Below are 288358 nucleotides of genomic sequence, written 5' to 3' on the forward strand. Positions count from 1 at the left end.
AAATAGTACACTTGACACCATACAAGTAATGGCGCCAAATTTTCAATGCATGCACAACCGCCGCCAACTCAAGATCATGAGTCAGATATCTTGTTTCGTGTTCCTTCAATTGTCGAGAGGCATAAGCGATGACTTTACCTCTTTGCATTAGAACACACCCGAGTCCATTTAACGAGGCATCACAATAAACCGTCATGTCTTCCACTCCTTCCGGCAACACTAACACTGGAGCTTGACACAACTTCTCTTTTAACAATTGAAAAGCAACTTCTTGCTCGTTCTCCCAATTAAATCTCGCGTTCTTCCTTGTCAACTTCGTCAATGAAGAAGCGATCTTGGAAAAGTCTTGAATAAACCGACGATAATAACCGGCCAATCCGAGAAAACTTCGGACCTCCGTCGGCGTAGTCGGTTGTCTCCAACTCTTCACCGTCTCTATCTTCCCCGGATCCACTTGAATGCCGTCTTTGTTCACAATGTGGCCAAAGAATTGAACTTCCCTTAGCCAAAATTCACATTTGGAGAACTTAGCATACAACTTCTCCTTTCGCAACGTTTTCAATACTCCACGCAAATGAAGTTCATGTTCCTTCATACTATTCGAATAGACAAGTATGTCGTCAATGAACACAATCACCGACTTGTCCAACATAGGTTTGCACACTCGGTTCATAAGATCCATGAATGCCGCCGGTGCATTCGTAAGACCAAAAGGCATAACTACAAACTCAAAATGCCCATAACGCGTTCGAAAGGCCATTTTCTCGATATCTTCCTCACGGACCCGCATTTGGTGATAGCCGGACCGTAGGTCAATCTTAGAGAAATAAGTTGCACCTTGGAGTTGGTCAAACAAATCGTCAATCTGAGGTAAAGGATAACGATTCTTTATCGTCAATTTATTCAACTCCCGATAATCGATGCACATCCACATACTACCATCCTTCTTCTTCACGAATAAAACTGGAGCGCCCCATGGCGAAGCACTCGGTCGAATAAAACCCTTTTCAAGCAACTCTTGGGTTTGATTTAACAACTCTTGCATTTCCATTGGTGCTAAACGATAAGGAGTTTTAGCAATGGGAGTAGCTCCCGGAACCAACTCAATGCGAAATTCAACTTGTCTTTCTGCCGGAACACCCGGTAATTCATCCGGAAAAACGTCTTCGAATTCACTAACCACCAGAATTTCACGAATGGGTGGTGGCTCATCACGAGTATCAACAACATGGGTAAGAAATGCCATGCCACCACTAACAAAAAAACGACGTGCCCGTGCAAAAGAACATATCGGCACAAGTCTTCTTCGTTTATCGCCGTGAATAATTAACTCTCCTCCACTAGGGGTCTTCACACGAATAAACTTCTCATGGCATGCAATATCGGCTCTATTATAATCGAGCCAATCCATGCCCACAACAATATCAAAGTCACCCAAGGTCATAGGGATAAGATCAATTTTAAAGTTTTCTGCACCAAAAACAACATCACAATTTTTACACACATCAACCACTAGCACCATCTTGCCGTCCGCTATTTCGACTTCTACCGGACGACTTAACTTAGCTAACGGTCTATCAAGTTTAGGCACAAATTTTGGAGACACAAACGACAAATTTGCACCGCTATCAAATAAAATCCTTGCCGGATTAGAGTTAACCATAAAAGTACCTGAGACAACTACGTTAGATTGCTTGACCTCCTCATTGGTCATCAAATAATTGCTACCCCTAGCGTACCCTCCACCTTCTCTAGCCGCTTAACATTATCGTTGCGCAAATCGGGACACTCCGGCCTCTTGTGCCCTTCTTTATTACAATTAAAACAAACGATTTTGTTGGAAGATGAGTTCGTACAATCACGGGCCAAGTGCCCTTGTCGACCACAATTGTAGCACGTGGGTTCAAAACTCTTAGAAGCCCCCTTTCTCACATTACCGATGCTCTCGGTTACACTCTTGCTCTTCTTGTTCGAGTAGCTAGTAGCTTCAAATTTTCGTTTGCCAAAGGCGAAGTCACTCTTTCTTGGAGCAAGTGACTCAAAACCCTTAGCGATATCAAACAATACATCAAAAGTCTTCGCCGAATTCCTACTAATCCTTTCTTGATAGTTATCATTCAAGGTTCGGCAGAAATCTTCTTTCAACATATGATCATTCCCGACATACTCCGGGCAAAATTGGGTATTTGATAAGAAAGTGGACTTGAGAGTGTTCAAATCCATTGACCCTTGCCTTAAAGTACGTAACTCATCCTTAAGCTTTAAAAGATCGGTCGAAGTTCGGTACTCCTTGAAAAATTCTTCTTTAAACTCGTCCCACGTCAAACTCATACTTTGTTCTTCGCCATAAAGTCGGATTTTCGCGTCCTACCACAACTTGGCATCACCCCTCATCATGCTACTACCAAACCTCATCTTTTTATCGAGAGGGCATTCACTAGTACGAAAGGCCCCCTCCATATCGGAGATCCATCGAGCACTCTTGAGTGGGTCTCGCTCACCTTCAAAGGTGGGAGGTTGAGCATCTTTGAAGTTTTTATAGTGGAAGTCTCGCCTTCCAGCGTTATCCTCTTTAAGAACAATCTTAACTTGTTCCTTGACTAGATTGACTACTTGTTCGTCAATCAAATCCAAGAACATCTTCATAACATCCTCTAGGAAGGCCGCATGACGCCTTTGCATAATAGCCTCAACCTTGGCCGTAAACTCGACATCCTTGATCGTACCCCCTTCATTGTTCCCGGGTCCGTTTCTCGTCTTCATACTATAAAACGGAAAAGATTAAGCAATGAAACGAAAGGACTTAACACATATGTATATACATATACACCACACTACCCCATCTTGCTCAACAATCGTCGTACATCACTTGTTTGACACGATTTAAACCTGTAACAATGGTAGCTAATCATTGTTACGCGAGCACGTCGCATTAACTTGCTAGTACAACGTCTATCTCGCTTGATGATTGCAAACACAACACAAAACAAATAGCGCAAGGTTAGTTCACATAAACCTAAGCACTAATCAACTCCCGGTCCGACCCGTCTCCTACAAGTCCCACATTAAACGCATACACATTAAAGTCTAAGTCTAGGCACCTATCTCAAGTCGCCTAAATCCCTTAGACCATGCTCTGATACCACTTGAAACAACCCAACCCGTATTCCATACGATAAATTTTTTTTTATAATACACATATACGCTCCAATTAATTATGTAAACCATTCCACAAGTTCCATTTAAACGTACATCAATTTAAATGTTTACAAAAGGCACGAAGGCCATTAATTAAGTTTTATACAAGTTTGACCCACTACAATGATAGTTTATAATCCAAATGACACTCGAGCATGGTTTGGGGCTAAACTACCCAAAACGTTAGGCTAACTTCAAAAAGCTAACACCAAAAGCACCCCCTATCAACATAAACGGGAGACAACTAATCTAACCGTATGCTCTTACCCTTGTCCAAGCCGGAACCTATAAAATGATAAACAACGAGAGGGTAAGTAATGCTTAGTGAGTGCAACAATTATAGATATATATATATATATATATATATATATATATATATATATATATATATAATACCAAATACCTCATACGAACTTGTAACTCAAATAGCATGTCAACATACCCGTAACACTAACAAGTCGTACATTATCACACCACTTCATTAGCATATACTCAACTCAATATATATATATATATACATATATATATATATATATATATATATATATATATATATATATATATATATATATATATATATATATATATATATATATATATATATATATATATATATATATATATATATATATATATATATATATATATATATATATATATATATATAATATGCTAAACAAAACAACAATCTCAATATGGTTAACCAATATCGCTATGGTGCTACCGGTTCATGGTTCACACCATACGCTTTTAAGTCATACTCATTTATAGTGCTACCAGCTCGTGGTTCACACTCGATGCTACCGGCTCGTGGTTCGCATCTTAGTTTATAGTGCTACCGGCTCATGGTTCACATCCTAACCCACACATGTTATGGCACTACCGGCTCGGTGGTTCATACCATAACATTCACAAATAAATACGCTATATACACATACGTATAATTACTCCACTCCCCTTGTCACAAGGATGATGATTTAGCACTTTTGAGCTTCAACGCAATGTACCTAAATCATTAAGTGCACATTCAATTTCACAACTAGTGGGATTAACCACGATACTCCCACTTGAGCATTTAATGACCCAATTTGCATTAAATGACTCAACTACATACAACCGCCCATAAATGGCCAAGACTCGACTTTAATCACTAAGGCTAGTGAATTAAAGTCTACTAACTTCAATTAACAAAAAACTTAGGGTAATCCATACCCATTTCATCTAATTAGGTCAACTAGTACATTTTGACCCATTTTATATTACTTAGACTCACAATCAAGTCAAACTTACCCATTTACACTTCTTTCATTAATCTTAAAGTGCATTAGTGACTAACAACACCATTTAACACTTACAACCTCAAATCATAATGCCAAAACCCTAGATTGTGGCTATTAGGGTTTCATTACAACAACACAACCCAATTTCATCCATTTTACCCTCAAATGGGTCATACAAATCTCTAGTAACCAAAACCCTAGCCATTAACCAATTAAAATTTAAAAAATAAGGTTAGAACTTACCAAGACTATCCTCTTATAGCTAACAACAAGGAGAACAACTTTAACTCTTGCTCCTAGGATTGATCCACAAATCTTCACCTCTAAATCTTAAGTTTATTCTAAGTGGGTTTTGTGTTTTGGGAGAGAAATTGGAAAGAAAAGAGAAAAGGAAATGAAATAAATGGAATAAGTGGCTGTGATTTAATGCTCAAATCTGATCTACAAGCAAAAAGACCAAATTACCCCTAAAACCCTTTTAAATTGAGTAGAAATCGGAGTCAGAACAACAGAGATGTCGCGGCGCGACTTATTGAAGGAAAAACGACCCCTTTTAACCCAACTTCTGATCCAGATTTGCTTGATATGCTGCGGCGCGGACCCAATTGTCGCGGCGCGGCCTAAGGCTGTATCTGAACAGCTCGACCAACTTAAACAATTTTCAATTTTATTTAATTTGTACATTCCAAACCCGCTTCCTATATTCACCTAGCCTTCAACAATAGTCTCACAAGACTTAACGCTAACTAAACCCATGTTTAAACTTATACATGCACACATTATCAAGTATACATATATGTGTGTGTGTATATATATATATATACATATATATATATATATACATATATATATACATATATATATATATACACATATATATATATATATACATATATATATATATACATATATATATATATATCTACACATATATTCATATATTCATACATTTACGCATAAGCTAACGAGTTATAAATGTACAAATGATTAAGTAAGTACCTTTCGATACGTATGAGAAAAAGGGATGTTAAATAAGTTGAGACTACTAACTTAAGGATTTCAAAACAATACATATATGTAACGATTATCGTTGTAATAGTATTTTACACATATTTATATGATATTAAGATATATTAATACACCATGTTAACATGTTAACATTACAATTGAACATCTCATTTAAGTGTAATAACAATGGATCAATTACATTTAACAAGATCGTTAACTTAAAGGTTCCGAAACAACACTTAGATATAACGACTAACGATGACTTAACGACTCAGTTAAATGTATATAGATGTAGTGTATTAAGATGTATTAATACACTTTTGGAAGACTTCATGACATATATCAAAGTACTTCTACTTAACAAAAATGCTTACAATTACATCCTCATTCATTTTCATCAACAATTCTACTCGTATGCACCCGTATTCGTACTCGTACAATACACAACTTCTAAGATGTGTATACTATTGGTATATACACTAAATCATCAGCTCCTTAGCAGCCTATGTGAGTCATTAAACATGTGGGAACCATCATTTGGCAACTAGCATGAAATATCTCACAAAATTACAAAAAATATTATGAGTCATTCATGAATTATTTACATGAAAACAAACTTACACATCCTCTATATCTAATCCATATACCAATGACTCATATATATATAACTATCTTATTCGAAGATTTGAACATGTAATCATTAGAACATAGTTTAGTTAATTCTAAACTTGTTCGCAAACAAAGTTAATCCTTATAACTTGACTTTTAAAAGCAACTAGACACATGTTCTATATCTATATGATATGCTAACTTAATGATTTAAAACCTGAAAACACGTAAAACACCGTAAAATCGGACATACGCCGTCGTAGTAACACCTCGGGCTGTTTTGGGTTAGTTAATTAAAAACTATGATAAACTTTGATTTAAAAGCTATTCTTCTGGGAAAATTATTTCTCTTATGAACATGAAACTATATCCAAAAATCATGGTTAAACTCAAAGTGGAAGTATGTTTTCCAAAATGGTCATCTAGACGTCGTTCTTTCAACTGAAATGACTACCTTTACAAAAACGACTTGTAATCCATATTTCTGACTATAAACTTATACTTTTTCTGTTTAGATTCATAAACTTAAGTTCAATATGAAACCATAGCAACTTGAATCACTCAAAACGGATTTAAAACGAAGAAGTTATGGGTAAAACAAGATTGGATAATTTTGCTTGTTGTAGCTACATGAAATTTGTAACAAATCTATACAAATCCTAACTTAACTAACTTATATTTTATTATACATGTATTCTAGCATATATTATGTAATCTTCGGATACCATAGACATGAATACAATGTTTTGACATATCATATAGACCCATATATATATATATATATATATATATATATATATATATATATATATATATATATATATATATATATATATATATATATATATATATATATATATATATATATATATATATATTTCGGAACAACCATAGACACTCTATATGTAGTAATGTTGGAGTTAGCTATACAGGGTTGAGGTTGATTCCAAAATATTATATATACTTTGAGTTGTGATCTAGCCTGAGACTTGTATACACGAGGTCGTGGATTGATTCGAGATAATATATATTGCTTTATTTATGTACATCTAACTGTGGACAACTAGTTGTAGGTTACTAACGAGGACTGCTGACTTAACAAACTCAAATCATTAAAATGTAATAAAAAATGTTGTAATTATATTTTGATCATACTTTGATATATATGTACATATTTTTTATAGGTTCGTGAATCAACCCGTGGCCAAGTCTTACTTTCCGACGAAGTAAAAATCTGTGAAAGTGAGTTATAGTCCCACTTTTAAAATCTAATATTTTTGGGATGAGAATACATGCAGCTTTATAAATGTTTTACAAAATAGACACAAGTACATGAAACTACTTTCTATGGTTAAATAATCGAAGCCGAATATGCCCCTTTTTGCTTGGTAACCTAAGAATTAGTAAACCAGTCTACTAATTGACGCGAATCCTAAAGATAGATCTATTGGGCCCAACAAACCCCATTCGTTGTAGCGGATGCTTTAGTACTTCGAGTTTTTATATCATGTCCGATGGATGTCCAGGAATGATGGGGATATTCTTATATGCATCTTGTTAATGTCGGTTACCAGGTGTTCACCATACGAATGATTTTTATCTCTATGTATGGGATGATGTTTATGAAAAATGAAAATATGAAATCTTGTGGTCTATTATTATGATTGATAAATATATAGGTTAAACCTATAACTCACCAACAATTTTTTGACATTTTAAGCATGTTTATTCTCAGGTAATTGTTAAGAGCTTCCGCTGTTGCATACTAAATTAAGGACAAGATTTGGAGTCCATGGTTGTACAATATTGTTTGAAAACTGCATTCGAAGACATATATTGTTGTGTAATATTATTGTAAACCATTATGTAATGCTCGTGTGAAAACGATATATTTTTTATTATCATTTTTAAACCTTTAACGATAAAATAAAGGTTATGGTTTGTTTTAAAATCGAATGCAGTCTTTGAAAAACGTCTCATATAGAGGTCAAAACCTCGCAATGAAATCAATTAATATGAAACGTTTATAATCAATATGAACGGGACATTTCATATGAACCACGTGCCAGTAGTACCATAACATGTATGTGACGGGTATTATGATGTGAACCACGTGCTGATAGCATCAAGTGTGAACCACGTGCCGATAGCACTATAAAACGAGGCATGAACCACGTGCCGGTAGCGCCAAAGTGTGAACCACGTACCGGTAGCACTATAAAAGAGTGAGACTCAAATGCGTATGGTGTGAACCACGTGCCGGTAGCACCATAGCGTTATGGTTAACCATATTATGTTGTTGAATGTTGGATAAGCATGCTATATATATGTGTGTATATATATATATATATATATATATATATATATATATATATATATATATATATATATATATATATATATATATATATATATATATATATATATATATATATATATATATATATATATATATATTGTATTGAGTATATGCTAATGTGGTGTTGTGTTAGTGTACGAGTTGTTAGCATTATGAGTATGACGGCATGCTATTGAGTTATATTTTTATAAGAGGTATTTGGTGGGTGCGATTGCAAGTAGATGGGTTATATATATGTATGTATAATTATTGCTTTTGGGAGGCAAAGGTATTCGGTTGGATTAGTGGTCTCCCGCTTATTTTGATAGGGGATGCTTTTGGATTAGCTTTTGGAAGTTCAGCCAAGATGTAGGTAGTTTAACCCCAAACACCATGCTCTAGGTGTCGTTTGGAATTTAAACTCTTGTGGTCGAAACTTGTATTTTGAACGAAATTCGTAAAACGGGACATTGTGGGCCCGGTGTTGTAAAACATGTTTTGATGATGGAAATTTCTTAGTTTTACTTATTATAACATGTTGTGAAAAGGTTTTCTTTGAAAGTATCGGGAAGCGGAATTTTCGCTCGTGTAATTTGGAACCCGAGATCAGAACCTGACAGTTCATTGGGACGCCGTCCCAATTGTTTGGACGCCATCCAAGTCTTCAGTACTGGACGCCGTCAAGATGTTCTGACCCAAAAAAAAAATTTAGGTGTGTTTTTGGTATAACGAGGTAGGGTCGTTACAAGTGGTATCAGAGCATGGTCTAAGGGATTTAGGCGACTTGAGATAGGTGCCTAGACTTAGACTTTATTGTGTATGCGCGTTATGCAGGACTTGTAGGAGACGGGTTGGACCGGGGATTGGTTAGTGCCTAGTTTTAGGTGAACTAACTATGCGATAATTGTTTTGTGTTGTGTTTTGTAATCATCAAGCGAAATAGACGTTGAACTAGCAAGTTAATGCGACGTGATCGCGTAACAATGATTAGCTACCATTTTTACGGGTTCAAATCGTGTCGAACAAGCGATGTACGATGATTGTTGAGCAAGATGGGGCGGTGAGGTGTTCATGTATATTGTGTCATGTCTTTTCGTTCGTTATTTAATTTACTTCGTTTAATAGAATGAAGATGAGAAATGGACATGATACCAATGAAGGAGGCACGAGCGAGGACATTGAACTCACGGCCAAGGTTGAGGCCATCTTTAAAAGGCTAAAAACGGAATTTCTTGATGATGTCTGAAAGGTTTTTCAAGAATCGGTTGATGGGCAAGTAACCAAAATGATCAATGAGCGAATGAATGCCGCGATCGAAGAGGCATTAGAAGCTAGAAACATTCATCCTCGTGGTGAAGAGGGTGATGGTAATGGTGGTTATGGAAGGCGAGACTTCCATTACAAAAATTTCAAGGATGCTCAACCCCCGATGTTTAATGGGGTACGAGATTCGTTAAAAAGCACATGTTGGATTTCCGATATCGAGGAAGCTTTTCGTACCGCGAAATGTCCTCCCGAGAAGAAGGCGAGGTATGGTTCTAGCATGTTACGAGAAGAGGCGAGGTTGTGGTGGGATGATAAAATCCAATTATATGGTGAAGAGCAATGCATGAGCTTGACGTGGGAGGAATTTAAGAAGGAATTTTTCAAAGAATACCGAACTTCTTCTGACCTCGATTGAATCCGGGACGAGTTGCACAATTTGCAACAAGGTCCAATGGACTTGGTTACTCTCAAGTCTACCTTCTTGGCAAAGACTTGTTTTTGTCCCGAATATGTTGGTGACGATCACAAGTTGATGAAAGATTTCTACCGTACCTTGAATGATGAATTGAAGGGTAAGATTAGTCGGGGAATGGCTAAGTTTTTTGAAGAGTTATTCTAATTGGCTCGAGGTTTCGAGCCGGAAGTTCCAAGGAAAAGTGATTTCTCTTTTTCTAAGAGAAAGTTTGAGGAGTCAAGTCATTCGAACTTTTCCAACAAGAAAAATAAGAAAGGCTTCGAAAGCGTTAATAGTGTGAAGAAGGGTGCTTCCGGGGGTTTTGGACCCACGTGTTTCAATTGTAAACAAAAAGGACACATGGCTCATGATTGTACCAATGCCCCGAACAAATTTACTTGCTATAATTGTGGTAAAGAAGGGCACAAGAGGCCGGAATGTCTCGATTTGAATAATGATCATGTTAAGCGATTAGAGAAGCCGGCGGGTACGGCTAGGGGGCGAAACTATTTGATGACTAATGAGGAGGCCAAGCAATCCAACGAAGTTGTCTTAGGTACTTTCATGGTTAACTCGAATCCGGCAAGGATTTTATTTGATAGCGGTGCAAATTTGTTGTTTGTGTCTCCAAAATTTGTGCCTAAACTTGATAGACCGTTAGCTAAGTTAAGTCGTCCAGTAGAATTCGAAATAGCGGATGGCAAGACGGTGCTAGTGGTTGATATGTGTAAAAATTGTAATGTTGTGTTTGGTGCCGAAAACTTTAAAATCTATCTCATCCCAATGACTTTGGGTGATTTTAATATCGTTGTTGGTATGGATTGGCTCGATCATAATAGAGCCGATATTGCATGCCATGAAAAATCTACTCGAGTGAAGACCCCTAGTGGGGGAGAGTTAATTATTCATGGCGATAAGCGGAGAAGACTTGTGCCGATATTCACTTTTGCACGGGCACGTCGTTTTCTTGTTAGTGGTGGCATGACTTTTCTTGCCCATGTTGTTGATACTCGTGATGAGCCACCACCCATTCGTGAAATTCTGATGGTGAATGAATTTGAAGACATTTTTCCGGATGAGTTACCGGGTGTTCCAGCGGAAAGACAAGTAGAATTTTGCATTGAGTTGGTTCCGGGGGCTACCCCCATTGCTAAAACTCCTTATCGTTTAGTGCTAACGGAAATGCAAGAGTTGTTAAATCAAACCCAAGAGTTGCTTGAGAAGGGTTTCATTCGACCGAGTGCTTTGCCATGGGTGAAATGCCCCGTTCATATTAATTATAAACATTTCATATTAATTGGTTTCTTTGTGAGGTTTTGACCTCTATATGAGACGTTTTTCAAATCTTGCATTCGTTTTTAAAAACAACCATAACCTTTATTATTGAATAAAGGTCTTAATGACATAATTTAGATTGTCTATCAAAGATAATCTCCTCAGATAAATAAGTTTTTACAAAACCCATTACAATATGATCAAATATATTACAACAACACTCCGAATGCAAGTTTAAACAATATAAACAAATATGCCGACTCCAAATCTTGACCTCTGGTTGGCATACGACAGCGGAAGCATTTTTAATATTCACCATGCTTAAAACGCCAACAAAAATGTTGGTGAGTCATAGGTTTAATTTCTAATTAATAATCATAATATTTAATAAGCCACAAGATTTCATTTAATTAAATGCGCAGGATCATTACAACTGCAAAAATCATTCATACGATGAGTCACCTGGTAACCGACCTTAACATGGAGCGCTTAAGATATCTGGCATCATACATTACACTATTCAAATGTATGACAAGAACCCTTCGAATTACTAAAGCATTTCCACTATTCGAAAATGGGGGGTGTTGGTGCCCGTAGATCTACCTTTAGGGTTCGCTCAATTAGTGTTTTTCACTAATTCTTAGGTTACCAAGCATAATAATAATAAGTACAGATATCTGGTATAACAAAATAATCGTAGAATGTAGTTTCATAAACTTGTGCTTATTTTGTAAAACATTTATAAATTTGCATGTATTCTCATCCCAAAATAATTTAGGTTGTAAAAATGGGACTATAACTCACTTGTGATGATTTCTGAATAGATGGTAATAAGACTTGGCCTTTGACAAATTCACGAACCTAATAATAATATTCTTGTGTCAATATATATATATATATATATATATATATATATATATATATATATATATATATATATATATATATATATATATATATATATATATATATATATATATATATATATATATATATAATTAATATTCCATACTTATGATATTTGTGATAATTTTAATTGTCCATTTTTAGTAGTCCAACGTTCGTAGTCCAATAGTCTGATAGTCTAACAGTATAAATATATATATAAATATAAATGCATATATTGTGTTAGAATTTACTAACACTATAATATATTGTCTTAATATAATAAGACACATAATATGTATATTGTCTGAAACATTCCGCGACCCATTGTATACATGTCTCAGGCTCGATCACAACTCAAAGTATATATATCATGTTGGAATCCACTTCGACCCATAGCTAACTCGAGATTACTGCCAATGGTGTCTTATAGTTCGTTCCAATAATATATAGAAGAAGTCAAAATGATATGTCAAAATTTTGTATACGAATCCATGGTGATCAAGTCATACATATATATATGGTGCCTTACGATCTTTATTAAGACTATAATATATTATCGTAGAACTTAATCACGACTATTATAAATTGTATTTCCATAAGTTCAGAAACAAGATATGTATAAATACATGTAGGATACAAGGTAAGTTAGCTAGGATAAGGTTAGCATCTATTTTTATTAATCAAAACCGTAGCTAAAAACAAGCAAAAATATCCAATTTTGTTTTACCCATAATTTCTTCGTTACAAATCCATTTTGAGTGATTTGACTTGTCATGTTTTTGTATCTGTAAGACCCAAGTATTTGTAGTGTATATAAGTGTAATGTTCGGTACTTGAAACGGGGTTTTGGTTATATATTTAAAAGCAAGAAAGAAGCTGAACTGGAGGTGTCGCGCGCCGCGCGGCCTGGTGGCGCGCCGCGCCATCTGTCTTCAACAGATTCCTTTCTTCTTTTTAAAATAGATATTTTGAGGGCAATTGTGTAATTTCACTTTGGGGCCGAATTTAATACCCTAGATCAGTTGTGGGGAGCTCATTTACTACTCCCACAACAACCTCATCTCCTCCAATTGAATTTTAGTGAGAGAGTGCAATCCTTGAGAGAGAAAGCTCCATTTAAGGGTGAAAGAGGTTGAATCGGGTCTTGGTGCAAGTTTTAAAGTCGTTCATCTAGTCGATAGCTACGTGGTGATTGTGTTGGTAAGTTATAAAACCCAATTTCTTACTTTAATTGCTTTAAGGGTTAGGTTTTGGGCTAGTGATGAACCAAAGACCCATTTTGTTAGTATTTTGGGGATTTTGGGTGATTATGGGTTATGAAGACTCATTGATGACTAACCTAGGGTTTGAATGTGTTAATTGGACTTTTGAGTCTTAAATTTAGTTAGTTGGTGGCTAGAACACTTTTATAATATGTAAATGGGTGTTATTGGGTATGGATGACCCAAATGGGTGTGTTGACTTTGAAATGGGTCAAATGAGTCTTTAATGACCTAAGTGGCCTAGCAAGTATGAAAACGAGTTAGCCTTGCGACCTAAATGTGTTTTAAACCCATCTTGACGAATGATTAGGGTTTTGGTGTGTGTTGACCCAATTTAGGGTTAAGGGTGCAAATGGGTTGAAATTGAACCTTGGGTCAAAATGGCTTAGAATGGTGAAAAGGGTTTGGTTGACCGACTTGAGTTTGCATTTGATGATGTGTATGATATGATAGGTACGTTACTTTGAGGTCTCGCAAGCTCGGGTATCTTTTCACAAGACTTTGAGGTATAATTATATGCGTATGTATATAATGTGTCTATTTGTTTTAGCGTGAAATGTGTAGTGTCGAGGTGCTAAGACACCATGTTTCACGTGAAGAGTGTAGTATCGATGTGTTAAGATGCCACTCGGGTGTAGCATCGAGGTGTTAAGATGCCACCTAGGAGTGTAGTGTCGAGGTGTTAAGACGCCACTCTGTAAATTAATGAGTGATGCATCGAGGTGTTAAGATGCCATTCGGGGTGATGTGCCGAGGTGTTAAGGTGCCACCCTAGGGGTTAGTGGTGCGAGGTGTTAAGTACCCTAACGGATGTTGTGAACACCGATGGCGTTTTCGCGAGCGCCGTTCCCTTGTGCTATTGGTTAACCATGGTTATTTGTGTTGTAAGCATATTATATTATTCGAGTTATATTCATATGCGGTTGTCATGCTAGCTTGTGGTATTGGAGATTTATAGCTTGTTATCGTGACGAAAAGCTAAATGTGTATGCTAGCGTGTTTGCGGTTTGGTGTGTAAGTGTATGCAAGTAGGTATAATTGTATATGTATTCGTATAATTATTGCATTCACTAAGCTTTGCTTACCCTCTCATTGTTTACTATTTTTATAGGTTCGGTTGTGAACAAGGGTAAGGGCATTATCATGGAATAGAGATTCCCGCTTTGTTGATTAGGGGACGCTTTTTGGAAGTGTTAGTTCTTAGAGTTTGACCGAGACTTGGGTAGTTTAATCCCAAACGCCATGCTCGTAGTGTAGTTTGGTACTTAAACTTTTTGGCGGTCGAAACTCATATTTTGTATTAAACTCGTAAAACGGCCGAAGTGGGCCCCGCTTTGTAAAACATATTTTACGTTTGAATTGTGTTAGTTTTACATATTTGAATGTGTGGTTAAAAGCGTGTCGTCTAAAAATGTCGGGAACTGGTCGATCTTTTTCGCATTTTGAGACTTTTCGGACAGACCCGAATGGCGCGCCGCGCGGCCATCTTGGTGCGCCGCCAGTTCACTGTGCAGCAATTTTTTTTTTATTTTGTATTTTTCACGTGGTTTGCTCGCGGGTTGGTTTGGGTTGTTACAAGTGGTATCAGAGCCTGGTCTAAGGGATTTAGGTGACTTGAGATATGCGCCTAGACTTAGACTTTTTGTGTGTGCGCTATGCGGGACTTGTAGGACCTTGGGTCGGATCGGGATTAGTTTGTGCGTAGGTTTATGTAAACTAATCATGCGCTATTTGTTATGTATGTTTAGTGAGCATCGAGCGAGATGGACGTTGTACTAGCAAGTTAATGAAATGTCCCGTTCTTATTGATTAAAAACGTTCCATATTAATTGATTTCGTTGCGAGGTTTTGACCTCTATATGAGACGTTTTTCAAAGTCTGCATTCATTTTTAAAACAAACCATAACCTTTATTTCATAGATAAAGGTTTTAAAAAGGTTTACGTAGATTATCAAATAATGATAATCTAAAATATCCTGTTTACACACGACCATTACATAATGGTTTACAATACAAATATGTTACAACAAAATAAGTTTCTTGAATGCAGTTTTTACACAATATCATACAAGCATGGACTCCAAATCTCATCCTTATTTAAGTATGCGACAGCGGAAGCTCTTAATAATCACCTGAGAATAAACATGCTTAAAACGTCAACAAAAATGTTGGTGAGTTATAGGTTTAACCTATATATATCAAATCATAATAATAGACCACAAGATTTCATATTTCAATACACATCCCATACATAGAGATAAAAATCATTCATATGGTGAACACCTGGTAACTGACATTAACAAGATGCATATATAAGAATATCCCCATCATTCCGGGACACCCTTCGGATATGATATAAATTTTGAAGTACTAAAGCATCCGGTACTTTGGATGGGGTTTGTTAGGACCAATAGATCTATCTTTAGGATTCGCGTCAATTAGGGTGTCTGTTCCCTAATTCTTAGATTACCAGACTTAATAAAAAGGGGCATATTCGATTTCGATAATTCAACCATATAATGTAGTTTCACGTACTTGTGTCTATTTTGTAAATCATTTATAAAACCTGCATGTATTCTCATCCCAAAAATATTAGATTTTAAAAGTGGGACTATAACTCACTTTCACAGATTTTTACTTCGTCGGGAAGTAAGACTTGGCCACTGGTTGATTCACGAACCTATAACAATATATACATATATATCAAAGTATGTTCAAAATATATTTACAACACTTTTAATATATTTTGATGTTTTAAGTTTATTAAGTCAGCTGTCCTCGTTAGTAACCTACAACTAGTTGTCCACAGTTAGATGTACAGAAATAAATCGATAAATATTATCTTGAATCAATCCACGACCCAGTGTATACGTATCTCAGTATTGATCACAACTCAAACTATATATATTTTGGAATCAACCTCAACCCTGTATAGCTAACTCCAACATTCACATATAGAGTGTCTATGGTTGTTCCGAAATATATATAGATGTGTCGACATGATAGGTCGAAACATTGTATACGTGTCTATGGTATCTCAAGATTACATAATATACAATACAAGTTGATTAAGTTATGGTTGGAATAGATTTGTTACCAATTTTCACGTAGCTAAAATGAGAAAAATTATCCAATCTTGTTTTACCCATAACTTCTTTATTTTAAATCCTATTTGAGTGAATCAAATTGCTATGGTTTCATATTGAACTCTATTTTATGAATCTAAACAGAAAAAGTATAGGTTTATAGTCGGAAAAATAAGTTACAAGTCGTTTTTGTAAAGGTAGTCATTTCAGTCGAAAGAACGACGTCTAGATGACCATTTTAGAAAATATACTTCCACTTTGAGTTTAACCATAATTTTTGGATATAGTTTCTTGTTCATTATAAAAATCATTTTCTCAGAATAACAACTTTTAAATCAAAGTTTATCATAGTTTTTAATTAACTAACCTAAAACAGCCCGAAGTGTTACTACGACGGCGTAAATCTGGTTTTACGGTATTTTTCGTGTTTTCAGGTTTTAAATCATTAAGTTAGCATATCATATAGATATATAACATGTGTTTAGTTGATTTTAAAAGTCAAGTTAGAAGGATTAACTTTTGTTTGCGAACAAGTTTAGAATTAACTAAACTATGTTCTAGTGATTACAAGTTTAAACCTTCGAATAAGATAGCTTTATATGTATGAATCGAATGATGTTATGAACATCATTACTACCTTAAGTTCCTTGGATAAACCTACTGGAAAAGAGAAAAATGGATCTAGCTTCAACGGATCCTTGGATGGCTCGAAGTTCTTGAAGCAGAATCATGATACGAAAACAAGTTCAAGTAAGATCATCACTTGAAATAAGATTGTTATAGTTATAGAAATTGAACCAAAGTTTGAATATGATTATTACCTTGTATTAGAATGATAACCTACTGTAAGAAACAAAGATTTCTTGAGGTTGGATGTGAAAGGACCCGTCCTAATCCATCCGGACGAAGTCCATATCGATTATAAACGATTCACAACAGTTGATTACATCGCGAGGTACTTGACCTCTATATGATACATTTTACAAACATTGCATTCGTTTTTGAAAAGACAAACTTTCATTACATCGAAAGTTGACAGGCATGCATACCATTTCATAATATATCCAACTATAATTGACTTGATAATAATCTTGATGAACTCGACGACTCGAATGCAACGTCTTTTGAAATATGCCATTAATGACTCCAAGTAATATCTATAAAATGAGCAAATACACAGCGGAAGATTTCTTTCGTACCTGAGAATAAACATGCTTTAAAGTGTCAACCAAAAGGTTGGTGAGTTCATTAGTTTAACTTAAACAATCGTTTCCATCATTTTAATAGACCACAAGATTCCAGATTTCCATTTCTCATAAACATACGTCCCATGCATAGAGACAAAAATATCATTCATATGGATTGAACACCTGGTAACCGACATTAACAATATGCATATATAAGAATATCCCCATCATTCCGGGATCCTCCTTCGGACATGATATAAATTTCGAAGTACTAAAACATCCGGTACTTTGGATGGGGCTTGTTGGGCCCGATAGATCTATCTTTAGGATTCGCGTCAATTAGGGTGTCTGTTCCCTAATTCTTAGATTACCAGACTTAATAAAAAGGGGCATATTCGATTTCGATAATTCAACCATAGAATGTAGTTTCACGTACTTGTGTCTATTTTGTAAATCATTTATAAAAATAGCGCATGTATTCTCAGTCCCAAAAATATATATATTGCAAAAACATTTAAAGGGGAGTAATGAAACTCACGATACTGTATTTTGTAGTAAAAATACATATGACGACATTGAACAACTGAACGATGCAGGGTTGGCCTCGAATTCACGAACCATGAAGATCTTCCACTTTCATTGATCATAACTGCCATCATCGAACCTCGGTTATCATCATCATCATCATCATTATTATTATACTTATATTATCATTAACTTAATCATTTTTAGGATCATAACCTAATCAAAATCCTAATCTTCATCTAACGTAATTATCATTTATCATTCTTATATCATCATATTATTATCATCACCATTATTTAATCGACTCGATCAGTGTCAATATCAACATCAATAACAATATCAATCCAATAACTCGTGTATTATTTCATGCATCATTTCCAACTTATATATCATCGTCAATTCCTAAGCATGCTTGTTACCACGTTCATTATATCATGCATACCCACTTTATTTCAACATCAATCCTTACGGTCCAAATTGGAAAACATAAAATGAGTATTGGCCCGATAACACCAAATAATTTACGGCCCAATATTCTATATCCCAAACTCACAAAAAAAATGATCTCAAAAATATACAACTCAGCCCAACCAAGAAACTAGATTTCGGCCAAAAAAAAATTCACGCAGCCTCACATTTAAAAGGTATTGCATAATCACTTTTTTTATATATATTTATTTGCCCCACATGCTCAACTTGTTTGGAAACTTTGATATCTCACTGTATAATATATTCCACCTGTCCACCGTATCATCTTCATCCCATATTCGCTATTTTAAAAGGAACATAAAAAAAATAAAGCAGTAGTTGCAGTAGCAGTATGCTTTCGTGGGTTTTGCAGGTGTTTCATCGAACAAAACAAAAAATAAAAAATAAAAACGATGGTGGTCTCGGGGGTGGTTAAAGAGGGTGGTGGTTAAAGGTGTTTTAGAGTGATGATTTTAGGTTGAAGATGGTGGCGGGTGAAGACTGCACAGCAGCAGTGAACAATTCATCAAGGTGTTTGTGGTGGTGTTTAAATGACAGTTCATGGTGGCCGGTAGTGATTTGCGAAGAAAATGAGAGAGAGAGAGAGAGAGAAATGTATCGAGTGAGATATAGTGAAAGTGGTGATTTGATGATGGTTGGTTGTGTGGTTTTCAAACAGCGGTTGCAGCAGCGGTATTATAACAACAAGACAGCAGCAGGTATCCATTGAAGGTGTGGGTTCACTAAAGAAATAAGAGGATGTTGTTTGATCTTCGGTTCAAAAGATGGTTGATTAGAAACACATATAGCAAGCATGTAGAAATATAAATAAAAAGGATGAAGTAGTGGGTCTTGTTTGGTACACGAACATAAATTCAAAAAAAAGAAGAAGGCAAAGTTGCATATTATATTATATAAATGTGTGTGTATATCACTAGAAAGTAAAGAAAGAGATATATAAAGAAAACATTAAGTCACACTCTTGAAAATGGAAGACAACTCACATTCAGTACCTTTCATATGATGTAATAATATTCATATAATAATATTAACACTGAAACGTGTAGAAAAGAAAGAAACAGTTAAGCCGCCTGAATTATTATTGTACTATTTCTTTTACGGACTGAACTTCGTACTCCGTTATTAATCAGAGGAGGATAAAAGTTTTAAAAAAAATTCTAAATTTTTTTATATTAACTATATTTATTTATTTCGGTCTTTTAGAGTGTAAAATCAATCACTAACTGTTTAAAATTATTGAATAGAAATTAATTCAACTGTCCGCGCTCGATCTCGGGTAAAATATAAAAAGTTTTCAAATTTAATAATTAGTTCCTAAGTGCATTTTTAATAAGCCTATAATTGATATAACTCATTTTCGGATCACCATTTATTTTTAAAAATCATATAAGTTCATATTTTACTTGTTTTATATTGATCGAATGACAATTGAGTGTTTCTGTCGTTTCTTAAATAGATCACAATATATATTTAATATACTATATATATAGATATCCTTCAAATAATAATTATTATAATATCCTATTTTTTTATTTTATTAATTTCTAATAATAACAACATATAATACTTCAAATTTATATTTCGTATTATTATTTATATATACATACACACATATCTATTTACAATTAATTGTTCGTGAATCGTCGAGAGCAGTCGAAGGTCAAATGAATAAATGAATTAGTTCAAAATATTTGAGATTAAACCCAACAGACTTTGCTTATCGTGTCAAAACTATATAAAGATTAAGTTTAAATTTGGTCGGAAATTCCCGGGTCGTCACAGTACCTACCCGTTAAAGAAATTTCGTCCCGAAATTTGAGTGAGGTGGTCATGGCTAACAATAAAAATGTTTTCATGACGAATATGAGTTGATAAATTGAGTTTTCATCATTATAGAATAATACAGATAAAATAATTCGATTATTCGAAGAGCATGAATGAAACTATCGTGAGAGAGGTCCCAACGGGCATCGTCCACCTTCGCCCAAAAACTTGCCCAAATATTTAGCCGTTAGTAACATAAAAAAAATTCCAACGGCTATCCCAACGGACATTTTTACACTATAAAAACACCAACCATATACTTCATTTTAAACACTCAAACCTATTTTTCTTTTATATTTCCCCCTTTCTCAAAAATCAAAATTAAACACTCCCCAAACTGCAAAATGTTAACACTTCCCCCAATGATTGTTTCATTCGATGTTCATTACGGAGGTGATTTCCGTAATCAAATGAAGGAATATACGTGGGGCGACAGTATTTCGTTTGAAGATATCGACATTCGTGATGTTGGTTTACAAGACTTGCTATCCTTTCTGAAGGAAAAAGTTCCGTGTGAATTCACGTCTGTATTCTTTTATAAAGACGATTATGATGCGGATTGTAGGGCAAGTTTTCTGTGTACCGATGATCAATGGTACTTTATAAAAGATACTATTGAAGATCGCGGTAAACGCATTTCTTTGTATGCGGTTCTTGAAGATGAAGAGACGTTGGGTTATCGTTACCTCGATGAATCAGCTGAAGCAGCAAGAGAAATACCGATGTCTCCAGAGTACCTCACAGATGGTGAAATGACTGGTGAACGCTACTTCGCAGATGACGACGACGACAAGTAGTTTGATCTAGTATTTTTAGTTTAATAATCGAAATCTTTAAATTTTTAATTGTCGTGATGTTTTAATTTTTAATTATTGTAATTTCAGTGTTGTTGTCGAGTTTTATATCTTCCCTTATATTTCGGAGCTCTTTGTCTTTTTAATCTCCTCTCGATTTCTAGTAAAACGAGTAATGGTCCAGAATTCATAATTATGGAGTGTCGAATGAACTTAATGTTCTAAACAAGAAAGAACGTAATAGCACGATTTGATTTATCAAATTACCAGAATCACTGAGAATGGAACTATCAAGAGTATATTTTCTTGATATGTCCAGAAGTTAAGCAAAATGAAAGAGTTATGTAACATGGCACATGATGACGTTATGATCTGTGAATCATCACGTTCTATTAGAAACTCAGCATGACTCAATGTAATATAATCACGTTGATCAAGTGTCATTATATTATACTAACTCATGCATCAGTTCCCAACATTACTTCAATAACATTCATATTTTAAGCTCGAAATTTTACAGAATATAGAAACTAACAGTTTCTATATGATGTAACACCGATAGCACGAAAAGATTAATGATTTCAGATAAGAATATTTATGAAAATATCTTCAAAATATGGAGGATATTTATAATGAAAGATACGATGATATCTTGGAATTCCTAATATCGAAGGATGGTGAAGAAAATTTGTCCGCAAGAGTTTGGAGTCAGAAGCAAGGTATTCGCTAAAGATTTCATTAGAAATAGAATCATCAGGATTCTTAATGTACAAGTTTAGTCCTTGTGATTTGTTCAGAGACTCCTTCGTAGTTTGCTCAATCCGATTTCCAGTTCCAACTTTTCTGAGCTTTTCCAATATACTATTCTTTATCATCAAACTTCCAAATATAAAGGTCATTTACGGTTGTCTACAGTTTCTGCTGCTTCATTCAGCTTTTTCAAAGTTCAATGCATTGATTTGTAGACTGAGTGCTGTTCAGAATTTCAGAATGAAAGACCATAATTCGAAGAGGTAAATGTTATACATATAACTGTTGTTGTAGATATGCTGTGAGTTTTCAAAGTATTGATTTCTGATTCCCGGTAATTGGTATGGCAGTTCTCGTTACATGATGCGGATAAGTATATGATAGGGTTTCAATGAATAAATATAATGATTTATCGAAGAGATTTAAACCAAGAAGCAACGAGGTTGTTGGTACGTCTGTTGGTAATATGGTAGAATATGAAAGGTTCCACGGTAACAATAAAAGAGTACGCATATATATCAAGGTTATAATAAGGTAGTTTAGAACGAAAAATTGAAGTTGACTTGATGAAGCTGTGACAAAATTGGCTAATTTGGAAAGAGATTGCAAAGTTATTTTCGGTAATAATAAAGCTAAAGGAATTAGCACAGATATGTGTTAAATGTTTACTCAGATTCTGAGTGTTTTCAGGTGCATAACTATATGTATCTATCTTTTCTTCTACAGATGAAGTGCGGTTGGTTCATCCTCTTGATTGAGGTGTTTTCAAGAATCATGAAAGGTTTGAACGCAGAATGTAGTCGTGAAGATACAAATGATGTTTAAGACGAAATCAAGTGGCAACTTGAAAAATTGTTTAGTTTCATATATTATAATCAATATTTTAATTCATTTTAATTGTCCAATGTTATTAGTCCACAGTCGATAGTCCACAGTAACAGTCCAATAATTCATATAGTTTAATATACAATATTCGAATTAATTAATATGCGTCGTGACCCGTATACGTCTCAGACTCGATCACAACTCAAAGTATATATATTATTATAGAATCAACCTCAACCCTGTATAGAGAACTCGATCATTACTGCATATAGAGTGTCTATGGTGATTCCAAATAATATATATAGATGTGTCGATATGATATGTCAAAACTTTGTATACGTGTCCCGATATTTAAAGTGCATAATATAAATAACAGAAATTAAATGACGATAAATAAAGTGCGTAAAGTAAATAACAGAAATTAAATGACGATAAATAAAATTGCGAGAATTAAAATTGCGATAAATAAAATGTAATATGGAATTAACAGTTAGCTAGGAACAGTTAGCTAGGATTTTGTTAGCGTGGTTTCTTAACAAAATTTCATATTGTCAATTAGTCTGTTTCTAATCAATTTTTATTGTGTCCATTATTTCTTCATTATGCCACTTGTTGGATTCTGATAGATCAAAATCCAAATATGAAATTGAATTTGAATGAAAATAGTTATTCTTTGGTGAACGGATACGTAAATCGGTGGTTGTAAATAGGATAGTAAATGATCGTTGAATCAATTCCGAAGAATGTACAGTGTAACTTATTAATGTGATATCTAAATACTTCTCGGGTGTTACCTACCCGTTAAAATATTTTCACCATTAATAGTTTGTACAAAAGAATTTTTAATTACAATCTTTATGAAAACATATATACGTATATATTTTCTTTAGATGTAATCATGAATTAAATGAGTTAATGTGATATTGATCTCATTTGATTTATCATTAGAGCAAGAATATATAATTTCTAAAACATTAAAGATTACATAATCGCCATGTCGAACGAAAATAAAATAGATAGAACGATACGTAGAACGATGATTATACTTGAGGTATAGAATGAGATGTCGAAGCTGGTGATGCAGATGTTGTTGTTGGTGGTACTAGTGTTGTTGGTGCTAAGGTTGGTGATGTGACTGGTGTTGGTGATACTGCTGGTGTTTGCAGACTGTGTACCGTGCTCTCTAAAGTTAACACTCGAGCTCGGAGTTCTTTAACTTCTTCTACTAACCCTGGTTGGTTATCAATGTGAGGTAGAGATTGGATATCTTTTCTAGTTCCATTAATGGTAGTCTCAAGACGAAAAATTCTGGCAAAAAGGGTATAAACGGTGTTGCGAATAGGTTCGCCAGTGAGCGGGTCGAGTACTCCAAGGTTAGGTGGTAGATTCGATTCATGATATGGAGTACCTTCTTCCTTTCTCCATAGAGTGAGTATGTCGCGAACCCACCCCCATTTTCTCCAGTAATCACGATAGTTGACTGATTGATGTGCTCCTGTCACGCTGTCTTCGGAGTCAGAGGAATTTGATCGATTCGTAGAGGCCATCTTACGCGATCTCAGGAAAGATTTTTGATATGAAGAGTTTAGTGATAGTAATTAATAGTTGGATGGTATTCTCAATGCATAATTTACATAGATATATATAGTACCAGGATCCCTTAAATTGAGGAGAAATTTACGAGAGATATCAGGCAAGGTCTACAGTAACAGATACGCCAAGATATGAATTGTCAGATACGCTAAAATATGAATTGTCAGATACGCTAAGATATGAATTGTCAGATACGCTAAGATATGAATTGTCAGATACACTATTCATGCAGTCAATGCAGTAAAACATGTCTAGACTAAGAATAATAAGTAGGTAATTTCCTAAGGATGATAAGCAGATGATTTTCGACACAAAATGATAAGCAAAACTTTGGACATGCAGACACGGTCGAAGTCCAGACTCACTAAAGCATCCTAACGACTTATCAGTTAGACACACTAATGCAGACCTGGTTCGCTACGACCACCGCTCTGATACCAACTGAAAGGACCCGTCCTAATCCATCCGGACGAAGTCCATATCGATTATAAACGATTCACAACAGTTGATTACATCGCGAGGTACTTGACCTCTATATGATACATTTTACAAACATTGCATTCGTTTTTGAAAAGACAAACTTTCATTACATCGAAAGTTGACAGGCATGCATACCATTTCATAATATATCCAACTATAATTGACTTGATAATAATCTTGATGAACTCGACGACTCGAATGCAACGTCTTTTGAAATATGCCATTAATGACTCCAAGTAATATCTATAAAATGAGCAAATACACAGCGGAAGATTTCTTTCGTACCTGAGAATAAACATGCTTTAAAGTGTCAACCAAAAGGTTGGTGAGTTCATTAGTTTAACTTAAACAATCGTTTCCATCATTTTAATAGACCACAAGATTCCAGATTTCCATTTCTCATAAACATACGTCCCATGCATAGAGACAAAAATATCATTCATATGGATTGAACACCTGGTAACCGACATTAACAATATGCATATATAAGAATATCCCCATCATTCCGGGATCCTCCTTCGGACATGATATAAATTTCGAAGTACTAAAACATCCGGTACTTTGGATGGGGCTTGTTGGGCCCGATAGATCTATCTTTAGGATTCGCGTCAATTAGGGTGTCTGTTCCCTAATTCTTAGATTACCAGACTTAATAAAAAGGGGCATATTCGATTTCGATAATTCAACCATAGAATGTAGTTTCACGTACTTGTGTCTATTTTGTAAATCATTTATAAAAATAGCGCATGTATTCTCAGTCCCAAAAATATATATATTGCAAAAACATTTAAAGGGGAGTAATGAAACTCACGATACTGTATTTTGTAGTAAAAATACATATGACGACATTGAACAACTGAACGATGCAGGGTTGGCCTCGAATTCACGAACCATGAAGATCTTCCACTTTCATTGATCATAACTGCCATCATCGAACCTCGGTTATCATCATCATCATCATCATTATTATTATACTTATATTATCATTAACTTAATCATTTTTAGGATCATAACCTAATCAAAATCCTAATCTTCATCTAACGTAATTATCATTTATCATTCTTATATCATCATATTATTATCATCACCATTATTTAATCGACTCGATCAGTGTCAATATCAACATCAATAACAATATCAATCCAATAACTCGTGTATTATTTCATGCATCATTTCCAACTTATATATCATCGTCAATTCCTAAGCATGCTTGTTACCACGTTCATTATATCATGCATACCCACTTTATTTCAACATCAATCCTTACGGTCCAAATTGGAAAACATAAAATGAGTATTGGCCCGATAACACCAAATAATTTACGGCCCAATATTCTATATCCCAAACTCACAAAAAAAATGATCTCAAAAATATACAACTCAGCCCAACCAAGAAACTAGATTTCGGCCAAAAAAAAATTCACGCAGCCTCACATTTAAAAGGTATTGCATAATCACTTTTTTTATATATATTTATTTGCCCCACATGCTCAACTTGTTTGGAAACTTTGATATCTCACTGTATAATATATTCCACCTGTCCACCGTATCATCTTCATCCCATATTCGCTATTTTAAAAGGAACATAAAAAAAATAAAGCAGTAGTTGCAGTAGCAGTATGCTTTCGTGGGTTTTGCAGGTGTTTCATCGAACAAAACAAAAAATAAAAAATAAAAACGATGGTGGTCTCGGGGGTGGTTAAAGAGGGTGGTGGTTAAAGGTGTTTTAGAGTGATGATTTTAGGTTGAAGATGGTGGCGGGTGAAGACTGCACAGCAGCAGTGAACAATTCATCAAGGTGTTTGTGGTGGTGTTTAAATGACAGTTCATGGTGGCCGGTAGTGATTTGCGAAGAAAATGAGAGAGAGAGAGAGAGAGAAATGTATCGAGTGAGATATAGTGAAAGTGGTGATTTAATGATGGTTGGTTGTGTGGTTTTCAAACAGCGGTTGCAGCAGCGGTATTATAACAACAAGACAGCAGCAGGTATCCATTGAAGGTGTGGGTTCACTAAAGAAATAAGAGGATGTTGTTTGATCTTCGGTTCAAAAGATGGTTGATTAGAAACACATATAGCAAGCATGTAGAAATATAAATAAAAAGGATGAAGTAGTGGGTCTTGTTTGGTACACGAACATAAATTCAAAAAAAAGAAGAAGGCAAAGTTGCATATTATATTATATAAATGTGTGTGTATATCACTAGAAAGTAAAGAAAGAGATATATAAAGAAAACATTAAGTCACACTCTTGAAAATGGAAGACAACTCACATTCAGTACCTTTCATATGATGTAATAATATTCATATAATAATATTAACACTGAAACGTGTAGAAAAGAAAGAAACAGTTAAGCCGCCTGAATTATTATTGTACTATTTCTTTTACGGACTGAACTTCGTACTCCGTTATTAATCAGAGGAGGATAAAAGTTTTAAAAAAAATTCTAAATTTTTTTATATTAACTATATTTATTTATTTCGGTCTTTTAGAGTGTAAAATCAATCACTAACTGTTTAAAATTATTGAATAGAAATTAATTCAACTGTCCGCGCTCGATCTCGGGTAAAATATAAAAAGTTTTCAAATTTAATAATTAGTTCCTAAGTGCATTTTTAATAAGCCTATAATTGATATAACTCATTTTCGGATCACCATTTATTTTTAAAAATCATATAAGTTCATATTTTACTTGTTTTATATTGATCGAATGACAATTGAGTGTTTCTGTCGTTTCTTAAATAGATCACAATATATATTTAATATACTATATATATAGATATCCTTCAAATAATAATTATTATAATATCCTATTTTTTTATTTTATTAATTTCTAATAATAACAACATATAATACTTCAAATTTATATTTCGTATTATTATTTATATATACATACACACATATCTATTTACAATTAATTGTTCGTGAATCGTCGAGAGCAGTCGAAGGTCAAATGAATAAATGAATTAGTTCAAAATATTTGAGATTAAACCCAACAGACTTTGCTTATCGTGTCAAAACTATATAAAGATTAAGTTTAAATTTGGTCGGAAATTCCCGGGTCGTCACAGGATGATCACCTTACAAGATTGGAAGTGAGCTAGCAAACTTGAAAGTATTCTTGATTTTATGTAACTAGAACTTGTAGAATATATGAAGAACACTTAGAACTTGAAGATAGAACTTGAGAGAGATTAATTATATGAAGAAAATTGAAGAATGAAAGTGTTTGTAGGTGTTTTTGGTCGTTGGTGTATGGATTAGATATAAAGGATATGTAATTTTGTTTTCATGTAAATAAGTCATGAATGATTACTCATATTTTTGTAATTTTATGAGATATTTCATGCTAGTTGCCAAAAGATGGTTCCCACATGTGTTAGGTGACTCACATGGGCTGATAAGAGCTGATCATTGGAGTGTATATACCAATAGTACCTACATCTAAAAGCTGTGTATTGTACGAGTACGAATACAGGTGCATACGAGTAGAATTGTTGATGAAAATGAACGAGGATGTAATTGTAAGCATTTTTGTTAAGTAGAAGTATTTTAATAAGTGTATTGAAGTCTTTCAAAAGTGTATAAATACATATTAAAACACTACATGTATGTACATTTTAACTGAGTCGTTAAGTCATCGTTAGTCGTTACATGTAATTGTTTTTATGAAACCTTTAGGTTAACGATCTTGTTAAATGTTGTTAACCCAATGTTTATAATATTAAATGAGATTTTAAATTATTATATTATCATGATATTATCATGTATGAATATCTCTTAATATGATATATATACATTAAATGTCTTTACAACGATAATCGTTACATATATGTCTCGTTTAAAAATCGTTAAGTTAGTAGTCTTGTTTTTACATATGTAGTTCATTGTTAATATACTTAATGATATGTTTACTTATCATAGTATCATGTTAACTATATATATATATATCCATATATATGTCATCATATAGTTTTTACAAGTTTTAACGTTCGTGAATCACTGGTCAACTTGGGTGGTCAATTGTCTATATGAAACATATTTCAATTAATCAAGTCTTAACAAGTTTGATTACTTAACATGTTAGAAACATTTAATCATGTAAATATCAATCTCAATTAATATATATAAACATGGAAAAGTTCGGGTCACTACAGTTAATGCGATGTGCTCGCGTAACAATGATTAGCTACCATTGTTACGAGCGCAAATCGTGTCAAACAAGTAATGTACGGCGATTGTTGAGCGAGATGGAGTAGTGTGGCGTATGTGTATGTATATATATATAATTTTTCCTTCCGTTTGGTGGTTTAACCTAATTCGTTTTATAGAATGAAGATTTGAAACGGTTTCGAACATGATAATGGAAGTACAAGCGGGGACGCCGAGTTCTCAACCAAGGTCGAGGCCGTCTTTAAGAAGTTAAAAGCGGATTTTCTTGCGGACGTTCGAAAGATCTTTCAAGATTCAGTTGATGAGCAAATAACCGATCTAATTAATGAACGAATGAAGGCCACTATCGAAGAGGCCCTTGACGCTAGGAATATCTATCCTCGCGGTGAAGGAGGTGAAGGAAGGCGGGACTTCCACTACAAGAACTTCAAGGATGCTCAACCCCCGATGTTTAATGGGGTGCGGGATCCTTTAAAAAGTACATGTTGGATCTCCGATATTGAGGGAGCTTTCCGTACTGCGGAATGTCCTCCCGAAAAGAAGACGAGGTATGGTTCTAGCATGTTACGCGAAGAAGCTAAGTTGTGTTGGGACGATAAAATCAACTTGTATGGTGAAGAACAATGTATGGGCTTGACATGGGAGGAGTTCAAGAAAGAATTTTTCAGAGAATACCGAACTTCATCCGATCTCGATAGAATCCGGGACGAGTTGCACCATTTGCAACAAGGGTCAATGGACTTGGTTACACTCAAGTCTACATTCTTGGCAAAGACTCGTTTTTGCCCGGAATATGTGGGTGATGATCATAAGCTCATGAAGAATTTCTACCGTACTTTGAATGATGAGTACAAGAGGAAGATTAGTCGGGGTATGGCTAAGTCTTTTGATAAATTGTTCGAGTTGGCTCGGGGTTTTGAGCCGGAGGTTCCAAGAAAGAGTGATTTCATGTTTTCCAAAAGAAAATTTGAAGGTTTTAGTTACTCTAACGCCTCAAGCAAGAAGAGCAAGAGCAAGAGGGGGGCCGAAAGTGTCAATAGTGCAAAGAAGGGCACTACCGGCGGGTTTTCTTATACGTGCTACAATTGTGGGCAACTGGGTCATATGGCTCGTGAGTGTCCGAAACCATCTTCCGGAAACAAAGTCACTTGTTTTAATTGCGGCAAAGAGGGGCATAAGAAGCCGGAGTGTCCCGATTTGCGAAATGATAATGTGAAGCGGTTAGAGAAGGCGGCGGGTATGGCTAGGGGTCGCAACTACTTGATGACTAATGATGAAGCTAAACAATCAAACGAAGTTGTCTCAGGTACTTTCATGGTTAATTCTAATCCGGCGAGGATTCTTTTTGATAGCGGTGCAAATTTGTCGTTTGTGTCTCCTAGATTTGTTCCTAAACTTTATAGACCGTTAGCTAAGTTAAGTCGTCCGGTAGAAGTCGAAATAGCGAACGGCAAGACGGTGCTAGTGGTCGATGTGTGTGAAAATTGTGATGTTGTTTTTGGTGCCGAAACCTTTAAAATTGATCTTATTCCAATGACCTTGGGCGACTTTGATATTGTCGTTGGTATGGATTGGCTCGATCGTTATAGAGCCGATATTGCATGCCATGATAAGTTTATTCGTGTGAAGACCCCAAGTGGGGGAGAGTTGGTTATTCATGGTGATAGGCGGAGGAGACCGGTGCTGATATGCACTTGCACGGGCACGTCGTCATGTTGTTATCGGTGGCATGGCTTTCCTTGCTCATGTTGTTGATACTTGTAATGAGCCACCACCTATTCGTGAAATTCCGGTGGTTAATGAGTTTGAAGATGTTTTTCCGGATGAGTTACCGGGTGTTCCGGCGGAAAGACAAGTTGAATTTCGCATCGAGTTGGTTCCGGGGGCTACCCCCATTGCTAAAACTCCTTATCATTTAGCACCAACGGAGATGCAAGAGTTGTTAAATCAAATTCAAGAATTGCTCGAGAAGGGTTTTATTCAACCGAGTGCTTCACCGTGGGGCGCTCCGGTGTTATTTGTGAAGAAGAAATATGGTAGTATGCGTATGTGCATTGATTACCGTGAGTTGAATAATGTGACGATCAAGAATTGTTATCCATTGCCTCGGATTGACGATTTGTTTGACCAACTTCAAGGTGCAACGTATTTCTCTAAGATCGACCTACGGTCCGGCTATCACCAAATGCGGGTCCGTGAGGAAGACATTGAGAAAACGGCTTTTAGAACGCGGTATGGGCATTTTGAGTTTGTGGTGATGCCTTTTGGTCTTACGAATGCACCAGCGGCATTCATGGATCTTATGAACCGAGTGTGCCAACCTATGTTGGAAAAGTCGGTAATAGTGTTCATCGACTACATACTAGTCTATTCGAAAAGTATTAACGAACATGAACGTCATTTGCGTGAAGTATTGAAGACCTTACGAAAGGAGAGGTTGTATGCTAAGTTCTCCAAATGTGAATTTTGGCTAAGGGAAGTCCAATTCCTTGGTCATATTGTGAACAAAGACGGTATTCAAGTAGATCCGGGGAAGATAGAGACGGTGAAGAGTTGGGGACGACCGACTACGCCTACGGAAATCCGAAGTTTCCTCGGATTGGACGGTTATTATCGTCGGTTTATCCAAGACTTTTCTAAGATTGCTTCTCCATTAACGAAGTTGACGAGAAAGAATGCTAAGTTTAATTGGGAGAACGAGCAAGAAATTGCTTTTCAATGGTTAAAAGAGAAGTTGTGTCAAGCTCCGGTGTTAGTATTACCGGAAGGTGTGGAAGATATGATGGTTTATTGTGATGCTTCGCTAAATGGGCTCGGGTGTGTTCTGATGCAAAGAGGTAAAGTCATCGCTTATGCCTCTCGACAATTAAAGGAACACGAAATGAGATATCCGACTCATGATCTTGAGTTGGCGGCGGTTGTGCATGCGTTGAAAATTTGGCGCCATTACTTGTATGGTGTCAAGTGTAATATTTATTCGGATCATAAGAGTTTGAAACATCTCTTTAATCAACGAGACTTGAATTATCTCCAACGTAGGTGGATGGATGTGGTGAAAGACTACGATTGTGAAATACTTTATCATCCGGGTAAGGCGAATGTTGTCGCGGATGTGTTGAGTCGAAAGAGTCAACATCCGGCAATAAAAGTGGGGTCGTTACGTTTGATTATTTCCAACGATTTTCTTGAGAAGCTTGGCGAGATTCAAATAGAGGCTTACGTTCACAATAAGCATGTGGAACGAATCGTGGGCCAATCGGAGTTCATTACTATGGGCCCGCGTGGTTTGTTGTCTTTTCAAGGAAGGGTGTGGGTGCCTAAGATGGGTGATTACCGACGGGTGCTACTTGATGAAGCACATAAGTCAAAATATTCCATTCATCTGGGCGCGACAAAAATGTATCATGACTTGAAGAAAGGTTATTGGTGGCCGGGCATGAAACGTGATGTTGTGAAGTATGTTGAGTAATGTGTCACGTGTTTACAAGTAAAAGCCGAACACCAAAAGCCGTATGGTAAGTTGCAACCGTTAGAAATCCCGAAGCGGAAATGGGAACACATTACCATGGATTTCATTACCAAGTTACCTAAAACGGCGAGAACCCAATTCGATTCGATTTAGGTTATAGTTGACCGATTGACAAAAAGCGCTTTGTTTCTTCCCATTAAAGAAGCGATATCGTCGGAGGCCTTGGCTAAGTTGTTTATCAAGGAAGTGGTCTCGCGACATGAGGTTCCTATATCTATTATTTCGGATCGAGATACCCGTTTTACATCTCGGTTTTGGGAAAAGTTTCATGAAGATATGGGTACGCAATTGAAGTTGAGTACGGCGTATCATCCTCAAACGGACGGTCAAACCGAACGTACGAACCAAACTTTGGAAGATATGTTACGGGCGTGCATCATTGACTTCGGTGGTAGTTGGGATGAGCATTTGCCTTTGGTGGAATTCTCGTGCAATAATAGTTATCATACTAGTATCGGGATGCCACCTTATGAAATGCTTTATGGGCGTAGGTGTCGAACTCCCGTTTTTTGGGGAGAAGTGGGTCAAAGAGAGATCGGGAGTATCGATTTGCTTTTAGAGACCAATAGCAAGATCGATTTGATTCGGGAACATTTGAAGAAGGCTCAAGATAGGCAAAAGTCGTATGCCGATAGACGTAGGCGATTAATTGAGTTCCAAGAAGGCGATATGGTGATGCTTAAGGTTTCGTCATGGAAGGGTATTATTCGATTTCAAAAACGGGGAAAGTTAGCTCCTCGGTTTATTGGGCCGTTCAAGGTTTTAGCTCGTGTTGGTGAAGTTGCATATCGATTGGAATTACCCGAAAAGCTTGCGAGGATCCATAATACATTTCATGTTTTCCACCTCCGTAAGTGTCTTGCGGATGATTCTTCATGGATGTCATTAGACGAAATCGAGCTAAACAACAAGTTAGAATATGTCGAGGAACCGATTGCTATCCTTGACGAGAAGGTGAAAATGTTGAGGAATAAAGAGGTGAGAACTTTCAAGGTTCAATGGCGGTGAAGTAAAGGTTCCGAGTTCACTTGGGAGCCCCAAGAGTTCGTGTTAGTTTATCTTCCCTCGTGTCATGCCGCTTGGATTGCGAGGACTCAATCCGAATAAGTGGGGGAGAGTTGTAAGACCCGAGTATTTGTAGTGTATATAAGTGTAATGTTCGATACTTGAAACGGGGTTTTGGTTATATATTTAAAAGCAACAAAGAAGCTGAACTGGAGGTGTCGCGCGCCGCACGGCCTGGTGGCGCGCCGCGCCATCTGTCTGCAACAGATTCCTTTCTTCTTTTTAAAATAGATATTTTAAGGGCAATTGTGTAATTTCACTTTGGGGCCGAATTTAATACCCTAGATCAGTTGTGGGGAGCTCATTTACTACTCTTACAACAACCTCATCTCCTCCAATTGAAATTTAGTGAGAGAGTGCAATCCTTGAGAGAGAAAGCTCCATTTAAGGGTGAAAGAGGTTGAATCGGGTCTTGGTGCAAGTTTTAAAGTCGTTCATCTAGACGATAGCTACGTGGTGATTGTGTTGGTAAGTTATAAATCCCAATTTCTTACTTTAATTGCTTTAAGGGTTAAGTTTTGGGCTAGCGATGAACCAAAGACCCATTTTGTTAGTATTTTGGGGATTTTGGGTGATTATGGGTTATGAAGACTCATTGATGACTAACCTAGGGTTTGAATGTGTTAATTGGACTTTTGAGTCTTAAATTTAGTTAGTTGGTGGCTAGAACACTTTTATAATATGTAAATGGGTGTTATTGGGTATGGATGACCCAAATGGGTGTGTTGACTTTGAAATGGGTCAAATGAGTCTTTAATGACCTAAGTGGCCTAGCAAGTATGAAAACGAGTTAGCCTTGCGACCTAAATGTGTTTTAAACCCATCTTGACGAATGATTAGGGTTTTGGTGTGTGTTGACCCAATTTAGGGTTAAGGGTGAAAATGGGTTGAAATTGCACCTTGGGTCAAAATGGCTTAGAATGGTGAAAAGGGTTTGGTTGACCGACTTGAGTTTGCGTTTGATGATGTGTATGATATGATAGGTACGTTACTTTGAGGTCTCGCAAGCTCGGGTATCTTTTCACAAGACTTTGAGGTGAGTGGAATAATTATATGCGTATGTATATAATGTGTCTATTTGTTGTAGCATGAAATGTGTAGTGTCGAGGTGCTAAGACACCATGTTTCACGTGAAGAGTGTAGCATCGAGGTGTTAAGATGCCACTCGGGTGTAGCATCGAGGTGTTAAGATGCCACCTAGGAGTGTAGTGTCAAGGTGTTAAGACGCCACTCCGTAAATTAATGAGTGATGCATCGAGGTGTTAAGATGCCACTCGGGGTGATGTGTCGAGGTGTTAAGGTGCTACCCTAGGGGTTAGTGGTGCGAGGTGTTAAGTGCCCTAACGGATGTTGTGAACACCGATGGCGTTGTCGTGAGCGTCGTTCCCTTGTGCTATTGGTTAACCATGGTTATTTGTGTTGTAAGCATATTATATTATTCGAGTTATATTCATATGTGGTTGTTATGCTAGCTTGTGGTATTGGAGATTTATAGCTTGTTATCGTGACGAAAAGCTAAATGTGTATGCTAGCGTGTTTGCGGTTTGGTGTGTAAGTGTATGCAAGTAGGTATAATTGTATATGTATTCGTATAATTATTGCATTCACTAAGCTTTGCTTACCCTCTTGTTGTTTACTATTTTTATAGGTTCGGTTGTGGACAAGGGTAAGGGCATTATCATGGAATAGAGATTCCCGCTTTGTTGATTAGGAGACGCTTTTTGGAAGTGTTAGTTCTTGGAGTTTGACCGAGACTTGGGTAGTTTAATCCCAAACGCCATGCTCGTAGTGTAGTTTGGTACTTAAACTTTTTGGCGGTCGAAACTCATATTTTGTATTAAACTCGTAAAATGGCCGAAGTGGGCCCTGCTTTGTAAAACTTATTTTACGTTTGAATTGTGTTAGTTTTACATATTTGAATGTTTGGTTAAAAGCGTGTCGTCTAAAAATGTCGGGAACTGGTCGATCTTTTTCGCATTTTGAGACTTTCCGGACAGACCCGAATGGCGCGCAGCGCGGCCATCCTGGCGCGCCGCGCCAGTTCACTGTGCAGCAAAAAAAAATTTTATTTTGTATTTTTCACGTGGTTTGCTCGCGGGTTGGTTTGGGTTGTTACAGTATCGAACCGTTATTTATTAATCTAAACAGAAAAAGTATATGTTTATAGTCGAAAATATAGCTTAGGTGTCAAATAAGAGAAGATAGTCATATCCATCGTAAGAACGACATCTTGATGACCATTTTGAAAAACATACTTCCACTTAGAGTGTAACCATGGATTTTGGATATGTTTCATATCCATATAAAATAAGATTTTTCACCAAAGGAAATCTTTTAATTCAAAGTTTAAGATAGGTTTTTAAAATTAAACCCAAAACAGCCCCCGTTTGACTAAGACGGCGTATATTCGATTTTAAGGTGTTCTTCGTGTTTACAAGTTTTATATACTTATGTTAGCTTAACATACTGTCATAATACATGTGTTGAAGTATTTTAAAAGTCAAGTTAGAAGGATTAAGTTTGTTTGCAAACAAGTTTAGAAATAATCTAAACTATGTTCTTGTTGTTATTAGTTATAAACTCAAAATAAGATAGCTATATGAATATGAATCGAACGAGATTTCGAATAAGGTCACTACCTCAAGTTTAAAGAGTGATGTTACTGGAAAAATAAGGAAAGGATCTTTGAGTTGATGGTGTCCTTGATAGTTTATAAAATCTTGAAGTAGAAGCGAAAACCTTGAAGTAGAAGCTTGGAATCAACAAAAGTTTCAAGTAAGAAATCTATCTTGATTTAAGATAGTTATGATTAAATGAATTGAACCAAAGTTTGAGTATGTTTATTATCTTGATTAAAACTTAGAAATTAGCTGAGCTGAATGATAAATTCTTGATCTTCAAAGAGTTTTTGAAATGGATTCAAAAGATTGAAAGTATAAACTTGAAATGGATGATCTTCATGAAGTGTTCTTGATTGGTTTTTCTTATGATGATTATGGCTTTAATTTTTGATCTAGTTTATGGTTAAAATGATGAAGGTTTGCTGAATATTTAGAATAGGTATTTAGAGAGAGTTAAGAAGGAATTAAACTTGAAAGAAATGTGAAATAAAATGATGTACATGGAGCTAGATATGGACGTGATATATAGATATATGTATAAGGATTCTTTAGTTGAAATTTTGCTAAAATACATGTTATAAAATTCCAAGAGTTGTTAAACATGTTTCCCTATGATTAAAAAGGTTGAAAATGATGTTTTACTATTGATATATACGAATAGTAAATACATCTAGAAGCTGGGTATAATACGGGTATAGATACCGTATGAATACAAGTAGAATTCTTGATGGAATTGAATGCGAATATGAGTATAGTTATCTTTGTTGAGTATAAGTATGTTAGTATATATATCTATGTCTTTCAAAAGTGTATTAATACATTTTAATACAATACCTATATATTCATTTTAACTTAAGACTTATAACGTCGTTAAACGTTATATATATGTATATTGTTTCGAAGTCCTTAAATTAGTAGTCTCAATTTTATGTATATAACCAATTGTTAATATACTTAATGAGATACTTAAATATCATTTTAACAAATCAAAAAAATATATATCCATATATATATTCCATTATATAATTATTACAAGTTATGACGTTCGTGAATCGTCAGACAGACTGGGTGGCCAAACGTTTGAATAAAATTCATTCCAAATATATAATTCTTGACAAGTTTGATTGCTTAACATGTTAGAAACATTTAATTATGTAAATATTAATCTTATACATTAGCGGAAAAATCCAGGTCGTTACAATGGGGCGCTCCGATTTTATTTGTGAAGAAGAAGGATGGTAGTATGCAGATGTGCATCGATTATTGGGACTTGAATAAAGTGACGATCAAGAATCGTTATCCATTGCCTCGGATTGATGATTTGTACGACCAACTCTAAGGTGCAACGTATTTCTCTAAAATCGACCTACGGTCCGGTTATCACCAATTCGGGTCCGTGAGGAAGATATTGAGAAAACGGCTTTTAGAATGCGTTATGGGCATTTTGAGTTTGTGGTAATGCCTTTTGGTCTTACGAATGCACCGGTGGCATTCATGGATCTTATGAACCGAGTATGCCAACCTATGTTGGACAAGTCGGTAATTGTGTTCATTGACGACATACTTGTCTATTCGAAGAGTATGAAGGAACATGAACATAATTTGCGGGGTGTGTTGAAGACGTTATGAAAGGAGAAGTTGTATGCTAAATTCTCCAAATATGAATTTTGGCTAACGGAAGTTCAATTCCTTGGCCACATTGTGAACAAAGATGGTATTTAAGTAGATCCGGGAAAGATAGAGACGGTGAAGAGTTGGGGGCGACCGACAATGCCTACGGAAATCCAAAGTTTCCTCGGATTGGCCGGTTATTATCGTCGGTTTATCTAAGACTTTTCTAAAATTGCTTCTCCATTGACGAAATTGACGAGAAAGAACGCGAGGTTTAATTGGGAGAACGAGCAAGAAATTGCTTTTCAATTGTTAAAAGAGAAGTTGTGTTAAGCTCCGGTTTTAGTATTGCCGGAAGGTGTAGAAGACATGACGGTTTATTGTGATGCTTCTTTAAATGGGATGGGTTGTGTTCTAATGCAACGAGGTAAAGTCATCGCGTATGCCTCTCGACAATTAAAGGAACACGAAACGAGATATCCGACTCATGATCTAGAGTTGGCGGCGGTTGTTCATGCGTTGAAAATTTGGCGCCATTACTTGTATGGTGTCAAGTGTACGATTTATTCGGATCACAAGAGTTTGAAACACCTTTTCGATCAACGAGATTTGAATTATCGTCAACGTAGATGGATGGATGTGGTGAAAGACTATGATTGTGAAATACTTTATCATCCGGGTAAGGCGAATGTGGTCGCGGATGCGTTAAGTCGGAAGAGTCAACATCCGGCGATACGAGTAGGATCATTACGCATGATTATTACTAACGATTTTCTTGTAAAGCTTGGCGAGACTCAAATTGAAGCTTTTGTTAACAATAAGCATGAGGAACGAATCGTTGCTGAATCTGAATGATTTTATCGGTGGTTTCTTGGATAATTTCCGGACCTGTAATCTGGTTATCCCCCACATCACTCCAACAAATCGGAGACCTGCACTTCCTACCATAAAGTACCTCGAATGGTGCAGCCTCAATACTAGAATGGTAGCTGTTGTTGTAGGAAAACTCAGCTAACGGTAGATGTCGATCCCAACTGCTTCCAAAATCAATAACACATGCTCGTAGCATGTCTTCGAGTGTCTGAATCATCCTTTCAATCTGCCCATCAGTTTGTGGATGATAGGCAGTACTTAAATCTAGACGAGTTCCCAACGCTTCGTGTAATGCCTGCCAAAATCTGGAAGTAAATCTGCTATCACGATCAGAGATAATAGATATTGGTATACCATGTCTAGAAACAACTTCTTTCAGGTATAATCGTGCTAATTTCTCTATACCATCCTCTTCTTTTATTGGCAGAAAATGTGCTGACTTAGTAAGACGATCGACTATTACCCAAATCATATCATAACCACCTGCGGTTCTCGGTAACTTAGCAATGAAATCCATGGTAATGTTTTCCTATTTCCATTCTGGGATTTCAGGTTGTTGGAGTAGACCTGATGGTTTCTGATGCTCAGCTTTGACTTTAGAACAAGTCAAACACGCTCCTACATATGTGGCTATATCGGCCTTCATTCCTGGCCACCAAAAGTTTCTCTTGAGGTCTTGGTACATTTTTCCCGCTCCGGGATGTATTGAATATCTGGTTTTATGTGCTTTATCTAGTACCACTTTCCTCAAATCCCCAATCTTTGGTACCCAAATTCTTTTAGCTAAATACATGGTTCCGTCTTCCCGAATATTAAGCTGTTTTTATAATCCTTTGGGTATTTCCCTTTCAAAACTTCCTTTCTTCAAAACCTCATGTTGTGCCTCTTTTATTCGAGTAGTAAGATTAGTATGAATAATCATGTTCATAGCTTTTACTCCAATAGGTTCTCTTTCCTTTCGACTCAAGGCATCGGCTACCACATTTTCTTTCCCCGGGTGGTAACGGATTTCACAATCATAATCATTTAGTAGCTCAACCCACCTACACTGCCTAATATTTAGTTTCTTTTGATTTAAAATATGTTGGAGACTTTTGTGGTCGGTGTATACGATAAACTTGACCCCATATGGATAATGTCTCCACATCTTTAATGCAAAAACAACGGCGCCCAATTCCAGATCATGTGTGGTGTAGTTTTGTTCATGAATTTTGAGTTGTCGAGAAGCATATGCAATCACCTTCTTCCGTTGCATAAGAACACACCCAAAACCCATTCTTGATGTGTCGCAGTAGACAACAAAATCTTCCATTCCGTCAGGTAACGATAAAATAGTGCCGTAGTCAACTTCTTTTTCAACAATTGGAAGGCACCCTCTTGTTCGGAAGTCCATTCATACTTCTTCCCCTTATGTGTCAAGGCAGTTAAAGGTTTGGCTACACGGGAGAAATCTTGAATAAATCTCCTATAATAACTGGCTAAACCCAAAAATTGACGTATTTGCGTTGGAGTTTTTGGGGTTTCCCAATTTTTGATGGCTTCGATCTTGGCGGGATCAACTTTGATTCCATTATTACTGACTACGTGGCCAAGAGATTGTACTTCATTTAACCAAAAAGCGCACTTAGAGAATTTTACATAAAGTTGTTCTTTTCTTAACAACTCTAACATAAGTCTCAAGTGTTGTTCGTGTTCTTGGTTATTCTTCGAATAGATAAGAATGTCATCAATAAAGACAATAACAAACTTATCTAAATATGGACTACATACTCGGTGCATGAGATCCATGAAAACTGCGGGTGCATTGGTGAGATCGAATGACATAACCATGAATTCATAATGGCCATAACGAGTTCTGAAAGCTGTTTTTGGTATATCGGCTTCTTTAACCCTCAGTTGATGATAACCCGACCTTAAGTCAATTTTGGAGTATACGCTCGAACCTTGGAGTTGATCAAATAGGTCATCGATTCGGGGTAAAGGGTATCAGTTTTTGATGCTTACTTTGTTCAGCTCACGGTAATCGATACACATGCGAAAAGACCCATCTTTCTTTTTAACGAACAAAATTGGAGCTCCCCATGGTGACGTACTCGGTCGGATAAAACCACGTTCTAATAATTCTAGTAGCTGACTTTGTAATTATTTCATTTTGGTGGGCGCAAGTTGTAGTGACCCGAACTTTTCCATGTTTATATATATTAATTGAGATTGATATTTACATGATTAAATGTTTCCAACATGTTAAGCAATCAAACTTGTTAAGACTTGATTAACTGAAATATGTTTCATATAGACAATTGACCACCCAAGTTGACCGGCGATTCACGAACGTTAAAACTTGTAAAAACGACATGATGATATATATATGGATATACATATGGTTAACATGAGATTATGATAAGTAAGTATCTCTATAAGTATATTAACAATAAGTTATATACATATAAACAAGACTACTAACTTAGGGATTTCGAAACGAGACATATATGTAACGATTATCGTTGTAACGACATTTAAATGTATATATATCATATTAAGATATATTAATATATCATAATATCATGATAATATAATAATTTAACATCTCATTGGAAATAATAAACAATGGGTTAACAACATTAATTGAGATCGTTAACTTAAAGGTTTCAAAACAACACTTACATGTAACGACTAACGATGACTTAACGACTAAGTTAAAATGTATATACATGTAGTGTATTTAGATGTATTAAAATACTTTTGGAAGACTTCAAGACATATATCAAAACACTCATACTTAACGAAAATGGTTACAGTTACTTTCCCATTCTTTTCTTTCATCAAGAATTCTAGTCGTATTCTTACCCGTATTATACACAGCTTCAAAACATACTTACTATGGGTATATACCAATAGGGACTAGCATGGGATTCCACTCTTGATTATGTCATGTATGACTAATCAATTTTAACTTCTACCATGAGCTAGTCAACTAACTAGAACTCCTTTTAACCCCACTCACCACTCACCAATTACCACTCATCATTCACTCCATTTCACTTCCAATTCTCTTTCTAATTCTCTCTCAACACACACACACTATTATGAACGTATTTTTCCAGTAGTTAATCATCATCTTCATCAAAAATCACTTCAAGAATCAAGCTATAATCATCATAGGAAGAACACTTCAAAAATCCCTTCAAGTTTACTAATTTACTTCCAAGCTTTCTAATCCATTCCAAGTAATCATTTAAGATCAAGAAACCTTGGTTATATACAGTAAGTTATCTTTCTTATTCAAGGTAATATTCATATTCAAACTTTGATTCAATTTCTATAACTATAAACTATCTTAATTCGAGTAAAAATCTTACTTGAACTTGTTTTTGTGTCATGATTCTACTTCAAGAACTTTCAAGCCATCCAAGATCCTTTGAAGCTAGATCATTTCTTGTCACTTCCAGTAAGTTTACCTACTAAACTTGAGGTAGTAATGATTTTCATAACATCATTCGATTCATATATATAAAACTATCTTATTCGAAGGTTTAAACTCGTAATCACTAGAACATAGTTTAGTTAATTCTAAACTTGTTCGCAAACAAAAGTTAATCCTTCTAACTTGACTTTTAAAATTAACTAAACACATGTTCTATATCTATATGATATGCTAACTTAATGATTTAAAACCTGGAAACACGAAAAACACCGTAAAACCGGATTTACGCCGTCGTAGTAACACCGCGGGTTGTTTTGGGTTAGTTAATTAAAAACTATGATAAACTTTGATTTAAAAGTTGTTATTCTGAGAAAATGATTTTTATTATCAACATGAAACTATATCCAAAAATTATGGTTAAACTCAAAGTGGAAGTATGTTTTCTAAAATGATCATCTAGACGTCGTTCTTTCGACTGAAATGACTACCTTTACAAAAATGACTTGTAACTTATTTTTCCGACTATAAACCTATACATTTTCTGTTTAGATTCATAAAATAGAGTTCAATATGAAACCATAGCAATTTGATTCACTCAAAACGGATTTAAAATGAAGAAGTTATGGGTAAAACAAGATTGGATAATTTTTCTCATTTTAGCTACGTGAAAATTGGTAACAAATCTATTCCAACCATAACTTAATCAACTTGTATTGTATATTATGTAATCTTGAGATACCATAGACACGTATACAATGTTTCGACCTATCATGTCGACACATCTATATATATTTCGGGATAACCATAGACACTCTATATGTGAATGTTGGAGTTAGCTATACAGGGTTGAGGTTGATTCCAAAATATATATAGTTTGAGTTGTGATCAATACTGAGATACGTATACACTGGGTCGTGGATTGATTCAAGATAATATTTATCGATTTATTTCTGTACATCTAACTATGGACAACTAGTTGTAGGTTACTAACGAGGACATCTGACTTAATAAACTTAAAACATCAAAATATATTAAAAGTGTTGTAAATATATTTGAACATACTTTAATATATATGTATATATTGTTATAGGTTCGTGAATCAACAGTGGTCAAGTCTTACTTCTCGACGAAGTAAAAATCTGTGAAAGTGAGTTATAGTCCCACTTTTAAAATCTAATATTTTTGGGATGAGAATACATGCAGGTTTTATAAATGATTTACAAAATAGACACAAGTACGTGAAACTACATTCTATGGTTGAATTATCAAAATCGAATATGCCCCTTTTTATAAAGTCTGGTAATCTAAGAATTAGGGAACAGACACCCTAATTGACGCGAATCCTAAAGATAGATCTATTGGGCCTAACAAACCCCATCCAAAGTACCGGATGCTTTAGTACTTTGAAATTTATATCATATCCGAAGGGTGTCCCGGAATGATGGGGATATTCTTATATATGCATCTTGTTAATGTCGGTTACCAGGTGTTCACCATATGAATAATTTTTATCTCTATGTATGGGATGTGTATTGAAATATGAAATCTTGTGGTCTATTATTATGATTTGATATATATAGGTTAAACCTATAACTCACCAACATTTTTGTTGACGTTTTAAGCATGTTTATTCTCAGGTGATTATTAAGAGCTTCCGCTGTCGCATACTTAAATAAGGACGAGATTTGGAGTCCATGCTTGCATGATATTGTGTAAAAACTGCATTCAAGAAACTTATTTTGTTGTAACATATTTGTATTGTAAACCATTATGTAATGGTCGTGTGTAAACAGGATATTTTAGATTATCATTATTTGATAATCTACGTAAAGCTTTTTAAACCTTTATTGATGAAATAAAGGTTATGGTTTGTTTTAAAATGAATGCAGTCTTTGAAAAACGTCTCATATAGAGGTCAAAACCTCGCAACGAAATCAATTTATATGGAACGTTTTTAATCAATAAGAACGGGACATTTCACAAGTCTATATGGAGCACGAGCTATTGATGCAGATCCTGGCACAAGATCTATTTGAAATTCAACGGATCGGTGTGGAGGTAGTCCCGGTAATTCGTCCGGAAACACCTCAGGAAATTCTCTTGCAATAGGAACGTCATCGATTTTCTTTTCTTCTTTTTCAACCTTCTCGACGTGTACTAGTATGGCATAGCAACCTTTTCTTATTAGTTTGCGCGCCTTTAAACTATTAATAAGATTTAATTTGGCATTACCCTTTTCTCCGTACACCATTAAAGGTAACCTGTTTTCTCTCGGAATGCGAATCGCCTTCTCATGACAAACAACTTCAGCTTTCACCTTGGACATCCAGTCTATTCCAATAATTACGTCGAAGCTTCCCAATTCCACCAGTATTAAATCAATTGAAAACGTTTCGCTAACTAAACTAATTTTTCGATTTCGGCAAATTCTATCAACCTTAATTAGTTTACCGTTTGCTACTTCAACTATACACTTTTTATCCAAAGGCGTTAACGGGCAATTTAATTTGGTACAAAATTCTCTACTCATATAACTTCTATCGGCACCCGAATCAAATAAAACATAAGCAGGTGTATTGTTGATAAGAAACGTACCCGTAACAAGCTCCGGGTCTTCCTGTGCTTTCTCCCCATTAATGTTGAAGGCTCTCCCACGGCCTTGCCTATTTCCATTCCAGCACTGGTTTATGGTATGGCCCGGTTTTCCATATCCATAGCAAACAATGCCATTATTATTTGTTCCGGCATTATTTGCTCCTTTGTTTCTATTTGGTCCGTAGACTTCACACTTTGCCGCAATATGGCCATTCCTGTTGCACCTGGTACATAACTCTTTACAAAACCATTCCGGATGAAACGTATCACACCTGGGGCATATAGTTATTTGCCTTTTGTTGTCGTTGTTGCTGCTGCTGCTGTTGTTGTTGTTGTTGTTAGGGTTATTGTTATTGAGACGTTTGTTGTTGTTATTGTTGTGATTGGGATTGTTGTTGTTGTTGTTGTTGTTGTTATTATTGGGATGGCTGTTGCAGTTATTGTTGCAGTTGTTGTTGTGATTATTGTTGTTGTTGTTGGGGTGGTTGCGATTGTTGTAATTGTTGTTTTGATTGTTGTTGTTGTACTGGTGACCCTGATCACCACTTTCCTCCCACTTTATTTTTCCTTGTTTCATTATGGCCTCCTCGGCCGCTTCTTTCTTTATCCTTCCTGTAATTTGGCCTATCAATTTGTGGGCTATACGACTCGCTTTCTGCATTGTTGCAGGGTCATTAGCACCTACATGCTCTTGGATTCGTTCCGGCAACCCTTTTATGAATGCTTCAATTTTTGCTTCTTCGTCCTCAAATGATCCAGGACACATTAAAACCAGTTCATTGAAACGTCGCTCGTATGTAGTGACGTCTAACCCTTGGGTTGTCAGTACTTTAAGCTCTGCCTTGAGCTTGTTGATTTCGGTTCTGGGACGGTACTCTTCCTTCATCATGTGTTTGAAAGCGGACCATGGAAGTGCGTAGGCGGTATTCTGTCCTACGTAATCCATGTAGGTATTCCACCATGTCAAAGCAGTACCCCTGAAAGTATGTGTGTTATACTTAACTTTATCCTCTTCTGCGCAGTTGCTGATTGCGAACACAGCTTCAACCTTCTCTGTCCACCGCTTTAGTCCAACGGGTCCTTCGGTTCCTTCAAACTCATTGGGTTTGCAGGCCATAAAAGCTTTGTAGGAACATCCTATCCAGTTGCCATTGTTTCCTCCACTGCTGGAACCCGATTGGTTATTGTTGTTCATTGCATTCACCACTGCAGCCACATTTGTAGCGAAAGCTTGAAGTTCTTCTGTGTTCAATTGTTATTGTCTAGTAGCTGGAGGAGCCATTTCCTTCAAAAATAGCCGAATGAGTTAATCATATAGAATTTTTAGAAGTAGCCAAAAAGTATTTTGTAGCTTAACACGAACTTATTATTATAAAAGCCTTTTCTTCATATTAGCGTTTTATAACTGTAATAATGTTTATACTTAGCAGCTAACATACAAATTAACTACTAAAATTCTAATATGAAAAACTATAGTAAGTTATTACGTTACTACGTAATAATAAGTTGTAATAATAATAATAAACCTTCCATGCTTATTCTTATTATTATACAATCATAAGGAAAATTACATCGCAAACTTTCATACAAACTTAAACATACAATATACCGCATATTTCACAATGCATGGAATAAAGGATAGCTGCCGATGGTTCAAGAACGGCAAGATTTCTTAGATGTTGACGTTGTTTCTTTCTCGGCCAAACGTTTGGATTTTAGTTTGGATAGTTCTTTTTCCAATTCCTCCCAATTGGTTCTTTTGGCTAATTGTTTGGGAGAAAAACCACCAGTCGTTATACGAGCGGTCATTTTATAAACTGGTTTCTTAGATGGTTCATGTGGATGACAAACATTTTGGGTCATAATAGGTTCATCGAGTTTGGGATCGGGTATAACAGCCAAAGATTTTCCCAAATCACGTTGTGGTTCGGTAATTTCCACAACTTCTTCAAGATCCTCTTCTTCGGGTTCCTCTTCGGGATCTTCTTCTGGATTCTCTTCTGGAACCTCTTCTGGCAATTTTGAATCTTCCCAATTTTCCCAACAATTTTCCTCTTTAATGGTAGCACCAAAAGTTAACTTTTCCGTTGGTTCATAAGTCGTATGCTTTGACTCAGTCTCCGAATCACTTGATAAGTAAATGAAATCTGAATCACTAGAGATGCTTATATGATCGGATGAAGGCATCTATCACATAATAGCAGGAACATTAAGAGAATGATATATCTTATAATATTTATATGTTAATAATCTTATGTTTCCAACAATTATATTAAGCAATCATTTTTAAAACAATTACTGTCGAAGTCCATACTCACTAATGCATCAAAAATCAGTTAGACACACTAATGAAAAATTTTCTGATTCTCTAAGACCAACGCTCGGATACCAACTGAAATGCCCCGTTCATATTAATTATAAACGTTTCATATTAATTGGTTTCTTTGCGAGGTTTTGACCTCTATATGAGACGTTTTTAAAATCTTTCATTCGTTTTTAAAAACAACCATAACCTTTATTATTGAATAAAGGTCTTAATGACATAATTTAGATTGTCTATCAAAGAGAATCTCCTCAAATAAATAAGTTTTTACATAACCCATTACAATATGATCAAATATATTACAACAACACTTCGAATGCAAGTTTAAACAATATAAACAAATATGTCGACTCCAAATCTTGACCTCTGGTTGGCATAAAACAGCGGAAGCGTTTTTAATATTCACCTGAGAATAAACATGCTTAAAACGTCAACAAAAATGTTGGTGAGTCATAGGTTTAATTTCTAATTAATAATCATAATATTTAATAAGCCACAAGATTTCATTTAATTAAATGTGCAGGATCATTACAACTGCAAAAATCATTCATACGATGAGTCGCCTGGTAACCGACCTTAACATGGAGCGCTTAAGATATCTGGCATCATACATTCCACTATTAAAATGTATGACAAGAACCCTTCGAATTACTAAAGCATTTCCACTATTCGAAAATGGGGGGTGTTGGTGCCCGTAGATCTACCTTTAGGGTTCGCGTCAATTAGTGTTTTTCACTAATTCTTAGGTTACCAAGCATAATAATAATAAGTACAGATATACGGTATAACAAAACAATCGTAGAATGTAGTTTCATGAACTTGTGCTTATTTTGTAAAACATTTATAAATTTGTATGTATTCTCATCCCAAAATAATTTAGATTGTAAAAATGGGACTATAACTCACTTGTGATGATTTCCGAATAGATGGTAATAAGACTTGGCCTTTGACAAATTCACGAACCTAATAATTATATTCTTGTGTCAATATATATATATATATATATATATATATATATATATATATATATATATATATATATATATATATATATATATATATATTCCATACTTATGATACTTGTGATAATTTTAATTGTCCATTTTTAGTAGTCCAACGTTCGTAGTCCAATAGTCCGATAGTCCAACAGTATAAATATATATATAAATATAAATGCATATATCGTGTTAGAATTTACTAACACTACAATATATTGTCCTAATATAATAAGACACATAATATGTATATTGTCTGAAATAATCCGCGACCCATTGTATACATGTCTCAGGCTCGATCACAACTCAAAGTATATATATATCATGTTGGAATCCACTTCGACCCACAGCTAACTCGAGATTACTGCCAATGGTATCTTATAGTTCGTTCCAATAATATATATAGAACAAGTCAAAATGATATGTCAAAACTTTGTATACGAATCCAAGGTGATCAAGTCATATATATATATATATATATATATATATATATATATATATATATATATATATATATATATATATATATATATATATATATATGGTGCCTTACGATCTTTATTAAGACTATAATATATTGTCGTAGAACTTAATCACGACTATTATAAATTGTATTTCCATAAGTTCGGGAACAAGACATGTATAAATACATGTAGGATAAAAGGTAAGTTAGCTAGGATAAGGTTAGCATCCATTTTTATTAATCAAAACCGTAGCTAAAAACAAGCAAAAATATCCAATTTTGTTTTACCCATAATTTCTTCGTTACAAATCCGTTTTGAGTGATTCGACCTGTCATGTTTTTGTATCGAACCATTATTTATTAATCTAAACAGAAAAAGTATATGTTTAATGTCAACAATATAGCTTAGGTGTCAAATAAGAGAAGAAAGTCATATCCATCGTAAGAACGACATCTTGATGACCATTTTGAAAAACATACTTTCACTTAGAGTGTAACCATGGATTTTGGATATGTTTCATATACATATAAAATAAGATTTTTACCAAAGGAAATCTTTTAATCCAAAGTTTAAGATAGGTCTTTAAAATTAAACCCAAAACAGCCCCCGTTCGACTAAGACGGTGTATATTCGATTTTAAGGTGTTCTTCGTGTTTACAAGTTTTATATCCTTATGTTAGCTTGACATACTATCATAATACATATGTTGAAGTATTTTAAAAGTCAAGTTAGAAGGATTAAGTTTGTTTGCAAACAAGTTTAGAAATAATCTAAACTATGTTCTTGTTGTTATTAGTTATAAACTCAAAATAAGATAGCTATATGAATATGAATCGAACGAGATTTCGAATAAGGTTACTACCTCAAGTTTAAAGAGTGATGTTACTGGAAAAATAAGGAAAGGATCTTTGAGTTGATGGTGTCCTTGATAGCTTAGAAAATCTTGAAGTAGAAGCTTGGAATCAACAAAAGTTTCAAGTAAGAAATCTATCTTGATTTAAGATAGTTATGATTAAATGAATTGAACCAAAGTTTGAGTATGTTTATTAACTTGATTAAAACTTAGAAATTAGCTGAGATGAATGATAAATTCTTGATCTTCAAAGAGTTTTTGAAATGGATTCAAAAGATTGAAAGTATAAACTTGAAATGGATGATCTTCATGAAGTGTTCTTGATTGGTTTTTCTTATGATGATTATGGCTTTAATTTTTGATCTAGTTTATGGTTAAAATGATGAAGGTTTGCTGAATATTTAGAATATGTATTTAGAGAGAGTTAAGAAGGAATTAAACTTGAAAGAAATGTGAAATAAAATGATGTACAAGGAGCTAGATATGGACGTGATATATAGATATATGTATAAGGATTCTTTAGTTGAAATTTTACTAAAATACATGTTATAAAATGCCAAGAGTTGTTAAACATGTTTCCCCATGATTAAAAAGGTTGAAAATGATGTTTTACTATTGATATATACGAATAGTAAATACATCTAGAAGCTGGGTATAATACGGGTATAGATACCATATGAATACAAGTAGAATTCTTGATGGAATTGAATGCGAATACGAGTATAGTTATCTTTATTGAGTATAAGTATGTTAGTATATATATCTATGTATTTCAAAAGTGTATTAATACATTTTAATACAATACATATATATTCATTTTAACTTAAGACTTATAACGTCGTTAAACGTTATATATATGTATATTGTTTCGAAGTCCTTAAATTAGTAGTCTCAATTTTATGTATATAACCAATTGTTAATATACTTAATGAGATACTTAAATATCATTTTAACAAATCAAAAATATATATATATCCATATATATATATTCCATTATATAATTATTACAAGTTATGACGTTCGTGAATCGTCAGACAGACTGGGTGGCCAAACGTTTGTATAAAATTCATTCCAAATATATAAGCCTTGACAAGTTTGATTTCTTAACATGTTGGAAACATTTAATTATGTAAATATTAATCTTATATATTATCGGAAAAATCCGGGTCGTTACAATGGGGCGCTCCGGTTTTATTTGTGAAGAAGAAGGATGGTAGTATGTGGATGTGCATTGATTATCGGGACTTGAATAAAGTGACGATCAAGAATCATTATCCATTGCCTCGGATTGATATTTGTTCGACCAACTCCAAGGTGCAACGTATTTCTCTAAAATCGACCTACGGTCCGGCTATCACCAAATGCGGGTCCGTGAGGAAGATATTGAGAAAACGGCTTTTCAAACGCGTTATGGGCATTTTGAGTTTGTGGTAATGCCTTTTTGTCTTACGAATGCACCGGTGTCATTCACGGATCTTATGAACCGAGTATGCCAACCTATGTTGGACAAGTCAGTAATTGTGTTCATTGACGACATACTTGTCTATTCGAAGATTATGAAGGAACATGAACATCATTTGCGGGGTGTGTTGAAGACGTTATGAAAGGACAAGTTGTATGCTAAATTCTCCATATGTGAATTTTGGCTAAGAGAAGTTCAATTCCTTGGCCACATTGTGAACAAGGATGGTATTTAAGTAGATCCGGGAAAGATAGAGACGGTGAAGAGTTGGGGGCGACCGACTACGCCTACGGAAATCCGAAGTTTCCTCGGATTGGCCGGTTATTATCGTCGATTTATCCAAGACTTTTCTAAAATTGCTTCTCCATTGACGAAATTGACGAGAAAGAACGCGAGGTTTAATTGGGAGAACGAGCAAGAAATTGCTTTTCAATTGTTAAAAGAGAAGTTGTGTTAAGCTCCGGTTTTAGTATTGCCGGAAGGTGTAGAAGACATGACGGTTTATTGTGATGCTTCTTTAAATGCGATCGGTTGTGTTCTAATGCAATGAGGTAAAGTCATCGCGTATGCCTCTCGACAATTAAAGGAACACGAAATGAGATATCCGACTCATGATCTTGAGTTGGTGGCGGTTGTTCATGCGTTGAAAATTTGGCGCCATTACTTGTATGGTGTCAAGTGTATGATTTATTCAGATCACAAGAGTTTGAAACACCTTTTTAATCAACGAGATTTGAATTATCGTCAACGTAGATGGATGGATGTGGTAAAAGACTATGATTGTGAAATACTTTATCATCCGAGTAAGGCGAATGTGGTCGCGGATGCATTAAGTCGGAAGAGTCAACATCCGGCGATACGAGTAGGATCGTTACGTATGATTATTACTAACGATTCTCTTGTAAAGCTTGGTGAGACTCAATTTGAAGCTTTTGTTAACAATAAGCATGAGGAACGAATTGTAGGACAAACGGAGTCTATTACCTTAGGTCCACATGGTTTGTTATCCTTTCAAGGATGAGTGTGGGTGCCTAAAATGGGTGATTATCGGCGAGTGCTACTTAATGAAGCACATAAGTCAAGGTATTCCATTCACCCGGGGGCGACGAAAATGTATCTTGATTTGAAGAGAGAGTATTGGTGGTCGGGCATGAAACATGATGTTGTTAAGTATGTTGAACAATGCGTCACGTGTTTGCAAGTGAAAGTCGAACACCAAAAGCCGTATGGTAAGTTACAACCGTTAGAAATTCCGAAATGGAAATGGGAGCACATTACCATGGATTTCATCACAAAGTTACCAAAAACGGCGAGAACCCAATTTGACTCGATTTGGGTAATAGTTGATCGATTGACGAAAGTCCCTTGTTTCTTCCCATTCGGGAAGCTATATCGTCGGAGACTTTGTCTAAGTTATTTATCAAGGAGGTGATATCGATGCATGGAGTTCCTATATATATTATTTCGGATCGAGATACCCGTTTCACATCTCGGTTTTGGAATAAATTTCATGAAGATATGGGCACACAATTGAAATTGAGCACGGCGTATCATCCCTCTTGTCATGCAGCTTGGATTGCGAGGACGCAATTCGGTTCAAGTGGGGGAGAGTTGTAAGAACCAGTTTTCCTTAGTTGGTTAGGACGCCGTCCAAAGAGGTGGGACGCCGTCCAAGTGTGAAGGACTGGACGCCGTCAAGCAATTTGGACGCCGTTCAGATGGACTGGCGGACCAGCTGTCCCACTTTTAGATATTTAAAGGGGGTAGTTTGGTAATTTAACTTGGGGGACGACTTAAAGGCCTAGAGATCAGTTGGTGGGTGTCATTACACCAACTACATCTACCTTATCCTCTTCCACTTCAATTCTAGAGAGAGAAAAGGGTTCTAGTGTGAGAAAGCTCAATCCAAAGAGGAAGAAGCTAGTTTCGGGCCAAAGCGCGCGTTTTAAAGTTGTTCATCTAGTCTCTAGCTACGTGGTGTGATGACCCGGGAATTTCCGACCAAATTTAAACTTGAATCTTATATGATCTCGACACGATAAGCAAAGTCTGTAATGTTAAGTCTTAAAAACTTTGAACTGTGTTCATGTATCCATTTGACCTTTAACTATTCCCGACGATTCACGAACAATTGTTATTAATAAATATATATATATATATATATATATGTATATATAAATAAGTGTAGATAATAAATTGGATTAATAAAATACAATATAATCATTTGAAATAAATATATAAAATAATATACAAGAAAAGAAGGTTGCTATTAAGATAAATTTATATAAATATATACGAATTATAACTATACTCTAGATATATTGTAAAATATAATTATTACATGTTGTAAGTTTAAAATATCTATGATGAAGCAATATGATAACTAAATATATAGTACTTATATAGATAAAACATTATATTTATATATTGTATGATAAATAAAATGCAAACACATATTACATAAGATGTATAAATATTCAATATTCAAATTATGTTATATATAAGTTACTAAATTTAATAAGGTGTGATATCAACATGTACAAGGTAATTACAGATTAAAAGTATAGTTGTATATTGAGAATATATTATTACTTTCAGTACCATTATCAATCAATAGTATATTAATATTAGAATCAGTATTATTACTAATATAATAGATATGATATTTGATATATATATATATAAATTGCAATATTATTATTATTATTAGTTGTAACTCGTAATATTATAATTAGTATTAATAAAATTAGCACTATTATTATTAATAACAAATTAAAGGATATAAATTTTAATGTTATTAATACCAATATATTTTAATCATTTATATTATTATTACTACTATTAGTGTTAGTGTTATTATTATTATTTCTGTTATTATTATTAATATTGTACTGTAGTTATTTTTATGTTATTAATATTATTATCAGAAATTATAATATTAAAAGTATTAACATTATTAATATATATTTATTAAATATTAAAAATTAATATTTATAAGAAGCAGCTACAGAATTAAGCATAAGGAGTATCATTTATCAGATATTCCTTTTTCATCTTTGTCTGCTACCCTTTTTCTCCTCTAACCCGTGAATAGCCAGACACTACTACAACGATCGATTTTTTTTATATGATTAATATCAGCCAGCTTGTTGAGTATTTATCTTCAATCGCTACTCTCACTGAAATCCAAATTATATCAGATATGTATTTTTTTTTTTCTTTTTCTTACGGGTGTTTTGAAACCCAAACTTCAAGATTACGATTTCTAAATAAATTTAAAAATGTATAAATGCAGTTAGGTTAAGAATTTGATATTCAATCTTTCTTTAAAATCTCATCTTTCAATTCTTAGAAACGAAGATGAATCGTTGAGTAAAGTTTTATTGAAAAAAAAAGTCAAACCGAGTGTTCTTGGTGAAATTCAAACTTGTTTTGATGAGTTGAGTTCAATTGATGTTTCTAACAGATTCTAGATGTGATTTGAAACACAAAACGTGTTATAACAATCATCTAAATCGCATTAAAAGTTGAAAACATAATTTTTTTTAAGAAGCTGCGACAGCAGCTCTCGCTGCTGCTTCTTCACTTTTTTTTTCGTTTATTTTTTCTTTCTTAATTGATCACACTTATGGTTTTATTATTGTTGACAAGTCTTAATTAAAGTCAAGAATTTGTCACTTTGGTTTTGGGACTTCTCTGGTCGATTTATATATTGAGGAAGGAGAAGAAAATGGTGAAAACAGAATGAATGGATAAATAAAACTTCATGGGGGTTATAATCAGGAAAAACAACGATGGTTAGATGGTTTGTGGTGTTATCCGGTGAGCGAGAGGTCTCGGGTTCGAGACCCGGCAGTGGCATATCTTTTTAAAATGTGACTTCAAAGGTTGTATCTATTTTTATTATTATTATTATTATTATTATTATTATTATTATTATTATTATTATTATTATTATTATTATTATTATTATTATTATTATTATTATTATTATTATTATTATTATTATTATTATTATTATTGCCATTATTGTTATTATTATTGTTATTGTTATTGTTAATACTAGTATTAGTAATTAAAATTGTTATCCTATAAATAAAGATTACTAATATAACTATTATTACTACTATTAATAGTATCATTATTGTTATGTTTATTATTATCATTAAGTATTAAAACTATTATTATTAGTATTAACATGGTTATTATTATCATTATATTATATTATTTAAGTAAAGTATCATTTTATTATTAGAACTATTATTATTATTATTAATTATTATTTTTACTATTGTTATTTGTATTATTATCATTAGTTATAGACTTATAGTTATTATTATTATCACATGTATTATTATAATTATTATTAGTATTAATGTTAAAATAAGAATTAGTTATCATTATTATGATTAAGATATTATTATTATTATTAAGTATCTGAATTATTATTATTAAGCATTATGAATATTACTTATTATTGTTACTACTGTTAACATAAGTAGTAGTTACCAACTATTATTATCGTTAACATAACCCTAGTTACAATTATAATAATTATTATTATTGTTACTACTAATACTATTATTATCAATATAAGTATTAATATTAAATAATATGATTATTAATATTATCTTTATTAATCTCAAAAACTATCACTTTTAAGCAAATAAATATTTTGTACATAAAATATATTTATTATATATACTATACTTATATTAAAACATCACATAACTATAAATATATAAAACCTACTAAAATTATTTATATAAACACTTACAACAACAAATTATCGATTTTTAAATATAATATCAAACAAGTACGTATATCAAAATATTAATATAACTATAAAAATATTAACCATTTGAATGAACATACAAATTAAAAATATATATTATTAATATAAAAATAATGTAATTAATAAATTTATATATATATTCATTCGAATACGATTATATGTATTAATGAATATACAAATTATATAGGTTCGTGAATCCAAGGCCTACCCTGCATTGTTCAATGTCGTGATATGTATTTTTACTACAAAATACAGTACGGTGAGTTTCATTTGCTCCCTTTTTAAATGCTTTTGCAATATATATTTTTGGGACTGAGAATACATGCGCTGCTTTTGTAAATGCTTTACGAAATAAACACAAGTGATCGAAACTACATTCTATGGTTGAATTATCGAAATCGAATATGCCCCTTTTTATTAAGTCTGGTACTCTAAGAATTAGGGAACAGACACCCTAATTGACGCGAACTCTAAAGATAGATCTATCGGGCCCAACAAGCCCCATCCAAAGTACCGGATGCTTTAGTACTTCGAAATTTATATCATGTCCGAAGGAGGATCCTGGAATGATGGGTATATTCTTATATGTATATTGTGAATGTCGGTTACCAGGTGTTCAATCCATATGAATGATATTTTTGTCTCTATGCATGGGACGTATGTTTATGAGAAATGGAAATATGAAATCTTGTGGTCTATTAAAATTATAAAATGATTATTTATGTTAAAATAATGAACTCACCAGCCTTTTGGTTGACACTTTAAAGCAAGTTTATTCTCAGGTACGAAAGAAATCTTCCGCTGTGCATTTTCTCATATTAGATATTACGTGGAGTCATTCATGACATATTTTAAAAGACGTTGCATTCGAGTCGTCGAGTTCATCAAGATCATTATTAAGTCAATTATAGTTGGATGTATTATGAAATGGTACACATGTCGTCAACTTTCAATGAAATGAAAGTTTGTCTTTTAAAACGAATGAAATGTTTGTAAAATCTATCATATATAGGTCAAGTACCTCGCGATGTAATCAACTGTTGTGAATCGTTTATAATCGATATGGACTTCGTCCAGATGAATTAGGACGGGTCTTCACAGTTGGTATCAGAGCGATGGTCTTAGCGAACCATGTCTGCATTAGTGTGTCTAACTGATAAGTCATTAGGATGCATTAGTGAGTCTGGACTTCGACCATGTCTGCATGTCAAAAGTTTTACTTATCATTTTGTGTCAAAAATTACCTGCTTATCATTCTTAGAGAATCACTTGCTTATCACTCTTAGTCTAGACACATTTTACTGCATTGACTGCATGAACAGTGTATAGATAAAATTCATATCTTAGCGTATCTGCTAATTCATATCTTAGCGTATCTGTTACTGTAACTTTACCTGACAACTTCCGTAGATTCCTCCGTAACTTATGAGATTTTAGTATTATATATGTATATGTAAATTATGTATTGCAGGATATTAATCTACATCCTATAATTTATTTCTTATCGAAAATCCTTCATCTGATCTTACGAGATGAATCCCTCAACTAGATCGAGTCCCTCAAATTCCGACAGCTATTCCGATAGTTATCCCGAAAGTTATTCAGAATGTATAGTCATCTAAGCTCCGGAAGCAACGAAACCAGAATGAATCAACCAATCATCCATCCCCAATTCATCTGATGGATTCATAGTCAACTTAATCAATGGAGACGCGCAGAAGGCGATACCATCCACTAACCGAATTCACCTTTTGGTGAAGAACCTGAAGCACTTACCGGCGAACCTGTTCGTAACACCATTTCACCCTCATTTCCCAAATATCTCGCCACGACTATATCATAACTCAGATTCTAAACCTTATTCATCCGCTCGTTCCGACCGACAATCGTCCCGGGGTAATCAAAGAAGTCAACGAGCTTCGCGCTCGAGTAATCAATTTGGAGAACATGGTTCAAAACTTACCAGCTTCAGCAACATCATCGACATCAACAGAACCATCAGTAACAACACCAGTACCATCAATAATCCATGCATCGACATCTCATTTTGTGCCTCGAATATAATTATTATTCTACGAAAGTTCTACCTCATTTATCTTCGTTCGACATGGCAAATATGTAATCTCTAAAGTTTTAGAGATTATTTAGTCTAGTTCCAACCGAAAAGCAAATGAGTTTAATATCATATTAACTCATTAAATCCATGAATACATCTGAAGAAAATATATATGTATATATGTTTTCATAAAGATTGTAATTAAAAATTCTCTTGTACAAACTGTTAATGGTGAAAATATTTTAACGGGTAGGTAATACCCGAGGAATATTTAAATTTCACATTAATAAGTTACATTGTACGTTCTTCGAATCTGTTTCAATAGTCATATACTATCCTATTTACATCCACCGATATACGTATCCGTTCACCAAAGAATAACTATTTTCATTCAAATTCAAATTTCATATTAGGATTTTGACATATCAGAATCCAACAAGTGGCATAATGAAGAAAAAATGGACACAATAAAAATTGATTAGAAACAGACTAATTAACAATATGAAATTTTGTTAAGAATCCACGCTAACAAAATCCTAGCTAATTGTTCCTAGCTAACTGTTAATTCCGTATTATATTTTATTTATCGCAATTTAATTATCGCAATTTATTTTATCGCAATTTAATTCTCGCAATTTTATTTATTGTTATTTAATTTCTGTTATTTACTTTACGCACTTTATTTATCGTTATTTAATTTCTGTTATTTATTTTACGCACTTTAAATATCGGGACACGTATACAAGGTTTTAACATATCATATCGACACATCTATATACATTATTTGGAATCACCATAGACACTCTATATGCAGTAATGATCGAGTTCTCTATACAGGGTTGAGGTTGATTCTCAAATAATATATATACTTTGAGTTGTGATCGAGTCTGAGACGTATACGGGTCATGATACGTATTAATTAATTCGAATATTATATTTTAAATTATATATGAATTATTGGACGGTTAAATGTGGACTATCGACTGTGGACTAATGACATTGGACAATTAAAATAAATTAAAATATTGATTATAACATATGAAACTAAATAATTCTTCAAGTCTGCCAATTGATCTCATCTTAAACCTCATTGTATCTCGACGATTACAATCTGCGTTCAAACCTGTCATAATTCCTGAAAACACCTCAATCGAGAGGATGAACCAACCGCACTTCATCTACGGAAGAAAAGATTTATGCATATAGTTATGCACCTGAAAATACTCTGAATCTGATTAAACATTCAATACATATCGGTGCTAGCTCCTTTGGCATTGTTATTACCGAAAATAACTTTGCAATCCCTTTCCAAAGTAGCCAATTTTGTCACAGCTCCAGCCAGTCAACTTTGACTTTTCATTCGAAGTAACCTTACTATAATCCTGATCTATATACGATTACCCTTTTAATATCGGAGAATTCTTTTATATTCCACCATATTACCAGCAGACGTACCAGCAACCTCGTTGCTTCTTGGCTTAGATATCTCTGACAAATCATTATATTTAGTCATTGAAACCCTATCATATACTCATCCGCATCTTGTAACGAGAACTGCCATACCAATTACCAGGAATCAGCAATCAGTACTTTGAAAACTCACATCATATCTACATCAACAGTTATATGTATGACATTTATCTCTTAGAATTATGATCTCTCATTCTGAAATTCTGAAAAGCACTCTGTCACAAATCAATACTATGAATGTTGAAAAAGTTGAATGAAGCAGCAGAAATCATAGACAACCGTAAACGACCTTAATCATCGGAAGTTTGATGATAAAGAATAGTATGTTGGAAAAGCTCAGAAAAGTTGGAACTGAAAAACGGATTGAGCTAACCACGAAGGAGACCAAGGACAAATACAAGGACCTAACCCTATATTCAAAGGATTCAGGTAATTCTGGATCCGTTGAAATCTTTAGAGAATATCTTACTCTGAAGTCATGTTAAAAATCTTGTGGAAAAATCTTTCTCCATCAACCATCGAACTTAGAAATTCCAAAATATCATCATCAATATCTTCGATATTTCTGAGGATATTTTCATAAATATTCTCGTCCGAAATTATATACCTCTTCATGCTTCCTGTGTATCATTATATTGGAAACATTCAATAGAAAATTTAGTACCGAAAAGCAGATTATACGAAACTATGAAGAAAGCTGGGGACAAATCACAAAGAATAAGTTTGACTTCAAAGAATTCAAATGATTCAATGTCTGCTAAAGTCTTTAGTGAATATCTTGCTCCTTACTCTAAACCCTTACAGACAATAGTTTCTATCATCCTTTGATCTTAGATATTCCGAGATATTATCGTATCTTTCATTATAAATATCCTCCATATTTCTGGAGATATTTTTATAATTATTCTTATCTAAAATCAATAATCTCTTCGTGTTATCAGTATTACATCATATAAAAACTGTTAATTTCTATATTTTGTAAACTTTCGAGTTTAAAATATGAATGTTATTGAAGTGATGTTGGGAACTGATGCATGAGTTAGTATAATATAATGACACTTGATCAACGTGATTATATTACAGTAAGTCATGCTGAGTTTCTAATGAAACGTGATGATGGTTCACAGTAGATCATACCAGCATCATGTATCATGTTACATAACTCTTTCATTCTGCTTAACTTCTAAACATATCAAGAAAATATATTCTTGATAGTTCTATCCTCAGAAATTCTGATAATTTGACAAATCAAATCGTGCTATTACCTTTCCTTTCTGTGTAATATATTTAATCATTTGAAACTCTATACTTACAAATTCTGGACCATTATTCGCTTGACTTGGAGCCGGGAAGAGAAAAACAAGAGCATTGAACTCCGAAAAATAAAGGAAAATATAAAGTTGATCACAAACACAAAAATTACAAACCGTGTATATCAATGTTATCGTAACATAAAGATACGAGAGAATTATAAATACTATAACCCCAAGAGTGAAGTAGAAGAAAACAGATTCTTCAGGTGGGAGTTGGAAAAGAAGAACGATCATTGCTATAGTTAGAATAAGAACAAGGATCAGAACAGAGTTAAGCATTTTCATAAATCTTTTGAATTTGGGAATTGAGTATAGAAGTGGTGAAAACTAATGGAACCGAAAAGGTAAATTTAAAAAGGGAATATCAGACGTAGTAATCGGGACAGATCATCGCATTTAATTAAGAAGATCCTAATTTCCTTATATCTAGAAGAATCAGATCTTATAGATTTCCAAGATTTTCTTTAAATCCCTTAAATTCTGGAAAATCAACAATGACTATGTCACTGGTTAAGACAAACTTGCATTTACTCATTTCACTCTTTTATGATAGTTTCATTCGTACTCTTCGAATAATCGAATTATTTTTATCTATATTATTTAATAATGATAAACTCTATTTATCAGCTCATATTCGTCAGGAAAACATATTTATTGTTAGCCATGACGACCTCACTCAAATTTCGAGACGAAATTTCTTTAACGGGTAGGTACTGTGATGACCCGGGAATTTCCGACCAAATTTAAACTTGAATCTTATATGATCTCGACACGATAAGCAAAGTCTGTAATGTTAAGTCTTGAAAACTTTGAACTGTGTTCATGTATGCATTTGACCTTTAACTATTCCCGACGATTCACGAACAATTGTTATTAATAAATATATATATATATATATATATATGTATATATATATATATATGTATATATAAATAAGTGTAGATAATAAATTGGATTAATAAAATACAATATAATCATTTGAAATAAATATATAAAATAATATACAAGAAAAGAAGGTTGCTATTAAGATAAATTTATATAAAAATATACGAATTATAACTATACTCTAGATATATTGTAAAATATAATTATTACATGTTGTAAGTTTAAAATATCTATGATGAAGCAATATGATAACTAAATATATAGTACTTATATAGATAAAACATTATATTTATATATTGTATGATAAATAAAATGCAAAACATATTACATAAGATGTATAAATATTCAATATTCAAATTATGTTATATATAAGTTACTAAATTTAATAAGGTGTGATATCAACATGTACAAGGTAATTACAGATTAAAAGTATAGTTGTATATTGAGAATATATTATTACTTTCAGTACCATTATCAATCAATAGTATATTAATATTAGAATCAGTATTATTACTAATATAATAGATATGATATTTGATATATATATATATATATATATATAAATTGCTATATTATTATTATTAGTTGTAACTCGTAATATTATAATTAGTATTAATAAAATTAGTACTATTATTATTAATAAAAAATTAAAGGATATAAATTTTAATGTTATTAATACCAATATATTTCAATCATTTATATTATTATTACTACTATTAGTGTTAGTGTTATTATTATTATTTTTGTTATTATTATTAATATTGTACTGTAGTTATCTTTATGTTATTAATATTATTATCAGAAATTATAATATTAAAAGTTTTAACATTATTAATATATATTTATTAAATATTAAAAATTAATATTTATAAGAAGCAGCTACAGAATTAAGCATAAGGAGTATCATTTATCAGATATTCCTTTTTCATCTTTGTCTGCTACCCTTTTTCTCCTCTAACCCGTGAATAGCCAGACCCTACTACAACGATCGATTTTTTTATATGATTAATATCAGCCAGCTTGTTGAGTATTTACCATCAATCGCTACTCTCCCTGAAATCCAAATTATATCAGATATGTATTTTTTTTTCTTACGAGTGTTTTGAAACCCAAACTTCAAGATTACGATTTCTTAATAAATTTAAAAATGTATAAATACAGTTAGGTTAAGAATTTGATATTCAATCTTTCTTTAAAATCTCATCTTTCAATTCTTAGAAACGAAGATGAATCGTTGAGTCAAAGTTTTATTGAAAAAAAAAATTCAAACCGAGTGTTCTTGGTGAAATTCAAACTTGTTTTGATGAGTTGAGTTCAATTGATGTTTCTAACAGATTCTAGATGTGATTTGAAACACAAAACGTGTTATAACAATCATCTAAATCGCATTAAAAGTTGAAAACATATTTTTTTTAAGAAGCTGCGACAGCAGCTCTCGCTGCTGCTTCTTCACTTTTTTTTTCTTTTTTTTCTTTCTTAATTGATCACACTTATGGTTTTATTATTGTTGACAAGTCTTAATTAAAGTCAAGAATTTGTCACTTTGGTTTTGGGACTTCTCTGGTCGATTTATATATTGAGGAAGGAGAAGAAAATGGTGAAAACAGAATGAATGGATAAATAAAATTTCGTGGGGGTTATAATCAGGAAAAACAACGATGGTTAGATGGTTTGTGGTGTTATCCGGTGAGCGAGAGGTCTCGGGTTCGAGACCCGGCAGTGGCATATCTTTTTAAAATGTGACTTCAAAGGTTGTATCTATTTTTATTATTATTATTATTATTATTATTATTATTATTATTATTATTATTATTATTATTATTATTATTATTATTATTATTATTATTATTATTATTATTATTATTATTATTATTATTATTGCCATTATTGTTATTATTATTGTTATTGTTATTGTTAATACTAGTATTAGTAATTAAAATTGTTATCCTATAAATAAAGATTACTAATATAACTATTATTACTACTATTAATAGTATCATTATTGTTATGTTTATTATTATCATTAAGTATTAAAACTATTATTATTAGTATTAACATGGTTATTATTATCATTATATTATATTATTTAAGTAAAGTATCATTTTATTATTAGAACTATTATTATTATTATTAATTATTATTTTTACTATTGTTATTTGTATTATTATCATTAGTTATAGACTTATAGTTATTATTATTATCACATGTATTATTATAATTATTATTAGTATTAATGTTAAAATAAGAATTAGTTATCATTATTATGATTAAGATATTATTATTATTATTAATAAGTATCTGAATTATTATTATTATTAAGCATTATGAATATTACTTATTATTGTTACTACTGTTAACATAAGTAATAGTTGCCAACTATTATTATCGTTAACATAACCCTAGTTACAATTATAATAATTATTATTATTGTTACTACTAATACTATTATTATCAATATAAGTATTAATATTAAATAATATGATTATTAATATTATCTTTATTAATCTCAAAAACTATCACTTTTAAGCAAATAAATATTTTGTACATAAAATATATTTATTATATATACTACACTTATATTAAAACTTCACATAACTATAAATATATAAAACCTACTAAAATTATTTATATAAACACTTACAACAACAAATTATCGATTTTTAAATATAATATCAAACAAGTACGTATATCAAAATATTAATATAACTATAAAAATATTAACCATTTAAATGAACATACAAATTAAAAATATATATTATTAATATAAAAATAATGTAATTAATAAATTTATATATATATTCATTCGAATACGATTATATGTATTAATGAATATACAAATGATATAGGTTCGTGAATCCAAGGCCTACCCTGCATTGTTCAATGTCGTCATATGTATTTTTAATACAAAATACAGTACGGTGAGTTTCATTTGCTCCCTTTTTAAATGCTTTTGCAATATATATTTTTGGGACTGAGAATACATGCACTGCTTTTATAAATGCTTTACGAAATAGACACAAGTGATCGAAACTATATTCTATGGTTGAATTATCAAAATCGAATATGCCCCTTTTTATTAAGTCTGGTAATCTAAGAATTCGAGAACAGACACCCTAATTGACGCGAACTCTAAAGATAGATCTATCGGGCCCAACATGCCCCATCCAAAGTACCGAATGCTTTAGTACTTCGAAATTTATTTCATGTCTGAAGGAGGATCCCGTAATGATGAGGATATTCTTATATGTATATTGTGAATGTCGGTTACTAGGTGTTCAATCCATATGAATAATATTTTTGTCTCTATGCATGGGACGTATGTTTATGAGAAATGGAAATATGAAATCTTGTGGTCTATTAAAATTATGAAATGATTATTTATGTTAAAATAATGAACTCACCAGCTTTTTGGTTGACACTTTAAAGCATGTTTATTCTCTGGTACGAAAGAAATCTTCCGCTGTGCATTCGCTCATATTAGATATTACGTGGAGTCATTCATGACATATTTCAAAAGACGTTGCATTCGAGTCGTCGAGTTCATCAAGATCATTATTAAGTCAATTATAGTTGGATGTATTATGAAATGGTACACATGTCGTCAACTTTCAATGAAATGAAAGTTTGTCTTTTAAAACGAATGAAATGTTTGTAAAATGTATCATATAGAGGTCAAGTACCTCGCGATGTAATCAACTGTTGTGAATCATTTATAATCGATATGGACTTCGTCCGGATGGATTAGGACGGGTCTTCACACGTGGTGATTGTGTTGGTAAGTCTTAACCTTGATTTCCTTACTATTAATTGTTTAAGGGTTATGGTTTAGGTTAGTGATGTGTATAAAACCCATTTGTTAGTGATTTGGGGGGTTTTTGGGTAAGTTTGGGTCATGAAGACTCAAAGATGACTAACCTAGGGTTTTTGAAAAGTCAAAGTGTGTAAATGGGTCTTAAAGGCCTAGTAAATACTAGCACACTTGTAGTTAATTTTAGTGGGTGTCTTTTGGGTTATGGGTGACCCAAATGGGTGTGTTGACCTTGAAATGGGTCGAATGGGTATGAAAACACACTAAACTTGTGATTATAAAGTGTATTAAGACCATGATGGGCTAGCGTTAGGGTTTTTGGCGAAGTTGACCTAATCTTGGGGTTAAATGTGCAAATGTGTCGAAATTGCACCAAGGGTCAAAATGATGCTAGTTTGGTGAGTGAGTAGGTTAACCAATTCGATTGTGTGATTGATTATGTGCCTAATGTAATAGGTACGTTATATTGAAGGTTGCAAGCTCGGTTAACTCTCACAAAGACTTTAAGGTGAGGGGAATAATTATGCGTACATGTATATGACGTATTTATTTTTGAATGTTATGGTATGAACCACGTGCCGGTAGTACCATAACATGTATGTGATGGGTATTATGATGTGAACCACGTGCCGGTAGCATCAAGTGTGAACCACGTGCCGGTAGTACTATAAAATGAGGCATGAACCACGTGCCGGTAGCGCTAAAGTGTGAACCATGTGCCGGTAGCACTATAAAAGAGTGAGACTCAAATGCGTATGGTGTGAACCACGTGCCGGTAGCACCATAGCATTATGGTTAACCATATTATGTTGTTGAACGTTGGATAAGCATGCTATATATATAGGTATATATATATATATATATATATATATATATATATATATATATATATATATATATATATATATATATATATTGTATTGAGTATATGCTAATGTGGTGTTGTGTTAATGTACGAGTTATTAGCATTATGAGTATGATGGCATGCTATTGAGTTATATTTTCGTAAGAGGTATTTGGTGGGTGTGATTGCAATTAGATGGGTTATATATATGTATGTATAATTGTTGCACTCGCTAAGCTTTAGCTTACCCTCTCGTTGTTTACCTTTTTAGGCTCCGGCGTAGACAAAGGCAAAGGTATTCGATTGGATTAGTGGTCTCCCGCTTATTTTGATAGAGGATGCTTTTGGGTTAGCTTTTGGAAGTTTGGCCAAGATGTGGGTAGTTTAACCCCAAACACCATGCTCTAGGTGTCGTTTGGAATTTAAACTCTTGTGGTCGAAACTTGTATTTTAAACGAAATTCGTAAAACGGGACGTTGTGGGCCCGGTGTTGTAAAACTTGTTTTGATGATGGAAATCTCTTAGTTTTACTTATTATAACATGTTGTGAAAAGGTTTTCGTTTGAAAGTATCGGGAAGCGGGATTTCCGCTCGTGTAATTTGGAACCCGAGATTAGAACCTGACAGTTCATTGGTTTCATGACCAGTCCTGATCCATCAGGATGAATACATTACATTTGGTTACATCGCGAGGTATTGACCTCTATATGATACATTTTACAAACATTGCATTCGTTTTTGAAAGGCAAACTTTCATTTCATCTAAAGTTGACAGGCATGCATACCATTTCATAATATATCCAACTATATTTGACTTTAATAATAATCTTGATGAACTCGACGACTCGAATGCAACATCTTTTGAAATATGTCATGATTGACTCCAAGTAATATCTCTAATACGAGCAAATGCACAGCAGAAGATTTCTTTCATACCTGAGAATAAACATGCTTTCAAGTGTCAACCAAAAGGTTGGTGCGTTCATTAGTTTATCATAAGCATTCATTTTCATCATTTTAATAGACCACAGGATTTCATATTTTCATAAACATCATTTCAGGCATTTCGCAAACTGCATAGAGATAAAAATCATTCATATGGATTGAATACCTGGTAACCGACGTTAACTTAATGCATAGAATATCCCCAAAATAGAACCTCTTGTCTGTATAATAATCTCGAAGTACTAAAGCATTCGTACCCCGAATGGCACTTGTCAAGGTCCAGATCTATCTTTAGGATTCGCGTCAATCAGGGGTCATTTCCCTAAATTCTTAGGTTACCAGACTTGAAGGGCGATATTCGGTTTAATAATCCAACCATAGAATGTAATTTTAAGTACTTGTGTCTATTGCGTAAAACATTTATAAAAGCAGCGCATGTATTCTCAGTCCCAAAAATATATATTGCAAAAGCATTTAAAAAGGGAGCAAATGAAACTCACAATACTGTATTTTGTAGTAAAAATACATATGACGATATTGAACAACTGAACAATGCAGGGTTGGCCTCGGATTCACGAACCTATATCATTTGTATATTTATTAATATTCATAGTTGTAATTGAACACTTATATATATAGAAATGTATTAGTTATATCAATTTTTTTATGTTAATAATATATATATATATATATATATATATATATATATATATATATATATATATATATATATATATATATATATATATATATATATATGTTTTATATGTTCATTTTGTATATATATAAAAATATTAAATTTTGTTATGTTATATGTGTTAAATATATATATTTATGTAGGTATTTAATTTGTTTATCAAACAGTAGTTCTATTATACTAAGTTAATATTAGTAAAAATAAATAATGATAATAAAATTAATAATATACATATGTTAATAATAACCCTATTAGTGATAATAACAATGATATTAATAATAGTACTTGTAACAATATTAATTTTACTGTTTATGGTAGTTATAATATTAATGATTTACTAATAATAATAATAATAACTTTGTTAAAAATGATAATATTAATAAAGATATTGTTACTAATGATACCCTTGTTTAATAATAATAATAATAATAATAATAATAATAATAATAATAATAATAATAATAATAATAATAATAATAATAATAATAATAATAATAATAATAATAATAATAATAATAATAATAATAATAATAATAATAATAATAATAATAATAATAATAATAATAATAATAATACTAAAAGTTACAAAAGTGATACTAGTACTAATATTAATGAGAAAAATGATAACTTGTATTTTATTCCATAATAATAATAATAATCCTAATAATAATATTATTAATACATACATTAGTAACAATATCTATATTTCATAAATGATACAATTTAACAATAATTAATCATATTATATTAATAATACTTATAGCAATAATAATAATAATAATAATAATAATAATAATAATAATAATAATAATAATAATAATAATAATAATAATAATAATAATAATAATAATAATAATAATAATAATAATAATAATAATAATAATGATAATGATTATGATTTTATTAATAATCATGGTAATTCTAATCCTAACACTAATATCATTTATAATACTTATAAATATAAATGTGATAATAATTATAATCATAATATTAACAAAAATAATAATAATCATAATCGTAATAATAACATTAATAAGAATGAAAATAATAATAGTAATAACAAATAAAAGAAATAGGCTACCTTATCAAATGAGCCATATTAAAAAGAATTGCACCAAGTCAGAAACGAACCCGAGGCCTCACGCCCACCCGAAAACACTCAAGACCATCGAACCATGTTTGTTTTTCTATAATTATATGAATGGAATAATTATTTAACTCATTTTCTGTTAATCTCCTTCTTCTGCATATCAAATAACCAATCGACCACAAATTCATTCAATTACGTATCAGTTAATAAATCTTATTCAGATTACTCATTAGGAATATAAATAATCATTGATATTTGATTATTTTCATAGAAAAAAAATAAAAATAAAAAATAGATGAAACAACAGACCTGCTGTTGTCGTCGAAGAACATAAAAAAATTCCAAACTTCAACATCAAAATCCCGAACGTTTTAAACGAAGATTAGAACTCGAATTATGTCTTAAATCGCTCCTAAAACCTTTCTCCATCATCAATTTCAACAGCAACAACCCTGACAACTTTAATTTGATTGTAGGATATTGTTTGACTTTTTGAAATAAAAACTTTGACTCAAGAATTAAAATTCGATAGAATTAATTGGAAGTTAGGATTTTACCAGAAGTTTGTTTGAAGGGTTCCTAATAGGACTGCATTAACAGATTTTAATTTTTGATTCGTATTCTAGCTTTTGACAAAATGAATCAAGAACAGCGGTTGAACAGCAGTTTGTTTATTATTTTTCTGTTTAATATTTCATACAGCAGAAATTACTAATCGATAATTGATAATGGGAAAGATGAATCGAATGATTCGTTAATAGAAGCTGATTGAATTATACTGGAGTTGCGTGGGTCGTCCTTCAACACAGATAGGTACAAGAAAAGAGAAAAAAATAAATGAATAAATAACAAGAATCTGATTTCTTTAATAATTCACAGAAGTGGATCGTATGATATGGTTTGGTTGAGAATTGATATTAATAATTGAAGAATCGAATGGTTATTTGTCTCTGGTATCACGGATTTAACAAACTCAGTAGATAGAAACAAATAAAAGAAAGTCTGATGGTGATATAAAATAATGCACATCACGCGTACTATATATCAGTATTTATATTTGTATATCTTATCCGTATATGTATACCCATATATACATCTATATATAATTTTATTTATATAAATCTGTTTACATATATATAAAATTCCTAATCTGGTAATTACATGTATAAATATGTTATTATTATTAATTATGCGATAATAAAGTTATTAATAAATAGTCTAGTAATATTAGATAATAATGATAAATAGTCAACAATAATGCAAATTTTAATACATTTAATTAATAATAATGATAATAATAATCTTATTAATGATACAAACAATAATACTGGTTATATTAATTTTAATATTATTATTGATAATAACACAACTTAGATCTTACATATATTTTATTTTAGAAGTACTAATACAAATATTAATATTAGGATTATCAATAAAAAAATGAATTTTAATGGTAATAATATTAATATCTTAATTATATTCAAATTTGTAATTTAATATAATATTATGTATGATTTATGTAATATTATTTTATACGATGACTTTTACTAAATAGTTGATATTTATATATTTATATATATATTTATAGTAACATATATATTTAGATATTTTCATAATAACTTAATTATTCTATTTACGATTAATGGTTTGTGAATCATCGAGAGCAGTCAAAAGGTAATTGCATACATGATAATAGTTCAAAGTTTTTGAGACTCAGTATTACAGACTTTGCGTATCGTGTCGAAATCAAATAAAGATTAAGTTTAAATTTAGTCGGAAATTCCCGGGTCGTCACAGTACCTACCCGTTAAAGAAATTTCGTCTCGAAATTTGAGTGTGGTCGTCATGTTTAACAATAAAAATGTTTTCATGACGCATATGAGTTGATGAATAGAGTTTTATCATTATTGATTAATATAGATAAAACAATTTGATTACGCGGAGAGTATAAATGAAGCTATCACAAAAGAGTGAAATGAATAAATAAAGTTTCGTCTTAACTTTTGACGTTGTCTTAGTTGAATTCCGGAATTCAAGGGATTTAAAGAAAATTTTCGAAATCTAAAAGATTTGATTCTTCGACGAATAAAGAAATTAAGATCTCTATAATTAAATACGGGGATCTGCCTTGATTACTCTGTCTGATATTTCCATTATAAATTAAACTCTTCCGCTCCATTATTTTCACCATTTCTATACTTTATTTCTTAGTTCATACATCCAAAAGATTGTGAAAATACTTAATTCCGTTCTAATCCTTGATTTCTTTCTAATTATCATTTTTATCTTCCCTCTTTTCAATCTTTCCACCAGAAAAATCTGTTTACTTCTACTATTACCTTGGGGTGATACTATTCTTAATTCTACCTTGTCCTTATATTGCTATTCATATTAATATCCATGGTTTGTAACCTCCGTGTGGTTATTGGCTTTATATTTTCTCTTATATTTTGGAGCTCTTTGCCTTTTTATTATCCTCTCGACCTCTAGTAAAGCGAGCAACGGTCCAGAATTCGTAAGTACGGAGTTTTCGAATGAACTTAATGTTCTAACCAAGAAAGAATGTAATCGTACGATTTGATTTGTCAAATTGTCAGAATCCTTGAGAATAGAACTATCAAGAATATACTTTCTTGATATGTTCAGAAGTTTAGCAGAATGAAAGAGTCATGTAACATGGCACATGATGACGTTATGATCTGTGAATCATCATGTCCCATTAGAAACTCAGCATGACTTACTGTAATATAATCACGTTGATTAAGTGTCATTATATTATACTAATTCATGCATCAATTTCTTTACATTTCTCCAGAATTCATTCATAAATTAAACTTAGATTTTACAGAAGTTTCCAATATAATGAAACATAGGAAGCATGAAGAGGTATATAATTTCGGGCGAGAATATTTATGAAAATATCCTCAGAAATATCGAAGATATTTATGATGATATTTTGAAATTTTCAAGTTCGAAGGTTGATGAAGAAAAAAAATTTTCCGCAAGATTTTAACATGACTTCGGAGCAAGATATTCTCTAAAGATTTAAACGGATCCAGAATTACATGGATTCTTTAAATATAGGGTATGGTCCTTGTATTTGTCCTTGGTCTCCGTCATGGTTTGCTCAATCTGTTTTTCAATACCAAATTTTCTATCGAGCGTTCCTAACACTCCCTTCTTTATCATCAAACTTTTGGCCGTTTAAACCATCTACAATTTTTCTGTTTCCTCTGCATTTAATGCTACAATATATGAATCATCGGTTATCAATCCAAGGTGGTTTCAAGAGAATTGTATTTTTAGTTAATTAAACGCTGATGGTAATATGGTGGAATATAAAAGGTTTCTCGGTAACAATAAAAGAGCACGCATATATATCAAGTTGATGATAAGGTTGTTCCGAACGAAAAGTCGAAGTTGACTTGCTGAAGCTGTGACAAAATTGGCTACTTTAGAAAGGGATTGTAAGGTTATCTTTGGTAATAACAACGCCAAAGGAGCTAGCACAGATATGTATTAAACGTTTAATCAGATTCAGAGTATTTTTTTTTCATGTACATAACTATATGCGTAAATCTTTTCTTCCGTAGATGAAGTGCGGTTGGTTCATCCTCTCGATTGAGGTATTTTTAGGAATTATGACAGGTTTGAATGCAGATTGTAATTGTCAAGATACAAATGAGATTTAAGATGAAATCAAGTGGCAAACTTGAAGAAATGTTTAGTTTCATATGTTATAATCAATATTTTAATTCATTTTAATTGTCCAATGCTATTAGTCCACAGTCGATAGTCCACAGTAACAGTCCAATAATTCATATATAGTTTAATATATAATATTTGAATTAATTAATACGTATCGTGACCCGTGTACATGTCTCAGACTCGATCACAACTCAAATTAAATATATTATTGTAGCATCCACCTCAACCCTGTTTAGAGAACTCGTTCATTACTGCATATAGAGTGTCTATGGTTATTCCAAATAATATATATAAATGCGTCGATATGATATGTCAAAACCTTGTATACGTGTCCCAATATTTAAAGTGCGTAAAATAAATAACAGAAATTAAATAACGATAAATAAAGTGCGTAAAGTAAATAACAGAAATTAAATGACGATAAATAAAATTGCAAGAATGTAAATTGCGATAATTAAATTGCGATAAATAAAATGTAATCAGTTAGCTAGGAACAGTTAGCGTGGATTCTTAACAAAATTTCGCATAGTTAATTTTTTTGTTTCTAACAAATTTTATTTTGTCAAATGTTTTCTTCATTATGCCACTTGTTGGATTCTGATAAATCAAAATCCCAATATGAAATTGGATGAATATGGTTATTCTGTGGTGAACAGATATGTATATCAGTGGATGTAAGTATGATAGTAAATGACTATTGAATCTGATTCGAAGAATGTACAGTGTAACTTATTAATGTGAAATCTAAATATTCCTCGGGTATTACCTACCCGTTAAAATATTTTCATCATTAACAGTTTGTACAAAAGAATTTTTAATTACAATCATTATGAAAAAATATATATACATATATATTTTCTTTAGATGTAATCATGGATTTAATGAGTTAACATGATATTAATCTCATTCGCTTTTTGGTTTGAGCTAGAATAAGTAATCTCTAAAACTTTTAGAAACCACATATTTTTTCGCAGAATATTTCTTCAATGAAGTTATGAATTAATACTTCATCGTTCATTGTTGTTGGTACTCCTTGGTATCTATGGTGCGTATGACGTTGATGTTCATGCGACAGATTGTGAAGTTGAGGTTTGCGATGCGGTTGTTGTTGGTGGTGGTGATACTGGTTATGCTGCTGGTGCTGCTGCTGGTGTTTGTAACCTTTGCACCATATTCTCCAAAGCCACTACCCGAGCGCGAAGCTCGTTGACTTCTTCTATTACACCGGGGTGATTGTCGGTTCGGACGAGCGGATAAATATGATCTAGAATTTGGCATAGTATATAATCGTGACGAGATACCCTGGAAATGAGAGAGAAAATGGTGTTTCGGACAGGTTCGCCGGTAAGTGCTTCAGGTTCTTCATCAAGAGGGCAATGTGGTGGATGGAAAGGATTGCCTTCTTCTTGTCTCCAATGATTGAGGAGGCTACGAACCCATCAGATGAATTGGGGATGACTGATTGGTTGATTCATTTCATTTATGTCATACCCCGTCCAAAATTCTTCCTGAACGAACACAATAACATATGGTACGATTGCAATGAACGGACTCTATATGCCATGAGTGACTCCATGTAATATCTTTAAAATGAGCAAATGCACAGCGGAAGATTTCTTTCATACCTGAGAAAAAACATGCTTTCAAATGTCAACCAAAAGGTTGGTGAGTTCATAGGTTTATCATAAAGCAATAAAATTCATCATTTTGATAGACAACAAAATTTAAATCCTGCATGGTACAAATGGGCCCGAATCCTATACCCACCTGTAATGTACATGCGATATCTTTTAAATACATTACACCTTTTTCGTGTACGAAATCATTTTTCATAAATCTTAGTAACTGTACACATATCTCGTGTACAAAATATAATACACATAACCTGTGTATAAAATCATTCTCTCGATACATAACATTCACATCAATTGGTGGCAATTATCATGTCCACATAATTCAATGGTGGCAATTATCATGTCCACATAATTCAATGATGGTAATTATCATGTCCACATAATTCAATGGTGGCAATTATCATATCCACATAATTCAACAATAATCCGCAGAACTTCTATCTGCATAATAATTCATTCGAGGAATGTTTTGCTTGTGTCTATCTCGTCAAACATTTATAAAAGCATTTCATGTATTCGCAGTTCAAAATATATTTCAAAAACATTTAATAAAGCAGTTGTAAAAACAGCGCATGTATTCTCAGTCCCAAAAATGTAAAGAGTAAAAGGGAATCAAATGAACTCACCTATTGTATTTTGTAGTAAAAATACATATAACGATATTGAACAAATGCAGGGTTGGTCTCGGATTCACGAACCTATATTATGTATATACATATTAACACATATATTGGTAATCGAGTAAATTTGTATATACTTACTAGTGTTATTATAATATCTTAGTATAAATTATAACCTAATGTTATATATACAATGTATTAATATTTATATTTATATGTGTTTATATTATTATCTATAATATATTAAAATATATTTTTATCCTATATGTAGCTTGATGAATATTTTAGATAATAACATTTTATATTAAAATACAGTATGTAGTATTGTTATGATATTTATAATAAATATATTTTTAAATACCTATCATTTGTCTGTTAAGCTAATAATCATAAATATACTAAAATAGTGATAATAATAATAATTAGGTTCAACAATGAAAATAATAATTTTAATGATAACACTAATAATTTTATTAATAATTCATTTAAGTTGTAACTAAATTGTGATTTTAACCATTTTCATAATAATATGTGTATCTAAAATCTTTTTATTCATAATAATAATAATAATAATAATAATAATAATAATAATAATAATAATAATAATAATAATAATAATGATAATGTTGTTAATGATAATAATAGTACTTCTATGAATCTTATTAATACCTCATTTATTAATCTTGCTAAGATAACTATAATAATACTACCTAAATGATAACCTTAACAATAATAATTAATAATACTAATAATAACAATAATAATAAAGATAATAATAATAATAATGATAAGTAACTACCTCAAAATAGGCTACAAAAATTAAACAGCTCACGACGGGATTCGAACCCGCAACCTCTTGCCTAATGCAAACACCCTTAACCATTGTACCATCTCCGTTTTTCTGGAATTAAACCCATCTAATAACGATATAGCCCGTACTGTTTCTTCTTCTTCTTTATTTAACGTATATCATCATAATTATCATCTAACAACTTCGATTATCATGATCATCTTCTTTCTTAGATTACCAGTATCTTTTCATATGACATCATCATAACAACATCACCACGATGTCATAATTTGATCATTATCATCATTATCAATATCGTATATATCATCTTCCAATAACCTCATTTCATTATCACGTACATCATTATCATAATCGTTATTCGCCTATCATATCTATCATCATCATATCATGACACTATCATAAACAACTAGCATCTTAACCATCAATATGATCATAACATCATCATGGCTACTGTTGTAACATCATTGTGATTATCATCACGATCATCATACCATCAACATCCTACGGTCATTATCATCATCGATTAATCATTGTATATCAAATAATCATCTATAATATTTATTAATCTCGTCATCAATCAAACTGTCATCGTCTCACTCTATCATCATCGACACTTCGACCCAGTTGAGAATTGGGTCATCTCGGCCCAACCTAATTTAATTATAAGCCCACCTAGTAAGCCTAATAACAAATCAATCTAACTTATCCGAGTTATGTTTTTGTTAATTGACTAAAAAAGGAGTTCCAATAAAAAAAATGACACATCTCAAAAAAAATAATCAAGTGGGTATTAGGGTTTGGTCCCACAAAAATATAAAGCCTTGTCAATTTACGTCCAATTTGGGTTTTGGGGTATAGCAGTTGTCGGCCACAAGGAAGGAAAGAGAAAAAAAAACATGAGTCCATGGCGTCGGTGGAAACAGCAACAGAGATAAACAAGGCAGATAATAACGAATGATTAGCAAGTAGGAGTTAACTATAAGTGGGGTTGTTTTGGGTGGTTTAATACCGTAACCATAGCAGGTATAACATCAACAATAGCAGCCTTTGGTGGAGGTTTGGTGATGGAGATTGGTGGTTGTAAATGATGATTTTACACAGAATATTGACGTAGGTTGTAGAGGTTGGTTTAAGGTGGTTGTTGATGGTGGTTTACGAGAGAGAAACAGATAGCAATAGACTGTAGCAAGGTGGCATTTGCACCATAAATCAGTAACAACCAGATTGTAATAGAGTTCGAAGATGTGCAGGTTTGATGGTAGTTTAATGAAATATCGATGGTTGTATTGGTCGACCAGGAGTAGCAACAATCACTACTAATCAAGGGTCAAACCCAATTTAGATATCCATAATAAAGGTTGTTGTTCGAACAGTGGAATCATACATGATCAAGTAGAAGCAAAACAGCGAAAGGGTTTTGGTTTTAATCTTGTTCGAACAGGAATAGTGATGATGGTGTAGTAGGTAAAATAAATATGGTGATGATGTGGTTTTCATGGTGCTCAAAAGTGGTTTGTTGTGGGTTTGATCGAGTAAGGCAAGGAAATAGAAGTATTAGTTGTAGGTTGTTCTTGGGAGGGTTTTTAAATCGAAAGTTAGTATTAAAGACAACGATTATGTGGTGATGGTTTAGATGAAGGTGTTCGAAGGTGGCTCGACGGTTGTGGTCTTGGTGGTGATAAAGGTTACGATGAAGAAGGAGGAAGAAGAGGGCAGGAGAGTATAATCATGGATTGCAAGTATATGCATAAGATGTGTATATATATAATAAGTCTAGTTATAGAATAATAATTATTAAGTATAATAATAATAATATATTATTGCTTCATGAATCATGAAGAGAACAGTATATAGAATAGAGAATAAGATAAATGAAAAGTGACATAAAACAGAAAGTAAAAAGAGATAGGAGTATGGGATTTAGACAAGGAAACAGATTAGTACCAATCAAGGAGTAAAACAAAACTTGTGTGGGGATTGATTGAAATAAAAAGGAAGTGGTTGATTATTGAAATAGAGACTATATGGTTTAAGGGTGGTGGGTGTGTATGTTAGTCATGAATGAGAAGTCAAAAGGTGATAAAATATCTATATCTTATGGTTATGTACATACTCCCTCCGAACTAAATTCTAAAAATTTGAAACTTTATGAAAGAAAAAGTAATCAATGATTTGTTGTTGATTGAGAGACGAAATGAGTGGGAAATGAAATGGGCAACAAGTGTGGTGTCTTTATATTAGAAAAAGAAATATTAATATATATTTTAACTTCCCACATGCTTAATTGGTAGCAGCCACTTATTAACGGTTTTCACGGCTTTGGTATTTCGTGCTCCATTGTTAAACAGTTTACAAATAAATTCTTCAGAAAAATATATTTATTTATTTTGGTCATTATGGTATAAGATTCGATCGTTAACTATTTAAAAGTTATTAAATAAAAACATAACTCCCTGTCACTCCCCATCCTGGGTAAAATATAAAAATTGTTGAAATTTATTAATTAGCTCCTGAATATATTTTTAATAAGCCTAAAATTTATCTAGCTCATTTTTGGGTCGCCGTTTATTTTAAAATCATATAAGTTTGAAATTAACTTACTCAATATCAATCGGGACATCAAATGAGGATTACAATCATTTAATATTTATTTTTAATGTACTTTATTTATATATATAGATATATTTTAAATAATAATTATTATAATATCCTATTTTTATTTTTATTTTACACAATTAAATTTTAATAGCAATAACATATAATATTTCTAATTATATTTTCAATTACCATTTATATATATATATATATATATATATATATATATATATATATATATATATATATATATATATATATATATATATATATATATATATATATATGTATATATATACACACATATCTATTTACAATTAATTGTTCGTGAATCGTCGAACACAGTCAAAGGGTAATTGATTATATGAACATAGTTCAAAGTTTTTGATATTTCAAAATTACAGACTTTGCTCATCGTGTCAAAAATATAATATCATATAGAGAGTTTGGTTTAAAATTAGTTGAAATTTTCCGGGTCAATACAATTTACACTGCTTTCAGAGCTTAGGTGAATATCCATGTCAGAATAGCTGTCGGAATAACTATCGGAATAGCTATCGAAATCTGAGGAATTCGAACTGGTTGAGGGATTCATCTTGTACGATCAGATGAAGGATTTTCGATAAGAAATAGATTATAGGATGTAGATTAGTACCCTGCAATACATAATTTACATATGCATATATAATACTAAAATCCCATATGTTACGGAGGAATCTACAGAAGTTGCAGGCAAAGGTAACAATAACAGATACGCTAAGATATGAATTTATCTATACACTGTCTATGCAATAGAGGTAGTAAGATGTGTCTAGACTTTAAGGATGATAAGCAAATAATTTTCGTCACTAATGATAAGCAAAACTTTTGACATGCAGACACGGTCGAAGTCCAGACTCACTAATGCATCCTAACAACTTATCAGTTATACACACTAATGCAGACCTGGTTCGCTAAGACCACCGCTCTGATACCAACTTTCATGACCCGTCCTAATCCATCAGGACGAATACATTACATTTGGTTACCTCGCGAGGTATTGACCTCTATATGATACATTTTACAAACATTGCATTCGTTTTTGAAAGATAAACTTTCATTTCATCTAAAGTTGACAGGCATGCATACCATTTCATAATATATCCAACTATATTTGACTTTAATAATAATCTTAATGAACTCGACGACTCGAATGCAACGTCTTTTGAAATATTTCATGATTGACTCCAAGTAATATCTCTAATACGAGCAAATGCACAACGGAAGATTTATTTCATACCTGAGAATAAACATGCTTTCAAGTGTCAACCAAAAGGTTGGTGAGTTCATTAGTTTATCATAAGCATTCATTTTCATCATTTTAATAGACCACAATATTTCATATTTTTATAAACATCATTCTCATATCAGGCATTTCGCAAACTGCATAGAGATAAAAATCATTCATATGGATTGAACACCTGGTAAAGTACGTTAACTTAATGCATAGAATATCCCCAAAACAGAACCTCTCATCTATATAATAATCTTGAAGTACTAAAGCATTCGTACCCCGAATGGGACTTGTCAAGGTCCATTGATCTATCTTTAGGATTCGTGTCAATCAGGGGCCATTTCCCTAAATTCTTAGGTTACCAGACTTGAAGGGCGATATTCGGTTTAATAATCCAACCATAGAATGTAATTTTAAGTACTTGTGTCTATTGCGTAAAACATTTATAAAAGCAGCGCATGTATTCTCAGTCCCAAAAATATATATTGCAAAAACATTTAAAAAGTGAGCAAATGAAACTCACAATACTGTATTTTGTAGTAAAAATACATATGACGATATTGAACAACTGAACAATGCGGGGTTGGCCTCGGATTCACGAACCTATATCATTTATATATTTATTAATATTCATAGTTGTAATTGAACACTTATATATATAAATGTATTAGTTATATCATTTTTTTTATATGTTAATAATATATATATATATATATATATATATATATATATATATATATATATATATATATATATATATATATATATATATATATATATATATATATATATATATATATATATATGTTTTATATGTTCATTTTCTATATATATAAAAATATTAAATTTTGTTATGTTATATGTGTTAAATTTATATATTTATGTAGGTATTTAATTTGTTTATCAAACAGTAGTTCTATTATACTAAATTAATATTAGTAAAAATAAATAATGATAATAACATTAATAATATACATATGTTAATAATAACCCTATTAGTGATAATAACAATGATATTAATAATAGTACTTGTAACAATATTAATTTTACTGTTTATGGTAGTTATAATATTAATGATTTACTAATAATAATAATAATAATAACTTTGTTAAAAATGATAATATTAATAAAGATATTGTTAATAATGATACCCTTGTTTAATAATAATAATAATAATAATAATAATAATAATAATAATAATAATAATAATAATAATAATAATAATAATAATAATAATAATAATAATAATAATAATAATAATAATAATAATAATAATAATAAAAGTTACAAAAGTGATACTAGTACTAATATTAATGAGAAAAATGATAACTTGTATTTTATTCCATAATAATAATAATAATCCTAATAATAATAATATTAATACATACATTAGTAACAATATCTATATTTCATAAATGATACAATTTAACAATAATCAATCATATTATATTAATAATACTTATAGCAATAATAATAATAATAATAATAATAATAATAATAATAATAATAATAATAATAATAATAATAATAATAATAATAATAATAATAATAATAATAATGATTATGATATTATTAATAATCATGGTAATTATAATCCTAACACTAATATCATTTATAATACTTATAAATATAAATGTGATAATAATTATAATCATAATATTAACAAAAATAATAATAATCATAATCGTAATAATAACATTAATAAAAATGAAAATAATAATAGTAATAACAAATAAAAGAAATAGGCTACCTTATCAAATGAGCCATATTAAAAAGAATTGCACCAAGTCAGAATCGAACCCGAGACCTCACGCCCACCCGAAAACACTCAAGACCATCGAACCATGTTTGTTTTTCTGTAATTATACGAATGGAATAATTATTTAACTCGTTTTCTGTTAATCTCCTTCTTCTGCATATCAAATAACCAGTCGACCACAAATTCATTCAATTACGTATCAGTTAATAAATCTTATTCAGATTACTCGTTAGGAATATAAATAATCATTGATATTTGATTGTTTTCATAGAAAAAAATAAATAAAAAAATAGATGAAACAACAGACTTGCTGTTGTCGTCGAAGAACACAAAAAAATTCCAAACTTCAACATCAAAATCCCAAATGTTTTAAACGAAGATTAGAACTCGAATTATGTCTTAAATCGCTCCTAAAATGAAGATTAGAACTCGATATTAATAATTGAAGAATCGAATGGTTATTTGTCTCTGGTATCACGGATTTAACAAACTCGGTAGATAGAAACAAATAAAAGGAAGTCTGATGGTGATATAAAATAATACACATCACACGTACTATATATCAGTATTTATATTTGTATATCTTATCCGTATATGTATACCCATATCTACATCTGTATATAATTTTATTTATATAAATCTGTTTACATATATATAAAATTCCTAATCTGGTAATTACATGTATAAATATGTTATTATTATTAATTATGTGATAATAAAGTTATTAATAAATACTCTAGTAATATTAGATAATAAAAATGTTAATATCAACAATAATGCAAATTGTAATACATATAATTAATAATAATGATAATAATAATCTTATTAATGATACAAACAATAATACTGGTTATATTAATTTTAATATTATTATTGATAATAACACAACTTAGATCTTTCATATATTTTATTTTAGAAGTACTAATACAAATATTAATATTAGGATTATCAATAAAAAAATGAATTTTAATGGTAATAATATTAATATCTTAATTATATTCAAATTTGTAATTTAATATAATATTATGTATGATTTATGTAATATTATTTTATGCGATGACTTTTACTAAATAGTTGATATTTATATATTTATATATATATATATTTATAGTAACATATACATTTAGATATTTTCATAATAACTTAATTATTCTATTTACGATTAATGGTTCGTGAATCGTCGAGAGCAGTCAAAAGGTAATTGCATACATGATAATAGTTCAAAGTTTTTGAGACTCAGTATTACAAACTTTGCGTATCGTGTCGAAATCAAATAAAGATTAAGTTTAAATTTAGTCGGGAATTCCCGGGTCGTCACAATTGGGACGTCGTCCCAATTGTTTGGGCGTCGTCCAAGTCTTCAGTACTGGACGCTGTCCAGATATACTGACCCAAAAAAAAATTTAGGTGTATTTTTGGTATAACGAGGTCGAGTCGTTACAAAAAATGGAGATCTCAGTGTTCTTCCCAAATTAAAGTTCTCATTAGATCCTCACCACAAACACACGGGGTAGAAATCCAAATAGAACTTAGGTAGGGAGAGAACTCATAGAACTCGAGACTAAGTTCTTATGTAGAATGGGAGGAATCAACTTCAGGATTATTTGTGGGCTCACTTAGCCGAATTGGCCCAAACCTGTGCAACATGGGATGGGCTTGGTTCTTTCGATTGCAACTGGCATAAAGAATATGGCTGAAGAGTGGTGTAGCCAGGAAGGAATCAAAAGTCTGAAAGTGGATCAAATTTGATTTCCTATTTTTATGCATTCTAGTTATTTGTTTCCATTTATTTTGTTAGCCTATATATTTAGTGTCCTGGATGTTTATGAGATTTAGTTTTTTGAATTTTATACATATATTTGTGAGAATAATAATCAAACCGTGAAGGTTTATGTTCATTTAACAATCGTACTATCATTGTTGTTTAGCCATGACCCCATTACATTATTTGGAATCATTGCTCACGCATGGCTAGACAAGCTGAGAACGAGACACTGAATCGAAAGATTTAAGAGTTGAAAGGCATGAAAAATTTCTTGCTTAATATAGAGATGAAGCCTGAAAATCCTGAATTTTCATGAGAGGCTTAAGCGGATGGCTTTGTTGATTCGGTTGATCAAGTTTTTAATATAGTGTACGTTCCTGAACCTTGTGTGGTTGAAGACGCTGTCCCAATTTATGATACCGACAATGAGGAAGAGGAAGAAGAAGAGGAAACTGATGTTCCTCTTCACGAGATAGGAAAAATTAACGTCTATGCATATAATGAACTCTCTAGGTCATTCCAACGTTTAAAATACTTTTAATATTGTCGATTTATCACAATTTACTAGTGTTAGTGGCGATGTTATAGACTCCAGGACAAGTCATTTTGAAGAACGGGAGAATGATGCAGAATTGGAAAAATCAACTTCAGGATTGTTTGTGGGCTCACTTGGCCCAATTTGCCCAAACTGTGCAACATGGGTTGGGCTTGGTTCTTGCAATTGGCACAAAGAATATGGCTGAAGAGTGGTGCAGCCAGGAAGGAGTCAAAAGTTAAAAAGTGGATAAAATTTGATTTTCCGCTTTTATGCATTCTAGTTATTTGTTTTTATTTATTTTGTTGGCCTATATATATGGTTTCGTGAATGTTTTTGATAATTAGTTTTTAGAAATATATAATTTTATTTGTGAGAATAATAAACAAACCGTGAAGGTTTATGTTCATTTAAGTCATACCGTGAAGGGTGACAATCATACTCTCATTATTGTTTAGCCATGATCTCATCACATTAAGTTCACTCTGCCTATGGAATGAACTGACCACATCTCAATCTGTCAACAGATTGAATTCAATCTGCGACAAATTTAACTCATTCCGCAATAATAACATCATAAAAATTACACAAAATAATTAAAGCACTCATGTTAGTATCGATCTGTATGGACTTGTTAACAATAACATCATTTTTCTTTCAAATTTAAGTGCATATGGTAGATGCATCTCTCAAATATAAACATACGATGAAAAGTAAAAACACAAATCTGTTAGGATTCATATCGTGAATATATCTACAAATTAGTTTCAGATTCTAACTCTTGGATTTTAGCTCGAAATCGCGAGTCAAAGACTGGGGGAAAAGTCAGCATTTTCTTCATAATTCAAATTCGAAATCTATATAATGTTTCAGGTTATAATGACAATTGGTGAGAATTGGGTATGTGGTTACAAACAATTTTCATGAAGAATTCATTCAGTGAAACATTCTAGATTTTATTTTTATGATATCGAGTTGACATGCACAATATTTGGTCTCATCGAATATGTTAAAACTGGTGGTGTTTTGGTTTGAATCATTCACAAAGAATGTTTTTGGTTTGAATCATTCACAATATTTGGTTTTTTTTGTGATAACTTGGTCACATTAAGCTTCGTCACCTTGACAAAGAAATACAACATTGATATCAGCTAAAAAGTAACATTTTTACTCGGTATTAAGGCAAAAAAATAATAAATCCAAACTTTATCGACAAAATAATCGCTTTGTTGGTTAATTTTTTAGATTAAGTAATTACAAAGGCGATGCAAAAAGAATTAAGTGAAACGGAACTAAAACGAAGATTCTAGAGCGAAAATGGTGAAAGACAAGTTACGACCCCAGAAACCAAGTTACGATCCCGGGAGCGATCAAGACAATCCAAGCAAAACAGCACCAGCACTGGCCTACCACAACGGCTTGCCAGGCCGGCTTTCTAATGTGGCACCGGCTTGCTAGATCACCCAACACCGGGCACGTGAAACGGGCTATGCAAACGGCTTGCCAGGCACTAGGCATGGGCACCGGCATGTGGCGCCGGCTTGTCACGCCGGCCTGCCAGCCCTTTCCAGCCAAAACCATTTCTATTTAAGGGGCATTTGTCATCTCATTTTCTACACTCTTCAATTCACTTATTTATCTCTTTCTACAATAATTAGTCATACTCTCAAGGTTTTCGACTCCGAGCGGGAAAATTAGTACCCGGAGAAGAACGCCGAAGATTGTATTAAGAGCGGTCTGGAGTTTGAAGTTATCACTTTTGTATTTTCGAAACTCGTTTAATCTACTGGTACTTCTATCCTTTATCTTTATATAATGTCTTCCATTATTATGATCTATGATATTGTTACCATGATTAGCGAGTAGTTATCTTTAGTGTATGTTGTGAAGTAGTTAGTTATAATGCCAAAATAATATTATGGTTTGTGTATGTTGTTGAGATGCTTTCCGATTATGCTTTAAACTCAATCGCTTTTCCAACTAATAGAATGTAGTTATTGGCTATGTTATTGGGAAGTTGCGAACCCCGATTCAGAGTACACTATCTGTGTCACCCCTTGGTAAGAGAATTCTATCGGATACAACGTATGCTTGATTGAGGCACACCGGTTGTAGGAAGTCCACCGAGCTTGGTATTCCGACTGAGGACTCTTTCATAGTGAAACATCTAACTAGGCACAAAGTACATTGTCGGTCCTAGACCATGCTAGTGTAGTCACCAAGCATATAAACTTCGTACGTGCATGCTGAAGCACAACGGTTGTTGTAATCTGTACCTCTGCTAAGTAAGGCCATGGAACCCGGTCAGTGCTGATTAGTACACTTCACCATAACGAGGTCTCAAGCATTACACCCCGCTTGAGGGATTCACAGTTAATTAAGGAACTTTTTGTTTAAACTCATAAAGGATTGGACCGTTAGGATAACCGAACGTGTTCATGGAAGTCGCACCGACTTGGCCATGGTTTTCTTTATGGTTAAACTCTTTTTAAGGGCTTAATTATCTTTTAAAACTAATCATTAACAAAAGCTTCGACACACATCACGTCTCTCGGATATGGAATAATTTGTACTTCATTATGCTTAAGAAAGTTTAGACCTTTTGGAACATTAACACGTCACCTAACTGAGTCGCTCAATTGGATGAGCCGTCTGAACGTGTATGCATGTAGTCAAGTTGCACAGGCATCGGGGGTTTGGGATGTTGCTGTCTATTCAGAATCTTCAAGCCTAACGCATTACCCAGTGACATGTCTTTTGACAGGGGCGGTAGGACCAACGTAATAAATACAAAGTCACTACCTATTCATGAGCTAGCATTCCATAATCTCGGCAAAGTAACTAACAAAATCATATTATGCACTTGCTTTAACTTTATCTGAATTACAAATTTTATCGCATTTACTTTATTTTATCTTATAAACTAGAAAACTCAAAATTAGGTAATTTACAACTACTCCTCAACTTTAGGAATATCCTAAGCTAATAGGTTCGATTCTGCTGACTTCTTAAAAATTCGACCCTAGATCATACTTCCTTTACTTACTATAATAAGGAGTAGTATGATTTAGGCCCCGCTAAATATTTAATTAAAACTATTGCCCCTATTCTGATAGCTAATTCTGACGTCTTGCGACTTAACGACACTGCATAAATAAAACGGTCCGTTCTAAAGCTAATGGTAAAGAAGTTTGAGCAAAAAGCAGAAGGGGTCGTTATCATTATCATAATAGTGACCGGGAAATATGGTTGGAATATAGAAAATGTGGGATTGAAAAAGAAAGAATGAAATCTTGTATGTATAAACATAAGGCAAAGGTTCGATGGATAATTGAAAGCGAAGAAAGTTCTAAGTATTTGCAATGAAGAGAAAATACAATAAATTGAAACATTGGTGTAAATGTTGATGGCATATGGTGTGAGGATCCGCAGATAATTAAAAAAATAGCTTGTGATCATTTTTTGAACATTTTCAAGAAAGGTTCTAATTATGGGCCAAGTCTAGTGTATATGCAATATCCTCGGATATCTGTAGAGGAATCAAAGTCAGTGGAAATCCGGGATGCCTTGAATGATTGTGGTTGTTCGAACGCTCCCGGACCTGATGGTTTCAACTTGGGGTTTTTTAGAAAGTACTGGAATATTATTAAAGAGGATTCAATGGCAGCGATATCATGGTTTTAGACTTACTGCGAATTCTGAAGAGGGTGCAATGCTTCGTTTATCATCTTAGTATATTAAAATGGTGACCCGATGGGATTTGGTGAGTATAGACCAATAAGCCTTATATGTAGCTATTACAAGATCATTACTAAGGCACTCCAACCGACTTAGGAAGGTGATGCATAAGCTAATAGGTGGAGAACGAAGCGCCTTTGTAAAAGATACCTTATAAGTAAAAAATGGAAAGGGGTTATTTTTAGGGTAGATTTTGAAAAGGTGTTTGGTAACCTATGTTGGGACTACTTGACCGACATAATCCCATGTATGGGGTTCGGGGTGAAATGGAGACGATGGATTATGTCATGTTTGAAGTCAGCCTCAATCTCGATCATAATTAATGCGTCACCTACACGTGAGTTCATGTTAGGAATGGGGTTAGGCAATGGGACCCCCTTTCCCATTCCTTTTCATACTAGCCGCAGAGGGATTAAATATGAGTACAAAAGCTGATGTCCAGAATGGGTTATTTAAAGGACTTGAAATTAGAAAAGACAAGGTTATTGTCTCACACCTGCACTACGCGGATGATTCAATTTTCTTCGGAGATTGGAATGGTGCGAATGTGGTAAGTCTCATGAATTTACTCAAATATTTTGAACTAATTCTGGCCTAAAAATCAGTTTTCATAAGAGTCAATTATTGGGTATGGTATTGGTGTTTCTATGAATGAAGTGTAAAGCATGTCGAGTCATTTTGGATGCCTTACTAAAATCTACCTTTTATTTATCTTGGCATCCCGGTTGATGGTAAAATGAACAAAGGAAATTCATGGGACCTGCTTATTGAGAAGATTAAAAAATGCCTCTTGAACTAGAAAGCTAGAATGGTGTTATTAGGTGGTCGGGTTACTCTCGTGAAATCGGTTCTTCATAGACTCCAATTGTACTACTTCTCACTCCTTCGTGCTCCGGTATGTGTGCTTAAAGAACTCGAGTGTATAAAACGCTCTTTATATTAGGGTGGGTCGGGGTCGGATAAGAAAATTGCGTGGGTAAATTGGGAAAATGTTTTGTTACCATTCAGGAAGGGGGGGGGGTTAAATCTTGGACTTTTAAGAAATAAAAATCTTGCTTTTCTCGAGAAATGGTGGTGGAAGTTTAAAAACGAAACGAGTGCTTTATGGGTTAAAATTATTAAAGTATTTATGGTTTGTGTGGTGGTCTCTCTTTAGAACTCGACACTCAACAGCTTCCTCTTGGGAGCACTTGGTCAAAAATAATGTTTGCAGGTCATGAACTAGATGGCTTAAGTATTCCATTCTCGGATTCTTTCATTAAAGGTACCGGCAACGGGGAGAGCACAATGTTTCGGAAGACATTTGGATCAACAATGTGAATTTGAAAGATAAATTCAACAGATTATTCAGGTTGGAGGTTGAAAATGATGCGATAGTTAGTACAAGAATAGTATGGGATGCTTCGAAGCCTTGCTGGATTTGGAATTGGACACAAGAAACAAGACGAAGAACTCGTGGAGATTTTGAAGAATTATCTAACATGATATCATCATTTACCTTTGATCACAGGAAAAAAGATTGGTGGGAGTGGGGCCTTTAGAGCAACGAGAGGGACAACTAATTCACTTACTGGTGCAGAAACGGAGAGGTACAATCTTGTGCCAAATTTTTTTTTTTTGCGGTTTTTGGTTAGAGAGCTTTAAAACGAAGGCATCCGATTCGATTAGAGTTAGACAAAAGGGGCATCGATCTTCATAATGTCAGATTCCCACAATGTGATGATGATATCAAATAGGTAGAACATACATTAATTCTATGTAAGCATGCTTTTGATGCGTGGGAGCGAGTCTATAAAGGTGGGGTCTCGGAAACGTTACTAATCTTAGCATTACTGAGGCACTTTAGGGGAACTCTATCAAGTTGTTGTCAACTTTCGGGAAAAAATTATGGCACGCGGTAACGTGGTCGTGTGGGTATTTAATATGGAAAAACTGAAACGATATGGTTTTCAAAAGGAAATGTTGAAACCCACTGGTGGCTCTTAACGAGATTCAACTTAAATCTTTCGAGTGTATCTCTCATCGAGTAAGAGATAAAAAGATCGAATGACAAAATTGGATAACGAATCCCGGTGTATACGCAAATTAATCTAGTTCGAGTTTATCTTCGAGATTTAGTGGTTTAGATGCACTCTCTGCATCTTATTGTTCAATTTAAAATCTTATATAAAATATATGTAATGCTTTTCTTATGTAATCCTTGTTAAAATAAAAAACAAAAAAATACAGGTATTTAGGTGATTAATTGATATTAATATTTTAATTGTAAGACCCGTTTATTCGTACGATGTATATAGAATATATATATATATATATATATATATATATATATATATATATATATATATATATATATATATATATATATATATATATATATATATATATATATATATAAGGGGCGTACGATGGACTTAACGAGATGTTATTTCGAGTTGTGACGTGAAGCATGATCACGTGAATGCATGCGTGAGAATAGATATATATAAGTAAAGAATATATATATATATATATATATATATATATATATATATATATATATATATATATATATATATATATATATATATATATATATAATAGATATGTGTGTGTGTAACGAATAAGTATATGTATATATATATATATATATATATATATATGCATGTACGCATAAAGAGTGCGAGAGTTGATCGAGGGTTGTTATACATGTTCTAAAGTCTAAGTGCGTTGCACGAATGAAGAGTTCGAAGCGTGTATGAGTGGAAGGACTCTAGTACGCGAAAAAGGGACAAAATGGCTGTTGAGCCGCGGCGTGGGACCAATGGGGCGCAGCGCGGCATATAGTGGATTTCACAAGCATTAGCTCGATAATGAAACAGCTATCAGACATGCTGTTGGGGCGCGACGCGGAGGAGGAAGGCCGCGGCGCGGCTCTTCTAGGAGTTTGGTTCCGGATTTTGCAATTTTAAAAGGAAAGTGAGGGCGTTTTGGTCATTTCACGTATTGGACAGATTTTATCCCCAAATCTGGTCCACTCATTCATTATTTTCATTTTCATTTCCATTTTCTTTCTCATTTTTCTCTCAAAACATAAATTCCTCAAATCATTCAAAAGGGATTTTGGAAAGAAGGAAGCGGGATTCGATCGAGAGCGTAAGAGGCAACCTTGTTCTCCTCGTTCTTAGCTACAAGTTGATACTAGCGGTAAGCTCTAACTCCGAATTTCGTTTTTGTGTTCATCATCTAACTTTAGGGCTTTTGATTGTATGTTCATAAATGGAACCCCACTAGTTGTTAATTGAAGATGATAACTAGGATTTGGGTTTAAAGGTGTTGAAGGCGGGTTTTGGTTTGGTAAACTAATTAACCAAGTTTAATGCTTACAAATGAGTGTAATCACTAGTATTTAGTGATTATTGAGGTATTGGAAGCCATTAGTGTTCATGTGGTTGACTAATTTTAAATAGAGTCAAAATTAGGGTTTGATGATGATTGTGGTGTGACGACTGGGAAATTTCCGACCAAATTTAAACTTAATCTTTATAAGGTTTTGACACGATAAGCAAAGTCTGTTGAATTGAATCTCAAAAATTTTGAACTTTGTCCATGTATTTATTTTAACCCTTGACTATGACCGACGATTCACGAATAGTTGAGTGTATATAAAAATGTAAATATATATTTATATATAAATAAAAGTGTATATATAATATTTTGAATTAATAAAATTTAATTTAATCATTTGAGGTAAAAATGTAAAATAATAAAGAATCATTAATTAATCTATATATAAATATATATGATTTCTAATATAATGTGATATATATATATATATATATATATATATATATATTAGAAATATTAAATAATCAATAAAAGTTATTGTATGATATATTATATGAATAATAAATATTACATAAGTAATAATATATGTAATACAGATATAAATTATAGTTGTTATAATAATATTGTTATTACTTTCAATATTAAAGTCAATACTAGTAGTATTAATATTACTTTAAATATATATAAATCTATAAATATGAGTTTGTTATATATAAATGGTTATAGTATTGTTATTACTAATATTATTATTATCATTAATAATATTAGTATTATTATAATCAGTATTATTATTAATTAATATTAATATCAGTATTATAAGTATTTATTATTATCATTTTCATATTAAAACTATTAATATTTCTATTGCCATTATTAATAATATCAGTATTAGTATTAGTATAATTAATAATATTATTATTATTATTATCATTTTTATTATTATTAATTATTATCAAATTTATCGAAATTATCATTACTTATTATAATTAGTGATATTATAATCATTATTATTATTCCTATTATTATTATTATTAGTATTAGTAATATTATTATAATTATTTTCTATTATTATAAATTATCAGCATTTTTAGTTCCAATAATACTAATAATAATATTATTATTAATATATTTATTTATATTTTCTAATTATTAATATTAATATTAATATTAATTATAAATAAAATTATGCAAAAGAATCTGCTTTCTGTTTTACATCACGATCGTGCTATTCTAGTTCCTTGTTTTTGTCTCTAGATTGTTACCCATCCTAATCCAATTCAGTACGCAATAAACAAAATTAATCAGATAAGGTTAAAAATCGTTAGCCATCACATTCAACTCTTTTGTATTTTAATTTATTTTCTGTCCTAGGGAATATTATTCTGTCGGCCTTTAATTGTTATAAATCTCAATCACATTCAGTGTTAAGTGATACTAGTCGACCTACATTATCAATTAACCATTACAATTATCTTTACAGCTTTCAAGTTAACGAAATTAATTAGGAAAAGGTATGAACACAGGAAATTGCCCTGTTTTTGTATATTTTTTCAAAAAGCTCGATTTTGAAATCTATTTCAAAATGTGTTAATGTAATTTTGTTAGGAACCTTTCACTCAATCTATCTGGAAAGTTTCAAGGTTTAATTTATCATATCGATCTCTAATTTTAGAGTCAAAGTTATAGTTTTAAAAGTCAAACATTTGTTCCACGATTAAATTAAAGTTATCTGTTACGATTCAAGTTGAATTGATGATTTGGAAAGTTTAAATGAAGTATTTAGAACCATTTTCATGTTGTAACTATAGTCTAAAATATACTAGAATTTCGAAATCGATTTTGAGTTCATACTCGTGTTCATCAGCCTGTTTTTATTTTTTTTTGTTTATTTATTTTTGTCTGATTAAATCAAATCACTAAGACAGATAATCTACGCTTCAAATTCAAACTATAATACATAATATTAGATTGAAGTTAGGATTGATCTCTGGTCAATTTGATTTTGGGTTGAAGAAGAACATAACAGACAGATATATAAGTTATAAATATTTCTGGAGGGTTTAAAACAAATAAAAAGCAGATGGGTCGATGTTTAGTGTGGTTTCGGGTTTACAAGAGGTCGCAGGTTCGATACTAGGCTGGGGTATTCTTTTTGTGGCATTTTGAAGGTAGACATTTATTGTTATTATTATTATTATTATTATTATTATTATTATTATTATTATTATTATTATTATTATTATTATTATTATTATTATTATTATTATTATTAGTATGTTTATTATTATTATTATTATTATTATTATTATTATTATTATTATTATTATTATTATTATTATTATTATTATTATTATTATTATTATTATTATTATCAATTCCAAGTTTATTATTATTAGTTGAATAAATAACTATGTTTAATATAACTATTATTATTATTATTAATATTATTATTATTGTTAATAGAAGTATTAGTATTACTATTATTATTATTATTATTATTATTGTTATTTTTAGAGTACTTATTAGTACTAATGCATGTATTATTATAAAGATTATCGTTTAGCATTAGGATTATAGTTACCATTAGGATTATTATTATTATTATCATTAGTAATTATCAATATTAATATTATTATCATCATTAAAATATGATTTTAGCATGATTTTCATTATAAGTATTAATATTGTAATTGTAATCATCAATAAAATAAATATTAAGATTATTATTACTATTACTATTATAAGTATTATTAGTAGTATCATTATGATTAAAACCATTACTATTAATATTAAAATTATCGTGGTTATTATAATTATTAGTATTATTATCAAAACTATTAATATCAATATCACCACTAAATCTAACTATTTTTAGTATTATTACTATCATAAAAAGATACAAACTTTTATTTATTATTATTGATATTATTTTATCAAATAAATAGCTATATAAAACTGTATTTAATACATTCACGTAACAACACTAATATTTTCATAATAAGTACTAATTAATTATCTAAAGTATATAAAATAAATATAGTTAATTTAATTGTTAATGAAACATACAAGTTACTAAAATAACCATTAATAATAATACATAAACTTGTTCGATTACGACTATATGTTTTGATATATATAATTGATATAGGTTCGTGAATTCAAGGCCAACCCTGCATTGTTCAGTTTCTTCATATGTATTTTTACTACAAAATACAGTATTGTGAGTTCATTTGATTCCCTTTTACTCTTTACATTTTGTGGACTGAGAATACATGCGCTGTTTTTAAAACTGCTTTATTAAATGCTTTTGAAATACATTTTTTAAACTGCGAATACATGAAATACTTTTATAAATGTTTGACGAGATAGACACAAGCAAAACATTCCTCGAATGAATTATTATGCAGATAGAAGTTCTGTAGATTATTATTGAATTATGTGGACATGATAATTGCCACCAATTGATGTGAATATTTTTCCCCTGATTATTATTGCTTGGTAACCTAAGAATTAAAATTGAGTATGGCCCTAATTCACGCGAATCCTAAAGGTAGCTACCGGGTTTAACATCCACACCCAGAATGTTCACTAGACGAAAGAGCTAGTGGGCGTGGTGTTTAGTACTTCGAAGTTTATATATTATACAGACGAGATGTTCTATTTTGGGGATATTATTGAGTCGCATTATATGTTAAGGTCGGTTACCATGTTGAGCAATGAAATCGAAATGAATGTTATGTATCGAAAGAATGACTTTTTTATACACAGGTTATGTGTATTAGTTTTGTGCGAGAGATATGTGCACGATTATTTAAAAATCGCGAGGCAACCTACGGGGGAGAAAAGGATACGAACCTACTCTGCTAAGCATTATGAAAAATAGTTTCGTACACGAGATAGGTGTACTGTATTTGAATCTTATGTTCTATCAAAATGATGAATTTTATTGTTTACGATAAACTTATGAACTCACCAACCTTTTGGTTGACACTTTAAAGCATGTTTATTCTCAGGTATGAAAGAAATCTTCCGCTATGCATTAGCTCATTTTAAGAATATTACTTGGAGTCATTCATGGCATATTTCGAAAGACGTTGCATTCGAGTCTTTGAGTTCATCAAGATTATTATTAAGTCAATTATAGTTGGATATATTATGAAATGGTATGCATGCCGTCAACTTTCGATGTAAAGGAAATTTGTCTTTCAAAAACGAATGCAATGTTTGTAAAATGTATCATATAGAGGTCAAATACCTCGAAATGAAATCAACTATTATGAATCATTTATAATTGGTATGAACGGGTCCTTTCAGCTGGTATTAGAGCGGTGGTCTTAGCGAACCAGGTCTTGCATTAGTGTGTCTAACTGATAGATGTTTAGATGCATTAGTGGGTCTGGACTTCCACCGTGTCTGCATGTTAAAAGTTTTGCTTATCATTTCGTGTCGAAAATTACCTGTTTATCATTCTTAGGGAATCACTTGCTTATCATTCTTAGTCTAGACACATCTTACTGCATTGATTGCATGAATAGTGTATAGATAAAATTCTTATCTTAGCGTATCTATTACTGTAAACTTTGCCTGACATATTCCTTAAATTCCTCCGTAATCTACGAAATCTTTTATTCTATATGTATAGATATTCTATGTAATTAGGATACCATCCGATCGCCATAAATCATTTCATATCGAAAAATCCTTTATTCAATCGTACGAAATGGAATTCACCACTAGTTCAAGTCCCTCGAACTCCAATATGGAGTTTCACTCGATCTCCGAAAGCAGTGTGACTGGAATGGATCAATCAATTAGCCACCATTTATTCTAGATGAATTGATGATGGGTTCGTAGTCTACTAAATCATTGGAGACAGGAAGAAGGTGATCTCTTCCATCCACCACATTTTCCTTTTGACGAAGAACTTGAAGTACTTACCGGTGAACCTGTCCATAATACCTTTTTCTCTCGCATTTCCTGAATATCTCACCACGATTATATACTATCTCGAATTCTAGATATTATTCATCTGCTCATTCCGACCAACAATCATTCCAGAATAATGGAAGAAGTCAACGAACTTCGCGCTCGAGTAATCAATTTGGAAAACGTGGTGCAAAACCTACCAGCTTCAGCAATAGCACCGGCAACACCAGTACCACCAACAACAACATCCGCAACATAAGCCTCAACACTACACGCCTCAAATTCACAGTCTGCACCTCCAGCATAATCATCATACTACATGACTTTCTACATCGATTATCTTTGTTAGACATGGCGATTATTTAATCTCTAGTGTTTTAGAAATTATATATTCTTGTTCTAACGGTAAATCAAATGAGTTTAATATCATTTTGACTCATTAAATCCATGATTACATCTGAAGAAAATATATATGTATATATGTTTTCATAAAGATTGTAATTAAAAATTCTTTTGTACAAACTGTTAATGGTGAAAATATTTTAACGGGTAGGTAATACCCCAGGAATATTTGGATTTCACATTAACAAGTTACACTGTACATTCTTTCAAATCAGATTCAACAGTCATTTACTATCCTACTTACATCCACCGATGCACGTATCCGTTCACCACAGAATAACCATTTTCATTCAATTTTCATATTTGGATTTTGACCTATCAGAATCCGAGAAGTGGCAAAATGAAGAAAACATTGGACAAAATAAAATTTGTTAGAAATAAACAAATTAACTATGAGAAATTTTGTTAAGAATCCACGCTAACAAAATCCTAGCTAACTGTTAATTCCTTATTATACATTTAATTATCGCAATTTATTTTATCGCAATTTAATTCTCGCAATTTTATTTATCGTCATTTAATTTCTGTTATTTATTTTACGAACTTTATTTATCGTCATTTAAATACTGTTATTTACGCATTTTAAATGTCGGGACACGTATACAAGGTTTTGACATATCATATCGATGCATCTATATATATTATTTGGAATAACCATAGACACTCTATATGCGGTAATGATCGATTTAGCTATACAGGGATGAGGTTGATTCTAAAATAATATATATACTTTGAGTTGTGATCGAGTCTGAGACATGTATACAATGGGTCACGATACGTATTAATTAATTCGAATATTATATATTAAACTACATATGAATTATTGAATTACTAACTATGGACTATTAACTGTGGACTACCAACGTTGGACAATTAAAATGAATTAAAATATTGATTATAACATATGAAACTAAACATTTCTTCAAGTTTGCCAATTGATTTCATCTTAAACCTCATTTGTATCTTGACAATTACAATCTACGTTCAAACCTTTCATGATTCTTGAAAACACCTCAATCGAAAGGATGAACCAACCGCACTTCATCTACGGAAGGAAAGATTTATGCATATAGTTATGCACCTGAAAATACTCAGAACCTGAGTAAACGTTTAACATGTATCTGTACTAGTTCTTTTGGCATTGTTATTACCAAAAATAACTTTACAATCCTTTTCCAAATTAGCCAATTTTGTCACAGCTCCAGCAAATCAATTTCGACTTATCATTCGAATAAACTTTATTATAACTTTGATATATAAGTTGCCTTTCGTCATCAATACCGGGGAACCGTTTATACCTCACCACATTAGCAGAAACTTACCAGCAACTCCATTACTCATTGGCTTAAGTCTCTATGAAGAACCATTATATTTGTTTATTAAATCCCTATCATATACTCATCCACATCTTGTAATGAGAATTGCCATATCAATTTCTGGTAATCAACAATCAGTATTTTGAAATCTCGCAGCGTTACTACATCAACAGTTATACGAATACATATAACATTTATCTCTTAGAATTATGATCTTCCATTCTGAAAGGCACCCAGCCTACGAATCGATACATTGAACTTTGAAAAAGCTGATGAAGCATTGTAAACTGAAGACAGCCTTAACAGTCAAAAGTTTAATGATAAAGAATGGAATGTTGAAAAAGCTCAAAGATTTTGATACTGAAAAAAAAAATGAATTAGGAAAACCATGAAGGAGACTCTGAACAAATCACAAGGACTAAACTTGTGCATAAAGAATTCTAATGATTCTATTTCTGATGAAATCTTTAACAAATACCTTACTCCTTAACCGCTCTAAATCATCGTGAATGAATTTTTCATCACAATTTGATTCTGAAATTCTAAGATATCATCGTATCTTTCTTTATTAATATCCTCAATATTTCTGAAGATATCTTCATAAATATATTCTTGTCTGATATTAATTATCTCTCCGCTCTATCTGTGTTATATTATTAAAGAAACTGTTTTAGTTTTTAAAATTCTAAAAAATTCGAATTTGATTTATGAATGATTTTGAAATAGTGTTGGAAACTGAAGCATGAGTTAGTATAATATAATGACACTTGATCAACGTGATTATATTACAGTAAGTCATGCTGAGTTTCTAATGAAACGTGATGATTCACAGACCATGCCGTCATCATGTGCCATGTTACATGACTCTTACATTCTGCTTAAGCTTTAAACATAACCAAGAACATATCTTCCTGATAGTTCTATCTTTTCTCTTGAATTCTGGAAATTTAACCAATCAAGATCGTGCTATTACAATTTCTCTCTTAGAACGTTAGCTATGTTCATTTCGAATTTCATATCTATGAATTATGGATCAGTATTGCTTTGACTTAAATTCGGGAAGAGAAAACAAAAGGATGGAACTTCAAAATATAAAGGAAACGAAGAGGGTGGATTTATAGTGAAATATCCGGCAGAACAATCAAAACATATTATCACATTTAACCAAAGAAGATCTTAATTTACTTAATTACCGGAGAATCAAATCTTATTACGAAGATATTCTCTAAATCCCTTGAATTTCGGAATTCAACCGCGACTACATCGCCGGATAAAACAAACTTACATTTACTCTTTTCACTCTTTTGTGATAGCTTCAATTATACTCTTCGCGTAATCGAATTGTTTTATCCATATTACACAATGATGATAAAACTCTATTTATCATCTCATATTCATCAGGAAAACATTATTATTGTTAGCCATGACGATCTCGATCAAATTTAGGGACGAAATTTCTTTAACGGGTAGGTACTGTGACGACCCGGAAATTTCTGACCAAATTTAAACTTAATCTTTATATGGTTTCGACAGGATAAGCAAATTCTGTTGAATTGAATCTCAAAAATTTTGAACTTTGTCCATGTATTTATTTTAACCCTTGACTATGACCGACGATTCATGAACAGTTGAGTGTATATAAAAATGTAAATATATATTTATATATAAATAAAAGTGTATATATAATATCTTGAATTAATAAAATTTAATTTAATCATTTGAGTTAAAAATGTAAAATAATAAAACAGAATCATTAATTAATCTATATATAAATATATATGATTTCTAACATAATGTGATATATATATATATATATATATATATATATATATATATATATATATATATATATATATATATATATATATATATATATATATATATATATATATATATATATATATATATATATATGTATGTATATACATATATATGTATATATATATATATATCTTAGAAATATTAAATAATCAATAAAAGTTATTGTATGATATATTATATGAATAATAAATATTACATAATTAATAATATATGTAATACAGATATAAGTTATAGTTGTTATAATAATATTGTTATTACTTTCAACATTAAAGTCAATACTAGTAGTGTTAATATTACTTTAAATATATATAAATCTATAAATATGAGTTTCTTATATATAAATGGTTATAGTATTGTTATTACTAATATTATTATTATCATTAATAATATTAGTATTATTATAATCAGTATTATTATTAATTAATATTAATATCAGTATTATAAGTATTTATTATTATCATTTTCATATTAAAACTATTAATATTTCTATTACCATTATTAATAATATCAGTATTATTATTAGTATTATTAATAATATTATTATTATCATCATTTTTATTATTATTGATTATTATCAAATTTATCAAAATTATCATTACTTACTATAATTAGTGATATTATAATCATTATTATTATTCCTATTATTATTATTATTATTAGTATTAGTATTAGTATTAGTAATATTATTATTATTATTTTCTATTATTATAAATTATCAGTATTTTTAGTTCCAATAATACTAATAATATTATTATTATTAATATATTTATTTATATTTTCTAATTATTAATATTAATATTAATATTAATTATAAATAAAATTATGCAAAAGAATCTGCTTTCTGTTTTACATCACGATCGTGCTATTCTAATTCCTTGTTTTTGTCTCTAAATTGTTACCCATCCTAATCCAATTCAGTACGTAATAAACAAAATTAATCAGATAGGGTTAAAAATCGTTAGCCATCACATTCAACTCTTTTGTATTTTAATTTATTTTCAGTCCTGAGGAATATTATTCCGTCGACCTTTAATTGTTATAAAACTCAATCACATTCAGTGTTAAGTGATACTAGTCGACCTACATTATTAATTAACCATTACAATTACCTTTACAGCTTTCAAGTTAACGAAATTAATTAGGAAAAGGTATAAACACAGGAAACTGCCCTGTTTTTGTATATTTTTTCAAAAAGCTCGATTTTGAAATCTATTTCAAAATGTGTTAATACAATTTTGTTAGGAACCTTTCACTCAATCTATCTGGAAAGTTTCAAGGTTTAATTTATCATATCGATCTCTAATTTTGGAGTCAAAGTTATAGTTTTAAAAGTCAAACATTTGTTCCACGATTAAATTAAAGTTATCTGTTAGAATTCAAGTTGAATTGATGATTTGGAAAGTTTAAATGAAGTATTTAGAACCTTTTTCATGTTGTAACTATAGTATAAAATGTACTAGAATTTCGAAATCGATTTTGAGTTCATACTCGTGTTCATCAGCCTGTTTTTTTATTTATTTATTTATTTATTTTTGTCTGATTAAATCAAATCACTAAGACAGATAATCTACGCTTCAAATGCAAACTATAATACATAATATTAGATTGAAGTTAGGATTGATCTCTGGTCAATTTGATTTTGGGTTGAAGAAGAACATAACAGACAGATATACAAGTTATAAATATTTCTGGAGGGTTTAAAACAGATAAAAAGCAGATGGGTCGATGGTTTAGTGTCGTTTCGGGTTTACAAGAGGTCACAGGTTCGATACTAGGCCGGGGTATTCTTTTTGTGGCATTTTGAAGGTAGACATTTATTGTTATTATTATTATTATTATTATTATTATTATTATTATTATTATTATTATTATTATTATTATTATTATTATTATTATTATTATTATTATTATTATTAGTATGTTTATTATTATTATTATTATTATTATTATTATAATCAATTTCAAGTTTATTATTATTAGTTGAATAAATAACTATGTTTAATATACCTATTATTATTAATATTATTATTATTGTTGTTAATAGAAGTATTAGTATTACTATTATTATTATTATTATTGTTATTTTTAGAGTACTTATTAGTACTAATACATGTATTATTATAAAGATTATCGTTTAGTATTAGGATTATAGTTACCATTAGGATTATTATTATTATTATTATCATTAGTAATTATCAATATTAATATTATTATCATCATTAAAATTATGATTTTAGCATGATTATCATTATAAGTATTAATATTGTAATTGTAATCATCATTAAAATTAATATTAAGATTATTATTACTATTATAAGTATTATTATTAGTAGTATCATTATGATTAAAACCATTACTATTAATATTAAAATTATCGTGGTTATTATTATTATTAGTATTATTATCAAAACTATTAATATCAATATCACTACTAAATCTAACTATTTTTAGTACTATTACTATCATAAAAAGATACAAACTTTTATTTATTATTATTGATATTATTTTATCAAATAAATAGCTATATAAGACTGTATTTAATACATTCACATAACAACACTAACATTTTCATAATAAGTACTAATTAATTATCTAAAGTATATAAAATAAATATAGTTAATTTAATTATTAATGAAACATACAAGTTACTAAAATAACCATTAATAATAATATATAAACTTGTTCGATTATGACTATATGTTTTGATATATATAATTGATATAGGTTCGTGAATTCAAGGCCAACCCTGCATTGTTCGGTTTCGTCATATGTATTTTTACTACAAAATACAGTATTGTGAGTTCATTTAATTCCCTTTTACTCTTTACATTTTTGGGACTGAGAATACATGCGCTGTTTTTACAACTGCTTTATTAAATGCTTTTGAAATACATTTTTTGAACTGCGAATACATGAAATGCTTTTATAAATGTTTGACGAGATAGACACAAGCAAAACATTCCTCGAATGAATTATTATGCAGACAGAAGTTCTGTGGATTATTATTGAATTATGTGGACATGATAATTGCCACCAATTGATGTAAATATTTTCCCCCTGATTATTATTGCTTGGTAACCTAAGAATTAGAATCGGGTATGGCCCTAATTCATGCGAATTCTAAAGGTAGCTACCGGGTTTAACACCCCCACCCATAATGTTCACTAGACAGAAGAGCTAGTGGGCGTGGTGTTTAGTACTTCAAAGTTTATATATTATACAGACGAGATGTTCTGTTTTGGGGATATTATTGATGCGCATTATATGTTAAGGTCGGTTACCATGTTGAGCAATGAAATCGAAATGAATATTATGTATCGAGAGAATGATTTTTTTATACACAGGTTATGTGTATTAGTTTTGTGCACGAGATATGTGCACGATTATTTAAAAATCTCGAGGCAACCTACGGGGGAGAAAAGGATACGGATCTACTCTGCTAATCATTATGAAAAATGGTTTCATACATGAGATAGGTGGACTGTATTTGAATCTTGTGGTCTATCAAAATGATGAATTTTATTGTTTACGATAAACTTATGAACTCACCAACCTTGTGGTTGACACTTTAAAGCATGTTTATTCTCAGGTATGAAAGAAATCTTCCGCTGTGCATTAGCTCATTTTAAGGATATTACTTGGAGTCATTCATGGCATATTTCGAAGGACGTTGCATTCGAGTCGTTGAGTTCATCAAGATTATTATTAAGTCAATTATAGTTGGATATATTATGAAATGGTATGCATGCCGTCAACTTTCGATGTAAAGGAAGTTTGTCTTTCAAAAACGAATGCAATGTTTGTAAAATGTATCATATAGAGGTCAAATACCTCGCAATGAAATCAACTATTGTGAATCGTTTATAATCGGTATGAACGGGTCCTTTCATGTGGCCCGATTGTCGATTTAGTGGAGTTTATAAACTTAAAATGAGTTAAGTTAAAGTATAAACTTGTGTTGGTGGCGTTTTGAAGTCAAAACTTGTAAATGTGAAAATTTGACTATGTAAAGGGTCAAAATGGGTTTTCGAGCGAAACACGAGTTAAAATGCGTTCGAGTGCTAAAGTTGGTACATTTAGGTATTTCGGGTACACGGGATTTGGTCTTGTTGGTTTCGGACCTTCGAGTAGCGTTAAAAGTGCAAAAGGGTGTAATTTGCACTTGTTGTTCATTTGGGCGGGTCGAGAGTCCAAATGAGTTTGTGTTGATGATTATGTGATAAATGGAATTGGTACGTTTCATTGGCGAGTTGCGGGATTGGATTGCACTTCATCGAGGCGTTTAAGGTGAGTGTAAATTTACTATACGCATATGTATGTGTAAAATGGGTGCGTGTGTGTAGAGTGACCCTTGCTCGGGTTTACTCTATGTTTGTGTGGGAGAATGGACCCCTCTTGTGCTTCGGGTCCATGTGATACGCTTATGCGTTTTGGGTTACTACCCTTGATGTTGTGATTGGCTAGCGTATTGGATAAACCCTTTGGCGATGAGTTTTGCTAGCATTTGTCGTGGAGATGATTCGGGTAGTGAATCGCGTGATGTACGGATTCACTAAGGCGCGTGAAGTTCGGCCAACCCTATTGTGATGTTTGACTAAGGAATGAGTCGCGTGATGTTCGGATTCATAAAGGCGTGTGAAGTTCGGCCATCCTTAATTGTCAAGTTGTTTGAAGGTAGTGAGTCGCGTGAGGTCCGGATTCACTAAGGAGCATGAAGTTCGGCCAACCTTCATGTGGTTTAGGTTAAGGGGTTAACCTTATTGATGTTGTTGATTATATTTATTGTACATGCGTATATACTTATTGTTGTGTTGTAGCTAATCTTGTGGCGTTAGCTTGGTGATTACGTAGCGTGTAGCTACTTTGTGTATGTGCTCTTTTGTAGCTTGTTTACCATGCGGAGGTGGTAAACGTTTACTTGTTGTGCATGGTGATGAGTAGCCATATTATGCATATGTATGTGTATAGTACCTTTACATTCACTAAGCATTAGCTTACCCTCTCGTTGTTGATATTTTTATAGGTTCGCGTGATAGCGGCTCGGGTAAGCGTGGGGATTAGAGATCTTGGCTAGGTAGCTTTAGAAGATCTTGCTTTTGGAGTCGATTTAGGATTGGGTAGCGTAGTCCCAATCACCATGCTCGGTTTTGTGAATAAGTAACTAGTCGGGTCATGTGACGTATATTGATTTAGTCAAATGGGTCACGAGTATAAACCAGTTTATGATTTAACTAACGTATTATTGTATTAAGGAGTTTTAATTATTATTATATGTTTTTAAGTTCGTTGAACTCACTATGATAACAAATACGTTTTGGGAATTGCGTAATGAGACCTAAAGTGTTATTTAACGTATATTAAAAAGGAAAAATTTTTATGGGCCGGAAATCGACGGGTTGGGTCGTTACATTAATATAATTAATGAATGATTTTTTTTTTTTTTGGGCGAAAATATTAATGAAAATGGAATGAATGGAATTAATAATGAAGAGAATATAATTAATACCGGTTCTTTGAACCTTATATAATTAATGAATGGAATGATAAATAAAAATGTTCCATCATAAATACACCGTCAATATACATAAGAAATGTGTATGTTGAAAAGGGAGTCGTTTGTAATTCTAGTTGTTTGTAATTCTGGTGATCTGCTTATTGAATCAGAGCGTGTTAAAAAGCCGAGAAAGTAAAGTTGAAGAAATGGAGCATGGGGCGAAAATGGAAGCGTTTGACGAATGTATCAAAGACGCATGAGTGGTTTAATTGAGTGACAACGGTTTTTTTTTTATTTTTAGACGGATTTTAATCTTCCGGTGGTCGGTTAGATTGATTTTCATCTTTTGTCATGGTGTTTTGTCGAATTCTTTCGCTTTGTAGGTCTTGTGTCTTTATAGTTGTTTTTGCGAGCTCAGTTTTGATTTTTGTTTTGCTTGTTCGGGTTTCTTGGATCGTAAGTTTGAAGGAGGTTTCATTCCTTTGATGAGCCCTCTTCTTTTGTTATATAAAAGTCTATTGTTTTTCACCAAAAAAAAAAAAAAAAAAAAAAAATATTATGTTGAAAACTACTCCCTCCATCACATATAAATAGTCTGTATTTCATTTTAAAATATCTCAAATTAATAGTTCACTTCCATAAATAGAAAAAAAAAATGGAAATTAAGCTCTATTATGCCCTTAATGTATGTGAATAAGATTAAATGAGAAAAAAAAGGTAAGAGTATATCTGGAAAGTAAGCAAAAAGTATTATGACATTTCCTTAAACTGTGTATGTTTTGTTTATAAACTCGCAGAGTTAATACATAAATAGAAATTCTTGAATCAATTGCTTATATTTCTCAGTGCCACTAATTGTGTAAAGTAACATTTGTAGTGCTTCAAGTTTGTATGACGTGGACGAATAGTTATCACTCATACTACCAACTACCCAAAAATCGCATCTATCTATAATGTTAAAAATTAAAACGTGCAATTCGGGTTTGAATGTACGATCTGCGTATACGGTGTTAATACGTAGAATAATATATTCATCACAGACGGATTTGTGCTTGCAACATGGGCACTTGTATAGGACCTATAATTCAAAGAGACCTATAATCTAACATTATATAATTTGTTGTTTGTTTTTTAGTCTGAAGATTTTATTATGTCTTATTTATGCGCGTCTCCAGACGTTTTTGCTGCAGACTGTTTGTTTTTTAAGATATAAGATAAAATAATTTCTTATTATGTCTGCAACCTCGCAGATTTAGAAATATGCTTCTAAGTGTTGCAAACAGAAATAAGTTGTTTTGCAGACATAAAAACAAACAGTCTTTAGTATTCAACATATAGACCTTTAGGCCACATCTTCTTTACATATATGGTCCGCATATCTTTAGACAAAAATATCTTCAAAAACAAACATGAACTTATATCGTGTTTGAATGTACAATCTGCATATGACGGTGTTAGGTACATGAAGATCAACAAGTAAACCTTAACCTATTTCCAAGCCTGCACTCTATTAATATGTAGAATAATATATTCATCACGGACGGTTTGTGGGTGTGAAACACTTGCACTCACATAGGACCCATAAATCCAAAAAAGCCTATAATCTAACATTATATAGTACTTATGAAAAATATGTTTATGACTTGTTGGTACTTAACTTAATTTTTAGTATTTCTATAATTTATTCTTAAATATATTTAAAACTATTGTATACAAAACGTGTATTTTTTATTAATTGTATAGGATCTATATGAAAAATTGAAATTAACGGGACGGCCATGATATTCATCATAATTCATTATACCAAACATTGTTCATACGCACATCGTACAATCATACCTGACTATGAACCGTTACCGTTTAAGTTCTTTAATTCATGGCAAACCATACCTGACTTCGATGGGTTTTTAGAAAACCATGGACCAATTGTAATAATGAAGGAGGTCACTTCATGATAAATGCAAATACATGAAAAGCAAAATTAAATGTTGGGTATATGTTAGAAAGGAATCAGATGGTAATAATAAGAAATAGTTTACCGATAGATTGAATGTAATTGAAGCAGGTATAGATGTAGGTAACGTCTCTGAAGCTGAATTATCTGAAAGATGTGATTTGATATCGAAGTTGGATCGTATTCAAAAAAAAAATTAAAGAACAAGACGTTGCAAAAAGAAAGAGTTAAATGGGATGTCGAAGGGATGAAAACTCAACTTTTTTCATGGTCTTCCTAAATATCTCCGAAAGGGTATCTCGTTAAATGGGGATTGGATGACGGATCCATCGGTTGTCATAAATACGTTTTGGATTTTTTTTTATTCTAAATTCGTTAGGGATATTCATATCACTGAAACGCTAGTTTTTCAACCTTGTATGCGGTTAAATATTGAAGATATTTGGTTCTTGAACAGCCAGTTTCTGAAGAGGAAGTGCGAGATGTGGTGTGGGATTGTGGTAGTAGCAAAGCATCAAGTCTAGATAGGTATCCTTTCGCATTTATAAAGTCATATTGGGAACTCATTAAACTGGTATTGGTACCATCGATCACTCAAGCATTTGCCCGACTGTCGCATGCCGAAGGGGTCCTTATTAGCTTTTACTAGTTTGATACCCAAAGTTGCATCTCCAACGTGTTACGTCTGTAAGATGGAAGCAAGGGATGGAAGCAAGACTTGAGAGAGCTCATGCTATGGTTAGATACATAAGAAGAGTGATTATCAATAAGAGGGTGTATGAAAAGTTCAAATATGCTATGCACAATGATGGTGACTTGTGGACGGATGAGAGTAGTTCTTCTTCCTCAAATGATGAATCTAGGTTAAGGTTTGATTGGTGTGATTATGCAAGGGATGAGTTTGCAAATGAACGTGTTGTGTCTGAATCTGATTCAGGGAAGGTTCCTCTGAAGACTGATGTTGAAACTATTAGTGAGTTGAGTAAAGTTGATATTTGGTCGAATCAGGAGAAGACAGATGCACTTAATGATAGTTCTAGTTCAAGTTTAGAGCCTAAATCTGAATCTGACACTGTGACTAGAGACAAGCGTGAGAAGAGTGAGTATGCGTTCATGGCCAATACTTCTAGTGAATCTTAGGTGCACATTAATTCTTCTCGTGAATGTGTTGATTGTAATGAATTTAAACGGGAAATAGCTAGACTTGAATGTATCATTTCTAAACTGAATGAAATCCCCATAGACTGTAGTAACTGCCCGAAGTTAGAACAGGAGCTTAAAGTTGTTAAAAATGATTACATTTAGTTAAGAAGGTTGAATGAGGATAATCTATACCACTTTAATAAGGAGAAGGAGTATAAGGTAGCGATTAAGACACTGGAAAATTAGGTAGGTGAATTAAGAGCTACTGTAATAGATGATCAGAAGGCCATAGCTATGTACTTGAATCAACTTGAGTGTGCTAAGAAAGAAAAGGAGGATTTTAAGATTAGCTATATGGCAGAAAAGGATAGGAGCGACAACCAGCAACGAATGTCATATGTTACTAACTACACGGTCTACACCAGGAATGATGGTAGGAAGTTGATATAGGCTAAAAAGTTATGTTTTTACACCCGATATTGAGCCCAAAATCAATAAAGTTCAAAAATTTATCGCCAAAATAATCGCTTTGTCGGTTGATTTTGTAGATCAAGTGATTACAAAGACGATGCAAGAAGAATCGAAGAAAACGGAGCTAAAACGAAGATTCTAGAGCACAAACTATGAAAAATAAATTACGACCCCGAAAAGCAAGTCACTATCCCGAGAACGAACAAAACGATCCAGGAAATCAGGAAAAACAGCACCTAAACCGGCTTGCCATACGGCTTTCCATTAAGGCCGGCATGCAAGACCAGGTGCTGGGTCGGGCACACACACTGGTCACCACACCCAACTTGCCAAAAAAGGGCACACGCACCGCCCACTGCCACCGGCTTGCCAGAATGGCCTGCTAGTTGTCCCCAGTCAAACTTTGCTTATTTAAAGACCATTTTGCATCCCATTTTCACACACATCTCCTCTCTCTAACTATAATACACACTTTCTCTCACTAGAAGCTTTCAAGGCCTTCTCACCACCGAGCAGGAATTTAAGTACCTGGAGGCGAACACCGAAGATTGTAATAGGAGCGGTCTAGAGGATGTCAGCATTTGTAATGGTCCAGATCTCGTCTGTAAATGGTGAACGCCTTCTTTAACTTAATAATATTACTTTGTTATTTTAAGTTACTTTCATCTTGCATGCTTGTCTATCGGTTACAAATGTTTATTATATGTTGAATATTTTATCTGAGACCTATACTGTTGTTCTGTTGAAACCTTGTAGGGTTTAGAAGTCTAATTTACAGACCACCCTTTCCATTTACTCACGTGGCTATAACCTAGTGTTAGGACCTGATCAATCCTAGGATAAAAGGTAAGTAGTTATATGTGCTTAACGTCACAATAGGGAATAGTACCTACGTACGGATAATCATTTATCCGTCAGAGAAGAGCTGCTCACTTAGGTTGTGATTAAAGTAGGTAACATAGAGTTCACTGAACACTGACTTACTCAAAAGCATGGTTCGCGTCAGAAGCAATGTCCTAGAGATATTGTAAGATGATCCAGAGTTGAGTACGTGATCTCAAAGGAGAGACATTTAAACCTATTAGCAGTCCCTTAGGATATCTAAGGTTACACATATATTAATGTTAAGGCATAACCCAGTATCAAGTGGAGAAGCGTTACAGTAGTAAAACCAACTTGGATTAAAAAAAGCTGAGACTTTCCTTTAGGGATATAACACTTTATTCATGTACCTAGGATTCCATCCTTGAGGTCGTTTATTTAGTGACCCGAACTTTTCCATGTTTATATATATTAAATGAAATTGATATTTATATGATTAAGTATTTCCAACATGTTAAGCAATCAAACTTGTTAAGACTTGATTAATTGAAATAGGTTTTATATAGATAATTGACCACCCAAGTTGACCGGTGATTCACGAACGTTAAAACTTGTAAAAACTATATGATGTCATATATATGGATATATATATAGTTAACATGGTATTATGATAAGTAAATATATCATTAAGTATATTAATAATGAACTACATATGTAAAAACAAGACTACTAACTTGATGATTTCGAAACGAGACATATATGTAACGATTATCGTTGTAACGACATTTAATTGTATATATATATATATATATATATATATATATATATATATATATATATATATATATATCATATTAAGATATATGAATATATCATAATATCATGATAATGTAATAATTTAACATCTCATTTGATATAATAAACAATGGGTAACCACACTTAACAGGATCGTTAACCTAAAGGCTTCAAAACAACATTTACATGTAACGACTAACGATGACTTAACGACTCAGTTAAAATGTATATACATGTAGTGTTTTAATATGTATTTATACACTTTTGAAAGACTTCAAGACACTTATCAAAATACTTCTACTTAACAAAAATGCTTACAATTACATCCTCGTTCAGTTTCATCAACAATTCTACTCGTATGCACCCGTATTCGTACTCGTACAATACACAGCTTTTAGATGTATGTACTATTGGTATATACACTCCAATAATCAGCTTTTAGCAGCCCATTTGAGTCACCTAACACATGTGGGAACCATCATTTGGCAACTAGCATGAAATATCTCATAAAATTACAAAAATATTAGTAATCATTCATGACTTATTTACATGTAAACAAAATTACACATCTTTTATATCTAATCCATATACCAACGAACAAAAACACCTACAAACACTTTCATTCATCAATTTTTTTCATCAAATTGATCTCTCTCAAGTTCTATCTTCAAGTTCTAAGTGTTCTTCATAAATTCTATAAGTTTTAGTTTCATAAAATCAAGAATACTTCCAAGTTTACTAGCTTACTTCCAATCTTGTAAAGTGATCATCCAACCTCAAGAAATCTTTCTTATTTACAATAATATATCTTTCTAATACAAGGTAATACTCATATTCAAACTTTGATTCAATTTCTATAACTCTAACAATCTTATTTCGAGTGGAAATCTTACTTGAACTTGTTTTCGTGTCATGATTCTGCTTCAAGAACTTTCAAGCTATCCAAGGATCCTTTGAAGCTAGATATATTTTTTTCATTTCCAATGGGTTTATCTACAAAACCTGAGGTAGTAATGATGTTCATAACATCATTCGATTCATATATATAAAACTACCTTATTCGAAGGTTTAAACTTGTAATCACTAGAACATAGTTTAGTCAATTCTAAACTTGTTCACAAACAAAAGTTAATCCTTCTAACTTGACTTTTAAAATCAACTAAAACACGAAAAAACACCGTAAAATTGGATATACGCCGTAGTAGTAACACCGCGGGCTGTTTTGGGTTAGTTAATTAAAAACTATGATAAATTTTAATTTAAAAGTTGTTCTTCTGGGAAAATGATTTTTCTTATGAACATGAAACTATATCCAAAAATCATGATTAAACTCAAAATGGAGGTATGTTTTCCAAAATGGTCATCTAGACGTCGTTCTTTCAACTGAAATGACTACCTTTACAAAAACAACTTGTAACCTGTATTTCCTACTTTAAACTTATACTTTTTCTGTATAGATTCATAAACTTAAGTTCAATATGAAACCATAGCAATTAGATTCACTCAAAACGGATTTAAAACGAAGAAGTTATGGGTAAAACAAGATTGGATATTTTTACTTGTTGTAGCTACGTGAAAATTGGTAACAAATCTATACAAATCATATCCTAGCTAACTTATATTGTATTATACATGTATTCTAATATATTATGTAATCTTGGGATACCATAGACACGTATGCAAATGTTTTGACATATCATATCGACCCATCTATATATATTATTTGGAACAACCATAGACACTCTATATGCAGTAATGTTGGAGTTAGCTATACAGTGTTGAGGTTGATTCCAAAAATATATATACTTTGAGTTGTGATCTAGCCTGAGACGTATATACAATGGGTCGTGGATTGGGTCAAGATAATATATATCAATTTATTTCTGTACATCTAACTATGGACAACTAGTTGTAGGTTACTAACGAGGACAGCTGACTGAAAATATTTAAAACATTAAAACGTATTAAAAAATGTTGTAAATATATTTTGAACATACTTTGATATATATGTACATATTTTTTATAGGTTCGTGAATCGACCAGTGGCCAAGTCTTACTTCCCGACGAAGTAAAAATCTGTGAAAGTAAGTTATAGTCCCACTTTTAAAATCTAATATTTTGGGATGAGAATACATGCAGGTTTATAAATGTTTTACAAAATAGACACAAGTATGCAAAACTACATTCTATGGTTGGATTATTAAACCGAATATCGTCCTTCAAGTCTGGTAGCCTAAGAATTAGGGAAATGGCCCCTAATTGACGCGAATCTCAAAGATAGATCTATTAGGCTTAATAACCCCCATTCAGGTTATGGATGGTTTAGTACTTCGAGATTATTATACAGACGATAGGTTCTGTTTTGGGGATATTCTATGCATTAAGTTAACATCGGTTACCAGGTGTTCAACATATGAATGATTTTTATCTCTATGCAGTTTGCGAAATGCCTGATAAGAGATGTGTTATAAAAATGAAATCTTGTGGTCTATTATTATGATTTAATAATATGTAGGTTAAACCTATAACTCACCAACAATTTTTTGACGTTTTAAGCTTGTTTATTCTCAGGTGATTATTAAGAGCTTCCGCTGTTGCATACTAAATTAAGGACAAGATTTGGAGTTCATGTTTGTATAATATTGTTTAAAAACTGCATTCGAAGACTTATGTTGATGTGTAATATTATTGTAAACCATTATGTAATGGTCATGTGAAAAATGCTATATTTTAGATTATCATTATTTGATAATCGTCGTAATATTTTAAAGGTTATGGTTTGTTTTAAAATCGAATGCAGTCTTTGAAAAAGTCTCATATAGAGGTCAAAACCTCGCGACGAAATCAATTAATATGGAACGTTTATAATCAATATGAACGGGACATTTCAGTTGGTATCCGAGCGTTGGTCTTAGAGAACCAGAAATTTGTATTAGTGTGTCTTATCGAGTTTGTTAGGATACATTAGTGAGTCTGGACTTCGCCCGTTTTTTCTTTAAAAACGATTGCTTAACACTTTTGTTGAAAATTATATATTCTTAACATGTAAATATTATGTGATATATTAACCTCTTAATGTGTTTGATATTGTGTGATAGATGTCTACCACTAGTACAAATCCCATCGACTCACCTAATAATAATGAAGAGTCGAATATAATTTGGGAAGATTCACAAATTCCCGAAGAGGAACCGGAAGAAGAGGAACCGGAAGAAGAGGAATCAGAAGAGGAGGAACCGGAAGAAGAAGAGGTTTCAGAAGAAGAAATATTGATACCTATAGTAAATCAATTAAATAAAAGAAAATCCTCAACCAACGGACCAAAGTTAATAATGGTCAATGGTGTTTCCGCCGAGGAAGCAAAATATTGGGAAGATTATCAATTTTCCGATGAATCGGATCCCGATGAGGATTCCGATGATGTTATAGAAATTACCTCGACCCAATTTAATAAAGCGAAAAAAATAATAAGGGAAAAGGTATAAAAATAGAGAAACCCGATTCCAACCCCGATGAACTTTATATGTATCGGCAACATCCTTATTTTCTAAAATGTAACAATGACCCGGGAACCTCTAAACCACCAGGTTTTTCTAAACCATTGTGAAAAACGACAGCTCGTATTAGGGGAGCATCATATATCCCTAGGAAATTAGCAAAACGAACCAAGTCCGAAGAAGAAGAAACGAGTGAGTCGGATTAAAGAGTTGTAATCATGTTGTGTAATATATGTAATATAGTGTGCTTGTACTTTTATGTTCTATGTAAAAATTGCTTGTATTGTTTGTTAATTATCTTTTACGAATCTAATCCTTGTCTATTTTACAGTATAAAAACAAAATGGACGTTAAGGGTAGACAACCGAATATTTTAGAAGACCTACCAGAGGATATGATTGAGGAAATCTTGTCTAGAGTCGGTCAGAATTCATCAGCACATTTAGTTATGGCGAAATTAACTTGTCAAACATTTGAAAGACTTTCCAGAAATGCCTTAGTTTATAAAAGGCTTTCCTTTGATAGGTGGGGTATATCACATTGGGGAGACTGTAAGTTACGCCGTGTTTTCTTTAAAACATTAAATACGGGGAACCCAAATGCAATTTTACGCTACGGGTTAAGAACCTATTTTGACTCAACATATCCTAACATAGGATTTCGTGAGTTAGAAAGAGCTTCTAACATGCAACATAAAGAAGCATGTTATGCTTACGGGTTAATAATGTTCGCTTCTCATCAAATTGAGAAAAAGAACATTGGGTTGCAACTTTTAAATAAAACATTCCCACAAGTGATGGACTCGGTAGTTGAGATGAGAAACAAGGTTTTTAGATTATTACGGGGCTGTTGGACATTACGAAACCCTCGTCCTTTTGACGACATTACAACGTGCTGTCTTGTCAACGGTCACAACGGTTATGTTCCACAAGACCAAGGATGAGAAGTAGTCATAGTAAAACCAGAATGCATGACTTGTTTCTGGACGTATGAATTACGTGTTTTTATTGCCTTTGTTGAACGACTTGCGTATTAACTAGAATTGTCTTCGCAACTGTTTTGTATTAGAGTTTTTATGTGCTATATTTCATGCTATATGTAAAATAGCGGTATTGTAAGTTTTCAAAATATTGTATAAAAGTTTGAATGTGAAATATTATTATAATCAGTTTTCATATAGAATTGTAGTAGTTGAATTGTATGTTAGCTACTAAGTATGAACTTAACGGGTAGGTATTACCCGAATTAAAACTTATAAAACGCTAATATGAAGAAAAAGCTTTTATAAATGAGTTCATATTATGCTACGGAAAACTATTGACTACTCTTAATATTCTATATGATTAAATTAATTCTTTTAGCTATTTTTGAAGTAAATGGCACCGACTACTCGTCAGAACTTGAACATGAGTGAGGAAGACTTCCGTGCTTTCCTTGCAGCAAATATAACCGCAGTACAGGCTGCAATGCAAAACAATAATAACTCAGGGTCTAGCAGTAGAGTTAACTCCACAGGAAACCGTGTAGGATGCTCCTACAAGGCTTTCACTGCCTGTAAACCTCTGGAATTCGATGGAACTGAAGGACCAGTCGGACTGAAACGATGGACCGAAAAGGTCGAATCTGTGTTTGCTATAAGCAAATGTGCTGAGGAAGATAAGGAAAAGTACGCCATGCATACCTTCACAGGTACTGCTTTAACATGGTGGAATACCTATCTCGAACAAGTGGGACAAGATGCTGCTTACGCACTACCGTGGTCAGCATTCAAACACTTAATGAACGAGCAGTACCATCCCAGAAACGAGGTCAATAAGCTCAAGGTAGAGCTTAGAGGGTTACGAACACAAGGGTTTGATATTACCACGTACGAACGATGATTCACAGAGTTGTGCCTATTGTGTCCGGGAGCGTTCGAAGATGAAGAAGAGAAAATTGACGCATTTGTAAAAGGCTTACCGGAAAGGATCCAAGAGGATATAAGTTCACACGAGCCCGCCTCCATACAAAAGGCAAGTCGAATGGCTCATAAACTTATAAATCAAATTGAGGAAAGGATTAAAGAACAGGCGGCCGAAGAAGCCAATACGAAACAAGTCAAGAGGAAATGGCAAGAAACCAGTGACAAGGGTCACAATTTCAATAATCAACCCAACAATCATAACTACAATCGCACCAATTTTCGCAACAACAAACGCAACAACAACAACCACCCCAGCAACAACTACAACAACCGTTTCAACAACAATAACAACCGCAACAACAACAATCCCAACAATAACAACAAGAGGCAGAAATTCTGCCAGAGATGTGAAGGATACCATCTAACTGGGCTTTGTACAGCAGTGTGTACTAAGTGTAATAGAAAGGGCCATGGTGCGACAAAATGCGAAATCTACGGATCAATGGCTAAGGGAACAAATAATGCCGGAACAAGTTATGCGGACATTACCTGTTTCGGATGCAGGAAGAAGGGCCATTAAAAAAATATGTTTCCAAATCAGGGAGATAATAATGGGCAAGACCGAGGAAGAGTCTTCAACATTAATGCGGTTGAAGCGCAGGAAGACCCGGAGCTTGTTACGGGTACGTTTCTTATTGACAATACATCTGCTTATGTTTTATTTGATTCGGGTGCGGATAGAAGCTATATGAGTAAGGATTTCTGTGCTAAATTAAGTTGTCCATTGACGCCTTTGGATAATAAGTTTATACTAGAATTATTAAATGGTAAATTAATTGCAGCAGATAATATATGTCGGAATCGAGAAATTAAACTGGTTAACGAAACATTTAAGATTGATTTGATACCAGTAGAGTTAGGGAGTTTTGATGTGATAATCGGCATGGACTGGTTGAAAGAGGTGAAAGCAGGGATCGTATGTTACAAAAATGCAATTCGCATTATACGAGAAGAAGGAAAACCGTTAATGGTGTATGGAGAAAAAAGCAACGCGAAGCTAAATCTTATTAGTAATTTGAAGGCGCAAAAGTTAATAAGAAAGGTTGCTATGCTGTTCTAGCACACGTCTAGAAAGTACAAACTGAAGAAAAGAGCATCAATGATATTCCTGTCGCAAAAGAATTTCCCGATGTATTTTCGAAAGAATTACCGGGATTACCTCCACACTGATCCGTTGAATTTCAAATAGATATTGTACCGGGAGCTGCACCAATAGCTCGTGCTCCATACAGACTCACATCCAGCGAAATGAAGGAACTTCAAAGCTAATTACAAGAACTTCTAGAGCGTGATTTCATACGACCAACTACATCACCATGGGGAGCTCCTGTTTTGTTTGTCAAAAAGAAGGATGGTACATTCATGTTGTGTATCGACTACCGAGAGTTGAACAAACTTACCATCAAGAACCGTTACCCACTACCGAGAATCAACGACTTATTTGATCAATTACAAGGCTCGTCAGTTTATTCGAAGATTGATTTACGTTATGGGTATCATCAAATGCGGGTAAAGGAGGACGATAATCCGAAGACTGCTTTTAGAACGCGTTACGGTCATTACGAGTTTATGGTTATGCCGTTTGGATTGACTAACGCACCAGCTGTGTTCATGGACCTCATGAACCATGTGTGTGGGCCATATCTCGACAAGTTTGTCATTGTTTTCATTGATGACATACTTATCTACTCAAAGAATGTTCAAGAGCACGAAGAACATTTGAGAAAAGTGCTAGAGTTGTTAAGGAAAGAAAAACTCTACGCTAAGTTTTCAAAGTGTGCATTTTGGTTAGAAGAAGTTCAATTCCTCGGTTACATAGTGAACAAAGAAGGTATTCAAGTGGATCCGGCAAAGATTGAGACCGTTGAAAAGTGGGAAACCCCTAAAACTCCGAAGCATATACGCCAATTTTTAGAACTGGCTGGTTACTACAGAAGATTCATCCAAGATTTTTCCAAAATACCAAAACCCTTGACTGCATTAACGCATAAAGGGAAGAAATTTGAATGGAAGGATGAACAAGAAAAAGCGTTTCGATTGTTGAAGAAAAAGTTAACTATGGCACCTATATTGTCATTGCCTGAAGGGAATGATGATTTTGTGATATATTGTGACGCCTCAAAGCAAGGCCTCGGTTGTGTATTAATGCAACGAACGAAGGTAATTGCTTATGCGTCTAGACAATTAAAGATTCACGAGCAAAATTATACGACACACGATTTGGAATTAGGCGCTGTTGTTTTTGCATTAAAGACTTGGAGGCACTACTTATATGGGGTCAAAAGTATTATATATACCGACCACAAAAGTCTTCAACATATATTTAATCAGAAACAACTGAACATGAGGCAGCACAGGTGGATTGAATTGTTGAATGATTACGACTTTGAGATTCATTACCACTCGAGGAAGGCGAATGTGGTAGCCGACGCTTTGAGTAGAAAGGACAGAGAACCCATTCGAGTAAAAGCTATGAATATAATGATTCACAATAACCTTACTACTCAAATAAAGGAGGTGCAACAAGGAGTTTTAAAAGAGGGAAATTTAAAGTATGAAATACCCAAAGGATCGGAAAGGCATCTTAATATTCGGGAAGACGGAACCCGGTATAGGGCTGAAAGAATTTGGGTACCAAAATTTGGAGATATGAGAGAAATGGTACTTAGAGAAGCTCATAAAACCAGATACTCAATACATCCTGGAACGGGGAAGATGTACAAAGATCTCAAGAAACATTTTTGGTGGCCAGGTATGAAAGCCGATGTTGCTAAATATGTAGGGGAATGTTTGACGTGTTCTAAGGTCAAAGCTGAGCATCAGAAACCATCAGGTCTACTTCAACAACCCGAAATCCCGGAATGGAAATGGGAAAACATTACCATAGATTTCATCACTAAATTGCCAAGGACTGCAAGTGGTTTTGATACTATTTGGGTAATAGTTGATCGTCTCACCAAATCAGCACACTTCCTGTCAATAAGAAAAGATGACAAGATGGAGAAGTTAGCACGACTGTATTTGAAGGAAGTCATCTCCAGACATGGAATACCAATCTCTATTATCTCTGATAGGGATGGCAGATTTGTTTCAAGGTTTTGGCAGACATTACAACAAGCATTGGTAACTCGTCTAGACATGAGTAAGTACTGCCTATCATCCACAAACCGATGGGCAGAGCGAAAGGACGATACAAACTCGTGAAGACATGCTACCAGCATGTGTTATTGATTTTGGAAATGGTTGGGATCGACATCTACCATTAGCAGAATTTTCCTACAACAACAGTTACCACTCGAGCATCAAAATGGCACCGTTCGAAGCACTTTATGGTAGAAAGTGTAGATCTCCAATTTGTTGGAATGAATTGGGGGATAGACAGATTACGGGTCCGGAGATAATCCAAGAAACTACAGAGAAAATCATCCAAATTCAACAACGGTTGAAAACCGCTAAGAGTCGACAAAAGAGCTACGCGGACCTTAAAAGGAAAGATATAGAATTTGAAATTGGGGAGATGGTCATGCTTAAGGTTTTGCCTTGGAAAGGAGTTGTTCGATTTGGTAAACGGGGGAAACTAAATCCAAGATACATTGGACCATTCAAGATTTTAGATCGTGTCAGACCAGTAGCCTACCGACTTGAATTACCTCAACAACTTGCCAATGTACATAATACCTTTCACGTCTCGAATCTGAAGAAGTGCTTAGCTAAAGAAGATCTCACTATTCCTTTTAACGAAATTAAAATCAATGAAAAACTACAATTCATTGAAGAACCCGTCGAGATAATGGATCGTGAGGTTAAAAGGCTCAAGCAAAACAAGATACCAATTGTTAAGGTTCGATGGAATGCTCGTAGAGGACCCGAGTTCACCTGGGAACGAGAAGATCAGATGAAGAAGAAATACCCGCATTTATTTCCAGAAGATACGTCAACACCTCCAACTGCTTAAAATTTCGGGACGAAATTTATTTAACGGGTAGGTACTGTAGTGACCCGAAATTTTCCATGTTTATATATATTAAATGAAATTGATATTTATATGATTAAGTATTTCCAACATGTTAAGCAATCAAACTTGTTAAGACTTGATTAATTGAAATAGGTTTTATATAGACAATTGACCACCCAAGTTGACCGGTGATTCACGAACGTTAAAACTTGTAAAAACTATATGATGTCATATATATGGATATATATATAGTTAACATGGTATTATGATAAGTAAACATATTATTAAGTATATTAACAATGAACTAAATATGTAAAAACAAGACTACTAACTTAATGATTTTGAAACGAGACATATATGTAACTATTATCGTTGTAACGACATTTAATTGTATATATATCATATTAAGATATATTAATATATCATAATATCATGATAATGTAATAATTTAACATCTCGTTTGATATAATAAATAATGGGTTAACAACACTTAACAGGATCGTTAACCTAAAGGCTTCAAAACAACATTTACGTGTAACGACTAACGATGACTTAACGACTCAGTTAAAATGTATATACATGTAGTGTTTTAATATGTATTTATACACTTTTGAAAGACTTCAAGACACTTATCAAAATACTTCTACTTAACAAAAATGCTTACAATTACATCCTCGTTCAGTTTCATCAACAATTCTACTCGTATGCACCCGTATTCATACTCGTACAATATACAACTTTTAGATGTATGTACTATTGGTATATACATTCCAATGATCAGCTCTTAGCAGCCCATGTGAGTCACCTAACACATGTGGGAACCATCATTCAGCAACTAGCATGAAATATCTCATAAAATTACAAAATATTAGTAATCATTCATGACTTATTTACATGTAAACAAAATTACAAATCCTTTATATCTAATCCATATATCAATGACCAAAAACACCTACAAACACTTTCATTCATCAATTTTCTTCATCAAATTGATCTCTCTCAAGTTCTATCTTCAAGTTCTAAGTGTTCTTCATAAATTCTATAAGTTCTAGTTTCATAAAATCAAGAATACTTCCAAGTTTGCTAGCTTACTTCCAATCTTGTAAAGTGATCATCCAATCTCAAGAGATCTTTCTTATTTACAGTAAGATATCTTTTTAATACAAGGTAATACTCATATTCAAACTTTGATTCAATTTCTATAACTCTAACAATCTTATTTCGAGTGGAAATCTTACTTGAACTTGTTTTCGTGTCATGATTCTGCTTCAAGAACTTTCAAGCCATCCAAGGATCCTTTGAAGCTAGATATATTTTTTTCATTTCCAGTGGGTTTATCCATAAAACTTGAGGTAGTAATGATGTTCATAACTGAAATGTCCCATTCATATTTATTATAAACGTTCCATATTAATTGATTTCGTCGCGAGGTTTTGACCTCTATATGAGACGTTTTTCAAAGACTGCATTCATTTTAAAAACAACCATAACCTTTATTTTATCGATAAAGATTTAAAAAGCATTACGTAGATTATCAAATAATGATAATCTAAAATATACCGTTTACACAAGACCATTACATAATGGTTTACAATAAGAATATATTACATAAAAAATAAGTTTCTTGAATGCAGTTTTTGCATAATATCATACAAGCATGGACTCCAAATCTTGTCCTTATTTTAGTATTCAACAGCGGAAGCTCTTAATAATCACCTGAGAATAAACATGCTTAAAACGTCAACAAAAATGTTGGTGAGTTATAGGTTTAACCTATATATTATCAAATCATAATAATAGACCACAAGATTTCATATTTCAATATACATCCCATACATAGATATAAAATTCATTCATATGGTGAACACCTGGTAACCGACATTAACAAGATGCATATAAGAATATCCCCTATCATTCCGAGAAATCCTTCGGACATGATAAAAATGAATTCGAAGTACTAAAGCATCCGGTACTTTGGATGGGGTTCGTTAGGCCCAATAGATCTATCTTTAGGATTCGCATCAATTAGTAGATCGGTTTACTAATTCTTAGGCTACCAAGCAAAAGGGGCATATTCGGCTTCGATCATTCACCCATATAATGTAGTTTTAATTACTTGTTTCTATTTCGTAAAACATTTATAAAACTGCATGTATTCTCATCCCAAAATATTAGATTTTAAAAGTGGGACTATAACTCACTTTCACAGATTTTTACCTCGTCGGGAAGTAAGACTTGGCCACTGATCGATTCACCAACCTATAACAAATATGTACATATTTATCAAAGTATGTTCAAAATATATTTACAACACTTCTAATACATTTTGATGTTTAAGTTTATTAAGTCAGCTGTCCTCGTTAGTAACCTACAACTAGTTGTCCACAGTTAGATGTACAGAAATAAATCGATATATATATTATCTTGAATCAATCCACGATCCAGTGTATACACGTCTCAGGCTAGATCACAACTCAAAGTATATATATTTTTGGAATCAACCTCAACCCTGTATAGCTAACTCCAACATTACTGCATATAGAGTGTCTATGGTTGTTCCAAATAATATATATACATGGGTCGATATGATATGTCAAAACATTTGTATAAGTGTCTATGGTATCCCAAGATTACATAATATATTAGAATACATGTATAATATAATATAAGTTAGCTAGGATATGATTTGTATAGAATTGTTAATATTTCCCGTAGCTACAAAAATTAAAAAATATCCAATCTTGTTTTACCCATAACTTCTTCATTTTAAATCCGTTTTGAGTGACTCAAATTGCTATGGTTTTATATTAAACTCTATTTTATGAATCTAAATAGAAAAAGTATAGGTTTATGGTCGGAAATGTAAGTTACAAGTCATTTTTGTAAGAGGTAGTCATTTCAGTCGAAAGAACGACGTCTTGATGACCATTTTGAAAAACATACTTTCACTTTGAGTTTAACCATGATTTTTGGATATAGTTTCATGTTCATAAGAAAAATCATTTTCCCAGAAGACCATATTTTAAATCAAAGTTTATCATTGTTTTTAATTATCAAACCCAAAACAGCCCGCGGTGTTACTACGACGGCGTATGTCCAGTTTTACGGTGTTTTTCGTGTTTCCAGGTTTTAAATCATTAAGTTAGCATATCATATAGATATAGAACATGTGTTTAGTTGATTTTACAAGTCAAGTTAGAAGGATTAACTTTTGTTTGCGAACAAGTTTAGAATTAACTAAACTATGTTCTAGTGATTTCAAGTTTAAACCTTCGAATAAGATAGCTTTATATGTATGAATCGAATGATGTTATGAACATCACTACTACCTCAAGTTTTGTGGATAAACCTACTAGAAAAGAGACAAATGGATCTAGCTTCAAAGGATCTTGGATGGCTTGAAAGTTCTTGAAGTAGAATCATGACACGAAAACAAGTTCAAGTAAGATTTCCACTCGAAATAAGATTGTTATAGTTATAGAAATTGAATCAAAGTTTGAATATGAGTATTACCTTGTATTAGAAAGATATCTTACTGTAAGTAAGAAAGAATTCTTGAGTTTGGATGATCACTCTACAAGATTGGAAGTAAGCTAGCAAACTTGAAAGTATTCTTGATTTTATGAAAGTAGAACTTGTAGAATTTATGAAGAACACTTAGAACTTGAAGATAGAACTTGAGAGAGATCAATTAGATGAAGAAAATTGAAAAATGAAAGTGTTTGTAGGTGTTTTTGGTCGTTGGTATATGGATTAGATATAAAGGATATGTAATTTTGTTTTCATGTAAATAAGTCATGAATGATTACTCATATTTTTGTAATTTTATGAGATATTTCACGCTATTTGCCAAATGATGGTTCCCACATGTGTTAGGTGACTCACATGGGCTGCTAAGAGCTGATCATTGGAGTGTATATACCAATAGTACATACATCTAAAAGTTGTGTATTGTACGAGTACGAATACGAGTGCATACGAGTAGAATTGTTGATGAAACTGAACGAGGATGTAATTGTAAGCATTTTTGTTAAGTAGAATTATTTTGATAAGTGTCTTGAAGTCTTTCAAAAGTGTATGAATACATATTAAAACACTACATGTATATACATTTTAACTGAGTCGTTAAGTCATCGTTAGTCGTTACATGTAAGTGTTTTTTGAAACCTTTAGGTTAACGATCTTGTAAAATGTTGTTAACCCAATGTTTATAATATCAAATGAGATTTTAAATTATTATATTATCATGATATTATGATGTATGAATATCTCTTAATATGATATATATACATTAAATGTCGTTACAACGATAATCGTTACATATATGTCTCGTTTCAAAATCATTAAGTTAGTAGTCTTGTTTTTACATATGTAGTTCATTCTTAATATACTTAATGATATGTTTACTTATCATAATATCATGTTAACTATATATATCCATATATATGTCATCATATAGTTTTTACAAGTTTTAACGTTCGTGAATCACTGGTCAACTTGGGTGGTCAATTGTCTATATAAAACCTATTTCAATTAATCAAGTCTTAACAAGTTTGATTGCTTAACATGTTGGAAACACTTAATTATGTAAATAACAATTTCATTTAATATATATATAAACATGGAAAAGTTCAGGTCACGAAAGTACCTACCCGTTAAATAAATTTCGTCCCGAAATTTTAAGCAGTTGGAGGTGTTGACGTATCTTCTGGAAATAAATGCGGGTATTTCTTCTTCATATGATCTTCTCATTCCCAGGTGAACTCGGGTCCTCTACGAGCATTCCATTGAACCTTAATAATTGGTATCTTGTTTTGCTTAAGTCTTTTAACCTCACGATCCATTATTTCGACGGGTTCTTCGATGAATTGAAGTTTTTCATTGATTTGGATTTCATCTAACGGAATAGTGAGATCTTCTTTAGCAAAACATTTCTTCAAATTCGAGACGTGGAAAGTGTTATGTACAGCCGCGAGTTGTTGAGGTAACTCAAGTCAGTAAGCTACTGGTCCGACACGATCAATAATCTTGAATGGTCCAATATATCTTGGATTTAATTTCCCTCGTTTACCAAATCGAACAACACCTTTCCAAGGTGAAACTTTAAGCATGACCATCTCTCCAATTTCAAATTCTATATATTTTCTTTTAATGTCAGCGTAGCTCTTTTGTCGACTTTGGGCAGTTTTCAACCGTTGTTGAATTTGGATGATCTTCTCGGTAGTTTCTTGTATTATCTCTGGACCTGTAATCTGTCTATCACCCACTTCACTTCAACAAATCAGAGACCTGCACTTTCTACCATAAAGTGCTTCAAACGGCGTCATCTCAATGCTTGAATGGTAGCTGTTGTTGTAGGAAAATTCTGCTAACGGTAGATGTCGATCCCAACTGTTTCCGAAATCAATAACACATGCTCGTAGCATGTCTTCAAGCGTTTGTATCATCCTTTCACTCTGCCCATCAGTTTGTGGATGATAGGCAGTACTCATGTCTAGACGAGTTCCTAATGCTTGCTGTAATGTCTGCCAGAATCTTGAAATAAATCTGCCATCCCTATCAGAGATAATCGAGATTGGTATTCCATGTCTGGAGATGACTTCCTTCAAATACAGTCGTGCTAACTTCTCCATCTTGTCATCTTCTCTTATTGGCAGGAAGTGTGCTGATTTGGTGAGACGATCAACTATTACCCAAATAGTATCAAAACCACTTGCAGTCCTTGGCAATTTAGTGATGAAATCCATGGTAATGTTTTCCCATTTCCATTCCGGGATTTCGGGTTGTTGAAGTAGACCTGATGGTTTCTGATGCTCAGTTTTGACCTTAGAACACGTCAAACATTCTCCTACGTATTTAGCAACATCGGCTTTCATACCCGGCCACCAAAAATGTTTCTTGAGATCCTTGTACATCTTCCCCGTTCCAGGATGTATTGAGTAACTGGTTTTATGAGCTTCTCTAAGTACCATTTCTCTCATATCTCCAAATTTTGGTACCCAAATCCTTTCAGCCCTATACCGGGTTCCGTCTTCCCGAATATTAAGATGCTTCTCCGATCCTTTGGGTATTTCATCCTTTAAATTTCACTCTTTTAAAACTCCTTGTTGCGCCTCATTTATTTGAGTAGTAAGGTTATTGTGAATCATTATATTCATAGATTTTACTCGAATGGGTTCTCTGTCCTTCCTGCTCAAGGCGTCGGCTACCACATTTGCCTTCCCCGGGTGGTAAGGAATCTCAAAGTCGTAATCATTCAACAATTCAATCCACTTACGCTGCCTCATATTCAGTTGTTTCTGATTAAATATGTGTTGAAGACTTTTGTAGTCGGTATATATAATACTTTTGACCCCATATAAGTAGTGCCTCCAAGTCTTTAATGCAAAAACAACCGCGCCTAATTCCAAATCATGCGTCATATAATTTTGCTCGTGAATCTTCAATTGTCTAGACGCATAAGCAATCACCTTCGTTCGTTGCATTAATACACAACCGAGACCTTGCTTTGATGCGTCACAATAAATCACAAAATCATCATTCCCTTCAGGCAATGACAATATAGGTGCCGTAGTTAGCTTTTTGTTCAATAACTGAAACGTTTTCTCTTGTTCATCCTTCCATTCAAATTTCTTCCCTTTATGCGTTAATGCAGTCAAGGGTTTTGCTATTCTGGAAAAGTCTTGGATGAACCTTCTGTAGTAACCAGCTAGTCCTAAAAACTGGCGTATGTGTTTCGGAGTTTTCGGGGTTTCCCACTTTTTAACGGTTTCAATCTTTGCTGGATCCACCTGAATACCTTCTTTGTTCACTATGTGACCGAGAAATTGAACTTCTTCCAACTAAAATGCACACTTTGAAAACTTAGCGTACAATTTTTCTTTCCTTAATAACTCTAGCACTTTTCTCAAGTGTTCTTCGTGCTCTAGATCATTCTTCGAGTAAATAAGTATGTCATCGATGAAAACAATGACAAACTTGTCAAGATATGGCCCACATACTCGGTTCATGAGGTCCATGAACACAGCTGGTGCGTTAGTCAATCCAAATGGCATAACCATAATCTCGTAATGACCGTAACGCGTCCTAAAAGCAGTCTTTGGAATATCATCCTCCTTCACCCGCATTTGATGATATCCAGAACGTAAATCGATCTTCGAATAAACATACGAGCCTTGTAGTTGATCAAATAAGTCGTCGGTTCTCGGTAGTGGGTAGCGGTTCTTGATGGTAAGTTTGTTCAACTCTCGGTAGTCGATATACAACCTGAATGTACCATCTTTCTTCTTGACAAACAAAACAGGAGCTCCCCATGGTGATGTGCTTGGTCGAATGAAACCACGCTCTAAAAGTTCTTGTAATTGGCTCTGAAGTTCCTTCATTTCGCTAGGTGCGAGTCTGTATGGAGCACGAGCTATTGGTGCAGCTCCCGGTACAAGGTCTATTTGAAATTCAACGGATCGGTGTGGAGGTAGTCCCGGTAATTCTTTCGGAAATACATCGGGAAATTCTTTTGCGACGGGAATATCATTGATGTTCTTTTCTTTGGAATTGACTTTCTCGACGTGTGCTAGCACATCATAGAAACCTTTTCTTATTAGTTTTTGTGCATTCAGGTTACTAATAAGATTTAACTTTGCGTTGCTCTTTTCTCCGTACACCATTAAGGGGTTTCCTTTTTCTCGTATAATGCGAATTGCATTTTTGTAACAAACGATCTCTGCTTTCACTTCTTCCAACCAGTCCATACCGATTATCACATCAAAACTCCCTAACTCTACTAGTATCAAGTCAATCTTAAACGTTTCGCTAACCAGTTTAATTTCTCGATTCCGACATATATTATCTGCTGAAATTAATTTACCATTTGCTAATTCGAGTAAAAATTTACTATCCAAAGGCGTCAATGGGCAACTTAATTTAGCATAAAATTCTCTACTCATATAGCTTCTATCCGCACCCGAATCAAATAAAACATAAGCAGATTTATCGTCAATAAGAAACGTACCCGTAACAAGCTCCAGGTCTTCCTGTGCTTCTGCCGCATTAATATTGAAAACTCTTCCACGGCCCTGCCCATTAGTATTCCCCTGCTTCGGGCAATTTCTAATAATGTGGCCCGGTTTTTCACATTTATAACAAACAGCGTTGGTATTACTTGCTCCGACACTATTCGTTTCGGCGTTACTTGTTCCGACATTATTTGCTCCCTTAGTTCTGTTAAACTTTGGTCCGTAGACCTCACACTTTGTCGTGCTATGACCATGTCTTTTACACCTGATAATGCTAAAAACGAACATATATTTCATAGCATTATTCCTCAAGAAAGACAAGCTTTTAGTTGCAATTGTTCTATTTACAAGTGATATTCGTTTGTATAATAAAAGGTGAAGACAAAAGACAGATTCGACGAATTGAAGACGCAAACGACCAAAAAGCTCAAAAGTACAAAAGACAATCAAAAAGGTTCCAATTATTGATAAGAAACGTCTCGAAATTACAAGAGTACAAGATTCAAAACGCAAAGTACAAGATATTAAATCGTACGCAAGGACGTTCAAAAATCCGGAACCGGGACCAGAGTCAACTCTTAACGCTCGACGCAACGGACTAAAAATTACAAGTTAACTATGTATATAAATATAATATAATATATAATTAATTATATTAATTATATATATATTATATTTATATATAAAAAACCGTCGGCAGAGAAAGACTCCAAGGACTGAGCTGTAAATTCATTCTCCGCGACTCGCGGAGTTTGAAGGCAAAATTCACCGCGAGTCGCGGAGCCCCAAAAATCGAAAATCCCTATAAAGCCAACCGAATTCTGATCACAATTCATAATCTTTTTCTTCTCTTATCATACGTAAACGTAATATATATATATATATATAATTTATATTTTAATTTTAATTTTAATTTTAAATCCTAATAATAAGGGTATGTTAGCGAATGTTGTAAGGGTGTAAGTCGAAATTCTGTCCGTGTAACGCTACGCTATTTTTAATCATTGTAAGTTATGTTCAACCTTTTTATATTAATGTCTCGTAGCTAAGTTATTATTATGCTTATTTAAAACGAAGTAATCATGATGTTGCGCTAATTACTAAAATTGGGTAATTGGGCTTTGTACCATAATTGGGGTTTGGACAAAAGAACGACACTTGTGGAAATTAGACTATGGGCTATTAATGGGCTTTATATTTGTTTAACTAAATGAAAGTTTGTTAATGTTAATATAAAGATTTACAATTGGGCGTCCCTATAAATTACCATATACACTCGATCGGACACGATGGGCGGGGTATTTATATGTACGAATAATCGTTCATTTAACCGAACACGAAAATGGATTAATAGCCACTAGAATAATTAAAACAGGGGTGAAATTACATTCAAGGGTAATTGGTGTAATTGTTAACAAAGTAGTAAAACCTTGGTTTACACGCAGTCGATAACCTGGTGTATTCATTAAACAAAGTATTAAAACCTTGTTACAATTCGAATCCCCAATTAGTTGGAATATTTAACTTCGGGTATAATAATAATTTAACGAGGACATTCGCACTTTATATTTATGACTGATGGACTGTTATGGACAAAAACCAGACGGACAGATTAAATAATCCAGGACAAAGGACAATTAACCCATGGGCATAAAACTAAAATCAACACGTCAAACATCATGATTACGGAAGTTTAAATAAGCATAATTCTTTTATTTCATATTTAATTTCCTTTATTTTATATTTAATTGCACTTCTAATTATCGCATTTTTATTGTTATTTTATTTAATTGCACTTTTAATTATCGTACTCTTTAATTATCGCAAGTTTATTTTATCGCACTTTTATTATTCGCAATTTCATTATCGTTATTTACTTTACGCTTTAATTTAAGTCTTTAATTTATTTTTAATATTTTACATTTGGTTTTAACTGCGACTAAAGTTTTAAAATCGACAAACCAGTCATTAAACGGTAAAAACCCCCCTTTATAATAATAATATTACTTATATATATATATTTGTATTTTTATAAAAGTAAACTAATATAGCGTTGAGCTTTGTTTAAAGATTTCCCTGTGGAACGAACCGGACTTACTAAAAACTACACTACTGTACGATTAGGTACATTGCCTATAAGTGTTGTAACAAGGTTTAAGTATATCCATTCTATAAATAAATAAATATCTTGTGTAAAATTGTATCGTATTTAATAGTTTTTCTTAGTAAAATATAAACTATTTCTTATACACCTCGCATAACATCAAGTATTTTTGGCGCCGCTGCCGGGGAACACTCTTAAACGCCGGAAGCGCAACGCTAATATAGAAAAAAAAAATAAAAAATTTAGTTTACTTCTATTAAAAGTCGCTTTTGTAAAAATACGTTTTAATTATTCAAAAATATAAAAAGAAAAACAAAAATATAAGTATTTTTAAGATTTTGTTAAATATTTAAGTTTTATAAGTTTCTTTATTTTTATTTTAATTTATAAAAATATAAGTTTTATTAAATATCTTTTATATATAGAAAAAACAGAAAACAGAAAATAAAAAAAAAATAAAAAAAGAAAAAAAACGCGTAAAATTTCAAACTGCTCCAGATCTGAAATTCTGAACCCCGCGACTCGCGGGGTTTTCTTATTAAATTACCGCGACTCGCGGAGACTTTCTGACACGCCGACAGAAGCCCTAATTCAGCATTTATTACGGATTATTATTAATTATTATTAATAAAAACCCTAATTATTTATTATTATTATAATTAAGTTTTATTTTAAAATTTCTTTTTATTTAATTTGTTTTATTTAGTTTAATTAGTTTTATTAAATTGTAAAATTAATAGTTTAATAAAATAAATAATATAAAAATAATATTTTTATAAAAATTGTACTTTTTACAACTTTTTGTATATTTTTATATTTTGTCCCTTTTTAATCGTTGTAGCGTAATATTTGTATTTTTTAGCTCATATTTAATTTTAAACTTAGTTTTTGCTATAGTTATTTTTACTCCTAGATTTTTAGGCTTTGCCGTAGAATTCCTTAAAGTGCTTTTTCTTTAGACTAAGATTTAGGTGCTTTAGAATTTTGCGACGCCTTTTTAAGTTTTAGTTTCTTTTTAAGTTATCTCCATTTGGGATTTAGTTTTTCCTGTAAGCTTTAATATTTTTAGACACCTTTTACTATGTATCAATTATCATTCCAATTAGTAATATCAATTTGCGATTATAATTTTAAGTTAGTTGTAGTAATAAGGTTAGGTTAGTCAAGTATTTTTAAGTTTTATAAGTTTCTTTTAATTTTCCGTCACCTTTTATTTTTCAACCATTTTTTTCTTTTTCGACCTTTTTCGACGAACTCTTTTTCTTTCTTATTTCTCGCCATTCTAGTTTTTAGGACATAGAATTTTTTCTACTTCTTATCTAAATTTCTTAAAATTACGAAAATTTATTTTAAGTGGTTAAATTAATAGACATCAAAATTTTCTGGTTCGTAGTAATAGTTGGATTTGTACGTGGACCGGGTTATTGGAGCCAAACAGTCCTCAATTATATTGAGACCAAACGAATCCTGCCCCTCTGCTGCATCTTTTGGCTATTCGAAACGTGGGCAAAATCAGAAAAGTCTATTGATTGGATAACTTATTATAATTTTTCTTCCTTTTTAAAACTAATAGGATATTCAGTGAATGCACCGAGCAAGACGTTCACCACCTTTTGTACGTTCACCACCTGTAACTAGATCAAGACATTTATCAAATATAACCGCCGTTGATTTTTCTTTAGAATCGTCATCCAGTCGACCAAGAACTTCAGTTCAAATTTCCGATAATCCATTTTTTGAACCCGACCTCACAATTGAGAATCCAGAGAATATTTAGGAACGGTTCGTAGATCCTGAACCACTAAACTTTCCTCCGGAGCCACCAATCATTCAAACAGAGATTGTTGAGGAACGAACCATTAAATCAGAATCATCTAGTGATACCGATTCAACAAATTCAATTATGGAGAATCTGGAACCTTTAAGTATGGAAGACCGAATGAGAGCTAAATGCACTGGCCAAGGTCACGCAATTACTCATCCAGACATTAATGCACCAGATTATGAAATCAAAGGACAAATTCTACACATGGTGACTAATCAATGCCAATTTAGTGGTGCGCCGAAGGAAGATCCAAATGAACATCTACGTACCTTTAATAGGATCTGCACACTATTTAAAATCCGAGAAGTGGAGGATGAACAGATATATCTCATGTTATTTCCCTGGACTTTAAAGGGAGAAGCCAAAGATTGGTTGGAATCGTTACCTGAAGGGGCGATTGATACATGGGATGTTTTAGTTGACAAATTTCTTAAACAATTCTTTCCTGCATCTAAAGCCGTAAGACTTCAAGCAGAAATTGTTACGTTCACACAGAAACCAAATGAAACTCTATATGAGGCATGGACAAGATATGGAAAGTTGTTAAGAGGATGTCCGCAACATGGTTTAGACACCTGTCAAATAGTACAAATATTCTACCAAGGATGCGACATCACTACAAGGAAAGACATAGATATAGCAGCTGGTGGTTCTATTATGAAGAAAACCGAAACTGATGCTTACAAAATTATTGATAATACTGCTTCCCACTCACATGAGTGGCACCAAGAAAAAGATATCGTTAGATCATCTAAAACAGCTAGAGCTGATTCTAGCCATGACTTAGATTCCATTTCCGCAAAGATAGATGCTGTGGAGAGACGAATGGAAAAGATGACTAAAGATATTCACTCAATACGAATTAGTTGTGAGCAGTGTGGAGGACCACATTTGACAAAAGATTGTCTCAGTATTGAATTAACAATGGAACAAAGAGAGAATATTTCATACATAAACCAAAGGCCTGGAAATAATTATCAGAATAATTATCAACCGCCAAGACCGATTTACAATCAAAACCAGAATTATAACCGAAATATTCCATACAACAACCAACAAGGTCCTAGCAATCAACAAGTATCCAATAATACTTATAATCAGCAAAGACCTAATTTTCAAAACAAACCACCACAACAAACCGATGATAAAAAGCCGAATTTAGAAGATATGATGACGAAGCTAGTTGAAACTCAAACGCAGTTTTTCACGTCTCAGAAACAAACCAATGAACAAAATGCTCAAGCATTTAGAAATCAACAAGCTTCTATTCAAAATCTGGAACAAGAAGTAAGTAACCTAGCAAGGCTAATAGGTGAAAGAAAACCGGGAAGTCTACCTAGTGATACAAACGCTAACCCCGGAATGAAACAGCTAAAGCCATTACCACAAGAAGTGGTACAACACTTAAACCACCTGAAATACCTGTAACTTCTGATGAAGCCATTCCTATTCCACAAGAACCACAACCTGATCAAGATAAGGAAAAAGAACCGGTAGTTGAAAAGGTTAAAGAAGATAACACAGTTAAGGATAAACCTTATGTTAAACCATATCAACCACCACTTCCTTACCCGAGTAAAATGAAGAAAGAGAAACTTGAAGCCGAGCAATCCAAATTCTTGGATATGTTTAAACAGATAAATGTAAATCTTCCTTTCATTGATGTGATTTCAGGAATGCTAAGATATGCTAAATTCTTGAAAGATCTAATCTCAAATAGAAAGAAAATGGAAGAACTCTCGGCTGTTACTATGAATGCTAATTGTTCAGCAGTGCTGTTGAATAAGATACCAGAAAAACTATCTGATCCAGGAAGTTTCACAATTTCATGTTTTCTGGGTAGTCTTAGTTCAATAGAAGCATTGGCAGACTTAGGTGCTAGTATAAATCTAATGCCGTATTCACTATACGCTAAACTAGACCTTGGAGAATTGAAACCAACCAGAATAAGCATACAACTAGCCGATAGATCAATAAAATATCCTAGAGGGATAATGGAGAACATGCTAGTTAAAGTTTGTAATTTAGTATTTCCAGTAGATTTTGTTGTTTTGGACATGGAAGAAGATTCTCAAGTTCCTCTCATATTAGGAAGACCATTCTTAAACACGGCTAAAGCAATGATAGACGTGTTCGGTAAGAAACTGACCCTAAGTATAGAGGATGAGAGTGTTACCTTTTCAGTTGATAGAGCAATGCAACAACCACAATCTGCAGATGATACATGTTATTATATTCAAACTATAGATGCACATGCAGAATTATTAGAAGAATTTCCAGAATTACAAGGAACAGGAGAATGTTCTTTAGGAGAAGGTAATGAACCAATTGATGAAGCTGAAATGTTAGCTACACTTATAGCTAATGGATATGAACCAACAACAGAAGAAATTCAAATGCTAAAAGAAGAAGACAGATATCGATATAAATCATCGATATAAGAACCTCCGAAATTAGAGTTAAAGCCACTTCCAAACCATTTGGAATACGCTTATTTACATGGTGAATCTGAATTACCTGTAATAATATCGTCTTCTCTTACTGAAAATGAGAAATCACAACTCATTTCTGTGTTGAAAGCTCATAAACCAGCCATTGCATGGAAGATTCATGATATTAAAGGAATAAGTTCTTCGTATTGCACACATAAAATCCTTATGGAAGAAGGTCATAAAACGTATGTGCAACGCCAACGAAGACTAAATCCTAATATGCAAGATGTAGTTAAGAAAGAGATTATTAAACTGCTAGATGCAGGTTTGATATATCCAATTTCTGATAGTCCATGGGTAAGCCCAGTTCAATGCGTACCTAAGAAGGGTGGCATGACTGTCATTACAAATGAGAAAAATGAGCTTATTCCTACTAGGACTGTAACAGGATGGCGTGTATGTATTGATTATAGAAAATTAAATGACGCCACCAGAAAAGATCACTTTCCCTTACCTTTCATAGATCAAATGTTGGAAAGATTAGCCGGAAATAGTTACTATTGTTTTCTAGATGGATTTTCCGGATATTTTCAAATTCCAATAGCACCCGAAGACCAAGAGAAAACGACATTCACGTGCCCTTATGGTACTTTTGCTTACAAACGCATGCCATTTGGACTTTGTAACGCCCCTGCAACCTTTCAAAGGTGTATGATGGCGATTTTTCACGACATGATAGAAGAATGCATGGAAGTATTCATGGATGACTTTTCAGTCTTCGGTGATACATTTAAATCATGTCTAGTTAATCTGGAACGAATGCTAATTAGATGCGAAAAATCAAATCTAGTACTTAATTGGGAGAAATGCCATTTCATGGTTAAAGAAGGCATCGTTCTTGGACATAAAATTTCAAAAGAAGGAATTGAAGTGGATAGAGCTAAAGTAGATGTAATTGCTAAACTTCCACATCCCACCAATGTTAGAGGAGTTAGGAGTTTTCTAGGGCATGCCGGTTTTTACCGACGTTTCATAAAAGATTTTTCAAAAATTGCCACTCCTAGAAAAGGATGCTCCATTCATCTTTTCAGATGAGTGTATCAAATCTTTTAATATTCTTAAAGAGAAACTCACTAATGCACCGATCATGATAACACCAAATTGGAATCTACCATTTGAACTAATGTGCGATGCAAGTGATTTTGCAATGGGAGCCGTTTTAGGACAAAGGATTGAAAAACGATTTCAACCTATATATTATGCTAGTAAGACGTTACAAGGAGCACAAACGAACTATACAACTACTGAAAAAGAACTCCTTGCTATTGTCTTTGCTTTTGACAAATTTCGATCATATCTCGTTCTAGCAAAAACGGTGGTCTATACCGACCATTCTGCTCTTAGATACCTATTTTCAAAACAAGATGCTAAACCAAGATTAATACGTTGGATCTTACTCTTACAAGAGTTTGATATTGAAATCCGAGATAAAAGAGGAGCAGAAAATCTCGCCGCTGATCATCTTTCTCGTCTTGAAAATCCCGAATTAGAAGTTCTAAATGAATCAGCCATACAAGACAACTTTCCTGATGAATATCTATTGAAGATAGATTATAAAGAAATCCCATGGTTTGCAGACTATGCAAACTACTTAGTTTGTGGATTCCTTGAAAAAGGATTATCATACCAAAGACGAAAGAAATTCTTCAGTGATATAAAACACTATTTCTGGGAAGATCCACATCTGTTTAAAAGTTGTCCCGATGGAATAATACGCCGATGTGTATTTGGAGATGAAGCTAGTAAAATTTTAAACCATTGTCACACAGGACCAACAGGAGGGCATTATGGGCCTCAACTAACAGCAAGAAAAGTTTATGAAGCTGGATTCTATTGGCCTACAATTTACAAAGACGCACACCTTCTTTGCAAATCCTGTGATGCATGTCAAAGGGCCGGAAAAATAAGTCAACGTGATGAAATGCCACAAAATGTCATCCAAGTATGTGAAGTATTTGACATTTGGGGTATTGACTTTATGGGTCCATTTCCAAAATCTCATAATAATCTATATATACTCGTAGCCATTGATTATGTATCTAAATGGGCGGAAGCACAAGCTCTCCTAACTAACGATGCACGAGTTGTAGTCAATTTTTTAAAATGTCTTTTTGCAAGGTTTGGAACACCGAAAGCTTTAATAAGTGATCGGGGTACTCATTTCTGTAATAATCAACTTGAGAAAGTTCTTAAAAGATATGGATTAACTCATAAAATCTCCACCGCATATCATCCACAAACAAGTGGACATGTTGAAAATACCAACCGAGCTTTAAAATGTATTCTAGAGAAAACCGTAGGATCAAATCCGAAGGAATGGTCCATTAAATTGGAGGATGCACTCTGGGCTTTTAGAACAGCCTACAAAACTCCAATTGGAACCACACCTTTTAGACTTGTTTATGGAAAAGCATGTCATCTTCCAGTAGAAATTGAACACAAAGCATTTTGGGCTTTGAAGACATGTAATCTTGATTTACATGAAGCTGGACGTCTACGATTAAGTCAACTAAACGAATTAGAAGAATTAAGACATGAAGCATACGAAAATTCGTTAATCTATAAAGAAAGAACGAAGAAATGGCATGATAAAAGAATCAGAAGTTCAAAAGAATTTAAAGAAGGAGACAGAGTTCTTCTTTTCAATTCACGATTCAAGCTATTTCCTGGAAAATTGAAATCAAGATGGTCTGGACCATTCATAGTCAAAAGAGTTTTCCCATACGGAACGATAGAATTAATAAATTCAAATGGGATTGAATTTAAAGTTAATGGTCACAGAGTTAAACATTACATACATGGTCCGATGGAAGTCGACAACGAAGTTAATCACAATTTCGACACCACAGCTAACTAAGTGTGGGGAGAATCAAGTCTTTAAAGGATAATATGTATTTCTGTTAGAGTTAGATTGTCTGTTTTCGTGTAGTTCTCGAAAATGGAACCCGAATGGTGTTTCCCTAGCAGACCCTAAAGAACTAGTCTTCTCCCCCCATTCTGAATTTTTATTTTTTTTAGGTTTTTACAAAATGAAGACTGCCTGTGAACTAAACCATGGTCTAATGCTACACGCTTTGATCACTAAAAGAAATAATGACATACTACCGAGTGAATTAGTATCAGTAATCAGAGAAAGAATGGACGGAGTTAGAAAAGAATCCAGATGCGAAGATAATAAGTTACAATTTGGTAAAGGAAAATCAAAATCCTCAGCGAAAAGAAGAGCACGACACCTAGAAAGATGTCACAAATGCGGAAAATGGTCACATGGAGGTAAATGTTCAAATAATCAAACCTATTCAAATACCGAATTTGTTACTTTATGCAGAGACGGACCGTTCATATGTTTAGAAGAAAAGACACTGAATGCTCGAGGTTACGCCTATGTAGCCATGGAAAACCAATTAAATCGACTATCTTATGAATGGGATAGATCATATAACTAAGAAATCTATTTCACAGGTATGTCTGTACAGTTTTTATTTTTATTTTTATTTTTAACCTTTTGATAATAAACGCTAATTTGTTCGTTAAAAAGTATTAAATTGGTATTGAATAAAATTAGGTTTGGCGACCGAAATTATTGATATCATTCAAAAATTTATTACATCACTGCGAAATTTAACGTTTATTCTTAAGGTATAAATATCTTTAATCAATCAAACCAAAATATTTCAAAAATTCGTCATGAGTTAAATTAGGTCTTGGAACCGAAATTACTTTACCGAAAAGAGGGGCGCATATTTTTGATAATATTTGATTGATTAAAGTGGGATAAAAAGACAAAAAGATTTTTAATTTTATTTTTACCATATTTTTAAAATTAATATTTAAATCTTAAATTAATATTGTAAACTTTATAAAAACAATATATTTAAAATTGTAAATATTTGAAAAATTAATATAAGTTTGGTGTGAATTTATAATATGAATTTTTAAATTAAGTTTGGTGTGAATTTTTAATTTTTAAAATATAAATTTTTAATTTTATGCATTTTAAATTTTAAGTTTGGTGTGAATTTTTAATATTAATTTTGAATTTTATATTTAAGTTGTGTGAATTTAAAAACAAAAATTTACTTTATCTCATTAAGTTAAGAATATGATTTTTAAAATTCGTCGTAAGTTGAAGACTAGGTCTTTGAACCGAAATTGCTTTACCCGAGGGGGGGACGAGAACTTTTAATATCATTATTTTTAATCTTATTGAATTAAAGTATGCCAAAAACATTGAAAAAACCCAAAAATCTTAGCTTTTAAAACAATCGCTACAAAAAGACAAATTTTAAAATTTTGTCGAGGGACGGACTAGGACATCGATCCGAAACGACCTCGTCCTAAATAACAAGGGAAACAAAATTTTAAAATTAAGTACTTAATTGTTTTAATAAGTTAATGATTATAAAAATAAAAAAAAAAAAAAAATACCAAACTCCGCGACTCGCGGAGTTTTGAGGGCTAATCTCCGCGACTCGCGGAGGGACAAATTTACAGAAAAAAATAAAACGTAAAAACACAGATCAGTGCACCACACAACTCAAACAACAGCAAAAAACACAGCGAATTCTGCACGCGAAAAACCCGAAAAACACCCCCAAAAATCCCAATTTTTAACCGTTAATCACCAAATTTTTTGCTAAAATCATGTTGAGAAGGATGCTATCTAAGAATTACTCAAGAAAAACGGTAAATTTCTACACCTAAATACCATTTAATTCGAAATTTGATGTTCTTGAGCAATTTTTTCCCCAATTTGATTTTGATGCTTTTTAGTGTAATTAGGCTTAAATTGTTTATGTATTATGCTTGTATAACCTAGATTGATGCTGTTTAACATGATTAGAAGCCTTAAACTTCAAATTTTGAGTAATCTAGGGTTTGTGTTCTTGAGCAAATTTGGGGCTTTTTGATATAAACAGGTTATGGCCGATTTTTGTCATGAATTGTTGCTAAATTGAGTAGTGTAACATGTCTAGGTAGTTAAATGATCCAAACTTTGAGCCTAAACATGATTTTGAGAATTAAAGTGGACTTTTTCAAGTCTAAAATTCATGAACTTGATTTTTGAAAGATAATGCCATTTGAGACTTGTTTAATTGCTAGTAATGATTATTTTGACATGTTATTTGAGTTGAATGTTTATGAACTTGGCGAACATTTTCGTATATGCTTATTTGAAAAAGTGTAGATTTGATAAAAATGTGAAAATGAGCTTAAGTTTGATATAAATTGATAATGTCATTGTAATTATTTTGATTGATGATTTTGCTGACACTAATGCATATTTGGATGCACAAAAATTGTGTTTGATGTGTTTTGCAGAATGAAAGGGGTGAATCTTCATCCCAAGCCCGCAATGCTCCTGCTGAGAATTTGGAACAACAGGAGGTGGATAACTACTACAAGCAGGATGTACCTCATCCAGTCATGACCTTTTTCGATATGCACTTGGAAGAGTTGCACCCGAACCTGAGATTTGACAGACTTTGGATAGATTATCCAAAATATCAAAGGGGTTTGCATACTCTTCATTCTAAGGTTGTTGAGGTACCAAGGGTCATAGAATGGGGACCCTTAGAAGCTGTAGAATTGGCCGGGCCAATTAGGGAATTACTTGTACAGAGGTATGGTAATTCTTCTTTTAATGACTGGGTACATTTATTCACCATACGTAGACCTGTATATAAAGTATGGTGTGAAGAATTGTTATGTAGTATAGAGTTGAATGATCGGGTAGCTAGTTTAACCGATCGTTCTTTTATTAGATTTTTGTTAGGCGGTTCGATGCGCCACATGTCTTTACTGGACATGGCTCAGGCTTTACGTATATATACGCCTGAGGAGTTAGCGTCTGCCGATTGTAGAGGATTGATACTAAACGGTAGAAAGATAGATGAAAATTTTGATACACACGGTGTGTGGAGTCAAATGACAAGCCATCACCGTTTCAAAGGGGGAAATTACTCTTATTTGGATATAGATAGAGCCGAATTAAGAGTGATACATAGGTTTTTAGCTAATTCGATTACACAAAGGGGTAAAAACAAAGAAAAGGTAAATGAACAAGATTTGTTTTACCATATGTGTATTCGAGACCCACAAAGCGCTGTAAGTATACCATATTGTGTGGGTTATTATTTATCAGCTATGGTTCGGGGGATGCGACCACATAGCATAATAGGAGGTGGTATTTTTATTACTTTGATTGGTGAATATCTCGGTGTGGATATAAGTCGGGGGGGATTATTACTAGAAGAGCCGGAACCCCGCGATACTATAGGTTTAAATGTATACCATGGTGCGAAAGTTTTGAAGAGGCGAAATAACGCCGCAGTACGATACCATGGTAGACATCCACAGGTGGAGAGAAACCAGCAGCAAGGTAATGTAGGAGGGGGGAATGAGATGCAAGAAATGCATAGGTTTATAGCTTCTCAGGAATACGAAAATGCTAGACAGAGAGCATTTGAAGATTGACAAGTTCATCAGAACCAAATCATAGCTCATTGCCAACATATAGGTAGAAACTATATTCCTACACCGAAACCCATCTTCCCTCCTTGGTCTATAGAGATGCAGCCACCATATCCTACGTATGACCCTACCGAAGCATTCTATAGCACCTATGGTTATGCCTGGAACCCCTATTGGTACCAATATCATCCTTAGTTTACTTATTTTTTTTTTTTTTTGTAATTTGTAATTATTGATACGTTTAATACTTTTGTTAATATTGTAATCATTTTTATAATTATCTAACTTTTATTCTTAGATTTTAATAATTTTTGAATGTGGGGTAATATACCAAACTTCAAAAATATGTATATATGTTTGCAGTTTATCTTATGTACACAACAGGGTAAAACAACGCATTTTCAAAGACTGGCATTAAGTTCAGCAAAAGCAACTAATTTTGACGACAAGATGCAAAATATATGTGAAATAACAACAAGACGGAATGAACAAATGATGTGCACCATTTATCATTCAGCAAACAAACGCCAATATATTTGGAAACTTTGGTAAAAATTTAATCATTTTCACACAAATCACCCTCAATAATTTAAATTGTTACTGATTTCTTGCAAATGAGGGCATTGCAAGATCTTAAGTGTGGGAAGGGGTTAAATTCTTTCGGATTTTAAAATTTTTATCTTAAACACTTGGTTACCATTAAAAATACTAGTAAAGCAGTAGTTGTATTAGAATCTAGTGCTCTCTGATAAAAAAGAACAGCCCTAGTCTTATATACTAACTACCCAATTCTAGTAAAAAATTTTTAAAAAATTTTTTCAATTAAATGAACTCAAATTCATGTTTATATATATTTATGAACGATAAAACTAGGTTTTAACACCGAAATTATTGTTACCTCGGAAAGGACATAAATTGAGAAACAAACCAAAATGTTAAAATTCATTTAAAATGGAATAGAGGACGATAAAAAGGAAAATAAAAGCCAAATGTGGGAAAATTTACCAAGTTATCTTAAACATATGTCACATATATCTGTAACAAATAACTGAAAATACTTTTGCTTTGGACTAAACTAAACTGTTTTACCCGATGAAAGAAAAGAAGAGATGGATCTACATGATGAATCAATTCCATCATTAAAAGGAAGTAAAGTCTTCCGAAAAAGACACGCGCTTCTTGATTTAGGTCATGAAGTTGTCGTCCAGACCAGCTGTAGGTTGACGAAAAATCTAGAAAAGTCATCACTAAAATCAGCAGGAAATCCACGGACCTCAGCATTAAACAGGGTCGCCATGTGGTCAGATTTATCCTAACCATGAGAAGGATTTATCTTGTACAATGGGGGGGCACCATGCAAATTAGCTGGATAAGACTAATGAATCAGATCCCCAGAAAGGATAATCTCCTTAAAGATTAAAAATCAGCTTTTAAGACTGATATTACTCAATCCTAGAGATTGACCTTAAAGATTGAGAATTCAAACTCATGGGATTCAATGATATCTAAACTCGAGCTTGAACGAGAAAATATTTTGATCAAAATTACAAATCGATTTGTTTTCTGAAAACCCTATTTTCAATGCGTTCATTACCATTGAACGTAAAATCCTAGGAATTCACCTGGAATTCATTAGGTCACCTGAACTAAATCAGGTGTCAACCGTAAGAACGGTGGTTGCATAGCATGGTCAAAGACAGGACCTTGTGCCAGACCGAAAAATTATAAGGGTGAGCTTTACTATTGCTCCTACAAAGGATAGTAATTGCGTCCGACACATTATAGACCATAATCAAAAGCATGTCACGGGACATTGCCTTAACAGTTGCTTGTTCAACGCTTTCCTTTACAACCGGACGGTAGTTTGCCGAAAGGTAATATACGGAACAAGTAAACTGGACGTGTTGCTTTCCTAATACAAGGTTAGCAAGTGGGTAACACAAAACCATAAGTGTTGAGCTAAAATTTTCAAATCTGAAACCCACCAAACCCACAAAAATATTTTGCAAATACCGGTAAAGGGTTATCCCGGAAAACTTATCTAGGGTAAAAACTAGATTTAATTTTCAAAAGATCAAATGTTTTCATAAAGATCCAATTTCCTTAATGGATCTAAATTTTTATAGTCATGTGGGACTGTAAACCATATCGTTACTACCATTGTTTATACCACCGTATAGAAAATCACTGATGTACAAAGTGTGAAGAATAAAGAAGTGATTCTAGTATTTCAAGACGATAATGCTTGAGGACAAGCAAAGCTCAAGTGTGGGAATATTTGATAATGCTAAAAACGAACATATATTTCATAGCATTATTCCTCAAGAAAGACAAGCTTTGAGTTGCAATTGTTCTATTTACAAGTGATATTCGTTTGTATAATAAAAGGTGAAGACAAAAGACAGATTCGACGAATTGAAGACGCAAACGACCAAAAAGCTCAAAAGTACAAAAGACAATCAAAAAGGTTCCAATTATTGATAAGAAACGTCTCGAAATTACAAGAGTACAAGATTCAAAACGCAAAGTACAAGATATTAAATCGTACGCAAGGACGTTCAAAAATCCGGAACCGGGACCAGAGTCAACTCTTAACGCTCGACGCAACGGACTAAAAATTACAAGTTAACTATGTATATAAATATAATATAATATATAATTAATTATATTAATTATATATATATTATATTTATATATAAAAAACCGTCGGCAGAGAAAGACTCCAAGGACTGAGCTGTAAATTCATTCTCCGCGACTCGCGGAGTTTGAAGGCAAAATTCACCGCGAGTCGCGGAGCCCCAAAAATCGAAAATCCCTATAAAGCCAACCGAATTCTGATCACAATTCATAATCTTTTTCTTCTCTTATCATACGTAAACGTAATATATATATATATATAATTTATATTTTAATTTTAATTTTAATTTTAAATCCTAATAATAAGGGTATGTTAGCGAATGTTGTAAGGGTGTAAGTCGAAATTCTGTCCGTGTAACGCTACGCTATTTTTAATCATTGTAAGTTATGTTCAACCTTTTTATATTAATGTCTCGTAGCTAAGTTATTATTATACTTATTTAAAACGAAGTAATCATGATATTGGGCTAATTACTAAAATTGGGTAATTGGGCTTTGTACCATAATTGGGGTTTGGAAAAAAGAACGACACTTGTGGAAATTAGACTATGGGCTATTAATGGGCTTTATATTTGTTTAACTAAATGAAAGTTTGTTAATGTTAATATAAAGATTTACAATTGGGCGTCCCTATAAATTACCATATACACTCGATCAGACACGATGGGCGGGGTATTTATATGTACGAATAATCGTTCATTTAACCGGACACGGAAATGGATTAATAGCCACTAGAATAATTAAAACAGGGGTGAAATTACATTCAAGGGTAATTGGTGTAATTGTTAACAAAGTAGTAAAACCTTGGTTTACACGCAGTCGATAACCTGGTGTATTCATTAAACAAAGTATTAAAACCTTGTTACAATTCGAATCCCCAATTAGTTGGAATATTTAACTTCGGGTATAATAATAATTTGACGAGGACATTCGCACTTTATATTTATGACTGATGGACTGTTATGGACAAAAACCAGACGGACAGATTAAATAATCCAGGACAAAGGACAATTAACCCATGGGCATAAAACTAAAATCAACACGTCAAACATCATGATTACGGAAGTTTAAATAAGCATAATTCTTTTATTTCATATTTAATTTCCTTTATTTTATATTTAATTGCACTTCTAATTATCGCATTTTTATTGTTATTTTATTTAATTGCACTTTTAATTATCGTACTCTTTAATTATCGCAAGTTTATTTTATCGCACTTTTATTATTCGCAATTTCATTATCGTTATTTACTTTACGCTTTAATTTAAGTCTTTAATTTATTTTTAATATTTTACTGTGGTTTTAACTGCGACTAAAGTTTTAAAATCGACAAACCGGTCATTAAACGGTAAAAATCCCCCTTTATAATAATAATATTACTTATATATATATATATATTTGTATTTTTATAAAAGTAAACTAATATAACGTTGAGTTTTGTTTAAAGATTTCCCTGTGGAACGAACCGGACTTACTAAAAACTACACTACTGTACGATTAGGTACACTGCCTATAAGTGTTGTAGCAAGGTTTAAGTATATCCATTCTATAAATAAATAAATATCTTGTGTAAAATTGTATCGTATTTAATAGTTTTTCTTAGTAAAATATAAACTATTTCTTATACACCTCGCATAACATCAACACCTGTTGCAAAATGTCGTGCAAAACCCCTGGTGATTTTCTTCACACCTATGACATGGCTGTTTTAGGTTTTTTTTGCCGTTGTTGTTATTGAGGTTGTTGTTGGGATTGTTATTGTTGTTGAAATGGTTGTTGTAGTTGTTGTTGTTGTTGGGATGTTTGTTGTAGTTATTGTTAGGATTGCGGTTATTGTTGCGATTGTTGTTGCGGTTGTTGGGATAGTTGTTGCGATTGTGGATGTAATTATTATTGTTGTTGTACTGGTGACTCTTGTCACCGTTTTCCTCCCACTTCCTCTTGAGTTATTTCGTGTTGGCTTCTTCGGCCGCCTGCTCTTTAATTCTTCCCTCAATCTGATTTATGAGTTTATGAGCCATTCGACTTGCCTTCTGTAGAGAAGCGGGCTCGTGTGAACTTACATCTTCTTGAATCCTTACTGGTAACCCTTTTACAAACGCGTCGATCTTCTCTTCTTCATCTTCGAATGCTCCCAGGCACAATAGGCACAACTCTGTGAATCATCGTTCATATGTGGTAACATCGAACCCTTGTGTTCGTAACTCTCTAAGTTCTGCCTTGAGTTTATTGACTTCGTTTCTAGGACGGTACTGCTCGTTCATCAATTCCTTGAATGCCGACCACGGTAGTGCGTAAGCAGCATTTTGTCCTACCTGTTCAAGATAGGTGTTCAACCACATTAATGCAGTACCTGTGAAGGTATGCGTAGCGTACTTAACTTTGTCCTCTTCAGTACACTTACTTATGGCAAACACCGATTCGAATTTCTCGTTTCACCGTTTCAATCCAATTGGTCCTTCGGTTCCATCAAATTCCAAAGGTTTGCAGGAAGTGAATTCTTTGTAGGTGCATCCTACATGATTTCTTGCACCGTTAGCTGCATTGCTAGATTCAGCGTTATTGTTGGTATGTAGCGCAGCCTGTACTGCGGCTATGTTTGCAGCAAGAAAGGTACGAAATTCCTCTTTGTTCATATTCATGGTGTGTCGAGTAGTCGGTGCCGTTTCCTTCAAAATAGACAACTGAATCGAGTTAATCATACAGAATATTAAGAGTAGTCAATAGTATTTCGTAGCATAATATGAACTCATTTATAAAAGCTTTTTCTTCATATTAGCGTTTTATAAGTTTAAATTCGGGTACTACCTACCCGTTAAGTTCATACTTAGTAGCTAATATACAATTCAACTACTACAATTCCATATGAAAAACTGATTATAATAATATATCACATACAAATATTCTTCAAACTTACAACTTCGCTATATTACATATAACATGAAATATAGTACACTATGATACGGGACAGTTTTGAAGATAAATCTAGTTAATACGCAAGTTGTTCAGCAAAGGAAATAAAGACACGTAATTCATAAGTCCAGAAACAAGTCATGCATTCTGGTTTTACTAAGACGACTTCCCATCCTTGGTCTTGTGGAAAATAACCGTTATGACCATTGGCTAGGCAGCATGTTGTAACGTCGTCAAAAGGACGAGGGTTTCGTAATGTCCAACAGCCCCGTAATAATCTAAAAACCTTGTTTCTCACCCCAACTACTGAATCTGTCACTTGTGGGAATGTTTTATTTAAAAGTTGCAATCCGATATTCTTTTTCTCACTTTGGTAAGAAGCGAACATCACTAACCCGTAAGCATAACATGCTTCTTTATGTTGCATGTTAGAAGCTTTTTCTAATTCACGAAATCCTATGTTGGGATATGTTGAGTCAAAATAGGTTCTTAACCAGTAGCGTAAAATTGCATTGGGTTCCCCGCATTTAATGCTTTAAAGAAAACACGGTGTAACTTACGGTCTCCCCAATGTGATATACCCCACCTATCAAAGGAAAGCCTTTTATAAACTAAGGCATTTCCGGAAAGTCTTTCAAATGTTTGACAAGTTAATTTCGCCATAACTAAATGTGCTGATGAATTCTGACCGACTCTAGACAAGATTTCTTCAATCATATCCTCTGGAAGGTCTTCTAAAATATTCGGTTGTCTACCCTTAACGTCCATTTTGTACTGTAAAATAGACAAGGATTAGATTCGTAATAACAAACAATACAAGCAATTTTTACATAGAACATAAAAGTACAAGCACACTACAATACATTTAGTACACAACATGCTCACACCCCTTTAATCTGAATCACCGGTTTCTTCTTCTTCGGACTTGGTTCTTTTTCCTAATCTTCTAGGGATATATGTGATGGAATTCAATGAGTTCATAAAACATGTCATTAATGTTAACATAGTTACAAAACCAACTTGTAATAGTTAAGAAAGCGGAAGCAAGATTATCAATAAAACAAGTTTATATGTTAAACCATATAGTTGAATTCCATGTTAATATCAAGTCTTGAAATCATGCTTACAAATATAACAAGATAAGAATGGTGATTATACCTCCTCTAACAATGTAGAGGGCTGAAATTTGGACAGCAGGAAGGTTGAAGAAGATGATGCAAAATGGAGCTTCAAAAGGATGAAACCTCAAGAGATAATACCCCAAACCTTGCACCAACACCTTGTACTTTGGTTAGGATTTAATTTACACTTGAGGATAAGCTTGCAAAAAGAAAATGAACCCTCTTCTTGGCTTGGAAGGTCACGGCCAGCAAGGAAAAAGGCAGCAGAATTTTTGCTAGCTAACTTGATATGTTTTTAATGCAAGTGTATTTTCAAAGAGTCTAATCTTGCATGTATATGGAATGGGAATTCTCTTTGACCAAGATGGAATCTCTAGCATGCTTCATCCAATTCCAAGGCCATTCCCATCCTTTTATAAAATAATGCTTGACTTAATTTATAAACTTGCATCTTTTATAAACTTGTTTTGTAAAATTAAATTTTATAAAACAAAGTTTATAAACTTGCATTTTATAAATTATGTTTACATTATTTATAAAACTAATAGAATTCCATACCATTTGTTATGTATAATTTATTTTATAAAACCAATATTATAAAATGCAACATAACATAATTAATTATTCAACCTATAAATAATTAAATCCTTATTATATAAATCATTCCATGATTTACATATATATACATATCAAGTGTAATTTAAGAAACCATTTTTCTTAAAGTTCAAGTGTCGCGTATTTAATCAACGATCCAACCGCTAAAATCAAATACGAATAAGGTGTCGGTAAGCTTGTTATTGGGTATGACCCGACTTGGATCAAAACATATTAGCCACGTTAATTTAATATGTCTCTCGGGCATACGAAATACCTTCAATCTCCCACTTGCACGAGAAACATAAGAAATTAATGCAAGTGATGGATACCACCTAACGACCGTCCATCACCCCCAATATGTTATGACTTTTGCCATTCTATAACATCATCCCTTTCGAGTTCCCATCTCGAATATGAATAGGTGAATCTTTTCATTACATCCTTTCGTCCTAGATGTCATGTTAAATCCAAGAGACATAGAGCGATCACTCTCTTTTAGATTTAACTTTATCAGGCCTTAGATATCTGACTCTCAACGAATAAGAGGGACAAATTCCATCTTGACTACATACGTCCTAAATATGTACCTTGCATTGTACCTGAGCTCTTCCTTATGAACTACCATATTTCAGAATAGCGAAGGAAAGAATCAAGGCACAATACTTGGTAAATATCTGAACCCAATATGTATCTCAGGTCAGAGGATACAATGATATTCGCCTTTACTCAAGATTACATGTGATCAACCACAAAGGCTCCATTTAGCAAATCTTGAGGGCGGGTCTTCCAATATTTGCATCCCACAAATATCTATGAACCTTGGTAGCAACCTTGCCCCACATTCAGTCCGTGAATGTATACCAATCCAAGTTCATAATAGTCTAAACCTCACACTTGTTCCCACGAATGTGATCGACTACGGAATTTAGAATAATTACTTATTCATGGATAAAATATGCAAAATAGGAACATGACTCTAAATAAATTAATACCATAATTATATTAATGAGTTTGAATAATTTTGTTTCGTTACAATACTTAAAACAGATCATGACCAATCACTAGAATATCGAAGCCCTAATGCACAAACATGTCCTGTATGTTTTGCTCCATGTAAGAGCTTCGTGAGAGGATCCGCTATGTTAAGATCTGTGTGAACTTTGCGAATACATATCTTTCCCTTTTCAACTTCATCCCTTATGTAGTTGAATCTTCGCTCAATGTGACGGGTCTTTTGGTGAGCACGAGGTTCTTTGATTTGAGCAATCGCACCCTCGTTGTCACAAAAGATCTCAAGAGGGTCCTGAATGGATGGGACCACTCCTAAGTCGTCTATGAATTTCTTCATCCATGCAGCTTCCTGAGCTGCCAATGAGGCGGCAATGTACTCAGACTCTGTAGTGGATAATGCAACAACATCCTGTTTTGAACTCTTCCAAGAGACCGCACCACCATTTAATGTGAAGACATAACCGGATTGTGATCGAGAATCATCTCGATCAGTTTGGAAACTCGCATCCACGTAACCTTTTACAGCGAGTTCCTCCTCACCAGACCCATATATTAGAAACATATCCTTAGTCCTCCTAAGGTATTTCAATATACTTTTAACAGCAATCCAATGACTGTTTCCTGGGTTATTCTGGTATCTACTTGTCAGGCTAAGAGCGCATGACACATCCGGTCTAGTGCATATCATTGCATACATGATTGACCCAATGGCAGACGCATATGGGACTTTCTTCATTCTCTCCTGTTCATCTTTCGTGGTGGGGCACTGAGATGAATTGAGAAGTGTTCCCTTTTGAATAAGTACCAAACCTTTCTTAGAGTTCTTCATCTTGAACCTTTTCAAGATCTTTTCAATGTATGCACTTTGATTCAAACCTATCAGCTTCTTGGATCTATCCCTGTAGATCCCAATCCCCAAAACGTATTGTGCTTCTCCAAGATCCTTAATGGAGAAGCATTTACTTAACCAAGTTTTAACTCCTTGCATTGCCGGAACATCATTTCCAAATAATAATATATCATCCACATATAATACAAGGAACATAATGGTGCTCCCACTAGCCTTCTTGTATACACAAGCTTCATCACCATTTTTAATGAAGCCAAATATCTTGGCCTCCTCATTAAAATGATGATTCCATATTCTATATGCTTGTTTCAATCCGTAGATTGACTTCTTTAACTTGCATACCTTCTTAGGATATTTCGGATCAACAAAACCTTCAGGCTGAACCATGTAGATATCTTCCTCAAGATGTCCGTTTAGGAAAGCGGTCTTGACATCCATTTGCCATATTTCATAATCATAATGAGCAGCAATGGCAAGTAATATCCTAATAGACTTTAGCATTGCTACCGGCGAAAAAGTTTCATCATAGTCAACCCCTTGAGTTTGAGTGAAACCTTTTGCTACAAGTCTAGCTTTATATGTATCCAAGTTTCCATGTATGTCGGTTTTCATCTTGAAAAGCCATTTACAATCAACTAGCCTTGAGCCAGTAGGTTGTTCAACAAGTTCCCAAACTTGGTTGTCATACATGGATTGCATCTCAGCGTTCATGGCTTCCTGCCATTTATCCTTATCAATCCTTGATAAAGCATCTTGGTAGTTTGTTGGTTCATCCAAATCAACCACATAGCAACCATCCATGAGAAACCCATATCTCTCAGGAGGATTACTAATCCTACCAGATCTGCGAACGTCTTGTGTATTTTGATCATCCATTTGATCACTCTCAACATTTTCATGTTGAGTGCTAGTGTCAACCAATTGTGTATCATCTACTTGATCTTGAACCTCTTCAAGATCTATCTTCCTTTCACTATTACCTTCCATTAGGAACTTAGTTTCAAGGAACTCCGCCTTTCGAGCAACAAATACATTTTGCTCGGTCGGATCATAGAAATAGTATCCCATGTCATCCTTGGGATATCCTATGAAGATACACTTCGTGGATCGAGCATGCAAGTTATTAGCATTATAGCGCTTTGGATAAGCTTCACATCCCCATACTTTCAAGTATGAAAGAGAAGGAGGTTTTCCAAACCACAACTCGTGAGGAGTTCGTTCCACTTTCTTGGTTGGGGCCATATTTAAAATACGAGCCGCGGAGCATAGACAATAACCCCAAAACGACAGAGTTAACGAGCTTCTTGCCATCATAGATCGAACCATATCCATTAGGGTTCGGTTCCTCCTTTCGGAAACTCCATTAAGTTGGGGTGTTCCTGGTGGAGTAAGTTGTGAGATAATCCCACAACTCCTAAGATGATCTTGGAAAGCATCGCTTAGGTATTCACCTCCTCTATCGGTACGCAGTACCTTGATTGTCTTGTTGAGTTGATTTTGTACTTCGTTTTGATATTCTTTGAATGCTTCAAAAGTTTCATCCTTATGCCTTAGCAAGTAGACATATCCGAAATGACTGAAGTCATCAATGAATGTAACAAAGTATCTTTCACCATTCCTAGTCATGGGCTTAAAGGGTCCACACACATCCGAATGTATTAATCCCAATAAGTCTTTAGCCCTTTCATAGGTCCCTTTGAAAGGTGCTTTAGTCATTTTGCCTTGTAAACAAGATTCACATACATCAAACGAGTCCATCTCATTTGATTTCAAAAGTCCATTCTTTTGAAGTGTATGCATTCGGTTCTTGTTTATGTGACCAAGGCGACAATGCCATAAGTAGGAATCACTCAAATCCCTTTTGAGTTTCTTGGTGCTTGTATGGTATATTGAGCTATTAGATGATGTGTCATCATGAACCAATTCATAAATTCCATTTGAAGGCGAAGCCTTAAAATAGAATACATTATCTAAATAAACGTGTATATCATCATTAAAAAAATTAAGATAAAAACCACATTGTTTTAAACGGGAAACTGAAATAATGTTTCGACATAAATCCGGTGCATACAAAACATTGTTCAAAATAAGTTCCAAACCACTTGGAAGCTTTAATACAAAGTCTCCTTGAGCCTTCACTTGCACTTTGGATCCATTGCCCATAAAGAGACTTGATGTTCCCGTTTGCTTGCTACTTCTTTTGAACCCCTGCAAAGAATTGCAAATGTGAGTTCCACATCCAGTGTCTAATACCCATGTATTAGAAGAAGTAATACTAAGCTCTATATATACCATATATATATTACCTGAGGATTGCCCCGCATCCCTCTTTTCCTTCAACTCCTTAAGGTAGACTGGGCAGTTTCGTTTCCAGTGACCCATTTCACCGCAACCGAAACACGGGTCTTCCTTGGGGTTTGCTTGTCTGGCAACCTTTTGCTTCTTGTTCTTGTTTTTGGTTGGGGTAACCATCTTCCCCTTTCCCTTGCCTTGATGAGCGGGTCCTTTCCTTTTAGCCGCCTTAGGCTTAGAGGTGTTATTACCTTTGGACCCACCATCATTGATCATTAGTACGGGTGAAGCCCTTTTACCCATGCTAGTTTCGGCCGTCCTTAACATGCCATGAAGTTCACCAATGGTCTTATCCATCCCATTCATATTGTAATTAATTACAAATTGGTCAATCCTCTTTGACAAGGAGTTTAGGATAAGATCGGTGGCTAACTCATTAGAAATGTTGAGATTAAGACGGTTTACGCGATCAATAAGGCTTTTCATTTTGAGGACATAAGATGAAACGGATTGGGTGTCATCTATACGACATGCATGTAGTGCTCGAACGGTCTCGAAGCGCTTGACACGTGCTTGTTGAAGGAACATCTCCTTCAATTGCGTGATCATGTCGTATGCAGTATGATGCTCGAAATCCTTTTGAAGTTCGGGTATCATAGTCCCAAGCATTAGGCAAGCAACTTGCACCGAATCGGCGCAATACTTATCCCAATAAGCCATGCCTTCCGTATCATCCTCGTCGGGTTGATCGGGAATGGGGTCCTCCAACACATACGCCTTATCCTCGAGTTTGAGGACAATCCTAAGATTGCGGAACCAATCCATAAAGTTCGTATGGTTGAGTTTGTCTTACTCGAGGAGAGACCTTAATGATAGGTTGTGTAAGTTAATTGGTGCATTTTGCATGTTGTTGATGTTATTGGCGGCCATCTACAAAATTTAACAAAGTTCATTTAAGTATTGATTTTAAATTTAATAAACAATACCCTTTTATATTTTAATTGATATATTAAATATTAGAATCCAACGGTAAATCAAATTTCGGTTAGGTGACCTTTATCCCGTTATTTGATTTAGCTAGGTAGTCATAATGACAATTGCAATCCTTTTGCAACTTCTAAATTATGGGATCATGCAATCCTTTTGCATGGCATATTTATCCCATCAACGCCTATTTGTTCCTCATGCTTTGGTGACCCTAAGTTCATGATTCCCAAATCAAGTCGTCCTACTTGTGTAAACATGTAAAATCAACATACAAGTGGTTAGGTGACCTTTATCCCACAAGCATGCGAATTTTACCTTAACCATATTAGTTAGTTCATAATGGTTAGGTGACCTTTATCCCATTATGAGTTCCCTACTATGTTCAAGTGTTCCCACAAAAGGATGGCGTTTAACTTGTTTACCTTGTTTTAGTTAAGGGATTTTAAGTTTTCATAAATTCTAGTTTAAGAAAACATTTTGCCATATACCAACATGCATTTGGTGTATAGCACAATATGAAAAACCAATTTTCATGTCTTATTAGTAAAACCAATTACATGATATAAACCATTTTATATGCAATGTCATTTATGTCCTTGATAACCATTTATTAGTGACCTTTGTTGTTTTAATTATAACCAATTATAATGTCATTTTGCAAGTTGTAAATATGTGATAAATTGTAGCAACCAAACATACAAACACAATAAACATGCAAGACAACCAAGTTCACAATCAAGCCAATTTGGTAGACATTTGTTTAGCCAAAACAAATGTCACCTTCTAAGGGTTATGACAAAGTAGGAGATTTACAAATCTCCCACTAGCTCTTGCATCCATCTTGTGTTCTTCATTCATCTTGAATCTTCATTCTTCATTCTCTTTACAAAAAATATATCCTAATACATTTTTCTAGAAAATGAAATTACAACCTAATCTATTTTACAGACCAAATATAAAATAAATTACAAATGAATAAATATTACAAATTATTACAAACCAAATGAATGAATTATTATTACTAACCATAAGAATGAATAAAATAACCACATCATACACACATGCAACCACAAGGCCAAGGCTTGATTTTGAACAACAACTAACAACAAAACTTGACCAAACTTGAAGTTCCAAACCCATTTTGGAACCCCTAAAATTCGGCCAAAATTAAACCCCACCCAAAATCTAAAATTTTTACATTCTAGTTTCATGCATGTTACTAGATTGTAAGATTAGTGGATTTAAAAGTCATAAACAAGAAGCATATTTCAAAGACCTTGGCTCTAGATACCATTGATGGAATTCAATGAGTTCATAAAACATGTCATTAATGTTAACATAGTTACAAAACCAACTTGTAATAGTTAAGAAAGCGGAAGCAAGATTATCAATAAAACAAGTTTATATGTTAAACCATATAGTTGAATTCCATGTTAATATCAAGTCTTGAAATCATGCTTACAAATATAACAAGATAAGAATGGTGATTATACCTCCTCTAACAATGTAGAGGGCTGAAATTTGAACAGCAGGAAGGTTGAAGAAGATGATGCAAAATGGAGCTTCAAAAGGATGAAACCTCAAGAGATAATACCCCAAACCTTGCACCAACACCTTGTACTTTGGTTAGGATTTAATTTACACTTGAGAATAAGCTTGCAAAAAGAAAATGAACCCTCTTCTTGGCTTGGAAGGTCACGGCCAGCAAGGAAAAAGGCAGCATAATTTTTGCTAGCTAACTTGATATGTTTTTAATGCAAGTGTATTTTCAAAGAGTCTAGTCTTGCATGTATATGGAATGGGAATTCTCTTTGACCAAGATGGAATCTCTAGCATGCTTCATCCAATTCCAAGGCCATTCCCATCCTTTTATAAAATAATGCTTGACTTAATTTATAAACTTGCATCTTTTATAAACTTGTTTTGTAAAATTAAATTTTATAAAACAAAGTTTATAAACTTGCATTTTATAAATTATGTTTACATTATTTATAAAACTAATAGAATTCCATACCATTTGTTATGTCTAATTTATTTTATAAAACCAATATTATAAAATGCAACATAACATAATTAATTATTCAACCTATAAATAATTAAATCCTCATTATATAAATCATTCCATGATTTACATATATATACATATCAAGTGTAATTTAAGAAACCATTTTTCTTAAAGTTCAAGTGTCGCGTATTTAATCAACGATCCAACCGCTAAAATCAAATACGAATAAGGTGTCGGTAAGCTTGTTATTGGGTATGACCCGACTTGGATCAAAACATATTAGCCACGTTAATTTAATATGTCTCTCGGGCATACGAAATACCTTCAATATGATGTTCCTATAATACGAGTCTTCATTTTCCACATTGGTTTAGAAAAACCTGGTGGTTTAGGGGTTCCCGGATTATTGTCACGATATTGAAAATACGGGTGTTGACGATACATATAAAGTTCATCGGGGTCGGAATCAGATTTCTCTATTTTGATGCCTTTTCCCTTATTATTTTCTTTTGCCTCATTAAATTGGGTCGGGGTAATTTCAATAACATCATCAGAATCCTCATCAGGATCCGATTCATCAGAAAATTGGTAATTTTCCCAATATTTTGCTTCCTTAGCGGAAACACCATTGACCATTATTAACTTTGGTCCATTGGTTGAGGATTTTCTTTTATTTGACCAGTTTTCTGTGGTTCCTACTATTCCCCCCTCCGGAACCTCCTCTTCTTTCGGTTCCTCTTCTTCTGGTTCCTCTTCTTCCGGTTCCTCGTCTTCCGGTTCCGTTTCCTCTTCTTCCGGTTCTTCGGGAACTTGTGAATCTTGCCAATATATATTCGACTCTTCGTTATTATTAGCTGAGTCAATGAGATTTGTGCTAGAGGTAGACATCTATCACACAATATCAAATATGTTAAGAGATTAATATATCACATAATATTTACATGTTAATAATATATAGTTTCCAACAAAAATGTTAAGCAATCATTTTTAAAGAAAATACGGTCGAAGTCCAGACTCACTAATGCATCCTAACAAACTCGATAAGACACACTAATGTAAATTTTCTGGTTCTCTAAGACCAACGCTCGGATACCAACTGAAATGTCCCGTTCATATTGATTATAAACGTTCCATATTAATTGATTTCGTCGCGAGGTTTTGACCTCTATATGAGACGTTTTTCAAAGACTGCATTCATTTTTAAAACAACCATAACCTTTATTTTATCGATAAACGTTTAAAAAGCATTACGTAGATTATCAAATAATGATAATCTAAAATATACCGTTTACACAAGACCATTACATAATGGTTACAATAAGAATATATTACATCAAAAATAAGTTTCTTGAATGCAGTTTTTACATAATATCATACAAGCATGGACTCAAAATCTTGTCCTTATTTTAGTATGCAACAGCGGAAGCTCTTAATAATCACCTGAGAATAAACATGCTTAAAACGTCAACAAAAATGTTGGTGAGTTATAGGTTTAACCTATATATTATCAAATCATAATAATAGACCACAAGATTTCATATTTCAATATACATCCCATACATAGAGATAAAATTCATTCATATGGTGAACACCTGGTAACTGACATTAACAAGATGCATATAAGAATATCCCCTATCATTCCGGGAAATCCTTCGGACATGATAAAAATGAATTCGAAGTACTAAAGCATCCGGTACTTTGGATGGGGTTCGTTAGGCCCAATAGATCTATCTTTAGGATTCGCGTCAATTAGTAGATCGGTTTACTAATTCTTAGGCTACCAAGCAAAAGGGGCATATTCGGCTTCGATCATTCACCCATATAATGTAGTTTCAATTACTTGTGTCTATTTCGTAAAACATTTATAAAACTGCATGTATTCTCATCCCAAAATATTAGATTTTAAAAGTGGGACTATAACTCACTTTCACAGATTTTTATTTCGTCGGGAAGTAAGACTTGGCCACTGGTCGGTTCACGAACCTATAACAAATATGTACATATTTATCAAAGTATGTTCAAAATATATTTACAACTCTTTTAATATATTTTGATGTTTAAGTTTATTAAGTCAGCTGTCCTCGTTAGTAACCTACAACTAGTTGTCCACAGTTAGATGTACAGAAATAAATCGATATATATTATCTTGAATCAATCCACGACCCAGTATATACACGTCTCAGGCTAGATCACAACTCGAAGTATATATATTTTTGGAATCAACCTCAACCCTGTATAGCTAACTCCAACATTACTGCATATAGAGTGTCTATGGTTGTTCCAAATAATATATATACATGGGTCGATATGATATGTCAAAACATTTGCATACGTGTCTATGGTATCCCAAGATTACATAATATATTAGAATACATGTATAATACAATATAAGTTAGCTAGGATATGAGTTGTATAGAATTGTTAATATCATTATTATAAACCAAACTTGTGTCTATTTTATAAAATATTTATAAAGCTGCATGTATTCTCATCCCAAAAATATTAGATTTTAAAAGTGGGACTATAACTCACTTTCACGTATTTTCACTTCGTCGGAAAATAAGACCTGGCCACGGGTGGATTCACGAACCTATAACAAATATATACATATATATCAAAGTATGATCAAAATATATTCATACCATATTTTATTACGTTTTAACGATTTAAGTTTGTTAAGTTGACAGTCCAACGTTAGTAGCCCATAATTAATTGTCCACAGTTAGTAGTACAGAAATAAATCAATATATATTATCTCGAATCAATCCACGACCCAGTGTATACAAGTCTCAGACTCGATCACAACTCAAAGTATATATATTATTTTGGAATCAACCTCAACCCTGTATAGCTAACTCGATCATTACCGCATATAGAGTGTCTATGGTTATTCCAAATAATATATATAGATGACGTCGATATGATATGTCAAAACATTGTATACGTGTCAATGGTCTATCAAGATTACATAATATATGTTAGAATACATGTATAATACAATATAAGTTAGTTAAGTTATGGTTAGTATAGATTTGTTACAAAGTTTCACGTAGCTAAAACAAGCAAAAGTATCCAATTTTGTTTTACCCAAAACTTCTTCGTTTTAAATCCGTTTTGAGTGAATCCAATTGCTATGGTTTAATATTGAACAAAATATTAATAATATAAACAGAAAAAGTATAGGTTTGTAGTCAGAAATATAAGTTACAAGTCATTTTTGAAAGAGATAGTCATTTCCGTCGAAAGAACGACATCTTGATGACCATTTTGAAAAACATACTTCCACTTTGAGTTTAACCATTATTTTTGGATATAGTTTCATGTTCATATGAAATATCATTTTCTCAAAAGAACAACTTTTAAATCAAAGTTTATCATAGTTTTTAATTATCTTGTGACGACCCGGAAATTTACAACCGAATTTAAACTTGATCTTTATATGTTTTCGACACGATAAGCAAAGTCTGTAATGTGGAACCTCGAAGACTTTGGAACAGTTTACATGAATGCATTTGCCCTTTTACCATTCCCGACGATTCACGAACAATTGTTGTAAATAAATATGTATATATAAATGTAGGTATATGTATATTAATTTGAAGTTATATAATATAATTAACATATAAATAAATATGTAAACTAAAATACAAAAAATAATTAATTGCAATTTAAAATGAATCTATATGTATGATTCCTATAAGTATTATGATATGTATAGTATAATAAAATTTATAAATATTAACTATTCAATGAAAGTTATTATATATTATATAACTATTAAACATTATATAATTAATCAATTTTACTGTTAATGTAATAAATGTAATAACAAATTTAATTCTAGCTGAAATATTATTATTACATTCATTATTATTATTAATACTAATATTGGTACTATGAATATATTTAAATATTATTATAATATGAACTTGAAACATTTGATATGTATATTTTTAATATTATTGTTACCATTGTTAATATCATTATAACTAGTAGAAAATTATAATGATTAATATTAACATTATTATTAGATACTAGCATTTAGAATCAATACTATTATTATAAATTATCAATATCATTATTATTATAAAAGTAATATAACTTAATAACATTATCATTAATAATATTATTATTAACATTGTTATTAACAATTGTTGTTATCATTATTATTAACATTATTATTATTATTATTATTATTATTATTATTATTATTATTATTATTATTATTATTATTATCATTATTATTATTAGTATTTTATTATTAATATTATCTGTTAATTATTTAAAGCTTATGAATTATATAAAAACAAATGTATAAATAGATATATACAAATCAGATATATATATATATATATATATATATATATATATATATATATATATATATATATATATATATATATATATATATATATATAATACGATCTATGCAAAATTATATAAGTAAATACAGCTTTTTATATATATATAAACATATAAACAGATATAGATATATATACAAATATACATATGAATATTTACAGAACCAGTTTCCCTTTCATGATCCTGCTGTAATCAATCTGTCCTAATACTATTAATCTTGTACCAATCAGAATCAAACATGGGAAACAATCCAAATTCTATTAAAGTAGATTGGAGTTTTCTGCTTATTTTTGATTTGATTAATTGGGTCGTACCAATTAGGCTAACAAACACATGTTAATTGAATTATATTAACTATAATTATATGCTGCTAATATCTACATGATACCTACTTGTGCCAATCGATTGAAGACAGCAAAGATCAAAATTCAATTCGAGTAACACAGCTCCATTATCCCTGTTTCTATTACTTTTTTGCCATAATTCGATTTCAAATGATTTTTCAAATTTTAATAATGCAATCTTGTTAGTTTTCCTTTACTAAAACTATCTGCAGATTTATAGATTTCAATTCTACATATTCATCACAAATTTCTGAGGTCAAAGTTTCGGTTCTTGAAAGTCAAACTATGTTCATCGTTAAAATTCAAGCTTATTTTGATGTTTCTCGTTAAATTGTTGGTTGAGAAAGTTTCAAGAAAAGATTACTAATCTATTTTATGTTATAACATTTGTCTAAAACAATTTCAATATGGAAATCAATAATTTTTTTTAAAAATCACGACGGCAGCAGGAAACTGGGTTCTTAAATTTTTTTATTTTCTTCGATTCATTTAATCACATATAAATTATTTATGTATCTATTTGAAGTCCTAAAACCGACCAAGTAATTAGATATTGGGAGTACGTAATCACTGGTCGATTAGCTGGGTGAAGAAGAAGAATATTAGGAACCAGAAAATAAAGTTTATAAGTTAATGAATATGATACTAATCAGAAAAATAGAAGTCGGAGCAATGGTTTAGGGTGTTCTGGGTTTACGAGAGGTCGCAGGTTCAATCCTTACTTGGGGCAGTTTTTTTCTTTTTAAAGAGTTCTTAAGGTAGTTTCCATTTTCTAATTTTGATATTGTTATTATTATTCTTATTATTGTTATTATTATTATGATTCATTTATTATAATTATTATAAGTATTATAGGTATTAGTATTATTATTAATATTAGTATAATTATAAGTGGTGTAATCTTGATTATTATTATTATTATTATTATTATTATTATTATTATTATTATTATTATTATTATTATTATTATTATTATTATTATTATTATTAATCTTATAAGTATTATTAATGTAATTATTATTGTTAAGGTTATCATTTAGGTAGTATTATTATAGTTATCTTAACAATATTAATAAAAGTGGTATTAATAAAATTCATAGAATTATTATTGATATCATTAACATAGGTATTAATATTAGCATTGTTAATATTGTTGATATGATTATGATTAATATTAAATTTTTATTATAAAGTATTAATATTATCATTATAACTAAAAGTATTATTATTTTAAACCTATAATTGTATTAAAACTAGTATGATCATTATTATTATTGTAAAAATTATTAAGTATCATTATCATTACTACCATTAACATTGTAATTAACATTTTTACAATTATTATAAATATCATTATCATTAGTAGAATTATTAACATTATTATCTTTACTAGTAATAATAAGTAATATAATAATTATCATTTTTACCACTATTGATATTATTTTGATGTTATTATAACTACTACTATTAATATATATATATATATATATATATATATATATATATATATATATATATATATATATATATATATATATATATTTAAAATATATTTAATACATATAACATAACGAAAATTAATTTTTTTTATATATATAACAAAACGAATATATATTAATAATGAAATATATATGTTATTAATATAAAAAATTAGATCATTAATAATATATATATATATATATATATATATATATATATATATATATATATATATATATAATTGTTCGATTACAAGATATGTATTAATGAAAATACAAATGATATAGGTTCGTGAATCCGAGGCCAACCCTGCATTGTTCAATATAGTCATATGTATTTTTACTACAAAATACATTAGGTGAGTTTCATTTGCTCCCTTTTTAAATGCTTTTGCAATATATTTTTTGGGACTGAGAATACATGCGCCGTTTTTATAAATGTTTGACGAGATAGACACAAGTACTTGAAACTACATTGTATGGTTAGATTACTATACCGAATATCGCCCCTTCAAGTCTGGTAACCTAAGAATTAGGGAAATGGACCCTAAATGACGCGAATCCTAAAGATAGATCTATGGGCCTAACAAACCCCATTCTGGAATTTGGAATGCTTTAGTACTTCGATTTAAATGGTGATTGCGATTACCAATATTTATGGCATACTTGCGAGTATGCGGGGATATTCTATATGCATTATGTTAATGTCGGTTACCTGGTGTTCATCATACGAATGGATTTTTATACACTTGCGAGTGTAATGTTATTTATGAAAAATGAAATCTTGTGGTCTATTAAAATGATGGAAATGAATGTTTATGATAAACTAATGAACTCACCAACCTTTTGGTTAACACTTTAAAGCATGTTATTTCTCAGGTATTAAAGAAATCTTCCGCTGTGCATTAGCTCATCTTAAGGATATTACTTGGATTCATTCATGGTATATTTTGAAAGACGTTGCATTCGAGTCGTTGAGTTCATCAAGATTATTATTAAGTCAATTATAGTTGGATGTATTATGAAATGGTATGCATGCTTTCAACTTTCAATGTAAAGGAAGTTTGTCTTTTAAAAACGAATGCAATGTTTGTAAAATGTATCCTATAGAGGTCAAATACCTCGCGATGTAATCATATGTTTTTGTATTCGTTCTTATGGATTAGGAAGGGTATCTACATGTGGTATCAGAGCGGTGGTCTTAGCGAACCAGGTCTTGCATTAGTGTGTCTAACTGATAGTTGTTTAGATGCATTAGTGGGTCTGGACTTCGACCGTGTCTGCATGTCAAAAGTTTTGCTTATCATTTAGTGTCAAAAATTATTTGCTTATCATCCTTAAAGTCTAAGACACATCTTACTGCCTCTATTGCATAGACAGTGTATAAATATAATTCATATCTTAGCATATCTGTTATTGTTACCTTTACCTGACAGCTTCCGTAGATTCCTCTGTAACTTATGGGATTTTAGTATTATATATGCATATGTAAATTATGTATTGCAGGGTACTAATCTACATCCTATAATCTATTTCTTATCGAATATCCTCCATCTGATCGTACAAGATGAATCCCTCAACCAGTTCGAATTCCTTGAATTCCGACAGCTATTCTGATATGGAGTTTCACCTAAGCTCCGAAAGCAGTGTCACTAGAATGTATCCACCAATTCACTTGATGGGTTCGTAGCCTACTTAATCATTGGAGACAAAAATAAGGTGATCCTTTCCATCAACCAAATTCACCTCTTGGCGAAGAACTTGAAGCACTTACCGGTGAACCAGCCAGAAATACCATTTTCACCCTCATTTCCCGAATATCTCATCATGATTACATACTATCTCAGATTCTAAACCCTATTTATTCGCTCGTTCTTACCGATAATCATCCCGGAATAATGGAAGAAGTCAACGAGCTTCGCGCTCGAGTAATCAATTTGGAAAACATGATGCAAAACCTACCAGCTTCAGCAATAACATCAACACCAGTACCACCAACAACCCAAGTTTCAACATCACATGCCTCAACATCGCAATCTATACCTCGAGCACAATTTTCGTTCTACATCTTGTCCTACATGGATTATCTTCGTTCTACGTATCGTTTTACATCCTTGATCTTCATTCGACATGACGATTATGTAATCTCTAATGTTTTAGAGATTATGTATTCTTGTTCTAACGGTAAAGCAAATGAGATTAATATCATATTAACTCATTAAATCCATGATTACATCTGAAGAAAATATATATGTATATATGTTTTCATAAAGATTGTAATTAAAATTCTTTTGTACAAACTGTTAATGATGAAAATATTTTAACGGGTAGGTAATACCCAAGGAATATTTAGATTTCACATTAATAAATTACACTGTACATTCTTCAAATCTGATTCAACAAGCCAACTACTATTCTACTTACATCCACAGATATGCGTATCCGTTTACCGCAGAATAACCCTTTTCATTCAATTTCATATTTAGATTTTGACCTATCAGAATCCGACAAGTGGCATAATGAAGAAAACATTGGACAAAATAAAATTTGTTAGAAACAAACAAATTAACTATGAGAAATTTTGTTAAGAATCCACGCTAACAAAATCCTAGCTAACTGTTCCTAGCTAACTGTTAATTCCTTGTTACATTTTATTATCGCAATTTATTTATCGCAGTTTATTTATCGCAATTTATATTCTCGTAATTTTATTTATCATCATTTAATTTCTGTTATTTATTTTACGCACTTTATTTATCGTCATTTAAATACTGTTATTTACGCATTTTAAATATCGGGACACGTATACAATGTTTTTGACATATCATATCGACGCATCTATATTTATTATTTGGAATAACCATAGACACTCTATATGCAGTAATGATCGAGTTAGCTATACAGGGTTGAGGTTGATTCTATAATAATATATATACTTTGAGTTGTGATCAATTCTAAGACATGTACACGGGTCACGATACGTATTAATTAATTCGAATATTATATATTAAACTATATATGAATTATTGGACTATTAACTGTGTACTATCGACTGTGGACTAATAACATTGGACAATTAAAATGAATTAAAATATTGATTATAACATATGAAACTAAACAATTCTTCAAGTTTGCCACTTGATTTCATCTTAAACCTCATTTGTATTTTGAAAATTACAATCTGCGTTCAACCTTTTCATGATTCTTGAAAACTCCTCAAACAATAGGATGAACCAACCGCACTTCATCTGCGGAAGGAAAGATTGATTCCTATAGTTATGCACCTGAAAAACTCTCGGAACCTGAGTAAACGTTTAACACGTAGCTGTGCTAATTCCTTAGTGTCATTATTACCCAAAATAACATGGTAATCTCTTTCAAAGTAGCAAATTTTGTCACAACTCCAGCAAGAAAACTTCGACCTTTCGTTCGAAACTACCTTATTATAACCTTGATATATATGCGTACTCTTTATTGTTACTGGGGAACCTTTTATATTCCACCATATTACCATCAGCGTTTAATCATCTAAAAACACAATTCTCCTGAAACCACCTCAGATTGATAACCGATGATTCAGTTATGGTAGCATTAAATGCAGAGGAAACAACAAAATTGTAGATGGTCTAAATGGCCAAAAGTTTGACAACAAAAAAAATGGAATGTTGGGAACGCTTGATAGAAAATTTGGTACTGAAAAACAGATTGAGCTAACCATGAAGGAGACCAAGTACAAATACAAGGACTAAACCCTATATTCAAAGAATCTAGGTAATTCTGGATCCAATGAAATCTTTAGAGAATATCTTACTCTGAAGTCATGTTAAAATCTTGCGGAAAATTTTTCCTCATCAACCTTCACACTTTGAAATTACAAAATATCATCATAAATATCTTCGATATTTCTGAGGATATTTTCATAAATATTCTTGTCCGAAATTATCTACCCCTTCGTGTTTTCTGTATTTCATTATATTGGAAACTTCTGTAAAATCTAAGTATAAATTATGAATGAATTGTGGAGAAGTGTTGGGAATTGAAGCATGGGTTAGTATAATATAATGATGCTTGACCAACGTGATTATATTACAGTAAGTCATGCTGAATTTCTAATGGAATGTGATGATTCACAGATTATAACGTCATCGTGTGCCATGTTACACGACTCTTACATTCTATCTAATCTCTAAACATATCAAAAACATATCTTCCTGATAGTTCTATCTTTTCTCGTGACTTCTGGTAATTTGACAAGTCAGATCGAGCTATCACAATTTCCTTTTCAGAACATTAGTCATGATCATTCAAAATACTATATCTACAAATTCTGGACCATTATTCGCTTGAGTTAAAGTCGGGAAGAGAAAACAAAAGCATAGAGCTTCGAAATATAAAGGAGAATATAAAGCCCGATAACAACACATAAATTACAAACCGTGTATATCAATGTTTATCGCAACATAAAGGCACGGGAGAATTAAAAACACTATAACCCAAGGGATAAGTAGAAGAAAGCAGATTCCTCCGATGGTAGTTGGAAAATGAGAATAATTGTTGCGATAGTAAGAATAAGAACAAGGATCAGAACTGGATTAAACATTTTCATAATCTTTTGAATTTGGGAATTGAGTATAAGAATGGTAAAAGTAATAGAATTGAAGAAGTTAATTTATAGAGAAATATCTAATAAAGAAATCAAAACAGATCTCCGCATTTAATTAGAGAGATCCTAATTTCCTTAAATCTCGAAGAATCAAATCTTATTTAGATTTCGAAGATTTTCTCTAGATCCCTTGAATTCCGAAAATTTACCATGACCACATCAAAAGTCAAATCTTACCTCAATCTTTTGTGACAGCTTCACTCGTACGCTTCACAAAATCCGAATCATTTTATCTATATTAATCAATAATGGTAAAACTCTAATTTTCAACTCAATTTTGTCATGAAAATATTCTTATGACAACGTCACTCAAATTTCGGGACGAAATTTCTTTAACGGGTAGGTACTGTGACGACCCGGAAATTTACGACTAAATTTAAACTTGATCTTTATATGTTTCTGACACGATAAGCAAAGTCTGTAATGTGGAGTCTCAAAAATTTTGGAACAGTTTACATGAATGCATTTGCCCTTTTACAATTCCCGACGATTCACGAACAATTGTTGTAAATAAATATGTATATATAAATGTAGGTATATGTATATTAATTTGAAGTTATATAATATAATTAACATATAATTAAATATGTAAACTAAAATACAAAAAATAATTAATTGCAATTTAAAATGAATCTATATGTATGATTCCCATAAGTAGTATGATATGTATAGTATAATAAAATTTATAAATATTAACTATTCAATGAAAGTTATTATATATTATATAACTATTAAACATTATATAATTAATCAATTTTACTGTTAATGTAATAAATGTAATAACAAATTTAATTCTAGGTGATATATTATTATTACATTCATTATTATTATTAATACTAATATTGGTACTATGAATATATTTAAATATTATTATAATATGAACTTGAAACATTTGATATGTATATTTTTAATATTATTGTTACCATTGTTAATATCATTATAACTAGTAGAAAATTATAATGATTAATATTAACATTATTATTAGATACTAGCATTTAGAATCAATACTATTATTATAAATTATCAATATCATTATTATTATAAAAGTAATATAACTTAATAACATTATCATTAATAACATTATTATTAACATTGTTATTAACAATTGTTGTTATCATTATTATTAACATTATTATTATTATTATTAATAGTACTTTATTATTAATATTATCTGTTAATTATTTAAAGCTTATGAATTATATAAAAACAAATGTATAAATAGATAGATACAAATCAGATATATATATATAAAATACGATCTATGCAAAATTATATAAGTAAATACAGCTTTTTATATATATATATAAACATATAAACAGATATAGATATATATACAAATATACATACGAATATTTACAGAACCAGTTTCCCTTTCATGATCCTGCTGTAATCAATCTGTCCTAATACTATTAATCTTGTACCAATCAAAATCAAACATGGGAAACAATCCAAATTCTATTAAAGTAGATTGGAGTTTTCTGCTTATTTTTGATTTGATTAATTGGGTCGTACCAATTAGGCTAATAAACACATGTTAATTGAATTATATTAACTATAATTATATGCTGCTAATATCTACATGATACCTACTTGTGCCAATCGATTGAAGACAGCAATGATCAAAATTCAATTCGAGTAACACAGCTCCATTATCCCTGTTTCTATTACTTTTTCGCCATAATTCGATTTCAAACGATTTTTCAAATTTTAATAATGCAATATTGTTGGTTTTCCTTTACTAAAACTATCTGCAAATTTATAGATTTCAATTCTACATAGTCATCACAAATTTCTGAGGTCAAAGTTTCGATTCTTGAAAGTCAAACTTTGTTCATCGTTAAAATTCAAGCTTATTTTGATGTTTCCCGTTAAATTGTTGGTTGAGAAAGTTTCAAGGAAAGTTTACTAATCTATATGTTATAACATTTGTCTAAAACAATTTCAATATGGAAATCAATAATTTTTTTAAAAATCACGACGGCAGCAGGAAACTGGGTTCTTAAATTTTTTTATTTTCTTCGATTCATTTAATCACATATAAATTATTTATGTATCTATTTGAAGTCCTAAAACTGACCAAGTAATTAGAGATTGGGAGTACGTAATCACTGGTCGATTAGCTGGGTGAAGAAGAAGAATATTAGGAACCAGAAAATAAAGTTTATAAGTTAATGAATGTGATACTAATCATAAAATAGAAGTCAGAGCAATGGTTTAGGGTGTTCTGGGTTTACGAGAGGTCGCGGGTTCAATCCTTACTTGGGGCAGTTTTGTTCTTTTTAAAGAGTTCTTAAGGTAGTTTCCATTTTCTAATTTTGATATTGTTATTATTATTCTTATTATTGTTATTATTATTATGATTCATTTATTATAATTATTATAAGTATTATAGGTTTTAGTATTATTATTAATATTAGTATAATTATAAGTGGTGTAATCTTAATTATTATTATTATTATTATTATTAATCTTATAAGTATTATTAATGTAATTATTATTGTTAAGGTTATCATTTAGGTAGTATTATTATAGTTATCTTAGCAAGATTAATAAACGTGGTATTAATAAAATTCATAGAATTATTATTGATATCATTAACATAGGTATTAATATTAGCATTGTTAATATTGTTGATATGATTATGATTAATATTAAATTTTTATTATAAAGTATTAATATTATCATTATAAATAAAAGTATTATTATTTTAAACCTATAATTGTATTAAAACTAGTATGATCATTATTATTATTATTGTAAAAATTATTAAGTATCGTTATCATTACTACCATTAACATTGTAATTAACATTTTTACAATTATTAAAAATATCATTATCATTAATAGAATTATTAACATTATTATCTTTACTAGTAATAATAAATAATATAATAATTATCATTTTTACCACTATTGATATTATTTTGATATTATTATAACTACTACTATTAATCTATTAATATACAAATGATATATATATATTAAAAATATATTTAATACATATAACATAACAAAAATTAATTTTTTATATATATATATATAACAAAATGAATATATATTAATAATGAAATATATATGTTATTAATATAAAAAATTAGATCATTAATAATATATATATATATATATATATATATATATATATATATATATATATATATATATATATATATATATATATATATAATTGTTCGATTACAAGAATATGTATTAATGAAAATACAAATGATATAGGTTCGTGAATCCGAGGCCAACCCGGCATTGTTCAATATAGTCATATGTATTTTTACTACAAAATACATTAGGTGAGTTTCATTTGCTCCCTTTTTAAATGCTTTTGCAATATATTTTTTAGGACTGAGAATACATGCGCCGTTTTTATAAATGTTTGACGAAATAGACACAAGTACTTGAAACTACATTGTATGGTTGGATTACTATACCGAATATTGCCCCTTCAAGTCTGGTAACCTAAGAATTAGGGAAATGGCCCCTAATTGACGAGAATCCTAAAGATAGATCTATGGGCCTAACAAACCCCATTTTGGAATTTGGAATGCTTTAGTACTTCGATTTAAATGGTGATTGCGATTGCCAATATTTATGGCATACTTGCGAGTATGCGGGGATATTCTATATGCATTATGTTAATGTCGATTACCAGGTGTTCATCATACGAATGGATTTTTATACACTTGCGAGTGTAATTTTATTTATGAAAAATGAAATCTTGTGGTCTATTAAAATGATGGAAATGAATGTTTATGATAAACTAATGAACTCACCAACCTTTTGGTTGACATTTTAAAGCATGTTATTTCTCAGGTATTAAAGAAATCTTCCGATGTGCATTAGCTCATCTTAAGGATATTACTTGGAGTCATTCATGGCATATTTTGAAAGATGTTGCATTCAAGTCATTGAGTTCATCAAGATTATTATTAAGTCAATTATAGTTGGATGTATTATGAAATGGTATGCATGCCGTCAACTTTCAATGTAAAGGAAGTTTGTCTTTTAAAAATGAATGCAATGTTTGTAAAATGTATCATATAGTGGTCAAATACCTCGCAATGTAATCATATGTTTTTGTATTCGTTCTTATGGATTAAGACGGGTATCTACATATCTAACCCAAAACAGCCCTCGGTTTTACTACAACGGCGTATGTCCGGTTTTACGGTGTTCTTCGTGTTTCCAGGTTTTAAATTATTAAGTTAGCATATCATATAGATATAGAACATGTGTTTAGTTGCTTTTAAAAGTTAAGTTAGAAGGATTTACTTTGTTTGCGAACAAGTTTAGAATTAACTAAACTATATTCTAGTGATTATAAGTTTAAATCTTCGAATAAGATAATTATATATATATGAATCGAATGATGTTATGAACATCATTACTACCTCAAGTATAGTAGGTAAACCTACTATAACAATATATACATATATATTAAAGTATGTTCAAAATACATTTACAACACTTTTAATATATTTTGATGTTTTAAGTTTATTAAGTCAGCTGTCCTCGTTAGTAACCTACAACTAGTTGTCCACAGTTAGATGTACAGAAATAAATCGATAAATATTATCTTGAATCAATCCACGACCCAGTGTATACGTATCTCAGTATTGATCACAACTCAAACTATATATATTTTGGAATCAACCTCAACCCTGTATAGCTAACTCCAACATTCACATATAGAGTGTCTATGGTTGTTCCGAAATATATATAGATGTGTCGACATGATAGGTCGAAACATTGTATACGTGTCTATGGTATCTCAAGATTACATAATATACAATACAAGTTGATTAAGTTATGGTTGGAATAGATTTGTTACCAATTTTCACGTAGCTAAAATGAGAAAAATTATCCAATCTTGTTTTACCCATAACTTCTTCATTTTAAATCCGTTTTGAGTGAATCAAATTGCTATGGTTTCATATTGAACTCTATTTTATGAATCTAAATAGAAAAAGTATAGGTTTATAGTCGGAAAAATAAGTTACAAGTCGTTTTTGTAAAGGTAGTCATTTTAGTCGAAAGAACGACGTCTAGATGACCATTTTAGAAAACATACTTCCACTTTGAGTTTAACCATAATTTTTGGATATAGTTTCATGTTCATAATAAAAATCATTTTCTCAGAATAACAACTTTTAAATCAAAGTTTATCATAGTTTTTAATTAACTAACCCAAAACAGCCCGCGGTGTTACTACGACGGCGTAAATCCGGTTTTACGGTGTTTTTCGTGTTTTCAGGTTTTAAATCATTAAGTTAGCATATCATATAGATATAGAACATGTGTTTAGTTAATTTTAAAAGTCAAGTTAGAAGGATTAACTTTTGTTTGTGAACAAGTTTAGAATTAACTAAACTATGTTCTAGTGATTACGAGTTTAAACCTTCGAATAAGATAGTTTTATATATATGAATCGAATGATGTTATGAACATCATTACTACCTCAAGTTTAGTAGGTAAATCTACTGGAAGTGACAAGAAATGATCTAGCTTCAAAGTATCTTGGATGGCTTGAAAGTTCTTGAAGTAGGATCATGACACAAAAACAAGTTCAAGTAAGATTTTTACTCGAATTAAGATAGTTTATAGTTATAGAAATTGAATCAAAGTTTGAATATGAATATTACCTTGAATAAGAAAGATAACCTACTGTATATAGCAAAGGTTTCTTGATCTTAGATGATTACTTGGAATGGATTAGAAAGCTTGGAAGTAAATTAGTAAACTTGAAGGGATTTTTGAAGTGTTCTTGAAGTGTTCTTCCTATGATGATTATAGCTTGATTCTTGAAGTGATTTTTCATGAAGATGATGATTAACTACTGGAAAAATACGTTCATAATAGTGTGTGTGTGTTGAGAGAGAATTAGAAAGAGAATTGGAAGTGAAATGGAGTGAATGATGAGTGGTAATTGGTGAGTGGTGAGTGGGGTTAAAAGGAGTTCTAGTTAGTTGACTAGCTCATGGTTGAAGTTAAAATTGATTAGTCATACATGACATAATCAATAGTGGAATCCCATGCTAGTTCCTATTGGTATATACCCATAGTAAGTACGTTTTGAAGCTGTGTATAATACGGGTAAGAATACGACTAGAATTCTTGATGAAAGAAAAGAATGGGAAAGTAACTGTAACCATTTTCGTTAAGTATGAGTGTTTTGATATATGTCTTGAAGTCTTCCAAAACTATTTTAATACATCTAAATACACTACATGTATATACATTTTAACTGAGTCGTTAAGTCATCGTTAGTCGTTACGTGTTGTTTTGAAACCTTTAAGTTAACGATCTCAATTAATGTTGTTAACCCATTGTTTATTATATCTAATGAGATGTTAAATTATTATATTATCATGCTATTATGATATATTAATATATCTTAATATGATATATATATATATTTAAATGTCATTACAACGATAATCGTTACATATATGTCTCGTTTCAAAATCCTTAAGTTAGTAGTCTTGTTTATATGTATATAACTCATTGTTAATATACTTATGGAGATACTTACTTATCATAATCTCATGTTAACCATATGTATATCCATATATATATCGTCATGTCGTTTTTACAAGTTTTAACGTTCGTGAATCAACCGGTCAACTTGGGTGGTCAATTGTCTATATGAAACATATTTCAATTAATCAAGTCTTAACAAGTTTGATTGCTTAACATGTTGGAAACATTTAATCATGTAAATATCAATCTCAATTAATATATATAAACATGGAAAAGTTCGGGTCACTACATATGATCCATTCGAGTTGCCTTTTGTATGGAGGCAGGTTCGTGTGAACTCACATCTTCTTGAATTCTTTCTGGTAACCCTTTTACAAATGCGTCGATCTTCTCTTCTTTATCTTCGAACGCTCCCAGACACAATAGGCACAACTCTGTGAATCGTCATTCGTACGTGGTAATATCAAACCCTTGTGTTCGTAACCCTCTAAGCTCTACCTTGAGCTTATTGACCTCGTTTCTGGGACGGTACTGCTCGTTCATTAAGTGTTTGTGTAACGACCTGACAAAATCGTCATTGAAGGCGCCGTTAACTTAGGTCCCGTTACGTGGTCATAGTCCCTAAATGAGACGCGTTTGACCAAAATTATGTCGCATTCATTTGAAACGTATAAGACTTACAAAGTTTTAAGTTACCAAGCGGTTCGACAACAAGTTTAAGTTTACAAAAGTGATAAAGTATAAATGAAATAACTTGCGATATAATTTGTTTTAAATCATGGTTGCTATAAATAGCGTAAGTATGTATGCTTTAAGTTTGAATCCAAAAGTGCTATCGCTAGGGTATGCATGTATGCTTGACTCCAAGCAAGTAATCAGAGTGTATGCATGTATGCTTGACCCCAAGCAAGTATGAGTGTACACGGAAGCATGTATCAAATAGCCATTCATGAACCTGAGAAACATATAGAAAACTGTCAACGAAAACGTTAGTGAAATCATAGGTGTATTTGTAAACGTTGTTTTTGAACCACAAGATTTTGTATTTCCATAACATTGATTATCCAAAGCGTTTGCGTTCCAAAAGTATGATCGTGAGCACCCAATTATCAAGACTTAACTATTTTGTACCCTGTTACGTAGTGTTAGAACATACACTAAAACCGAAAATATATTTCATCCGCTAACGGTAGCGAACCGTCCGAATGAGGCTCGTCAAGCCCATGTGATCACATAATATAAGTTATCGCTTACACCCGGCAAGTGTAACTAATGATAATTGAATTGAAGCTTTTTGTTCTAACTCGCTGTGGAATGTTTGCTTTCGTACTTATGTTCAAAGCATAAAAGTATGTAGTATAAAACTGTATATGTTTCTCATCCCATGATTTAAAAGTATAAAAGTTGTTGAAAAGATGGGACTATGATCTCACCTCGAGTGCACGAGTATAAATGTACTTCACAAAGTAAACGTGTGCATGAAAGTTGTTTAGTCTTGACCTAAACAAGTAAGTTATATCAATTAACCGGTTACGACATAAGGTCGGGCGAAATGTGTTCCATTAGTCCTATGGCTCGTTACGACTCAATTAAATAGCATGTGAGTCACGTTGTCAAGTTTCATGCAAGAATCAAGTATAAAAGAAGATTAGAACGATTGCATAAGTATTTTTTAAGTTTGAATAAAATTCAACTTTGGTCAAAGTCAACGAAAAAGTCAACGGGGTTGGGTCGGGTATTCGACAATTTTTCTATGAAAGATAAGCATATATAAGTATGTTGGCCAAGTTTCATGTTGATCGGGGGTGCGTAGCATAGTTAGAATTAAATGAAAATTGATAATTTTGGACAGCCCACTTTCCACGCTTTAAGCCGCGCCGCGGCTTAACACAAAAAAAAAAATAAATAAAAAAAATGCTGGTCTGTTTCATGTATATGCTCGAACCAAACTTCAAACAAACATAACTTATGAACCGTAAATATTCAAAACACGTATCTTATATCGTTGGAAAGGTAATTTAACAAAGAATAAAACTAAAAACATTTCATTAAACAAAAACATCATTTACAATAACCGAAATCTCGCCAAAAGATCACTATTTAACGTTTCAAGTTCAAAAATTCAAATGGTGATTCGGGAATCCAATTTACACATACGATACGCCATTTCGAAGGTAATTAAACATACAATACAACTAAACACTTACAAACAACATTTTATAGCATTCAATGCATCAAAATTCATATTCAAGGTTACTAAACCCTAACCAAAAATCATGAATTCAGCAATTTTTGTTTATGAAGTTTTTCTAAGTCAACCAACATACCAAAACGAAGCTAATGATGCTAGTAACATATTTAATACATGAACTTAAACATTTAATCAACATTTAATCACCCAAAATCAAAGATTAAGCACACCCATTTCAAGTTCATGCTAGTTTATGCAAAACAACAAGATCGAGCAAATAAATCACATATTCATGCTAGACTCCAGCCATAGACACTAATTAACACCATTTCAAGTCTATAAAACGATTTAGAGAAATCTAGAGTTTTAGAAATGTTACCCAAACGAGATGAAATTGGTATCAAGTTGTAGAGGATGAAGAGAGGATTCCAAAAGTACAAATCGTTTTGATGTTTGATTGCTAGATTGGAAATGGATGATGAATCTTTGTTATGAAGAAATGAGAGAAAAAGTAGAAGTATCAAAAATGGTGGGGAGGTGGAAATGAGTAGTGGGGAGATGGTGACTAGTTCAACTAGTTGCCGCTTTGGCCCAATGGCGAATTTAGTCCCTCGAGTTTAAAAGCGGGTGCGTGAATTAACCGAACGAATTATTTTAAAAACGCAAATTAACGAGAGATGTTATAATTAAATAACGAGAATATTAAGAACGTTAGTTAACGAAAGATACGAATTTAGATATCGAAAGATATTATCAAAAAAAAAAGACGGGCGTTAAAATAAATTAACGGAAAAAGGCGGGATGTTACATTACCTACACCTTAAAAGAAATTCCGTCCCAAAATTTAGTAGGAAGTAGTAGTCGTTGTTCCTTCTCGAGACCTTGCGTTGTCAATTCTACGAATAAGTGTACGAAGTGGAGTTTGTCATCGATAGTAAGCTCATCGAAAGGAATATCAAGTTCTCGTTCGGCAAGACACTTCTTTAGGTTCGATAGATGGAATGTAGTATGAACGGAGACTTAAATGAGTCGAAAAATCTAAACGGCTAGCAACGGGTCCAAAACGCCCCAAGATTTTAAAAGGATCAAAATATCGTGGATTTAGCTTTCTACGTTTCCCGAAACGGATTGTACCTTTTCATGGTGCGACTTTTAACATTTCGCGGTCACCTACTTGAAATTCGAGAGGTCTATGTCTAACATCGGCATGGTGGCGACTATGGGCCGTCTTGAGCCTTTCTTGGATTTGAACGATCTCTCGGTTGTTTCATGAATGAGTTCGGGTCCAGTGGTTTGATTATCATTTACTTCGGTTCAACAATTAAGAAAACGACAATTGTGGCTATATGAGTTTTCGAAAGGTGTGGCGTTAATACTCGAATGAAAACTATTATAGTACTAGATTTCGACTAAAGGCAAATACTTTTCTCAAGTAAATTTGAATTTGATAACACTAATTCGTATTATGGTTTCCAAGGTTTGAATCGTATGTTTGTTTGGTCCGTCGGTTTGTGGTTAATGTGTTGTACTCATGTCTAAACTGAAATGTCCCATTCATAATGATTATAAACGTTCCATATTAATTGATTTCGTTGTGAGGTTTTGACCTTTATATGAGACGTTTTTCAAAAACTGCATTCGTTTTTAAAACAAACTATAGCCTTTATTTTATCGACGAGGTTAACAAGACACCACGTAGATTATCCAAAAATGATAATCTAACAAATATCACACTTACACACTACCAATACATACTGGTTTACAAATATTAATATGTTACAACAAAATAAATCTCGAATGCAGTTTTAAACAATATTATACAAGCATGCTAACACTAAATCTTGTCCATATAATAGCATGTAATAGCGGAAGCTCTTAATAATCGCCTGAGAATAAACATGCTTTAAACGTCAACAAAAATGTTGGTGACTTATAGGTTTAACCTATATTTATCAAATCGTAATAATAGACCACAAGATTTCATATTTCAATATACATCCCATACATAGAGATAAAAATCATTCACATGGTGAACACCTGGTAACCGACCTTAACAAGATGCATATAGAATATCCCCTATCATTCCGGGACTCCCTTCGGACATGATGAATTCGAAGTACTAAAGCATCCGGTACTTTGGATGGGGCTCGTTGGGCCCAATAGATCTATCTTTAGTATTCGCGTCAATTAGGGTGTCTGTTCCTTAATTCTTAGATTACCAGACTAAAAAGGGCATATTCGGTTTAATAATCCAGCCATAGAATGTAGTTTCATTTACTTGTGTCTATTTTGTAAAACATTTATAAAACTGCATGTATTCTCATCCTAAAATATTAGATTTTAAAAGTGGGACTATAACTCACTTTCACAGATTTTTACTTCGTCGAGAAGTAAGACCTGGCCACTGGTCGATTCACGAACCTATAACAAATATGTACATATATATCAAAGTATGTTCAAAATATATTTACAACATTTTTAATACGTTTTGCTATTTTAAGTTTATTAAGTCAGCTGTCCTCGTTAGTAACCTACAACTAGTTGTCCACAGTTAGATGTACAGAAAATAAAGCAATATATATTATCTTGAATCAATCCACAACCTCGTGTATACAAGCCTCAGGCTAGATCACAACTCAAAGTATATATAATATTTTGGAATCAACCTCAACCCTGTATAGCTAACTCCAACATTACTGCATATAGAGTGTCTATGGTTGTTCCGAAATATATATATAGATGGGTCGATATGAATTGTCAAAACATTGTATTCGTGTCTATGGTATCCCAAGATTACATAATATATTAGAATACATGTATAATACAATATAAGTTATCTAGGATATGATTAATATAGATTTGTTACCAATTTTCACTTAGCTACAACAAGAAAAATTATCCAATCTTGTTTTACCCATAACTTCTTCGTTTTAAATCCGTTTTGAGTGTTTCAAGTTGCAATAGTTTCATATTGAACTTAAGTTTATGAATCTATATAGAAAAAGTATAAGTTTATAGTCGGAAATACAGGTTACAAGTCGTTTTTGTAAAGGTAGTCATTTCAGTCGAAAGAACGACGTCTAGATGACCATTTTGGAAAACATACTTCCACTTTGAGTTTAACCATGATTTTTGGATATAGTTTCATGTTCATAAGAAAAATCATTTTCCCATAAGAACAACTTTTAAATTAAAGTTTATCATAGTTTTTAATTAACTAACCCAAAACAGCCCGCGGTGTTACTACGACGGCGTATATCCGGTTTTACGGTGTTTTTCGTGTTTCCAGGTTTTAAATCATTAAGTTAGCATATCATATAGATATAGAACATGTGTTTAGTTGATTTTAAAAGTCAAGTTTGAAGGATTAACTTTATTTGCGAACAAGTTTAGAATTAACTAAACTATGTTCTAGTGATTACAAGTTTAAATCTTCGAATAAGATACTTTTATATGTATGAATCGAATGATGTTATGAACATCATTACTACCTTAATTTTAGTAGGTAAACCTACTGGAAATAAAAAAAATAGATCTAGCTTCAAAGGATCCTTGGATGGCTTGAAAGTTCTTGAAGCCGAATCATGACACGAAAACAAGTTCAAGTAAGATTTTCACTCGAAATAAGATTGTTATAGTTATAGAAATTGAATCAAAGTTTGAATATGAGTATTACCTTGTATTAGAAAGATATCTTACTGTAAATAAGAAAGATTTCTTGAGGTTGGATGATCACTTTACAATATTGGAAGTAAGCTAGCAAAGTTGGAAGTATTCTTGATTTTATGAAACTAGAACTTATAGAATTTATGAAGAACACTTAGAACTTGAAGATAGAACTTGAGAGAGATCAATTAGATGAATAAAATTAAAGAATGAAAGTGTTTGTAGGTGTTTTTGGTCGTTGGTATATGGATTAGATATAAAGGATGTGTTATTTTGTTTACTTGTAAATAAGTCATGAATGATTACTAATATTTTTATAATTTTATGAGATATTTCATGCTAGTTGCCAAATGATGGTTCCCACATGTGTTAGGTGACTCACAAAGGCTGCTAAGATCTGATCATTGGAGTGTATATACTAATAGTAAATACATTTAGAAGCTGGGTATTGTACGAGTACGAATACGAGTGCATACGAGTAGAATTGTTGATGAAAATGAATGAGGATGTAATTGTAAGCATTTTTGTTAAGTAGAAGTACTTTGATAAGTGTCTTGAAGTCTTTCAAAAGTGTATGAATACATATTAAAACACTACATGTATATACATTTTAACTGAGTCGTTAAGTCATCGTTAGTCGTTACATGTAAGTGTTGTTTTGAAACCTTTAGGTTAACGATCTTGTTAAATGTTGTTAACCCATTGTTTATTATATCTAAAGAGATGTTAAATTATTACATTATCATGATATTATGATGTATTAATATATCTTAATATGATATATATACAATTAAATGTCGTTACAACGATAATCGTTACATATATGCCTCGTTTCGAAATCCTTAAGTTAGTAGTCTTGTTTTTACATATGTAGTTCATTGTTAATATACTTAATGATATGTTTACTTATCATAATACGATGTTAACTATATATATATCCATATATATGACATCATATAGTTTTTACAAGTTTTAACGTTCGTGAATCAACGGTCAACTTGGGTGGTCAATTGTCTATATGAAACCTATTTCAATTAATCAAGTCTTTACAAGTTTGATTGCTTAACATGTTGGAAACACTTAATCATGTAAATAACAATTTCATTTAATAAATATAAACATGGAAAAGTTCGGGTCACTACAGTACCTACCCGTTAAATAAATTTCTTCCCGAAATTTTAAGAAGTTGGAGGTGTTGACGTATCTTCTGGAAATAAGTGCGGGTATTTCTTATTCATCTGATCTTCTCATTTCCAGGTAAACTCGGGTCCTCTACGAGCATTCCATCGAACCTTAACAATTGGTATCTTGTTTTGCTTAAGTCTTTTAACCTCACGGTCCATTATTTCGACGGGTTCTTCGATGAATTGAAGTTTTTCGTTGATTTGGATTTCATCTAATGGAAGAGTGAGATCTTCTTTAGCAAAATATTTCTTCAAATTCAAGACATGGAAAGTGTTATGTACAGCCGCGAGTTATTGAGGTAACTCAAGTCGGTAAGCTACTGGTCTGACACGATAATTAATCTTGAATGGTCCAATATACCTTGGATTTAATTTCCCTCTTTTACCAAATTGAACAACGCCTTTTCAAGGTGCAACTTTAAGCATGACTATAACAACCCTCATTTTTCCATTTTGAAATTTCCAAATTTGCCCTTAAGGTTTCATTGTCTTATTAAGTATACTATCATTAGGGTTGTTATCCATTCCTAAATAATGATCTTAATTAATACTTTAATTTATTAATTAAAACCCAAACCCTAATATTATTTAAAACCCTAAACCAAACCCTACCTATTAAATACTAAACCCTAAAACCATTAATATTTAATATTAAACCCTAACCCTAATACTAAAATAATAATATAACCTAGATGTACTAAATTAATTGTGACAAATTATATACATCTAAACCTAATGAGAACTAAATAAAAACTTAATAAAAGATATGGGAAAATAATCTAAATAAATAAATAAAACTTATATTAAATAAAAGTAACATTTTTAGGAAAAAAAATATATATATAAATAAATTAATTAATGCCGAAAAAAAAAATATTTACACACATTGATAAAGAAATCGGATATAAAGAAAATAAAGGGAGAATACTTGATCTTTAAGTTTACAACAAATCCTAATTAACTTCAAACTCCACTCATCTTAATCTAATACTAACTCTAATCCTTGATCACCAAGTAACTTTTAGAATCATTGTGTAATTAGGAAACCCAAACAAAACTATATATAACCTCATGTTATTCCATAAGTTGCACCACAAAATAAACCCACAAAATCCTTGATTTAGTCAACATATCCTGATCAGTTTTCCCTCTTTTTGTCGACAAGTTACAACTTCTGTTTTCCCTTTTTCAGTCGACAAATTCCCAGCCCTTTCCATCTTGTTTAATTGATACATCCTGCTGAAATGGCTGTCCATTTCTTGCTGAATTCGTGACCCAAAAACAACCCAAGAAACATCAAGTAAGTGCATTTGTTTCTGCTGCATTATTCGAGACCTTTTACAGCCCAAAATCACTTATAGTTGTTGCTTGTTTTCTCCTGTTCTTGCGTAATTAATCAGCCCAGAAGAGATCTGATCTGCTGCTGTTTCTGTCATGTTTATCCAGACCTAAGAAGACCTGATCTGGGTCGATATTGCTGCTGCTTGCTTCATGTTTTCTGTACGCACCCTTATCATCACCAATCCTACTCTCAATCTTGCATAAGGTAGCCCATTAAACTCTAGTAAACCTCACGTAAATCTTTTGGATAATAATTATATGTATTAAGATTTAGCTTATGATTTTATGTGTTAAAAGTTGATAAAGATTAATGATGTTGTTAAAGGTAAAAAATTTGATCAAGTATTATAACTAGTTATGATTTTATGTGATAACTAGTAAGTATGAATAAAGATTATGAATATGAAGTATGATTTTGATCAAGTATTATATAAGTTAATAAAGATTTATGAATGTTAATGGAGATGATTAAGATTAAAAGGATGATGATTAGGGTTATTGGTTAACAACAAGCTAGTTAATAAAAGATGAATATGGTTAAAGATGTTGTGATTAAAAGGTTAAGTAGGTTAATTAAAGTTGATTAGTAATAATAATAATGGTTATGATTTTATGTGAAAGGTGGTTAATTAGTTAGAAAAGATAGTTAGAGATTATAAATTGATATTGGCTAGAAAGACTACTAGTTATTAAGTTAAAAAAACCTATGATTTTATGTTAAGTTATAAAGATTGTGATTAAAAGAATTAGGTTATGATTGTGGTTTCGTAACATAGTTATGATCATGGGGTACGTGCATGCATGCATGCATACGTACGTATGTGCATGTATACACTGTATGTATATGTGTGTGTGTGTATATGTAAATATATGCATACGTGTATATGTATGTGTATATAAGTATGTATATGTACGTGTGAATGTATGTATGAATATGCATTATGTAAGATACATAAGTTAGTAAACTTAATAATAAAAAGTAATGAGTATATATATATGTATCATCTTACACCTATCTATATGTAACACCTAATGTATATATAAATATATTGTATAGTTATGAACACATGCATGAATAATAATAATAAAGAATATATGTATATGTATGTATCACATAGAGGTACATTTATAGATGTAACACATAATGGGAGATATATATATATAAAAGTTAAATAATTAAAGATTAATAATATTATTACTAGTATAACCTATACACATACCTATATAGTAACACTTAATAACACTAATTATATTATCACTCATATAAATATAACTTTCTCGAAAACTGTCACTGTTAATATAGTTTACTATATTAATAAACAAACTTTATGTCTATTAGACATTACCTAATCGAATATTATATCTCTAGGATGAGATCTCCTTGTTCAACACTCCGATCATATAACTTGCGTGGAATATCTATCTGCTATTAAGGTGAACTTCATAGCCCCTCTTTTTACTATTTCTTAACTGTTTTATAACTTTGGGGTGAGACACATGCTTGCTTTTAAACTATTTTACGCTTAGACACAAGTACTCAAACTTTATTTGATCAGTTCAAACTGTTTGCTAACATGCTTTGATTCATGCTTAATCCCTACCTTGATATCGTTAATTACTGGAATTTGGAAAGCTTAGTTATTGTGATAGCGCTATTACGGGTGACGTCTCTATCCGGATAACCGCTGGTCAATGGATACATAATAACGATGAACGACACGAACGTGATGTGTTTAGGGTAACTTATGGTTAGTATCGATATCATATACACCGGCACTACTACCGAACTGATTAAACCTCTTATTTAAATCTTGTGGTCTAAAACTTGTTATAATTATTAAACCTATGTTGTCCACTCAACCATTTTGGTTGACACTTTAAGCATGTTTTGTCTCAGGTGAAGATTGTTAAAGATTATTTGCTATTTGGACTTTGCTGCTTTTGGAGTCCGCATATATACATTCATATTATTGCATTAGAACATTAAAGTATACAATTGTAATGACTTAGTGCTTTTCGCTGTTTTAATACATTGGTTATCAAATAAAACGTCTCATATAGAGTCGTTCTCGTTTATACATACTTGTGTTGTGATATTGTGAAGTCATATTTCCCCGGCCCTATTTGGGGGTATGACAGAGTGGTATCAGAGCCGGGCTTGTTATAGAGAACCAGGATTGCATTTTATGTGTGCCTTATGTGTTAGTTAGGGTGTCTTAGCAATCTATAGGACTATAACCTTTCCTGCCTTAGTTTTAAGCGCTTTCCTTTAATCTTTATAATGCTATTTCATCTTACTTCCTGCCTTTATCCCTTCTGATATTTTTTATCCTTTCCTAAGGATATCAAGCCAAAACCCTATCATCTTGCCTGATCCCGAACCTAAAGGATCGGTTAGTATGTGATTGTTATCATATCCATACATATCTTATGATCTGACCTCGCCATTGTGATTCAAAGTATTCTTGACTCACTCGAAGGGATGTCACTCATGACTCAACGTTCCAACATCAACTATCTAAGTTTGATCACGTGTCCTGACCTTATGGAGTGACCTTGGAATGAAAGTATGAATTAGTGAAATATAATGATGCTTGGCCGACGTGATTATATTATGGTAATTCATATAGAAATTCCAATATCATGACATATGGAATAGAAAGTGAATCAAAGAAAAATTTTCAAGTCATTAAAAAATCTCAATGTTATTACATGAAGTGAAATTATCATCCGAATTAAAGATATACGAAGAGATCGTTACGACTAAACTATCTATCTCATACCCATGAGTAGATTAACAAATTCTCCTATGCCATAAAAGTTGTAAAGCTTCGCATTCTTTCTTTCTTAAACAACTTCTCTCTTTGACGCTTAATTATCATATCCCCGCTGGAAGGAAGCATGCCTCCTGTTATCTACAATTACGCTTCTAGTGTAGATTTTCATAAACCCATTAGGAAACCCGTCGAAGGTAAGTGACAACCACTCGCAAGATTTTCATTTGAATATTCAAATGAAGATATTATAAACACCACGTTCACTATCATGTTTTCAAACTCTACCATTCATATCTCACTTGATAGCAATAGCTTCACACATGAACATTTGAATTCCAAAAACTTATATTAGTCATCAACCACACTTAAATTCAATAGTTATCATTACCCCGCAATATTGTTGCTCAAATATCACCCAGAATTTTCAAGGTCTTTCACTCAATTTTTCTTAGTCTTTCTCCAAATATAAAAATTATGTTTGTCAAAATTTTACATATACTATTTTACTGTGCGATCCTCTCAAAAATTTTATGAAATTTACTACCATTCGTGAAAATTTTATAAATCGTATATGTTTATATAATAAAGTAAATAAAATTTACCTTTACTTATTTTTGACTAGTACATATAAACTTATACTCTTACTTTTACAAATCAATTATTCAAAAGATATTTTACTTAAAATAGTACATGTTTTATATAACTCCAGTTTTACTAAGAACTTCGTTTCTTTTTATTGTCACCTTAAACGACTCGAATTTCTATAAAGTTTTCATTACTTGTTTATATAAAAATTTTCGTATTATTCAACACCATGTAGTAATCACAATCCCTCTCGCCCTTCGAAACTTACCATTGAGTTCATCATTCAAAACTCTATGTTCTTTGTAACTTTTCCCTCGTAAGGTTGACTGTTGAGAAGATTTTACTTCTGATGTCTCACGGCTAAACCGCAACACCCTCGCAAACGTCAATTCTATGATTTAATATCTTTTTGGCACAAGAAAGCATTTCTCAGATATTTCCTCACCCATTCCTTGTAGCTAAATGATTTATATTTCTTTTCATCCGCACTTAACTCATAAGTGAATGATAGATCGGCTCGCCATCTGAGCGAGAACGTCTTTCTCATTAAGAGATCACACCTTTCATGAGGTTTCCTATCAGAAATATAACTTATGATCCTCGCTATCCTCTCTAAAAGAGTTACCTTAAATGATTATGGTGTTTATATGTTTACACTAAACCTTTCTTCCTCACTAGTTGCAACTAGATGTTGTCCTAGTCAAATTTCGACCTCTGTTTCAACATATAGCAGATGTGCTTTCAAAAACTCTTTCCAAGGGTAAGTTCGCATGTATTATGATCTTTCGTTAATCTTTCATACCATTCTGAGGGCATTTTAGTAATTATGGCATGCTTTGCATGTAAGCCTGATTAGTGACTCCTCAGCTGGAATGTCGTTTCGTCTATTCACATTAGATATTTCTTGAAAACCAAAGGTATCATGCTTATGGTTAATCTTACGGAATTAAAAATCTAAACACCAACCATATCAAACACAAGCCATGCATCAAACTTCATGGCTGTGATCTCCACAAACTCCTACCCGTTTGTCTGCTCTAGTGTTGTGGCATAAAGCGCTCAAGGTTTTAAATGAGCTTAGTAATGTTTCTAAAACTTCACGTATCCGAATTACTGAAATGCGTGAATAGCATTATCTTCCCTTTTTGAGGAAATCTATTCGGATGAAACTCCTTTTATTCCTTTGGATTACTTTCGCATTGATAATAAGATGCACTTCAAAGAAGAACCTGTATAAGTTATGGGTCAAAAGATTCAAACGCTTAGAACAGGGGCAATATTTCTATAGAACGGATCAGCTGGAATTCACATGATGGCCCCGAGTATACCTGGGAACGTGAAGACCAGAAGAAACAGAAATATCCTCACCTCTTCTCACCCGCTGATGCATCCGAGAAGCCTACCCGAAAATTCAGGACGAAGTTTAAATTAACGGAGAGGTAATATAACAACCCTCATTTTTCCATTTTGAAATTTCCAAATTTGCCCTTAAGGTTTCACTGTCTTATTGAGTATACTATCATTAGGGTTGTTATCCATTCCTAATTAATGATCTTAATTAATACTTTAATTTATTAATTAAAACCCAAACCCTAATATTATTTAAAACCCTAAACCTAACCCTACCTATTAAATACTAAACCCTAAAACCATTAATATTTAATATTAAACCCTAACCCTAATACTAAAATAATAATATAACCTAGATGTACTAAATTAATTGTGACAATTTATATACATCTAAACCTAATGAGAACTAAATAAAAACTTAATAAAAGATATGGGAAAATAATCTAAATAAATAAATAAAACTTATATTAAATAAAAGTAACATTTTTAGGGGAAAAAATATATTTATAAATAAATAAATTAATGCCGGAAAAAAAATATTTACACACATTGATAAAGAAATCGGCTATAAAGAAAATAAAGGGAGAATACTTGATCTTTAAGTTTACAACAAATCCTAATTAACTTCAAACTCCACTCATCTTAATCTAATCCTAACTCTAATTCTTGATCACCAAGTAACTTTTAGAATCATAGTGTAATTAGGAAACCCAAACAAAACTATATATAGCCTCATGTTATTCCATAAGTTGCACCATAAAATAAACCCACAAAATCCTTGATTTAGTCGACATATCCTGATCAGTTTTCCCTCTTTTTGTCGACAAGTTACAGCTTCTGTTTTCCCTTTTTTAGTCGACAAATTCCCAGCCCTTTCCCTCTTGATTAATCGATACATCCTGCTGAAATTACTGTCCGTTTCTTGCTGAATTTGTGACTTAAAAACAACCCAAGAAACATCAAGTAAGTGCATCTGTTTCTGCTGCATTATTCGAGACCTTTTACAGCCCAAAATCACTTATAGTTGTTGCTTGTTTTCTCCTGTTCTTGCGTAATTAATCAGCCTAGAAGAGATTTGATCTACTACTGTTTCTATCGTGTTTATCCAGACCCAAGAAGACCTGATCTGGGTCGATATTGCTGCTGCTTGCTTCCTGTTTTCTATACGCACTCTTATCATCACCAATCCCACTCTCAATCTTGCATAAGGTAGCCCATTAAACTCTAGTAAACCTCACGTAAATATTTTGGATAATAATTATATGTATTAAGATTTAGCTTATGATTTTATGTGTTAAAAGTTGATAAAGATTAATGATGTTGTTAAAGGTTAAAAATTTGATCAAGTATTATAATTAGTTATGATTTTATGTGATAACTAGTAAGTATGAATAAAGATTATGAATATGAAGTATGATTTTGATCAAGTATTATATAAGTTAATAAAGATTTATGAATGTTAATGGAGATGATTAAGATTAAAAGGATGATGATTAGGGTTATTGGTTAACAACAAGCTAGTTAATAAAAGATGAATATGGTTAAAGATGTTGTGATTAAAAGGTTAAGTAGGTTAATTAAAGTTGATTAGTAATAATAATAATAATGGTTATGATTTTATGTGAAATGTGGTTAATTAGTTAGAAAAGATAGTTAGAGATTATAAATTGATATTGGCTAGAAAGACTACTAGTTATTAAGTTAAAAAAACCTATGATTTTATGTTAAGTTATAAAGATTGTGATTAAAAGAATTAGGTTATGATTGTTGTTTCGTAACATAGTTATGATCATGGGGTACGTGCATGCATGAATGCATACATACGTATGTGCATGTATACACTGTATGTATATGTGTGTGTGTATATGTAAATATATTCATACGTGTATATGTATGTGTATATAAGTATGTATATGTACGTGTGAATGTATGTATGAATATTCATTATGTAAGATACATAAGTTAGTAAACTTAATAATAAAAAGTAATGAGTATATATATATGTATCATCTTACACCTATCTATATGTAACACCTAATGTATATATAAATATATTGTATAGTTATGAACACATGCATGAATAATAATAATAAAGAATCTATGTATATGTATGTATCACATAGAGGTACATTTATAGATGTAACACATAATGGGAGATATATATAAAAGTTGAATAATTAAAGATTAATAATATTATTACTAGAATAATCTATACACATACCTATATAGTAACACTTAATAACACTAATTATATTATCACTCATGTAAATATAACTTTCTCGAAAACTGTCATTGTTAATATAGTTTACTATATTAATAAACAAACTTTATGTCTATTAGACATTACCTAATCGAATATTATATCTCTAGGTTGAGATTTCCGTATTCAACACTCCGGTCATATAACTTGCGTGGAATATCTATCTGCTATTAAGGTGAACTTCATAGCCCCTCTTTTTAATATTTCTTAACTGTTTTATAACTTTCGGGTGAGACACATGCTTGCTTTTAAACTATTTTACGCTTAGACACAAGTACTCAAACTTTATTTTGATCAGTTCAAACTGTTTGCTAACATGCTTTGATTCATGCTTAATCCCTACCTTGATATCGTTAATTACTGGAATTTGGTAAGCTTAGTTATTGTGATAGCGCTATTGAGGGTGACGTCTCTACCCGGATGACCGCTGGTTAATGGATACATAATAACGATGAACGACACGAACGTGATGTGTTTAAGGTAACTTATGGTTAGTATCGATATCATATACACCAGCACTACTACCGAACTGATTAAATCGCTTATTTAAATCGTGTGGTCTAAAACTTGTTATAATTATTAAACCTATGTTGTTCACTCAACCATTTTGGTTGACACTTTAAGCATGTTTTGTCTCAGGTGAAGATTGCTAAAGATTATTTGCTATTTGGACTTTGCCGCTTTTGGAGTCCGCATATATACATTCATATTATTGCATTAGAACATTAAAGTTTACAATTGTAATGACTTAGTGCTTTTCGCTGTTTTAATACATTGGTTATCAAATAAAACGTCTCATATAGAGTCGTTCTCGTTTATACATACTTGTGTTGTGATATCAAATAAAACATCTCATATAGAGTCGTTCTCATTTAATACATTGTTTATACAATAAAGTGCTTCAAACGGTGCCATCTCAATGCTTGAATGGTAGCTGTTGTTGTAGGAAAATTCCTCTAACGGTAGATGTCGATCCTAACTGTTTCTGAAATCAATAACACATGCTCGTAGCATGTCTTTAAGCATTTGTATCGTCCTTTCGCTCTACCCATCAGTTTGTGGATGATAGGCAGTACTCATGTCTAGACGAGTTCCTAATGCTTGCTGTAATGTCTGCCAGAATATTGAAATAAATCTTCCATCCCTATTAGAGATAATAGAGATTGGTATTCCATGTCTGGAGATGACTTCCTTCAAATACAGTTGTGTTAACTTCTTCATCTTGTCATCTTCTCTTATTGGCAGGAAGTGTGCTGATTTGGTGAGACGAGCAACTATTACCCAAATAGTATCAAAACCACTTGCAGTCCTTGGCAATTTAGTGATGAAATCCATGGTAATGTTTTCCCATTTCCATTCCAGAATTTCGGGTTATTGAAGTAGACCTGATGGTTTCTGATGCTCAGCTTTGACCTTAGAACACGTCAAATATTCTCCTACATATTTAGCAACATCGGCTTTCATACCCGTCCACCAAAAATGTTTCTTGATATCATTGTACATCTTCCCCATTCTAGGATGTATTGAGTATCCGGTTTTATGAGCTTCTCTAAGTACCATTTCTCTCATATCTCCAAATTTTGGTACCCAAATTCTTTCAACCCTATACCGGGTTCCTTCTTTCCGAATATTAAGATGCTTCTCCGATCCTTTGGGTATTTCATCCTTTAAATTTCCTTCTTTTAAAACTCCTTGTTGCGCCTCCTTTATTTGAGTAGTAAGGTTATTGTGAATCATTATATTCATAGATTTTACTCGAATGGGTTCTCTGTCCTTTCTGCTCAAGGAGTCGGCTACCACATTTGCCTTCCCCGGGTGATAACGAATCTCAAAGTCGTAATCATTCAACAATTTAATCCACCTGCGCTGCCTCATGTTCAGTTGTTTCTGATTAAATATGTGTTGAAGACTTTTGTGGTCGGTTTATATAATACTTTTGACCCCATATAAGTAGTGCCTCCAAGTCTTTAATGCAAAAACAACCGCGCCTAATTTCAAATCATGCGTCGTATAATTCTGCTCGTGAATCTTCAATTGTCTAGACGCATAAGCAATTACTTTCGTTCGTTGAATTAATACACAACCGAGACCTTGCTTTGAGGCGTCACAATATATCACAAAATCATCATTCCCTTCAGGTAATGACAATATAGGTGCCGTAGTTAACTTTTTCTTTAACATTTGAAACACTTTTTCTTGTTCATCTTTCCATTCAAATTTCTTCCCTTTATGCGTTAATGCAGTCAAGGGTTTTGCTATTCTGGAAAAGTCTTGGATGAACCTTCTGTAGTAACCAGCAAGTCCTAAAAATTGGCGTATATGCTTCGGAGTTTTCGGGGTTTCCCACTTGTCAACGGTTTCAATCTTTGCTGGATCCACCTGAATACCTTCTTTGTTCACTATGTGACCGAGAAATTGAACTTCTTCCAACCAAAATGCACACTTTGAAAACTTAGCGTACACTTTTTCCTTCCTTAACAACTCTAGCACTTTTCTCAAATGTTCTTCATGCTCTTGGTCATTCTTTGAGTAAATAAGTATGTCTCGATGAAAACAATGACAAACTTGTCAAGGTATGGTCCACACACTCGGTTCATGAGGTCCATGAACACAGCTGGTGCGTTGGTCAACCCAAACGGAATAACCATAAACTCGTAATGACCGTAACGTGTCTTAAAAGCAGTCTTTGGAATATCATCCTCCTTCACCCGCATTTGATGATACCCAGAACGTAAATCAATCTTCGAATAAACCGACGAGCCTTGTAGTTGATCAAATAAGTCGTCGATTTTCGGTAGTGGGTAGCAGTTCTTGATGGTAAGTTTTTTCAACTCTCGGTAGTCGATACACAACCTAAATGTACCATCCTTCTTCTTGACAAACAAAACAGGAGCTCCCCATGGTGATGTACTTGGTCAAATGAAACCACACTCTAAAAGTTCTTGTAACTGACTTTTTAATTCTTTCATTTCACTGGGTGCGAGTTTTTATGGAGCACGAGCTATTAGTGCAGCTCCTGGTACAAGATCTATTTAAAATTCAACGGATCAATGTGGGGGTAATCCCGGTAATTCTTTCGGAAATACATCGGGAAATTCTTTTGCGACGGGAACATCACTGATGTTCTTTTCTTCAGGTTTAACTTCCTTGATGTGTGCTAGAATGACGTAACAACCTTTTCTTATTAGTTTTTGTACCTTCAAACTACTAATAAGATTAAATTTCGCATTGTTCTTTTCTCCGTACACCATTAAAGGTTTTCCCTTTTCACGCATAATGCGAATCGCATTTTTGTAACAAACGACCTCTGCTCTTACCTTTTTCAACCAGTCCATGCCAATTATTACATCAAAACTCCATAACTCGACTGGTATTAAATCAATTTTAAACGTTTCATCCCCCAGTTTAATTTCTCTATGTCGACATATATTATCTGCTGAAATTAATTTACCGTTTGCTAATTCGAGTAAAAATTTACTATCCAAAGGCGTCAATGGGTAACTTAATTTAGCACAAAAATCTCTACTCATATAGCTTCTATCCGCACCCGAATCAAATAAAACATAAGTAGATGTATTGTCAATAAGAAACGTACCCGTAACAAGCTCCGGGTCTTCCTGCGCTTCTGCCGCATTAATATTGAAAACTCTTCCGCGGCCTTGCCCATTAGTATTCCCTTGGTTTGGGCAATTTCTAATAATGTGGCCCAGTTTTCCACATTTATAACAAACTACATCGGCATTATTTGTTCCGACCTTATTTGTTTCTTTATTTTTGTTGTTCTTTGGTCCGTAAATCTCACATTTTGCCGCGCCATGACCACTTCTCTTACACTTGGTGCAAACTGTTGTGCAAAACACATTCAGATGGTACTCTGTACACCTGAAGCATGGTTGTTTCTGTTGTTTGTTGTTATTGAGGTTGTTGTTGGGATTGTTATTGTTGTTGAAACGGTTGTTGTAGTTGTTGTTGTTGTTGTTGTTGGGACGTTTGTTGTAGTTATTGTTAGGATTGCAGTTATTCTTGCGATTGTTGTTGCGGTTGTGGTTGTAATTGTTATTGTTGTTGTACTGGTGACTCTTGTCACCATTTTCCTCCCACTTCCTCTTGAGTTGTTTCGTGTTGGCTTCTTCGGCCGCCTGTTCTTTAATTCTCCCCTCAATCTGATTTATGAGTTTATGAGCTATTCGACTTGCCTTCTGTATGGAAGCGGGCTCATGTGAACTCACATCTTCTTGAATCCTTACTAGTAACCCTTTTACAAACGCGTCGATCTTCTCTTTTTCATCTTCGAACGCACCCGGACACAATAGGCACAACTCTGTGAATCGTCGTTCATATGTGTTAATGTCAAATCCTTGTGTTCGTAACTCTCTAAGTTCTACCTTGAGCTTATTGACTTCGTTTCTAGGACGGTACTACTCGTTCATCAATTGCTTGAATGCCGACCACGGTAGTGTGTAAGCAGCATTTTGTCCTACCTGTTCAAGATAGGTTTTCCACCACGTTAACGCAGTACCTATGAAGGTATGCGTAGCATACTTAACTTTGTCCCCTTCAGTACACTTACTTATGGCAAACACCGATTCGACCTTCTCGGTCCACCGTTTCAATCCAATTGCTCCTTCGGTTCCATCAAATTCCAAAGGTTTGCAGGCAGTGAATTCTTTGTAGGAGCATCCTACATGATTTCTTGTGGAATTAGTTCCACTGCTAGATCCAGAGTTATTGTTATTTTGCATCGCAACCTGTACTGCAGCTATGTTTGCTGCAAGGAAAACACGGAAGTCTTCCTCGCTCATGTTTAAATTTTGACGAGTCGCCGGTGCCATTTCCTTCAAGAATAGCCCAAAAGAATTGAGTTAAACATATAGAATTTAAGAGTAGTCAATAGTATTTCGTAGCATAATATGAACTTATTTATAAAAGCTTTTTCTTCATATTAGCATTTTATAGTTTTAATTCGGGTAGTACCTACCCGTTAAGTTCATACTTAGTAGCTATTATACAATTCAACTACTACGGTTCTATATGAAAAACTTATTACAATAATATTTCACGTTCAAACTTTTATACAATATTTTACAAACATACAATACCACTATTATACATATAAGATGAAATATAGCACATAATAACTTGCTACACGGCAGCTATAAAGGTAATTCTAATTAATACGCAAGTTGTTCAGCAAAGGCAATAAATACATGCAGTTCATAAGTCCAGAAACAGGTCATGCATTCTGGTTTTACTAAAATGACTTCCCATCCTTGATCTTGTGGAAAGTAACCGTTATGACCATTGGCAAGGTAGCATGTTGTAATGTCGTCAAAAGGACGAGGGTTTCGTAATGCCCAACAGCCTCGTAGGAATCTAAAAACCTTGTTTCTTACCCCAACTACTGAGTCCGTCACTTATGGGAATGTTTCATTTAATAGTTGTAATCCGATGTTCTTTTTCTCACTTTGGTGAGAAGCGAACATCACTAACCCGTAAGCATAACATGCTTCTTTATGTTGCATGTTAGAAGCTCTTTCTAATTCATGAAATCCTATGTTGGGATATGTTGAGTCAAAATAGGTTCTTAACCTGTAGCGAAAAATTGCATTTGGGTTTCCCGCATTAAACGCATTAAAGAAAACACGTCGTAACTTACGGTCTCCCCAATGTGATATACCCCACCTATCAAAGGAAAGCCTTTTATAAACTAAGGCATTTCTGGAAAGTCTTTCAAATATTTGACAAGTTAATTTCGCCATAACTAATTGTGCTGATGAATTCTGACCGACTCTAGACAAGATTTTATCAATCATATCCTCTGGTAGGTCTTCTAAAATATTCGGTTGTTTACCCTTAATATTCATTTTGTGTTTTTATACTGTAAAAATAGACGAGGGTTAGATTCATAAAAGATAATTAACAAACAATACAAGCAATTTTACATTTATCAAAAAAATACAAGCACACTATATTACATATATTGCACAACATGATTACAACTCTTTAATCCGACTCACTCGTTTCTTCTTCTTTGAACTTGGTTCGTTTTGCTAAATTCCTAGGGATATATGATGCTCCCCTAATACGAGCTGTCGTTTTCCATAATAGTTTAGAAAAACCTGGTGGTTTAGAGGTTCCCGGGTTATTGTTACATTTTAGGAAATACGGACGTTGCCGATACATATAAAGTTCATCGGGTTGGAATCAGGTTTCTCTATTTTTATACCTTTTCCCTTATTATTTTCTTTTGCTTTATTAAATTGGGTCGAGGAAATTTCTATAACATCATTGGAATCCTCATCGGGATCCAATTCATCGGAAAATTGGTAATCTTCCCAATATTTTGCTTCCTCGGCGGAAACACCATTGACCATTATTGACTTTGGTCCGTTGGTTGAGGATTTTCTTTTATTTAACCAATTTACTGTAGGTATCAATATTTCTTCCTTCGGAACCTCTTCTTCTTTCGGTTCTTCCTCTTCCGGTTCCTCCTTTTCCGGTTCCTCTTCTTCCGGTTCCTCCTCTTTCGTTTCCTCTTCTTCCGGTTCCTCTTCTGGAATTTGTGAATCTTCCCAAAGTATATTCGACTCTTCATTATTATTAGGTGAATCGATGGGATTTTACTAGAGGTAGACATCTATCACACAATATCAAACACGTTAAGAGATTAATATATCACATAATATTTACATGTTAATAATATATAGTTTCCAACAAAAAGTGAAGCACTCATTTTTTGAAGAAAAATACGGTCGAAGTCCAGACTCACTAATGCATCCTAACAAACTCGGTAAGACACACTAATGCAAAAATTCTAGTTCTCTAAGACCAACGCATTGATACCAACTGAAATGTCCCGTTCATATTGATTATAAACGTTCCATATTAATTGATTTCGTTGCGAGGTTTTGACCTCTATATGAGACGTTTTTCAAAAACTGCATTCATTTTTAAAACAAACCATAACCTTTATTTTATCAACAAGGTTAACAAGACACCACTTAGATTATCCAGAAATGATAATCTAACAAATATCACACTTGCACACTACCAATACATATTGGTTTACAAATATTAATATGTTACAACAAAATAAATCTCGAATGTAGTTTTAAACAATATTATACAAGCATGCTGACACCAAATCTTGTCCATATAATAGCATGTAACAACGGAAGCTCTTAATAATCACCTGAGAATAAACATGCTTTAAACTTCAATAAAAATGTTGGTGAGTTATAGGTTTAATCTATATTTATCAAATCGTAATAATAGACCACAAGATTTCATATTTCAATATACATCCCATACATAGAGATAAAAATCATTCATATGGTGAACACCTGGTAACCGACCTTAACAAGATGCATATAGAATATCCCCTATCATTACGGGACTCCCTTCGGACATGATGAATTCGAAGTACTAAAGCATCCGGTACTTTGGATGGGGCTCGTTGGGCCCAATAGATATATCTTTAGGATTCGCGTCAATTAGGGTGTCTGTTCCCTAATTCTTAGATTACCAGACTAAAAAGGGGCATATTCGGTTTAATAATCCAGCCATAGAATGTAGTTTCATTTATTTGTGTCTATTTTGTAAAACATTTATAAAATTGCATGTATTCTCATCCCAAAATATTAGATTTTAAAACTGGGACTATAACTCACTTTCACAGATTTTTACTTCGTCGGGAAGTAAGACTTGGCCACTGGTCGATTCACGAACCTATAACAAATATGTACATACATATCAAAGTATGTTCAAAATATATTTACAACATTTTTAATACGTTTTGATGTTTTAAGTTTATTAAGTCCGCTGTCCTCATTAGTAACCTACAACTAGTTGTCCACAGTTAGATGTACAGAAAATAAAGCAATATATATTATCTTGAATCAATCCACGACCTCGTGTATACAAGCCTCAAGCTAGATCACAACTCAAAGTATATATAATATTTTGGAAACAACCTCAACCCTGTATAGCTAACTCCAACATTACTGCATATAGAGTGTCTATGGTTGTTCCGAAATATATATATATATATATATATATATATATATATATATATATATATATATATATATATATATATATATATATATATATATATATATATATATATATATATATGGGTCGATATGATATGTCAAAACATTGTATTCGTGTCTATGGTATCCCAAGATTACATAATATATTAGAATACATGTATAATACAATATGAGTTAGCTAGGATATGATTAATATAGATTTGTTACCAATTTTCACGTAACTACAACAAGAAAAATTATCCAATCTTGTTTTACCCATAACTTCTTCGTTTTAAATCCGTTTTGAGTGTTTCAAGTTGCTATGGTTTCATATTGAACTTAAGTTTATGAATCTAAACAGAAAAAGTATAATTTTATAGTTAGAAATACAGGTTACAAGTCATTTTTATAACGGTAATCATTTCAGTCGAAAGAACGACATCTAGATGACCATTTTGGAAAACATACTTCCACTTTGAGTTTAACCATGATTTTTGGATATAGTTTCATGTTCATAAGAAAAATCATTTTTCCAGAAGAACAACTTTTAAATCAAAGTTTATCATAGTTTTTAATTAACTAACCCAAAACAGCCCGCGGTGTTACTACGACGGCGTATATCCGGTTTTACGGTGTTTTTCGTGTTTCTAGGTTTTAAATCATTAAGTTAGCATATCATATAGATATAGAAAATGCGTTTAGTTGATTTTAAAAGTCAAGTTAAAAGGATTAACTTTATTTGCAAACAAGTTTAGAGTTAACTAAACTATGTTCTAGTGATTACAAGTTTAAATCTTCGAATAAGATAGTTTTATATGTATGAATCGAATGATGTTATGAACATCATTACTACCTTAATTTTAGTAGTTAAACCTACTGGAAATGAAAAAAATAGATCTAGCTTCAAAGAATCCTTGGATGGCTTGAAAGTTCTTGAAGCAGAATCATGACACGAAAACAAATTCAAGTAAGATTTTCACTCGAAATAAGATTGTTATAGTTATAGAAATTGAATCAAAGTTTGAATATGAGTATTACCTTGTATTAGAAAGATATCTTACTGTAAATAAGAAAGATTTCTTGAGGTTGGATGATCACTTTAGAATATTGGAAGTAAGCTAGCAAACTTGGAAGTATTCTTGATTTTATGAAACTAGAACTTATAGAATTTATGAAGAACACTTAGAACTTGAAGATAGAACTTGAGAGAGATCAAATAGATGAAGAAAATTAAAGAATGAAAGTGTTTGTAGGTGTTTTTGGTCGTTGGTATATGGATTAGATATAAAGGATGTGTAATTTTGTTTACTTGTAAATAAGTCATGAATGAATACTAATATTTTTATAATTTTATGAGATATTTCATGCTAGTTGCCAAACGATGGTTCCCACATGTGTTAGGTGACTCACAAAGGCTGCTAAGATCTGATCATTGGAGTGTATATACCAATAGTAAATACATTTAGAAGCTGGGTATTGTACGAGTACGAATACGAGTGCATACGAGTAGAATTGTTGATGAAAATGAATGAGGATGTAATTGTAAGCATTTTTGTTAAGTAGAAGTACTTTGATAAGTGTCTTGAAGTCTTTCAAAAGTGTATGAATACATATTAAAACACTACATGTATATACATTTTAACTGAGTCGTTAAGTCATCGTTAGTCGTTACATGTAAGTGTTGTTTTGAAACCTTTAGGTTAACGATCTTGTTAAATGTTGGTAACCCATTGTTTATTATATCTAAAGAGATGTTAAATTATTACATTATCATGATATTATGATGTATTAATATATCTTAATATGATATATATACAATTAAATGTCGTTACAACGATAATCGTTACATATATGCCTCGTTTCGAAATCCTTAAGTTAGTAGTCTTGTTTTTACATATGTAGTTCATTGTTAATATACTTAATGATATGTTTACTTATCATAATACAATGTTAACTATATATATATCCATATATATGACATCATATAGTTTTTACAAGTTTTAACGTTCGTGAATCACCGGTCAACTTGGGTGGTCAATTGTCTATATGAAACCTATTTCAATTAATCAAGTCTTAACAAGTTTGATTGCTTAACATGTTGGAAATACTTAATCATGTAAATAACAATTTCATATAATATATATAAACATGGAAAAGTTCGGGTCACTACATAAACGTGGTCCCAAGGCTTTTTGTAAGGCACTCCGAAATCTAGAAGTGAAACGAGGATCTCGATCCGAAATGAGGTACATTTCTTTAAGGTATATTGAACAAGTTCATTAGGACTTGAAAACGTTAGTTAGAACAAGTTTATTATCTGTTTCTAAAAATGTTTGTTAGGACTATTCACCCTCGTGGCGAATACTAGTATAACGTGAAGAGTCTCTCTCTCCATTGAGAATTTAGATAAAGGTTTTCCTTACACGAAAGTACGAGTGTAATGCGAGAGAAGTTTCCACCTCGATGTGAGCATATCAAGCGTTTCGTAGTTCGTCGATAAAAGTGTGCGAAGACGAGATAGTATACACGTGTAACATATGTTTTGAAGTTGAAAGAATTTGTCATTCATTCGAAAGCGTAATTATGTTTTGGCAATAATCAAAGATGTGTCCCTGGTATGGTTAACAATATTCTCAATGTTTTCGGATGACAACAAGGAAAAATAAAGTCATGTACATGGCACATGATGGTGATTAGTTTGATCGAGTCCAATCACCATCACGAGTCATTAGAACTTCGGTATGACTTACCATAATATAACTATGTTGATCGAGCATCGTTATATTATGCTAACTCATACCTCCATTCCCACATCACTCCATAGAATCAAGTTCGTGTAATCGTGAAGATTTAAAATGAACAAAGTGTAACGATGTCTCTAACGTGATTCGTATTGAATCGAAAGAATTTGTGCAATTCTGAAGAAGCGTTCCCCGAGGGAAGTGTAAAATGATTGTCCACGTCAATGCGGTTCAAGTCAAACAATAATGTCTTGAGGTACGAAGAGACTAACGAATTATGATAACGAGTAGTATGCAACCGTAGTGATAAGTAGTGATGACGATACCCACCTAGAGTAATGGTGGTAGTAACAAGAAGTGGTAGATAGTGAAGAACACCGGTGTAACATCTGTAGTGGTTAGTGATTGCCATGGTGATGGAAAATTCACAGCGCTCGTGGATAGTAAGCTGAGACGGTGGCAAATAATAACCAAGGAGGCAGAGTTCCTGAACTAGAGTGACTAACGAAGTTGTCGTCATCCTTACGCGTATGAATCTCGAATTTACGTGTGTTACCAGAAAGTGGCCGAATACTAATGCGTATGATGAAAATTTGGTACCATTAAGGAGTTCACTGTAGTGACCCGAACTTTTCCATGTTTATATATATTAATTGAGATTGATATTTACATGACTAAATGTTTCCAACGTGTTAAGAAATCAAACTTGTTAAGACTTGATTAAATGAAATAAGTTTCATATAGACAATTGATCACCCAAGTTGACCGACGATTCACGAACGTTACAAAATTGTAAAAACTACATGTTGTGGTATATATAGACATATATATATATGGTTGACATGATATTATGATGATTAAGTATCTCACTAAGTATATTAACAATGTGTGATATACATAAGAAATGAGATTACTAAGTTAAGAAACTCGAAATGATATATATAACGATTATCGTTATGATAACGTCTACTAAATACATATGTATCATATTAAGATATTGATACACTATATTTATCATGATAAAATGATATTTAAATATTTCATTAAGTGTGTTAATAAAGAACTAAATATGTAAAAACAAGACTACTAACTCAAGAATTACGAAACGAGACTTATATGTAACGATTATCGTTGTAACGTTATTTTAATGTATGTATCATATTAAGAGATATTCATACATCATAATATTATGATAATATAATAATTTAACATCTCATTTGATATAATAAACATTGGGTTAACAACATTAATTGAGATCGTTAACTTAAAGGTTTCAAAACAACACTTACATGTAACGACTAACGAAGACTTAACGACTCCATTAGAATGTATATACATGTTGTGTTTTGATATGTATTCTTACACTTTTTAAAGACTTCAAGACACATATCAAAGTACTTCTACTTAACAAAAATGCTTACAATTACATCCTCGTTCAGTTTCATCAATAATTCTACTCGTATGCACCCATATTCGTACTCGTACAATACACAGCTTTTAGATGTATGTACTATTGGTATATACACTCCAATGATCAGCTCTTAGCAACCCATGTGAGTCACCTAACACATGTGGGAACCATCATTTGGCAACTAGCATGAAATATCTCATAAAATTACAAAAATATTAGTAATCATTCATGACTTATTTACATGAAAACAAAATTTCATATCCTTTATATCTAATCCATATACCAACGATCAAAAACACCTACAAACACTTTCATTCTTCAATTTTCTTCATCTAATTGATCTCTCTTAAGTTCCATCTTCAAGTTCTAAGTGTTCTTCATAAATTCCATAAGTATAGTTTCATAAAAGTCAAGAATACTTCCAAGTTTGCAAGTCTACTTCCAAGCTTTCTAATCCATTCCAAGTAATCATCTAAGATCAAGGAACCTTTGTTATTTATAGTAAGTTATCTTTATAATTCAAGTTAATATTCATATTCAAACTTTGATTCAATTTCTACAACTATAACAATCTTATTTCGAGTGAAAATCTAACTTGAACTGTTTTCGTGTCATGATTCTGCTTCAAGAACTTTCAAGCCATCCAGGGATCCTTTGAAGCTAGATCCATTTTTCTCATTTCTAGTAGTTTTATCCAGAAAACTTGAGGTATTAATGATGTTCATAACATCATTCAATTCATACATATAAAGCTATCTTATTCGAAGGTTTAAACTTGTAATCACTAGAACATAGTTTAGTTAATTCTAAACTTGTTCGAAAACAAAAGTTAATCCTTCTAAATTGACTTTTAAAATCAACTAAACACATGTTCTATATCTATATGATATGCTAACTTAATGATTTAAAACCTGGAAACACGATGAACACCATAAAATCGAATATACGCCGTCGTAGTGAAACCGGGGGCTGTTTTGGTTTGGATAATTAAAAACTATGATAAACTTTGATTTAAAATTTATTCTCCTGGGAAAATTATTTTTCATATGAACATGAAACTATATCCAAAAATCTTGGTTAAACTCAAAGTGAAAGTATGTTTTTCAAAATGGTCATCAAGATGTCGTTCTTTCGACGGAAATGACTACCTCTTTAGTAATTGACATGTAACTTAAATTTCTGACTATAAACCTATACTTTTTATGTTTGTATTCTTAAATTAGAGTTCAATATGAAACCATAGCAATTTGATTCACTCAAAACGGATTTAAAATGAAGAAGTTATGGGTAAAACAAGATTGGATATTTTTGATCTTTTTAGCTACGGGAAATGTTTAACAAATCTATACAAATCATATCCTAGCTAACTTATATTGTATTATACATGTATTCTAATATATTATGTAATCTTGGGATACCATAGACACGTATGCAAATGTTTTGACATATCATATCGACCCATGTATATATATTATTTGGAACAACCATAGACACTCTATATGCAGTAATGTTGGAGTTAGCTATACAGGGTTGAGGTTGATTCCAAAAATATATATACTTTGAGTTGTGATCTAGCCTGAGACGTGTATACACTGGGTCGTGGATTGATTCAAGATAATATATATCGATTTATTTCTGTACATCTAACTGTGGACAACTAGTTGTAGGTTACTAACGAGGACAGCTGACTTAATACACTCAAATCTTTAAAACATAATAAAAATGGTTGTAATTATATTTTGATCATACTTTGATATATATGTACATATTTGTATAGGTTCGTGAATCGATCCGTGGCCAAGTCTTATTTTCGAGGAAGGAAATATCTGTGAAAGTGAGTTATAGTCCCACTTTTAAAATCTAATATTTTTGGGATGAGAATACATGCAGGTTTTATAAATGATTTACAAAATAGATACAAGTACGTGAAACTACATTCTATGGTTGAATTATCGAAATTGAATATGCTCCTTTTTATTAAGTCTGGTAATCTAAGAATTAGGGAACAGACACCCTAATTGACGCGAATCCTAAAGATAGATCTATTGGGCCTAACAAACCCCATCCAAAGTACCGGATGCTTTAGTACTTCAAAATTTATATCATATCCGAAGGGTGTCCCGGAATGATGGGGATATTCTTATATATGCATCTTGTTAATGTCGGTTACCAGGTGTTCACCATATGAATGATTTTTATCTCTATGTATGGGATGTGTATTGAAATATGAAATCTTGTGGTCTATTGTTACGATTTGATATATATAGGTTAAACCTATAACTCACCAACATTTTTGTTGACGTTTAAAGCATGTTTATTCTCAGGTGAATACTAAGAGCTTCCGTTGTTGCATACTAAAATAAGGACAAGATTTGGAGTCCATGTTTGTATGATATTGTGTAAAAACTGCATTCAAGAAACATATGTCGATGTAATATATTTCTATTGTAAACCATTATGTAATGGTCGTATGTAAACAGTATATTTTAGATTATCATTATTTGATAATCTACGTAATGTTTTTAAAACCTTTATTGATAAAATAAAGTTTATGGTTGTTTTAAAAATGAATGCAGTCTTTGAAAAACATCTCATATAGAGGTCAACATCTCGCAACGAAATCAATTAATATGGAACGTTTATAATCAATATGAACGGGACATTTCAGTTGGTATCCGAGCGTTGGTCTTAGAGAACCAGAAAATTTGCATTAGTGTGTCTTATCGAGTTTGTTAGGATGCATTAGTGAGTCTGGACTTCGACCGTGTTTTCTTTAAAAATGATTGCTTAACATTTTTGTTGGAAACTATATATTATTAACATGTAAATATTATGTGATATATTAATCTCTTAACATGTTTGATATTGTGTGATAGATGTCTACCTCTAGCACAAATCCCATTGACTCACCTAATAATAACGAAGAGTCGAACATATATTGGCAAGATTCACAAGTTTTCGAAGAACCGGAAGAAGAGGAAATGGAACCGGAAGAAGAGGAACCGGAAGAAGAGGAACCAGAAGAAGAAGAGGTTCCGGAAGGGGGAATAGTAGGAACCACAGAAAACCGGTCAAATAAAAGAAAATCCTCAACCAATGGATCAAAGTTAATAATGGTCAATGGTGTTTCCGCTAAGGAAGCAAAATATTGGGAAAATTACCAATTTTTCGATGAATCGGATCCTGATGAAGATTCCGATGATGTTATAGAAATTTCCCCGACCCAATTTAATGAAGTAAAAGAAAATAATAAGGGAAAAGGCATCAAAATAGAGAAATCTGATTCCGACCCCGGTGAACTTTATATGTACCGTCAACACCCGTATTTTCAATATCGTGACAATAACCCGGGAACCTTTAAACCACCAGGTTTTTCTAAACCAATGTGGAAAACGACGACTCGTATTAGAGGAACATCATATATCCCTAGAAGATTAGGAAAAAGAACCAAGTCCGAAGAAGAAGAAACCAGTGATTCAGATTAGAGGGGTGTGAGCATGTTGTGTAATAAATGTATTGTAGTGTGCATGTACTTTTATGTTCTATGTAAAAATTGCTTGTATTGTTTGTTATTACAAATCTAATCCTTGTCTATTTTACAGTATAAAAACAAAATGGACGTTAAGGGTAGACAACCTGATGTTGTAACGTGAGGTGTATATAAAATAGTTATTAATTTTAGCAGAAAACACTATTAAATACGATACAATTTTACACAAGATATTTATTTATTTATAGAATGGATATACTTAAACCTTGCTACAACACTTATAGGCAGTGTACCTAATCGTACAGTAGTGTAGTTTTTAGTAAGTCCGGTTCGTTCCACAGGGAAATCTTTAAACAAAGCTCAACGCTATATTAGTTTACTTTTATAAAAATACAAACATATATATAAGTAATATTATTATTATAAAGGGGGGTTTTTACCGTTTAATGACCGGTTTGTCGATTTTAAAACTTTAGTCGCAGTTAAAACCTAATGTAAAATATTAAATAAATAAAAGACTTAAATTAAAACTTAAAGTAAATAACGATAATGAAATTGCGAATAATAAAAGTGCGATAAACTTGCGATAATTAAAAAGTACGATAATTAAAAGTGCGATTAAACAACAATAAATAAAAGTGCGATAATTAGAAGTGCAATTAAATATAAAATAAAGGAAATTAAATATGAAATAAAAGAATTATGCTTATTTAAACTTCCGTAATCATGATGTTTGACGTGTTGATTTTAGTTTTATGCCCATGGGTTAATTGTCCTTTGTCCTGGATTATTTAATATGTCCGTCTGGTTTTTGTCCATAACAGTCCATCAGTCATAAATATAAAGTGCGAGTGTCCTCGTCAAATTATTCTTATACCCGAAGTTAAATATTCCAACTAATTGGGGATTCGAATTGTAACAAGGTTTTAATACTTTGTTTAATGAATACACCAGGTTATCGACTGCGTGTAAACCAAGGTTTTACTACTTTGTTAACAATTACACCAATTACCCTTGAATGTAATTTCACCCCTGTTTTAATTATTCTAGTGGCTATTAATCCATTCCCGTGTCCGGTTAAATGAACGATTATTCGTACATATAAATACCCCGCCCATCGTGTCCGATTGAGTGTATATGGTAATTTATAGGGACGCCCAATTGTAAATCTTTATATTAACATTAACAAACTTTCATTTAGTTAAACAAATATAAAGCCCATTAATAGCCCATAGTCTAATTTCCACAAGTGTCGTTCTTTTGTCCAAACCCCAATTATGGTACAAAGCCCAATTACCCAATTTTAGTAATTAGCCCAACATCATGATTACTTCGTTTTAAATAAGCATAATAATAACTTAGCTACGAGACATTAATATAAAAAGGTTGAACATAACTTACAATGATTTAAAAATAGCGTAGCGTTACACGGACAGAATTTCGACTTACACCCTTACAATATTCGCTAACATACCCTTATTATTAGAATTATAATTAAAATTAAAATTAAAATATAAATTATATATATATATATATATATATATATATATATATATATATATATATATATATATATATATATATATATATATATCGTATATATGAGAGAAGAGAGAAATAGAATATGAAATTTTGATCAGAATTCGGTTTGCTTTATAGGGATTTTTGATTTTTGGGGCTCCGCGACTCGCGGTGAATTTTGCCTTCAAACTCCGCGAGTCGCGGAGTTTGAAATTCCAGCTCACATCTTGGAGTCTTTCTCTGCCGACGGTTTTTATTATATATATAATATATATATAATTAATATAATTAATTATATATTATATTATATTTATATACATAGTTAACTTGTAATTTTTAGTCCGTTGCGTCGAGCGTTAAGAGTTGACTCTGGTCCCGGTTCCGGATTTTCGAACGTCCTTGCGTACAATTTTATATTTTGTACTTTGCGTTTTGAATCTTGTACTCTTGTAATTTCGAGACGTTTCTTATCAATAATTGGAACCTTTTTGATTGTCTTTTGTACTTTTGAGCTTTTTGGTCGTTTGCGTCTTCAATTCGTCGAATCTGTCTTTTGTCTTCACTTTTTATTATTTAAACGAATATCACTTGTAAATAGAACAATTGCAACTAAAAGCTTGTCTTTCTTGAGGAATAATGCTATGAAATATATGTTCGTTTTTAGCATTATCAAATATTCCCACACTTGAGCGTTGCTTGTCCTCAAGCAATATTGTCTTGAAATACTAGAATCACTTCTTTATTCTTCACTCTTTGTACATCAGTGATTTCTATACGGCGGTATAAACAATGGTAGTAATGATATGGTTTACAGTCCCACATGACTATAAAAATTTAGATCCATTAAGGAAATTGGATCTTTATGAAAACATTTGATCTTTTGAAAATTAAATCTAGTTTTTACCCTAGATAAGTTTTCCGGAATAACCCTTTACCGGTGTTTGCAAAATATTTTTGTGGGTTTGGTGGGTTTTAGATTTGAAAATTTTAGCTCAAAACTTGCTGTTTTGTGTCACCCACTTGCTAACCTTGTATTTGGAAAGCAACACGTCCAGTTTACTTGTTCCGTATATTACCTTTCGGCAAACTACCGTCCGGTTGTAAAGGAAAGCGTTGAACAAGCAACTGTTAAGGCAATGTCCCGTGACATGCTTTTGATTATGGTCTATAACGTGTCGGACGCAATTACTATCCTTGGTAGGAGCAATAGTAAAGCTCACCCTTATAATTTTTCGGTATGGCACAAGGTCCTGTCTTTGACCATGCTATGCAACCACCGTTCTTACGGTTGACACCCGATTTAGTTCAGGTGACCTAATGAATTCCAGGTGAATTCCTAGGATTTTACGTTCAATGGTAATGAACGCATTGAAAATAGGGTTTTCAGAAAACAAATCGGTTTGTAATTTTGATCAAAATATTTTCTCGTTCAAGCTCGAGTTTAGATATCATCGAATTCCATGAGTTTGTAATTCTCAATCTTTAAGGTCAATCTCTAGGATTGAGTAATATCAGTCTTAAAAGCTGATTTTTAATCTTTAAGGAGATTATCCTTTCTGAGGATCTGATTCATTAGTCTTATCCAGCTAATTTGCATGGTGCCCCCCCCATTGTACGAGATAAATCCTTCTCATGGTTAGGATAAATCTGACCACTTGGCGACCCTGTTTAATGCTGAGGTCCGTGGATTTCCTGCTGATTTTAGTGATGACTTTTCTAGATTTTTCGTCAACCTACAGCTGGTCTGGACGACAACTTCATGACCTAAATCAAGAAGCGCGTGTCTTTTTCGGAAGACTTTACTTCCTTTTAATGATGGAATTGATTCATCGTGTAGATCCATCTCTTCTTTTATTTCATCGGGTAAAACAGTTTAGTTTAGTCCAAAGCAAAAGTATTTTCAGTTATTTGTTACAGATATATGTGACATATGTTTAAAATAACTTGGTAAATTTTCCCACACTTGGCTTTTATTTTCCTTTTTATCGTCCTCTATTCCATTTTAAATGAATTTTGACATTTTAGTTTGTTTCTTAATTTATGTCCTTTCCGAGGTAACAATAATTTCGGTGTTAAAACCTAGTTTTATCGTTCATAAATATGTATAAACATGATTTTGAATTCATTTAATTGAAAATTTTGAAAAATCGTACTAGAATTGGGTAGTTAGTATATAAGACTAGGGATGTTCTTTTTTTATCAGAGAGCACTAGATTCTAATACAACTACTGCTTTACTAGTATTTTTAATGGTAACCAAGTGTATAAAGTAAAAAATTTTAAAATCCGAAAGAATTTAACCCCTTCCCACACTTAAGATCTTGCAATGCCCTCATTTGCAAGAAATAAGTAACAATTTAAATTATTGAGGGTGATTTGTGTGAAAATGATTAAATTTTACCAAAGTTTCCAAATATATTGGCATTTGTTTGCTGAATGATAAATGGTGCACATCATTTGTTCATTCCGTCTTGTTGTTATTTCACCAATATTTTGCATCTTGTCGTCAAAATTAGTTGCTTTTGCTGAACTTAATGCCAGTCTTTGAAAATGCGTTGTTTTACCCTGTTGTGTACATAAGATAAACTGCAAACATATATACCTATTTTTGAAGTTTGGTATATTACCCCACATTCAAAAATTATTAAAATCTAAGAATAAAAGTTAGATAATTATAAAAATGATTACAATATTAACAAAAGTATTAAACGTATCAATAATTACAAATTACAAAATAAAAATAAAATAATAAGTAAACTAAGGATGATATTGGTACCAATAGGGGTTCCAGGCATAACCATAAGTGCTATAGAATGCTTCGGCAGGGTCATACGTAGGATATGGTGGCTGCATCTCTATAGACCAAGGAGGGAAGATGGGTTTCGGTGTAGGAATATAGTTTCTACCTATATGTTGGCAATGAGCTATGATCTGGTTCTGATGAACTTGCCAATCTTCAAATGCTCTCTGTCTAGCATTTTCGTATTCCTGAGAAGCTATAAACCTATGCATTTCTTGCATCTCATTCCCCCCTCCTACATTACCTTGCTGCTGGTTTCTCTCCACCTGTGGATGTCTACCATGGTATCGTACTGCGGCGTTATTTCGCCTCTTCAAAACTTTCGCACCATGGTATACATTTAAACCTATAGTATCGCGGGGTTCTGGTTCTTCTACTAATAATCCCCCCCGACTTATATCCACACCGAGATATTCACCAATCAAAGTAATAAAAATACCACCTCCTATTATGCTATGTGGTCGCATCCCCCGAACCATAGCTGATAAATAATAACCCACACAATATGGTATACTTACAGCGCTTTGTGGGTCTCGAATACACATATGGTAAAACAAATCTTGTTCATTTACTTTTTCTTTGTTCTTACCCCTTTGTGTAATCGAATTAGCTAAAAAACCTATGTATCACTCTTAATTCGGCTCTATCTATATCCAAATAAGAGTAGTTTCCCCCTTTGAAACGGTGATGGCTTGTCATTTGACTCCACACACCGTGTGTATCAAAATTCTCATCTATCTTTCTACCGTTTAGTATCAATCCTCTACAATCGGCAGACGCTAACTCCTCAGGCGTATATATACGTAAAGCCTGAGCCATGTCCAGTAAAGACAGGTGGCGCATCGAACCGCCTAACAAAAATCTAATAAAAGAACGATCGGTTAAACTAGCTACCCGATCATTCAACTCTATACTACATAACAATTCTTCACACCATACTTTATATACAGGTCTACGTATGGTGAATAAACATATCCAGTCATTATAAGAAGAATTACCATACCTCTGTACAAGTAATTCCCTAATTGGCCTGGCCAATTCTACAGCTTCTAAGGGTCCCCATTCTATGACCCTCGGTACCTCAACAACCTTAGAGTGAAGAGTATGCAAACCCCGTTGATATTTTGGATAATCTATCCAAAGTCTGTCAATTCTCAGGTTCGGGTGCAACTCTTCCAAGTGCATATCGGAAAAGGTCATGACTGGATGAGGTATATCCTGCTTGTAGTAGTTATCCACCTCCTGTTGTTCCAAATTCTCAGCAGGAGCATTGCGGGCTTGGGATGAAGATTCACCCCTTTCATTCTGCAAAACACATCAAACACAATTTTTGTGCATCCAAATATGCATTAGTGTCAGCAAAATCATCAATCAAAATAATTACAATGACATTATCAATTTATATCAAACTTAAGCTCATTTTCACATTTTTATCAAATCTACACTTTTTCAAATAAGCATATACGAAAATGTTCGTCAAGTTCATAAGCATTCAACTCAAATAACATGTCAAAATAATCATTACTAGCAATCAAACAAGTCTCAAATGGCATTATCTTTCAAAAATCAAGTTCATGAATTTTAGACTTGAAAAAGTCCACTTTAATTCTCAAAATCATGTTTAGGCTCAAAGTTTGGATCATTTAACTACCTAGACATGTTACACTACTCAATTTAGCAACAATTCATGACAAAAATCGGCCATAACCTGTGTATATCAAAAAGCCCCAAATTTTCTCAAGAACACAAACCCTAGATTATTCAAAATTTGAAGTTTAAGGCTTCTAATCATGTTAAACAGCATCAATCTAGGTTATACAAGCATAATACATAAACAATTTAAGTCTAATTACACTAAAAAGCATCAAAATCAAATTGGGGAAAAAATAGCTCAAGAACATCAAATTTCGAATTAAATGGTGTTTAGGTGTAGAAATTTACCGTTTTTCTTGAGTAATTCTTAGATAGCATCCTTCTCAACATGATTTTAGCAAAAAATTTGGTGATTAACGGTTAAAAATTGTGATTTTTGGGGTGTTTTTGGCATACTTTAAATCAATAAGATTAAAAATAATGATAATAAAAGTTCTCGTCCCTTCCTTGGGTAAAGCAATTTCGGTTCAAAGACCTAGTCTTCAACTTACGACGAATTTAAAAATCATATTCTTAACTTAATGAGATAAAGTAAATTTTTGTTTTTAAATTCACACAACTTAAATATAAAATTCAAAATTATTATTAAAAATTCACACCAAACTTAAAATTTGAAATGCATAAAATTAAAAATTAATATTTTAAAAATTAAAAATTTACACCAAACTTAATTTAAAAATTTATAAATTCATATTAAACTTATATTAATTTTTCAAATATTTACAATTTTAAATATATTGTTTTTACAAAGTTTACAATATTAATTTAAGATTTAAATATTAATTTTAAAAATATGGTAAAAATAAAATTAAAAATCTTTTTGTCTTTTTATCCCACTTTAATCAATCAAATATTATCAAAAATATGCGCCCCTCTTTTCGGTAAAGTAATTTCGGTTCCAAGACCTAATTTAACTCATGACGAATTTTTGAAATATTTTGGGTTTATTGATTAAAGATATTTATACCTTAAGAATAAACGTTAAATTTCGCAGTGATGTAATAAATTTTTGAATGATATCAATAATTTCGGTCGCCAAACCTAATTTTATTCAATACCAATTTAATACTTTTTAGCGAACAAATTAGCGTTTATTATCAAAAGGTTAAAAATAAAAATAAAAATAAAAACTGTACAGACAAACCTGTGAAATAGATTTCTTAGTTATATGATCTATCCCATTCATAAGATAGTCGGTTTAATTGGTTTTCCATGGCTACATAGGCGTAACCTCGAGCATTCAGTGTCTTTTCTTCTAAACATATGAACGGTCCGTCTCTGCATAAAGTAACAAATTCGGTATTTGAATAGGTTTGATTATTTGAACATTTACCTCCATGTGACCATTTTCCGCATTTGTGACATCGTTCTAGGTGTCGTGCTCTTCTTTTCGCTGCGGATTTTGATTTTCCTTTACCAAATTGTAACTTATTATCTTCGCATCTGGATTCTTTTCTAACTCCGTCCATTCTTTCTCTGATTACTGATACTAATTCACTCGGTAGTATGTCATTATTTCTTTTAGTGATCAAAGCGTGTAGCATTAGACCATGGTTTAGTTCACAGGCAGTCTTCATTTCGTAAAAACCTAAAAAAATAAAAATTCAGAATGGGGGGAGAAGACTAGTTCTTTAGGGTCTGCTAGGGAAAGACCAATCGGGTTCCATTCTTGGAACTACACGAGAACAGAACAACTAACTCTAGATAGCATTTTCTTTTTAGAACATTTGAATCTCCCCACACTTAGGTATCCGTGGTGTCAAAATTGTGATTAACTTCATCGTTAATTTCTCTTGGTCCATAATCAACTTGCATATCCGTGACTTTTTCTTTAAGCCATTGGTCGGATTCCTGTGTAATTTCCACAATTTCAACTAGTTTCTCCTTTTCTTTAGGTGATAGATTGGATACTAACCGGTTACATAACTTAAAGTTCCCCTTGGTTCTAGCATCGCGAATCCGTTTAATAAGTTTCTTCATTGAACTATTAATAACGGGATCATTTAATTTCGTATCAACAATGGGGTTCTTTGTTATCATGTCATCATTAGGTGTTACTTCATTTTCCCCACACTTAGGCGTTTCATTATTGCTAAGTATTACCGTTGGAGTTGGTAAAAACACATGGTTCTTACCAATTGTTTTTACTGGTTCAACGGTTTTGGCTGGTGGAGATTTAGACTTTCGAATCATAAAGGTGATCGATTTGTCACCACTTTTAAGTGTCATTCTTCCATTTCCTACATCAAATAACGCCTTGGTGGACGCTAAGAATGGCCGACCTAAAATTAGAGGAATGTTTGGGTCCTCTTCTATGTCAATGACAATAAATTCGACTAGAAAGGTTAAATTGCCTACTTGAACGGGTAGGTTGTCAGCAATTCCAACTGGGTGCTTAATGGTTTGATCAAAGAGTCGAACACTCATATCCGTTGGACTTAACTTACCTACTCCTAATCTCTTATATAATGAAAGAGGCATAATACTTACACTTGCACCTAAATCTGCTAGTGCATCATACATGACACAATCACTAAGTAGACAGGGAACAATAAATTCACCCGGATCACCTACCCTAGGTGGAGGTTTTGGTGGAACTGTCTTCACCGGGTTTACTTCTACGGCTTTTGTTTCTTGTACTTTCTTATTCTTTTTCTTCTTCTTCTTTCCAGAAGTATCACAATCTTTATTACTTATTACTTGCTCATACTCAACTCCTTTTCTTGGAAACGGGATGGGTGGTTTGTATGGTGCCACCACTGGCTTTACATACTCGGGTGGTGGTGGTGTAACTTCTTCATTGTTACTCTCATCTAAAACCTTCCCATCTTCTGGTGCTGGTTTTTCAGAATTCGTTGAAACCATATTAACATTCTCATTCCGAGGATTTACTTCAGTATTACTCGGTAGCTTTCCTTGTTCCCTCTCACTCATCATGCTAGCAAGAGTACTTACGTGTTTTTCTAGATTCAAAATGGAAGCTTGTTGAGTTCTTAATGACTGATCAAATCTCTCGTTCGTTTGGGTTTGAGTTTCAATAAATTGTGTTTGAGATTCAACTAGCTTGAATACCACGTCTTCCATATTTGACTTTTTCTCTTCGGTTTGTTGTTGTGGTTTATATAAGCCAGGTCTTTGTTGATTGAAAGTGTTGTTTTGAGTTGGTTGGTTATTCGGACCTTGTTGGTTATACCAGTTATTTTCGGGTCCTTTTGGATTGTAAAGAATGTTTTGATTTCGATTGAAGTTTAGCTTTGGCGGTTGATAATTATTTTGATAATTATTTCCAGGCCTTTGGTTCATATAGGAAACATTCTCTCGTTGTTCCAATGTTGGTTCAATGTGACAATCTTTCAATAAGTGTGGTCCACCGCATAGCTCACAACTGATTCGTATTGCGTGAATATCTTTATTCATCTTTTTCATTCGTCTTTCGAAAGCATCTATTTTTGCTGAAATGGAATCAAAGTCATGGCTAGAATCGGCTCTAGCCACTTTAGATGAACGAAAAATATCTTTTTCTTGGTGCCACTCATGCGAGTGGGAGGCTGTGTTATCAATAATTTTGTAAGCTTCAGTTGCGGTTTTCTTCATAATGGAACCACCAGCTGTTATGTCGATGTCTTTTCGTGTAGCAACGTTGACACCTTGGTAGAATATTTGTACTATTTGATAAGTGTCTAAACCGTGTTGAGGACATCCTCTCAACATCCTTCTGAATCTTGTCCACGCCTCATATAATGTTTCATTTGGCTTTTGTGTGAACGTAACAATTTCTCCTTGAAGTCTCACGGCTTTAGATGCCGGAAAGAATCTTTGAAGAAATTTTTCAACTAAGACATCCCATGTGTCAATCGCCCCTTCAGGTAACGATTCTAACCAATCTTTGGCTTCTCCTTTTAAAGTCCAAGGAAACAACATGAGATAGATCTGCTCATCTTCCACTTCTCGGATTTTGAATAGTGTACAAATTCTTTTAAACGTACGAAGGTGTTCGTTAGGATCTTCATTCGGTGCACCACTGAATTGGCATTGGTTAGTTACCATGTGTAGAATTTGTCCTTTGATTTCATAATCTGGCGCATTAACTTCTGGCTTAATAATGGCGTGACCTTGGCCCGTGCGTGTGGCTCTCATTCGATCTTCCATACTTAGAGGTTCCGTTACTTCCATAATTGAATTTGTTGAATACGAATCACTAGAGGATTCTGATTTAATGGTTTGTGGCTCAGGAGGAATAATTAGTGGTTCAAGATCTTGGAATTGTCCTTGAATATGCTCCGGGTTCTTAATTGTGAAGTCGGGTTCAAAAGATGGATTATCGGAAATTTGAGTTGGAGTTCTTGTTCGACTAGATGACGATTCTAAAGAAAAATCAACGGCGACAATATTTGCTAAATGTCTTGATCTAGTTACAGGTGGTGAACGTACAAAAGGTGGTGAACGTCTTGCTCGGTGCATTCACTGAATATCCTATTAGTTTTTAAAAGGAAAGAAAAATTATAATAAGTTATCCAATCAATAGACTTTTCTGATTTTGCCCACGTTTCGAATAGCCAAAAGATGCAGCAGAGGGGCAGGATTCGTTTGGTCTCAATATAATTGAGGACTGTTTGGCTCCAATAACCCGGTCCACGTACAAATCCAACTATTACTATGAACCAGAAAATTTTGATGTCTATCAATTTAACCACTCAAAATAAATTTTCGTAATTTTAAGAAATTTAGATAAGAAGTAGAATAAAAATCTATGTCCTAAAACTAGAATAGCGAGAAATAAGAAAGAAAAAGAGTTCGTCGAAAAAGGTCGAAAAAGAAAAAAAAATGGTTGAAAAATAAAAGGTGACGGAAAAATAAAAGAAACTTATAACAACTTAAAAATACTTAACTAACCTAATCTTATTATTACAACTAACTTAAAATTATAATCGCAAATTGAAATTACTAATTGGAATGACAATTGGTACATAGTAAAAGTTGTCTAAAAATATTAAAGCTTACAGGAAAAACTAAATTCCAAATGGAAATAACTTAAAAAGAAACTAAAACTTAAAATGGCGTCGCAAAATTCTAAAGCACCTAAATCTTAGTCTAAAGAAAAAGCACTTAAGGAATTCTACGGCAAAGCCTAAAAATCTAGGAGTAAAAATAACTATAGCAAAAACTAAGTTTAAAATTAAATATGAGCTAAAAATACAAAAGTTATGCTACAACGATTAAAAAAGGACAAAATATAAAAATATACAAAAAGTTGTAAAAATTACAATTTTTATAAAAATATTATTTTTTATATTATTTATTTAATAAAACTACTAATTTTACAATTTAATAAAACTAATTAATACTAAATACATAAATTAAATAAAAAGTAAAAATAAAAATAAAACTAATAATAATAATAATAATAATTAGGTTTAAATAATAATTATAAATAATTAATAATCGTAATTAATGCAGGATTAGGGTTTTTTTTTCGCCTGTCAGAGAAGTTCCGTTACTTGCGGTATATAATGCTTCAAACCCCGCGAGTCGCGGGGTTCCAGAATTCAGATGACAGCTTTCAATATTCGACGCGTTTTTTTCTTTATTTATTTTTTATTTTTTTTTATTTTCTGTTTTCTGTTTTTTAATTAAATAAAAGATATTAAAACTTATATTTTTATAAACTAAAATAAAAATAAAGAAACTTATAAAACTTAAATATTTAACAAAATCTTAAAAATACTTATATTTTTGTTTTTCTTTTTATATTTTCGAATTTTTAAAACGTATTTTTACAAAAACGACTTTTAATAAAAGTAACTAAAAATCTTTTTTTTTTTTATATTAGCGTTGCGCTTCCGGCATTTAAGAGTGTTCCCCGGCAGCGGCGCCAAAAATACTTGATGTTGTAACGTGAGGTGTATATAAAATAGTTATTAATTTTAGCAGAAAACACTATTAAATACGATACAATTTTACACAAGATATTTATTTATTTATAGAATGGATATACTTAAACCTTGCTACAACACTTATAGGCAGTGTACCTAATCGTACAGTAGTGTAGTTTTTAGTAAGTCCGGTTCGTTCCACAGGGAAATCTTTAAACAAAGCTCAACGCTATATTAGTTTACTTTTATAAAAATACAAACATATATATAAGTAATATTATTATTATAAAGGGGGGTTTTTACCGTTTAATGACCGGTTTGTCGATTTTAAAACTTTAGTCGCAGTTAAAACCTAATGTAAAATATTAAATAAATAAAAGACTTAAATTAAAACTTAAAGTAAATAACGATAATGAAATTGCGAATAATAAAAGTGCGATAAACTTGCGATAATTAAAAAGTACGATAATTAAAAGTGCGATTAAACAACAATAAATAAAAGTGCGATAATTAGAAGTGCAATTAAATATAAAATAAAGGAAATTAAATATGAAATAAAAGAATTATGCTTATTTAAACTTCCGTAATCATGATGTTTGACGTGTTGATTTTAGTTTTATGCCCATGGGTTAATTGTCCTTTGTCCTGGATTATTTAATATGTCCGTCTGGTTTTGTCCATAACAGTCCATCAGTCATAAATATAAAGTGCGAGTGTCCTCGTCAAATTATTCTTATACCCGAAGTTAAATATTCCAACTAATTGGGGATTCGAATTGTAACAAGGTTTTAATACTTTGTTTAATGAATACACCAGGTTATCGACTGCGTGTAAACCAAGGTTTTACTACTTTGTTAACAATTACACCAATTACCCTTGAATGTAATTTCACCTCTGTTTTAATTATTCTAGTGGCTATTAATCCATTCCCGTGTCCGGTTAAATGAACGATTATTCGTACATATAAATACCCCGCCCATCGTGTCCGATTGAGTGTATATGGTAATTTATAGGGACGCCCAATTGTAAATCTTTATATTAACATTAACAAACTTTCATTTAGTTAAACAAATATAAAGCCCATTAATAGCCCATAGTCTAATTTCCACAAGTGTCGTTCTTTTGTCCAAACCCCAATTATGGTACAAAGCCCAATTACCCAATTTTAGTAATTAGCCCAACATCATGATTACTTCGTTTTAAATAAGCATAATAATAACTTAGCTACGAGACATTAATATAAAAAGGTTGAACATAACTTACAATGATTTAAAAATAGCGTAGCGTTACACGGACAGAATTTCGACTTACACCCTTACAATATTCGCTAACATACCCTTATTATTAGAATTATAATTAAAATTAAAATTAAAATATAAATTATATATATATATATCGTATATATGAGAGAAGAGAGAAATAGAATATGAAATTTTGATCAGAATTCGGTTTGCTTTATAGGGATTTTTGATTTTTGGGGCTCCGCGACTCGCGGTGAATTTTGCCTTCAAACTCCGCGAGTCGCGGAGTTTGAAATTCCAGCTCACATCTTGGAGTCTTTCTCTGCCGACGGTTTTTATTATATATATAATATATATATAATTAATATAATTAATTATATATTATATTATATTTATATACATAGTTAACTTGTAATTTTTAGTCCGTTGCGTCGAGCGTTAAGAGTTGACTCTGGTCCCGGTTCCGGATTTTCGAACGTCCTTGCGTACAATTTTATATTTTGTACTTTGCGTTTTGAATCTTGTACTCTTGTAATTTCGAGACGTTTCTTATCAATAATTGGAACCTTTTTGATTGTCTTTTGTACTTTTGAGCTTTTTGGTCGTTTGCGTCTTCAATTCGTCGAATCTGTCTTTTGTCTTCACTTTTTATTATTTAAACGAATATCACTTGTAAATAGAACAATTGCAACTAAAAGCTTGTCTTTCTTGAGGAATAATGCTATGAAATATATGTTCGTTTTTAGCATTATCAAAACCGAATATTTTAGAAGACCTACCAGAGGATATGATTGAGAAAATCTTGTCTAGAGTCGGTCAGAATTCATCAGCACATCTAGTTATGGCGAAATTAACTTGTCAAACATTTGAAAGACTTTCCAGAAATGCCTTAGTTTATAAAAGGCTTTCCTTTGATAGGTGGGGTATATCACATTGGGGAGACTTTAAGTTACGCCGTGTTTTCTTTAAAGCGTTAAATGCGGGGAACCCAAATAAAATTTTACGCTACGGGTTAAGAACCTATTTTGACTCAACATATCCCAACATAGGATTTCGTGAATTAGAAAGAGCTTCTAACATGCAACATAAAGAAGCATGTTATGCTTACGGGTTAGTGATGTTCGCTTCTTACCAAAGTGAGAAAAAGAACATCGGATTGCAGCTTTTAAATAAAACTTTCCCACAAGTGACGGATTCAGTAGTTGGGGTGAGAAACAAGGTTTTTAAATTATTACGGGGCTGTTGGACATTACGAAACCCTTGTCCTTTTGACGACATTACAACATGCTGCCTAGCTAATGGTTATAACGGTTATTTTCCACAAGACCAAGGATGGGAAGTCGTCTTAGTAAAACCAGAATGCATGACTTGTTTCTGGACTTATGAATTACGTGTCTTTATTTCCTTTGCTGAACAACTTGCGTATTACCTAGATTTATCTTCAAAACTGTCCTGTATCATAGTGTACTATATTTCATGTTATATGTAATATAGCAAAGTTGTAAGTTTGAAGAATATTTGTATGTGATATATTATTATAATCAGTTTTTCATATGGAATTGTAGTAGTTGAATTGTATATCAGCTACTAAGTATGAACTTAACGGGTAGGTAGTACCCGAATTTAAAATTATAAAACGCTAATATGAAGAAAAAGCTTTTATAAATGAGTTCAAATTATGCTACGAGATACTATTGACTACTCTTAATATTCTGTATGATTAAATTGTTTCATTTGACTATTTTGAAGGAAATGGCACCGACTACTCGACACACCTTGAATATGAGCGAAGAGGAATTTCGTGCCTTTATTGCTTCAAACATAGTCGCAGTACAGGCCACACTACATACCAACAATAACTCTGAATTTAGCAATACAGCTAACGGCGCAAGAAATCGTGTAGGATGCTCCTACAAGGAATTCACTGCCTGCAAACCTTCAGAATTTGATGGGACCGAAGGACCAATCGGATTAAAACGGTGGACCGAGAAAGTTGAATCGGTGTTTTCCATAAGTAAGTGTGCTGAAGGAGACAAAGTGAAGTACGCTACACATACCTTCACAGGTATTGCATTAACATGGTGGAATACCTATCTAGAGCAAGTGGGACAAGATGCTGCTTACGCGCTACCGTGGTCAGCATTCAAGCACTTGATGAACGAGAAGTACCGTCCCAGAACCGAGGTCAATAAGCTCAAGTCAGAACTTAGAGGGTTACGAACACAGGGATTCGATATTACTTCGTACGAAAGACGATTCACAGAATTGTGCCTATTGTGTCCGAGAGCGTTCGAAGATGAGGAAGAGAAGATCGACGCATTTGTGAAAGGGTTACCGGAGAGAATCCAAGAAGATATAAGTTCACACGAGGCTGCCTCCATACAAAAGGCATGTAGAATGGCTCACAAACTAGTGAACCAGATTGAGGGAAGAATTAAAGAACAGGCGGCCGAAGAGGCCAACGTGAAGCTAGTCAAAAGAAAGTGGGAGGAAAACGGTGATAAGAGTCACCAAAACAACAACAACTATCCCAACAATCGCAACATCAATCGCAACTACAACAAATGGCACAACAACAACAACCACAACTACAACAATCATCCCAACAACAATAACAACCGCAACAACAACAACAATCAGAAGCAGCTATGCCAAAGGTGTGAAAAGTATCACTTGGGGTTCTGCACCAAATTTTGCAACAAGTGTAAAAGAAATGGTCATAGCGCGGTGAAGTGTGAGGTCTACGGACTAGGGGTTAACAGAACGAAAGAAACAAATAGTGTCGAAACGAGTAATGTCGGAGCAAGTAGTGTCGGAGCAAGTTATGCCAATGTAGTTTGTTATAAATGTGGAAAACCAGGCCACATTATTAGAAATTTCCCGAACCAGGAGAACACGAATGGACAAGGCCGCGAAAGAGTTTTCAATATTAATGCGGCAGAGGTACAGGAAGACCCGGAGCTTGTTACGGGTACGTTTCTTATTGACAATAAATCTGCTTACGTTTTATTTGCTTCGGGTGCGGATAGAAGCTATATGAGTAGAGATTTTTGTGCTAAATTAAGTTGTCCATTGACGCCGTTGGATAGTAAATTTTTACTCGAATTAGCAAACGGTAAATTAATTTCAGCAGATTATATATGCCGAAATCGAGAAATTAAACTGGGTAGCGAAATATTTAAGATTGATTTGATACCAGTAGAGTTAGGGAGTTTTGATGTAATAGTTGGCATAGACTGGCTGAAGGAGATGAAAGCAGAGATCGTATGTTACAAAAATGCAATTCGCATTGTACGAGAAGAAGGAGAACCCTTAATGGTGTACGGAGAAAAGGGCAACACGAAGCTACATCTTATTAGTAATTTAAGGGCACAAAAACTAATAAGAAAAGGTTGCTATGATGTTCTAGCACACGTCAAGAAAGTACAAACTGAAGAAAAGAGCATCAATGATGTTCCCGTCGCAAAAGAATTTCCCGAGGTATTTCTGAAAGAATTACCGGGACTACCTCCACATCGATCTGTTGAATTTCAAATAGATCTTGAACCAGGAGTTGCACCAATAGCTCGTGCTCCTTACAGACTCGCACCCAGCGAGATGAAAGAACTGCAAAACCAACTGCAAGAACTATTAGAACGTGGTTTCATTTGACCAAGCACATCACCATGGGAAGCTTCTATTTTGTTTGTCAAGAAGAAGGATGGTACATTTAGGTTATGTATTGACTACAGAGAGTTGAATAAACTTACCATCAAAAACCGTTATCCACTGCCGAGAATTGACGACTTATTTGATCAACTACAAGGCTCGTCGGTTTATTCGAAAATCAATTTACTTTATGGATATCATCAAATGTGAGTAAAGGAGGATGATATTCTAAAAAGAGGATGATATTCTAAAAACTGCTTTTAGGACGCGTTATGGTCATTACGAGTTTATGGTTATGCCGTTTGGATTGACTAACGCACCAGCTGTGTTCATGGACCTTATGAACCGAGTGTGTGGGCCATATCTTGACAAGTTTTTCATTGTTTTCATCGATGACATACTTATTTACTCAAAGAATGATCAAGAGCACGAAGAACATTTGAGAAAAGTGCTAGAAGTATTGAGGAAAGAAAAACTGTACGCTAAGTTTTCAAAGTGTGCATTTTGGTTGGAAGAAGTTCAATTCCTCGGTCACATAGTGAACAAAGAAGGTATCCAGGTGGACCCGACAAAGATCGAAACCGTTGAAAAGTGGGAAACCCCAAAAACTCCGAAGCATATACGTCAATTTTTAGGATTGGCTGGTTACTACAGAAGATTCATCCAAGATTTCTCCAAAATAGCAAAAGCCTTGACTGCATTAACTCATAAAGGCAAGAAATTTGAATGGAAGGATGAACAAGAGAAGGCATTTCAGTTATTGAAGAAAATCTAACTACGGCACCTATATTGTCATTGCCTGAAGGGAATGATGATTTTGTGATTTATTGTGACGCATCAAAGCAAGGTCTTGGTTATGTATTAATGCAACGAACGAAGGTGATTGCTTATGCGTCTAGACAATTGAAGATTCACGAGCAAAATTATACGACTCACGATTTGGAATTGGGTGTTGTTGTTTTTGCATTAAAGACTTGGAGGCATCATTTATATGGGGTCAAAAGTATTATATATACCCACCACAAAAGTCTCCAACATATATTTAATCAGAAGCAACTGAATATGAGACAACGCAAGTGGATTGAACTGTTGAATGATTATGATTTTGAGATTCGAAACCACCCGGGGAAGGCGAATGTGGTAGCCGACGCTTTGAGTAGAAAGGACAGAGAACCTATACGGGTAAAAGCTATGAATATAATTATTCGTACTAACCTTACTACTCAAATAAAGGAGGCGTAACAGGGGGTTGTAAAAGAAGGAAAGTTGAAGAATGAGATACCCAAAGGATCAGAGAAACATCTTAATATTCGGGAAGATGGAACCCGATATAGGGTTGATAGAATTTGGGTACCAAGGTTTGGAAATGTGAGAGAAATGGTACTTAAAGAAGCACATAAAACTAGATATTCAATACATCCCGGAGCAGGAAAGATGTATAAAGATCTCAAGAAACACTTTTTGTGGCCGGGTATGAAAGCCGATATTGCTAAATATGTAGGAGAATGTTTGACGTGTTCTAAGATCAAAGCTGAACATCAGAAACCATCAGGTCTACTACAACAACCTAAAATCCCAGAATGGAAATGGGAAAACATTACCATGGATTTCATTACTAAATTGCCAAGGACCGCAAGTGGTTATGATACTATTTGGGTAATAGTTGATCGTCTCACCAAGTCAGCACACTTCCTACCAATGAGAGAAGATGACAAAATGGAGAAGTTGGCGCGATTGTATTTGAAGGAGGTTGTCTCCAGACATGGAATACCCGTCTCTATTATCTCTTATAGGGATGGTAGATTTGTTTCAAGGTTCTGGCAGATGTTGCAACAAGCATTGGGGACTCGTCTAGACATGAGCACTGACTATCATCCACAAACTGATGGGCAGAGTGAAAGGACGATACAAACACTTGAAGACATGCTACGAGCATGTGTTATTGATTTCGGAAACAGTTGGGATAGACACCTACCGTTAGCAGAATTTTCCTACAACAACAGTTATCATTCTAGTATTGAGATGGCGCCGTTTGAGGCACTTTATTGTAGAAAGTGCAGGTCTCTGATTTGTTGGAATGAAGTGGGGGATAGACAGATTACGGGTCCGGAGATAATCCAAGAAACTACCGAGAAAATCATCCAAATTCAACAACGATTGAAAACCGCCCAGAGTCGACAAAAGAGCTACGCGGACAGTAAAAGAAAAGATATAGAGTTTGAAATTGGAGAAATGGTCATGCTTAAGGTTTCACCTTGGAAAGGCGTTGTTCGATTTGGTAAACGGGGGAAACTAAATCCAAGGTACATTGGACCATTCAAGATTATAGATTGTGTCGGACCAGTAGCTTACCAACTGGAGCTACCTCAACAACTCGCAGCTGTACATAACACTTTCCACGTCTTGAATTTGAAGAAATGTTTTGCTAAAGAAGATCTCACTATTCCGTTGGACGAAATCCAAATCAATGAAAAACTTTAATTCATTGAATAACCCGTCGAAATAATGGATCGTGAGGTTAAGAGACTTAAGCAAAACAAGATATCGATTGTGAAGGTTCGATGGAATGCTCGTAGAGGACCCGAGTTCACCTGGGAGCGTGAAGATCAGATGAAGAAGAAATACCCGAATCTATTTCCAGAAGATACGTCAACACATTCAACAACTTAAAATTTCGGGACGAAATTTATTTAACGGGTCGGTACTGTAGTGACCTGAACTTTTCCATGTTTATATATATTAATTGAGATTGATATTTACATGACTAAATGTTTCCAACGTGTTAAGCAATCAAACTTGTTATGACTTGATTAAATGAAATAAGTTTCATATAGACAATTGATCACCCAAGTTGACCGGCGATTCACGAACGTTACAAAATTGTAAAAACTACATGTTGTGGTATATATAGACATATATATGGTTGACATGAGATTATGATGAGTAAGTATCTCACTAAGTATATTAACAATATGTGATATACATAAGAAATGAGATTACTAAGTTATGAAACTCGAAATGATATATATAACGATTATCGTTATGATAACGTCTACTAGATACATATGTATCATATTAAGATATTGATACACTATATTTATCATGATAAAATGATATTTAAATATATCATTAAGTGTGTTAACAATGAACTACATATGTAAAAACAAGACTACTAACTCAAGAATTACGAAACGAGACTTATATGTAACGATTATCGTAGTAACGATATTTTAATGTACGTATCATATTGAGATATTCATACATCATAATATCATGATAATATAATAATTTAACATCTCATTTGATATAATAAACATTGGGTTAACAACATTAATTGAGATCGTTAACTTAAAGGTTTCAAAACAACACTTACATGTAACGACTAACGAAGACTTAACGACTCCATTAGAATGTATATACATGTTGTGTTTTGATATGTATTCTTACACTTTTGAAAGAATTCAAGACATATATCAAAGTACTTCTACTTAACAAAAATGCTTACAATTATATCCTCGTTCAGTTTCATCAACAATTCTACTCGTATGCACCCGTATTCGTAATCGTACAATACACAGCTTTTAGATGTATGTACTATTGGTATATACACTCCAATGATCAGCTCTTAGCAGCCCATGTGAGTCACTTAACACATGTGGGAACCATCATTTGGCAACTAGCATGAAATATCTCATAAAATTACAAAAATATTAGTAATCATTCATGACTTATTTACATGAAAACAAAATTTCATATCCTTTATATCTAATCCATATACCAACGACCAAAAACATCTACAAACACTTTAATTCTTCAATTTTCTTCATCTAATTGATCTCTCTCAAGTTCCATCTTCAAGTTCTAAGTGTTCTTCATAAATTCCATAAGTATAGTTTCATAAAAATCAAGAATACTTCCAAGTTTGCAAGTCTACTTCCAAGCTTTCTAATCCATTCCAAGTAATCATCTAAGATCAAGGAACCTTTGTTATTTACAGTAAGTTATCTTTCTAATTCAAGGTAATATTCATATTCAAACTTTGATTCAATTTCTACAACTATAACAATCTTATTTCGAGTGAAAATCTTACTTGAACTGTTTTCGTGTCATGATTCTGCTTCAAGAACTTTCAAGCCATCCAAGGATCCTTTAAAGCTAGATCTATTTTTCTCATTTCCAGTAGTTTTATCCAGAAAAATTGAGGTAGTAATGATGTTCATAACATCATTCGATTCATACATATAAAGCTATCTTATTCGAAGGTTTAAACTTGTAATCACTAGAACATAGTTTAGTTAATTCTAAACTTGTTCGCAAACAAAGATTATTCCTTCTAACTTGACTTTTAAAATCAACTAAACACATGTTCTATATCTATATTATATGCTAACTTAATGATTTAAAACCTGGAAACACGATGAACACCATAAAATCGGATATACGCCGTCGTAGTGAAACCGGGGGCTGTTTTGGTTTGGATAATTAAAAACTATGATAAACTTTGATTTAAAAGTTTTTCTTCTGGGAAAATGATTTTTCATATGAACATGAAACTATATTTAAAAATCTTGGTTAAACTCAAAGTGAAAGTATGTTTTTCAAAATGGTCATCAAGATGTCGTTCTTTCGACGGAAATGACTACCTCTTTAGTAATTGACATGTAACTTAAATTTCCGACTATAAACCTGTACTTTTATGTTTGTATTCTTAAATTAGAGTTCAATATGAAACCATAGCAATTTGATTCACTCAAAACGGATTTAAAATGAAGAAGTTATAGGTAAAACAAGATTGGATATTTTTGATCTTTTTAGCTACGGGAAATGTTTAACAAATCTATACAAATCCTATCCTAGCTAACTTATATTGTATTATACATGTATTCTAATATATTATGTAATCTTGGGATACCATAGACACGTATGCAAATGTTTTGACATATCATATCGACCCATGTATATATATTATTTGGAACAACCATAGACACTCTATATGCAGTAATGTTGGAGTTAGCTATACAGGGTTGAGGTTGATTCCAAAAATATATATACTTTGAGTTGTGATCTAGCCTGAGACGTGTATACACTGGGTCGTGGATTGATTCAAGATAATATATATTGATTTATTTCTGTACATCTAACTGTGGACAACTAGTTGTAGGTTACTAACGAGGACAGCTGACTTAATACACTCAAATCTTTAAAACATAATAAAAATGGTTGTAATTATATTTTGATCATACTTTGATATATATGTACATATTTGTATAGGTTCATGAATCGATCCGTAGCCAAGTCTTATTTTCGAGGAAGGAAATATCTGTGAAAGTGAGTTATAGTCCCACTTTTAAAATCTAATATTTTTGGGATGAGAATACATGCAGGTTTTATAAATGATTTACAAAATAGACACAAGTACGTGAAACTACATTCTATGGTTGAATTATCGAAATCGAATACGCCCCTTTTTATTAAGTCTGGTAATCTAAGAATTAGGGAACAGACACCCTAATTGACGTGAATCCTAAAGATAGATCTATTGGGCCTTACAAACCCATCCAAAGTACCGGATGATTTAGTACTTCGAAATTTATATCATATCCGAAGGGTGTCCCGGAATGATGGGGATATTCTTATATATGCATCTTGTTAATGTCGGTTACCAGGTGTTCACCATATGAATGATTTTTATTTCTATGTATGGGATGTGTATTGAAATATGAAATCTTGTGGTCTATTATTACGATTTGATATATATAGGTTAAACCTATAACTCACAAACATTTTTGTTGACGTTTAAAGCATGTTTATTCTTAGGTGAATACTAAGAGCTTCCGCTGTTGTATACTAAAATAAGGACAAGATTTGGAGTCCATGTTTGTATGATATTGTGTAAAAACTGCATTCAAGAAACATATGTCGATGTAATATATTTCTATTGTAAACCATTATGTAATGGTCGTGTGTAAAAAGTATATTTTAGATTATCATTATTTGATAATCTACATAATGTTTTTAAAACCTTTATTGATAAAATAAAGGTTATGGTTGTTTTAAAAATGAATGCAGTCTTTGAAAAACGTCTCATATAGAGGTCAAAACCTCGCAACGAAATCAATTAATATGCAACGTTTATAATCAATATGAACGGGACATTTCATTCTCCTAAGAATGATTCAAGTATATATGCACAAGTAGTCAAGTAAGTGCTATCTATAGTAAATGCAAGTCAGGATGCAATGATTAACTATCCAGTTGTAGTCTAGACTTACTAATGCGTCCTAACGACTCTGTCAGACACACTAATGCACATCCTAGATCCCTATAACCAACGCTCTGATACCATCTGTAATGACCCGAAAAAATCGTCACTGAAGGCGCCATTAACTTAGGTCCCGTTACATGGTCATAGTCCCTAAATGATACGCGTTTGACCAAAATTATGTCGCATTCATTTGAAACGTACAAGACTTACAAAGTTTTAAGTTACCAAGCGGTTCGACATCAAGTTTATGTTTACAAAATAGATAAAGTATAAATGAAATAACTTGCGACATAATTAGTTTTAAATCACGGTTGCTATAAATAGCGTAAGTATGTATGCTTTAAGTTTGAATCCAAAAGTGCTATCGCTAGCGTATGCATGTATGCTTGACTCCAAGTAAGTAATCAGAGTGTATGCATGTATGCTTGACCCCAAGTAAGTATGAGTGTACGCGGAAGCATGTATTAAATAGCCATTCAGGAACCTGAGAAACATATAGAAAACTGTCAACGAAAACGTTGGTGAAATCATAGGTGTATTTGTAAACGTTGTTTTTGAACCACAAGATTTTGTATTTCCATAACGTTGATTATCCAAATCGTTTTCATTCCAAAAGTATGATCGCGAGCACCCAATTATCAAGACTTAACTGTATTGTACCCTGTTACGTAGTGTTAGAACATACACTAAACTCGAAAATATATTTCATCCGCTAACGGTAGCGAACCGTCCGAATGAGGCTCGTCAAGCCCATGTAATCACATAATATAAGTTCTCGCTTACACCCTGCAAGTGTAACTAATGATAATTGAATTGAGGCTTTTTGTTCTAACTCACTGTGGAATGTTTGTTTTCATACTTGTGTTCAAAGCATAAAAGTATGTAGTATAAAACTGTATATGTTTCTCATCCCATGATTTAAAAGTATAAAAGTTGTTGAATAGATGGGACTATGATCTCACCTCGAGTGCATGAGTATAAATGTACTTCACAAAGTAAACGTGTGCATGCAAGTTGTTTAGTCTTGACCTAAACAAGTAAGTTGTATCAATTAACCGGTTACGATATAAGGTCGGGCGAAATATGTTCCATTAGTCCTATGGCTCGTTACGACTCAATTAAATAGCATGTGAGTCACGTTGTCAAGTTTCATGCAAGAATCAAGTATAAAAGAAGATTAGAACGATTGCATAAGTATTTGTTAAGTTTGAATAAAAGTCAACTTTGGTCAAAGTAAATGAAAAAGTCAACGGGGTCGGGTCGGTTTTCCGAAAATTTTTCTATGAAAGATAAGCATATATAAGTATGTTGGCCAAGTTTCATGTTGATCGGGGGTGCGTAGCATAGTTAGAATTAAACAAAAATTGGTAATTTTGGACAGCCCACTTTCCACGCTTTAAGCCGCGCCGTGGCTAGAGGAGCCTCGCCGCGGCTTAACACACAAAAAAAAATGCTGGTCTGTTTCATGTATATGCTCGAACCAAACTTCAAACAAACATAACTTATGAACCGTAAATATTCAAAATACGTATCTTATATCGTTGGAAAGGTAATTTAACAAGGAATACAACTAAAAATATTTCATTAAACAAAAATATCATTTACAATAACCAAAATCTCGTCAAAAGATCATTATTTAACGTTTCAAGCTCGAAAATGCAAATGGTGATTCGGGAATCCAATTTACACATATGATACACCGTTTCGAAGGTAATTAAACATACAATACAACTAAACACTTACTAACAACATTTTATAGCATTCAATGAATCAAAATTCATATTCAAGGTTACTAAACCCTAACCAAAAATCATGAATTCAACAATTTTTGTTTATGAAGTTTTTCTAAGTTAACCAACATACCAAAACGAAGCTAATGATGCTAGTAACACATTTAATACATGAACTTAAACATTTAATCAATATTTAATCACCCAAAATCAAAGATTAAGCACACCCATTTCAAGTTCATGCTAGCTTATACAAAATAACAAGATCGAGCAAATAAATCACATATGCATGCTAGACTCGAGCCATAGACACTAATTAACACCATTTTAAATTTATAAAACGATTTAGAGAAATCTAGAGTTTTAGAAATGTTACCCAAACGAGATGAAATTGGTATCAAGTTGTAGAGGATGAAGAGAGGATTCCAAAAGTACAAATCGTTTTGATGTTTGATTGCTAGATTGGAAATGGATGATGAATCTTTGCTTATGAAGAAATGAGAGAAAAAGTAGAACTATCAAAAATGGTGAAGAGGTGGAAATGAGTGGTGGGGAGGTGGTGACTAGTTCAACTACTTGCCACTTTGGCCCAATGGCAAATTTAGACCCTCGAGTTTAAAAGCAGGTGCGTGAATTAACCGAACGAATTATTTTAAAAACGCAAATTAATGAGAGATGTTATAATTAAATAACGGAAATATTAAGAACGTTAGTTAACGAAAGATACGAATTTAGATATCGAAAGATATTATCAAAAAAAAAAAGACGGGCGTTAAAATAAATTAACGGAAAAAGGCGGGATGTTACAGTTTGAATGCTGACCACGGTAGTGCGTAAGTAGCATCTTGTCCCATTTGCTCGAGATAGGTGTTCCACCATGTTAACACAGTACCTGTGAAGGTATGCGTAGCGTACTTTACTTTGTCTTCTTCAATGCACGTACTTATGGCAATCACCGATTCGACCTTCTCGGTCCACCGCTTCAATCCGATTGGTCCTTCGGTTCCATCAAATTCTAGAGGTTTACAGGCAGCGAATTCTTTGTAGGAGCATCCTACACGATTTCTTGTGGAATTAGTTCCACTGCTACATCCAGAGTTATTGTTGTTATTTTGCATTACAGCCTGCACTGCGGCTATGTTCGCAGCAAGAAAGGTACGGAATTCTTCTTCACTCATATTCATGGTGTGTCGAGTAGTCGGTGCCATTTCCTTCAAAAATAGCCAAAAGAAATGAGTTAATCATATAGAATATTAAGAGTAGTCAATAGTGTTTTGTAGCATAATATGAACTTATTTATAAAAGCTTTTTCTTCATATTAGTGTTTTATAAGTTTTAATTCGGGTAGTACCTACCCGTTAAGTTCATACTTAATAGCTAATATACAATTCAACTACTACAATTCTATATGAAAAACTGATTACAATAATATTTCGCATTCAAACTTTTATACAATATTTTACAAACTTACAATACCGCTATTTTACATATAGCATAAAATATAGCACACAATAACTTTGATACAAGGTAATTGTGAAGACAATTCTATTTAATACGCAAGTCATTCAGCAAAAGCAATAAAGGCACGTAATTCATAAGTCCAGAAACAAGTCATGCATTCGGGTTTTACTAGTATTATTTCCCATCCTTGGTCTTGTGGAAAATAACCGTTGTGGTCGTTGGTAAGATAGCATGTTGTAACGTCATCAAAAGGACGAGGATTACGTAATGCCCAAATGCCACGTAACAATCTAAAAACCTTATTTCTCACCCCAACTACTGAATCCGTCACTTGTGGGAATGTTTTATTTAATAGTTGCAATCCGATGTTCTTTTTCTTAATTTGGTGGGAAGCGAACATCACTAACCCGTAAACATAACATGCTTCTAAAGAACGAAGTCCAATGTTGGGATATGCGGAGTCAAAATAGGTTCTCAACCCGTAGCGTAAAATTGCATCTGGGTTTCCCACATTTAATGCCTTAAAGAAAACACGGCGTAACTTAAAGTCTCCCCAATGTGATATACCCCATCTTTCAAAATAAAGCCTTTTATAAACTAAGGCATGCTTGGAACGTCTTTCAAATGTTCGACAAACTAATTTCACCGTAAATAATTGTGTCGATGAATTCTGACCGACTCTAGACAAGATTTCATCAATCATATCCCCTGGTAGGTCTTCTAAAATTTTGGTTGTCTATCCTTAACGTCCATTGTGTGTTTTATACTTTAAAATAGACAAGGATTAGATTTGTAAAAGATAGTTAATAAACAATACAAGCAATTTTTACATGTATCATCAAAGTACAAGCACACTACAATACATATATTACATAACATGATTACTCCTCTTCATTCCGACTCTTTTGATTCTTCCTCTTCGGACTTGTTTCGTTTCGCTAATTTCCTAGGGATATATGATGTTCCTCTAATACGAGCCGTTGTTTTCAAAAATGGTTTAGAAAAACCTGGTGGCTTAGATGTCCCCGGGTTATAGTTAAAACTTAAGAAATACGGGTGTTGACGGTATTTCCCATCGGGATATTTCATGTTAACATAAAGTTCATCGGGGTTAGAATTAGATTTCTCTATTTTGTTACCTTTTCCCTTATTGTTTTCTTTTGCTTTTTCAAATTGGTTCGGGGTAATTTCTATAACATCATCGGAATCCTCATCAGAATCCGATTCATCAGAAAATTGGTAATTTTCCCAATATTTTGCTTCCTCGGCGGAAACACCATTGACCATTTTTAATTTTGGTCCATTGGTTGAGGATTTTCTTTTATTTATCAGTTATTCTGTGGTTTCTAATATTTCCTCCTTCGGAACCTCTTCTTCCGGTTCCTCTTCGGGAATTTGTGAATCTTCCCAAAATATATTCGACTCTTCATTATTATTAGGTGAGTCGATGGGATTTGTACTAAAGGTAGACATCTATCACACAATATCAAACACGTTAAGATATTAATATATCACATAATATTTACATGTAAAAATATATAGTTTCCAACAAAAGTGTTAAGCAATCATTTTTAAAGTAAACACGGTCGAAGTCCAAACTCACTAATGCATCCTAACAAACACGGTTAGACACACTAATGCAAATTTCTGGTTCTCTAAGACCAACGCTCTGATACCAACTGAAATGTCCCGTTCATAATGATTATAAACGTTTCGTGTTAATTGATTTTGTTGCGTGGTTTTGACCTCTATATGAGACGTTTTTCAAAGACTGCATTTGATTTTTAAAATAACCATAACCTTTATTTTATCGTTAAATGTTTTTTAAATATTACGACGATTATCAAATAATGATAATCTGAAATATAGCGTTATCACACGACCATTACATAATTGTTTACAATAATATTACACATCAACTTAAGTCTTCGAATGCAGTTTTTAAACAATATTATACAAGCATGCAGACTCCAATCCTGTCTTTATTTAGCATGCAACAGCGGAAGCTCTTAATATTCACCTGAGAATAAACATGCTTAAAATGTCAACAAAAATGTTGGTGAGTTATAGGTTTAACCTATATATTTATCAAATCGTAATAATATACCACAAGATTTCATTTATTCAATAATCTTACACTCGCAAGTGTATAAAAATCATGCATATGATGAACACCTGGTAACCGACATTAACTTTAATGCATATAGAATATTCCCCACATACTCGCAAGTATGTCATAAATTGGCAATCTCAATCACCATATAAATCTAAGTACTAAATTCATTCATAACTTGAATGGGGGTTGTTAGGCCCAATAGATCTATCTTTAGGATTCGCGTCAATTAGGGGCCATTTCCCTAATTCTTAGGCTACCAGACTTGAAGGGGCAATATTCGGTTTAATAATCCAACCATAGAATGTATTTTTGCGTACTTGTATCAATTTTGTAAAATATTTATAAAGCTGCATTTATTCTCATCCCAAAAATATTAGATTTTAAAAGTATGACTATAAATCACTTTCACGTATTTTCACTTCGTCGGAAAATAAGACTTGACCACGGGTCGATTCAAGAACCTATAATAAATATATATATATATATATATATATATATATATCTAAGTATGATCGAAATATATTCATACCATATTTTATTACGTTTTAACGATTTAAGTTTGTTAAGTTGACAGTCCAACGTTAGTAGTCCATAATTAATTGTCCACAGTTAGTAGTACATAAATAAATCAATATATATTATCTCGAATCAATCCACTACCCAGTATATACAAGTCTCAGACTCGGTCACAACTCAAAGTATATATATTATTTTAGAATCAACCTCAACCTTGTATAGCTAACTCGATCATTACCGTATATAGAGTGTCTATGGTTATTCCAAATAATATATATAGATGACGTCGATATGATATGTCAAAATATTGTATACGTGTCTATGGTCTATCAAGATTACATAATATATGTTAGAATACATGTATAATATAATATAAGTTAGTTAAGTTATGGTTAGTATAGATTTTTTACAAAGTTTCACGTAGTTAAAACAAGCAAAAGTATCCAATTTTGTTTTGCCCATAACTTCTTCGTTTTAAATCTGTTTTGGGTGAATCCAATTGCTATGGTTTCATATTGAACAAAATATTAATAATATAAACAGATAAAGTATTAGTTTATAGTCAGAAATATAAGTTACAAGTCGTTTTTGAAAGAGATAGTCATTTCCGTCGAAAGAACGACATCTTGATGACCATTTTGAAAAACATATTTCCACTTTGAGTTTAACCATGATTTTTGGATATAGTTTCACGTTCATATGAAATATCATTTTCTCAGAAGAATAACTTTTAAATGAAATTTTATCATAGTTTTTAATTATCTAACCCAAAACAGCCCCCGGTTTTACTACAACGGCGTATGTCCGGTTTTACGGTGTTCTTCGTGTTTCCAGGTTTTAAATTATTAAGTTACCATATCATATAGATATAGAACATGTGTTTAGTTTCTTTTAAAAGTTATGTTAGAAGGATTTACTTTGTTTGCGAACAAGTTTAGAATTAACTAAACTATGTTCTAGTGATTATAAGTTTAAATCTTCGAATAAGATAGTTATATATATGAATTGAATGATGTTATGAACATCATTACTACCTCATGTATAGTAGGTAAACCTACTGGAAATGAGAAGAAATGATCTAGAGCTTCAAAGGATCTTGGATGGCTTGAAAGTTCTTGAAGTAGAATCATGACACGAAAACAAGTTCAAGTGAGTTTACTACTCGAATTAAGATTGTTATAGTTATAGAAATTGAATCAAAGTTTGAATATGAGTATTACCTTGAATTAGAAAGATAACCTACTATAAATAACAAAGATTTCTTGAGATTGGATAATCACTTGAAATGGATTTGCAAGGTTGGAAGTAAGCTAGTAAACTTGAAAGTGTTCTTGATGTGTTCTTGAGTTGTTGTTTTGTAAGTTGGTTTATGTATGGATTTATGAGCTAGATTGATGTAGATTCCGATGAAGATGATGAAGAACACTTAGAACATCAAGAGAGAATTTGAGAGAGATGTGTTTGATGCAGAAAAGTTGGAATGAAAATGTGTTTGTGGTAGGTGAAAGAAAACGTGAATATGGAGTCAAAATATAGGCTCCATTAGTTTGATTTTTAGTGTAATCATTTATGCTAGTTGCCAAATGATGGTTCCCATAAGTTTGATGACTCATTAAGGCTGCTAAAGAGCTGATCATTGAGTGTATATACCAATAGTATATGCGTCTAGAGGCAGGGTATTGTATGGGTACGAATACAGATAGAATACGAGTAAATAGTGTTTACTGTAGCAAATAGTTTACTGTAGCAAATAGTTTTACAGTAGTTAATAGTATTTCACTGTAGCAAATAATATTTCACTGTAGCAAATAGCATTTTACTGTAGCAAAGCAAAAATTTACTGTAGTAAATAGTGTTTTACTGTAGCAAATAGTGTTTTACTTGTACATCTTTGATTTAATTGTATTTCTTCTTATATATATATAAAATAAAAACTTACATCATAAAAAAAATAAAATGATTATATAATTATCAAAAGTTATGACGTTTGTGAATCATCAGGCAAACGAGGTGGTCAATTGTCTACATAAACTCATTTCAATTAATCAAGTCTTAACAAGTTTGCTTGCTTAACATGTTGGAAACATTTATTCACGTAAATATTAATCTCATATAATATATAATCATGGAAAAGTTTGGGTCACTACATGATCCGAGGACTAGAGAATGATCCACAGCACATGGTGGACCAATTGATGAAGGTGCACATAGACACTCACTTGTGCGCCATGAGGTACCACCATTCTATTACCCTTTTCATTATCACATGGGTGACATTCCTGGGCCAGAGAAGTGGTTTGATGAGACATCAATTCTCCAGAACCTTTAACATTTTACACATTATGCGGGTGAGCACTTCAACATTCCACCCTATCCTTGTCCACATCCTTTGATTGTTGCTCATAGAGACCCGAGGAACGCCAACAAGAGTTATAAGCGTCCTCTATTTCCTCCCAGTCCTCCACCTCCTCCTCAGCTTCACTATTCCCAGCATATATTTGTTACTCCTCAATTGCCATCATCATTTCCAGATCAGGGGTTGACGGATTACTTACTAGCATTTTTTGCCCATCTGTCATGAGTACACATAGAGACACATCTACTAGTGCTCAGATGGGGGCGTGGGATCAGGCGGTTAGCCAGGGTATGACCGAGGGTGTGACTCAGGGGTTTGAAGATTTGGATATGTCAAGTGCATGGGGTAGAGATTTGGAAGAAGGAGCAGGTTGGCGTATGGGGCCAATGATACACACTAGTACCTCATCTATCACTAGATTGATAGCACGCTCAGACGAGTACCGCATGGCAGTATCCTACAGCAACAACAACACTGCAGATGGGGCGCAGAGGTTTTCCACCGATGAGGAGTTGCTAGATGAAGGTCAGTCAGATTTGAGATCGCCATGACAGCCCCGCACCAGCGTATCGTACTCTGACCCTTTTCATCCTCCAGATCAGCAGTGATTTTATCCGCTCACCCTTTATCACTGTTACTATAACTATATTCTGATACATTATTCGTACTATTTACATCTTTATTACTGTACGTCCATTTTGGACATAACTACTTTTTTTAGCATGTATGGTTGTATTAGTTAATATTTTGCATGAATAAATGTTACAAACAAACGACAATCGAGACTACACAATGAATGGAAGCACGACTTAGAGCAAGGGCGCATTGATTCTAGAATGGCGCCAGTGTGAGATTAGAAGAAACCACAACAAGGCGAACCATCCATACACACCTTGCGACCATAGGGGAGTACTACGTTCTTCATCGCCTTTTCAAATAGAATATACACAATATACTAGACCACTCTAAATACTAAGTGCGGGATTATCAACCCCATCAACATAAACTTAAAAATAACAAAATAGTTTTCAAAACTGAAGTGTGAGATACCTCGTTTCCCTAACATTGAGGATAATGTTATTTAAAGTGTGAGATAGCAATATTGCACATATAGATTCTCGCAAAACCTCAAGTGTTTAGCAAACTGAATTTTTCACAAAATTTAAAACTTTTCGAACTATATAAAACACTTAGGGTTCCAAATTCTATAAATGATCAAAAAGTTTTTGTTAAAAATAGACAAAAGAGTAAAACAAAGTCAATACTTTTTGCGAAAACCTATCCGATTCTCCAAAAGAGCATTGCACAATGTAACGACCCGGATTTTTCCAATCGTTTTATACTTATGAGATTAATATTTACATAAATTAAACCTTACCAATATGATAAGCAATCCAAATTGTTGAGACTTGTGTTTTTGAAAAGAGTTTTACACAACGTTTGACCGTCCAATTTAATCGATGATATCACGAACTATATAACATACGATAATTATACATTTGTGTATATATATGTATTTATATATATTTAACATGATCTAAGGATCGTTTAACATCTCATTGTGTACTAATGACAATGAGTTATAAGTATAATTTTGAAACTACTAACTTAAGTTTTCAAAACGATAACTATACGTAACATTCTTTGATATATATACTTATAACCTATAATGCTTATACATGTATCGTATATATAATGTATTTAATCACTTTTTAAGGACTTAAATACATAAAACAATATAAGTATATTCACAAAAGATAGCTATATTTGAATTCTCATTCCGTTTCCTCAAGATTTCTATACGTATATATAAGGTATATGTACCCGTATCATACCCAGCTTCTATATGTATTTACTATTAGTATATACACATCAAATCAACATCCTAATCAACATTATTACTGCCCTAGATATGAGGTAACTAGGATTTGTCAAGTAGTATGAATTATTAGTAAGAAAACAAAATTAGGAATCCTTTTCTTTCTTTATAAACTAAAAACGTTTTTATGAATGAACACCATTTCTTCACTCCATTTTCTCATACCTACACCCTCATTTCTCTCTCAAAATACTCCTAACTTCATACTTGATCATCTCAAAGAATTTTCCCCATCATTTAGCTTCAATTACAAGCCTTAAACACCATAAGAAAACTCTTTCAAGAACATATCAAAATAACCACCCATTTGAAGAAGTATACTTCCAACCTTTTGATCTAACTCCACCACTCTTTGATTTCAAGATTTTTTTTATCTCTTACAGTAACTTTGTCCAAGTAACTTGAGGTAGTAACCTTGTTCATAATCTTGTTCGATTCATAATTATATAGCTATCTTATTTTATGTTGTAAAATTTTAACAACAAGAACATAGTTTGAATGATTTCAAACTTGTTTGCAAACTAAATAGATCCTTCTAACTTAACTTTTAAAACACATCAAGACCTGTAATATATCATAATGATATGCTAACTTAACAAGATATAACTTGGTTTTACAAAGAACACCTTAAAAACTGAATCTACGTCGTCGGAGTGCAATCGGGGGGTGTTTTGGGTTGGATAATTAAAAACCATCTTGAACTTTGAATTGGAAGTTAATGCTCTGGAAAAATGATATATCTTATGAATATGTTAACACATAAAAATTTCATGGTTTAACTCAAAGTGTAAGTATTTTTAGAAAAATGATCATTAAATGTTATTTTTATGATGGAAAATGATCACTTTCATAAGTTTTACCAAAGTTTGACCTATAACCTGTGATTTCGAATACAAACTAAGGTATTTTCAGTTCATATTCTTAAAATTTGACTCGATCCAAGGAAGTGGCAAGTTGAACCAACAAAAACGGAGTTGTAATGAAGAAACTACGACTAAAACAAGATTGGGTATCCGAAGCTAGTTTAGCTACGAAAATATTTGGAGATAAAATAAATTAATCATATCTTTTCTAATTAATCTGATATTTTATATATAATTACTTATGATTTGATTTTATATATTTCAGGACCACCCATAAACAACACGAGAAGATTAATCATAAGACCTCATGATTGTACGCAACACGTCATTTGACAACACGGTACTTTATGTACGCAACACGTCATTTGACAACATGGTACCATGGGTCGAGATTAATTCTGATCAATACGAATACGATGGGGTCTTTATTTATTTTATTGAGCAACTAATTGTGGACCACTAACATCGGACTGCTAACTACGGACTAAGAAAATATTAAAAGTATTATAAGTATATATATATATATATATATATATATATATATATATATATATATATATATATATATGTAACGATTACTTGAAAAGAAAATATGTTGATATATTATATATATATGGTTAGGTTCGTGATATCTATCGGAGACCAAGTCATGTTAAATACCTTCACGGCAAAAGTGAGTATATAGTCCCACTTTTAAACTCTAAATATTTCGGGATGAGAATACATGCATTTTATGATTTACGTTATGGACACAAGTGATAAAAAATATATTATACATTGAGTTGTACCACTGGCATACTTCCCTGTAGCTTGGTAACTACTATTTACATGTGGTATTGTAAACGTGAATCCTGTTGATAGATCTATCGGGCCTGACAACCCCAACCGGACTGGACGACCAGTATTCAACGGTTGCACAGTACTTCGTTTCGGTGACTACACTTGGTACAGTGTAGTGAGATTTCATAATAAAGGGAATATGCGACGTTGATTAAATGTTAAGTATGGTTATCAAGTGCTCAACCACTTAGAATATTTTTATTAAAACGTTTATGTATATGAAATCTTGTGGTCTATATTTATAACGCTGCTAGCATTAAACCTATATCTCACCAACTTTATGTTGACGTTTAAAGCATGTTTATTCTCAGGTTCCTAGAAGTCTTCCTCTGTTTGAATATATGTTAGAGAAACCATGTGCATGGAGTCATACATGTTTTATTCGAGGAAGCATTGCATTCACAAAAATCATCACCGTGTATTTATTTTGACTGCATTGTCAACGAAAGTATTCTTATAAACTGTTATTTACGGTGATTGTCTATATGTAGAAATCATCAGATGTTGAAAACATTGAATTTTAAATATTCATTTATGGTATATCTTTTCAAAAGAATGCAATGTTTATAAAACGTATCATATAGAGGTCAAATGCCTCGCGATGTAATCATATGTTATTGTATTCGTCCCTATGGATTGGGTCGGGTCGTTTCATGTGGTATCAGAGCGGTGGTCTTAGCGAACTAGGTCTGCATTAGCGTGTCTAACTGATAAGTCGTTAGGTTGCATTAGTGAGTCTGGACTTCGACCGTGTCTGCATGTCAAAATTTTGCTTATCATTTTGTGTCAAAAATCATCTACTTATCATCTGTAGGAAATTACCTGCTTATCATCTTAAGTCTAAACGCGTCTTACTGCATTCATTGCATGAATGGTGTATAGACAAAATTCATATCTTAGCGTATTTGCTAATTCATATCTACGAGTATCTGTTACTGTAAACTTTGTCTGACATATTCCGTAAATCCCTCCGTAATCTATGAGATCTGTTGTTCTATATATGTGGATATTCTATATAATTAGAATACCACCCGATAGCCGGAAAATCATTTCATATCAAAAAATCCTTTATTCAATCATACGAAATGGAACTCGTCACTAGTTGAAGTCCCTCGGATTCCGATATGGAATACCACTCAAGCTCCGAAAGCAGTGTGACCAGAATGGATCAACCAATCAGTCATCATCTATTTTGGATGGATTGGGGATGGGTTCGTAGCCTCCTCAATCATTGGAGACAAGAAGAAGGTGATCCCTTCCATCCACCAAATTGCCCTCTTGACGATGAACCTGAAGCACTTACCGGCGAACCTGTTCGAGAAACCATTTTCTCTCTCATTTCCAGAGTATCTCGTCACGATTATATACTATATCAAATTCTAGATTTTATTTATCCGCTCGTCCGAACCGACAATCACCCCGGTGTAATAGAAGAAGTCAACGAGCTTCGCACTCGGGTAGTGGCTTTGGAGAATAAGGTACGAAGGTTACAAACACCATCAGCAGCATCAGCAGCATAACCAGTACCGTCAATAACATCAACATCGCAAGCCTCAATACCCTAAGCACCAGCAGCATCACCAACATCAACGTTATCACCATCATCAACATCAACAGGATCATTACCACCACCAACAATCACATCCGCATCACACGCCTCAATATCACCATCCGTACCTCGGATATCAACATCACACGCACCATAGATACCAAGAAGTACCAACAACAACAAACGATGAAGTATTGATTCATAACTTCATCGGAGAAACATTCTATAGTGATTATGTAATCTCTAAAGACATAGAGATTACCTATTTCTGCCTTAACCATAAATCAGATGAGTGGACAGAAATGATAAAAGGAAGAGTAGAAACCCTGACAAGAATGATGCGTAAGGTACAAGCTAGACTTGTTTTACCAACATCATCAGCAGTACCCTTAGCCTCACCAACACAGTCAGCGCTGTCAACATCGTTAGAATCGTCAGCAACTTTAACATCACAAGCTCCACCAGTTCAAGAATCACCGTGGACATCATCAATAACGCGTATATTGCATCAACGAGTTATGAAGTATTAACTCATTCTTCTGAAGAATTTATATAAATATTTTATATATATGAATTCGGAAACCAAAATAAATATTTTCGTACTAAGCTATTAAGTATGAATTGAAAAAGGGTAGATACTACTCGTTTAAATTCATATTACAAATATGCAATGATGTACGTCCTTCGTCAGCAACTTAATCATCGTTAACTACAATCCCTGTTTCAATTTAATGAATTTCGTTTTATAATAAACCAAGTGTATTATTCAATAATATGTTTGATTTTACACTTTCATCTTCAGTGTACTCGAAGCTTACTGGGAAACAACATTCATATCTTGCGAAGTTAGCAAGAGTTCAATGAGTATCAGCATGATTCACTAAGGAAATATATATAAGAATAAATAATGAAGTATTGATCCATAACTTCATTAATATTCTGTGAAGAATATGTGGTTCCTAATCGTTTTAGAGATTACTTATTCTAGCTCAAACCGAAAATCAAATGAGTCTAATATTATATTGACTTATTAAATTCATGATTACATCTGAAGAAGATATATATGTACATATATTTTCATAAAGATTGTAATAAAATTCTCTGGTACAAAACATCACTTGTGAAATTTTTTTTTAACGGGTAGGTAATACCCGAGAGATATATAAATTCACAATTAATATAATTATATTCTTCGACTCTGATTCAACAATCATCAACTATACTCACTACCTTCACAATAATATACATTCTTTCATAGAAATCAAAACAACCATTCTCATCCAAATTTGATTACGACAAAACGAAATCCAAGTCAAGACTTAACAGAAGACATCACTCTTAGGACTCTTACATCTTTCAAAACTATACTTTGACTTCAAAACTATGCTAGAACATCATTCGATTCTTGGAACCCCGAAAAATATTTGTATCATTCAAAGTTCTAAAACATCATATGTATATTAACAATTACAATCTATGATCAAACCCTTCAAAATTCCTGAAGACACTTCAAATAATCGAGATGATGATCCAACCACACATTACCCGCAGTCTTGCACCTGAAAAGCTCTCGAAACCAAGGACATAATTTAACACGCATCCGCGTTAAATCTTTTAGCATTTATTAGCAAAAATAACTTTGCGATTCCTTTTCAAAATAGCAAATTTTATCACAGTTTCAGCAAGTCAACCTCGACTTTCCATTCAAAGTAGCCTTATTATAACCTGTAATACATACGATTACACTTTTGTTACCAGGGAACCTTTTATATTCCACGACATTATCAGCAGATGTACCAGCAACTCGTTACCCCTTTGGCGGAATCAACAATTGGTATTTTGAAATCTCGCAGCATTTCTATTTCGGCAGTTATATATATATATATACAACGTCTATCCACAAGAATTACATATTTCAAATGTGAAGTTTCTGAAAAATGCTCCAGTCTACAAATTAGTGCTATTAAGTTTTGGAAAAAACTGATAAAGTGGTAAAGACAGTAGACAACAATTACGGTCAGAAGTTTGACAATAAAGAATAATAGATTGGAAAAGCTCGAACGAAAAAATTTGGTACTGGAAAACGGATTGAGCAGGGTATAAAGGAGGTCATGGACAAATCACAATGACGAAATCTACCTTCAAAGGATTCAAATGATTCAGTGTCTGTTGAAACCGTTAGTAAGAACCTTACTCCTTATTCTAAACCTTCACAGACAGATTTTCCGCGTCATTCCCTGATCTTAGATATTCTAAGATATCATCGTATTTTTCATTATAAGTATCTCCGATATTCCTGAAGATATATTCCCAACTATCCTCATCAAAAATCATTTATCTCTTCACAATATTTGCGTTACAACATAAAAGAAACTGTGTTAGTTTCTAAATTCTGAAAAATTCGAGTTTAAAATATGAATATTTTGAAGTAGTGTTGGAAACTGAAGCATGAATTAGTATAATATAATGACACTTGATCAATGTGATTATATTACAGTAATTCATGCTGAGTTTCTAAATGGAACATAATGATTCACAGATCATAACGTCATCATGTGCCTTGTTACACAACTCTTACATTCTACCCAATCTCCAAACATATTAAGAACATATCTGCTTGATAATTCTATCTTTTCGGACATTCTGGTAACTTACCAAATCAAGATCGTGCAATTACTATTTCCTTCTTAGAACATTAACTATGTTTATTTCAAAATCCATACCTACGAATTCCGGACCATTATTCACTTGACTCGAAGTCGGGAAGATGAAACAGAAGTATGGAACAGTTGAATATAAAAGAAAATATAAAGCTCGACAACAACAAATAAATTACAAACCGTGTATATCAATACGTATTGCAACGTAAAGGCACGGGAGAATTAACAATACTATAACCCCAAGGTAATAGTAGAAATAAATAAAATCCTCCGGAGGTAGATGAAAAAGAAGAATGACAGAGATGAAAGTTAAGAGTATATCCAGGATTAGTACTGGATGAAGCATACTGATAAATGTTTTAAAGTATGAATTGAGGGAGAAAGAATAGAAGGTATGAGTTGTAAGGAAATGTAGGGAGGTGGATTTATATTAAAAGATCCGACCGAGCAATCAAAATAGATGATCGTTTTTAAAGCGGATTCTAATTTCCTTGATTATCGAAGAATCAAATCTCATTATGAAGATTTTACTCCAAATCTCTTGAACTTGGAAATCAATCCTATCTACGTCAAAAGATATGACGAATCTATACCTACTCATTTCACCCTTTGGTGATAGCCTCACTCGTACTCTTCACAAAAATCAAATTGCTTTATCAATATTACTTGATGATAATAAAACTCTAATTTCCAACTCGTATACGTCATGAAAACATACTTATTGTCAGCCATGACCATCCCATTCAAATTTCGGGACGAAATTTATTTAACGGGTAGGTACTGTAACAACCCGGATTTTTCCAATCGTTTTATACTTATGAGATTAATATTTACATAAATTAAACCTTACCAATATGATAAGCAATCCAAATTGTTGAGACTTGTGTTTTTGAAAAGAGTTTTACACAACGTTTGACCGTCCAATTTAACCGATGATATCACGAACTATATAACATACGATAATTATACATTTGTGTATATATATGTATTTATATATATTTAACATGATCTAAGGATGGTTTAACATCTCATTGTATACTAATGACAATGAGTTATAAGTATAATTTTGAAACTACTAACTTAAGTTTTCAAAACGATAACTATACGTAACATTCTTTGATATATATACTTATAACCTATAATGCTTATACATGTATCGTATATATAATGTATTTAATCACTTTTTAAATACTTAAATACATAAAACAATATAAGTATATTCACAAAAGATAGCTATATTTGAATTCTCATTCCGTTTCCTCAAGATTTCTATACGTATATATAAGGTATATGTACCCGTATCATACCCAGCTTCTATATGTATTTACTATTAGTATATACACATCAAATCAACATCCTAATCAACATTATTACTGCCCTAGATATGAGGTAACTAGGATTTGTCAAGTAGTATGAATTATTAGTAAGAAAACAAAATTAGGAATCCTTTTCTTTCTTTATAAACTAAAAACGTTTTTATGAATGAACACCATTTCTTCACTCCATTTTCTCATACCTACACCCTCATTTCTCTCTCAAAATACTCCTAACTTCATACTTGATCATCTCAAAGAATTTTCCCCATCATTTAGCTTCAATTACAAGCCTTAAACACCATAAGAAAACTCTTTCAAGAACATATCAAAATAACCACCCATTTGAAGAAGTATACTTCCAACCTTTTGATCTAACTCCACCACTCTTTGATTTCAAGATTTTTTCTTATCTCTTACATTAACTTTGTCCAAGTAACTTGAGGTAGTAACCTTGTTCATAATCTTGTTCGATTCATAATTATATAGCTATCTTATTTTATGTTGTAAAATTTTAACAACAAGAACATAGTTTGAATGATTTCAAACTTGTTTGCAAACTAAATAGATCCTTCTAACTTAACTTTTAAAACACTTCAAGACCTGTAATATATCATAATGATATGCTAACTTAACAAGATATAACTTAGTTTTACAAAGAACACCTTAAAAACTGAATCTACGTCGTCGGAGTGCAATCGGGGGCTGTTTTGGGTTGGATAATTAAAAACCATCTTGAACTTTGAATTGGAAGTTCATGTTCTGGAAAAATGATATATCTTATGAATATGTTAACACATAAAAATTTCATGGTTTAACTCAAAGTGTAAGTATTTTTAGAAAAATGATCATTAAATGTTGTTTTTATGATGGAAAATGATCACTTTCATAAGTTTTACCAAAGTTTGACCTATAACTTGTGATTTCGAATACAAACTAAGGTATTTTCATTTCATATTTTTAAATTTTGACTCGATCCAAGGAAGTGGCAAGTTGAACCAATAAAAACGGAGTTGTAATGAAGAAACTACGACTAAAACAAGATTGGGTATCCGAAGCTAGTTTAGCTACGAAAATATTTGGAGATAAAGTAAATTAATCATATCTTTTCTAATTAATATGATATTTTATATATAATTACTTATGATTTGATTTTATATATTTTAGGACCACCCGTAAACAACACGAGAAGATTAATCATAAGACCTCATGATTGTACGCAACACGTCATTTGACAACACGGTACTTTATGTACGCAACACGTCATTTGACAACATGGTACCATGGGTCGAGATTAATTCTGATCAATACGAATACGATGGGGTCTTTATTTATTTTATTGAGCAACTAATTGTGGACCACTAACATCGGACTGCTAACTACGGACTAAGAAAATATTAAAAGTATTATAAGTATATATATATATATATATATATATATATATATATATATATATATATATATATATATATATATATATATATATATATATATATATATATGTAACGATTACTTGAAAAGAAAATATGTTGATATATTATATATATATATATATATATATATATATGGTTAGGTTCGTGATATCTATCAGAGACCAAGTCATGTTAAATACCTTCACGGCAAAAGTGAGTATATAGTCTCACTTTTAAACTCTAAATATTTCGGGATGAGAATACATGCATTTTATGATTTACGTTATGGACACAAGTGATAAAAAAATATATTCTACGTTGAGTTGTACCACTGGCATACTTCCCTGTAGCTTGGTAACTACTATTTACATGTGGTATTGTAAACGCGAATCCTGTTGATAGATCTATCGGGCCTGACAACCCCAACCGGACTGGACGACCAGTATTCAACGGTTGCACAGTACTTCGTTTCGGTGACTACACTTGGTACAGTGTAGTGAGATTTCATAATAAAGGGAATATGCGACGTTGATTAAATGTTAAGTATGGTTATCAAGTGCTCAACCACTTAGAATATTTTTATTAAAACGTTTATGTATATGAAATCTTGTGGTCTATATTTATAACGCTGCTAGCATTAAACCTATATCTCACCAACTTTATGTTGACGTTTAAAGCATGTTTATTCTCAGGTTCCTAGAAGTCTTCCGCTGTTTGAATATATGTTAGAGAAACCATGTGAATGGAGTCATACATGTTTTATTCGAGGAAGCATTGCATTCACAAAATCATCACTGTGTATTTATTTTGACTTTATTGTCAACGGAAGTATTCTTGTAAACTGTTATTTATGGTGATTGTCTATATGTAGAAATCATCAGATGTTGAAAACATTGAATTTTAAATATTCATTTATGGTATATCTTTTCAAAAGAATGCAATGTTTATAAAACGTATCATATAGAGGTCAAATGCCTCGCTATGTAATCATATGTTATTGTATTCGTCCCTATGGATTGGGTCGGGTCGTTTCACACAACCAAGGCATTTGGACCCATTATAATTGTTGTGAGGCACCACAAATAAGGCGCAACAAGCATTTATTTTTAGTGCTTCAATATACTTCCGTTGAGTGTGTCAATGTTGGCATATCTGAATTAGAACTTGCTCTTGATCTACATTTCGGAATCACACTTTTGAGGAGAACAACTTAGTTTGAAACCTCAGCTTCTCGTGAAGGCAAAACACTCCCATTACATACTTCCATTTTCATTTCCATTTCCATTCAAAAAACTTCACCACAAAACCATTCACCATTACCTATTTCTTATCTTTCATTTCACAATAAAAGAAATCAATTCTACAAAAATCATAACATCCCTTTATATAACTGCAATAGAAATTGCGAGCATCCGAGTCAAGTATCAAAAAAGACATCCGATAAAAGGAGACCTCGAAGAGAAAAGCAAATAATGCTTGCAAAAAACATAATAAAAACTTATAGGTTCTGAGAAAACGAGCAGAAGCTAAATCAAAAGATCCGAGAAAAGTACTCTAGGCAGTTGAAAAGAAGGATGTTGAGTCTGAAATTCCCAATGAAAAGCTGAAAGGATTACCGAAATCGATCCTTAAAGAACTCCCATCTATCCTAAACCTCCACAACACAAACCTCCAATCACCCTTCCTCCACGAATAAGCCGGGTATATAACTAGAAATTCTCTCAAATATGTGATGGAGATTTGAGTCTCGACCAAGCCTATGACGAATAATGCAAACATGACTGGCTATGAGCAATTTAATTTCTTAGAACTATAGGTAACCCGATACAATTAGTGAATTGAGTGACCCGAGTGAGATAGCCACGGTCATGTAACCTCCTCTCATGCTTGCGGAGATAGATTCGGGAGTAACAAAGGGAATAAAACCAAGTTTTCACTCTTGCGTCTTGCAGAACAAAGATCATTTGATCACTACGAAAAGGAATCTTTTGTGTCAAAAAGATCGAATGTTTGCTTGAGGACAAGCAAAGTATAAGTGTGGGATATTTGATATCGGCTAAAAAGTCACGTTTTTACACCCAATATTGAGCCCTAAATCAATAAAGTTCAAAACATTATCGCCAAAATAATTGCTTTGTCGGTTGATTTTGAAGATCAAGTGATTACAAAGACGATGCAAGAAGAATCGAAGAAAACGGAGCTAAAACGAAGATTCTAGAGCGAAAACGATGAAAAATAAATTAAGACCCCGAAAACCAAGTCATGATCCCGAGAACGAACAAAACGATCCAGGCAATCAGGCAAACTAGCACCTAGGCCGGCTTGCCATTGAGGCCAACTTTCCAGACCAGGTGCTGGAACGAGCACACACACACCGGTCACCACACCTGGCTTGCCAAAAACTGGCACATGCACCGGCCACTGCCAACGGATTTCCAGAACATCCTGCCAGCTATCCCCAGCAAAACGTTGCTTATTTAAAGACCATTTTGCATCCCATTTCCACACACCTCTCTTATCTATCTCACTACAATATACACTTTCTCTCACTAGAAGCTTTCAAGGCCTTCTCACCTCCGAACAGAAAATTAAGTACCCGGAGGCGAACTCCGAATATTGTAATAGGAGCAGTCTAGAGGATGTCAGCACTTTTAATGATCCAGATCTTGTTTGTAAACGGTGAACGCCTTCCTTAACTTAATAATATTACTTTGTTATTTTAAGTTGCTTTCAGCTTGCATGCTTGTCTATCTATTACAAATGTTTATTATATGTTGAATATTTTATCTGAGACTTATATTGTTGTTTTGCTGAAACCTTGTCGAGTTTAGAAGTCTAATTTACGGACCACCCTTTCCATTTACTCGCGTGGCTATAACCTAGTGTTAGGGCCTGATCAATCCTAGGATACAAGGTAAGTAGTTGTATGTGCTTAACGTCACAATAGGGAATAGTACCTACGTACGAATAATCATTTATCCGTCAGAGAAGAGCTACCCACTTTGGTTGTGATTACAGTAGGTAACATAGAGTTCAGTGAACACTGACTTTTTCAAAAGAATGGTTCGCGTCAGAAGCAATGTCCTGGAGATATTGTAAGATGATCCGGAGTTGAGTACATGATCGCAAAGGAGAGACCTTTAACCCAATTAGCAGTACGTTAGGATATCTAAGATTACACATCTGTTAATGTTAAGGCATAACCCAGTATCAAGTGGAAAAGCGTTATAGTAGTTAAACCAACTAGGATTAAGAAAAGCTGAGACTTTCCTTTAGGGATATACCACTTTATTCATGTACCTAAACTCTTAGTGACAAATTGATTAGGTTCATCACCCAATTGATTGAGGTTTAATGTTCATTCTATGAAGTTAAACTCTTTTAACAACTTTCCGTCAGTATCATATTTCACATACCTGTCCCTTTTTCTTCATATTTTCATACCATCTTAGTTAACCTTATTCTATCACCACTTGTCATTAGGGTTGACTTTCAAGGTACTTTTATCCCACATAACTGAGAAAACATACAATTATATGAACTTAAGTTATACTTACCGATTACTCGTTTAAAGGAAGACAAGTAGGTGAAATATAGCTAGGAAACCCCAGCTAAATATAAATAATAAAACCGTTATTCCTTTCTGGTAACTAATTCTGACGTTTTGCGACTTAACAGCTCCGTATAAATAAAACCATAAGTTTTAGACATATAAGAAGTGTATAGGTTACGGACAATGACCAACTCCTCTTAGGAATGAATATATTCACAAACCTGCTGATTCTTGTCTTAGTGAGATCCTTGAACCCGAGCTAGTAAAGTTTGAGAGTCCTAAACTTGAGGTGAAGGTTGTGGAAAATCCATATGAGTTAGTTGATGGAATAGTGGAAGATTGTAAGAGTGATTCAGATGACGAGAGTGAAACTAGAGAGATTCCCAAGGTAGTCTAACCAAAGTCCAAACTTATCACAATTTTGAAGAATCCTTTGAATGCTGGTAAGGATAGTGCCTATAGGAACCCCACACGTAGGCTATTTAGAATGACTAGGAACTCGAAGGAGAAGATTAAATTTCAAACACCTGTTAAGTATGATAAAGGTCTGGATTTAGAAAAGGAATATGTTCTTACACCAGCATTTGAAGAACTACTTTAACGTGAGAGTCTTAAGACTGACAGTAGCCCAAATATGTACACCTCAGACATCAACATGCCATACAACAATAGGTAGAAAAGCTTGTGCTACCCAAGAAACAACCCTCATCCCCTAGGAATTAGTATTCTGGACCACATGTTAAAAGAACTCAATCCAGTAGTTCTAATAATAGTGGACATACTGCTGAACCTCCAAGCTGTTATAATTGTGGAAAAGTGGGACGTAAGGCGGTTAATTGTAAATTGGGTTGGCAGACACCACACAGGAAAGTTGACCTAAATCCAAAGTTTAATGACTATGCTTCGAGTTCCAGTTCTAATTACTCAAGTAATAGTACAAAATGTTTTTATAGACCAGGTCAAAATCTCCTATGAAGTCATGTCCACAAGTGATGTTAAATGTAAACAAAAGTTGTCAAAGTAATGATTACTGTAAGAAACATATTGTTTAAAGAAATGTTTGAAAACCTAAAGCAGAGATACAGGGTGTTGAAAAGTCCAAAGATCCATCAGGATCCAATGGTCAATGGATGGACTTTCAAATTGTCGGTGTCCATGGGAAACTAAGTGCCATCAGGGCATGGGTGTCCCTCTCAAACTAATCTCCTTTGCTTTTTGTGCATGTCGCCTATGATCCACGCAGCAACACCTGTATTGTTGATAGCGGGGCGTCCCGACACATGACAGGAAAATTGTCCTTGCATTCCAACTTCAAGTAGTGATTGGAGGACCCGTTTCTTTCGCAGGAGATAAAGGTGGATACACTGACTTGACGTTGATGTTAGAAAGTAAGGACAAGTTTCCTGTCATGTGCCGGGATGCCCCACTATCAACAATCCAGGTGATGCTGCGTGGATCATAGGGCAACCTGCACAAAAAGCAAAGGAAATTAGTTTGAGAGGGACACTCATGCCCTAATGGCAGTGGGTTTCCCGTTGACACCAACAACTTGCAAGTCCATCCATTGACCATTGGATCCTGATGGATCTTTGGACTTTTCAACACCCTCTGCTTTAGGTTTCCAAATGCTTACATATGTAAATATGTATGTTAACGTATATATGTTTATGTGTGTATATTTTATATGCTTACGTGTGTATGTTATGTAGGCAGCTAGGTAGGTAGGTATGTTGTTATGTATGTATGTAGGTTTAAGCATGTATGTGTACTTATGTATGATTATGTATGTACGTTTATATGTGTTATATATGTTTAGCGTCACTTTTATGTAGCCTTTATTGCTTTTTCTCAAGCGCCGTATACCACACTCAGGTATTATTTCTTATTTATTTTTTATTATTATTGTTATAATTTATTTTTGTTGGTCGAAGGTTCCTTTGGAAGTAATTTATCTGCCCTTGAGTAGAGAGAGGGATGAGTTTTTCTTCCCGTGGGTGTCTCTACACGTGAGTGGAGAAACGACTTCTCATCTATTATATGGTAGATGAATGATTGTCTACATCTCACCTTCCACATACCTCGGATGCGCGGGATTAGGTATTGTTGTTGTTGTTGTATACTTATTAATTGGAAAATCAATACTTCTCTCATAAAAGTTAGTAACCCGAATCCTTTTTAAGCAACAATTACACAAATCACATGCAGATCTAGTGACCAATAATTATTTACTTGATAGCATAGCGATTTCTTTTACAATTTTGTCGACATTTAAAGAAGATGACCCATTAGGCGCGGTGGCTATCTGGGCCTTAGCCTTCCACTCCATGGCTTTGTTTTTCAACTTTTGACCCGTTTCACCCATCAGCTCCCTTACAAGCTTTTCAACATTTTCCCTTGTCACATTACCCTCCATTTCTAATACAACCCCCCATTCATTGCATATGTACCTACAATCAGTCATTTGGTCCGCCACAAAGGGCCAACATATCATTGGCACCCCGGCCGTCAAGTTCTCGATAGTCGAACCCCACCCACCGTGAGTCAAAAACCCCCCAACAGAACCGTGGTTCAACACCTCTTCCTGTGAACACCAGCTTCCTATAAAACCTCTGTCTCGTATATGGTCCTGAAATTCGGGTGGCAAAGCTGCAGACTCCCCAATAACCATATCTGATCTTATTATCCAAAGAAAATAATGGCTGCTATTAGCAAGTCCCCAACCAAATTCAATAAGGTTTCTCTGGACATTTTTGTTGAACTCCCAAAATTCACGTAAATGACAGAGTTCGGTTTCTTGGATTGGAGCCACTGCAAACACTCTGGTTCTTGTTTAAATAAACTGTAGCCATTGAAATTCGATTGCTCGTTTTCCTTTTCTTCTTTGGGTATTTAATCAACAAGTAACTGCAGCGGGCCAACAGTGTAAACATGAGAAAACATGGACGAAAAAGCTTCAAGGATACTATCCTCCAACTCATCAAACGTGTGGACGATATTATGTGATACTTTGGGTGATCTTTGTGCTGCTTCCATAGTGAACATATAGAACTTTCCGTTTGGATTTGTCGTCCGAACCATGCTTGGCAGATCCTTTATACGTATATTTTTCATTCCTGGAATCCAATCAAGAGTTTTCTCTAGTGTTTCCTGACTTGTATCTACATTTTCACATTTCACAACAAACATTAAGTTAGATCATGTACACATATAAAGAAGTGTCAAGTGCTTGGAAAATCATATATCCAACTTTTTTCGAAATTCTAATGTGTATAGCAAAGAAGAGTTCTGTTTTTATGCATATCAAACTTTTAATTAGTGTTATCATATGAATCCGACCTGTTACAGAATGTAAAACAATAACAAGTCACCTACTATTGATGACGTTACACTTTGTATAGTTCACACATCATCGAAGTTACCCGTTACTTGATGTCTAACTAATCTGATACATAGAAGACTCAAAATTAGACCCAACTGGTGATAGTTGGAGACTTATGAATCTCAAGTGCAGATTCAAGTTCAACCCCGTGGGCTGCAACCTTTTAGGCTTCGTTTTTTTTACAAAAATAACTAACTACAAAAAATAGAAGTTTGACACATTTTCTTATTAAGGTTTCCCTAGTTACCCCGGAGGGTACGTAAATTTTACCTAGACGTAACGTACCAGGCTTTAACGGGTTATCCTGTGACCGTTTCTTACCCTATGTCCCTATCCCTAGCCACTAGAAGGTATGATTATATTAAGGCTTGAACATGAGACATTTTGTAAGAAGATGAGCACCCAGCTATCTTGGTATGGTTAAAAGTATGACACATAAAAAAAAACTCCATGTAATGTTTGATACAAATTTGGACCTTAGCGCTAAAAAGAATGAACACGGCTGTTAGGTACATAAAAAAGTTCAAACCTTTAGGTGGTACGATTCCTTTTTCGACTAATGACTTCATCTGGTAAAAACACATGTAGCTACAGGCAGCTATCGTCCAGCAGAGCATGACCGGAATTTTAAGCTTTTGTGCGGCATCAACAGTGAAAGCAGACATAAACCCATCAGACACAATACAAGTTGGTTGATCAGGAAGCATTATCACAAGATCAAGAAAATAATCCAAGAATTTGGTTTCAAATGCATACCAAAGTTGAAGTCCAGCATGGGTTGCATTATCTACAGAAATGCCATCAGGAATCGTTCTGAATTGGAAACCGGGTGACCCGTCAAGGCAGTGTGGCCCACCCGATTCAAGAAAACGCTTGGGTTCATTTCTGTGTTGACGTATGTTATTTGAAGCCCCTTATGGTGAAATACCTCTGCTAGTTTCAGCATCGCTTTTATGTGACTTTGTGCTGGATATGGCATGAATATTACATGAGGTTTTAACTCTGTTTTGGGCACAGTGGCCATGAGTTTTGGGTTCTGTTTTGTGAAGTGTATCTAGGCGATTATTTGGGTGTGCTAAAAAATGTACCTAGTTGTAGCAGTTATATAAACTGTACATTTTCAAAGTTAGATGGCATAAACTGCCAAAGAGTGAAGGTAATGTGACGGAAATCTCAATGTTTGTGATTAGTATAACTTGTAAGACAGCTTTGAGATATATTATTAATTAATCTAATCCTCGCATTCTTAGTATTTAAACCGGCGGTATTATCTTGTAGAAAACTTCTGTCTTTTTCCAATGTTTTTTATGCATTGTCTGCCACTGATCATTTTAAATTAGCAGCCTTGATTATGTAAAATAATACTCTTTCAGTCTCAATCTGGAATATAATATAGTTCTTCCTTTTCTAAGGTAAAGAAGAAAGCTCTTCGTGTTTATCAACATGAATGAATTGTGTCTACTTGTTTTTCTTAACGGCGGTTAGAGTCATTGACGGGGTCCGAACGCGATGTCGGGACTCACCCGTCCGATCATTTTCTGGGATGAACATTACAGTCTTACTGCCCCTCAGGAGGAAACCCCATGACGAATTCATACGGGCATCGTGTGTGGTAAAACACCATCGGGTGATGCTCGAACGCAAGAAGTTCGTAACCTCCGAGGCCCATGAAATGGAATTTTTTTAAATAGTGTTTTTAATAAGATTGTTTACAAAAATAGAAAAAGTTTAATTTTTAATACAAAAATGGTAAAACCGAAGTTTCAAACTTCGGTTTTGCCAACACTGAAGTTTCAAACTTCGGTTTTACCTTTTCTGTAAGACGAAACCCTAATCCGAAGTTTGAAACTTCGGATTTGCAGCAACACAGAAAAACCGAAGTTTCAAACTTCGATTTTGCAGTCTGCATCACCAACAGCAATAATGGACTGAAACCTGAAATCCTATCTTGTCATGATCAGATTTATTATCTTTTTTACATTTATTTATATCACCATTATCATCAATTGAAACACAAACATCACCTAGAACACAATTCAAAAAAATAAAACTGAGTTTCATACATCAACATAATCATCCCTTGTAACAGCAATAAACACTAATTCCACATTCAAAAAATTTCTATAATTCGTCCATTTATGGTTCATTTTCTTTGGGGAGACCAAATTTCCTTTCAAAATAGTTGGCTTACTAGTGATAACACAAAAAATAGAAGGAGTTTTGTGTTGAACACCAAGGTTAACTGTATGCAGTTAAACCAAATGGCGTATAATTATGTAGGGGCCAATCAAAGATCACATACGTTGAAAATGATCTTGTGAGTTCTTTTGAATGGAAATGAATGCAAAAATGAACTTACTGACGATTACACTTTGGAAACAATCTATTTTCTTTCTCAGAATGATCCAAGCTATCAGGCTCAAATTGAAATTCAGTTTGAGGAAGTTTTTCAAACCACACAAAATTCAAGTTTTATGGATCTTATTCAAACTATGGAAGGTGGTCCATCAACATCTCACAACCAGACAACAGTTGCTGATGATAAACAACAACGACGAGATGAAGAACAACAACGAAGAGATGAAGAACAAAATGTAGTAGACTCATATGATGGTATGTCAACTGCGAGCGACGATACAATTTCTCATTATAGCATTGAAGAGAATGTTTCTGGTGATGAAGGTAGATAAGAGGAAGTGGAACCAAATCCAGAGTGGGTCAAAGATAATTTCAAAGGTGTTTGAGTCGGTCAAAGAAAACAGTTCGGTAGAACACTCGGGCGTGATGTTTTGGAATAATATTATAGGAAAATTTGAGTATCTTTGCGAGGAAGAGGAATGAAATGTAATAAAAAATGAAGCAATCGTGAAACATCAACCTCTTCCCTTGCATCTAGTTTAATTATATGGTACATCTTATGTGTTGTTTTTAATTCACTTTAATTATGTATTTTTAATTTCAAAAAATTGTAACCGTGTTATTGTTATCAATAAAAGTGTTCAAAAAATTGGTATTTGCAGATTACTAATAATAATATTGTGTTGTTTGTAATGTTCTTATTGGATTTAAGATAATAGTAGCATCAATAACTGTAAAAACGTATCAAATCTGAGCGTGAAAAGATAAATTAATGTTTAAATAATGCACAGGCAAAACTGAAGTTTGAAACTTCAGATTTGACAAAACCAAAGTTTCAAACTTCGGTTTAGGGTTTCATCTGACAAAAATGGTAAATCTGAAGTTTGAAACTTCGGATTTGACAAAACCGAAGTTTCAAACTTCGGTTTTACCATTTTTGTAATTTTTTTTTAACTTTTTCTATTTTTTCAAACAATCTAATCAAAAATACTTTAAAAAAAATTCCCATGAAATGAGCGGGTAATCTCTAAAAAAATATTTTGTAGCTAATGGGAATCGAAATGAGGTTGGGTCATCACCAATGCACCATGTCTTTCTTGTTTGACGTTTGGATTATCTTACTAATGCATTTATCGGGAAAACATTCTGAAGGTGATAGAAAGTGAAAAGCTTACAACTGACATGAACTTTCACCTCTAAAATATTAAATCGACAACTTCATATAAATACTAATATGTAAAGTGTTCGAATAAGAACACCTTTAAAAAAAGAACACTAAAAATATATAGTGTTTGTACAATTCCTGATGAACCTTATCGAAGAGATAAGTATACCAACATTAGATCACGGAGATGGTTAAATACGGGTGAATTGAAGATAAGTCTCTCTACGTTGGCGATTTCACGAAGGTAGCAAATGTGTGAACTGCTTTACGCCACCGAAAGAGAGTTGGAGTTAATGTATAACATCCGATTCCTGGATTGAATGAATGCATGTTTCATTTAGTGTTTCTATTTGTAGGAGAGTCTTCTCTTCCTTTGAGGTTGCTAGTTCCCAACGCAACTTGGAAGCATTAGTTCAATTTCCCTTTTCGGCTCCTTACAAAGCGAAAGCTTCATTGTCTTCTTTCTATCTTTTTATAGTTGACCCGCCGTTCTAATATGGGAGTACTGTAGAGTCATTAGTTCGAGTTTCGGTGCGTGAAACTCGATGCCACCGCTTCGCTATGGATTGGTTTCGTATATTCCCTTCGTTTCTTTCGTCGTATATCTTTACTTCGTGTTCGGTGGGGTACACTATCAAGCCCCCCAGTTTAAATTGACGAAGCATCTCTTGAAGCTTTGTGAAGTTAAACTCACATGGTACTGTTCGGTGATTTGACGTCTGAAATGGCTTTCTTCTAATTACAATTACCGTTTTTGCCCTTCTTGGTCTTATTATTCCATTCTTATTATTTGGGGGTACGATTGTCTTTTTAATATGCTTTTGCGGTTACCGATGAGTTTCTGAATTGATTTGACATCAATTCGGTTGTGTAATAAGTGTTTTCTTGCTCTCAACTTATCATTACTTCTTCCTCTCATTCCGATTATCATCTTCCACCATTTTTGCTTAAGGTATTTTTACTTCCTTTCTTCTTTTTAATTTTTCTTGCAGTTATGGGTCCAAAATCAAGTATTGATGTTTTTACTAGTAGCGTTACTCCCCGCTATTTGTGTGAACTGACTGCAACCCTAGGTTTTTCCGAGGGAGATATGATAATTCCTAGTAAAGATCAAACTATTCTTCAGTTTCCCGATGATCGTGTCAGCGTTTATACTCAGATCTTCTTTAAATGTAACGTTAGGGTTCATGTTTCTGAGTTTTACTTGAGCGTTTTGAACTACTTCTCCGTTCATGTCACTTTGTTACATCAGTTAGCTACGAAAAAGATAATGTCTTTTTAAGTGATGTGTCGAGCATATGGAGGTGAACCTTCTGTCGATTTTTCCCGTTGTTTCTTTCAAACCAGCGATGTTCTGAATGGGTAACAATAGCAAAGCGTAAGAAGAAAAAGGGGTTTTCTCAAAACCCTCATGTGTTCTTTTCGCCCTACAGCCCAGAATTGGAAATCTTCTTTTGTTTATATGAAAAAATCTTTCTTTCAACCCTCCAAATTCCCTTCTGTATGTGATAAAGAGAATGCAAAAGTGCCTCATGAGTTCAGGGATCCTATTCCTGATGGTTTTACCTGTGATTCTTTGTTTATGAGATATGCAATCATCCTATCCTTGCTTATTCATGTCCTGATGCCATCATGTTTAAACTTGGAATGGCACCGAGTTGGGAGCAAGGGCAGAAGAATCCTGTGTTTTTTATGGGGAGATGGGTATGTGCTGTTTATTTTTTCTTTTTTCTAAATTTCATGTTTTTAATTGCAGAGATGTCTTTAAGAAACGCTGTTAAATCTCACAGTCTTAAGGAAATCACCGTTGCATGGAGGGTACTGCTGATAATGCCCATCCAGGTTCTTCTTGTAAACTTTTTTCTTACTTTTGTTTTTTGTTTTTAGAGACTTATTTATATGTTGCTCCCTTCTTTTTGTGTGTGTGTAGATAACTCTCTTTTCCCTGATGTACCTTCATCTTCGAATTGTCTGGACCTTGTTGGTACACTTTTTCCAGATAAGTGGGAAATTTTGTTTGCCGGTGACATGAAAAAATATCTTGATGCTCATGCTTTTTTGGAGTATCAGTCTGTGGCTTTGAATAATTTAGTGGCTAATCAGCTTAGGAAGTACACTGTACAGAATGACGAGTTGAAGCTTATTGGTGCTTTGCAGGCTGCTTGTGTGAAACAGTTAGAAGAGGAGTTGTCATTGTCCCCTTCTTATCAACGGGAATTAAAGTCTGCTAGGGAGGAGGTTTTAAGTCTTCAGGAATCAGTTAAATGCTAGAGCAGGTGAGTTGGTTACTTTGGGAGAGCAAAATTCAGCTCAGTGTGGTAAGGTAGATAGTCTGACTGCTAGTGGTTCGAAGGTAATGGACAAGACAAAAGAGTTGGAGTCGGACTATTCTCAGCTGATCTCCCAAGTTATTCCGCATGTATGCAGCCAGTTGATCAAGAGTGCTGACTTGACTTCCCTTCTTTCTGATGTTGTTTTGGCTGCCAAGGTTGATAAGCGAAGCAACTTGTTGAAGGAGCTACCGGTCTAAGGGAAAGTAAACTTGGAGGATTATCCCGAGTATACTGATTTTGGTGGTGCTCTCTTGGGAGAGGCTTGTGATAAAATGGAGAAAGCCGAGTTGAAGGTTGAGGTTATGTTTGTTCCTACTGAGGTTATTGAAGATGCTCCTAATGTTCCTCCTGTTGACCCTGAAACTCATTCTGCCACACCCGAGTAGCATGTCTCCTCTTTATGTTTTGTTTGGAACTTTTAGTTAGTTGTGAAATGGCTGGAATGCCTCAGGACAATATGTTATTTTGTGTGAACTATGTAAGTGTAATGGGCTCTGTTTCCCTTTTAAGAATTCCTATAATGTGGATGTTTTGCCATTTGGCGCTTTATGTTTCCTTGCATCTATTTTTATTTGTGTAGGCACTATAATGCTTCTCAATGGTACTTGCAACGGTACTGTGATGTTTTAGATTATTCGATTTTTTCAAGGGTACTTTTGTATCCCTTACGAAGATTATTTTTTCGTGATGTTTTCCTCGCGTCCCTTTTGCTTGTGATGTTTTCCTTAGATTCCATTCGCATGGGAATCCCTTAATTGATGCAAGGGTACCTTTGTATCCATTGCATTAAGAATCACGAAGGTTGTCGTTTCGTGATGTCTTCTTTGGATTCCCATAGCATGGGAATCCTTTAATTGACTCAAGGGTAGGTTTTCACTTCGTGATGTTTTCTTTGGATTCCCTTAGCATGGGAATCCTTTAATTGATGCAAGGGTACTTTTGTATCCCTTGTTTTGATAATCACGAAGGTTTTCACATCGTGATGTTTTCTTTGGATCCCCTTGGCATGGGAATCCTTTAATTGATGCATGGGTACTTTTGTATCCCTTGCTTTGATAATCACGAATGTTTTCACTTCGTGATGTTTTCTTTGGATCACCTTGGCATGGGAATCCTTTAATTAACGTAGGGGTACTTTTTTTATCCCTTGCTTTAATAATCGCGAAGGTTTCACTTCGTGATGTTTTCTTTGGATTCCCTTAGCATGGGAATCCTTTAATTGACGCAAGGGTACTTTTGTATCCCTTGTTTTGATAATCGCGATGGTTTTCACTTCGTGGTGTTTTCTTTGGATCCCCTTGGCATGGGAATCATTTAATTGATACAAGGGTACTTTTGTATCCCTTGCTTTGAAAATCACGAATGTTTTCAGTTCATGATGTTTCTTTGGATCCCTTAGCATGGGAATCCTTTGATAATCACGAAGGTTTTCACTTCGTGATGTTTTCTTTGGATTCCCTTAGCATCAGAATCTTTTAATGGACGCAAGGGTACTTTTGTATCCCTTGCTTTGATAAACACGAAGGTTGTCACTTCGTGTTGTTTTCTTGGGATTCCCCTAGCATGGGAATCCTTTAATTGACGCAAGGGTACTTTTGTATCCCTTGCTTTGATAGTCACAAAGATTTTCATTTCGTGATGTTTTCTTTGGATTCCCTTAGCATGGGAATCCTTTTATTGACGCAAGGGTACTTTTGTATCCCTTGCTTTGATAATCATGAAGGTTTTCACTTTGTGATGTTTTCTTTGGATCCCCTTGGCATGGGAATCATTTAATTGATGCAAGGGTACTTTTGTATCTATTGCTTTGATAATCACGATGTTTTTCACTTTGTGATATTTTCTTTGGATTCCCTTGGCACGGGAATCCTTTAAGTGACGCAAGGGTACTTTTGTATACCTTGCTTTGATAATCACGAAGGTTTTCACTTCGTGATGTTTTCTTTGGATTCCCTTAGCATGGGAATCCTTTAATTGACACAAGTGTACTTTTGTATCCCTTGTTTTGATAATCACGAAGACGTCTCTTCGTAATTTTTTGTTTGGATGTCCTTCGAGCGGGGACTCCTAATTTTTTACCATGGTATTTTTACCTAACATGATGGGTTTATTTTCCCTTTCCTTTTTTTAGGTTTTTAGTGTTTGTGATCACGGGTGTGTATATTTGGTATTCCCTTTAGTGGGGAATCCTTGGTAATATTTTGGGGATATTTTTAGCCCTCAATCTAGCTAGTGTCGAGACACTGCTTTTACATTTCATTATTTAGTGATTCACTTCATAATGTTGAATTTTTGATGCGTCAGTCGTTTACCAAAACATGCAGGAAGTGCATTAAGTTCTTCAGTAGGAAGTTTATAGGCTACAACTGCATTTTACATTTTACTTCGACTACAAAATAAGCATAGACTGAATCCTAATGACGGGAGGTCCTTCGTTTTTTTAGTTGTATGGGATAGGTTTTCCCTTTTCGCCCTCTTTTTTAGCTGGGCTACTAATTTCTTCCAAATTCCTTGTTGTCAGTTCGTCAGTTGGGTCATAGAAGTGACGCGCTTCGATTTCCCTGGCAAGTCTTAAACCGTCGAATAGCTGATCATTCATTAAAGCTTGCGGACTTAATGGGGTAACTTCTGTCTCGTCTTCTTGTTCCTTTAAGATCTTTTTTCTCGCGACACGAAGTTGAATATCGTTTTGCCTTTTGGTACTCTTCCCATGGATGTTTCCATGATACATCCCCTGGGCTCCTCCATCGATCGCCTTATGGCTTGCAGGACCTTCTTTCTATCGTAGGTGGAAGCCAGCGTCCCTATTACTTCGGACGTGTGGAATTTTACTAACTGATGTATTGTTGAGACTATCATTCCCATTTTCTGCATGGCTACCCTTCCAAGCAATATATTGTGTGGAGAAGCAGATCGTATAATGGCGAGCTTGAGCATTTTGGTTCTGGAGAATGGTGGTTCTTCAATGGTAAGTTCTAACTTGATTTCCCAAATGGGCCAGCATTTCTCTCCCAAAAATCCTATCAAGGGGGCTCGGGCTGGCAATAAACGGGTTCTGACAGCTAGGTTGAGCTGGGCGAAGCAATATTCATACATGACATCGTAGGCGCTTCCTCCATCTAGATATATCCTATGAACTTGTCTGTTTTATATTTTTCCGCTTATAGCGACCGGGAGGTCTGATGGGATAATAATGTCTAATGCCGGAATGAAACCTTCTTCGTCTCCCGTGATTCCATAGCTACTTCCTCTTTTCTTGTATGGTTGATACGAATCTATCATGAAGATGGCTTTGTGTATCTAAGGTTTCTTTTCTTCGTCCAATGGCTCGTATATTCTTTCTTTCTTCGGCTTTCGTATCCCCTTGATTAGATGGGATAACTTCCCGGATCAAACCGCTTCTTCGATTGCTGTTTTGAGATTGAAGCATTCGTCGGTATAATGGCTGTAGTCATTATGAAAATCACATAATCTATTCATATCCCTTGGTTTCCCTTTATTCGATAGTCGTCCCGGAGCATTAAAATGATTCGCTGCCTTCTCGGTGGCTAATATTTCCTTTAGGGATATTATGAGTGTCCCTAGTATCCCCGTTTCGGAATCTCTTCGGTATGGCCCAAACTTGTTTCTGTCGTCCTTTTTTCCGTTCCTTTCCCTTCTCCGCTTTGACCTCTCATTTCGTTTGTGCGTTGTTGGCTCATCTTGAATGAAGTTCCCTGCCATTTCTGTCGCATCCAACCAAACATAGGCTTTGTTTAATAAAGCCTCGAAGGTGGAGGGAAGGTCTCTACTTAGGTGTTCAATAAGATTAAGGACTTTCAATCCGTACAATAATCCCGAGATCCTCTGAGACTCTAGTAGATCAGGAATCTATTGGGTTTCTTTAGTGTATCTGGCGAGGAAGGCCCTTGTTCCTTCGTTATCTCTTTACCATATGCTGTGGGCCGCCACATAATTTTTCTTGTGGCGTTTCTGCTGGCTAAACTTGGATCTAAATTGACGCTTAATGTGACGACCAGAAAATTTTCGACTAAATTTAAACTTAATCGTTATATATTTCCGACACGTTAAGCAATGTCTGTAATGTTGAATCTAAAAAATTTTGAAGTGTTTTCATTTATGCAATTAACCATTGACTGTTCTCGACGATTCACGAACCATTTTATCGTAAATAGAAATGTATATATAAATAACTATACATGTAAATAAATTATATATTATAAATATATTAATGAACTATTATGTGATTTAGAAAGAATACTTAAACTTATTATTTAAAACTGTTTATTCAAATATAGAAAGTAGGTTGAATATACATAATTTGTCAACGATTAACAAAGTATAGAATGAATAAAGTTATATTTTGAGTTTAATTGTTTAATGTATATAATTAATACATTCATCTAAGTAACAAAATGGACATGCAAAACATAATTATATATGGTAATTTAAATATGTATATGATGTATAAACCTAAATATTATTATATGCATATCGATAAAATGTATAAATATTAAATAGATGTTATTATATAAGTATTAAATGATACATAATATGTAATATTAATATATCAAAATATAAATGCTATACTAGTACTATTATTATTACTTTCACTATTATCATTAAATATTAATAATAATATATGTATTATTAATATTATTATAATATATAATATATAGATATAAAAATTTAAAACATGTAAGTTTGTTATATCTATATTATTATTAGTATTATTATTAAATATTATTACTACCATTTATCATTAAGGATCATTATTATTAAAATTTATTATTTTTATTATTATTATTAAGGTACAAGTAAGTATCATTATCATTAATATTATTATTAGTATTATTTTGATATTTTTATTATTAATAATATTATTATTTCTATTAGTATTATTTTGATATTTTTATTATTAACAATATTAATATTAATAATATGATTATTAATATAATTATTGATTATTAATATTCACTAAATATAAAATAAATAAATAAAAGGACATAAAGTACGCGGAATCAATTATCAGTATGCATTTTTTCCTGCCTTTTCTATTTGGCTCGTGATTTGGTGTCAACTGCCCATAACCCTACAAACAATATTGATTAATTGTTCTTATGTGCGAATCATTCAATCACAAATTGTATATACCCTCTGATGCTGTGCGTCGTTCTTTATTTTATTTTTTATTTTTTATTTATTTTTTTCTATTCTTCAAACCCATTAAACCTTTAATCTGATTCGAAATGAATTGAAGGAAAGTGGAAATACAGAAACGTTCAAATCCATTGCTTGAAACTTTCTTCAAAGTTACAAAAGCTAATTCAAAGACACAATCAAGAATTTCGAGGTCAATGTTTTAAAAACAAAAAGGTAAACAAATTGTTCTTGACAAAATTCGATCTCGTTTCGATGTTTTTTGTTAAATTGATGATTTGGTAAGTTTGTACGAATGATATGTAAAATATTTTGTGTTGTAAAAATTGTCCAAAACATTCTAAAAATCGAATTGCATTTTTTTTGTTTCTCATTCTCGACGAGCAACCCAGCTGCTTTCTATTTTTTTTTAATTTTTTTTGGTTGTTAATCCTTTTAATCATGAATAAGTGTTTGTCAGATATTAAGTTCTAAAATCAAATTTAGGATAGAATGATGTTGGATCGAGGTGAACTAATGAAGAAGATGAATAAGAGCAAGTAATTAAATTAGGTTATATAATTTTGGGTTGGAGTTTATAACAATGAAATAGACAGATGAGTGGTTGAGTGTTTGTTCAGGAGAGCGAGAGGTCGCGGGTTCGAGCCCGGGCATGGGCTGCTATTTTCTTTTTAGGCCATTTTCCTTTAAGGTAGTATTTTATCTATTATTATTATTATTATTATTATTATTATTATTATTATTATTATTATTATTATTATTATTATTATTATTATTATTATTATTATTATTATTATTATTATTATTATTATTATTATTATTATTATTATTATTATTATTATTATTATTGTTATTGTTATTGTTATTGTTATTGTTATTGTTATTGTTATTGTTATTGTTATTGTTATTGTTATTGTTATTGTTATTGTTATTGTTATTGTTATTGTTATTGCTATTGTATTTATTATTATTACTATTATTATTATTTTTAATACTAGTATTAAGTATTATTAGTAGCATTATCATTTAGGTTATTATTAGTGGTATCATGATGAGTAAAACCATTATCGCTATTATATCTATCATTATTATTATTACTGCTATTATTATTGAGTAAGTTAGTTTTAATATTAATATGATGATCTTAGAATTTAAAAGTATTAGCTAGAGGTTAATAAAATTATAATTAGATTATAAACATAATATATATATATATATATATATATATATATATATATATATATATATATATATATATATATATATATATATATATATATATATATATATATATTCCTAATATTAAAATAAAAATGACGTAAGACATTAATTACTACTACAAAGTTTATGAATCATAAAGATGTGACAACCCGGAAATTTCCAACCAAATTTAAACTTTAATCTTTATATGTTTCCGACACGATAAGCAATATTTGTTAAGTTAAATTTCAAGAATTTTAAACTATGTTCATACATTCATTCAACCTCGACCAAGTTCCAACGATTCACGAACCATTAAACGAATATGATTATATATGTATATGTGTATATATATATTATAACTTGAAACGTAAACAAAATATTAGATTAAATACTTTATATGATTGTATCTGTTTCAAAATGTTTATCAATTGAATTAGAAGATAAGATCAAATGATTGAATTATCAGATATATTGAATTATGATTACAAGTCTCTGTTGAAAGACCCACGTTGATTTGAGAAATCTTTCCATTTTAACAATATTCGGAAAATGGTAAAGTGATTTATAAATAAGAACAAATTGTCAATCATTGAGAACTAGACAAAGGATAGTGGAAGATTGAATCTCATAAAGACTCGATTGACCTATTTAGTTTCAAACGTACAAAAACGTTTTCAGTTTAAAAAGAACTTTATTATTAAAACGTATATAACTTTTATAAATATCTAGAACCACTTTTGACAACTCATTACTTAACTAGTATGATAAAGATAATGATATTTATATTTTATTTTATTAAATGATTTAAATTAATATTATATATATTTATACGCGTATTATACGTACATAGTTTTATACTTTTACTATACTTAAACTTTACCTCTACTTTATTTTTACTTTACTTTAACTTTAATAATTCACTTTAATAATTCATACTTTAATAATTCACTTTAATAATTCATACTTTAATAATTCACTTTAATAATTCATACTTTAATAATTCACTTTAATAATTCATACTTTAATAATTCACTTTAATAATTCAAAAATCTATTATAAATAGAATTCATTAGGTTTCATTATTTCATAGAAACTTGAAAACATTTTTCTCTAAACTCTCTCAATCGATTTACATATATATATTTACTCTGTATTATTTCAAGATATTATTAGTATACATAAAATATTACGACGGAGTGCTGTCCGAGTGATTTCGAAATTGTTTTTCGAGTAGGATAGGATTAAGGAAATTATGGGTTATAGCTATGGAGGTGATTAAGTATGGTTCATGGGTATGCTCGTGAGGTCAATATAGTGTTTATCATTTCCGTTGCGTCTACGTACCTTTCCTGCAATATTGAATCTCAATATTGATACGTGAGTACTCATAATTTAACTTTTACATACTAATAGTGTATCCCTGACTAATGCTCGAGTATTTAGGATTATGCATGCTTGTACTTTTGATATTGCCCTTAGACAGGTTAGGTTGAATCTTGAATTAGTTACACTTGCGGTTGAGATAAGGTATAAGATATGCATGTCCTTGGAAAGCTAGCGAAAAATTAAGAACTTTTCCTTTAGATATCGAATGGTTTCGATGAACGGATTAGAAGTTATAATCAATTGAATTTTCGATATTTTTATTAAAAATGATTATTATTATCGTCGTTCTAGTTTTATCTTATTATTATCTTTATCAATAAAAGGGATTTATCATTAAAAATTGTTATTTTTTTTATTATTACTATCGTTATTATCGTTAAAGTTATAATTAGTATTATTATTATTATCCAATTATTATTATTATTATTATTAGTATTATTATCATTATTATTATCATTATTAATATATATATCATTATTTAAAAATGGTTATTGTTATTGTTATTATTATTATTACTATATTATCATTAAGATAATTATTAGTATTATCGTTAATATTGTTATAGTAACTATCATTATTAATATTAGTGTAATTAAAACAAATATTTGTAACACCTAATTATTTTGATTACTATTATTATCATTATTATGAACACGATATAAAAGACGATTAAAAGCTATTAAACGAAACGATTAGGAAATAATGAGTAAGAGTATCATGATGAAATTAAAATATTATAAGATATTGATTTAAATAAAATTATCGTTCTTATTATTTTTATCATTACTATTATTATTAAAAGTATCGTTAGTATCAAAACTATCATTTTAACAAAAATTATCATTTTAATAGAAATGTCATTGTTACTATAAAATATTATTATTATTATTATTTTAAATAGAATTATTATTTTAAAGATAATATTAAAAATTATCGTAAATATTAAAGTTATCATAATTAGAATTATCGTTTTATCATAATGTTATCTTAGTAATTATAAATATTGATATTTTTATAATAATAATTATTATTACAAAATAATACAACTTTTACTTACTATCATTATAGATATTATTTTATCAAATAAATATGTGATACAAACATATTTTACTACGTGTAATAACTTACTTTAATAATACCTATCATATTATCTTTATGATATTAAATGAACCTGGCCTATAAATTTTATTACTTAATATATATAAAAGTATATTTTATTATATAAATTTAATATAAAATTTTATTTATTAATAAATAAATTATATTATTTACTCTAATAAATCTTTTAAAAATATTTAAAAATATAAAACGACGATATTTAAACTATATATTAATCATGTATAGATTTTTGGAAATTATTTTGAGTCAAATTTACTTTTGTTGACTTTTGCATATTAGTCTCGAGCATTAGGATTGTGGTACACTATGACTTGACCTAATTTGTTAGACAAATATTGACCAACACATAAATATATATAATTAATTTAGGTTCGTGAATCCGAGGCCAACCTTGCACTTGTTCAATGACGTTATATGTATTTTTACTACGAAATACAGTATGGTGAGTTTCATTGCCCTTTTACTCTTTACATTTTTTTGGGGCTGAGAATACATGCAAATGCTTTATTAACTGTTTTACAATATTTATATGCGTGAGTTTCATTTGCTCCCTTTTACTCTTTACGTTTTTGGGCTGAGAATACATGCAAATGCTTTATTAACTGTTTTACAATATTTATATGCGTGAGTTTTCATTACTCCCTTTTTAAATGCTTTCGCAATATATATTTTTGGGACTGAGAATACATGCGCTTTTATAAATGTTTGACAAAATAGACACAAGTAATTGAAACTACATTCTATGGTTGAATTATCGAAATCGAATATGCCCCTTTTTATTAAAGTCTGGTAATCTAAGAATTAGGGAACAGACACCCTAATTGACACGAATCCTAAAGATAGATCTATTGGGCCTAACAAACCCCATCCAAAGTACCGGATGCTTTAGTACTTCGAAATTTATATCATGTCCGAAGGAGGATCCCGGAATGATAGGGGATATTCTTATATGTATCTAGTTAATGTCGGTTACCAGGTGTTCACCATATGAATGATTATTTTTGTCTCTATGCATGGGACGTATATTTATGAGAACTGGAAATGAAATTCTTGTGGTCTATTAAAATGATGGAAATAAATGATTATGATAAACTAATGAACTCACCAACCTTTTGGTTGACACTTTAAAGCATGTTTATTCTCAGGTGTTAAAGAAATCTTTCGCTGTGCATTTGCTCATTTTAAAGATATTACTTGGAGTCTTTCATAGCATATTTCGAAGAACGTTGCATTCGAGTCATTGAGTTCATCAAAGATTATTATTAAATTAATTTATAGTTGGATAGTGGATATTATGAAATGGTATGCATGCCTGTCAATTTTCGATGTAAAGAAAGTTTGTCTTTTAAAAACGAATGCAATGTTTGTAAAATGTATCATATAGAGGTCAAATACCTCGCAATGTAATCAACTATTGTGAATCGTTTATAATGTATATGAACGGGTCCTTTCAGTTGGTATCAGAGCGGTGGTCTTAGCGAACCAGGTCTGCATTAGTGTGTCTAACTGATAAGTCGATAGGATGCATTAGTGAGTCTGGACTTCGACCATGTCTGCATGTCAAAAGTTTTGCTTATCATTTTGTGTCGAAAATTAACTACTTATCATCCTCAGAAAATTACCTGCTTATCATTTTTAGTCTAAGACACGTCTTGCTGCATTGATTGCATGAATAGTGTATAGACAAAAATTCATATCTTAGCATATCTGCTAAATCATATCTTAGAATACCATCCGTTAGCCAAAATCATTTCATATCAAAAAAAAATAATCCTTTATCCAATCGTACGAAATGGAATTCGTCATCAGTTCAAGTGACTCAGATTCCGAAATGGAATCCCATTCAAGCTCCGAAAGCAGTGTGACCGGAATAGATCAACCAATCTGTCATCACCTATTCTGGATGAATTGGGGATGGGTTCGTAGCCTCCTCAATCATTGGAGACAAGAAGAAGGTGTTCCTTTCCATCCACCACATTGCCCTCTTGACGAAGAACCTGAAGCACTTACCGGCGAACCTGTTCGAAACACCATTTTCTCGCTCATTTCCAGAGTATCTCGTCACGATTATATATTACATCAAATTTTAGATTTTATTTATCCGCTCGTCCGAACCGACAATCACCCCGGTGTAATAGAAGAAGTCAACGAGCTTCGCGCTCGGGTAGTGGCTTTGGAGAATATGGTGCAGAGATTACAAACACCAGCAGCAGCATCAGCAGCATAACTAGTACCACCATCATCAACGCCAACAGTACCATTACCACCTCCAACCACAACCGCGTCGTAAACCTCAACTTCACAATCTGTCCCACGAGCATCAACGTCATACGCACCATAGATACCAAGGAGTACCAACAACAATAACTGACGAAGTATTAATTCATAACTTCATTGGAGAAACATTCCGCGGCGATTATGTAATCTCTAAAGTCTTAGAGATTATCTAATCTAGCCCTAACCATAAATCAGTTAAGCAAACCAAAATGATAGAAGGAAGAGTAGAAACCCTGACAAAAATGGTGTGTGATTAACAAGCTAAACTTGCTTTACCAACATCATCAACAGTACCGTCAGCGTTACCAGCATCGTCAGTACAGTCAACATCCGAATCAACAACACCGATAACATCACAAACTCCGTCAGTTCAAGAATCACTGTGGACATCATTACGAATCAATAACGTGTATATTGTATCAACGAGTTATGAAGAATTAACTCATTCCCTCTAAAGAAATTATATGTATATTATATATATATATATATATATATATATATATATATATATATATATATATATATATATTTTGAAATAAATCTTTCCGTGCTAAGCTATTGTGTGTGAATCTTAACTACTCGGTTAATTCATATTACAAATATGCAATAATGTACGTCCTTCGGCCGCAACTTAACCAGCGTTAACTACAATCTCTGTTGCAATTCAACAAATTCTAATTCATAATAAATCAAGTATATATTTGATTTTACACTTTCATCATCGATGTACCCGAAACTTTTCAGATAACATCATTCGTACTTTGCGAAATTCACAAGAATTCCACGAACCGAACATCATACATCAACAAATAACGAAGTATTGATTCATAATTTCAATGTCATTAAAGAAATACTGCGTAAAAGTTATGTACTTTTTAAAGCCTTTAGGGATTATTCAATTCTAGTTTCAACCGTAAATCAAATAAGTTTAATTTAACATTAACTCATTAAATCTATGTTACATCTGAAGAAAATATACATATATATATTTTTATAAAGACTGTAATAAAATTCTTTTGTACAAAATATTAATTGTGAAATTTTTTTTTTAACGGGTAGTTAATAGCCGAGAGATATATAAATTCACAATTAATATGTTACATTCTTCGAATCTGATTCAGCAAATCATCCATTATACTCCCTACTTTCACAACAATATACATTCTTTTATAGAAATCAAAACAACCATACTCATTCAAAATTTAATTACATATTCTGATTTTGAAATCTCAAAATTCAACTTGAGATATGACCAAAATCATCACTCTTAGATCCTTACATCTTTCACAAGCTATATTTTGACTTCAAAACTGTGTTAGAATATCAAATGTATGTTAACGATTACATTCTGTGTTCAAACCCTTCGAAAATTTCTGAAGACACTTCGAATGATGAGCAATCGAGATGATGATCCAACCACATGTTACCCACAGTTATGTACCCGAAAAACTCTTGAAACCAAAGTAAAAGTTTAAACAACATATCCGCGTCAGATTCTTTGGCATTTATTAGCAAAAATAACTTTGCGACTCCTATTCAAAGTAGCCAGTTTTGTCACAGCTCCAGCAAGTCAACTTCGACTTTTCAGTCAGACTAACCTTATTATAACCTTGAGATATACACCATCGTTACCAGGGAACCTTTTACATTCCACCACATTATTAGCAGATGTACCAACAACTTCATTACCCTTTGACTTTAGCCTCTCCAAAAAGTCATTATAATTATTCATTGAAACCCCATCATTTACTCATTCGCATCTTGTAATGAGAATTGCCATACGAATCATTGGGAATTAGCAATCATTATTTTGAAATCTCGCAGCATGTCTACGCCAACAGTTATATGTGTATATATAATGTCTATCTTCTGGACTTAATTTGAATGTGAAGTTTCTGAAAAACACTCCGAACTACGAATTGGTTCTCCGAAAATGGAAAAAAAAAATGCTGATGAAGCAGCAAAAACTATAAACGACTTTAAATGGTAAAAGCTGGATGATAATGATGAAGTGTACTGGCAAAGCGCAGAAAAAGAGAAGTTTTGGAACTGGAAAACGGATTGAGCAAAGTAGGAAGGAGGCTGTGGACAAATTATAAAGACTGAACCTGACTTCAAAGGATCCAAATGATTCAGTACCTACTGAAGTCATTAATGAATACCTTGCTCCTGACTCTAAACCCCTGCGGACAATATTCTTCATCATCCTCTGATATTAGAAATTCTAAAATATCATCATATCTTTCATTATAAATATCCTCCATATTTTTGAAGATATTTTCTTAATTTTTCTTATTTGAAATCATTTACCTCTTCGTGCTATCTGTATTACATCATAAAAGAAACTATTTTAGTTTCTAAATTCTGAAACATTCAAGTTTAAAATAGTAATATTTTGAAGTAGTGTTGGGAACTGAAGCATGAATTAGTATAATATAATGACACTTGATCAATGTGATTATATTACAGTAAGTCATGCTGAGTTTCTAAATGGAACGTGATGATTCACAGATCATAACATCATCATGTGCCATGTTATATGACTCTTGTATTCTATTTAACCTCTAAAATATCAAGAAAATATTTCTTGATGATTCGGCCTTTTCCAAGGTATTCTAGTAATTTGACAAGTCAAGATCGTGCCATCACAATTTCCTTCCTAGAACATTAACAATGTTCATTCCGAAATTCATATCTGTGAATTCTGGACCATTACAAGCGGTGCTTAATCGCAAGAAGAAGAAACGAAAGGACAAAACTCCGAAATAGAAATTGGGGTATAAATTGCAGCAAATAAAAGAGAGCATTAACTGTGAATGATAATGATTATAGAAGACAGAAGCAGAGACTTTGAAATATAAGGGAACATATAAAGCCCAACGACAAACCATAAATTATAAACCATATATATCGATGCATATAGCAATATAAAGACACGGGAGAACTAGAAACACTATAAACCCAAGAGTATAGTAGAAGTAAATAGATTCTTCCGGCGGTAGATGAAAAAGAAGAATGACCGATATGAAAGTTAGAAGTATATTGAGAATCAGAACTGGATGGAGCATATTGATGAATACTTTAAAATATGAGTTGAGGGGGAAATAATAGAAGGTGATGAAACATGACTAGGAACTTAGAAATCAATAGATTTAACTCACACAATGGCGGAATAAGTGAATCAAACCCTCTAGTGAATAGGTTAAGTTTTTTTTTTTGATTAATTTAGTCAAACCACAACTAAATCAAGTGTGATTAGATCAACACCTAGAGCTATTATTCACCACCTGGGTGATTTGGACTGAGAGAGAGAATCGGATGAGCTCACTAGATCTGAGTGTGTGTAACAAATGAGAGGCTTAACCTAAAATGAAGAACATAAGACTTTATATACCCCTGCTGTTGACTCACCCATACGATTCATTCATCACACGTACGAGTTGGCTTCATCAGCCGTACGGGTGATCACTCACTCATGTCTTCTCATTTAGGTTGTAATTGTGACTTAGCTCAGCATCAACCGTGCGTATGAGCTTGTCAGCCGTACTAGTGAGGCTTCACTCGTACGTCTGACTAAGTCTAACATAGTCAAACATCTAAATCTCGTTCCTGCAGTTCCTATAACCACATACAAACACGGATAGGATAATAACGAGCAATCATGGTGGCCTGTAAACTGTTGTACCTGCAATGGACGTGGGTAGATGTCTAGGGACTTGCATAAAATGCATCAACAGAAGGTGTGAGTTGTAAGGAAACGAAGGAGGTGAATTTATAAGAAAATCTCCGAAAGAACAATTAAAATGGACGATCACATTTAAAGAGGATCCTAATTCCCTTGAGAACCGGAGAGTCAAATCTTATTAAGAAGATATTCTTCAAATCCCTTAAAATCTAGGAATCAATCATATCTACGTCAAATGATAAGATGAATCTACACTTACTCATTTCACTCTTCTATGTTAGCTTCATTCGTACTCTTCATATAAATGGATTGTTTATCCAAATTATTCGCTGATGATAAAACTCTAATTTTCAGCCCGTATGCATCATGAAAACATACTTATTATCATTCACGACCTTTCCACTCAAATTTCGGGACGAAATTTCTTTAACGGGTAGGTACTGTGACAACCCGGAAATTTCCAACCAAATTTAAACTTTAATCTTTATATGTTTCCGACACGATAAGCAATATTTGTTAAGTTAAATTTCAAGAATTTTAAACTATGTTCATACATTCATTCAACCTCGACCAAGTTCCAACGATTCACGAACCATTAAACGAATATGATTATATATGTATATGTGTATATATATTATAACTTGAAACGTAAACAAAATATTAGATTAAATACTTTATATGATTGTATCTGTTTCAAAATGTTTATCAATTGAATTGGAAGATAAGATCAAATGATTGAATTATCAGATATATTGAATTATGATTACAAGTCTCTGTTGAAAGACCCACGTTGATTTGAGAAATCTTTCCATTTTAACAATATTCGGAAAATGGTAAAGTGATTTATAAATAAGAACAAATTATCAATCATTGAGAACTAGACAAAGGATAGTGGAAGATTGAATCTCATAAAGACTCGATTGACCTATTTAGTTTCAAACGTACAAAAACGTTTTCAGTTTAAAAAGAACTTTATTATTAAAACGTATATAACTTTTATAAATATCTAGAACCACTTTTGACAACTCATTACTTAACTAGTATGATAAAGATAATGATATTTATATTTTATTTTATTAAATGATTTAAATTAATATTATATATATTTATACGCGTATTATACGTACATAGTTTTATACTTTTACTATACTTAAACTTTACCTCTACTTTATTTTTACTTTACTTTAACTTTAATAATTCACTTTAATAATTCATACTTTAATAATTCACTTTAATAATTCATACTTTAATAATTCACTTTAATAATTCAAAAATCTATTATAAATAGAATTCATTAGGTTTCATTATTTCATAGAAACTTGAAAATATTTTTCTCTAAACTCTCTCAATCGATTTACATATATATATTTACTCCGTATTATTTCAAGATATTATTAGTATACATAAAATATTACGACGGAGTGCTGTCCGAGTGATTTCGAAATTGTTTTTCGAGTAGGATAGGATTAAGGAAATTATGGGTTATAGCTATGGAGGTGATTGAGTATGGTTCATGGGTATGCTCGTGAGGTCAATATAGTGTTTATCATTTCCGTTGCGTCTACGTACCTTTCCTGCAATATTGAATCTCAATATTGATACGTGAGTACTCATAATTTAACTTTTACATACTAATAGTGTATCCCTGACTAATGCTCGAGTATTTAGGATTATGCATGCTTGTACTTTTGATATTGCCCTTAGACAGGTTAGGTTGAATCTTGAATTAGTTACACTTGCGGTTGAGATAAGGTATAAGATATGCATGTCCTTGGAAAGCTAGCGAAAAATTAAGAACTTTTCCTTTAGATATCGAATGGTTTCGATGAACGGATTAGAAGTTATAATCAATTGAATTTTCGATATTTTTATTAAAAATGATTATTATTATCGTCGTTCTAGTTTTATCTTATTATTATCATTATTATTATCTTTATCAATAAAAGGGATTTATCATTAAAAATTGTTATTTTTTTATTATTACTATCGTTATTATCGTTAAAGTTATAATTAGTATTATTATTATTATCCAATTATTATTATTATTATTATTAGTATTATTATTATTATTATCATTATTAATATATATATCATTATTTAAAAATGATTATTGTTATTGTTATTATTATTATTACTATATTATCATTAAGATAATTATTAGTATTATCGTTAATAATGTTATAGTAACTATCATTATTAATATTAGTGTAATTAAAACAAATATTTGTAACACCTAATTATTTTGATTACTATTATTATCATTATTATGAACACGATATAAAAGACGATTAAAAGCTATTAAACGAAACGATTAGGAAATAATAAGTAAGAGTATCATGATGAAATTAAAATATTATAAGATATTGATTTAAATAAAATTATCGTTCTTATTATTTTTATCATTACTATTATTATTAAAAGTATCGTTAGTATCAAAACTATCATTTTAACAAAAATTATCATTTTAATAGAAATGTCATTGTTACTATAAAATATTATTATTATTATTATTTTAAATAGAATTATTATTTTAAAGATAATATTAAAAATTATCGTAAATATTAAAGTTATCATAATTAGAATTATCGTTTTATCATAATGTTATCTTAGTAATTATAAATATTGATATTTTTATAATAATAATTATTATTACAAAATAATACAACTTTTACTTACTATCATTATAGATATTATTTTATCAAATAAATATGTGATACAAACATATTTTACTACGTGTAATAACTTACTTTAATAATACCTATCATATTATCTTTATGATATTAAATGAACCTGGCCTATAAATTTTATTACTTAATATATATAAAAGTATATTTTATTATATAAATTTAATATAAAATTTTATTTATTAATAAATAAATTATATTATTTACTCTAATAAATCTTTTAAAAATATTTAAAAATATAAAACGACGATATTTAAACTATATATTAATCATGTATAGATTTTTGGAAATTATTTTGAGTCAAATTTACTTTTGTTGACTTTTGCATATTAGTCTCGAGCATTAGGATTGTGGTACACTATGACTTGACCTAATTTGTTAGACAAATATTGACCAACACATAAATATATATAATTAATTTAGGTTCGTGAATCCGAGGCCAACCTTGCACTTGTTCAATGACGTTATATGTATTTTTACTACGAAATACAGTATGGTGAGTTTCATTGCCCTTTTACTCTTTACATTTTTTTGGGGCTGAGAATACATGCAAATGCTTTATTAACTGTTTTACAATATTTATATGCGTGAGTTTCATTTGCTCCCTTTTACTCTTTACGTTTTTGGGCTGAGAATACATGCAAATGCTTTATTAACTGTTTTACAATATTTATATGCGTGAGTTTTCATTACTCCCTTTTTAAATGCTTTCGCAATATATATTTTTGGGACTGAGAATACATGCGCTTTTATAAATGTTTGACAAAATAGACACAAGTAATTGAAACTACATTCTATGGTTGAATTATCGAAATCGAATATGCCCCTTTTTATTAAAGTCTGGTAATCTAAGAATTAGGGAACAGACACCCTAATTGACATGAATCCTAAAGATAGATCTATTGGGCCTAACAAACCCCATCCAAAGTACCGGATGCTTTAGTACTTCGAAATTTATATCATGTCCGAAGGAGGATCCCGGAATGATAGGGGATATTCTTATATGTATCTAGTTAATGTCGGTTACCAGGTGTTCACCATATGAATGATTATTTTTGTCTCTATGCATGGGACGTATATTTATGAGAACTGGAAATGAAATTCTTGTGGTCTATTAAAATGATGGAAATAAATGATTATGATAAACTAATGAACTCACCAACCTTTTGGTTGACACTTTAAAGCATGTTTATTCTCAGGTGTTAAAGAAATCTTCCGCTGTGCATTTGCTCATTTTAAAGATATTACTTGGAGTCTTTCATAGCATATTTCGAAGAACGTTGCATTCGAGTCATTGAGTTCATCAAAGATTATTATTAAATTAATTTATAGTTGGATAGTGGATATTATGAAATGGTATGCATGCCTGTCAATTTTCGATGTAAAGAAAGTTTGTCTTTTAAAAATGAATGCAATGTTTGTAAAATGTATCATATAGAGGTCAAATAACTCGCAATGTAATCAACTATTGTGAATCGTTTATAATGTATATGAACGGGTCCTTTCAAAAGATCAGTATAAAGATATATAAAATTATTATTTTTAACAATAAGATTATTAATTTTAACATTTTTATTATTAGTATCATTTTTTTTATTATTACTAGTATCATTATTATTATTATAACAATTACATTATCAATATCATTATCATTACTTTAGTACTATTATAATTATTATTTATGCAAACAAAAGATATTTATATAACAATAGAATTATTACATATATCATAAGTATATCTAATTACTACTTTCGTATAAAAATAACATATAATATAACAAGTATATTATTAATAATAATATATATAAACTTGTTTGATTACTATTTGGTGTTAATATATATATATATACTTGATATAGGTTCGTGAATCTGATGCCAACCCTGCATTGTTCAATGTCGCATTTTTGTATTTTTACTACAAAATACAGTATGGTGAGTTTCATTTGCTCCCTTTTTAAATGCTTTTGCAATATATATATTTTTGGGACTGAGAATACATGCGCTTTTATAAATGTTTTACAAAATAGACATAAGTAATCAAAACTACATTTTATGGTTGAATTGTTATACCGGATATCGCCCTTGTTGAACTTGGTAACCTAAGAATTGGAGTTTATTATAATTGCCACCAATTGACGCGAATCCTAAAGATAGATCTATGGGCCATTGACAAGCCCCAGTCAGAGAATTTGAATTGCTTTAGTACTTCGATTATATGTTTGGGGATATTCTAGATGCATTTTGTTAATGTCGGTTACCAGGTGTTCAATCCATATGAATGATTTTTTAAACACTTGCGAGTGTATGATTATTGAATAAAGGAAATCTTGTGGTCTATTAAAATTATGGAAATGATTGATTATGATTAACTAATGAACTCACCAACCTTTTGGTTGACACTTGAAAGCATGTTTATTCTTAGGTATGAAAGAAATCTTCCGCTGTGCATTTGCTCATTTTAGAGATATTACTTGGAGTCATTCATGACATATTTCAAAAGACATTGCATTCTAGTCGTCGAGTTCATCAAGATTATTATTAAGTCAATTATAGTTAGATATATTATGAAATGGTATGCATGCTGTCAACTTTCGATGAAATGAAAGTTTGTCTTCTAAAAACGAATGCAATGTTTGTAAATTGTATGATATAGAGGTCAAGTACCTCGCGATGTAACCAAATGTAATGTATTTGTCCAGATGGATTGGGACGGCTCGTCTCATGTGGTATCAGAGTGGTGGTCTTAGTGAACCAGCTTTGCATTAGTGTGTCTAACTGATAAGTCGTTAGGATACATTAGTGAGTCTGGACTTCGACCGTGTCTGCATGTCAAAAGTTTTGCTTATCATTTCGTATTGAAAATCATCTACTTATCATCCTTAGGAAATTACCAGCTTATCATTCATAGTCTAGACACTTTTTATTGCATTGATTGCATGAATAGTGTAGAGACAAAATTCATATCTTAGCGTGTCTGCTAATCCATATCTTAGCGTATCTGTTACTGTAGACTTTGTCTGACACGTTTCCTTAATTTTCTCCGTAATCTACGGGATCTTCTTTACTATACATAGATATTCTATATAATTAGAATATTATCCGATAACCGAATATCATTTCATATCGAAAATCCTCTAACTGATCATAAGAGATGGATACTACACCTAGCTTGGATTCCATTAGTTCCGGAAGCAATTTCGAGATGCGTATTGAAGTAGACTCCGAAGTCAATAAACCCGAAGTGTCTCCACCATTTAGCTATTTTTCTTTCTTAAGGAGATGGGGGTGGGTCCGAGACTTACTCACTCGATGGAGAAATGAAGAAGGCGAGCCCTACTGCGAACCAAACTTACCTCCTAACATCGGAGAAAATGATGTACTCACTGGTAAACCTATGCACAACACTGTATTCACCCTTCTTGCTAAAGTTTTCCACCTCGAAGGTCGCATTACTGCAATCTCAGAAAATATTCAACCTCTACTTCCGAATACCAATCGAAGGGGAATATTAGAAGAAGTTAGGGAACTTTAAATTGATAATCAAGATCTATCGAATCAGATGAGTGGATGGATAGAAATGATAGAGGGTAGGATAGAAACCCTGAAAAGAATGGTGCGTGATTTACAAGCTATACTTACTACACCAACATCATCACCAACCTCAGCACCAACAACACTTGTAGTATCCACAGCAACAGTACCACCATCAGCATAACCAGTGCCAACAACAACAACATCATCACACGTCTCAACCTCGCAATCTATACCTCAAGCATAATCATCGTTCTACGAATCGTTCTACATAAACTATCTTCGTCCTTCATGGCGATTATGTAACCTCTAATGTTTTAGAGATTATGTACTCTAGTTCTAGCCGTAAATCTAATGAGTTTAATATCACATTGACTCATTAAATCCATGATTACATCTGAAGAAAATATATATGTATATATGTTTTCATAAAGATTGGAATTAAAAATTATTTTGTACAAACTGTTAATGGTGAAAATATTTTAATGAGTAGGTAATACCCAAGGAATATTTAGATTTCACATTAATAAGTTACACTGTACATTCTTCGAATCTGATTTAACAGTCATTTACTATCCTACTTACATCCACAGATATACAAATCTGTTCACCGCAAAATGACTATTTTCATTCAATTTCATATTTGGATTTTGACCTATCAGAATCCAACAAGTGGCATAATGAAAAAAAATTGGTGTGACGACCCGGAAATTTCCGACCAAATTTAAACTTTAATCTTTATATTATTCCGACACGATAAGCAAAGTTTGTTAAGTTAAATCTCAAGAATTTTAAACTGTGTTCATACATTCATTATAACCTCGACCAAATTCCGACGATTCACGAACCGTTATATATAAATAGATATGTATATGTATATATATATTATAACTTGAGAATATTAATAAATTATTAAATGTATAATACCTTACACGAACGTATTTGTTTCAATATGATTTTCGATGAAATTAAAAAAAAATATTAAATGATTGAATTATCAGAAACATTGAATTATGATTACAAGTCTCTGTTGAGAGGTCCACTATGATTTGAGAAAATCTATTCCTCTTAACGATATTCAGAATAATTTGTAAAGCTATTTATAAATAAAAACAAAAAGTGTCATTTACGAAAGTTAGACAAAAGTTAGTGGAGAATTGGTTTCCATAATATTCTATTAATTTAGTTTCAAAAGTACAAAAAACGTTTTCAGTTTAAAAAGAACTTTATTATTAAAACGTATATATCTTTTATAAATATCTAGAACCACTTTTGACAACTCATTACTTAACCAGTATGATAAAGATAACGATATTTATATTTTATTTTATTAAATATATATAACGATTTAAATTAATATTATATATACTTATACGCGTATTATACGTATATAGTTTTATACTTTTACTATACTTTAACTTTACCTTTACTTTACTTTTATTTTACTTTAACTTTAATAATTCATACTTTAATAATTCACTTTAATAATTCATACTTTAATAATTCACTTTAATAATTCACTTTAATAATTCATACTTTAATAATTCATTTTAATAATTCATACTTTAATAATTCACTTTAATAATTCAAAAATCTGTTATAAATAGAATTCAATAGGTTTCATTATTTCATAGAAACTTGAAAATATATTTCTCTAAACTCTCTCAATCGAATTACATATATATATATATATTTTCTTTGTATTATTTCAAGATATTATTAGTATACATAAAATATTACGACGGAGTGCTGTCCGAGTGATTTCAAAATAGTTTTTTTTGAATGAGTCGATGCTAAGGAAATTATGGGTTATAGCTATGGAGGTGATGGGTATGGTTCATGGGTATGCTCGTGAGGTCAATCTAGTGTTTATCATCTCCGTTGCGTCTACGTACTTTCCTGCAATATTGAATCTCAATATTGATACGTTCGTGAATCCGAGTCCAACCTTGCACTTGTTAAATGACGTTATATGTATTTTTACTACGAAATACAGTATTGTGAGTTTCATTTGCTCCCTTTTTAATTGCTTTTGCAATATATATTTTTGGGCTGAGAATACATGCGCTGTTTTATAAATGTTTTACGAAATAGGCACAAGTACTAAAACTAATTCTACGTGGGTTTAAACCAGAAATATACCCTTAGCTTAGTAACATTAAACTACTTGTCTATGTACGGTAGGCGCGAATCCTAAAGATAGATCTATTGGGCCTAACAAACCCCATCCTGACTATGGGATGCTTTAGTACTTCGAGGTTATTTTAAACACACCTGATCTGGTGTACTTCAGAGGGTAAAACATGAACGTTAAGGCTTGTTACCAGGTGCCTACAACTTATAGAATACTTTTATACACTTGCGAGTGTACATATATTTATAAACGGAAATCTTGTGGTCTATTAATATATTGAAATGATTGTTATGATAAACCTATGAACTCACCAACCTTTTGGTTGACACTTTAAAGCATGTTTATTCTCAGGTATTAAAGAAATCTTCCGCTGTGCATTAGCTCATTTTAAGGATATTACTTGGAGTCATTCATGACATATTTTGAAAGACGTTGCATTCGAGTCATTGAGTTCATCAAGATTATTATTAAGCCAATTATAGTTGGATGTATTATGAAATGGTGTGCATGCCGTCAACTTTCGTTGTAAAGATAGTTTGTCTTTTAAAAACGAATGCAATGTTTGTAAAATGTATCATATAGAGGTCAAATACCTCGCGATGTAATCAACTATTGTGAATCGTTTATAATGTATATGAACGGGTCCTTTCAATTGGACAAAATAAAATTTGTTAGAAACAAACGAATTAACTATGAGAAATTCTATTAAGAATCTACGCTAACAAAATCCTAGCTAACTGTTCCTAGCTAACTGTTAATTCCTTATTACATTTTATTTATCGCAATTTAATTATCGCAATTTATATTCTCGTAATTTTATTTATCGTCATTTAATTTCTGTTATTTATTTTACGCACTTTAAATATCGGGACACGTATACAAGGTTTTGACATATCATATCGACGCATCTATATATATTATTTGGAATAACCATAGACACTCTATATGCAATAATGATAGAGTTAGCTATACAGGGTTGAGGTTGATTCTATAATAATATATATATACTTTGAGTTGTGATCGAGTCTGAGACATGTACACGGGTCACGATATGTATTAATTAATTCGAATATTATATATTAAACTATATATGAATTATTGGAATGTTAACTGTGGACTATCAACTGTGGACTACCAACATTGGACAATTAAAATGAATTATAATATTAATTATAACATATGAAACTAAACATCTCTTCAAGTTTGCCACTTGATTTCATCTTAAACCTCATTTGTATCTTGACGATTACAATCTTCGTTCAAACCTTTCATGATTCTTGAAAACACCTCAATCGAGAGGATGAACCAACCACACTTCATCTACGGAAGAAAAGATTGATGCATATAGTTATGCACCTGAAAAACTCTCGAAAATTGAGTAAACGTTTAACACGTAGCTGTGCAAATTCCTTTAGTGTTACTAATACCGAACATAACTTTGCAACTCCTGTTCGAGATAGCCAATTTTGTCACAGCTCCAGCAAGTCAACTTCGACTTTTCGTTCGAAACAACCTTATTATAACCTTGATATATATGCGTGCTCTTTTATTGTTACCGGGGAACCTTTTATATTCCACCATATTACCACCAGCGTTTAAAAACATGATACTCTCGAAACTACCTCGGATTGATAACCGATGATTCAGATATGGTAGCATTAAATGCAGAGAAAACAGCAAAATTGTAGATGGTCTAAACGGCCAAAAGTTTAATAATAAAGAATGAAAAGTTGGGAATGCTTAATAGAAATTTAGTACCGAAAAGCGGATTATGCGAAACTATAAAGGAAGCCATGGAAAAATCACAAAGACTAAACCTGCCCTCAAAGAATTCAAATGATTCAGTACCTGCTGAAGTCATTAATGAATACCTTGCTTCTGACTCTAAACTTTTGCGGACAAATTTTCTTCATCATCCATCGATATTAAAAATTCTAAGATATCATCGTATCTATCTTTATTAATATCCTCAATATTTCTGAAGATATCTTCATAAATATTCTCGTTCAATATTAATTATCTCTCCGCGCTATCTGTAATATATCATAAAAGGAAACTAATTTAGTTTCTAAATTCTGACACCTTCTAGTTTAAATTATGAATATTTTTGAAGTAGTGTTGGGAACTGAAGCATGGGTTAGTATAATATAATGACACTTGATCAACGTGATTATATTATAGTAAGTCATGCTGAGTTTTTAATAAAACATGATGATTCACAGACTATAACGTCATCATGTGCCATGTTACATGACTCTTACATTCTACCTAATCTCTAAACACATCAAGAATATATTTTCTTGATAGTTCTATATTTTCCCGTGATTTCTAGTAATTTGACAAATCAAATTGTGCTACTACCTTTCCTTTCTACCTTGTATATTATGATAATTCGAAACTCCATACCCACGAATTCTGGACCATTACTTGCAAAAAAAAAGCATGAAGCTCCGAAACAGAAAGGAGGTATAAATCGCAGCAAATAAGAGAGAGCATTAACTGTGAATGACAATGATTATAGAAAACGAAAGCAGGGACTCCGAAATATAAGGGAGAATATAAAGTCCAATAACAACACGGAGGTTACAAACCGTGGATATTAATACGAATAGAAATACAAAGACACAGTATAATTAAGAATAGTATCACCCCAAGGTAATAGTATAAGTAAACAGATTTTTCTGGTGGAAGATTGAAAAGAAGGATACAGAAAAGATAATTAGAAAGATATCAAGGATTAGAACTGGATTAAACATTTTCACAATCTTTTGGATGTAAGAACTAAGAAAGAAAGTATAGGAATAGTGAGAATAATGGAACGAAAGAGCCTAATTTATAATGGAAATATCAGACAGAGTAATCGAGGCAGATCAGCGTATTTAATTATAGAGATCTCAAATTCTTTATTCGCCGAAGAATCAAATATTTTAGATTTCAAAGATTTTCTTTTGAATCCCTTGAATTCCGGAATTCAACAATAACTACGTCAAAAGTTAAGGCGAACAGTTATTTCCACATTTCACTCTTTTGCGATAGCTTCAATTATACGCTTCGAGTAATCGAATCATTTTATCCATATTACTATATGGTAATAAAAATTCTATTTTATCAACTTATAATCGTCATGAAAACATTTTTATTATTAGCCATGACGATTTCTATCAAATTTCGGGACGAAATTTCTTTAACGGGTAGGTACTGTGACGACTGGGAAATTTTGGACCAAATTTAAACTTAATCTTTATATATTTCCGACACGTTAAGCAATGTCTGTAATATTGAATCTCAAAAATTTTGAAGTGTTTTCATTTATGCAGTTAACCATTGACTGTTCTCGACGATTCACAAACCATTTTATCGTAAATAGAAATGTATATATAAATAACTATACATGTAAATAAATTATATATTATAAATATATTAATGAACTATTATGTGATTTAGAAAGAATACTTAAACTTATTATTTAAAACTGTTTATTCAAATATAGAAAGTAGGTTGAATATACATAATTTGTCAATGATTAACAAAGTATTGAATGAATAAAGTTATATTTTGAGTTTAATTGTTTAATGTATATAATTAATACATTCATCTAAGTAACAAAATGGATATGCAAAACATAATTATATATGGTAATTTGAATATGTATATGATGTATAAACCTAAATATTATTATATGCATATCGATAAAATGTATAAATATTAAATAGATGTTATTATATAAGTATTAAATGATACATAATATGTAATATTAATATAGAAAAATATAAATGCTATACTAGTACTATTATTATTACTTTCACTATTATCATTAAATATTAATATTAATATATGTATTATTAATATTATTATAATATATAATATATAGATATAAAAATTTAAAACATGTAAGTTTGTTATATCTATATCTATATTATTAGTATTATTATTAAATATTATTACTACCATTTATCATTAAGGATCATTATTATTAAAATTTATTATTTTTATTATTATTACGGTACAAGTAATTATCATTATCATTAATATTATTATTAGTATTATTTTGATATTTTTATTATTAATATTAATATTATTTCTATTAGTATTATTTTGATATTTTTATTATTACCAATATTAATAATATGATTATTAATATAATTATTGATTATTAATATTAGCTAAATATAAAATAAATAAATAAAAAGACATAAAGTACGCGAAATCAATTATCAGTATGCATTTTTTTCCTGCCTTTTCTATTTGGCTCGTGATTTGGTGTCAACTGCCCATAACCCTACAAACAATATTGATTAATTATTCTTATGTGTGAATCATTCAATCACAAATTGTATATACCCTCTGATGCTATGCGTCGTTCTTTATTTTTTATTTTTTTTTTCTCTTCTTCAAACCCATTAAACCTTTGATCTGATTTGAAACGAATTGAAGGAAAGTGGAAATGCAGAAACGTTCTAATCCATTGCTTGAAACTTTCTTCAAAGTTACAAAAGCTAATTCAAAGAAACAATCAAGAATTTCGAGGTCAAAGTTTTAAAACAAAAAGTCAAACAAATTGTTCTTGACAAAATTCGATCTCATTTCGATGTTTTTTTGTTAAATTGATGATTTGGTAAGTTTATACGAATGATATGTAAAATATTTCGTGTTGTAAAAATTGTCCAAAACATTCTGAAAATCGAATTGCATTTTTTTTGTTTCTCATTCTCGACGAGCAGCCCAGCTGCTTTCTATTTTTTTTATTGGTTGTTAATCCTTTTAATCACGAATAAGGGTTTGTCAGATATTAAGTTCTAAAATCAGATTTAGGATAGAATGATGTTGGATCGAGGTGAACTAATGAAGAAGATGAATAAGAGCAAGTAATTAAATTAGGTTATATAATTTTGGGTTGGAGTTTATAACATAATGAAATAGACGGATGAGTGGTTGAGTGTTTGTTCAGGAGAGCGAGAGGTCGCGAGTTCGAGCCCGGGCATGGGCTGCTATTTTCTTTTTAGGCCATTTTCCTTTAAGGTAGTATTTTATCTATTATTATTATTATTATTATTATTATTATTATTATTATTATTATTATTATTATTATTATTATTATTATTATTATTATTATTATTATTATTATTATTATTATTATTATTATTATTATTATTATTATTATTATTATTATTATTATTATTATTATTATTATTGCTATTGTATTTATTATTATTACTATTATTATTATTTTTAATACAAGTATTAAGTATCATTTAGGTTATTATTAGTGGTATCATGATGAGTAAAACCATTATCGCTATTATGTCTATCATTATTATTATTATTACTGCTATTATTATTGAGTAAGTTAGTTTTAATATTAATATGATGATCTTAGAATTTAAAAGTATTAGCTAGAGGTTAATAAAATTATAATTAGATTGTAAACATAATATATATATATCCTAATATTAAAATAAAAATGACGTAAGACATTAATTACTACTACAAAGTTTATGAATCATAAAGATCAGTATAAAGATACATAAAATTATTATTTTTAACAATAAGATTATTAATTTTAACATTTTTATTATTAGTATCATTTTTTTTATTACTAGCATCATTATTATTATTATAACAATTACATTATCAATATCAATATCATTACTTTAGTACTATTATAATTATTATTTATGCAAACAAAAGATATTTATATAATAATAGAATTATTACATATATCATAAGTATATCTAATTACTACTTTCGTATAAAAATAACATATAATATAACAAGTATATTATTAATAATAATATATATAAACTTGTTTGATTATATATATATATATATATATATATATATATATATATATATATATATATATATATATATATATATATATATATATATATATATATACTTGATATAGGTTCGTGAATCTGAGGCCAACCCTACATTGTTCAATGTCGTCATATGTATTTTTACTACAAAATACAGTATGGTGAGTTTCATTTGCTCCTTTTTTAAATGTTTTTGCAATATATATATTTTTGGGACTGAGAATACATGCACTTTTATAAATGCTTTACAAAATAGACAAAAGTAATCGAAACTACATTCTATGGTTGAATTGTTATACCGGATATCGCCCTTGTTGAACTTGGTAACCTAAGAATTGGTGTTTATTATAATTGTCACCAATTGACGCGAATCCTAAAGATAGATCTATGGCCATTGACAAGCCACAGTCAGAGAATTTGAACTGCTTTAGAACTTCGATTATATGTTTGGGGATATTCTAGATGCATTTTGTTAATGTCGATTACCAGGTGTTCAACCCATACGAATGATTTTTTAAACACTTGCGAGTGTATGATTATTGAATAAAGGAAATCTTGTCGTCTATTAAAATTATGGAAATAATTGATTACGATTAACTAATGAACTCACCAACCTTTTGGTTGACACTTGAAAGCATGTTTATTCTCAGGTATGAAAGAATTCTTCCGCTGTGCATTTGCTCATTTTAGAGATATTACTTGGAGTCATTCATGACATATTTCAAAAGACGTTGCATTCGAGTCGTCGAGTTCATCAAGATTATTATTAAGTCAATTATAGTTGGATATATTATGAAATGGTATGCATGCTGTCAACTTTCGATGAAATGAAAGTTTGTCTTCTAAAAACGAATGCAATGTTTGTAAAATGTATCATATATAGGTCAAGTACCTCGCTATGTAACCTAATGTAATGTATTCGTCCAGATGGATTGGAACGGGTCATCTCACTTAAGATCTTCGAAGCTTGAAATCGAATCCTTGGGGAGAGAATAAAACCAGACTCTGGCATCACCTTTCAACATGTAGGAAAAAGTATGACATGCTACTGGTATGCTCCATTTTGACATTCTTGTTGCCCCTTCGAAGATATTCAGGAAGTCATATGGGTTATCTTTTTTTTCGTAGTATACCAAGTGAGCTGGTATCTTCATCCCATCGGGAAATGGGTAGCATTGGATGCTTGAGACAAAGGGGGTCTTTTGGTTTCCCCAAGGACCCGTCCTAATCCATCTGGACGAATACATTACATTTGGTAACATCGCGAGGTACTTGACCTCTATATGATACATTTTTACAAACATTGCATTCGTTTTTAAAAGACAACTTTCACTACATCGAAAGTTGACGGCATGCATACCCTTTCATAATATACCCAACTATAATTGACTTAATAATAATCTTGATGAACTCAACGACTTGAATGCAACGTCTTTTGAAATATGTCATGAATGACTCCAAGTAATATCTCTAAAATGAGCAAATGCACATCGGAAGATTTCTTTCATACATGAGAATAAACATGCTTTCAAGTGTCAACTAAAAGGTTGGTGAGTTCATTAGTTTATCATAATCATTCATTTTTATCATTTTAATAGACCACAAGATTTTCATTTCCATTTCTCATAAATATACGTCCCATGCATAGAGACAAAAATCATTCAAATGGATTGAACACCTGGTAACCGACATTAACAAGTTGCATATAAGAATATCCCCTATCATTTCGGGACATCCATCGGACATGATAAAAACAACATCGAAGTACTAAAGCATCCGGTACTTTGGATGGGGTTTGTTAGGCCCAATAGATGTATCTTTAGGATTCGCGTCAATTAGTAGATCGGTTT

General features: G+C 32.4%; 1 non-coding gene and 1 pseudogene across 1 annotated transcript; one reads left to right on the forward strand and one right to left on the reverse strand.

Annotated features, from left to right (window-relative positions):
- The first annotated feature begins 212683 nt into the window (after positions 1-212683).
- LOC139869781 (small nucleolar RNA R71) lies at positions 212684-212790 on the forward strand. Its single transcript, XR_011766361.1, has one exon. It is a non-coding gene; the product is annotated as a small nucleolar RNA R71 (small nucleolar RNA).
- A 33487-nt stretch (positions 212791-246277) lies between these two features.
- Positions 246278-252679, reverse strand: LOC139868341 (UDP-glycosyltransferase 85C2-like; annotated as a pseudogene).
- Positions 252680-288358: the final 35679 nt, after the last annotated feature.

This window comes from Rutidosis leptorrhynchoides, chromosome 9 (assembly GCF_046630445.1).
Source record: "Rutidosis leptorrhynchoides isolate AG116_Rl617_1_P2 chromosome 9, CSIRO_AGI_Rlap_v1, whole genome shotgun sequence".
NCBI lineage: Eukaryota > Viridiplantae > Streptophyta > Magnoliopsida > Asterales > Asteraceae > Rutidosis > Rutidosis leptorrhynchoides.